Raw genomic sequence first — 288,358 nt, 5'->3', positions numbered from 1 at the left:
GGATGCATCCAGGTCATGACCTTAAATGGATCCAGGGTCGACCCTCATACGGCGACCCTGTAATGTTCCACAAGTTCTATGATTCGTGGTAGGAGCAAACGGGGAAGAAGTCAAGGATTTGAAAGAAATCGCCCTTTCGTCGTTACGGAATGCGGGCTGGAAGCTCGAATTTGACGCCTCTGCAGCTACCATATGCAATTGGTCTGGTCGTCCATAATATGCCTACTAAATATTCGCCGTGAAGTCTCACGGGTTCCCCGTGCGCCAACTCGGCCGACGTAGTACTGGTAGTACCGATGTCTTCCTTCCAAGCTGAGTCGAGGCCCAAGAGAATAGCTCGGAAAACATTTGTCCGTCATTTCGTCTCTTACAATTAGTAACGTATGGCGTCCTTAAAATGTCGGGGTAAGCCGTTCATTAACCCATTCGCAGCCGGATGTTCTAGGTCGTTCGCCGGTGGGTTGATCCCGAGAGGTACGAAACTGGCGGAATAGTTCGGAACTGGAGGCTCTGATATGTTATAAATCGGTGTGGGGTGCCAAAGTCGGGAATCCATTCCCTTAAGTAAGTAGCGCAGCGAGGGGGGGGATTTTGGGGGATAAACCCTCCCGCCCCCAGAGTTCAGAAACTTTTTTTAAGTTAAACCCATTTTACTTAATTTCATTAATATTACTTATAGAATTTTGTAAGGATTTATAAAATATCCCTTTGAAAGTAGTAAAACTCACTATTTATCCTAATTTTTCTCTGGGAGGGCCCCCGCACCTCCCGATTACCCTGGCGGTTATGCCATACCCCCAGACACCAACGTATTAGTTGCGCCTACAACCCCTCCTAGCCTGCCTGAAGTTTTTTTCGCAACCGTCTCTGCCGAGATATACGGAGCGGGGAGAGCCCTCGGCCAACGGGTGTAAGTCGACCAGGGCCAGACAGTAGCGGAAACCAAAGGAGTATGGCAGGTGATCTACCAAGTCAAAATGTTCGTGGCCGCTGGAGGCACTAATATTACTATTGGAGATATTATGTGCAGTGTCACCGTACTTTTCTGGCACCATAAACATGATCGTGCCCATTTCCTGCTGTCCTTGACTGAAGGCCACATGAATCGGCTCGATAGGAGTCGCTCCAATTCTTAAAATCTTTGGTGAGACTGGTTTTGGATGGCGTTAAAAACTTCCTCTTGTTAGGGGGCCGGGTTGTCATTTGTGTGTGATGTTCTAGCTACATTTTATTTTTAAATAATTAAAAGTGTCTTGATCATAAATTAAAACATGCGACCAATACTAGGGTACAGTATCTGAGCAAAAGAACTTAAAAAATTTTTAAGGTTCACAAATAATAATTGTAAAATATGTCAAAATTTATATCAATTAATTTAATGCTTATCTTCTTACGTTAAGTTTCAAATTTAAAACAAGACAAGAATCATTGGACGACGACAATAGAGAGAAAAAGTTTAATGATTTAAGGCTCGATTTTTGGCAAAAATGCGAAAAATTGTAATGATGATTGATCACACAAATAATTATCGGTGTCGAATAATTTAATTTGAGATGTAATTACAGGAATACACCAATTTTTTATATCATGATCTGAGGCTTTAAGGGTCAAGCGTTTGTTGATTGAGGGCGAGATTACATTGGTGTGCAACGTTTCCTACTAAAGGCATATGGCGGTGTTAGTCATGAAAAGGCCTTCGGCAAGGCGGAGGAATCCTCGGCTTAATTTTAATCTAAAGGTGCGATTAACCCCATGAGTATCAGCAAGGCAATTGAGAAATTTAATTTATTCAGCCTTTTGATGAAGAAATCCAATCCGCCAAAGCAGAGTACAACCACATCCCTAAGCTCCGAAGGACTAAAGCTTAAAAATCCTAGCTTAGGTTACAAAAAGTGTTCTATGTCGCGGTAAGTTTGCCGCAGCTTAGAAGATACGTGTATCTGGGCTTTCGCACAGCCATTTTTGCCACGGAATTTCGTTCAGGTGAGAGAGTCCAAAACCAGAGGGAGAATTTTTGATAAACAAGAGTACGAAGTAGTGGGTTTTGAATTAATTGTAACACTTTTCATAATCGAAAAACTTAATTTTTAAAAAACTCTTACGTAAGTCCACGATTTTTATATATTTCTTTTCTTTTATGATGAAGCAAACTAATGTAGTTTTTATATCTCGGGGGGTCCGGACCCCTCCCTCCGTCGCTACGCCACTGGTATTGCCTTTTCCTCCGTGAAATTCGGATCGTTCCGACCTTCATCGATGCTAGTGGCGACTTTTTCTTAAAACTCATTTAAATGCGCGGTGGGTGAAAGCACATGTAGTAACCCTCCAATGTAACATTCGTGGTCTCTGGACTCGATTGAACAAGTGAGTACAAGAGAGCGCACGCGTCACTTTCATCGCTTCCGCGATCGAAGAGGTGGCTGGGGGGAGGCCCACATTTGGAGCCGTGCGTCACGGCAGGGGGTGGGGGAGGGCAACGGACAACGGTTCCCTTGCCCTGACCCGGACAGTGTGTGGGGGCAGTTACTGTTACTCTCTGCGAATCACGGGATGGGTCTGGCCCACTGGCCTCGCTCTTGGTGGCGCTTCGGCTTACACTTCGCCAACCGGGCTCATTGTGACACGGGTCGTGGCGGGATCGCTCCATATAGCTGTGCGACTGCAGCTACCCGACCCTCTCACTCATTGGTGCAGTATTTTCAATCATTCCACCCGTATTTGTCGAAAATACGATATGGTGACCAGGTACATAGCCAGAAATGTGCTTCGAGGGGGGGGGGGCTGGGTGTTCTTCGGTTGCTTATACTGGTAATTTGTTGCCATTTCGCTACCATCGGAGAAGCATATTTTTTTCTCATTCGGCTCTATATTTGCCTAGTGAAGAAGTTATATTCATCCTGGATGAGGGGGCGTCCATTCATTAATAACGTGAGGTGGTTTTGGCGATTTTTGGACCTCCCTCCCCCATTCGTGAGATATGGGTCCACCCCCCCCCCTCCCTCACCCTCTAATCACACGTGAATTTGCTCAAAATACGCATTTCATTGTAAATACATTAATCTATGCTTCCTTACATTGAATTAACAAAAAAACGATTTGTTTAATCATGTTTTTAAAGATTAGTATTAAAGATTACTAAGGTCGTAGTATAGAATCACATCTTACACTGTTTCTCGAAGAAAAATATTACGTGATACTCGCCAGGACTGGCCACGTGAGATTAAGTGAGAATCGGATAGAACCCTCCCCCCCCCTAAATACCTCACGTAGCCATGGTCTAAGGGGGGACAAACCAAGTTGTGACATTAGATTATGAGATTATTTCCTTGAAAAAATTGTTTTATTTTAGTTACATATTTTATACTAATACATATCATTTTTCGTGGATTTAAAGGAAATTTGTTGAACGCTTTCGTTTCAATTCAGTACTGATTTTGCTTCAAGACGTTTACGATTTTTGCTTCTGGTGGGGCAGCTGCCCCCCACTTTCCCCCGCAGGGTACGCCCATGGTTAATCATTGTGTAACAATGCCGAAAATTGGAGTGTCAGAGGATAGATGCCACTTGGCTAACGGTCTCCTCAAAAGATGTATCGCGGATAGCCGCCACGAAGGAAAACGTTTCGGGGGGCGTGAAGCCCCCAAATCCCACCATTTACAATGCGTCTGCTGGTTACCCGGCTTAATTATATGCTATGGAATAAAAAAGAATTTCGGAAAAATTTTGTGCCGGCAGTACCGTAATAAATCGGTTTCCTTTCCGTTGGAATGCTATTCTCATACCGTTTCACGTGGGTCATTCAAATACTTCGCTATTTTAACTGCACAAATCGTAGACGGAATATTCACAGCAAGACTTCCTAGAGCGTTATTCGCGCTGGTCACCTGAATGACGACGCATTTTACATTCTTATAATTTATAAGTCATTAGATATTATTATTTGATAATGCCTTTGAAACGCTCGATTTAAACCTCAAACCGAAAATTCCGCCTATTTTTCCTTTCACCCGCTCTTTTCGCCATACAAAACAGCTTCTCTTGCATTGGGCTACAAGGTCACACGATTCTATCAAAGTCATGGGCAGGTTAAGGTCGTTGTACTGCGGTGGGCCGTTCATTCCGAAGCGCTATGGTGGTATGCAATACCACTCAGTGATTACTCGCTTGTCATGGTAATGCGCAGACAAGTGGCTCTTAAATATATTAATCAATTATTTTTCATCATCAGCGGTCAACAATCTTAAGATTGGTTTGACGCAGCTCTCCACTCAATTCTCCCATCAGATAATTTTTTCACACCTACGTATTTCTTCTCTTTCGCATCCTTCTTTACATGTTCCATATATTTTGTTCGAGGTCTTCCTTTTCCGTTCCTGCAATCCACGTGTCCCTCGAGTGGATGGCAAGAACGGAATTATTTTAAAACATTTTTTATTAAGATGGTGAAATAAAAACTTTCATTGGAGAGCCATCTTATGAATTACCATCTTTTCTGAAAATATTCTAGAAATACCGGGGGGCTGCCGCCTCCGCCCATTCTTAATCCGCCTTTGATCAGAGTTCATCGCTGCTCATTTGAATTTTCTTCGTTGTGAATTTTGCCTAACTCGTGAAGCGGCCTAAGAAATACGTGAAATAAGTTTGGAAATATATTTTCCCTAGTACTGACAGCGGCGGCACAAACTTCGTCTGGTTACTTTTTCCCTCGTATTACAATTCTTATTGCACGTACTTTTACTAAGCTAATTTTTCCCTCTTATTAAAATTGTTTATTGCTCATACTTATTATAGACATGTTAATTAGTATTTTCTATTTCTAATTCAGTCTTCTTTATTACAACTTCTGGCCTGGTCCTGCTCACCGTCAAAAAAAAAAAAAAAAATAAATTTTATTAGTATTAGAAAAAAATACGCAAATTATTGGGGAAAATAAAATGATAAAAAAGGAAAACAAAAAAGACTGAAAAATCTTTTTTCCGATACAGGCGATCGAGTATTGACATTCCTATGCACATTCATATTGCGTCCTCCACCCGCCAATTTCCAGAATGCTGCCTCCATTCGCGAAGTGTGTCTCCCGTGGATTTGCTTCTTGCCATCAACTACGCCAAAGATACTTCCTAGGGTGGGACGGTGCTTGTCCTATAACACGAAAGCAATATTCATAGCAGAGTGATTTGTTGAGGCAGCGTATGTGTGGTACGGAATCTGGGGGAGTAGAATGGATGAATGGAAGTGGTCGCCTGTCAGTGGCGTAGCCAGGGGTGGGTTCCGGCCCCCCCCCCTCCGAAATGTAAAAACACCATTATTTTCCTTCATTAAAAAAAATATTGAAAAATCATGAATTTAAAAAATATTTCTTTAACAAATGAATTTTAAGTATACCGGGACTAGCCTCAGTGATATCTTTTACGGGAGTCACCCGCAATGCACAAATTGTGCGAATAATCCACAGAGAAATAATCATTCGCCTTGACCAGGATTCGAACCCGGATCCCTCACTTGGAACACAAAGAGGTGATCTCGCTCTCGACTAATTTTAAATATACCAGGACTAGCCTCGGCGATAACTTTACGGGAGTCAGTATTGATTTTTTTCTCTGTGAATTTTTAACAAATGAAGGTTTTTCGATTATGAAAAGAGTTAAAATTAGATTAAAACCCATTACTTATTGTTAGTACACTCTGATTTTCAAAAATTTTCCCCCCTGGTTTTGGACCCCAAACGAAATTCCTGGCCACGCCACTGTCGCCTGTGTGACTCATTCCGTGTGTGATTTCCCGTCAACCTGGACTCAGTGGGTGGACCGAGCGTACATCGCACCTTCCGCTTGGTTTGGGTTTCGGAGGAGTAAAAAGAAGTTATTCATTCTGGAAAGAGTAGCTTATGGCGCATGAATATATTTATGGCGCATATTTCACAGCTGCGAATACAAGTCTAATCATGAAAGGAGAATAGAGACGCGGACGGGAAGCTGAGGGGTAGTTTCTTTTGCCTAATAATTCAAACAGAAAAAATGTATTGAAAAATGTTTCACGCCTATAAAATTAATCGTTGTTTATTCTGTATTATTTAATTAGCAAATCAGGAGTTAAATTATTAGCTTATTCTTTTATTACTCGCTTAGTTATCATGTCAAAAATAAAATAGCTGTAAATGCACAAAGAAAATCTTCTGAAGCACAAACCCCCTGCTCCTCTGCTTTTTTTGCATTCCGTCGATCATGTTACACGAACACAGATTGTACGCCAATTTACATACTTCACCAATGAGGAAGTTGGTCCCAACTTCAACCCAAGCCACTGATTTCACGCATTGTATTTATTCATCTGAGAACTCCATTCTTGACGATGTTTCACGTTAATTGTATTTGGTAAACCAGGCCAGGCCCGCTCATGCGAAACAAAAGGGTAGTTTCCTTCATCAAAGAAAACGAAAGACTTTGATTGCGATTCGTTACCCACCATTAGTGTATTCATAATGCACAAATTACTTTGTTTTAGAAATACCGGTTTAAACGAATGGCAAGGGTCAATTTTATCCTCATTCGAAAAAGGCCAGATCGGCGCCCATGCGATTCCACTCCACGTGACGTCATAGGGACCTAGTTTAAACTAGGTCCCTGAACTAGAATACTATACGAGTAGATAGGAGTTTTACATCGTCCGAGATTACCAATGCATGCATGAGGCACAAAGCTCAGGGAAATATCTATTAATAATCACCTACTAAAATTGCCTATGGTCGGAAAGTTTCCTTCGTTTCATTAGGTATTAATGATTCTTATTAAAGCCAAGCGCTAACTGCTACCAGGGTACTCTGCTACCTGCTAGAAGATTCGGAGCGGCGGCACACAGTTCCTCGCCCCAAGGTCACCTCACTTTGCGACAGCGGGAACCAGAATGACGTCACACGGGATTCGACCAGCATTCACACTTAGCCGTCGCGTTTTCGCGCGCTTGAAAATTTTCACTTTTCATTTAATCGCGAAAAATAGATATCGTCATTTAAAAATCTGAAAGCGTGATATGTGTACTCCAGGAGTAATAATCCTTCGATTTACGCAAAAGAATAGGAAACCACCGTATTATCTGAGATTCATTTCACAGATGGGCTCCTCAGGTGAAAATATAAACACGCAAGTGGTCCGCGTTGATTTTAGGATCAACTACCGCCATGGTGAAGTCTTAAAGCATGTAGCGTAGTGATGCAGTAAGGGTTAAACATAGAAAGGGGCATGTCTTTTCTCGAACAGCATGATCGAAGGATTATTTCTATTCGTGGGAATTGCCGTGAAGACCCTACCGGGCGTGGAATTGATCATGGGCTGACTAAGGCCGTTGTTTTTCGAGGGGTGTATCCATTACTTTTTGTGGCGCCTGGGTGGTATGCAATAATGTGTCTGAGGTTAGATATGCGTGGACATATTATATTTATTGCTGCACTACCAAAAACAGCGCTACTTGGCCTTTACATCGGGGTTTTCATTACAATTAATAATCAAACGTACAAGAACATCCATGTCATGGACAGGGGCAACCCACACAGGTGGGACTCGAACCCGCGATCTTCGGTTTCGCAAGTGATGCGCAAGGATTTTACCCCGCCGCCACCTAGGTTTAGATTTAGGCTTCCATCGAATATATTTAAAGATTGTTTGTTAAGCTGGGAAAATAAAAGATTTTAATGGAAAACCACGTTAAAGATTCCAATATTTTCAATTTTTTCTGCAATTACGGGTGGGGAAGACCCAATAATCCCCCACCGCATCTGTTTACGTAAAGCATGAACGAGGAAGAGTATGCGTGTTTTTCTGTTCATGGAAATTGCCGCGGCGACCACGTTATATTTGACGCAGTGGTAGTGGTCGGGCAGTGGACCCCTTCCCCCCACATCTTCCCTCCGCCGGACCAGCAGACAGCGAGTCAGTTAGCAAGCAGCCAGCCACCCGAGTGGCGCCAGCAGTCGAACGGAGCGCGTGCCTTCGTCATGAGCACCATTCTGCAGCCGACGACCGCTGCTCTGCCGACCTCTGCCTTCCTCCTCCTGTTCGCCTTCGTCTTTCCCTCCCGCTGCTCGGCATCTCGGGACGACGACCTGCTCCAGCTCCACGCGCCCACGACCCAACGCAAGCCACGAGGTATGTCCGAATATATTAAACAATACCTGTTCAGGGCGCAGGGGACCAAGATATTGAAGTGGACAAATCGAGTGATGGATATGTTTGGCTGAATTTGACTGTAGCGTTTTTTCGTTTTATTTACTTCGATTAAAAAGTTTAATTCCATTCAGTTCAACACTTAGAGAAAAATAATTTTCAGGATTCGAATTAATTGTATTCAAAACATTTCATGGAATAAATTCAGGGCCAGAGCAAGAATTTTTGTCAATGGGGACAAATATCAGTTTCCGCCCTAGTTCGGACTACAAAAATATAATAATAATAATGGACATGCCTAAGCTATTTTTTTGAGATGGCATAGTTGAAATTACACAGCGTATATTTGCTATTAAGAAGTTTTTTTAATATTATATTTCAATAATTTATAAATTAATAATTATTTTTTTAAATTTAACCAGAAGAGTTGAATAAATTAAAAAAATACTTTTCAAAATTTGCCCCCCTCTGAACTCTCCCTCCTGGGTCACGTTCTCTATCTCTCCCGCCCTAGTTCCGGACAGGAATAAGTTTAACAATTACCCATTGCAGTAACAGATACTGGAAAAACTAAAGGGGGGCACAAAAGATATTTTGAGCTACGTAAAATTTTTTCGTATTAACAAATAATCAAGTTACATGCAAAGTTTAAGAACATTTTATTTAAACTGATTATACGCATATACAAGACAATGCCATCTTATGACATGAAAAAGTTACAATTGTGGTTCTGCAATGTTCGGGAATGCGGGCAGCCCCGCAAGGGGGGGGGGGCATATTTATCCGCCACTTCCAATTGTGATACTGAATTTTGGGCAAGAGATGGGCGCCGTTTATGTAGATTTCCTTCGGCGTCGCGAAGGGAAAAATATGCCGCCCGCGCAGCGGCGGTGTAACGGATAATTGGACGACGCCGTGCGTTTGGTAGGATGCGCCGCAGCGTCATCGGCGGCGTGATATATCACGCGTGTTTACAACAGCAGAAAGGTCTCAATGGCATTATCATTTTTAACCTCCAAAAATACCTACTGGGGTATCTCGAACACTAACCTGTCTATGGATTAAGTTCATTCTTTACGTCGTGATAAAGGCGCAGTAATAAAAATCGTGGTGAGTAATATGAATCGAAAACATGATATTCCAGAGTATCAATTCATGTTCAAGTAGTTCTCAAGATTAGCGTATTTTTACGCTGATCAGCGAAAAAATATCTTGCAATAGATATTCGGTTCGCTGTAAGAGCCAAAACTTTGAAAATTCCTAAAACAGTAAATTTCCATATATGTACTATTAAAATAGGCAGGCAACTTCTAATAGCCTATAACAGCGTCAGGAATTTTATTTGTTGCCTGATGTAGGCAGTATAATGATCTAAATAGTGCGTTCTGCATTTAATAGGGTAGTTTCCTTCATCAGAGAAAACGAAAGGCATTGATTGCGATTCGTTACCCACCATTAGTGTATTCATAATATACAAATTATTTGGTTTTACAAATCCCAGTTTTGACGAATGGGAATGGTCAATTTTAACCGCATTTGAAAAAGGCTAGATTGGCGCCCATGTGAAGCCACTCCACATGACGTCACAGGGACCTAGATTTTATACTAGGAGTCAGGAGTTTTACATCGTCTGAGATTACCAATGCATGCATGAGGCACAGAGCTCAGGGAAACATCTCTTAATAATCACCTATTAAAATTTCCTTATGTCGGAAAGTTTCCTTCGTTCCGTTCGTAGGGTATTAATAATCCTTATTTAATCCAAGCGCTACCTGCTAGCAGGGTACTCAGCTACCTGCTAGCAGCCTGAATCGCTGCGGCGCACATATCCTCGCCCCAAGGTCGCCTCACTTTGCGACAGCGGGAACCAGAATGACGTCACACGGGCTTTTCCCACCATTAATACTTAGCCGTCGCAATTTCGCGCGCTTGAAATTTTTCGCTTTTCATTTAATCGCGAAAAATAGATATCGTCATTTAAAAATCTAAAAGTGTGAAATGCGTACTCCAGGAGTAATAATCTTTCGATTTAGGCAATAAAAAATAATAGGAAACCACCCTATTGACATTTTAGGCTTTGTGGAGAAGAGCTTTGCATCTGCCGCGTCGTCCGGTATCCTGTCAGCGTAGGTAACCTCGAGCAACATCACGCGAAAACTTCAAAAGGCAATAGAGGAAGCCGTCAATTTACGTCGATTATTTGATCCGATTTTACGTCGTAAATGGGGTCTGGCAAAGCCAAAAATTCCGCATTTTAAATGAAAAATAATCGCAATTTGAACATAAATTTTAGCGCAAGCATCCGTTCATCCGCTCGTAAAAAGTCTTTTGAATAAATTTTTTTCTCAATTGATGAGAGGTATGGCAGGTAGTAACAACGTGGAAATAAATTGGTCAATCAATTATTAATAATTAAATTACTGTGAATGAAAATCTCATGCCCAACAATGAAAATATTAAGTTTTTCAATGAATAGCAATAAAACTGAGGCTTTCGTGCATTTTAAAGCATTCAAGGTTTCATCTAGATTAAAACTAGTCATCAATTAGCTACATTTGCATGCACAAATAAAGGAAGAATGAGGAAGGTGACTGCACATTATCCAAATGAAATGTACTATTGAGATGATTGCAAAATCGTCGAGATTATAATGCATCATAACAAGCAAACATTCCAGATTTACCTATTTTAAATATTAGTTCTTTTCACTAGTTTGTTAGGGAGCATAATCTGAAACCCTATAGCAACATTATCATACTTCCGGCCTGGAAAACAAACAGTTTTCAATTAATCCATATGCCGAAATATTACAGATCTTGCAGAAAAAAAATTCATTGATATCTAACTCACAAAAGTCGTCGGCTTCGCATTCCACACCAGTCGGCCGGACACGTAAAACTGGGTCGCCTCAAAATGTTGAGCGCACTAACGATAGTTTTGATTGAACATAGTTGGCTCGCGACCGAGAAGGTCACTCCTCCCTCTCTCCAGCAGCAACTTCCCCATTACAAAGTTTCGGGGATTCGGTAAAAACTTATCGGCATTCCTGCATCATACGTCGCAACATAAATTGCCTCCGCGGCGACTATGACGCCGTGACCCTTCTGAATTTAGGAAGCAAAATTTTCCAAAATAAATGTAAAAATAAATACAAATATGATATGAAATAATTATGTCTCTTAATATACACTGAACGAGCAAATATCGCATTAACGCAATACACTTGTAACTTGAGCCCTCAACCGCTAAAATCTCAAAAAACAACAACGAAACCGTACTCCGTGACATCACTAGTACGATTTAATGCATAATCATCATAGAATTGAATTTTAAACGAAAAGATATGCAATTCGGAGTGCTTATTAAAAATTGGCATTAATTTAAACTCCGAAAATAATACATATGTCATCCGGCTTTAAAGTAATTCTGCCGATTCGATCATCACTTAGCGACGTTAGAATGAATTCTTGCCTTACCCAAAAACCCAAACCCAACCTTACCTAATCCTAAATTCTTAGTGCACTGCAATTATTTAAAAGGCTCGACTATCAGGTACAGGACTATTCCATATGCACCCAGGGAATGGATATACCTAGTCCCTTTATTAATTTGACGATGTGGCTCTAGCATGTGATAAAGTTTTCTCTCAATAAACTGGGTTGTATCAGAGTTATGGGTTATCGAGTTAGGCGCATCTCTCGAACACCCTAAAAACCGAGCACTCATTATTCGTTACAACCGAGTAGTAAATAATGTTAACGTAGAAAATTATGTTGAAATGTGTTTCTAAAGTGAAGATAAGGCATGAAACGAGGTAGAATAGAGCCAGAAAAATAATGACATTATATTTGCATGTACCCTTTTCCGGTTATTTAGTAATTGATACCCAGACTCATGTGCAAATGATTTTTGCGCTGATCGTTGGGCGAGAGTTTTGTAGCATAGTCCCGTTGAATGGGCCTTGGTAACAGTTTATTGAATGGGGCTATGAAATAGAATGGCATTCTTCCGATCTGCGGTTACACCTAGCTCATGCCACACTCCTATGTCATGCCCTCCTTCTCATCTTCTTCTCTTTTGCTTCCAGTGTTAAATTTCTTCGCTGTTCCTCCTAGCCGGGAATGCCTCTCTGACGACGGACGCAGATCCGGTGAGTACCATTGCGTGTTTGAAGACATTAGAAGCAGAGGTTCATGTAAAGTGGTGAACTTATGAGGTTCTTCCCCCCCCCCCCCCCCCCCCGAAATGAGGATAATAAAGAATGAAGAATTTACGCAAGTGCTAAAAGTAGGTACTGTGGTCCATTCTTTAATGAATCATGCGGGAAGGCATTGCCATAACATGCATTGATAATACAACGTCAATTATTTTACTATTCGTATTTGTAAAAGTATAAAACATCATGGATAATCTATTTAAACGATCTTATTATAAAGAGGCCTAAAATTAATCGTGGTTTCTCGACGATCGATCCATCATTTAAATGTATTAATTAGAATCGCTATCCCAAGTGCGGACGAGTGATACAGGGAGATATACCTACCTGAATGTTCAAAAAAACCGCCTTGTTAATGTGACTTATATTGTTGAAGTCTCGTGACTGCCTCAATAGAATCTTGTAACAGAAGTAACGCTCAGCATTGGGGAATAACCATTGTTTAGCGTTGCTAATGGCAGTAGCTCACTCATAGGTGGATATCAGGGACAGAGCACAGCGAGGGGGGAGGGGGGTTTTGGGGGATAAAACCCCCCCCAGAGCTCACAGAAATTTTTAAGTTAAATCTATTTTACTTAATTGGATCAATATTTCTTGTAGAATATAAGTGTAAGGATTAATAAAATATCCCTCAGAAGGCCGTAAAAATCACCATTTATCTTAATTTTTTTCCGGCGGAAGGCCTCCGCACCTCCCGCTTACCCTGGTATGCAATACCCCAAGCACCCCAGTATTAGTTGCGCCTGTAACCCCCCCTAGCCTTAATTCCTAGCTGCGCCCCTGATCAGGGAGGGGGTCTGGGCTTTCAAAATGAGGATACATATACAACCCTGATTGACACTGCATACATATAGGTATACTCGATTCACTGGGACCACAAGGACAGCTTCGCTGGCCTTGCCGGGAGTTGCAGTTGGGCTTGCTCGCATTTTCAACGCTTGATTGCTCCTTCAACGCTGGGACGAGTTCCTCCCTCACCCCTGAGCCCCTTGAAGCTCCCTTACTCCCTCCTGGAAAGGTTTCGCTGTCTCAGTCACGTTGGGAGCCTTAACATTCCACAGTAGGTGCCCTATCTCTTGACAGCTTTGCCGTCAGTTGAGGGGGGCCTCGCTCCCCCACCCCCTTATACAACTGGAACGCCTAGGATGTTCCAATTGCTGGGCCGGCTGTACCAGCCACAAGGGTTCACTTTGTATCAAACTTCACTGTGATTAATGTGGTGAACTGCGTTCTCCTCAGATGGCGGCCACCACTATGGGGTATACTATGTTTTTTAATTTCGTTCCCCCCTCCTCCAACCCATTTTCTCCGTCTTTATTTCTCATCGAAGGCTTGGTCTAAGTTAATTACGTAGGGTATCAGGTGTTTGATGAATAACTCCAATTTCAATTCAATGTGGCAGCAAGCAATGATAGCGACAATGGATGGTCGCTCCAGGTGGAAAATATTTGTAATTTTCAGTTATGCTTTGTGCTTTGCCTCTCTTTCTACCTCTTTCTTTCATGAATCAGCGATCGAGGCACAAATTTTTTTTCAGCTGAGACATCTCAGTTGTAATAGACATGTGACTTAGCATGCTTGAGTGGTTGCAATCTGTGTAAATTTGGTGGAAGGACAAACAAGAATTGATATCCACATAAAACAGATGTTTTTAATTGTTTATGAGGAATTCTATAGCATCGATTCCTCCAACAGCTGACAAGGAATGCGTCCATCGCAGTCAGGAAGGGGGTGTATCTCATTTGGTGACTCAGCGCCAGTCTCGTTGAACTCTCACAGAGCAACGAGGGAATTATGGGATCTTATGGAAGGGCAAGCTTGGCCGATGGTCTCCTGAGAAATCTCTTTTCCACACACTAATTTTCCCAGCCAATGTATTCTGTGTCTCACGAATTCCATGGCTCTAATTAACTAAGTCCCATAGGAATTGAGCATCCCACCCAGGCAGAGGGTGACTGTGTTCTTCTTTTATTTGGTTTTGACAGTGCACTTGTATGTGATTTTGTCATGGCACATATCTCCCATCTTTCCCTTGATTTGAATCTTATGCCCTCGTTTTTGCAAATACATACAGGCTTGCTTTTTAGATAGCGATTATTGCAATTGAGGCACAGTTTGTATGGGATGCATTCTCATTTGTCAGCTAGTCCAATTTTGCAATAAATGGAGAATATAAAGCCTTTCCAATGTTGTGCTATTCTTGTGCTCTCTGCTGATCTTTGACAGGTGTGTGCCTCAACCCATATGAATGCAAGATCCAGAGTGGTGAACCAAGGGGGAGCTGTGCACATGGATTCGGAGTTTGCTGCGTCTGTGAGTTTTTTTTTTAACAATAAGAATAATAATAAAAATATCATGATAATAATAATTATTATGACAATAATATTTATTTTTAATGCTTATGTTCTTTTACAAAATACAATTGGGAAGATATAGAAAACACAGTCATTAACTTTAACCCTATTGGAAATTTCTTATAAGAAAATTTCTTATCAGAAATTGGACATATTTCTTATAAGAAAATTTCTTATAAGAAATTGGGCATATTTCTTATAAGAATTTTTCAATAAGAAAATTTCTTATCAGAAATTGGGCATATTTCTTATAAGAAAATTTCTTATAAGAATTTTTCTTATAAGAAAATTTCTTCTAACTATCAGTTACAAAATGTTATTTATAACAAATTTTCTGATGGAAATATTTATTATAAATATCATATCAACATGCTTAAAACACTTGCGCAAACTTCTATAAAAAGCTACATAAGATTTACATCCCTACTGAGAGTACAAAGGTAGCATTATACCTAATTCAATCCAAATGTAGACGCCTATATCTAGTATACAGCAAACCTAATGATTTCCCATGAACCAAATGTAGATGTCTATCGTTAGTGTACATCAAGCAAGGAAATTCAAGCTCTGTAAAGTTCACCTGACTGGCCAGACAAGGGGAGATACCATAGAGGTCTTTCAGGGCATGGGTTCTGTATAGAGTTAACGTCCCCACATACTAAAAGAAACTAAAATCAATGAAACCAACGATAGCCTAGAATGATATACTGATAATTGAATACAACTTTGGCAATCATTACGCAATGAAAGATACAGGAATTGCAACATGGAATATGATTTAACCTGGAAAATTGAAGAAGCAAATGAAATAAAATTCAAGTTCCACTGGGGATAGGTACTTCAAGAAATTATATGGGAAGGAAGAGTAAAATTTGATAAATCAAATGCATATGAGCAATGTTTATTTAAGATACCAGAGAGAATGAGACCCTTACATGCAGATTTGGATAGATAATGAAAGAAAAAAGCAAAGCAAAATGGAATTTGATGCCATTTTGCAGAAAAGGATATGTAGAATATGGCTAACAATAATTGCAAGATTTAGGGAAATTAATAGGAATCACAGAAACACTGATTGAGAATAATAGTTGATGTATTTTCCATAAAATAATAACTGTGCAGATGTTGGCATACTCATACAAATTCATTCTCATTCTCTTCAGAGACGACTAAATCACTCACTTTGTCCATTAAAACACTGTTTTCATTAAAACTTCCTCTTATGTTAGATATGCCACAATCTGAAAAATATACATGTCTATCTAAATTAATGATGAAAAGTTTAAAATTCAACGAAACTATCTGTTTAAGGTAACATAATTTTAGGAATGCCAGATTTTTAATACTTACCAAATGAGGTCAATGCCTTATTTTGGTTAGAAGCACACGACTTATTTTATTTAACTGGTATCACAAAGACATAGTGAATGATTAACATATAAAAGCAATCCCTAGCAACCTAACAACCAAACAAGTTTTTGTTGTTAGGTTGCTGGGGAACCTAACAACCAAACAAGTTTCGGTTGTTAGGTTTGTTATAAGGAGTTATGGCAGTGGTAATAAGATTCACACAGCGTTAGTTCAACAAGATATATTCGGATATAAACGGATACAACTCAATGGTACATTAGGCGCGAACACACAGAAAGAACACTAGCGTGCACCGGAAGTGCGCGCGCACACAATCGACAAACATCCAATACAATCGATAGTATCGAACAATCGATACAGGATCATAGCAGACAGACATAAAGAAACTATTGAGCACACCCTTCAACACTCCCCTTTGCTCATAGTTGCAGCCCCAATTCTTTAGTGAACTTCTGAGTCTTTATACGGTTTAATCCCTTGGTTAAAATGTCAGCTACATTTTCAGAGCTTGGGATGTGCACATAAACTATTAAACCCTTGGATACACAGTCTTTGACATAAAAGTAACGCACTTGGACATGCTTTGAACTTTCAGCAACAACCTCGTCTTTGGACCATGAAATGGCTCCCAGGTTATCACAAAAAATCTTACATGGTTGAGGACAGTAAAAGGATTGCCCTAATTCCTTCAACAAGGATGATACCCATACAACCTCTCTAGCTGCTTCCTGCATTGCAACAAATTCTGCCTCACATGTTGATTGAGATACAATCTTTTGCTTCCTTGACAACCAAGACACAGCACTGCCAGCCAGTATAAAGACATACCCACTCCTGGATTTTCTGTCCACTGTGCAACCTGCGAAGTCTGAATCACAAAACACCCTTAAAGTTTTTCCAGTCTTTCGATAAACAAGTTTCAACTCTTTCGTTTTGAGCAAATACTTAAACACACGCTTCACAGCTCTCCAATCAGACAAGGTAGGATTTACACACTTTTGACTTAGTTTACCTATGGCACATGCAACATCTGGACGGCTTACCGTGGCAACATACATTATATGACCAATAGCTTGCTCATACAATTTTTTATCTAAGGGTTCATCACAATCAATATCAAAACCAGCTTCACACTCCTTAGCTAAAGGTGTTGACACCCCAGTCTCATTCATAATATCAAATAACTCTAACATTTGACTCACTTGGGCAGATTGGTCGAACACAACTGTCTCACTGTCAGGCATATGTAGATGAACAGAAAGAAATTGGGTGTCAGAGCCCAACATTTTGACATCCAACTTTTCTTTAATCTTGCCCTTAATACCTTCAATCATAGACTTTTTCCCAACAATCAAAAAATCGTCAACATACACAGCCACAATGAGATCCTTAGTTTCATTTACATATACACATGAATCACTCAAACAAGGTTTCAAGTCCATACCCTTCAAAATATTGTTTATGTGTTTGAACCACATTCTCCCTGCTTGCTTCAACCCATAGAGACTTTTCTTTAGTTTGCACACATATTGGTTCCTATTCTTTCCCTCAATTTCGAAAAATTCAGGTTGCTCCATATATATGTCCTCATCTAAGACACTGTTCAGGTAAGCGCACTCAACATCAATGTGTTCATAACACCATTCATTCTCAGCACAGAGAGCAAGTAAAATCCTCAATGTTCTGCGTTTTACAATTGGACTGAAGGTTTCAGTGAAGTCCACCCCAGGTCTCTGCCAGAATCCCCTTGCTACAAGTCTAGCCTTAGGTCTGTTTGAGTCCCTTTTAATACTTAGAACCCACTTACAATCGATCACATTTGTATTTAACGGTCTCTTGACAATGTCCCAGACATCCTTTTTGTAAAGGTTTTCTAATTCAGCCTCCATAGCTAATCTCCATTTTCCAGATTCATTTCCCCTTAAGGCATCATTTACAGAAATGGACACACACAGATCTTGAGCCCTACAAATCATTGCAATGTTCCCACAACAAGAATGAGTCTTTTCTTTTCGAAGTCTGGAAGACCTCCTAGGAGCAAGTACATTTTCAACTCCCAAGTTAACCCCATCGTCAAGTACCCCCTCATGATTTTCATCTCCATTCATCAAGTTCTCCAAGAAAAAATCATCATCTCCTTCCTCATACTCACCATCACTCTGGACTTCAGGCTCGTCCGGGTCAAAGGTCCCTTCATCATCCACATGCCATATCCAATCATTACATCTCCTTGGAATGTGAGTGATTTCACACATCTCTTTACACGGGAACACCCTCTCCTCAAAACGTACATGACATGATATAATGACACTCCTACTTTTTGGCAAATAGATTCTGTACCCCTTCACTTCTCTATCATATCCCACAAAAATACCTTCATCTGCCCTACAGTCAAACTTATTTCCAGTTGGACTCACCAGATACCAGACCTTACAACCAAACACCCGCAATCTAGAAAGCTCCCCTTGGATGTCAGCCTTCTCTCCTTTCCATAATTCCAAGGGAATTTTGTTCTCAATTGCAGACGATGGACACAAATTTCTGATATGACATGCTGAACTTATTGCTTCAGCCCACAAGAAAACAGGAAGCCCTGCTTGAATAAGCAAACACCTTGCCATTTCCACTAGTGTTCTATTGGCACGTTCAGACACACCATTTTGCTCGGGGTTTCTAGGCACACTTTTCCGATGCAGAATACCCTCAGCCTTCAAATAATTCTCAAACTCAACACTTGTGTATTCGCCACCATTGTCTGATTGAAAAACACTTATTTTCACCTGATGCTGAGCCTCAACCTCTCTCTGGTATTCTCTAAAGCATTTAAATACTTCACTTTTTTTCTTGATTATCCTGACATTTGTGAATCGAGAGAAATCATCAATGAAAGTCACAAAATAATGACCTCCCCCCAACGATTGACACTGTGCCCTGCCACTTACGTCACTGTGGACAATTTCTAAAGGGCGTTCACAATTGTGATGAGCAACTTTCGGAAATGGCAACTTAGTCATTTTACCCTTCACACAGACTTCACATAATTCATCGTCTCTTTTGGAATCCTCTTTCTTGAGATCAAGACCTGGGATTCTGTTCATAGCACCTTCATGGAGATGTCCTAACCTCTCGTGCCACAACGTACTCTTGAAGGCTTTGGCCTGAAATACTTCGATTTCTGTACCACCATTGCACTCATCGTTGACAGAAACATTTGCGACGTAGCTCTCATCTGGCTCAGTCTCTAAATAATATACACCATTTTCCACTAAGGCATTGAACAACACATCACCGTCATCATGCTCTCCAATAGCTTCATTTAATCTGAACACGGTCTGTACACCTTTCTTCGCCAGCTGTCTGACAGACACAAGATTCACGTCCAACTCAGGTACCCACAGAGCATTTGATAGTGACAAGGTCCAGCCCCCACAAGAGTTTGCTAACTTGATGACAATAGTTCCCTTCCCCTTCACGGCCAGACGTCCCTTTCCAATCTTTACTTCTCCGGTGGCAGGTTGGAAATCGGAAAATCGGTGACGGTCTGGCGTCATGTGGTTCGAAGCACATGAATCTAGGTAACTAACACACTTTCTTTGGGAGCAAGCCAAAGCAAACGCCGATATGAGTCCTTTAAACTTCGGCTTGTCCCCTCCTTTCTCTTGTCTCTCCCGTGACTCCTCGCCTTTTTCTTTTCTTTCCTCCGACTTGTCTCCCCTTGGCGCCCCACACTGGTAAGAAATGTGGCCCCACTTACCACACTTATAGCATTTCTGATCAGCAGTGCTCCTCTGCTTTCCGTTGTTGGCTGCTCTCGTCCTGCTGAACTTCCGCGCTGCCAACGCACTGCCATGTTCAGAGGACTCCGCAGCATTAATCCTTCTCTCCTCAAGCAGAAGGTCTGCCTTCACCGCCCTAGACGTCAGTTTCTCATTGATCTTTGTTATTCTCACATACGTAGAATACTGTGGATCCTTCACGAGTCCCGCCAATATAAAGGAGGCCACAACGTGGTCTTGGAATACGATGCCGTTTTTGGTTAATTTACCGCAGAGCTCCTGTATCCTCCCAGTGTACGCTGAGATGTCCACCGCCTCTGTCTTCTCAATGCTACCCAGCTCTCGGAGACACATAGCTATATCCATGGATGTAGCCCTCCCATGAATCTCTTCTAAGGTGTCCCAACACTCCTTGGCTGACCTCAAATGGCTGATGTCTGTGAGATACTCCGGGCGCACATGCCGGAAAATGTATGCGCGAGCCTTGTTGTCCTTGCGCATATTTTCTGGTCTCTTCAACTCGTCTGCACTCAGCCCCGGGTTGATTTCGTCCCAGCAGTTCAGAAAAATCATCGACGCCTCCGACATGGTCCTCCAATATTCGTAATTATCCTTGCTCAGGATTGGATTCATTTGCCTATCCGAATCCAGCAACTCATCTTGATCCGCCATGGTCTCGCCTTTTCTATTATGTCCAATTTACCGAATCACTAACGTCTATCACCACACAGCACGATCCCTGGGCCCATAACCTGTTATAAGGAGTTATGGCAGTGGTAATAAGATTCACACAGCGTTAGTTCAACAAGATATATTCAGATATAAACGGATACAACTCAATGGTACATTAGGCGCGAACACACAGAAAGAACACTAGCGTGCACCGGAAGTGCGCGCGCACACAATCGACAAACATCCAATACAATCGATAGTATCGAACAATCGATACAGGATCATAGCAGACAGACATAAAGAAACTATTGAGCACACCCTTCAACAAGGTTGTTAGGGAACCATGTGAACAGTATCCTGCAACGTATGCAATCGTAGTATACATCGTGGTTATTCATGGCCCATATCGAACTTCCATCGGTCAAGTAATCTGTAGACTCGAAACAGACAGATCTTATAAGTTTACAATTTTTCATGTGCCCTCAGCTATATATACTAACAAGTCGCATTAAAGAAGCCTCTGCTTCTTGGAACCATTTACGTCAAATACCATGCTGAAAAAAAACAGGAAATTAGCAGAACATTACTTAAAAAAGAGTTATACATAATTTCAAAAAATTATCTTATCTAGAATTCCTTAAATAATTATCAATTGCCAACATTAGTTATGGTGACACGCCTGCTGGATGAAAACCTAAAAGGTATGCGACCCGCGCAGCATTATTGTAGAATTCTATAAGAAATGCAGATATCTTATATGAATTTTTGTAAGACTTATAGAATCCTATAAGAATTTCTATAAGACTTATAGAATCCTATAAGAAATCTGTAAGACTTATAGAATCCTATAAGAATTTCTATAAGACTTATAGAATCCTATAAGAAATATGTAAGACTTATAGAATCCTATAAGAATTCTGTAAGACTTATAGAATCCTATAAGTCTTACAGAATTCTTATAAGAATTTCTGTAAGACTTATAAGAAATTTTCAATAGGGAACACATAGAACATACGCAAAATACATCATTATTGTAGGATACGGAAAGAAGTGTTACCCAAGAACATTAATGACTTTGGTATCTTGAGATAGACAAACATAGAAAATAAATTACATAAATAATATTTCTTTTAATTGCCAACAACTTTAAAATGATACTTTTTAAGAATTATTATTTCACTGATATCAGTGAAATAATGGTATATGGTAATATTACCATATGGTAATCTATACCACAATGGGTTAAAACAAAGAACTTTATATTGGACAGCTCAAATGGGTCATTAATGATACATGTACCTAAAAAAAATTCAGATCCATAAAAATATCAAAATATGCACAAAAATATTACATTCTCATTCTATCCTACGTATGAGTGAATAGTGTGAATTTATTTACAGCTACTCTGTATATAGTACAAAGAATAAACTGTGGTATCTATAATGCATGAAAGGTGCTCTGTAAATATGAAGTGTTATGTCTATATTGTTTACATATCAGGGCATGGTTGTTTATTCTGGTTATTGTTGCAAACAGAGACTACCACAAAGGATGTAAATGCAAAAAAAGTAATACATGATGGTGATTGGTGGCAGTAAGGAAATAAATAATGTGTTAGTGCCTACTGATGACAGCCAGGCAAAATACTTTTAAATTGTATTTCAGATACAAAACACAAATTAAAAGTAATTTTTTGTTGCAATACAAAGCACAATTGTGATTTCATGGAAATTCCTTAAAATATAAATTACAGTATACCTTTACTCTGTGAAATCCAAGTATTTAATGCCAAAGAAGATAATTGTACATAACTACATGCACATTGCAATGGATGCTGTGCAGTGCGCATCTGCAAAAAGCTGTCTTTCTTCTGGAATTTAATCAGATTAAACATGTGCTTACAATGTGATTTGAAAATATAGCTGAAAATGTTCAAAAGATTCCCTCAGTCTCCATTCAGACTTATTGTTTTGAAGTATTGATAACTTTGATCTATCAATGTATTGGTCAGTGGTCAAAGAATGCATTTTAAGGAGATCATTAATTGACTGGTGGAGTCTCTGTTGTTCATGGCAGTCACAGCATCATGCGGCGATGAGGTGTCCAACAACATCACATACTTTGCCAGCCCCGGCTTCCCTGGCCTCCACCGCTCATCCAGCCCTGAACTCTGTACGATCACCATACGCAAGATGGCAGCTCATGTCAGCCAATTCCGACTTGACTTCAATCACTTTAACCTGGTGAGTGGGAACATGGGATCGTCAGTTATTGCTTCTGTGGCGAAAAATGTTTTATACATCTTAAGTTTGGTCAGTTAATTCATTCATTATTCATGCCAGGGGTGCAGCTAGGAATTAAGGCTGGGGGAGTTTAGGTGAAACTAATACCTGGGTGTGTGGGGATGTGGAATACCCACCAGGATAAACGGTAGGTGCGAGATTAATAAATTGCGGAATTGTAGGATAAATGGTTCAAAATGGTGAATTTTATGGCTTTCTGAGGGATCTTTCTATTCTATTAATCCTTACACTATTCTACTAGCAATACCAATCCAATAAAGTAAAATGGATTAAAATAAAAAATTTATCAGAGCTATGGGGGAGATTTTATCCCCCAAAACCCCCTCCCTGTGCTAACGACATGATAAACCCTTTTGGCGTCTCTCTCTATTGAACCCCCCCTCCACCTGCCATACCCTCCGAAAGGGAGCCTCCTCCCCCTAACTTCTTTCTACCGTATGCAGTGGCGGCTGGTGGTAATTTATCTAGGGTGTGCATTAGAGCAGATATAGGATGATTTAATTATATTATGTTAATCCTAATCCATGAGCGTCATATTTCGTCGTAATAGAATACATAGCAAGTAAAACATATCACTGGTACACTCTACCCTTAAAATTGCATGAACAGAAATAATATTAGCATGTATGAAAATAATTATTCTCAACACACCTTTACAAGTGACGGTAGTTGAAATTCATTCTCTTTTCCTTACACCCTATGAGGAAGTAGTGTAGAAAACGGCCATACAGATGGCTCTGTAGACGGACTAGGATCCTGGGCGCAGGTAGTGTAGGTGGCGGCTACACCACTACACTACCTGCTAATCAGTCACCAAAAACATGCGCGTGCGCATTCGCATGGTTTTGAGTCTGCTCCCATCGCCCCTTTGAACAGCACATACGTCATATGTCAGAGGTCCCTCAAGCGATCGCACAGACCGAAAATGCGCCCGGCATGATGCCACGGGATCGCACACTTGTAGAGCGGTGAATTCGAAAAGGAGATATGTTGTGATTGTTTTTGTTTGAATATGGCTGGTAATCTCCCAACTATCGTATTACTGTATTCATTTGTTTTTTTGTTCTTCACCGGAAGTTTGTTCTTTTAATAAATTGCAGTTTCGCCATGTTATTCAACACGTGTGGTCGTGTTCATTTACGACTCCTCCTGAATCTAAAACCATCGTCCCCCCAGTAACTATTTACAACAGGTTATGGGCCCATCGCACTTTCCACTGCGCTGCTGAATTCAGATTTCTTTATTTTTGTGGTAAACCGTGTGGTAGCAAAGATGCAAGAATCTCAGGTCACTTCGCAGGCGTATGGTTTCGAAAAACTCGTTGGGCGGGAAAACTATTATGACTGGTCGTTCGCGATGACGAACTATTTACGTCGTAATGGATTGTGGAGTTGTGTCCAGGGAAGTGATAATGGCGAAGGTAAAGAACGTAGGGACGAGAAAGCTTTAGCAGACATTTGCCTTATGGTGCAGCCTGTGGTATATCCCCATGTAAGGCCAGCTAAAACGGCAAAGGATGCCTGGAATGCTTTATCCAAGGCATATGAGGATAAAGGCAAGTGGCGGTATGTATCCCTGCTTCGTTCTATGTGCCAAATGAGGCTCGAAAAGTTTGAAACCATGGACACTTATATCAGCGAGGTGATAATGTTGGCACACAAGCTCGAGGGTATCGGTGAGCCGATGGCGGAAAACTTTGTTGCAGCAATGTTGCTTAAGGGGCTGCCAAATTCGTATGACAATCTTGTCATGGCCATCACGAGTGGGGAGAATGTCTTAAATTTGGATCGTGTGAAGACGATTTTGCTAGACGAAAGCTACCGGAAGAGCGTGAGTGCCGGTCAAAATGCGAGTGTTCCCGAAACCACTGCCCTGTATTCCAAGGGCAAGAAGTACAACTCTTCGACCATGGCTGGGAGTTCATCAGTTGTGAAGGCGTGGAAGTGCTGGAACTGTGGTGAAAAGGGGCATCTTAAAACACAATGCCCGCAGTCGCAGAAGAAGAGGGATCCGAACGAGAACAGAGCCGAGGTTAAGGGAGAGAAGAAAGGAGAAAATAGGAAACCGCTGAGAAGTCTTCTGTGTGCCCTGTCGGCTGCATCGTGTGACTCAGATTGGTTTGTAGATTCTGGAGCATCCGTGCATATGTCACCCCATGAAGACCGTATGCATGATTATTGTCGTGACGTTGACAGTCATATTGAGATTACTGTCGGAAATAACGGTAAGCTTAAAAGCAGAGGTGTTGGATCTGTGAACCTAAATGTAAGTGATCACATTTGTGAACTTAAACATGTTGTGCATGTTCCTGGATTGAAAGAAAATTTGATTTCTGTAAGTCAAGTTGCCGACAAAGGGATCACTGTTGTTTATGATAAAAAGGGTTGTAAAATGTATGATGATGACTTTGTCTGTAATGGTACAGAACTAGCTACTGCAAGTAGAACGAGTAATGGGTTATACCGTTTGGATGTTAAATCAAAGCAGGCATTTGTGTGCAATATTAATGATTATGAATTGTGGCATCAAAGAATGGGTCATTTGGGTATGCAAAATATGATATTGTTGCGGGATAAATTAAGTGATTGCATTGATTTCAAGTATGAACCTGCTGATGATTGTAATGCTTGTGTTCTTGGAAAACAGCACAAAAATCCTTTTCCTAAGGAAGGAGGTACTAGGGCAGATGAGGTACTAGGTCTTGTTCACTCTGATCTGTGTGATTTTGGTTCTAATGTAAAGTCATGGAGTGGGTCAAGGTACATTCTTACTTTGATAGATGATTTCTCTCGCAGAACGACTGTTTATTTCTTAAAGAGCAAGTCTGAAACCAAGCAGAGAGTGATTGATTTTGTAAATATGGCTGAAAATGTAACTGGTAAAAGGTTGAAAATTTTCAGGTCTGATAATGGAACTGAGTTCTTGAGTGATGAGTTACAGAATTTCTTTAAAAGCAGAGGAATCACACATCAGAGAACTGTAAGGTATACTCCACAGCAAAATGGTGTAGCAGAGAGACTGAATCGCACCATTCTGGAGAAAGTGCGATGCATGCTCTTTCACGCAGGAAGTCCTAAGGAGATGTGGGCAGAAGCAGCTAACACTGCTGTGTACTTATTAAACAGAAGCCCCCACAGGAGTGTCCCTGACAATGTCCCTGAGGTCCTGTGGTCAGGTAAGAAAGTCAGCTATGATCAGCTCAGGGTGTTTGGTTCTGATGCATATGCTCTAATCCCTGAGGAAATAAGGGGGGATAAACTAAATCCTAGGAGCAAGAAAATGGTCTTTGTGGGTTACTCTTCAGCTTCCAAGGGGTATCGTTTGCTTAATCCTGAAAACCCGAGAGAAATTCTTGTTGCTCGTGATGTTAAATTCATTGAAAATAGTTTCACTGCAATTAAGGCTATTGGTAAAGGGAAGAAGGGTTCTTTCAGTATGCCTGTGCCTGTAAACTTAGATGATGATTTGCCATTTACTTCAGTGTGTAATGTCAGTGATGATGTTCATTGTCAGAGTGAAACAAATGCCAATGTCAATCACATTCATGGAGCAGAGAATGATATTGAAAATCTGTCTTTTGCGGATGCAAATGAGGTGCAAATAAATCCTGGAAATAATGTCGATGAAGGTGAAAGGAGGTATCCTATGAGGGAAAGGCAAAGGAAGGAATTTCCTGGTTTTGAGTTATATTTAGCATGTGATGAAAAGGTAGAACCTACATCAGTTACCGAGGCATTAAATGGTACTGATAAAATTCATTGGAAAGAAGCTATGGAAAGAGAGATCAGTTCTTTTCAGGAAAACGATGTGTGGGATCTTGTAGACAGACCTAAGGGTGGAAATATAGTGCAATGCAAATGGGTTTTTAAATTGAAGCGGAATGGGGAGGGAGAAGTGGACAAGTATAAGGCTCGCCTGGTAGCTAAGGGTTTCTCTCAGCGTTATGGTATTGATTATCTTGACACTTTTGCTCCTGTGGTGAGACATGATACCTTACGATTGTGTTTTTCAATTGCTGTTGCTCATGGTTTGCATGTACATCACTTGGATGTTTCCACAGCCTTTTTGAATGGTTCACTAAGTGAAGACATTTTCATGTACCAACCGGAAGGTTTTGTTTCAGATGCAAGTAAAGTGTATAAGTTAAAGAAGGCCATTTATGGCCTGAAACAGGCTTCGCGTTCCTGGTATGAGAGAATGGATGAAGTCGTATTAAGTGTTGGTTTTAAGAAATCTCAACATGAGCCTTGTGTTTATTTTTGGAGAGATGGTGCATCCATGGTTATAATATGTGTTTATGTTGATGACTTTTTTGTATTCTTTAATGATGAAGTTCAAGCTGAGAAACTGAAACAAAAGCTCCACTCTTGTTTTAAGGTAAAAGACTTAGGATCAGTCGTGGATTGCCTGGGAATGAGGGTAGAAATGGGTAATGGTAAAGTAAAGTTGAACCAAAAACAGGTAATTTTGAACTTGCTGAGTAAGGTGGGGATGGCAGAATGTAAATCTGTGTCAACCCCTATGGTTCCTGGCACTCGACTGACCAAGGGTGAATCGATAACGTGTGATAGTGTACCTTACCAACAAGTGATTGGAAGTTTACTGTATTTATCAGTGTGTACCAGGCCTGATATATCCTATGCTACCAATTACCTCAGCCAGTTCAACAACTGCTATGGAAATGAACACTGGCAGTGTGTGAAAAGAGTGTTAAGGTATTTAAAAGGAACAATTGATGCAGGAATAGAATTCCGAAGGACTGAGAATAATCCGGATGTTTGTGGTTTTGTTGATGCGTCATTTGCTAATGACGTCAACAGAAAATCAGTGACTGGGTATGTTTTTGTGTCTGCTGGTGGACCAATCTGCTGGGAGAGTAAAAAACAAAGTGTAACTGCCTTGTCTTCAACCGAGGCAGAGTATATTGCCATTGACTCTGCAGGTAGGAAGGCCACTTACTTGAAGGGGTTACTCTCTGAATTATGTGGTAGGAAGGGGCCAATTCTTTTATGGAATGATAACCAGAGTGCACTAAAATTAGCCTCTGACAATGGATTGCATGCTCGCACTCAGCATATAGAAGTGAAGTTTCATCACATCAGGGAACTTGTTAAGCATAAGAAGGTTGTCCTCAATTACATGGAATCTGAAAAAATGATTGCCGATGTGTTTACTAAGGCACTTAATGTGACTGCACACCGCAAGTGCATTATTCCTCTGGGTATGGTTAATTGTAAAAATGCAATGTAAAGTTGGTAGATTAAGGGAGAGTGTTGTGATTGTTTTTGTTTGAATATGGCTGGTAATCTCCCAACTATCGTATTACTGTATTCATTTGTTTTTTTGTTCTTCACCGGAAGTTTGTTCTTTTAATAAATTGCAGTTTCGCCATGTTATTCAACACGTGTGGTCGTGTTCATTTACGACTCCTCCTGAATCTAAAACCATCGTCCCCCCAGTAACTATTTACAACAAGATAGCTGTAGCGTTCGGAGGCTCATGTTTCTTGCATATGCAGACAGTACTTTTATCCTTCGCGTTGCAAAGGAATAGTTTTCTTTTATAATTTATTCATCTTTGGGTGTGCACTTGCTAACATGCGTATACGCACGCGCCGCCACTGACCGTATGACCAAGTTCTTTTCCCCCCTCCCTCCCCCTCCAAGCTCCCCTCGCTGTGCCACTGGTTCATGCAGTTTTATATTTTTTTGAAATTATGCATGTATTATTTCAAAATTATCTTTGAATTACTTACAAATTATTTTAATTAAATTATTATAAAATTTTATTTTAAGTAATGATTTAATTTTAGCTTCTACTTCGACCTATCCATATTGCCATAAGTATTATCATTCCATGTAGTTGATAATCAAGAGAAGCTGTGAATCATTCTATGAATTTCGCTGTTAATATAGTTCTGGATATTCTAGGAAAGAATGAATTTATTTCCTGATCAAGTCATTACCAAACTCATGCAGCAATTGAAGTCAAAAGGGGTAATTTAAACAAAAATTGAGCAATTGAATTTGACCTTTACCTATGATGCAAAAGAGGTAGGAAAAATGAGTTAATTTTATCTATAATGTAAATATAGAGGAAATGAAGCTACAATTTTCTTAAACTATGCTTTGAAAACTCAAAACAATTTATTCCTTTGGTGCTCGATGAAATCTTTATCCTCCATATTCAACTCATTAAAAAATGTGCATTTGATCATTGTCCTATTTCTGTGTTTCTAATTGTTGATCCAACAATCTTGGATTTTCTTTCATTTGCAAGAAAATTATTTTCCAATTCAGGGTCTATTTCATTATTTTTTCTTTATCCTATAATGATTAATGTATGCATACTAGGCAATTTACACTCAGTCTTTCATCGCTAGTATAAAGCGCAAATAGAGCGATCGACTCTGCTGCCATCTAAGTTGACTTTTCAGAAGCTCCCCCTCCCAGCCTCTTCTCTCTTCTTTAGTGCCTCTCATTCATTCCCCACATCCGCTTCTGCACTCATGGCTTTGTTTTCTTGTTAATCTTGATGTTGGGTGGTGTAATTGTAGGCACAGCCAAACCGGCGCACAGGCAACTGTGAGGCTGACTCATTTGTGATGGGCGTGCTGGGCAGGCGCCGCAAGAAGAAGGTACCTCCACCTCGGACGCTGCGCATTTGTGGGCAGAACAGCGGGCACCACTGTGAGTCCATATTCCACCCTCTTTCAATATATTCTTGATTATCTGAGCTTTTCCCTCTTATCTGTCCACCGTAGAATAAAGATTTATTGATTAGGATAATTCAGGTTAAAGATTTATCCACTATTTATTTATGGAAGTTTGTCATGGTTTCTCTTTTACTTCTATATCATTCATGGCAAGAGGAGGCCTTGAGATATAACAACAGTTTTTCCATATTTTTTTGCCATTCTTAGCTTATATTTTTGTCTCTCTCTTTTTTCAGTGTACTATGACGTGGAGAACTATGATGAGCCTGTGACGATTACCATGAATCTAACGAAGGTGAACTTTGGAAGGCTGTGGGAGATCAAGGTGAGTGAGGCACTTTTAAAGGCTGCATGTCGCTTGCAATTAGTTTGTTTACTGGCCAACGTGTATCAGGTTTCAACAGAGTGTATACTAACTCACTCACTTCTTTAAGATGTTCATTCATGAAGGGAAATGGAAGCAGTTTGGAGTAAAGTGAATATTCAGGGCGATTATTTTTGCATCCCTCTTTCTTCTGTTGGGTGAGGAGGAGCTTGCTACAGTTTCAACAAACTATTTCCTTGAATGTGTCGTGTCTGGGTTTTTTTCTTAAAAATAGCTGTCATGAGGTAATGGGATCATTACGACTTGTTAGTTTAGCCTTCCATTTCGCCCATTGGTGTTCATGTGGGAGAGAGGGACCAGGATTTTGGGTTAGGACACTCGCCAATTTCCACAGGCTTGAGCGTGGACGATGTTCCTCGCAAGCGACGTGAGACCAACTCTCCCTATACTGCTGCAAGCATAAAAAAGGAAAATCTGACCATACCGTTAATTACATGGTCGAAGACTAGTTTGTCATCATCATCAGCCAGGATTGGCAAGGGGAGAAAGATGTGTGGAAAGCAAGATGGCCGGGAAGATTAAAAAATTGCCCAGCCTGTGAAGAATAACAGTTCTTTCTAGTAGGCAATCTTTTTAATATTACTTTTCAGGCCACTCTCATTTCTTTGTCTAATCTCAATCTAAAACTTTCCAACTCTGCACCACATCATTTATAAAAAAACTGATTAATAACCATAGACATTAGCAACTTAAATTCAATAAATTTTCCTAACCTGAAGATAATAAAAAAATTATTTTAGGGGACAGATTTATTGGAGACTGTAAATTCTTTATTTTCGAAGGCATAACATTACAGTCTGACCCTCCCGCAATTCGTCATTCCTTGAAGATTGATTTCATGATCATGATTTGAAGATTTTGTTCATGTCATCATGACCAATCCCATCCTTTTAGTGTTAATGTGACATATATTATTATATAAAAGTATTAGGGCCATAATTTTGCAAACTCACAAGTGCTGCTGTTTACTAAGTGGACTTATGTGGCTGGCTAATCTTGATTTTTACAGATCTCACAGATCCGGTTTAACCAACGGGCACCTGATGGATGCCAAGAGTATCACCATGGAGTCAAAGGTGAGCTAAAGCTCTCAATAGAACATTCAGAGTACACAAAGTGCGTGTTGAGGATTTCCCTTTTCAAACCTTAGTTAGTTTTTGGAGGATAGCTAGTGTGTGTTTTCAAACCTTAGTTAGTTTGTGGAGGACACTTAATTGAAGCCATTCTCAGCAATAAAGTCCATTTCTAATTATATCTTACAAATTTTTGTGATCATCTATTCAGGTTTTTTAAAGGTATGAGTTATAATTTAATGCTAGTGGCTCTGAGTATGCTATAAATCAAATTCACCATTTAAAAAAATGTTCCATTATTTCTTTGGAATATAATGACACGACCCAGTTGAAATTCGCCAGACTTAAAACTAAAATGAAATTTAAGTTTATTACTGTGTAGAAAGGGTAACTTCAGTTCACCCTTGCGCAATGGATTTGTTCATATTGTTCACACAGTGCACAATGGGCAATTTTTTTTAGTGAGAGTGACTCTTCTTTGGAGGGTGAACGACTCTTTACATACCCCTAAAGCAATGGTGGCTAGTACGTGCTCAAAAGCAAAGGTTGCTAGCGTGTGGAAGTGCTGCAGCTCATAAAATATTTTTTTTAATGCACAGGATTTCCTGAATAAAATGGGAGTGATTTATCTGTAACGATCCTAGCTGTACTGTACCGAGTCTTTAGAATTCCACTCCGGAAGAGGGGTAGTATGGTGCTCGCCATGGAGTGAAAGGTTGTTGTGTGAAATGGAATGATGACACCATGAAATGCATATTGATGAAATGATAATTGCTTGAGCTATCCATTTCACAACTTAGAAGAGCTGTACCTCTCAGTGACAGAATGTGTGTATTTTTATTCATTTTTCCTTCTGAACTGTATATCTAATGGCCATGTCAGTGACTTCTTTACAATAACATAATAATTTTGCTAATTAATTATTGTATGCAGGTATTTTGGGTATAAAAACTGATTGCCTTATTTATTGGATGAATATTTGTAAGGTTTTCAATAGAGTTTATGATAGCTAGTTTGTCTAGTTTAGGATAAGGTTTAAAAAAGGCCTTGATAATAATTGTTGTCTCTGCTCTAGTTCGCTGAATAATTCTCCAGGATCATGGGTGGTCAGACAAACATATTCCTTTTAGGTTCTCCATCTTTATTCTACAAACTGAATACAGTACATTGCCATCTACACATCAGCACCACCAACATAACTCTGAAACACCACAAAGAGCATTACCTATGAACATTGGTGGATTTAGGGGGGAGTTCATAGTGGGGACATTCCTCCCCAGATGCTCATAATAGACAAGATTTTTAATACGGTTATCATTACGTTTGTTTTATTTTGTGTGTAACAGAGCCTCAATCATTTAATTTAACATTAATAAATTTTATATCAAAATAAAGAGAAATTTTTCTACAGTAATTTTTGTATGTATTTTGTTTTTAATCTCAAATATGAGAAGACCTGTTAGACCCTTGTGCCCTCTCCAGAAAAAATCATGGATCCACCCCTGCCTATGAAAGATATGATTGACTTCATAGCCTGTTTGAAAACCAATTGGAAATAATCATCCAGTTGAGTTGACTGGGAAATCACAAGAGCTTCATGACTTACATTACTGCTATCTCCTCTCTGCAGGTATCATTGAGACAATGAACTTTGGGGACAATGGCCGTCATTTGGCGAACCAAGAGTATTCCATTTGCATGCGGCAGGAGGAAGGTAGGTTAAATCATCGATAAACTAGCAGAAGATATTCAATTCAATATTTATTAATGGGCTTGCCACCATTTTCACAAATACTGTTACCTTTTTTTTGGATAATAAAGGCGACTGTCTCTCCATTGTTTCAGCCATTGAGTCTTACGGGTGTATCTTATTTTTCCAGGGTTCTGCTCCATTGCATATGAGCCTTGTGACGAAAACTCTTTCCGCATTGGCCCCCCACTGAGTAACCCTGCGGGCATTGCAGGAGTCAACTTCCCTCCAGCCACCAACCCTATCACAGGTGGCCCCATGCTTGGGCCCGGTGGTGTTGGTGGCCCAGGAGGTGGTGGTGGTCCAGGTGGTGGTGGTGGCCCAGGTGGTGGTGGTGGTCCAGGAAGTGGACCCGTGTCAGCCGTCGAGGCTGAGGATCCTATACTGGGAGGTGAGTCTATAGTGGGTGGGTGCCAGGAATTTAAACTTTAGGCTTTGGCAGCTTCAGCCCCCCTGAAATTTTTTCCTCTCTGGTCACTGTCTGCAGTACAGTTCCTGAGAAGACCACTAAATAGCCCCTTGGCACCTATCAACTAACACCATATTTTTCAATGTACCTCGTAACATTTCTCAATGTGTACCACTGAAGTAGATTGACAAAAAAATTAGTCAATCTCCTTTGCAACAGGACAACAGTTAGTGATACATGGTATGTGGAATTATTCAGAGCAGAAACTGAGGAATGAAATTCACAGAGAGCAGGGGTACAGCTAAGAATAAATGCTGGGGGGGTTTTAGGCACAACTAATACTTAGGGGTGTGGGGGTATTGCATACCCACCAGGGTAAGCAGGAGTTGTGGGGGCCCTCCTCCAGAAAAATTTTAAGACTAATGGTTCAAAATGGTGAGTTTTATGGATTTCTGAGGGATATTTGATTAATCCTAACTCAATTCTATAAGTAATATTGATCCAATTAAGTAAAATGGATTAAACTTAAAAATTTCTATGAGCTCCTGGGGGGGGGGGTTAATCCCCCAAACCCCCCCCCTCTCTGCACCACCGACAGAGAGTAATATCAACAGAGAGTTATAGAAAAGAAAAGATGTAGGTGTATGATTAGTATGGACCTGTGGGCAAGTAGAATGAGTGCAGACTGTCCCTTAAAGGAAAACCAAAGACTGCTTAAAATTACAGCAGCTTACAAATGAAAATTAATAGCTTATTCAATGAAATGCATGGTTTTCTGTTGCCTGTGAATTGACATCAAATTACAAATATAAGCTGTAACCCTCATACCACCAAAGCACCCTCAAACAGGGCCGTATTTACCCAAAGTTACGCTATAGGCACCTCTCCATTGAGCACCCCTCCTCACTTGAGCCCCCCCTCCCCGATTTTTATGATAAGGCATAGCCACTGGCATGAGGTGACAGAAGGCGCCCCTATGGCGCCAAAGTCTGGATGAAAGTCTGGGGTCTGGACTGATGGATTTGAGCAATTTCCAGAGGAGGAGCTTTATGCCATTGCCACAGGCAAAGCAGATACGACCTCCTTTTGGGGATATCTTGGGAGATCCTAAGATCACCCACTAACCTCACTAATTCCATCATCATTCCCCTCACTTCGATTGGCGACACATATTTTGGCATTCATTTTGCTACTTCTTAGCCAGTGGGAGCTCAGTAGTCCTATGAGTGGTAGAGGGGGGATAGCAAATTATGGTCTTTGTATTCAAATAAATGTACTTTTCTAAATTCTCTCTAACTCAGAAAGTTTTGCATAGCAATTCTTAAATGAGCACTGCTGTTCATGCCAGTGCCACACAAGTAATATGTAGGTATACACGGTATTAACCTGAAAGCACAGAAAATACTATGAAAGTACCTGAGTTGTCTTAATTACATAATACAGACAGTTAATGCTCTTTATAGTGAAGGTGGTGCTTTTTTAAACGAGCTTGCATTTGCTTGCCATTGCAGATGACGAGGGGTCTGGACTGATGGATTTGAGCAATTTCCAGAGGAGGAGCTTTGTGCCATTGCCACAGGCGAAGCAGACACGACCTCCTTTTGGGGACATCTTGGGAGAATGCACAGATCGCATTGTGATGCCATGTGACTCGGAGGAGTTCATTGCTGTTAGTCCACACCTTTTTATTACCCACTTGCTGATTAGTTCTAACATACTTATTATGACAACTGCTCATTTGGAGAATTTTTTTGGCCTTGCCCTATCCATTCTTTTTTTCATGTTAATTATGAATTCTGGAGTTACATGCCAAACACTCATTATGACAAGATTCTCGCTGTGTGTCATTCTCATTATAGTGGGCTACCAGTGTGTATATGTATTAAAGCCATGTGTAGAGGTTATCTCATTTCTGCAAAGAGAGTGATTTCACCAATAAATACATATATAATTATTATTGAGATTGAAAACAAAAATATTATAAGTACATATATAAATTGATTGGTGAAGCTGATTGCCTGAGTGTTTGATATCTCCTTTGATGAAGAGACTTCTTTTTTCAGGCGGAAGCCAATGGTCCTGGGATTTGCGACCTCCTCCACTGTGGCTCGTCCTTCTGCAATGGTGTAGAAGGTCCATGCAGAATCGAGAGTGAGTATATGGTCAGGAGAAGGAAGTCAACAGAATGGAATGTGTATGCCCAAGTAAATCCCAGGAATTGTTCATAAAGCCATGTTGGAAAAGACTTGCAAGTGCTGCACTCCATTTCAATAGTCTTATGGGAGATGCTAGCAACTTTTAATATTTTTGTCAGTAATATTAAAAGATGGAATTGATTGCCATATGTTTAAGGACAATTACTGGAATAATTTATGACAGCTCAGGGACCTCAAAATCAGTAACCTCACTTTTGAATTTTTTGCATAAAATACATTCCCTTTGGACATGTTGGTAAGGCCGACCTATCTTCTGCTGATCCCTTGCAGAGCACTTTTCATGCCATTGTACCTAGTGCAATGAATATTCTCAACGTGGTCATCATTGGTAATCCACAATACACAACTGTGTACCTTGCACTCTCACAATTTTTCTCAACTATTATCCAAGCAGCTCCATTTCATTACCACGCCATGGGCGTACCCAGTGAGGGGCAGGAGGGGGGAGGTGTCCCCCCCAGAGCAAAAATCGCCAATGTCTTTAAGGAAAATAATATTTTTTCATGCAAATAATTTTAAAAACTAATAAAGAGCTGTTACAGTTTCCTTAAAATTTTGGTTTCATTCACCTTTTCCATGCTTAGATCTTACCTATAACGTGAACAACCATGGCTTCCCCTCCCCCCCTAGTTTTGATCCTGGTTACGCCCTTGTACCACGCATGCGTGCCTCCGGTTAGTGACCTCTGTCACATGGTTGAATTACCTTGATGGACATACACTGGTCATTGTCCAACTGCAGCTAAGTGGCACTGGAAAATTATAACTGTCAGCTGGGAAACAAAGCCTTTAGCTCACTAGTGCTGTTACATGAGGAACGTATGCAGTCTATGTCCGATTTTTTATCTGCATCATTCTGCCTCAAGTTAACCAGAAAATTTGCAAAATTGGCCCTCAGGACAAACAATTTTGATGCAATTTTCCATATCCTCTTAATTCGATTACAAAAACTCTAAACCATTTTTAAAAGTTTTGTTTTGCAATAAATCTTCCTAATATCTAAGGAGATGCAATCAAGTTCAAAGATGCTTTTGTAAAATTCTGCTTTTATGACAATCAATATTTTTTTTAATCATTGCATGCATATCAAAATGTCTTTGTGGTCTTTGTTTTGTATTCTTCTAGAAACACAAATAAATAACATAATCGATTTAGGCAAAATACAGTTCAAACCCAAATAATATTTGTTCATTTCAATAATTTTTGTGGGTGCTTTCAGGTAGCAGCACGCCTTTCCTCATCCAGGTGCACTTTGGACCATCACTCTATGAAGAGTCACCTGAGGACAACCTGGGCATGTGCTTGCGGTATGAACAGCTGCCTTGTGTTGAATGACTCTTCCCTCTAAAACAACAACAACAAAATGCAATTTGGGAGAACTCATGGCATGAATGCATAATAGATCAATGTGCATCGTAGGACATTTTAACAGTGCTCTCAGTGCAGCATTCATACCCTCTTGTAAGCCAATGTAGGGATGAATTCTGTGCCTGTTACAAGACAGTGCTGTGGCCACAAACTCTCCAGTGACGAACTACGTTGCTGTGGCACAAAATGTGTGTTGCAGTTCTGGTGATACCTCATATCAGATGAACATGCTAAGCAGTCAAGTTCATAATCATTCATTTTTTGTAAGATTTCACCTTAAATTATTTATTATTATATATTTATTTTTGAATAATTTATTCTTTGATTATTTTCACATACATACCTCTTAATTTTTCCCTCACTAGGATACATACTGTATCAGTACAAACCCTTGCTTAGAGATTTTAATACATTCAAGACCATGATGCAAATTTCATTGAATGTTGAATCTACATTATTGCCACACAAAGAATCAGTTTGTAGAAGTGCCTGCAAATGTTGCTGTGTTGAAAATCACAGCCGCTCATGCTCAATCACTCTATTTATTTTCGGTTGCATACCGGTATCCTATATTTGCATAACCAAAAGGCCATTGTTAGTTCAGAATTTCTTAATATTTTTTCAACTGAAATATTATTTGAAAAATTAAGGAACCCATATTTTTGCATTTTTCGATTAGCCGCCTACTTATTAAGTTATTTACTGAGAACAATCCTCCGATGAAATATCTGAAATTTTCAAAGTAAGCACGCGTAGGTGTTTCCAAAAGAATGATGAAATGGGGGTATAAAAATGTCATCTCCAAATTTGTTCCATTCCTTGAAATGACCTTAATTCTGTGAGTTTGGAAGCGAAGCAATCTTTGATGAGGCTGCTGAACAGGACACCACTTCTCAACATTTCCTCCTTTCCTCATATGTTTGTCAACAAACACGTGAGGAAGGGAGGAATTGTTGTTACAATTGTAGTTTGCAATATTGTGAGTGATGCCTTCAATTAGTGAGTGGTTCTCTTTGAACTATTTAATGAACCACAATAGGGAAATTGAATACTTACATGTATACTAACAAAGTCACCAATTCATGAAAAGTCAGTGAATTTTGTATTTTGCTTTTATTTAAAACTAATAAGAAAGTGGCAGAATGAGGAACATATATATATTGTTGTATCTTATCTTTCCCTTTCATATGCTGAATAATTTTAGTGAATTAATGCCTATAAATGTAATCATGCGTAAGTTGTCTAGAGGCAAGACACTCATCGCAGTTTTTCTTCCATCACAAAGTTCACAAAAGAAAGTAAGTAAGGTATATGTTTCCTAAAGACTGATGAACTCTAATTGTAAAGCACCTGCAAGTTCTCTTTTTTTTCTAAGCATGATCGTAAAAAGGCGATTTTATGCAGCGATTTGAAACAAAATAATCTTCGACGTAGCCTAATATTCTTCAGGGTCAACGAGGTGAATATCACTTTTGAGTTTTAATTACTATAAGACGTACAGATACACAAAGACCGTAATTTGCTTCTCGGGAAGGAAAATATATCTTAACACAGTGGCAGATCTTAAGGCAGTGGCAGGGACTGAATGGGAGTTAACCTACCCGCAAGCTGCATGCAAGAGTGGGGGTCCAAAAAAAATTACAATATTATCTAGTGTAAATTGGATACCCAGGGGGGGGGCTACAGCCCCCTTACCCCCCTCCCCCTATGGATCCGCCATTGTCTTAACGCATTACATATTTTTGGTTTCGCTAGGTTGACATCATTTAGAAGTACATTTAAAAAGTCGACTTCTCCCTAATGAGACACAAGTTCTGCTGGGGATTCTCATTAATTCCCGTACCTGTAGTAAATTTGTTGGCAACAAATAAACGACGCATTTTTGCTCAATGGTAGACGTAACTATCGGAGTTATAGATTGTACGAAATTTTCAGTGATTGACATGAAAGAGAGACTTCAACGAGCGAATTTTGCAACTATTTCTCGCATGGAATCCATGCATTCCTCAAGATATTAAAATGAATCGCTAAGCTTCAATTTATTTGTATGCTTTAAGAACGAAATGCTTTTATTCTTTGCTAAATAATTTGGAATTGCAGCTTTTCATAAGCTTTAAGATTTAATCCTTAAATTCACAAGACGAGTGAACCTTCCCAAAATGCGGCTACATATAATGCAGTTTTAAATAAACGTGATACAAACCTCTTACTTCGCCAGACGCAGTACGATGCTGACATGGTTTCATATACCCCGCGTAATAATACGGGTGGCGCTTCGCGATGTTCGCTTGTCAAAGGTAAAAAAATATTAATGGTTAGTAGTTATTTAGCCGGAAACTAAAAAATTGAAACTAGTAGTAGATAGCCATTGGCTGGGAACTACTGTAAACAAAAGGAAGTGAAATACATTGCGTGCGGTTAGTAGTTTAAAGGTTATTAGTTAGAAAAGGCTTAAGTTTAGGTTTATTTCATTCGGTCGCCTGCCTCAGAGGATGGTTGATCTGCCGACTCATGAAGCAATGGATGATGACGAAGGTATGTGCTAATTCTGTGAAATGGGTATACATTTACTACAGGCATTCTCGATCCGGTTAAATGTAAGGGGCTTTATGAAAAAATAATTCATGGATTGTGATAATTAGGTAGGTCTGGTAGATACTTCTAACGTGCATGTACGAGTGATAGCACGTGAATTATAAGTGGGTAAATTCTTTTGATATCGTTTTGCGGACGAGTTAAGTAGTTGCTTTGTAAGTATACCTTAACAATTGTGTCGTCGCTCCAGAGATGAAATCCGGTAGGAATTGCTTGGAGAGTTTACGTCGAATGGAGCCGTGCGATCGGCGTGTCTGAGGAGCAGTGGGTTATTATCGGTTATTATTCTTATTAGCTTCCTCAAGCAGCTGCAGGTTATTTGTGGTTGGTGTGTAAATGTAGAGGATAACATATGGATGGATTTTTCGCGACGAATTGTTTGGTGTACCTACGTTGTACTCCGAATGCTGTACTGAATATTTCCGGGAATCTGAAATACGCTGTGGGTAATGAATTCTTTTTCCCACCCCGATTTTGTGAAGCTTCTCATGCCAATTAAAAGGCTCGGTTTCAGCTCCTGGTGGTGAATCAGGTGAAACCTTATCCTTGTTGATTGGAGTGAGGAGGGCACTGCGTCTGTCGAATGGGATACGTCCACGAGACACCTGAAGAACTTGAATCCCGCACAGTATATAGACCGTATAGACCTACTCGACCACGGAGCCACGTATTATAAACGTGAGTGGAAATATGAATCTAGAGATATGGAAAACCTCGCCACGGAGCCCTAAAGAAAACACTCCGGCGGCCCGATGGGCCCGAGTGAGCGTGGAACTGAGTAACCTTAGTAAATTCCATAGAGCATGAGATGCTCTATAGCTCCATAGAGATGCTCTATGGTACATTCCATCGGCTAATCTTAATGCCAATTGGTGTTATGCACTTTCAGTTTGACTGCAGCTTCGGTGGATAGGTCGCGTCCGCCTCCATCCTCGTCGGCTCTTGGTGGGAGTGAGGGATGAAGTCGCTTTAGGTGCCAACCTCACCAGTTTTCACCAACCCGGCTCCATCGGTTAAGTGGGACTAATGGGCAGGGGCGCAGCTAGGAATTAAGGCTGGGGGGGGGGGGGGGGTTTAAGGTGAAACTAATACCTGGGTGTGTGGGGATGTGGAATACCCACCAGGATAAGCGGTAGGTGCGAGATTAGTAAATTGCGGAATTTCAAGATAGATAGTTCAAAATGGTGAGTTTTACGGCTTTCTGAGGGATATTTTATTAATCCTTACACCATTCTATCAGTAATATCAATTCAATTAAGTAAAATGGATTAAACTTAAAAATTTCTCTGAGCTCTGGGGGGGGGGGGGGGGTTTATCCCCTCGCTGCGCCACTGCTCCTGGGTGTCAACAAAACGATAGGTAGTACACTTACGGGTCTATTTTTCCTTACGCGCATCGCAAGAGCACATTTTCAATCACCTACCTTGTTACGCGACCTCCTGCTAGAAACTTCACCTGTCATGCCAGCCTGAAATCTTGATCAACAATGATCTAAATTCGCGAGGTGAAAATAGGGTCAAGAGTCGGGTGTTTACTAACAATAAGACCACTCTAATTGGTAGACTGCGGCGATATAATGATGGATGCGATTGGCCCTGAACCATACGCCATTCTCAACAAGATGTCGCATACGTTAGAATGGGGTGACTTTGTGACAAGTTTTGCACGTTTTCACTCGTACGCTGATCAATTTTTAGCATAAACTGAAACGAATGACGTCATAAGATAGCTTCAACCTTCAAGATTATGTCTTCAAAAATCTGTAAACTATGTAGAGGGAAAACGCTGTCGCAAAGTCACCCTACTGGGTGGGGTGACATTGCGAAAACATTTTTCTTGGGTTACGAAGTATGGTAAAAATATAATGCCACAATTTCGAACTATCAAAAACTATATTTACTTATCGTGCGAAAGATCCACAGAGAAAAAATCACCGGGATCCCGGTCAAGGCGGATGATTTTTTCTCTGTGGATCTTTCGTACGATTGTGCATTGCGGGTGACTCCCGTATAAGTTATCACCGTGGCTAGTCCCGGTATAATTTAAACTATATTTACTTAATTTACAGGTGTTATATGCTTTGGAAAAGCTGCAGCTACGTTGGCCGCTCCTTTTATTTTTTTAGTTTTATTCCACAAAAGCCACAAATTGGCAGAGCAACCGGCCGGAAACATGGGAGGTTCTGGGTTCGAGTCCCAGTCAGGCCGCAATTTTACCCTCTAATTTCTGGATTGCGTAAAAAATAGTATTGCTAGACAGTGTCCGAAGGAACTACACGTGCTAAGAAGCTCCACCGGGCTACACTAACATGGCGCGGCATGTCTGACAAATGAAATGCGCAGTAAATCTCTTTCATGAGACGAGCGGTCGCGACACAAGATTTAAAATACGAAAAATGGGCCCCTTGTCACAGAGTCACCCCATTCTATGGTACTTGAAGAGAGTGGTGGTGATGAAGAACAGAGAGCAGTTGAGTCCTAGACTGGAAAACCAATCAATCAATGGAACTGGAAAATTAGTTGATGTAGAAAAAATCAGGGGCGCAGCTAGGAATTAAAGCTGGGGGGGATTTTAGGTGCAACTGATACCGGGGTGTGTGGGGGTATGGAATACCCACCAGGATAAGCGGTAGGTGCGAGATTAATAAATTGAGGAATTTTTAGATTTATGGTTCAAAATGGTGAGTTTTACGGCTTTCTGAGGGATATTTTATTAATCTTTACACTATTCTATTAGTAATATCTATCCAATTAAGTAAAATGGATCAAACTTAAAAATTTCTCTGAACTCTGGGGGGGGTTTATCCACTAAAACCCCTCCTCGCTGCGCCACTGGAAAAAATTACACGCATTGTGTCACGGGCGAGTGGTTGCGGTATGCATGGAGAAAGAGACAAGTAAGCACGTATACGTTACAAAACCGAACCATACTGTGATGTCTAATGCTGACTCTATCGATGTGCCTAAGGTGGGGAAAAATGACATGATACCATGGGCCCGGAGAACTGGAGATAGGATTTTCAAGTGCTGCTTTTAAGTTGCAACAGAGCCCAGCGCTCCGATTAGCCACGAGTTTACCCTGTTGCCGGCTGATCTGGTCAATTCATGACTTCGAATCAATTACCTGCCGGAGATCGCAATGTATCAAAGGCAGGGCCCAACAGGTTGATTTCGCTCGCCTGTTGTTTTGCGCTTTTGCGTGCGTCTTGTGCGAACTGTAATTCGTGTGCAAACTGAACTGAACTAATAGTCAGTTGGAGGGACAGATTTCTCTGAACTACTGGACCTTGAATACCTATCTTTGGCCATTTTTTAACATCTTGGGCTTGCCCCGCCTCCTCGAGGCCTGAGGCCGGGCAACGTGCCGCGGGCCATCAGTCAGAGCCGGCTCTGCAATAAGCTCCCGCGGCCGGCTAAGAGGGCAAGCGCGCGTCGCAAGGGACAGTGGGACAGGGACCCAGAACTGCAATTTATGCAGATTGTGTGTGAGTGAGCTCTGGACTGCCTTTTGCAGCGAGGAGAGTGTGTGTGCGTGCGTGTGTGTGTGAGTGACTTTTTTACAGGCTTTTTGGTACATAGTTTCGACCACTCCCCATCGTCCCAGGTCCCAAGGATCATCGTCCCAGGTCCCTAGGGGCCTTCCCCCCAGGACCCACCAGGATCACCATCCCCCAGCTTCATCTGCAGCATCATCATCTTTCACCGCCTCGCCCGGGATTCCCCCCTCAAGGATCACCGTCCCCAGGTCACCATCATCAGATCGTCGCCTCGCCCGGGATTCCCTCCCCAGTCCAAATTCCCCAGTGTAGTGAATTTTTTCCCTTGTTCGACGGATTACTTCACCCAAACTAGTGTAAAAACAACCGGGAGCTCCCGCGGTTCCCCAGAGGTGGGGAACCCCTTGCATCGAGTAAAAAACTATATTGTAGTATGGCTACTTCCCGAGAAGACGCGATGGAGGAAACGGAGAAGGCCAAGACCTTTCGCCGGTCAAACATTCTGGCCCGCACGCCTCCAAATACGGAAACACCCAATAGCGAGAAGAGAGGACGTCGAAGCGAAAACGAGGAATCGGATGGAAAAACTCCTAAAAAGTCTAGGGATGATTTAAGTGACAGTGAAATCTCCGTAAGCGAGGACTCCATGGAGAACTTCGAGCAAATAAAAGAACTAATAGTGCAAATACAAACGGGTCTCAAGAGCCAGCATAAAAACGGGAAATTTTCAAAATATAACTTAGATGAACACACCAAGCGTCTACGCGAAATCGAAAATTTAGCTTTAAAGCTTACCATCGCTAATGCCAAACTAGAGGGTAGGAGTGAAGAGCGAAAGGAAATTGTGAAATTGATCCAGGAAAATAAAAGCACCAGCGAAACAAAAACAAAATCATTTTCAGAAATCATACAAACCCAGGCTCCGACTCATCCCCAAAAACCAAAAGTTACGGGAATTACTACGTCTTTGAAACCCGCACCGCAGCTCATTATTATTAAACATGAAAATAAGGATAAAACAAGCAAGGAAATACAGGAATTACTCAAAAAGACAGTGACACCAGCGGAAATAGGAGTGAATGTTAAAAGGAGCAGAAACGTGGAAAAAGGGATTCTAGTGGAATTAGAAAAAGAATACCATATTCCTAAAATGATAAACTGCGAAAAATTAAAAGACAAAGGGTTCATCGTTGAAAAAATCGAAAAAAGGAAACCACAAATTATGATCTATGACGTGCCGAAACATCTAGACGTCGATACGGTTACTGACAAAATTTACCGTCAAAACATCGGATTACAGCTTAGTGAAAGTGAATTTAAAAATAATTTTAAAAAGGTACATCAACTGAAAGCAAACGACACGGACAAGGAGCATTGGATCTATGAATGTAGTATGGAGATACGCCATTTACTAATCGAAAAAGAAAAATTGTTTCTCGAATGGAGCAGTTGTAAAATAAAAGATTACATCTCCATTCTTCGATGCTACAAGTGCCAGGCCTACGGCCATAAAACATCAGCGTGTAGGAAAACCGAGGAAATATGTGCCCATTGCTCAGGAAAACACAAGCTAGAGGAATGCAATAAAACAAAAGAAAAACCTAAGTGCTTCCACTGCTCCTCCGCGGATAAACCAAGTGAGCATAGATCAGGGGATAGGCAGTGCCCTTTCTTCATCAAAGCCAAAGAACAGGAGTGCCAAAGACTTGGGTATGGCGGGACACCCTTATAAAATTAAAATAGGCCAGGTCAACGCCGGACGGAGTCACGCAGCTACTGCCAATTTGGAAAATTTGTGCACCGAGTTAAAAATCGACGTGTTGATGATTCAAGAACCGTACTCCGTCAACGGCAAAGTCCCTTTTTCCACGGGTATAGTGTTGAATAAACCAAATGAGAAGCATGTATGGGCAAGCACTATAATAATAAATCCCCAAGTGAATGCCACGATAATTACGCAACACACTAATAAGAATACTGTGACAGTGACAATAAATACCCCAGGAAACCCAGAAATAACGTTAATAAATAGCTACTTCCAGTTCTCCGACCCTATCGAAATCTATCTCACAGCAATAGAAAGATTTTTAACGACCTTCCCACACCGGAACATGATTTTAGCCTGTGACGCAAACGCCAAATCAACGATGTGGTATAACGAAAAATCTGACGACCGCGGGGTAAAGCTTGAAGATTTTATCCTTTTTTACGAATTGACGATTGAAAATGTTTTTAACTTACTGACGACGTACGAGAGCCCGAATGGTTTTACGACGAATATTGATTTGACCTTGTCCAAAGGTCTCACAGGCAAAGTGAGAAACTGGAAGGTGCAAGAAGTGGAAACCCTTAGTGACCATCGCTTAATTACTTTTGAAGTGTATTACGATCAAGGAAATACATTACCATTTCCAACAAGTAATAACATCTTCAACTTGTCTAAAGCGAACTGGGCTAAGTTCAAACAAGAAATCGAAATTAGTGAAAGTGAATTCAAATCTAACCCCGAGGTGCAAACTCTTACTAAAATACTGACTGAAGCCTGCGTAAAATCTATCCCAAAAATGAAACCCAAAGAAAGAAGAATACCATGGTGGAACAATAAATTAGCTTATCTACGTAAACAGTGCAGAAAAACGAAGAAGAAATACAGGGAAAAGTTACTCATCGAAGCTCATAACTTGGTAATCTGGCGAAACGAATACGCACACGCAAGAAATAAATACGCCCATGAAATAAAACTGGCTAAGCAAACGAGTTGGGAAAAAATTATCAGTGCTGGTAACGACGACCCGTGGGGAAGTGCTTATAAAATACTCAGAAATAAAAACAAAACTATTACAATTCATACACTGAAAAAACGCAACGGTGAATTTACCAATAACGACGATGAAACAATTATGTTACTACTAGACACGCTCCTACCCTCTGACCACGAAGTAAACGAATCAAATGAGCAAAGTGAAATACGCGCAAAAACTATAAATAAACTAACCACTGGTGAAAGTGCAACGCCCTTCGAGTTAAATGTGCTAACAGAAATAATAAATGGTCTGAAAAACAAAAAAGCCCCCGGGCACGATGGTATTAAAGTGGAAGTAGTAAAGCACGCCTATCCCCTGATCATGAACGAAATGCTGGAAATGTATAATGAACTACTAAAACGCGAAATCTTCCCCACCGAATGGAAATTAGGAGTGCTAAAAATCTTTCCAAAACCGAACAAAGACCCCGAGGACCCAAAGGCCTACCGTCCGATTACCCTCCTACCAGTGCTTGGAAAAATTTATGAAAAACTAATAGCGAAAAAATTAAATCACGAGCTCGAGCAAAAGAACTACTTTAACCAAAACCAATACGGATTCATGCCAGGCAAGGGGACTATCGACGCAATTAATAAAGTCATTTCAATTACGGAAGAATCATCGAAAAAATACGTTCTAGGCATCTTCTTGGACATCGCAGGTGCTTTCGATAACGCGTGGTGGCCCAATATTTTAAATGAACTATTGACACAGAATGTTTCGAAGAGTATTTTTAACGTCACAAGGGATTATTTTAACAATCGAGACACCAAACTGGAAATAAATGGTATTACTCATGATAAAAATCTTACCAAAGGATGCCCACAGGGGTCCGTACTAGGCCCTCTATACTGGAATATTTTATTTAATGACTTTTTAAATATCAAACTACCAGAAGATTCCAATATCCTGGCATATGCAGACGACGCGTTAATCCTAATCAAAGGTAATAGCAGGCAAGAGATTGAAAGGAAAGCAAACGACTCTTTAGCAATAACAAGCAACTGGGGCAAATCGAAAAAACTGAGCTTCTCCCTGGCCAAAACAGAGTGCACTCTACTGAAAGGTAAGCTAACAAGAAAACCTATAATAAAAATGGACGGAATTACAATAAAATACAGTAGAACAATTAAATATCTAGGTATTACAATAACTGAAGGCCTGAAAATCAACGACCATTGTGACAATGTGATAAAAAGAATTAAAGAAGTTTTTGTTCCTCTTCGACGACTGGCTAAAGAAAATCAAGGGTACTCTTGTGAATCGCTACGAAAACTGTATACCGGTGTCGCTGAACCAATCATTCTGTACGCGTGTGAAGCCTGGGGAAAAGAAATCCACCTACGAAAGAAAAGCAGAGAAAAGCTACTGAGAGCTCAAAGACTGGCCTTACTTATTGTTACGAAAGCATACCGTACAGTGTCTAGCGAGTGTTTATGCGTGTTAGCGGGATGCATCCCGATCGATCTTTTAATCGAGGAACGACTAAAAATTTTTAAAGACAAGTTAACGAACGCAGACAGCGGAATAAGAAGAAAAGTGCATAGGGAAGAAACGATACGGAAATGGCAGAGTCAGTGGGAACGCTCCGAAAAAGGAAGAGAGACGTCTTTTATTTTGATGACGTGCGCAATCGACTGCGAGTAAAATCCAGATATCTAAGCTACCACACCGTGCAATTCTTCACAGGGCATGGAGATTTTAATTACAAACTCACATCTTTTAACTTGACGGATACAGCTAGCTGTACTTTCTGCAGAAACAATGAAGAAACGGCCTGGCACTTGCTAGCAAAATGCAAAAATCTACAAATCACAAGGGGTCCTCTAATAGACAAATTAACTGAGCATAGCTTACCATTGAATAGAAAATCAATATTGAAATCAGAAATTTTTCACACAACAAAAGCTACTATGATAAAAATCCTGAAATACAAATACGCCAGTCAAAATTACCAAGATGCACCAACGAATGAACAGCCTAATGCCGATCCCAATGATCCTGCCGCAGCTTGCGGGAGGTGAGGGGGACACTAGCCCGGCGAAAGCCGGGGCAAAATTGAATCACAATGCGCAAAGCGCAGACGAGTGAGTCGGCATTTGAAATCCATATAAAGGCTGAAAAAGCGGCCCCTAGGAAAAAGGCTACGAGCCTATAACCTAGGGGGGTGGAGGAGGGTCCGCGGGGGCTTTGCCCCCACCTAGTGTATCAAAGGCATCCGGCAACAGAGCAAACTCGCGGCCAATCGGATCGCTTGGCTCAAAGCTCCTTTGATTTTAAAATGGTGCGTTTTCGACCTAAACATCATCAGTGATTACGGTTCATACTCACATCAACTCTCCAGGGTTAAAATTTCCTGACGTAATTGTTCTTCATCCTGATTTTTCATAATCAGCTATCATTAAATTGCACGTTTTAATTCTTTCAAGATAACCTCTGCAATTTAGTTCTACTTCCATTTACTAGCTTAACGCATAGCACATTTATATTTATCATAAACATAACCCTTTCCTTTGTGTTACAGCCTTGTAGCAGTGGAAAGGCTTGGGAGTTCCTATGGCTCCTAGAGCCGCAATGGCGGGATTATTTAGCAATAGGGTAGTTTCCTTCATCAAAGAAAACGAAAGGCACTGATTGCGATTCGTCATCCACCATTAGTGTAGGTTTTCATAATATACAAATTATTTGGAGTTAGAACTCTCAGTTTAGACGAATGTTAATGGTCAATTTTAACCTCATTTGAAAAAGGCCAGATTGGCGCCCATGCGATTCCACTCCACGTGACGTCACAGGGACCTAGATTTTATACTAGGAGTCAGGAGTTTTACATCGTTTGAGATTACCAATGCATGCATGAGACACAAAGCCCAGGGAAACATCTCTTAATAATCACAAATTAAATTTTCCTTATGTCGGAAAGTTTCCTTCGTTGATAGGGTATTAACAATCCTTATTTAAGCCAAGCGCTACCTGCTAGCAGGCTACTCTGCTACCTGAGCGTTCCACGTTTAGTTGACAGTGCAGGCCTTATGGAGAACAGTGTTACCAATCTTCCGCTCAGCCGGCAGGCATCCTGACAGCGTATGCAACCATACGTAATAGAGCGCCAAAATGGTGTAATAGGGTGGTTTCCTATTATTTCTTTATTGCCTAAATCGAAAGATTATTACTCCTGGAGTACCCATTTCACGCTTTCAGATTTTTAAATGACGATATCTATTGTTAGCGATTAAATGAAAAGTGAAAATTTTCAATCGCGCGAAATCGCGACGGCGAAGTATGAATGATGAGAAAACTCAGTGTGACGTCGTTCTGGTTCTGCCGCTTTGTGAGGCCACCTTGGTGCGTGTATCTGAGCGCCGATATGATGCAGGCTGCTGGATAACGTTCCACATTCAGTTGACAGCATGGGTTCTTATGGAGATTCGTTGGAGACCCGTCTTGTTTTACTTCAATTATGTTAAATACTTGTATTCCAGAAAGCACCGTGAAATACAATATTTGAGAAACATAAAAAAATATTGGTATGATGAAGATGAAATGGATCAATCGACAGGAGGAAGTGCTAAGAAGAGTGGGCGAAAAGAAAAGTCTTCTAAAAATCTTAATGGGAAGGCGGGACTACTTAGTTGGCCACATTATGATGCATGATGGCCTGATGTTAACTATCACAGAAGGACAGGTGGATGGGAAAAAGGGCAAGGGTTGGCCCCGAATGAGTTCCATACGATAGGTTGTAAAGGATAGAAATGAAAAAAATACGTTGCTATAAAAAAGGCTATGAGAGGGGAATGGAGAGCTGCGTCAAACCAATCATAGGGTTGTTGACTAATATTGGAGTCTACTGATTTTTTTAAAAGACAGAAATGAATTTTGTAAAAACTTCATTTCATTTTTCGTCAATTGGTGTAAACTTTCGTAGTCCACGGATTTACGGAAAAAATTTTTGTGTTATTTCCCTCGTCAAGTATTAAAATACCGAAGATTCGTCCTCGATGCTGGAGAATTCCTTATGGCAAATGATGTGATTTTATCGCATACCGAGTGTTTACATCATCATGGTGACTGGAGTGAGCAGGAGATGAGGGTATGTTCGGGCCTTTTTGGAAGTTTCTTTCTTATCAGGAGAGAACTGTTTGCCAGGATGTGCTAATCTTTCTTCCTTCATCTGTGTTGCAATTACTAGCGTGCTTCAATTCTATAATAGACTGTACCCAAGCTAACTTCAGAAACAATTTATATCATATAACAAAATTAAGGGAACGACTTAATATGTATTTGTCGCTTTCGGACAAATTGATGCGAGTTTCACGGTGAAATAAGGAATTGTTACGGGAGTCAACCGAAATTTATATTCATGGTGATGTGATTTATCAAAGTCATAAATCCCCAATCCTATTCCTAGAAATTACAAAGACCACACGGCAAAATATTAGAAAAATGTAGATCGCATCACCACCACGCCGCGGACATTTTTAAAGCTGATTAAAATGAGACTGAAGTGTCAACAGAACTCAGCCTAATATGGGATGGAATTGGGCCTCCTCTATGCTGCACCATTGGTCGTGACCCCGTTTAATGGAGGCTCCATCTCCATCCTCGACCAAATGGCTCTTCCCGTTTCTCCTAAGTACCGATTGCCACCGGTCCTGCAGTTTAATTTGTAAACTCCTTCAGTATACATTTTCTCATTTTGTTTCCCATCAAGTCTTGTGTACAGTGGCGGAAAAAAATCACGCAAAGCTCATTGGCGTCTGAAAGCGGCCAGTTCAGGAACTACTTGTCTTCCAAAATGTTGCCCTCGTAATGCTCTCATGCAACCGTGAATTTTAAAAGCCATATGACCCTAATACAGGGGAAATAATAATGTCCGTCGCATTAGGGCAACGCGCAAAAGATTCAGCAACGAAGTCTTCCCCATATTCTCCGAAGAATGCTTCGCCCACGCAGGGATGCCGACTTACAAAAAATATTGGGGGGGCCCAAACCGGGGATCTTTCCCCGGGAAATTTCATAAGTAGTGAGTTTTAAGTGTTTTAAGCATTTTAGAAGAGTCATATGATCAACAATAGAACCCTGATAACTCGAATCTCGAATCTCGATATCTGGGCACTCCGGGGAGAATCGACAAGCCTGACACATTTTTTCCTCACACTCTCAACAAATTTTTGTGGAGGCTCGGGCCACCTCAAGCCCCATGGAGTCGGCGCCACTGAGCCCACGACTCATCTAGAACGGAGTTTACTCTCGTCGGGACATCTGTGAACACAGACGACATATTGGGTATTGAGACTGCCTCATAGCACAATCTAACGATTTGATCGTTGGATTATTCTTCCTCATAGAATACTCCTCCAAGATCGTTAGTATATTAATTGCGAATGCTTGGTTTCGCTGATGGTAGGACCTGCCCGCCTTGTGACGGTGCAGGATTCCTCGTCCTCTCCCTTCCTTCCCCGTCCTTCCCCTGGAGGTGTCGTCGGGCTCTCATCGCGGCGATGCCTCCATTCCTTTTTCCTTTCTTCCTCCCCCTCTCGAGAGGCACGGGCGTATAAGTCTTGGTTCCCGGTCCTCGAGTTGTATCCTCGCGGGGCCCGCCCTGGGACCCCCGAATCCACTGCCTCATAGCACAACTAACGATTTGATCGTTGGATCATTCTTCCTCATAGAATGGCCCTCCAAGATTGTTGGAATATTAATTGCGTAAGCTTGGTTTCGCTTTTAGTAGGGCCCGCCCGCCTTTGTGACGGTGCGGGATTCCTCGTCCCCTCCCTTCCTTTCCTATCCTTCCCCTGGAGGTGTCGTCGGGCTCTCATCGCGGCGATGCCTCCCTTCCTTTTTCCTTCCTCTGCCCTCCCCCTCTCGAGCGGCACGGGCGTATAAGTCTCGGAACTTGGTTCCCGGTCCTCGAGAGCTTATCCTTTGCGGGGCCCGACCTGGGACCCCCGAATCCACTGCCTCTTAGCACAATCGTTCCGGTGGTGTAGTGGGTTCCACGGATCAAGTCTCACTGACGGATCATTTGATGCTGTACCCGCACTGTGCATGCGTACCCAGCGAGGGGCAGGTGGGGGAAGCTGGACCCCATCTTCCTCAGAAGCAAACATCGCAAGTCTTTGAGGAAAATGAGGACCGGATTGAAAAGAACGTTTTCAACAAATTTTCTTTAAACCCACGAAAAATTATATTAGTATGAGACATCTAGCTAAAATAATTTTTTTCAAGCAAATAATTTTATAAACTAATAAAGCGCTGTTATAATTTTCTTACAATGTTGGTTTTATTCACCTTTATTATGCTAAAATGTCATAACTTGCACGACCATGGATTTCCCCCCCTAGTTTTGATTGTGGGTACGCCCTTGAGACGTTCGGACAATATTTAACTGTACGCTGTACTTAATGATGAACAATTTAGTAGTATTTTACTGCAAAGTAGTAATCGGACCCGTGTAATTGATTAATCGGAAACAATGAGGGTCAGATTGGAAATCTAAAAGTGAATATACCAGCTATCCTCGTGCCTTTGGCAAGAACGAATAATGCACACAAAGTAGAGAAGAAGATGCCACCAAAACACTTTCTTCTAACTCAAGTTTCTTTGAAGAGTATCATGATCGTAGGCGGAATAAAGCTAAATAGAGAATAGATCTCATGAATTATCATTGACACTCAACGCAGCAATTTTAATGACATTTTAAATACGAGAATGAAACAGTAATGGCATAGGTCCGACTCGGAAAAACGATTAGATAATCGTGGCGGAACTTACTAACCTCTTAACCAGACGCCGCACGGTGGGCTGAAATCGAAAAAAGCTGGCCAAAAATCATATCTTCCATATTTTTATAAGTAGCTCGATGAAATGTTTCAAACTATTTTTTAAGCTATATAACGTGAATCTAATGACATTTTGCCGAAAATTTTGCCACGGGAGTTTTTTTAAACAAATTCGTGGAGACTGAAAAAACGCAAAAATCGACTATTCGGACAGCTTCAGTAGAGATGGAAAATTGAATTGAAAATAATAGTTAGCAACAAAAAAAATAAGTATTTTAGCATTAAATGTAATTATTTAAATAAAAAAAAGTCCATGAGAAATGCATAAAATAATTTTTTAAACTTAATTGATAATATAGTCAACTAACAGTTGAACTTTGTGTCAACATTTTTTCTGAGAAGACATACATAAGATATCACCCAGCGTACAATTTATATTTTGAAAAAAAAAAAATGCCGCGGAAAACATACCATATGAAATTATTTATGAACCGTTAAAATTATCTACTGAACATAAGAAAACATAAAGAATAAATTTACCAGCCCAGTGCCAGTTTTCAATCGGATTGCCAGCCGTCACTGTCCTCATCAGAAATTGCATGGCTCCTTCAATAAAAGTAAGTTTCGTATATCTTTTGAAACACGAAGGTTGGGTTTACGAGCACAATAGGGATTAACGCGGTCGCGGTCGGTAGGGTAGTGCCGCGGCGCTCGGCTACTCGTATTGCCCTTCAGTGTTTGAGCTAAAGGGAGCAATAAAAGACCTAGGAGAGTGCGGATAGCAGAATATGTGAGTGCATAGTGGGTTTTTGCATTGGGTTTGGATTGGTTTTTGAATTGGGAATTGGGTTTTTCTAGAATTATAATAGAATACCTTGCAGCCACCCGCCTTCCGAGACAAACTTCTGAATTTCCGGCGCAATCGTTGAGTCCATAATATGTCTTTTGATGGAAATCGTAATGTTAATCGTAATCACTGAAAACTTTTAACAGTAAGACGAATATAGAATTTTAAATGTTTGCAAGTGTAGAAAACTGTAATTTCGTCTCACTTTTAGAGAATTATCCTCGACTAAACCAAGTTCGGAATAAATGTTGGTGTCTAACCACCGCGACGGGCGGTTGGACATTCACGCACATAACTTGATAGGAGAGGTGGGGTGGCAAAAATGGGGCAGGTTTTATCATTTGAGAATTAAAGTTAACAGTTTGTTTTATACTGCGGTACAAAAATCTTTGTGAAGCAAAGTGAAAAACATAAAGTTTTCCTCTACACTATGTTAAAAACACGTGAAAATGGGACATTTTAATGTTAATGTAATTAAAATTATGATTAAAATTCAAAATTTCACTACAATAGATTCTTAAAATGTTAATATTTATTATGAGTTGATTTAAATTTAGACATGATAAAACATACCCTAGCAGTAGCAAAAAAGCATCAGTCGATTTAAAAAAATGGAAAAAAACAAATTTTGTCATCATTTTATAGTAAACTGACAGACGTCTCCTGTTCAAAAAACATACTTAGAAATAAAATTATTTCAGTATTATGATCACTGATTATACTGTGATTTGTAAATATATTCGTTTTTTCCAAATTTAAAAATGAAAAAATCATTTTTGGCCAGCTTTTTTCGATTTAAGCCCAATGTGCGCCGGTTGCCTCCTAACTGAAAAAGATCGAAGATCCCAAGACACGTGACTTTGTACGCAGTCAAGCGCACGGGTGCAACGTTCAATACGCCAAAGGATGAAGTTCGCCATGAAAAAATATTTGACTTAGCCGGGATAACACACCTGGTTTACAAACCACGGTTAACACACCTGACCGGCAATCGGGAGATCCGGGTTCGGATCCCGGCTAAGTCAAATATGTTTTCATGGCCAACTTCATACTTTGGTGTATTTAATAAAGATGGAATTTTGGTGCAGAATGAATGAGGAACTTGCATGGGTCGTAGATTGCTCTAAAAACTATTTTGAATAAGTCAAATGGATACATTAGCTCGCAAAAATACCTTCAGTTTCTCCATTCAACATCAAAAGAAATAAAAAAATTGCATTTAAAATCGAGAAAAATTTCTCTGAGCCGACCACTGCGCGAAGACACCCGAGCGTTGCCGAGGCCAGGCGTGACGTCATAGGTGCCTAAACAACCGTAGGGAGTAGGGAAATGCGCTGAGCGCATGGTGTAAAATTTGTTTTGAGGGAGTATTTAGCCGCTTATCGTCACTTTATTTTGTTCTGTTATTCTTGGGCAAGTTTTCCTATTGCTATTGTGCCTAGATTATTACTTGGGATATTAATAATGCGGCATCGGGATGATGAAGTACAAGTGTTTCACTTCGTGTGTTTTGGTTATCAGAAAAATGGATGATAACGTTGCCACTCGTTCGAATAGTACACCTGAAATTCATCTACGTCTACATAATACCTCGCAAGCCGCCTAAAAGGCGTGTGGCATAGGGTGTTAGGGCACCAGCCTTTTTTTAGGACACCAAAAATTGATGCCACGACCCTCATGGAATTTGTTAAGACAAATTATTGCTATACGTCGGCGGCAAATCGAGTTGTAAAAGAAACTTGTAATACTGGAGGATAACGATCGTAAGCTGTGCTGTTGGCATTAGAGTAAGCTGTGCTGTTGAATTTGGCAACGCCGGATTAACGGAGAAGGTAGTCCTATCCGTCCTACGGTACGAATTCATAGCAAAACAGTCTGCACACAATCCACATGTGAGATCGCGAATCGGTTCCGCTGCCAACACGCAAGCTACAACCTATATCAATAATATTGGTAAACCCATAAACAATATACTAGCATATACCATAAAAATATAGTGGGAAATAGGCAAATACTCTTATCAAAAACTGGATGTCACTATCACATTCTTATATTCATCACGTACAACTTACAATAACAGAACTCGTTATGATGGAAAAAAACTATTTATTCACTGATTTAAACCCTTAAATTAGCCCACACAAGTGACATTTCTCACCACTATTCGTTGAAATAATGGAATAACAAACTTCACACACAGTTTTTATTTCAATAGCGTGATCGTGAAATGTCATATCTACGGTGAACAACGGAGATTAGCACGCCACTAACAATTTTTACACTACTGTTAGACATTTATCGATAGCGTAATATCACTTTTTACAATTCAATCACGATGGAACACTGATAACTCTTGGCCGATATTTTTCAACCTTGTCAAACTTTGTGCATTACAACCACTGGCACTGTGATTATTAGCAGTTGCTTAACGGGAGATGTCACGTTGAAAATAACACTATTTTGGCACAAAAATGTTCCTAGATGTCTCCAATCAGCGAGCAAAAGTTGCATTGACTGGAATTCACCCCATAATACAAGCACAGACAGTCCTAAACGACGAATTCTCCGGTACCTACGAATAAACGGATGAAGTTATTGTATATAAAAGCTAAGCGGACATTAGTAAACATCAAAATCGTTCTAATTACATACTTAAATGAATGATATGCCGTCGATAACATCAACTTACAATTAACGTATCCCCCTTCCAATGGCCGTGGCTCAGACTCCTACAACGATGTTATTTAGGTATTATCAAATTTTTGGTTTAACTGCTCCAGTTTTATATTTTATGCCCTTACTCAGATATTAATATTATAAATAATGCAAAATACGAGGGCTTCCAAGCCTCTATCGTCGGATATTTATCTTTAAATATAAAATAATCAACACGTCTAACAAACGAAGCTCTCACAACTGCTGGCAACTATTACAAACAATCACAACAATAGCTTCGCGTGATGTTTAGGCACCTTTGACGTCATCGAGGCTTCGTCGGCAGTGGCTTGGGGGGTGAGGGAGTTTTTCCCGCGCTTTAAAATTCGTTATATTTATCATTAAATATCTCGCGAACGAAAACTCAGATTTACATGCGGTTTTCTTTGTTGTATTCAGAAAATAATTTTCTGTCCGCTTATGAAATAAAAAAAATTCATGCAAGTTCCCCATTATTGGGATTATAATCAAATTATTTTTTAACCTTAATAATTCACATGAATAAATTTAAAATAATTTATTTTCCGATGTCTTTTTTTCTATTTGCGCGGGAAAACTACAACGCCACTTGTCGATAACCACTTCGGTTTACTGTCCTTTGCCTTCCTGTCATCTCGCCTGCTGTCCTTGTCTTAAGTAATGAGGTCTTTAGTTTCAGTTCCTGGGCGCTTTACTTTCTTCCTCGATGCTCGGGGTACAACGTTATTTCCTCCCCACACCGAGTCTATGATTCTTTTAAACGTTTGCTGACAACGATACCATGAGACTTCCCCTGTGTCATTTCAAACGCCTTCCACACTGTTACGACTTATACCTTTGCTAAAGGATCGCCTTATTTCAGTTTATGAACATCGGTGTGTCGCGCAATGGATAAACAAATGCAGTGACTTGATTACTTGGTGCATGTTGGAGACATTTAAAAATGGAGAAAAAATGTGTGCATGAGAGGATAGAGGTAGAAGATAGCCGTTGCGCGATCAGCGACTTGTTGGGACACCAATTCGCACCATTGATCGTGAATAATACGGTGAGAAAAATGCTATTTATGTAAATTTTTAATTGCCAACATAATTTGTAATCAATTAATCTGTTAGCTTGGTGCACCCCTTGTCAGCAAATCTTCATAAAACTAAAGCAATATGGTGGATTATTGGCATTTTTTATGTTTTCAATAGTAAGCAATCATCCGAAAACGATATAGGTGAAAACTGGTATTCCATTAAACTTAATAATTCTCCGATGTATTCGCAGGGATTACATGAGAAGCCATTTTAATGTCGGTCTCTTCTTTGCATTTTTCAGCTAATGTCTTCGTACAGCGTTTCGTGTAATGATGTCTCCGCTAAAAAATGCTCTCTCTACTAGCTACACGCAACATTTTTTGTATTGATTCAATAGATGAACAGAGAAAGGCAGCGGTTTTATAAATAGAATTTTATTCAATACAAAATTCAAAGGAAAAGTACCTAAAAACATTAATGATAAAATGTTGTTCATGACCTATTTGGCACCAGTGGCATCTATTTTACTTGACGACTACTTCGTCAGTCTCGGGGAAATTTTAGCTTAGCCAACGAGCGTAAGATAGCATGCTTCCCGATCGACCGCTCGTGGTTGAAATAATTTAAAGGAGTAAAAGAAAAGAACCGCACGGAATTAAATCTATTCATATGCCAGTCATTTAGTTAACATAAAGCGAGTGAAAACTTCCCAAAAAGTGCTTCTCACAAAATCATATCTTAGTGCACTTGTGCATGACATATTATACATTCCTTCAGGATTGTATAGTGAAAATTTCGTTGCTATATCTTGAGTAGTTTGGGCTGTGCGTTGATCAGTCAGTCAGGACACGATACTATATTTATATATATTTTAACCTTTCACTCATCAACGTGCAGACCAAACCACTCAAGATACACCCTCGGCATTTTTATGATACATTCCTTGTGCCATGTAACAGGCTACTACGAAAGTATTTTGCGAGGAACAATTTTTGTGGCGGTTAAACCCGCTTTACGTTAGCTTGATGACTAGCGTATCAATCGCGTGGAAAGAGATTATTACTCTTTCTATTAGTGATTTTACGTATTCGCTGAGCTGAATAAGTATACATCGGCACTACATACCCAGCAATATCATGACTTTCTTGGACAGTTGTAACTTCTTCCTGCCTGTCAGCACGGATTCCGAAAAGGTAGATCATGAGAAACACATTTCGCACTCTTTCTTCGCGACGTTCTCAAATCCGGGGAATCGAAATGACAAGCTGATGTATTACTTATAGATTTTAAGAAAGCTTTCGACACAGTACCTCAAAATAAACTTTTGTACAAATTACAGTCATGCGGATTAAACGAAACAGTGGTAAACTGGATACGCGACTTTCTCTGTGATTATAAACGGACAGTAGTTCTTGACAGAATCAGCTCTGATGTAAAAGTGGCATCAGGTGTTCCACAAGGAAGCGTAATGGGCCCACTTTTGTTCATTATATACGTTAATGATCTCTGCTCCCGAATTAGCAGTAACATACGTTTATTTGCTGACGACGCTGTCATCTATCGCGAAATTATTGTTCACTCTGACAATGAAATTCTATCATCATATTTAAGCAACGTTTATTTGTGGATACAAGAGTGGGGACTCGAACTTGATCTGAGCAAATGCATGTCGGTACATTTTGTGCTGAGTTCGTCCAACTTTAACTATGTTTATGCTGTCAATGGTATTAAGATAAAGGCAACAGACGAAGTGAAGTACCTGGGAGTTACGATACCCTCGAACCTATTGTGGGGAACACATACAAGAAATATTTGCGGCATAGCCCTGAAGAAATTAGGATTCGTCAAGCGTATTGTGGGAAGATTTTCGGATGAGAAAGTAAAAGAAAGGTGCTATTTCACACTCGTCCGACCGCACCTTGAATATGCAGCGAGTGTATGGGATCCAGTGCAGAAGGACTTAATCCGCGAACTGAACAAAATACAAAGAAAGGCTGCGCGGTTCGTCAAAAACGGCTTCGGGCGTACAGACAGCGTTACCCTGATGTTAAGCGAATTAGGCTGGGAGCCGCTGGAGACTCGGATGCTGCGCGCTAGGCTAAGATTGTTTGAACAATTGAGAATCATTAGCGGATACAGAAAAAACTCAAGGGGGGCCGCAAAATATATCTTGAACTACCTTTACTTTCGTCGTAATGACAAATAATTAAGTTACATACAAAGTTTAAGAAACTTATATTTAAACTGATAATACGCATACACATGACAATACCACCTTATGATATAAAACATGTTTCAATTGTGGATCAGCAACGTTAGGCAATGCGGGCGGCAAGGGTGGGCGCGCGCCCCCCATATGTTTCCACCCCTGTTGAGAATGGATATCTTTAAGAGCGACACGGAGAACATAATTTTAGATCCGCACTATATTTCCAGGTCCGACAGAAGCGATTAATTAAGAGAGATATTTTGCCGAACGGATAGATATGGGAATTCGTTTTTCCCCCGAACCAAAAAGGATTTCAATAAATGCTAGCCGTGATTTCCTTAGAGCACCTTATTTTTATTTGTACACGGCTGGTTTCCTAGCACCTCCTGCCACTCGCCTTTTAGGCGGCTTGCGGGGTATGATGTAGATGTACCCATGCCCAGCCCATCGGGGAGGGCATCTCTGCCGGCTTTTGCTACATTCTATAGATGCACAACTGAGGACTGTTTTGGTAGATGGCTTCAAATCATTTTAATTGTATAATTTATTTTATTTTTACGAATACATAGTTGTTGATATAACCGCTTATTTTCTATCTACATACTCATATAATACCATGGAAGTACTCTCAATTGGTGCGGATGTTAGCTCATGAACCTGTGCGAGAAAGCAAATAAATTAAGTTGGCACGGGAGAGATTTGCCTTCTGAGTCTCCACTTGCATCTATTAAAATTCTTCATTGTTCGGAAGAGATACGAATTCCTATTCCCATCGGTTTGGCAAAATCTCACTCTCGTCTTATCGCTTCTGTCCGGACTGAAAATATAGTGTGGTTCTAAGACGATGTCCTCCGTGTCACCGTGAATGATATAAGTTCATGATTGCTCAAGCAATCTACGAATAACACGTTGGCGCTGAGCCCCACAGGACCCCTCCTTTAGTGGAATATATGTATTTGAGTCTAGAGCCCAATTTCGCTCTCGAGAGACGTTGATTGCCGCGAGGAAGTGGCCGTTTACAGACACACACACACACAATGGCTGTCAACTGCTCGTCCACCATCTCGGCCTAATCACACGATCGCTCCTATCGCTGCAGGCTGTGCTGATTTCTTTATTGCCTCCCTCTCGCGCCTGGTGGTTTATTGCCAGTGGTCGCCGTTCCCTCGTCTACGACAGGACTACGGCCACAACTCAACAATAGAAGAAGCACACTCGACCCACAAGATGGCTGCCTCGCTCGGTGTTCTCGATTATTTCTTGTTTTCCTTGATGTTGGTGCTGTCGGCGCTCATCGGCGCCTATTACGCGTTCTTCTCCAAGAAAAAGCAGAACACCACGGCCGAGTATCTGATGGGTGGAAGGTCGATGGGAGTCTTTCCCGTCTCCATGTCTCTCATTTCGAGGTTGGTCTTATAACTTTTGCATTCTCTACTTCGTTTTTCAAACAATCAGCTCAAAGCAAATGGCATGGTGGTCGCCAAGGGCGGATCCTGTTTTTTTTTCTGGGGGGCACAAGCAGGGGCGCAGCTAGGAATTAAGGCTGGGAGGGGGGTTAGGTGGAACTAATACCGGGATGTGTGGGGCATGGTATACCCTCCAAGATAAGCGGCAGGTGCGATATTAATAAATTGCGGAATTTTAAGATAAATGGTTGAAAATTGTGAGTTTTACGGCTTCCTGAGGGATATTTTATTAATCATTACACTATTCTATTAGTAATATCAATCAAATTAAGTACAATGGATTGAACTTAAACATTTCTCTAAGCTCTGGGGGGGTTTTATCCCCCAAAACCCCCCTCGCTGCGCCACTGGGCACAAGGGACTGACAGGCAAACGGTCTCCCCATATTTGAGATTAAAAACAAAATATAATGATTGCTGCATTAAATATTCTCTTTATTTTTATATGAAAGTTATTTATATGTAATTAAGTGAACGAGGATCCGCATTACACAAAAAACGAACGTAATGATAACCGTATTAATACCTTGTCTATTTATTAAGCTTCTGAGGGGTGGGCACGTGCTTCCGAGGTCTCCTCTTAAATCCGCCTATGCTGTTCGCCATTCACCGCACATGGGAGCCGTTGAAGCCATGCTGTAGCGCGTCCGCCGGGCGGATCGGAAAAATCGATTTTTTTCAAATCCATCTGGCCCAATGAAAAAAAGTTGTGGGACCGATCAAAAATAAGGCCTGAAAATTTTGAGACCTCTAGGGGAACCCTCGCTCAAATGCAATTTCGGGGGGAGGGTCACAATTTAAAAAATATAATTCTGGTCATTTCCTTTAGATTTTGCTGAGTTACTGTTCTCTAAGGACAAAAATTTCGTGCATTTTGACGTATCTGCCACCGTTTAGCCACAAAATGCCTAATTTCAGTCCGCGAAGAAAATATTCCAACCCCCACGCAGCGTCGCGGATACAAGAACGGCAGGACGATCCCGTCCCCTCCCCGATCGCTTCTCCCCCTCCCACGACTCGAATACTCCAAAATTCATCCTGCATGTCCTGCTAATAGGGCGTTCATCTTTGATAATATAAATCGGAAGATAGTAGAAGGTAAAATATGATGAGTAGTGTGACGACTTGTTTCCCATTTGCCGCCTCGCCGACGATAAACAAATCTATGTTACCAACTTTTAGAGAAGAGATGAAATATTAATAGATCCGAGAACGCAGGAAAGGAGCCTACGGTGTACGAAAAGGCCTCTCGAGTGGCTATGAAGGCGTGCGAACTATGGTGACGCGCTTTTCTTCCATTATGTGTGTGACGAAATGGATTTAGTGGTACCACAGGAAGTACTAAAACTTACGGAAAATGGGAATAGGCCGAAAGTAGGGTTTTATTGAAGCACAAAACTCAAACACTCTTAAAGGAACATTTGTAATAATGCGATATTTTTGCGTATGTGAAAGACGGAGCATATGGTTCCCCCTACTGAAGAAGTATTTTGAGAGACAAGCGGAAGCATTTTTAATGAAGATGGTAGAAGGTAAAATATGATGAGTTGTGAGACGACTTGTTTCCCATTTGTCGCCTCGCCGGCGTTAAACAAATCGAAGTTACCAACTTTTAGAGAAGTGATGAAATATTAATAGATCCGAGAACGCAGAAAAGGAGCCTACGGTCTACGAAAAGGCCTCTCGAGTGGATATAAAGGTGTGCGAACTTAGGATATGCGCTTCTATTCCAGTATTATCCGACAGCTGTGACTAAATGGATTTTGGGCGAAGGCCGCTCGCGTCCCCACCCCGCTCGCCTTTCCCACGCCCCAAATGCGACAAAATTCACACCCAGTGCGTCTTTCTTCGTAAGTCTAACTAATATTTCATGATTCAACATCGTCTGTGGAGGAAAAATCACGAAAGAATTACTCAATTATCAGCTTTCCAGTCTGTATTTCTTATGTAAGTGTCATTCCTCGTCTTTCGCTGCTGTCAACAAAGTTTTGGTTTCTTTCACGAATCTCTCGTCCGCGTGTATAATAAAAAGAATATTTAACTTAAAATTTGAACGTTCATCAATAGATTTTTGAATTTCCACAGAGCTAAGGTCAGATATAACCGGAGGTACCGTGGTCTCTCTCTCCAATATATCATCACCGGGTAGTCCTTTACGCGTCGATATTCGAATTCAGCAATTAAAAAAATCTCCGATTGTTCGCCAAACGCATCCTTGCAGCAACGCAAATTGGGTCCATAGATTGCCCTCCCAATGTTTATGTCGCAAATCTAAGTCAACTTACAATAGTGCAATCAGCAAATAGACCACTGCAAGGGATGAAATATGATTTTATGCTTTCCCGGCGAATGATATGGGCAAACTCTTCTCGGGATTTAAAAAAAAAAACAAAATAACGGCCGCTAACCAAAAGTGATATTCCTAATGACACCATAGATTTTATTAATAACTTCTCGATGCTATTCCTCGAAATTGAAAATACTATTCTAAAAAATATTTGAAAAATGTTTTATGCACACATGGCCGCTTTACGGACATTTTTTTTTGCGGCAGAAATTTTTAAGTTTAATACATTTTACTTAATTGCATTGATATTAATAATAGAATAGTGTAAGGATTAATAAAATATCCCTCACAAAGCCGTAAAACTTACCATTTATCTTAAAATTCCGCAAGTAATTAATCTCGCACCTACCGCTTATCCTGGTGGGTATTCCATACCCCCACACACCCCGGTATTAGTTGCACCGGTTGCACCTAAACCATGGCCAACTTTAAACTGTATTAGAGTTGGCCATGCCTAAACCCATGAAAGACGCGTGAGTAATGCTTGAATAGAAGCCGTAAACACATTGGGTCAGTGGCGGATACAGATGGGGGGCGCGGGGGGCGCGCGCCCCTCCCTTGCGGGTCCGGCCGTATTGGCAAACATGGCAGAACCACGATTGTGACTTTTTTATATAATAAGATGGCATTGTCTTATATATGTGTATAATTACATTAATTAAAATTTTATTTTACTCTGCCTGTGACTTGATTATTTTTTATTGCGATATCGCGATAAAAAGTAAAGGCAACTCAATATATCTTTTGCGCCCCCCCCTTGAGTGTTTTCTGTATCCGCCCCTGCATTGGGTTCGTGGAAATAGTGGCCAAGAGTTTATCGTCATGGTGAAACTAAACGTTATTTCTGTACTAGCTGTTTTCTTGCCCTCTGAAGGGAAGAATTTCGGGGCTCTCTCCGTTTCTTTCAGGATTGGCATTCAAATTTCGTTGGCACAGCATTTTTAAGTAGAGGCCTCGCTCTAGTCAACCTATATGTACCTGATAATTCTTCAAGTCAGTTTCGCTCTTTGAAAAATGATAAACAAGTGCCGTCAAAATGAAAGAGTTGCTCAGAGACATGAAAATATCCGTAATTTCTCCTGCATTTACGTCAGTGTTGCACATACAGTCAATTAATTGGAAAGTTTTAGAACATATAGTTTGTGGCACCACTTCTGCTTACTCAAGGAAAATTAGTACCCTTTACTCCTTTCGTAGTTTTTTTGCCGATCTCCGCAAGCATTCAGCTTTCTAGTGAATATATACATATATGCACTCAAAGGGATAAATTATTTTTTATTCAAAAATTCGGAAATTTATCATTCCGCTTCCATTAATGTAGGATGTAATGATTATTTCGTGTGCATTTATTTGACACTTATTCTGTTTCGATTAATGACAGTTATAATTGATAGTTATTCAAATTATTTGCCAGTATTCATTCAGTACGCACTTGACTCCGGTTTCTCTGTTTTATTGTAAGACTTGCAAAGTTATCGGTGCTTATTAGGAACTATTTGTGCTTCTAGTTATCAACCACTTTTTTTGTCAATTGTGCTTATTTCTGCTTTTTGTAAGTAATACGATATCGCAGTATTTCCTGGAGTAAAAATTTGAGATTATCATGCGTAGTAATATTTCGTTAAAACTTTCGCGGGTACTCGTCATGCTGAATAAAAACTTTTGGGCTATGTCGCCGCGTCAATTTTTGGGTGGCCACCAAGGTGATAGAAAGTACCCCTCTACCACCTTGGGTGGCCCCAACGTTTCCCGACCGATTCGCTTTCTCAAGGGATTCTGAAGAGGTGGGGATTTAATTTCTTTTATATAGGTATCCGTCTCAGGTGGTGGGGAAGGGGAGCGGGAGGTTGGAGGTTTTTAAGAGATGCCTTACCTGCACTACTACTACCGAGGAGAGAAGATTGTCCTCATCTGGAATTTTCATAGGATATTTCCTATTATGTCAGTCGTCCCCTTTCTGTATGGCAGGAAGGCTTTCTTCTGATCGCTGAGGTCACTTGTAGAGGAGTTAGCGGCTTCTGCGGTGTTTTTTTTTGATTTCGTTCTTTTTGATGACTTCATTAAATGTGCGAGAGACAACTCTGGTTGGTCTGGGAGGTTGGAGGTTTTTAAGAGATGTTTTACCTGCACTACTACAACCGAGGAGAGAAGATTGTCCTCATCTGGAATTTTCGTGGGATATTTCCTATTATGTCAGTCGTCCCCTTTCTGTATGGCAGGAAGGCTTTCTTCTGGTCGCTGAGGTCACTTGTAGAGGAGTTAGCGGCTTCTGCGGTGTTGTTTTTGATTTCTTTCTTTTTGATGACTTTATTAAATGTTCGAGAGACAACTCTGTCGTCGAATCCATTTCCCTGTAGAATGGCCTCTAGCTTCCACCTCTCATCGGCAAAGTTGTTCTGGTCACTTATCGTGTAGAAGCGGTGAATCAAGGTGTTGACCACTCAATTTATTTGGGCTGGGTGATGGTGAGATAAAGCATGCAAGTACCGATTTGTTGCTGTTGGTTTTCGATACACTGTGTGGCGTTACATGTTTAACTCCTGCAGATTCGTAACGTAAGCCCTAGACACAGGGAACTCCGATCGTCTGACACTAGCTGGATGAGGGAAAGACTCCACAAAAAAAGAATAATCAGCAGTCAGAGAAACAATAGGGTGGTTTCCTTTTAATTTTTTATTGCCTAAATCGAAAGATTATTACTCCTGGAATACGTATTTCTCGCTTTTAGATTTTTAAATGACGATATCTATTTTTCGCGAATAAATGAAAAGTGAAAATTTTCAAGCGCGCGAAAACGCGACGGCTAAGTAGGAACTACGGGAAAACTCCGTGTGACGTATTTCTGGTTCCCGCTGCCGCCCTGTGAGGTGACCTTGAGGCGAGCCTTGAGCGCTAATATGACGCAGGCTGCTAGCAGGTAGCAGAGTACCATTCTAGCAGGTAGCGCTTGGCTTAAATATGGATTATTACTACCTTATCAAACGAAGGAAACTTTCCGACCTCAGACAATTTTAATAAGTGATTATTAAGAGATGTTCCCCTGAGCTCTGTGACTCATGCATGCATTGGTAACCTCAGACGATGTAAAACTCCTATCCTCTCGTGTAGAAACTAGGTCCCTGTGACGTCACGTGGAGTGGCATAGCATGGGCGCCAATCTGGCCTTTTTCAAATGAGGTTAAAATTGACCATTGCCATTCGTCTAAACTGGGATTTCTAAAAACAAATAATTTGTATATTATGAAAACCCTAATGGTGGGTAACGAATAGCAATCAATGCATTTCGTTTTCTTTGATGAAGGAAACGGAAACGGATAGGAAATCAAAATGTATTCCAAGTAGAAATATTCAAAATCAAAATTATTACAAAAATCAACGATGATAACTAATAATCTCATAAGGAACATTACCAATACTTTGAAAAGCTAAGTACAAAGCTGTGTTTGCCTGCAAAAGCACCAAAATTGATTTTTGAGGAATCACTCTCCCAGTCGACCGATGTGATTGCGACGACGCCGAAGAGGAAGAGGGCTGCTTGAGCCGGAACAGTGGCAGAGTGGAAGGGGGAATTTTGCAAAGGAGTGGAGGGATTACTGCGATGTGCAAGTGAGCTGCATCGGTAAAAAAAACTCCCGGCAGGCACCCGTGTTGACTGGAACCTCTGGAACACTTCTCGTCATCCACTCTGGGGTTGGGGGAGAACAGCGTTGCCCCGGGTTTTCTCTCCTCCATCTTCTGGGTTGGAGACATGGCCAAGTGGTGTGATCGCTGGTTGAGGCCAGCCATTGGAAAGCAAGGAGGGGAAAGACATAGTAGGATGAGGTCTTGGAGGGAGAGAGAGTTATGATAGGACAAAGTGGAGTACTTCTCACTTCAAACTGCATTCTTATGCCTCAGCACCCACTACCCCTAGATTGCCAGGTGTAGGTATTTCCCCACCATACTAGCTATATAAGTCTTGATCTCCAGGTGGGCTGGTTCAGTGGGCTGCTTCGGATGGCTGCTTCTGAGGACAGCTTCGGAGGAGAGAGTTCGGAGACAAGAGTTCCGAGACTTAAGAGTCTCCGAGCCTTTGAGTCAGAGGGCCTTTGCGCGATAAACCTTAGCGGGAGAAGTTCTGCGGATAAGTTCAGAGGAAGTTTGGGAGGAATTCGGAGGAATTTCTGGGGGAAGAAGTACCAGTAATTATTGAGGGGATTCACTAAAAAATGCCGCAACTGCATGCCCCAATGTTCCATCCTTTTTCTTTACCACGAGAACGTCCAAGAATGGAAGTTTTTTGTCTTCCTCCACCTCCATTGTAAACTTTATTTTTGTCGCGGATCCTGTTCAAATAAGTATAAAATTCTTGAGGCTTTTCCTTGCCATGCATCCAAATTATAAAAGTGTTGTCGATTTATCTGACCCAAATCTTAAGCTTGTGGACGGCGTTCTGAGCTGCTGTTTCTTCTATGTGTTCCATAAATATATTTGCTATTGCTGGGGAGAGAGGGGAACCCATCGCTGATCCAGACGTCTGTTGATAAAAATTATTCCTCCACCGGAAGAAAGTGCTCTTAAGGCAAATCTCTGCCAGCTTGGCGATGTTTTCTCCAAATCTGTCTTTTATGACATTTACTGCCTCGCCACAAGGAATATTTGTCAGGAGCGATGTTATGTCAAAGCTAACTAGGATGTCTTCTTTTTTTCCAGCCTTTATATCAACTCACCAACCTGTCTGTTTGTTTGTCTGTTTGTCTGGTACAAATCTTGTAACTCAAATTTGACTCACTTCCTGTGAAGCAAAAACGCTGAAATTTTGCACACTTCTTCATTTCCGATGACAATACATGAAAATATAACTTTTTCTTTCCAACCCCCCTTTAACCACCCCCCAGTCAACCTATAGCCCCCCAAAACATGTTTTTGATCTAAGAAGTTCCAAATGGTCGATTTTCGTGTTTTGCGATCACAGTAAAAGTTATCCACTTTAGGCATATCCACATAGTAGGCATTTAAAAGCATAGGGGTGGCATTTTGAAACATAGGGGGCTTACCATTCACTGAAAATTTAATAAATATAGTGACTTTTTTAATACGTCACTTTTGGTTTTTCGGGGTCACTGAGTTTTTTTGCTTTGTGTCATAAATAAACGTTGCTCATCCCCTGTAATCTAAATATAAAGGCTGGTTTTAAAAAAAAATTTTTTATAAGAGCTTATTAACCTTGATGCCACTCTTGGGCGTACTCAGCGAGTGGCAAGAGGGGGCAGCTACTCCCCCCTAGAAGCAAAAATCGCAAATATCTTTAAGGAAAATAATATTTTTTTCAAGCAAATCATTTTAAAAACTGATAAAGAGCTGTAAAAGTTTCCTTAAAATATTGATTTTTATTCACCCTTTCTATGCTTAAAACTTACCTACAACTTGAAAAACCATGACTTGCCGCCCCCCCCCCCTTAGTTTTGATCCTGTGTACGCCCTTGATTCCACTAATAATCCGATGAAAATGTTGAGAGTTTTTCACGTATGATTTCGCCTCTTCTACTGCGGGCTGTAAAATCGGTGCCAGGTATTTTGCTAATTGATATGTTGGTGAGTCAATGGCGCTGACAATGGGCCTAAGGGGCACTCCTTCCTCATGAATTTTTGGCAGGCTGTAGATGCAAGGAGTTTTTGGATCCTGCGGCTTGATTCTTCTTCTTTTAGTGGGATCTGGTACGTAAGTTTTTATTGTTTCTGTCACTATCCTCTTGTACCGGGACGTTGGGTCTCTGACAATCTTTTGATAAGGCCCTTCTGCAAGTAGTTCTTCCATCTTCTTAACGTATTCTTCTTTCTCTTGGATGACTGTCGCATTGTCTTTGTCTGCTGGTAAAATCACGATGCTGTCATGGAAATTATATTATTTTATCATGGAAATTATACGATAGCCTGTGAGAAGGTCGTGACTTGGCGAGGTCTGATTGCATTTACTTTGTTCCTTCAGCTTCATCTCAGGGATCACGCTGATGGGAATGCCAGCCGAGATGTACGTGTATGGCACGCAGTTCTGGATAATAGTGATACCAGTCCTTCTGGCTTCTGTGGGCACCGGCCTTCTCTTTGTGCCTGTCTTCCATGAACTGCAACTCACGTCCACTTACGAGGTATTACTAATTATGTATACTTATTTCTGTCATGTGGCAAGCCACTGTATAAGTTTACTTAATTAGTTCACCATTCCAAAAAGAAATGAAAATAAATGCATCAAAAATTATTTATTTGACTTGTATTCATAAAGTAAACATATCAATCAAATTAACAGAGAAATTAGACAATTGCACAATCCTTTAGTGTAGTATTGATACTGATAAAAGTTTTAAGCCTTCAATTTTTAAAAAGATAATCATGGTATTTCATTTTGAGCAATGATGAGCTATTACATCTGCTTACAGTATCTTGAAGGTTAATGCATAATTTAATATCATTGACCAAAAATTAGTGAAATATTGGCAAGTGGAATGAATCTCTCCCGACTAGGGTGAAGGCTGACAAAATGTGTAACCAATCAAGTAATCTCTCCCTCTCTTTCAGTATTTCTCGATGAGGTTCGACTCCAAAGTGCGTAAACTGGGTTCGCTGCTTTACATAATAAACAATGTGAGTGTCGATTCGAAGGTGATGGGAATCACAGCCTGTAAAATATTTTCTCTTTCAAGGTGGAATGGAAGTAAGAGATTGTAACACTGTTTATTGCTTTCAATATGAAAATAACTTAAGTATAATAATTTCTATAATTTCAACTATTGATTTGTAAAAGTAATTAGTACTTAATTATTAATAAATAAGTAATGAATGATAAGAATAAATTAGTGTTGTTCTTGATGACTGAAAGTTTTGTTGTGTAAAAGGAAACAACCCTCAAGTAATATTTAACATCACTTAGGACTGCTACCAATGGATTCAATATAAGAACAGAATGGAATTAATGGTGTGCCGTTACACTTATTTATTCAACATATGCAGTCATAGACAGATTTGGGAAGGGGGGCATGGGGGCATGTGCCCTTCACCCAGACACCTAAAAATTATACAATATTTTTAATATGGTTATCATTACGTTCGTTTAGTTTTGTGCATTATACGTACCGAGTCTCATTCATTTAATTTCATATTAATAACTTAAATCTTAAAATCAAGAGAATATTTGGTACAGTAATTGTTGTATGTAGTTTTTAATCTCAGGTATGAGAAACCGTTTGCCTGTCAGATACTTGTGCCCCCCCAGAAAAAAATCCTGGATCCGCCCTTGCACCCTCAGGTGTATGACCTTATCTTCAATTTTTCATTTAATACACGCAAGGGAAGAAACCACGAGACTTTATACTGCTATTGAACTAGCTACACAGTTAAGTTGCCACATAGGGTGCATTTTATGATCAAATTCAAAAATGTCTGCAGCGCCTTGTGATGTGAACATAGGTATTCTGCAAGTACAATATTGCATCACAGACTCTGCAGTGCAGAGAGATCCACTTACTCCCAATATTTGCAACAAAGTGTTTGATATCGCAAAGAAAAGCATTGAAAAATTATGAATTTGCAAATTCATAATTTAAGTGATGTATCATGATACATCACTTAATCACGAATATGAATTTAGGTCAATTATTAACCTCATATTAACACAAATATAGCATTATCAATAATTGATATTACATATATACTAAATACCTTAGAAATAAAAATTAACCGAAATTCCCGTGGCACATCTGCAAAGTATACCTTTTAAAATTACCTATATGTAGTTTAAAAAGCCATGTCAATTACAAATGACCGTTTTTAGGCAAACATTGAATATTTCTTGGAGTGTCAGAGCAGAGGAAAATAAGTGATTAAAGATTGAGATAAATCGTTACTCCATCAGTTTGTACCACAAAAAAATTATTTATTCCTGTGTAATGGATTTTCAGCTAAATATCTTCTACATTCATTTTAGCTTTTATTATGTGAGCATTACTTGTTACAAGGGCAGTGAAGTAGGTACATAGAAAATGTATGGGTTATAAAGTAAAAAAATCGCAAATCCTCAAGTATACATAGCAAAACAATACCATTTTTAGTTGTTTATGTTTTTCAATGCATTATCTAAAAACTTTTGTAGTATATTTTTATATTATCTGACTTTATTGCTATGGATGTCAAATTAGGTGGAAAAAGTTGGGTTAAAAAATGTAACCAATGGTTACTCATTTACCACGTGCAAGAAAAACATATTAATAAGTCCTATGTAATTTTGTTAACCCAAAATAATGTTATATGGCATCAATGATTGCAAAATTTTGGAGGAATGCCATGGATAAAATCGTTATTGCTCTATTGACAGCACAAACTCAATTTAAACCTACTTGACACTGTCAAATACGTATTAAAACACACCTTTACTTCACAAAATCCCCCCAGAAAAGGCCTGGGGTATTTTATGGTCAATTTGTAAGTTCTTACAATTTTTGTTTGCAGTTTTTGGTGCTTTTTTTAAATGGTTAGAATAGAAATAAGCAAAAGCTACACTTACACTGGTAAAACGGGGAATAATATATGGATTGCAATGCAATTTTTTTACAAAAAAATGTTTTTATGAGGAACTAAACAAAAATAAATTCTCAATGAGTCTGGCAGTCTTCAAATTATTTGGGTCATATAAAACGAAAAATGTTAGGCAAATATTCCACTGTAACACTCACTTTATACATCACATCATAAAATAATGAAACTACGGAATACAATTACCTACGGCTAATGACATTTTAATTGATGTTACTTTATCCACAAAAGGTCCAACATAATCATATTTTTTATTTTCAGTTGCTCTTCATCCCGCTGATAATTTACGTGCCAGGATTAGCCTTCAGCCAAGGTGAGAGATTTACACCACTAAATGTCCATCTGGCTCATCGCTTAAATTGCTCTCTATCGCTGTCAACTTTCTGCCTCGGCTATTGGTTGTCACAACAAGAGTTGTTTCTATTTAATGTTGAGTTTTGTTGATCTGGCATACAACGTGCAGCACGATATTGTTGTTGATTTCAGCCAGTGGTCTGAGCCCTCATGTCATCACTCCTGCCGTCTGCCTCATCTGCATATTCTATACGTCCATGGTGAGTCCATTCGCTCCTACTTATAGAGATTACAATTATTTTCATCACAGCACCATGGCAAACAACGCTACTTACGCACCTTAAGTTAAGCACCTTCAAAGCCAAAATTCATTCCATTTTTATGCCCGAGGAAACGCTTTGAGTAATAACATATTTTAGTGCGGAACACAGCCTTGTGCTCTGTAAATGCTGCATTGAGTGGTTGTGGGGCACAATCATGGTCAGCCGATTAGTCCTGCTGCCCTCTTTGGCGGCTTCAATTTTATCTATTGTATGTTTCAACCCAAGGGGAGGGGCATAGCTCCCTTCCCCCATCCCCCTCCCATTGATCCGCCACTGGCTAGAGCTAACATGATCGTGTGATTAAGGTTTAAGAGTTGAGGGGGTCATTTTCCGTAAACGAAACTGGCAGTGGTGATGAATCGCACAAACCTACAGTCGAAATATCACTAATTCACTCTCGTGAATAGGTATTAATTTAATGCCCCGTTAACGTAAAATGCTTCTTGCATGGTTTGCCGAATGAATGAGGAAATGATTTTTTACGAGTAGTATCTCAGATGTGGACGAAAACAGCTAGTAATCACGTACACGGGTCAAAACATATTTTCATAGCTTTATTTTACATGAATACTGGATAAACTGTTAACTTTTGCAGACTTGGAAGTCGACTGCTGCACCTTAGCTTTTGTATCTGTAGTTCTTTGGAATCCCTTCAAAGGCATTCCTTGTTGCTTGAGTATGTCATTCTTGGCAGGGTGGGTTGAAGGCAGTCATGTGGGCGGACACGCTGCAGACCTTGTTGATGTTTGGGTCTATGGTGACGATTGTGGTCATAGGCACAGCTGCCCTCGGTGGACCTGCTCGAGTGTGGCAAATGAACCAAGAGGGAGGAAGGATCGAGTTCTTCAAGTAAGGCTTAAATTTTTGTGTTCCCAAATCTTTTTCAAATATCTAATAACTTTTATTAAAATTGATAGTTTGAGGTGTAGCCTGGTGAAATTGCTTCATAATGAATAAAAAACTTTGCAAGTTTCACAGAAAAGAATTTAATAACGGCCAGTTCTGTCCCTGGGCAACATCCTCCGGTTCAAAACCAGGATACAGGGAGAGTATTCTTCCAGTATCCCGTTTTTGCACCGAAGGATGTCCCACAGTGACGAAACTGATCATTATTAAATTATTTTACGTGAAATTAGCAATGTTTTTATTTAACCTTTATTATATGCATTAATACTACGACCAAAATTCACAGGCACTTTTTGAAACTCATAGCATTCGAAAACTTTACTGCGATCACGATAATCAAGTATTTAGAATCTATACAACAGCATCGAAACCATTGACAGCATTAATAAATTGTATTTGTGGATTGTGGAACGTACATGTCAAATGAAATTTTTCCCTGTATCGTGGATACACAAAGTTAAGCGGGAAACCTTCCACAGTGCTCTCTCTGAGCTCCGTCACTGAAAAAAGACCCCCACTATCTTGTCTGTTCCATGTCTTTGTTTCAGCTTTGACCCAGACCCCACTACCCGACATAGCTTCTGGACGGTGACTATTGGCTCTCTATTTATATGGTTAGCTGACGTCTCAGCCAACCAAGGCATGATCCAGCGATTCCTCTCCATGCCAACACTCAAGAAAGCACACTGGTGAGTGACATAACAGACCCATCTTACATCCTTCTAGTACAGTCACATCAATAGCAAGAGACTGAAGCTGTCTGATTGGCTTAAGTTTCAGGTCGTGGTGAAGCACTAGTTAACTGCTCTGCCCTTCATATGATGGATTGCCATATAATTTTGGGCACAGTGAATTTCACAAGCCTCAATACTCCTCATTCTTCTTTGGGTATTCAATACTTTGATCACGATTTACCTGCTTGGAGTAAATAAAAATATACTTATCCCATATAGCAACACAACTTGGTAGTATTTTATTTTATGATTTGCATCAATTATTGATTGATAAATAGAGGAGGAATTTATATCAAGGCAAAGGTATAGCCCAGCTACATAGTTTTCTATAAATTTGCAAATAATCACCATATGAATTACAGAGAAAATGTTCAAGATTTTTATTGGGATTATTTCCATTCATTATTCAATTCACAATGCCTGTGCCATTCCAACGACTTTTCTTGCACTGTACATCACTGGTTAATCGGCTCCCAAGGTAGCAAAACTCTTTCACCTCTACAAATTTTTCAATTTTTTCGTTTAATATTTGTCCTAGTCTCCTCTCTTTTGATGCATATTTATACCTTAGTTTTCTTCGGGTACATTTTCAGCTGAAAACTGGCCATTTTTTTCCACATTTATCAGACTTCTTCAAATTATTCTCTGTCTTGGTTATGACTGCAAAGTTGTCATCCTAATTGTAAACCATGCAAATGAAGCACTGAAGGAACAAGTGACTTTGTACGCAGTCACGCGCACGGGTGCAAAGTTAAATACACCAAAGGATGAAGTTCGCCGTGAAAAAATCATCTTGTTCGGTAAAACCCATCCCGAAGTTCGCTCTGAGAAGATGGCTTGGTGGTGTAACTGGTAGCACGCCTGACCGGCAATCGGGAGATCCGGGTTCGAATCCCGGCTAAGTCAAATATTTTTTCACGGCGAACTTCATCCTTTGGTGTATTTAACATGCAAATGAAATTGAAAAAATCAGACTTGCGTTTAGACCCACATTTTTTTCCCATGATGTGCTATTTAGCTCCAAACTGTAAAATTTGGTTTACATTCAACTAAACAAACTACTTTTTCTGATGTGTTTACCAAGTCATCACAATCACAAAACTTTAAGTGCCGAAAAATAGGGATTAAAAATGATGCAATTAATTGGCCAGTCTGTACATGAAAGATAAACAAATAGAAAATGTGTGAGCTGCAGTTGGGAAGGGAGTATTGGTTGGTCAAGATAACAGATGGATACCTTTGTTTGACAGGTGCCTGGTCATCCTGACATTGGGCTCGGCAACCATTGTGTCAATCAGCTGCTACGCTGGTCTCGTTGTGTACGCCACCTACCGACACTGCGACCTAATATCAACCAAGGTTAGTTTATTGAAAGCACCAATACCCTTCTGGGTGTACTAGAGATCATTTCAAAAATCTTTGCGACTGAGAGGTAGGCCCAAGTTTTACGGAGGGTGAGGGTGGAGGGCAAAAAATGCCTCCTGAAAACCTTCCAAAATATGTTAGGTGGAGCCCAGCCTCCGGGAAATTCAGTTGCTTCCAGACATCCACTCTTCGTGAGGCAATTAGTAGTGTTGCCTAGTGGGTAGAAGGTCATTGAGACAGTCTTTCATTTCCATTCACTGACACAAGTCTTTTGAGAAAACATAGCAACACCCACCTCTATCATTCCCCATCCCACGTCCCTTGTGTCGCAGGTCCCACCTTCTGCCGCATGCCACCTAAAGTATGCCGAGGTTGCACGACTGGGACAGTCATAGAGATATATGAAAAGGATTTATGGCACACCTACGTCAGTATCCTGAAGTGACGTCTTGGTTTTTGGTCATGGAGAAAATTAAAGTGATTAGGATTAGTAAAATTTTATTGGAATCAGACATCAAAAGGTACTTAACTTCCTTTGCAATGCTCGTCTCTCAGCTCAATGACTGACAATTTATTGCGTCAGTTTTCTTAATGTTGAGTAGTTTGGTCAATTTCACTATGTTAATTCGATGGTTAAACTCATCTACTATGCAAAATCACAAATTGGAGGGGAAAACAAAGGTGATCAGAGAAGTACCCTAGCCGGCACAGACAGAGAACCTCTCCATCACATATGTATGCCCTTTAACTGTAGCGACCAGAGTACCTGTATGCATTATGGAGGTCGAGTAAAGGAGCAAAGGAATTTCTACTGGTCGCAGAGAGGCAGTGTGGGCTGTGCCGGCTGAGACAGCAAAATGAGAAAGGTTAACGGATTGCGGTGCTAAGAAATTTACTCTAATCCTGGTTCTCAAAGCCAAAAAGGTCAATAATATTCGCATAATTATTATATATCCTATAACTTGATTGATTTCATGGGTTAGATTGCAGGTTCAAATCCGCCTTGGGAGCTCCCAGGTTGCCCCTGTCCAGGGTATGGGGTGTGTGTGATCGTCCTTCCTTGTTATTCTTTAAATTTCCCCTTTGTCAAGATCCTGAATGCTGTTTTCAGTGCGGTAAAAGTTAACTTGATTTCGAAATTTAACTTTATGACCCTGTACAAAGGAAGTCGCCTTAGAACGAATGCTATCGAAAACGAGAGGGAAGTGGATGCCGATGACATGGGAGCCCCAATTTTAAGATCGGAATTTGATGCGGCTGTAAGAGACCTCAGGATAAATAAAGCGTCTGGCATTGATGACATTCCTGCAGAACTAATTAAAAATTCAGGAGAGAAGACGTTGAACCAGCTATACAAAAACCTTTGTGAGATGTATACGACAGGTGAGATACCAAAGGATTTCGATTGGAACATTATAATCCCTATTCCTAAGAAGAAAAGAGCAGAGAAGTGCGAAGATTTTAGGACCATAAGCCTTACTACACATGCGTCAAAGATACTGACAAGGATCATCTATAGAAGAATAGAACGAAAAGCAGAAGAGTACTTGGATGAGGACCAATTTGGATTCAGAAAAAACAAAGGCACAAGGGAAGCAATATTGGCCCTAAGACTGCTCATAGAGAAGAGAATGGAAAAGAACAAGCCAACATTCGTTGCGTTTGTGGACTTAGAGAAAGCATTTGACAACGTGGATTGGAGCACAATGCTTGGAATCCTAAAGGAAATTGGGGTTCTTTATAATGACAGAAGAATCATCCACAGTTTATACAAAAACCAAGTAGCCGTGATAAAATCAGGGCCCAGCTGTGAAGAAGCAAGAATTAGGAAAGGAGTGCGACAAGGCTGTACATTGTCACCCGTAATTTTCAACGTTTACATTGAAAAAGCCATTAATGAAATCAAAGAAAAGGAATTGGGAGTGAATATCCATGGAGAAAAAATTAGCATGCTAAGATTTGCCAATGACATAGCCGTTATAGCAGAAACAGAGAAGGATTTGAAAAATATTCTGGTTAATATGGGTAAGGTAATGAGTAGATATCAACTGAAAATAAGCACGAAGAAAACCAAGATCTTAGTATGCAGCAGAAGAGAAGAAGTCAAGACCAACATTAAAATAGGGAGGCAAAAACTGATAGAGGTGGATGAATTCTGTTATTTGGGAAGCAAGATAACTAGTGACGGGAGAAGCAAGAAAGAAATTATCAGCAGAATAGCCCAGGCGAAGAGTGCATTCCACCAAAAGAGAGACCTGCTTACAGCGGGACACTTAAATATGGAAGTAAAGAAACAATTTATAAGAACCTACATCTACACGGAAGTGAGGCATGGACAATGACCGCAGCGGAGAAAGCAAGGATAGAGGCCTTTGAAATGTGGTGCTACAGAAGAATGATGAAAATCAAATGGATCGACCGAGTTAGTAACGAGGAAGTCCTAAGAAGGGTAGGAGAGAAGAGAAGCCTCATGAAAACCTTAATAAGAAGACGGAACAACCTTATAGGCCACATCTTGAGACATGGCCTGATGAAGACAATCATCGAAGGGCAAGTGGAAGGCAAGAATGGAAAAGGAAGACCTCGAACAAAATATATGGAACAAGTAAAGAGAGATGTGAAAGAGAAGAAATACGTAGGTGTGAAAAGATTAGCTGATAGGAGAACTGAGTGGAGAGCTGCGTCAAGCCAATCCTAGGATTGTTGACCAGTGATGATGATGATGATGCTGGACAGCCAATGACTTCGGTACTACAGGTTATTTGGTGCTCATTTTTTTAACTCAACGATGAATGATATGTCTCCTCCCATGAAGGTACCTTGTAAATTATCATAGAGAATCGTTGTCCTATGTCATCAAGTAGACTAGAAATTATGTCGACTTGGTTATTGGAGTATTTGAACTCGGCCATAATTACAGGAGAAAAATATATTCACTTTTCACTCAGAGAATAGAGTAAGCAAAGTTTGCTGTTTCTTTGACTGTACTTGATTGTGCCATATATAAGATATTTTACAGAATTTAACTTTTTCTTGAGCTATGGATGGCACAGATCTCAACTTATTGCTTATTGCAATGCAGTTTGATCTTCAGTGTGACCTTAGAGTAACGATCAAAAATTGTCCTAATTAGCAAATGTGGTGCCTCTACGCTTGTTTAAACCATATGTCTTAATTATGATCTCTTACAGTTGGTGGAGAGGAATGACCAGCTGCTGCCCTATTTTGTCATGGACATTGCCCAGTCTACCCCCGGCCTACCAGGGGTATTCATGGCTGGTATATTCAGTGCTGCTCTCAGGTACACATTTTGCTCCTAACAAATGAGTTGTATGCTGGTTGCTATCGTTCCATCGTAGTTATTAAAAATCTACAAACTCTGTCTGGTCAAGTAATGGACTTTGGCCGTAAGATGGATTTTGTGAGGAAAGAAATGCTATAGACCAAAATAAATTGCTCATATTTAATGGAAGACTTAAGCTTTAAGACAAAAATTCAAGATGAAGGCACAGATGGAAACAACCAAGTTCCGATATCATGTCATCGCCTTTTTCCACATGACTAGAAGTTGGGTGTGCTCCTTTCAAATTTTTTTCTTCCAAACTTTAAATGCACTCACACTTTACACTCTTTAAATCACTTCATGTGATTTTTGAAAGTTTTTGAAACCACATCGATCAATTTGAGATGAGAATCGTTGGTGTTTCCTACTTGATATTTTGATTTTTTTAAGTGACAACAGAACATAAAGTGAGAACAAAATTTTATACTGTGGAAATCACTATAGAATAGGAGCATGATAAAGTAGTAAGTGGTATTTTTTAAGACTATGCTGCATCTTTCGGCATGCATACATTCTTTAAACCTGCCAATCATTCTGCATAAATCTATCACATGATGAATGATGAAATTCACATGTATTGCTATCAAAAAAATAAACTGTACTGGGTAAAAAGTACTGAGAGATAAATAGTTTTTTTCTGAAACTGGAACAATTAGTCTACTGGCACCATGTAAACGCAGTGGCATAACTCGGAATATGCTTTGGGGGAGGGGAGGGATGGATAAGCTTGGGGGGGCTTTGGGGGAGGCAACAAGGAGTCCGAGAGAATTTTTGAAAAATGAAATACCTGGAAATACATTTTAAATTATTTATTTATTTCTCTGAAAGTTTGGGGGGAGAGTATGGGATCTACCCCCACATATCCCCCCATAGTTATGCCACTGCATAAACGTATTTACTGGACTCTGACGTCACGCTCAGCAAACACGGCAATGGGTCGTTTGGAGTGCAAGATTACTATACAATTTTCAATGTGGAATTTAACAGATAATACGCAAGTAATAGAAGAACTTCTTTTACTGAAATTTTCTGTGTGGAGGAAATTTTTTATCGTATAATAATCCATTTTCATTGGAATTCCCCATTGTGTTTGTAATTTGTGTTAATTTGATTTGAGGGGTAAAAGGGTACATTACAACAGATAACCTTTCACTGAGGGAAGGAATCACTCATGAGAGCCTAAACAACAGTAGACCACGTGGGGTCGACACGTGAGCCCAAAAAGTACCTTTGTAACTTTACTTAATGAATGTGTTGCCTATGCCACTTTTCCTACAAGTATGTACAACATTACATGCCATGCCCAAAGTATGTGCACCGGAAAAATGACAAAATATTGAATATAATTATGCAAGTGAAGACATAGTGAAGTATCTATTCACTTTGGATCATGCCACTGGGGCAATATTCATTCTTAAAAGGTTAATTATGTTAGTACTCTATCTCTTTCTACGGAAACTGCTTTCTCTATCACAGCTCCATGTCCACTGGCCTCAATTCCATGTCAGGTGTCATCTACAAGGATTTTCTGCAAAATTGGTTCAAAAAGGAGCCATCAGAGGCCATGGCGTCATTCATAATGAAGATTACTTGTGTCATCATTGGCGTCATATGCACCGTTCTTGTGTTCGTGGTTGAAAAAATGGGACCAGTCATTCAAGTAAGTAATCATTCATGCATACATTCATAGTAGAAAAAAAATCATTGCCTAGATTTGTGAAGCAGTTTCTAAAGGTCCCTGAAGATGAACTTTCAGTGTCTTTCCCCTTAAAATGGAGGAGTGGCTGAGATAATGGTCTTGCATTTCAAGTGCCAAACAAACAAGGAAATAGATGCATCAGCGTTCTCTTATGGTGTCCAACTACGCTGTCCGAATTTCCTAGTATACCGAAGTGAATTTACAGTGATGTGGCTGTCAAATGAATGAGGACGCATTTCAAACTTCCCTTAAGGCTGTTTTACACTGGGCATGTCCATTTGTGTAGCTAGGAGGGTCTCGGGAGGTCCGGACCCCCTTCCCCACAAAATATAAAAACGCAATTATTTTCCTTCATAAAAAAATAAAATATTGAAAAATCATGAATTTAAACAATATTTCTTCAACAAATGAAGTTTTAACGATTATGAAAAGTGTTAAAATTAGTTTAAAACCCTCTTCTTAGTACCCTGTTTTTCAAAAATTTTTCCCCCCTGGTTTTGGATCCCTTTCTACCCCCAAACAAAATTCCTGGCTATGCCACTGGGAACGTCATTGTGCAAGTTAGCACTGAGCATCTTGAAATTGCGAGAATGCAAGCTTGGAATTAGAGCAGGGGATATTTTGCCGTCTTGCATCCAGGCATTCTCACATGTGTTCTAGCAATTCATCGCTTTACACAATGCAATTTTGATTGCACCTTTGTATATACGTCACACTGCGTAATGACGTATGTAAGAAGCAAAAATGCAATTGCACCCATGTAAAACGGCCTTTAGAATTGTCAATGAATAGATGTCAATTTCCGGGAATATATTTAGGAAGATCTGATTTCTTCAGAAGTCCTTTAACATCATTACAGAATACTACATATTCTCCCTCCCTCCGTCGTTCTTTCATAATCACTGCCACCATAACGATTGGTATCAGAGGAAGTTGCACATATACTCATTTCATTCTCACTGAGTTTTCCCAATTTCATTTCAGCCAAATAGCAGCTCCAACCAATATTGTCACGAGGAATGCAGCAATAAGTACTTCATCTGGAGCTGCAGGTAACAACAATCGCAACGCAATGTTGTGATATCTGTTGTGATTTATTCGAGGTGAATCATCCACTCCTCCTCTACTAGCCGTTCCAGTCCTCACCTTCCCATGATTCCTTCTTCTTGTTGAACCATTTGTTTGTGTCGCGTTTGTGATTCCGCGGACTCAAAGAAGGGACTATAAGCAGACTTTCTGTGATTGAAGTGATTTGACAGAGTTCTATCTCCTTCCTTAGATCACGGGCAGCCTCCTGTCGGTTGCGCTTGGACCCCTCCTCGCCATGTTCGTGCTTGGAATGCTGTTCCCCTGGGCCAATTCCATGGTAAAAAACTCACTATACACTTCAAATTGAATGGGACTTTAAATCAAAGTATACTTTATAAGGGAAACATGCATGAAATTTGTCTCATCTCTCATCAAATAGACAATTTTCTCATGACTCCAAATATATAAGACAAAACTCTCCATGTACTCCACAAACGTCACTAATTAATGCTAATTAAAAGTTCTGAAATATCGCTTGAAGTCACGTGACCCGAAACGCCTTCTGACATCATCGCACGATACACCATTCACTTCACTAAGAGAGGAGATCCTTCATTGCAAGAGATCGAAGTATAAGTTATGTTTGAGCTTAGCAGTAGTTTTTCTAAGGACAAATTGACCTAAGAGGGATTTAAGAAGGCACAATATGACAGTTTACTTTGGGTCGACTCATTAATGGCGGCTGATTTCCTGAAAAAAGTGATTGCTTCATCACCACGGTGATGCGTGGAGAAGCAAGCAGGTAAATAATTACAGTAGACCCTCATTAATACAAACAACGTTATCATGAAGTTCTCGTTATTACGAAGCAAATCGTTGGTCCCTCCGAAAAGGCCTATCCAAGCTATAGTAAAAGAAACGTTATCACGAAATTTTCGTTTTTACAAAATTACGAACCACAGATTCCGGCAGGTCCTGGAGGTTACAAAATGAACTTTATTACGAATTTCTACGCGTAAGAAAAGGCATTAAGGTAGATATTCAAAACACTAAGTTATAATAATCGCGCCACGTTTAAGTTCTTTTCGTGTGCTGTGCCGAAGAGTGTCAATTATGGTTCTTTATTCAGTTTACACGCAACATCGTATAATAAGTGCTTAGTGCCACTCTTGGCGCCTGACTGCAATGCCTAAATGGTGAAAGATACGCAAAAACCAACAAAATTTTTGCCCTATGGATCATAACTTACCCTGATTACCCTTACTTTGGCAGTTTTCGTGAAATCGCATGACAAATGAAGGGTGTTGGTATTTAGGTGCCTCTCGCTAACTAACAATTTAAAATTTTTCGAAAATTTTTTTTGGCAATCCATTGTCATCGAAATCTGATTGACGATTTTGAAATTTAAAAAGAAATGTTTTTTAGGGACAGCCTAACCTCCCATCTTTACATGTATCATGTCTTCTTTGACAGGGTGCACTGTATGGCGGCTTGATTGGCCTCGTATGTTCATCTACCCTGGTGATTGGGTCGCAGCAAGCCATCTTCTCGGGGAAGCTCACATATCCTGTGAAGCCAGTGTCGCACATTGGGTGCCCAGATGATATTCCCACGCCAGCGTCAATGGTGAAAAATTGGTCAGTGCCGTCAATTACCACTTCTGCATGCATACCCATGACATAGCCCAACCCAATAAAGCCCACAGTTGTACCTAAGATACCACAGATACATCACGGGAAATGGAAAAAGTTAACGAATAGAGTTCCGTAAATTGATACTTTGATAATTCCGACACTTCTCTTCCTTGGTGAACACTGAATTTCAATTGAATTTTAAGTCCCAGAGTGGTTTCTTTGATTATCCCCAGTCTTCCTCACAATCGCGACTATAAGATCTCTCGTGACAGCTTTGTGGGATACTCAGGGGTAAAGGGGCAGATCCAGGATTTCCTTCTAGGGGGGGCACAAGCAAGGCCGTATCCAGGATTTTGTTCTGGGGTGAGCACAAGGACACCTCGTAATATAAAACAGACGCAATGATAATGAGGCCATATTAAAAATCTTGCATATTTTTAAGGGTCTGGGGGAGACACGTGCCCCCGTGCCTCCCCCTAGATCTACCTATGCAGGGGTGGTCTGGCCAGGTCGGCTGATCTGCAATCACCAAAGGCCCCGAGCTTAAGGGACCCCCACAATGCTCATGTCTATCGTGAAGCATATGCAAAAGGTGTAATAAAAAAAGACTCGGACAACTTAAACCAAAGTTTTTTTGCAATCATAAAATTCTGCATTTTTATTTGCTTTATTTACATCATACTCAATGTTAAAAGATCATACTAAATAAATAAATACAGTAAAGATTTCACAAAAATAAAGAGAACCTGGTAATTTTTAAAAGGTGATTTTAGTTTTATTTTTTTTTTTAGACTCCAGCACACAAATTCTCTACTTCGGTAATGGAATCATAATACATTATTGAAAAGATAAGCCATTAAATTCTCACTTTTCTCAATATTTCCTCTTTCAAAAGTTCTATTTTTTACTACCTTTTATATCGTTTTTAAGAGCCAGACTGAAATTTCCAAAAATTGTCCGAGGGAGGACCCTTGAATCCCACGGTAAGGAGGGCCCCATCATGCCACAGCCGAGGGCCCCAATCACCCAAGACCACCCCTGGGAACACTTCTTACATGTCATATGATATTTGGCTGTACTTTTCAGGGCTCATCCAAACTTCTATGTTCTCTCTGTCAGAGGATAAACAACGATTATGGAGTTTCTTTGGAGGGCAAGATGTTCATTTCTTTTCCCTTAGGTGAGGTTAGGTTTCGGTGGACTTGCCTTCTCAAGCATCATCAGATCTAATCTTACTGGCTGATTTTAGGCCTCTGAATTGCCTTCCCAATATCTCCATTGAAGTCCAAGGAAGGAATCGACTTTGATGAAGGGGTGGAATTCTATAACTTGGAGTGCCGGAGAAAAGCACTTCAAGCTCTCTTCACCAAACAGTATCACTAGAGAAAAACCACGGCGCTAGCTCTTTCTCTGGACCTTGTATGAGTTCCTATAGTTCCGATCGGTATTCTGTGGTGCTCCGTGGGGCACTATTACTGTGGGGAAGGGGGGCTGAAGCCCCCAAATTCCCTGGCTACTTGCCTGATTGGTGGAGTGGTCATGATTAATTCGAAGAAAGCATTTAGGTGGTATCAAAATTATTTCATCTTAGGTGAGTTTTGGTATGAGGATAAGCAGAATTTCTGTGTGTTGCCTTGACTGAGACCACAATTTCATAAAGATGTATACACTTTTTTTCTCACCACAGGAACAATTCATCGATGAATGTGGTGGATGATGAGGTGTTTTTCCTGTTCCGCGTGTCATACCGCTACTACACCCTCATGGGATTCGCCGTCGCACTCTCCGCTGGCCTCATCATATCGGCGTGCACCCCTCGGCCCCCCAGGGTCGACCCTCGCCTCCTCAGCCCTCCCATTCGCGCCTGGGTCCGTTCACGCAGCCCAGTCCAGTGTGATGTGCGGCGACAGGATTCTCATGAAACAGGAGCTGTAGCCGAAGTTACAGGCATGCTTTCATAGCATGTGAAATGGCAGTGGCAGGACAGTGAGAACAGTGAATTTTTGGATGCCTTAGTTTTAGCAGAGACGCCTTCACAGTAAATTGAATAAGTACTTACATGGTTGCCAGTATGAGATTTTAACCCATCTTACTGGATTTTGGTCAATTTGGATTGGTATTTAGAAAACAATGTGGGGAAAGCAGTGGAGATATTTGTATAGAATCCTTGGATTAATTTGAAAAACTCACGTCAAATAAGTTTATAGCATGGTTTAACAAGTGTTTGTGCTTTTTCTGTATGTTTTCATTACCATTTGAAAGGGTCATATACCATAAAATCACCTCTCTGCTCAAATATCCATAAATTACACAGTGTACTTCATGAACCTCATTTGTTGTACGGAGACTATTGTGAGTGTCCGTCTAACCCGAGCCTTTCAGTATACATTAAGACTACTACAATGGCTGCCCCGTGCTAAGGCGAAATGCCAGATGCTTTTGAACAAGTGAACATGCCCAAGGTTGAAGCATGCTATTTGGTGTTCTACATTATTTGACTACAAAGAGAATGTAGATCAAGAGGCAATAAGTTCTAACTTCTTGTTGAGAGTACAGGCTTTATGGAGAATGATTTTACCAAAAAACTGCCCCGTCGTTCGGCATTAAGTGTTATGAGAGTAAGAAGATTTCCACTACAGATAGAAATGGATGCTGAAATGTGATAATGACTTGATATGATGATGATTAGTTGGTATACAGAAATGTTTAGATTCCAGTAAATAATTGACAGCAGTAGAAAACTATTACCACATCTTCCTTTTTAAAAATACTGCTCCCAAATCTTGTCTTGCATTAACTCTATCAAGTGGGATAAAAGATTATGTTCACCCAGTCTCCCCTAATGGTGGTAGCAGAGGTAAACTATGATTAATTCATTTGTGAATCCAAAAAAAATTTAATCCTTTTACCTGAGCTGCAAAATTTCAAACAAAATAAAGTAAAATACATATTTCTTTATACTCAATGATTCAGCAATGCAGCAATACATAATTTACTCATGATACATAAATATAACATTGATTGGGCCAGCCAAAAAATACAATAGATAACATAAGCACATATATATGCACATGTATATATACATAACATATATGTACATACATACTGAGGAGGGGAGAGTATGGCTGGCAAGCCACTTGCTCATTCCAAGTGTCCTTATTTCACAACCACCACCACTTCTTCATTCTCCCCCCTCTGAATAAATCACTTAAAAAATAATTCACTATGTAACATCTACGGCTGAGCAAGATTTAATCCACATCCCGTCTTCTCAGCGCCAAATGTCCGAGGACAAGAGCTGAATTCTACTCGGAGCACAGCCTTAACAATACAAATTCAGTAAACATAACAAAGAGATAACAACGCATTCAGAAGTAGACTTACGGTGTGTAAAGTATGGTGGAGAACAATCACAGAGTGAGCAATGCACACCTTTTTCCACATTTCTCAAATTCTTTCCTAAAAACGCTGATACCCTAAATTATTTTCCGCTAAGAACTTTTCCTGACAAACATGGGTGCATGGAAGGCACTTCAACCTAATCCCTCAAGGTACTAAAAACCCCAGGGTACTGAGTACGGGGCACTACAGTAGAAAAACACTGGTATAATCAACAGCACAGGTGCCCCAGCCACAGCTCACCAGCAGCCAAAGAGCAAAGGTCTCATATTTGAAATAGTGGAGGAGTGAAGGGATAGTTTAAAAAATAATAACCTCTGTACATTGAATTAAAGTGATCAAGCATTATGAAACATAAGGATAGTTAATATATACATCTCACTAATACTCTCCCCAATTCATCTATAGTTTGGCTAAGATAATCCATGTCTTCTAACTATCATTCTAGATTGTGTAGCCATTCTTCACATTGTATTGTCAAATTGTTGAAACTACCTTAATTATACAAGAACTGAATTGAAAAGGAGAATGCATTGGGTACAAAGTTGATGGCCGCCTCCGAGCATAAACATCTGCCAACAGAAGGAAAATGCACAAGAGCCACATACTAGAGAGAGACACAACAACTGCTCAGTCTCTGATTATTATTGGCACACTTACAGACTGCCACTTATCAGGTCAGTTGTGCTCGTGGGAGGAAACAATGTATTGCCCACAAGCTCCCTTTCACCCCCCACAATGGTAACTTCAATTGAGGCAAGATCAGCATGGGACCTTCAAGCTTAGATGCCCCATACTTTGTGTTCCCAGCAATCCCATGAAATGAGATAAAATCCACTTTGAAAAAGTATGTACATGTTTGCTTAATACATGGAATCCCCATGGTTTTCGCATTCAGGGCACTGTTGGTTATGATCACTGAGGCAGCAACTATTAATGCCATTGGTTGTTCCGAGGCATCTGCTCGGAGTCGATATCAGTGACAACAAAATGGTATAGCCACAGCAATATGCCAAGGATTAAGATTTTTCCAATAAAGATATTCCTACCTCATGCGTTTGCTAAATGGCATCACTTTCAGCTACTCTTCTGACAAGCAGCAAACACACAACCTTAGAAGTCAGAGTCGAACCACTGGGTAACAATACACAACTGAAATGCAAGTCTCAACTCATCCATGCCACCAGGGCTACCATGTGATGAGGTGGCGATATTCATCCTTGACACTGAATCGCTTGATGGACTCATATGCCAAGATGATGGATGAGGAGAAGACAGCCGACTGGACAAGCCTTGCCGACAGCCCCTTGCTGAACATTCGCATGCCCTCCTCAGACCACAGAATCCTGAACGTCTGCCCCATCGAGTCAAGTCGCTGCACCTGCATGCAAAGAAAACAAGAGGGTCACTTGCCAGCAAATGAGAGAGACATGCTTTGGCCACCACATTGATGGGTAAATTTTGGCCCATGGGCCAGACACAACCCCCAGAGATTTTCCAACAAGCCTGATCGGCATTATTCCTAATGAGACACATAAAAACTAATAGTCTAAAAGAAAATAAATATTTTCCTCTTTATATTATCTTTTTTACCTATCAGTAACAAGAAACACATTTATTGACTTAGCTCATATATTGGAATTTGACTTATGTTGAGTGAGAGAGGCACTGGCTGCAAGCAACCTTTTAGTGAAGAGTACAAATGAAGCTTCTAAAAACTTGTGTAAGAGATAGATTAACAGATGAGGAATTTAACTTCTAATATTGATCTCTATATTTCCTTAAAATCTGACCTTGTATTGACAACATTTTCATCCAGCTTTCTATGAAAAAAAGGTTAGTTTTTCCATGCTCTGAAAACGGGAGCTCCATATAGAATGTTTTTTTTCAAAAATTTCCTCATATGACCTTATAATGGAGTGACAGCTTTCTTCAACAATTATTACAAATTTCTGCTCTTAGGTATGCAGTTTATAAGTTTGTCCTTCCATCGTATGGACTCTCAAATCAATGCATGGAGAAGTTCTTGAAATAATAGTTCAAAGTGAAGCTACCATATTCCGAGCCTCACAACCGTACCTTTTCTCGTACTAAGACAAATAAAAAAATTGTCAATACAAGGACAAATGTCTGCTAACATCAAAGAAACTTATAAATGCATCACCTTACATTTCCAGTTTATTTCTTCAGCGTGTATCTAGTAGTTAACAAGATACGACACATTCAACCAACGTAATGAAACTTTCTAAAGGAAAGTCGTGATCTGCCCTACAAAATATGTGCAATGGTATGACTTGGGACTTGCCTGCAGTCTTGCTCGGACGATGTCAATTGGATTGGTGATGAGGGTTGTGGTAAACCCGCCCAAGGTGCCTGAGACACACTGGATTAACAAGTGCGACACCCACGGTGGCAGAAGCATGCTCAGCTCGTCTGAAATAAGCACCAGCCACACCATTAACAACACAAACTTGTCTATCTATTTAAATAAATCTATGGGGTGAGGGCAATGATGTGTCAATTAAACTATTATTACCCAGAAAGCAAATTGTTCACCATTCAGAGGATAGTGAGTTGGGCCACCTCCAATTATTTATTTCTATAGAGAACTAGTCAGTTCTATTGCCAGATTAGTTATGGCTCTAGGCTGATATAAACAGACAAAAGTAGCACTAGCAGAGCAAACTACTGAAGTGCAGCATTCATGAATGCAGAGTGTTTCCAGGCTTAATCTCATGGATTCCTAACATATAAATAAAATTAAAAGTATAGGCAATTTTCCACATATAGTGAATAGTCATGACTGGTTTAAATGCATTTTGTATTATCTTAAAGTTTGTGACTAAACTATTTCTGGAAAATTGCTTGTAAAATATATATTACGAATAACCATAAATGCGATTCTTCAACATAACTATCATTTAATTTTTTAAATAGCCTTCAAAGATCAAGGTTATTCTTCAGAGCAATAGCATCTACCAAGTAAAATCCAAAACTATTATTATTCATTTATCAAATAATTAATTCTTGCATTTGAGCTAACACAACTCTTCACAATTAACACTGAAAGACAAAAGTTCTTGTTGTTATGGTCCCAAGAAGTTTGTCATAAAGAGGTTTCAAACAATTGTAACAATAAAAATATTATCTTTCAAGCATACATGTTCAAACACGCCACCTTTCAATAGATCTTGATTAAATTTACTCCTTACTGACCAAGATGTTTACAACAAAGAATAGCTGTGACTCACTGCACTCACCTTGGTACAAATGATAAAAGGACCACCAGAGGGCAGAGTTGGGCACATACGTGCAAAGGGACGCACCATAGCCTCGATAAAATCCCTTTAGCCCATCCTGTCGGTAGATCTGCTTCACTATGTCCACTGTGATTTGGAAGCGTGACCTCCCCTCCGTTTCAATCGACAGCCCCCCATGTTTCTGGTAAGATTTCTGAGCACTGCGGCTTGCATCCACACTCCCCCCACGACCTCCCCAGTTCTCTTCAGGAGCACCCGTTGCTGAGATGCCACCAAAGCGCTCACCACGCCTCTCCCCACCTGGCCAGTGCCTTGTACTCGATTTGGCAGCCCCACTATTCTTCCTTGTGCGCAGCATCATTAGGTGCTGTGAGACAACATCCGATGGCACAACAATGGTCTGTCCGACAAGGGAGGCACACCCTCCACCAGCCAGTGCCTTCAGGCGACCGTCCTCCACACCACCAAGGGAAAGGGCATGACGCACAGACTCGTATGTGGCGATGTAGCCCACACCCGACACAATCTGTGGGTCAACATGATCCAAAAGTCATTACATATTTATTTTCAACACAATACTAAGACTAAAGACAAATAATTCATAGATAAATTTATTGGAGCTATTTCTAGGATTCAAGCATTCAGAAACCACAGCCACAAGTGGAGACTGAAAAAGCAAAATAATGTAAAGATTACATTTAGTGTAGGGGGAAGAATAACTATAAGCTATACTCTAAAAAGAGAGAGACTTCTTTCTTACAAAAAAGCGAGAGTTACAGAGAAAATTCGTCAGTGCAGACCAAAGAATTCTCACCAATTCTGTTTTTGATCTAGTTATAGAATTAGGACACTATTGATGAAGATGTTTTAAGTAATACTCAACCTCCCTTCAGAGCCAGAAATTACACACTTTCAACAGTCTTCATTAATCATCTTTGTTAATGAAATAGTGTCCACCTTCATTGTGAAAAGAACAATTCAGTTTCACATTCACACTTTTGTTTTCAAAACCAAACCGGGTGTCAACTAAGTATTAGTGCCATCATTTGAGTTGTGTTGAAACTCAAGTGAGTTGAGAAATTATAAGTGTAATGAATGTCAGGGATAAAATAAAAGGCAGACTTGTCACAGTTGACGAGGCCACATTAGCATTTGATGCCTTGAGAATAGCATTCATTCACGATTGGATCTGCTTGAATGATGGACATTTGGTTTGAATTCTCAATGGATGAAATGAATGATTCTTTCCAACTCTCTTATCACTAGCCAATCTTGTCTTGATACTCACCTGAAATGCTCCTACCCAAAAGCCACGATATAATCCCTTGGCACCTTCCTCCCGATAAATTCGGCAGCATGCATCTACCAGACCCCGATACTCCTCAGATGAGCCGTTTCTTTTCTGGACCTGGAAATGAGGACGACACAATCAACAACGCGGATGACATGGAAGGTATCACCGCGTCAAGTTTTGTGAATGTGAACTTGTGTGACATACATTCTGCTATCTACATTGAAGTGTTTTGTGTATGTTTGCATTTTGATACCATTTGCGTGTTATTTCAAACAACTTTGCGTTGATATGACTTGGACAAAATATACTGGATCAGTGTTAATTTGTGATATGCCGTTGAAGGTATGAAGATTTTCTCATGTTGAAATTAAATGTTTGTAGTTTTATGATGAATAATTCATTAAATGTTACCTTGTTTCGTGCAATCATTCTTTTTATTTTCCCCTTTCTTCCAATGGAATATACGGTACGTACCTACTCAGTGCTCTTATAATAAAAAAACCTATATTAAAGTCCTGTATAGTGTTTCATTAGTATGGCGAAGTAAATTCAGCATTTATTTAAACGGAAGTTTTGTAACAACGTCAAAGAGTGTGAGGATTGAAGTGACGCCATTTGCATTCTTTTGAAATATGGTAGCAAGTGCTTTTTCTATTAAGGCGTTGTTGTCTGATGCTTGCAAGGGTACAGTGTGTCCTCGTTTAACGTCGTCCCGTTTAACGTTGTTTCACAATAACGTTGTCCACAAATTGAAACCCTTCATCATTTAACGTCGTTATTGCTTCGCGATAACATTGTTCAAATTATGTGCGACGAAAAAAAAATGAATGGTGAATAGGACGCAATCTGATGTATATTAAATATTACTATATTATTGCGATTGAAAATTTTCGTTCGACAGAAAAGGTTGGCGTGGGTAGCGTATGTAAAATATGCATCTGAGCGAATAATTTTCACCTCATTTACCCATTATCCGTATATTTTTCTGATTTCAACCGAAAAAAATGTCCATGAAGAGGAGTGGCTATCCTGGTGGTTCTTCAGACGTGAAGAAAAAACGGCGATATTAGAACAAAAACTTGATATTATTATAAGAATTGACGAAGGTGCAACTGTTGGAGAGATCGGTCTAGTTTTAGGTTTTCGGCGAAGAGTTTTTACTATTAAAACTTCTTCTGTTACTGAAAATATCGATGTTTCGCCATTAAAATACTTTCTTAATTTAGTCTGTATATTTCATTTAATAATGCCTTATTCCCAACCTTTTATCTTTGCGCTGTGCATGAATCGTTATCATGCTGAAGTGAATAATCGGTACTGAAAGTTTCTCGCGATTTCCGCTGGGTTACAGAATTCATGTCATCACGAAAAGTGACTTGCACTTCATCCTCGTGCTTCCGAGGGTCAGTTTTTTTTCATTTTGGCCAGGTTCATGTGTCTCCCTATTGGTCACGAAGTCTACTTAAAAGTTACGGCTCCGATAATTGGCCTCCTTGGATTCTCACCCGGGAAATTCTGGATTCTTTACGAAGAAATGGATTGTTAGGAACCAATTTAAATTTTTTACATTGTTTCTTATGGGAAACACTGCATCGTTTAACGTTGTTTCGCTTAACGTCGTGTTTTTCAGGAATGAATCAACAACGTTAAACGAGGACTCACTGTATTTACAAAGGTATGAGAGTTATTTTCATTATAAACCCCATTCTCAGATGCTCACAAAGGGTATTGAAGTTAAGAAGAAAGTAAAAAAATGTCTATGAAAATATTTTATTAATATGCATCAATCCCAAATAGCAGCCCATTTGCTTTTGTTGAAAATATAATTTAATTTCATAACAAAACTTCGCGATTCAACCATGGATACTTATCGCTTCTTGTAATGAGTAATTCAAGCAAAGCAATATATTACGAATGTAACATATATGTTACACACGTAAAATGACGGAAATATATAATGAAAAATACCTTACGCTATTGGAACGCATAATGTAATATATGTGAAACATTGGCAAAGTTAAATGCTGCCTCCACTGCGTAGATTTTATGTTTCAAGTGTTTAATCAAATATTTTTATTATAAATAACATACAATTAGAGTGCTTCCACGGATCTAGCGTCGGAGATTATAATTGAAAATCGTCAGCTTGGGCCGAAAAGTGTAAACAAAAGTCTGCCATGTTGCTTAAAAAGTGTCGGTAGGTCCTACAGAGCGTTTCGAAATCGTCGGCATGTACTGACGGGTTTACCAACAACTATCGGTGGGATAATGACAACCGTCGGTAGAACGTGTCACCTGAATCGCTCATACCAAGAATTATTGGTAGGACCAGCTTACTGACACTGACAATCGTCGGTACGGTGTGCAGAATTCTGCCCCAGGGCAGAAAAATATAAAGCACAGTGGCACAACAAGGGGGAGTTTTAGGGGATAAACCACCCCCGAGCTCAGAGAAATTTATTTATTTATTTGCAATAAACCCAAAAACAGTTTAATCCAAAAACATTTTTAAGTTTAATCCATTTTACTTAAATGGATCAGTATTACTTATGGCATAGTGTTAGGATTAATCAAATATCCCTCAGAGAGCAATAAAACTCACCATTTTGAACCATTATTCTTAAAAATTTTCTGGAGGAGGGCCCCCACAACTCCTGCTTACCCTGGTGGGGATGTAATACCCCCATACCCCTAAGTATTAGTTGCGCCTAAAACCCCACCTAGCCTTAATTCTTAGCTGCACCCATGATAAAGTGAATAAGCTCATTGGAAGTATGTGGCTAAAGAAATATGCTAAAAATTAGGTGGGCAGATAGAATATCTAATGAAGGAGGACTAAATAAAATCTAGGAGAAAAGGAGCTTATTTCTATCAGTAGCTAACAGAAGTGTAATGATTCAAGGGGGACAGCTATTGACAATCATATGAAAGGAAATATCAACGGAAAAAGGCCCAGAGGAACACCACGGTTCCATTGTGTAGACCAAATAATGAATAATCTCGTAGCAAGAACAATGAGAAAATAAAAAGGAAGACATGATAGAATGTGTCAACCAGTCATGCAACTGCCTTTGAGTATCAGAGGAGAGAGGTGTATGAACATGAACAGTACCTGTATACGAGTCTTAACCAGGGTGAGAGGGTAGAGGAGGCAGCGGACACTGAAGGAGCTGAGCATAGACAGCGGGATGAAGCGGGACTTGTCCATCATGTTCCACTCGATGGTAAGTAGCTGGGCGCTTCCGCGGTGTGCGTCGGGAAGCGGTTGGCCCAGCACCAGCATCGTAGCGGCAGCCGCCGCGCCCTCGACCTCGCTCTTCATTCTGCCTGTATCGTCGCACCTCGGTCACCGTGGCACTCCCACCTCCATAGCCTCATTCCTGCGGCAAGCATGCTAAAAACACACGGAAATTCTTACATTACAAGTGAACTGAGAGATATTTAGACGCATTTATTACTAAATGAATATATACTATTAATGTTTAGAGGCCAGCGATTTGGTGATGTGATCAGTGGTTGATTGTATTACAAATTCAATGCACAAAACAACTAACATAAGACCAACAACAAGCGAAAAAGGTTTTCAAAATCTTTAGAATCAATCTATTGCAATTTTTCAACACATTAGGGAGAGAGTTTATGGTGAAAATATGTTTACTCACTGCTATGGAACATTGGCCTTAATCCAACAGAAACGAATTCCATCAACGTTTTGTCATGTAACAGCTTCTTAGCCAAAATTCGTAGCAGATAAAAATGATTTACAATAATATCGTGAAATATTAATAGGTACATGCCTTCAGATCCATAACACCATAAGCAACCCCGGAGTTTGACCCGATTACATGTTCGTGATGAAATTCGACCAATACCATAATCAGCAGTGCCCAACATGTCACCATACGTATTAATACCAACCTGAAAGTTAGATTCAGAACTCGTATTAAAAATTAGTAGAAAGAGACTTATATAAAGCCATTCAGTACTTTAATTCCGTTTAATTTCAATTTAATCATCACAGTACGTTATTGGCGTCAATAAAATATTCTTTAAGATAAAACCATTGCATTTTTTATCCGAAAGAATTTGAACTGATAATTTGTCATGTTTAGCAACTTGTATTTCCTGCAGTACAGACAACACTCGTAACACCACAGGGCAAGAAAGATACTCGTACGTCGTAGCTCTATGCAGACTCCATACTGGCTCTATGTTTATTTTCAAGAAATCGTATAGACAAAAAATAGCTGACCATTCTGCACATGTACTACATCTCATCAGATGATCATAGGTGGCCAGAGAATTTTCAATGATAATTACCTCCACGATACCTGCGATACTGCGCGATACCGCTAACTTTTGCCGTTATCCCGTTACCTTGGAAAAAGATGAAAACAAGTATCGGGTTTTCACATAGTCCACGAATCAGTCCAAAATGGCCGAAAGGCGAAAATTGTTCGACAGAGACAACCGAGATCGAGAAAGTTATCATGGATCAGATGGGGGGAAATTGTCAAGAGACACTAAATACGACGATCCTCCTAACTCCAGACTTTTCATCGTGTGTGGGAAAACGGTAACAGAAGAGGATTTCCGCGAATCTTTTGAGAAGTATGGCACCATAGAAGAAATATGGGTTGTCAAAACAAGAACAACTGGTGAACCAAAAGGTATTTATCGACTAGGTCGTTTTCTTTTGAATTATGCTTGAGCTTATCCGCAGTTCTTATAAACATGTACCGATACAGGTGTCGCTTACATCAAATTTTCCAAAACGTCGGAAGCTGCACTTGCAATGGAAGAAATGAATGGACGATGTATTGGTTCTCACCCGAGGCCTCTAAAAGTTCTCATAGCGCATAGGTATTTTATTTTTTAAATCTGTAAGACTACATGCTGATGAAATCCTGAAGTCTTTGTCACGATTTTATTTCTCTATTCTAGTCGTGATCAGGGGTCAAGGAGGGACATGAATGAGGAGGAGAGGTTGTTGCGGTTGTTTGTCGTAGTTCCTAAAACCATGACCGAGAAAGATGTGCGTGAGCAATTTGCTCAGTTTGGAGACATCGACTATGTGTCAATTGTCAAGGATAGAGTGACGAAAGAGAGTAAAGGGTTTGCATACATCAAATATCACAGGTAATGTGCCTCCTCCAGCTGTGATTTGTCTTTCAAAATATCCTATGATTATATTCTTTCCAATTCATACGATTGATTTATGTGATTCCACTAATGCCTCTTGGATTGATTGTGTATTACTGTCGTACCAGCCAAGTGATTTAGTTTCGCAAACCTTGAATAATTGTTTACAGAAATGGGAAAATATTTTGACTCTATCATGTTTCCCAAGATGTGTTCCAATTAATTTAGTGGTCCACTTTTTCTCTCATAACACAGCTGTCATCTCGTTAATGTGTGAAATGAAGTTTTTCCCACTTATTTTGTAGATGATACATTGCTTGAGAACGTAATGGAGAATTTTGATATTTTTTATTTTGTTTTACAGGCCTTCTCATGCAGCAAAGGCATTTGAAGGATGTGATAGATCATTCAAACCAGTGTTTGCGGAACCAAAACCTCAGAAGTCATTAGAAATGAATGAAAGGTTTAATGGACCACAAAATATTCCCAAAGGAGTATCTACCCATGATAATCCATTTCATCATTATGGTGAGAATTAGCGTTTTGCATATTGTATTTTCAACTTGTGAATCATATTATCCAGGTTGCAAAGGTGAACCTCATATTCCGAATGGAATTAATGTTTTCTTTGTTAACATTGTGTAAGTTGCAATTTCTTGAATCGGGCATGCATCCCTCTCTGTCCTTAGTACTGTAGGACCTGTATAGTTTATTTATGCTCATCAGACAATATTTCTTTGAAATACTCATGAATTTTCATTTAATTGTAGGCGAATGATTTCAGGAACCTTAGATAAATATTGGGAGACATTGTTCTGCTTGTCAGAATTATTTTTTTGGTATAAGCAATCAATGGGGCTTCAAGATACATAACTGGGAGAACTCTGGTTGTGCATTACTCTTTCGTTAATTGAAATACATTATTAGGAAGTTATGGATCTGACCAAAGGGGTACACCAATATGCAATGGCATTAAAAGATATTGTTAAATTATAGGCACTTGTCAAAGCACAGTCATAACAGTATTTAGTAAAAGCAATACTCTGTTGAATGTTTTACTGAAGAATTTTAGGACTGCCTGGAAAATAATAGTCTTTCACCCAGGCCTTAAATTGCAATTCACGAAATGAATTTGACAGATGAAATGAAAAGATGATTCATGAGGCTAGGTAAAGACAGATTATTCCATTTTATATACAGTGGAACCCCGATCTATCGTTCCCACGTTGATTGTTTTCTGCATTCATCGTTCGCCATTCCTGGTCCCAAATAAAGTTCCATGAAGGCAATATAATTTTTTCCTGCATCCATTGTTCCCCGAAGTATCGTTTTCCTGTATTGATCATTTGAAGATCATGGTCCCATCGTATAATTTTCCGGTATCCATCCTTTTACGAAAATGAGACGAAGTGTTTACCATGTGTTAATTTTAGCTAATAACGACAGACACCCCCAGGAGATTGAGCTACTATAGGGAGAAGCTGAGTACCGTGGGATAGTTACATTAGCACATTTCCCAGGATCCGCTATCCCCCTCCATTCAGCACTTGCCTCCCCCCTCTGAAGCTTTCCTCATCTCTGAAATTTAAAAAAAACGGTCCCAGCTTGTGCAGGGATCGTATTACGAAGACCTTAGCTTCGAAAAAAATATCAAGTTACAGGAGAACAATAGAAACGAGTTTCGTGCCCCCCCCCCTCCCTTTTTCTCACCCACTGACCTTTTTCAGCCTACCTACTTCAAAGTTCCCAGTTTCTGGAGGTCAACTGCTGCATGAATCACCTATTAGTAACTCTGACAGTTATTTTAGTATTTAAAACAAGAAAATAGTTGGAAAAATACAATGATGATTTCTGGCGAAACTCGATATCCTCGTAGCTGAGCTTCTCGGCAGTTAATGTGGCATTTTTCTGAAAACAGGATATCAGATTATAATCAGTTATCAAATTACGAGTTATACTATTAAGTCTCACTTGTCAGAGTTACTGAGGAAGGGATATCTTCTCAGGATATTTTGTTTCTCCCTGCTAACAATCCGAATTCATCTACTCATCTGGCACTACGCTTATTAGAAAAGAATGTGTAAGTTGCCTTCTCTTTAGGACAAAAAATTTCATGGCACAGTCATATGTTTATGCTTCAACCTCTGCAGTATGTTCTGCGTAAGACGTACGCGAAAGGATCAGTTCCGAACTTCACCTCGCACGAGTGGTTCCGTACTTTCCAGGGTGGGTTGACTTCAAACTAGCGAGTGTTTTCCGTGTGGGTTTAATAAAGTTAGGTTTCATTTTTATTAGTTTTACTTTTATCTGTCTTCAGACCATCGCCCTTCCGAAGAAACAAGTGAGTACTGTAAAAGATGGACTGAAAATAATTGAAAATGAAGAAAAGCATCTGGGATAGAAGTGCGTGAATATTGGAGAGTGCCTCGGGCTGTCCACTAGCACATGACGGTAGGGGTGGGGTAGAGCGAGCTACATGGTGAAAACAAGAAGTGGGATGAAGCCGAGGCTCAGGTGGGCATGCCACTGACGATTAACTCAAAATTTTTCGCGCTTTACACATCGCCTAAATTACATGAAAAATATATTTATTAGACAGGAACATTATAAATAATTGACTATTTTTGGCCTATATGATCCATCTCACAACCAATGAATGCGCTGGCGAAAGCGGTTGTTTTAGGCATAACATGCCCTTTGCTCTTGTGAATAAGTGTACTGGAAATGGTATTTCATGGATTTTTACATCAGAGAGAAATCCATAATAGCACGGTAAATGCCGAGTGGGGAGCAAATATTTTTTAGCAAGGTGGTGTGTTCCTTTAGGATATTTGAAAGGGATATTATTCGAATCAACAATATGACCTAAGTGTCTCGATAAAGTAATAGCATTCCTGTATTTGGCTAAAATATTGTTTGAATCCATTCATGAATATCATAATTATGTGCCAAAAGCCTGTGTTTCCTGGGACATAGGCAACCTAGGCAGACATTCCCACATCGATAGTTTTCCTGCATTCATCGTTTTTTTTCGTCCATCCCCCTGAAAAACAGTAGATCGAGGTTCCACTGTACTGCCTTTGTTCATCTACTTCCCCTTGATGATAAATTCTATGCCAAGACCCCAAGTGCGGTCGCCAAGACGTTATGTTGGTCCACGACATCTCTCCACAAAAAGTTGACTTTGCTAGATTTGATGATCATGGCATTTGTATAATTGAACTGCTGAAGCAATCTGAATGTGCTCAGGAGACTTGATAATTCTATTGAGTGATGACCTTTTGGTTATTTCTCTTTGTGTGGCAGATGGTGGGGTGTGTGGTGGCGAAGGCAGTTACACTCGCTTGGAGGTGATCGCATCCCCGCAGCTCAATTGGGACCAACTGTGGAGGCTCTTTGACCTCATACCTGGCCTGGACTACTGCCACCTTCATGACGACCCCAAGAATCGTCTGGTAAGCAAGTTTAAATATTTATTTCTCTGCCTTTGCCCACAATATCACAGGTGTGGTCTGCAGCTGGAAGAGAAGACAAGGCTCGTTAGCTTGTTTTTTATGCTGCTGCCCCATCAGTTTTCAAACCTAACAACCAGTTTGAGGTTGGAACTTCTCTTGGGTTTCAAGCCAAGTTTATGGGGTTTTGAAGCTGAAGTTTAGGAAAGCATTATCCTGTCCCAAAACCCTATAAGGGGTGGAGCATTGTTGCAAGTACCTACGTCTTGACTCAAATCTTTGAGTATTCGCTCTGCACTAATGATTTGGATTAATAGCTGATTGATAATCTGGATTCTCCCACCCAGGCCTGGCTCCAAAACTTCACACTTATGGCCTCCTCTAAAAGCACCTTGATTCTTGAAATTCTTATCATGCACTAATTATTATTATGAAGAAAGTTAATATTTATTGGTGTTTTGGGCAGTGGTTGATTAGATTTTGCCTGTCATGATGATTCAGAACATATCCAGCCTGCCATTTGCTCATCGCTAAACAGCCATTGGAGTGATAGAAATCCATCAGTCCTCGCATAGATCCGTGGTACATATTAAATTTTTCTAGCTGAAATCTTATTTAACCAAAGGAAACATAGGGGCTCAACATGATCACATTCACAGAACAGAAATATTGTTAGACTACTCCTTAATTGCGACTGCAAAGAGTAGAGCGAGATGAGAATAGCAAAATCACAGACGATATTTTGGATGGTTAGATTGTTACTGCGGCAAGGGAGTTAAATGAATTTCCAACAAATGGGGAATGGCAATCCCTCCCTATCTGGTATGGTATTTGGAGGAAGCGACCGACAGCTGAGGTCATTTGCGCCATGAGGGAAGGGTAGGTAAGGAAGGGTGGAGAGAAACCCGGCGTCGGCATTAGCCTGCTCTTAACGAAAGGTGCCAAGGGGACCACGGCTTAACGTCCCATCCGACAGACGGAGTGTTGCGCTTGAAATGTCCCCCACACAACATTCAAGCAGGGATCAGGCAGTCTCTGAAAATTCTCTGCTGCTGCCGGGATTTGAACCCAGGCCCAGCAGGTGGGAAACCAACACCAGCAACTACACCAACCCGATCCCCTTCCTGTCGCTGCCCCTTATTGTGCGCTTCAGTCTCAGCTACACTTGACGAGCACACCTACTGTCAAATTAAGGTATTAGGAGGTATACCACTCCATTAGCCTTGAAAGAATTTTACTCCTAAATTGGTTTTGATGGTAGACTCCTTACTTTCAATAAATAATACTATACCATTTTTCCGAACTGACGGCGGCTGGGTGGAAAATAGAAACTAGCCAATGAGAAGCGCTGCCCCTTCCACCTCTCCGTTCCCCTCCATCCCTTTCCCTTTTCCCCTCCGCTCCCCTCCATCCGGCCGACTGGCGTTGCCAGCCTTGGGAATAACGGTACTTTCAGGGGTGGCAGAACGAGTGCTGTGCGATCTCCAAAGATTGGGCTTGGCAACACTGCTAGCTGGAGAGCGATGTGCACTGCACGGAGTTCGGAGAGAGACTGCGGGCTCTTCCACACTTTCTCCTGTCGCTCTTCTGTGATTGGCTAGAAGAGTGGGTGGGTTTCGAGCACGCTCAAGGTCAGCCGTTGTCAGTTCAGAAACATGGTATTCCAATGGATATTTCCAGAATACCGTAGAAACTCATGTAATAGACGCACCTTTTATCCCAGAAATTGCAGTCGAAAATGGGGCGTGTGCCTATTACACCAATTTCTTATCTCCTCCCCCCATTACCCCTGGTAGTAAGTCCAAAGGGGAATAGAGTGGCCTTGTTATTAAATGTGAGTCAGTCATCTAAAACTGTTGGTCAACATGATACCTCCACTGCCAGCACGATCTTTTCCATGTTCACCTTGAGGAAACAACGCGATGGCGCGATGCTTAGGAATAAGAAACGCAAACAGGAGCATTGCTAAATACATCACTATGGGAGAAACTCTCCTGCCTCAGTCTTGTTTTTCGATACCTCCCCTGCAAATGCACTTAACTATCGCCCCTTAGAATCAAATTCACTCATCTTGGAGCCCAACTATACGAATATGCTCTACTAGCAATAGCCAGAGCACAAACGCTCACCTCCAAAAAGCTGCGGAGGTGAGCATGGTTTTTTGTTGTTTTGGTGCATTGATCTTCCACCTCAGGTTTTGATGGAATTGTTTTTTTTTGCATCGCATTGGTAGATTTGGATCGAATGATGTTGATCTTAAGAAACACCTGGAAATTCAATCCCTCCCCATCTATTTTCCTTGAGGGATAGCCATACTGACTTATTTGCAACTGTTTGCAATCTCGTGGAAAGGATAAGTCAGAGCACGGTGGCTCTTCATTGCAGTATGGTTGGTGATTGGTCAATTTAAAAACCTGTTCTGCAATGAGTACAAACTTTCGAAATATGGAATATGGTCCCAGGGAAAATATATGAATAGTTTTGCTAATAGCTTCACTGAAATTCAAATCAATCAAACATTCAGTTTGATTTTATTTCATTGAATATTTCAAAGGTGATGTGCTAAAATTGTCATTTTTTTTAATACACAAAATATGCTAAGCACATATGCCAGAGTGTCTTCTATGTTCATAATGCCATTGATGGTGTAATTTATTTTCTCAACAGTACAAAGGACATGCAACTGTGGTGTACAACACTCCGCAGTCCGCAGCTTATGCGAAAGAGAAACTCCATGGCTTTGAGTACCCGCCTGGCCAGAGACTGATTGTGAAACCGGATTATTCTCGGCAAAATGAAATCACCTCGTAAGTTTCATGCATGGCAAATTTGTAGTAAGGGATATTATTGGGCTAATTTTGGTGGCTGTTTCTAAAAGTAATAAGAACATTTTGTTTCTACTTATCAGTCCCAGGAGAGAAACTATTGAAAATTAAATGTATTTTTAATTTAGTTTCGTTTCACATGCCATCCCTGCTAATTGGTCACTCATACCTGTCATACTGAAATGTTTATTGACATCTTTTCTTGGAGATTTGAGGTAAAATGGGTGACTTGTACAATATGTTAGAATTCTACCAGATAAAGCCTGAATATGAGTTTTCAACTATCTATAAAACATAATTATTGTTAGTTTGTGATGAAATTGGTGGTGACAATATTAGGAGAAATGCATTTCAAACTTCCCAATTCCAGTCTTAATTATCAATTGATTGTAAATTAATCAATGAATATGGCTGCTGGAGTGCATGTTTTAACACAAGGTGAGTTTTTGAAAGTTATAACACAATGTGAGAATTATGTCATCGTCAAAGTAGTCTTCTATCAGCTGCCACGATTCATTGCACAAATCAGTCTCTTGCCTGGATTATGCCCTCTTGCCATTTCATAGTTTATCCTGGTTCCTTTATATCTCGCTCATTCATCTCCGCAGGACGTTTCGGCACAGTGCCATGCACTCTCAGTCTCCGAGTCAGTTCTCGAGGATGCCACCTCCTCCAAGTGCTGCCTCTGCCCTGCACCCTCCCTCCCTCGGCTCGTCTGGTGCTCAGGGCTTGGTGCCGAGTGGCGCTGACATGCCATTGGCCCACCACCACCTCTCGCATGGTGGTGCTGCCGCCCTTGTGGGTACACGCTCTGCCAATCTACAGACGGACTTGGTGGCCCTGGTGGAGACAATTGCTCAGGCCACGTCGTTGATTCAGGCTGCAGGCCTCTCAGGAGTCATCAACAAAGCAGCCGGCCTCGGCGTCTCAGCATCAGCTCAGGGTGAGTGACACATGCCGCAAACATGTATGGTGCCCTCGTGGAGTGTACTTTAGGGCTATGGTGTTAGCTCAGATTTATAAATTCAACCTTGCCACCAAAGTATTTATTAAATATGAAAATGAACTTTTATGGGTGCAAAATTGTATTACCTTCATTGCAAATTGAAACAAAAACAACTTTGTAAATGCTGCTTTAAATATATGCAAGTTAAAGATTTTATCTTCAAAATGAGTGAATTGCAAGATCAATATTGTAGAATACATAAGCTAAGGTTGATCTGGTTGCTTGTAACGGTCATTTCCCTAGTAGAGCTATAAATAACACACTCTTCAAAGATGGTGATCAAAACAAGACGCCTCAGCCTTCTAATTCCACAATGCCTGGATGAGATTTGTGCCACTGACCACTGGCATACCTGGGAGTATGGATGCTCTGTGAATGCAAACTCCTTTTCACTTTGACCTGAATATTTCAGCTGCAATTTTAGAGAGACCAATGTCAATGTACAGTAGACATACAGCCAGAAATATGTGGTGCAGGGTGTAACTCTGTGGTGTGTGGTAATATGTTGGCGGGTGGATCAGATTTCAGGGGACCATGGCTCATAAACGCATGGAGGTATGCCAATGGCTTCACTTCCAAGTTTAAACTGGACTACAGCAAAACTCTTGATTAGCCGGGCTAATGATGAGGAGAGGCAGCACCGTGAAATACAAACAATCCAAACTTTCACTTTAATTTCTTGTAATTTTCATAATTCGAGCAGATTAACAATCTATTATTATTTACACACATTGTCTGTTATTTTAGATTGCTTTTGGAAATCATTTAGAGCTTTTTTTCCTTCCTGTGATCTTTTTAGGGGTGATAGTAGATAGTAGTAGATGGTGATAGTAGTAGTGATAATATTGGTGATGGAGATGTGAATTTACTCGTATTCTTAACGCTCCATATAATACCTGGTTTCCGAAAATCACGCACCTGTGACTGCAATGTCTCGGATGCTTGGAGAACAGAAACGTGGAACTTCCGTGAAGGCAACTGGCACGCAATCAATCCATCGTGCAGCAGCAGTTATAGGAAACCAGGGCTTACAGTAAATTGTGTATGCAAACGAGTTCGTGGCTATGACTCATGCCATCTCTTCTTCCACTTTCCCCGCTGCCTTCACTTCTACTATTCTCTTCCTCTCCAGTCTGACCTTGATCAGTCACGGCGTAAACAAGCCTGATTGCAGCAAAGTCTCTGGTTCCTTTGGGCGGTATTCAATCTCTTGAGTGGCCACGGCAATAATTGCACATTTACGATATGAAACACATGTTTAAAGATTGTAATAACATTTTTCTTAATTTATGATTGGTTAACCATTGAAGAATCTTCTAAAATTATTCAAGAGTTGAAATCAATTGATTTTGGCGTGACTTGGTTGGAACAATCAGATATTCATGGTGAAGCAAAAAAAAAAACAGGAAACTTTTATTTGCTGTCAACTAGTTTCGACGGCTGTGGCATCATTCTCAAGATAAACAGTTTGTCTTAAGAATGACACTGTAGCCATCAAAACTAGTCAGCATAAAATAAAAGATTTTGGAACAGTACTGGCTTTTTTGCTTCAACGTGAATATTCAAGAGTTTTTTCCCTGCCCATGATCGTCGTCTGCAATGCAAGAACAGATGTCCTAGTAAACTTGAGATATATTTTGTCAACAATTAAATAAAATAACTCAATTTTATGAAGGGGAATGTAATGGATATAATAAGCCCGGTTTAGCCTTTCATTAAAATACAGATATCCTGGAGCTTTTGCGTCGGATTTTATTTTATATAAATATTGTGGAAAATATCAAAGGCGTGTGAACTCATGCACAGATAAACCGCAGCTGGATGACCAGGAGTCTGCTGTAGTTGTTTTTCAGTTCCAAAAAAGTCTAGTAGTTGTCCATTAGTAATTGTACCCTAAGGGTAAAGGTTCCCTATATTTTATAGTAAACAAATTTTATATCATGAATACAGTAAGTCCTCAAATTACAAACATTTTCGACTTACGAGATTTCAGAGATGCAAACAATCAAAAAATTCAAGAGCGCATGAAATATCAAATTTGGCACCGTTGACGTTGGCTAATGCAACACAGTGTGGCGTGAAGGAACTCGCTTTTTGGGCAGAGTCTAAACGAAGTATCAATTTAACTGCTGTAAAGTCAGGAACTGCTCAGCATTTTGCACGTTTTTCCTTCCCTTCACGTTTGAAATTTTTTTGGCTCCAACCGTGATTCTCACACTGCTAGATCAGTTCATCAATGTTTTTTAACGTAAAATTGTAATGCAGCGTTGCATTCTACAGGATAACTACAGTTTGTTGCCTTGCTTACACTTTACAACTAATGAACAAATTCAACTTACGAACTTGGACTCGGCCAACATCTTGTTCATATGTCGAGGACTTATTGCACAAACTTCACTTTGATATTTGGAGACAAGGAATACGTAACTTCTCAGAAACATAAAGGGGCTGCCATGTGGACACCCTATCAGAGAAGTTCTCCTATTTGTGATTGCATATATTCTGCCTTATCAATGAGACTGTCTTTCCTGGTCCATAGGTGATGTTCATGGGGTGAGCAAGGCCTCGTCGATGGGAGAGACATATGACCCTGCTTACTGCTCGGCCAAACTGCCCCCTCCCCAGCCCCTGGCACCCATAGACTCAGATGTGGCTCTCCGGTAAGAATTCTCTTGCTTTGGACAATATCTACTTCCACTCTAAATTTAATGTGGCATGATGACTTCATGGTGTAGTCATTACATTCAGTTGTTGCATTTGGTGTTCTTTGTGGTAATTAATTGATATTGGCTAGGAAGAGACTGAAAACTAGTCAGTTGCCATTTTTTATTACTATTTCATTAATTGCGCTGTATTTTTATTGTGCTCTGGGAATTATTGTCATCAATTCAATTTTTTGATACAGATTTATGTTGGCTACTATATTCCAGTCGCTACTCTTGGAAATTTAAAATAGGCTATATTGTAAACATGTGCTTAATGAGTACAGATAAATTCAACTGGTTAAATGAGAATATGCTGGTGTTATTAGGTGTAATGATACTGACTCCATTGAAGTCTGCTATTTTGAAAAATAAAAGTAGACCATTTATAGAGGCAGTTATTCAGCAGATGAAGATTATTTCCTCCTCTATTCCCTCCGCAATTAGCTGAAAAAGATGTATTCCAGGGCTCACGTGGCACTTCATCCGTTAAAATTTCATCCTGCTCATTTCATGATCCATTGTAGCTGCCACTCATCATTTTAACTTCTTGTCAGAAAGATAGAAGGCATGAATTTTTTAACCATGTCTGAAGTTGTGGCCTTTAATAGTCTGATGCCTTGTCATGACGTACTTGGGGCATCCAAGAAAGGAGTAATAACTGTACATAAATGTGCATTTCAGCATGTGAGTGTCTAAAATTGTATCCGGCTCGACTTTGTGGAAGTTCTTTATATCTGTGATAAAAAGAAGAACACAATGGTAATTTCCACACTTTTAATGTCACAACTCCGCAACCGACCATGGTTTCAACACGTAAGTGCATTTCAGCATGTGAGTGTCTAAAATCGTATCCGGCTCGACTTTGTGGAAGTTCTTTATATCTTTTTGGAAGATTTATATCTTTATGGACTTTGTGGAAGTTCTCTATATGACCTTGAAAATGACACGTGTTGAAACCATGGTCGGTTGCTGAGTTGTGACATTAAAAGTGTGGAAATTACCATTGTGTTCTTCTTTTTATCATGGATGTGAGTGTCTGTTGCAGAGACTGTTAAAATTCATTTTATAGTTATGTTGTTTAGCATATGATGTACAACATAACTATGTATAATTTCATGTTAAATTGAAATTATCCACGATCATTTGTGAATGAAATGTTCAATAGTATGATTTTAACAGCTTTAAATATTTAGGAGTCCATTTATCTAAGAATTTAGGATGGGGTTTAAACGTAGAGCACACAATCAAAAAATCTTTTAAAGTATTGCACTGGGTGATGAGAAACCTCAGAGGAAGCACTAGGGCCACCAAAGAAATGGCCTATACAACCCTAGTACGACCTACATTAGAGTACGCATCTCTTATCTGGGACCCTCATTTTAAAGGAGAGGTCAAGAAATTGGAGAAGGTGCAGAGAAAAGCTGCTAGGTATGTGTTGGGAAAGCATAAAAAAACGGAAAGTGTTTCAGAAATGCTCAGAGTTCTAAGGTGGGAGAGCGTACAAGAGAGGAGGAAAAGAAGCAGGCTATGTGGCATGTTTAGAATAATGAGTGGGGAAAAAGGATGGAAAGAATTTGAGAAGGACATATCAAAACCCAGCTTTGTTGGAAAAAATGATCACCAGTTCAAGATAAAGTGCCGATCCCAAAGGACAAATGCGAAGCAGTTCTCCTTCTTGAATAGGACCATAAGGGACTGGAACGATCTACCAGCAAAACTATTTGAGTCCTTCCCGAAAAATTTACTCAGTTTTAAGAAGCGGTTGAAGAAGTAGGGACCCAGGGCTTTTTATAATGTTTTCTATTGTTATTTCAAATGTTATCTATTGTTTTTTCAATGTTTTCTATTGTTTTCTTTCATCATATGTACATGTTATCACCAGGCCAATGGCTTACTTGTAACAATTTTAATAATAATAATAATAATAATTTAAGCTATCAGAGTGGCAATATGCCTCTCAACAAAAAAAGCCATAATAATGGCTGCGGAGTGAATTTTTGGGATTATTTAACTATTTTATGTAATAGCAATACTCCACAATTGCGAGTAATTTCTCTGTTCCTAAGAGCTGTTGCCTCCCACAATAGCAGTCTTCCACTGTACAGTAAAACTTCGATTTTATGCACTTTGATTTACATCATCTCGTTATTTTGCAGCAACACTCAAGTCTGGCCAGAAAGCGCTGGGAATTGCGTTGGTGAAACTTTGATTTTACATCTTTTCTTGATTTTATGTAGTTTATTTGATTTTGCATAGCCATAACCCCAGCCCCAAAGAGGCTGATGATCTTGATTTTATGCAGTTGTCTTTTGACCTCGCGAAGAACAACCTCAGTATTGAAGATAATTCTGATATCAATTTCATCTACGTATCGTCAAGTTTCTTAAAGATTACCAATGCCCACATTAGGGTTTAATAGACCAAATTAAAACATAGGTATCGCATTACAATGCGCATCGAACAAAGCTAGATTTATAACAGCGACGGTGCTTTCCATTTACAAACCATGTTCCTCCAAATCATGTTCCCACGTAATTACTTCAGATAATCCGTGTAGTAATCACATATGATTGCGTAGTCAGGGATCTAAGGTCATCAAAGCCCCACAACAGTTCATATCGTCTCCGCCAAATGGTAATGACATAAGAAGCTTTCAAGGTAAAACAAAGTGACTTTCGTCTTACTGTAAACTCTGTTGCTGATTATCCAATATTAATTCCAGATTATGGGCGTAGGTTTGGCAAGTGTTCCTCGCAAATGTTCTTCTTTCAGCTAAATATGAAATTCAGTATGGAAAAAGTAATTGTGCTTTACTTGATCATCATTTTTCAAATGATTTTTTAACTTTGCATAAAAATTTCATTCGTATCCATTCGTCTCAATATGCAGTGTTCAATTTAACTTTTAATTACAGGTTATTTATTGTATGCCAGCCAACACCTCCTCCCATGTATGCATTGAAGGATGTCTTTGGTCGATTTGGAAATCTTATTGATGTCTACATATTATCATGGAAAAGCTGTGGTTATGCCAAGTATGCCTCCAAGGAATCTGCAGAAAATGCTATTGCTGTAAGTCTGCTTTACCTATCAAGAGTTCTGTATAGTGAGCCAGCTAGCTAATAGTCCATCGGATTAAATGCTGTAAATTCTGTCTCAGTAAATCTGTCTCTTCATAGTTGTGGTTTAGAATTCCCTTATTCCCTGTTTTTTGCTTAACTCCCTCCAATGCTTTGTACCCTAGACAAGTTTGAATAAGTGGTGTCTTGACGTCATTCTAAGCCTGCCTATGTACGTTCCGAATTTTGTCCCAGAGTCTTGCTGTCTCCATTAGTGATCAATTTTACCATAAAAAATCTTTTAAGTAGTACTTGACCTCTTTTACTGTTATAAGTTCCTTGAAATGTGTGGTCATGCTTTGTTTACAAATGAATAGCATGCCACCAATTCTAGGGTACCATTACAGAAAGAGGATATGTGTCCCATACATGCCAGTTGCTCAAAGATACTTGAATGGCATGCTCATATAAATTTTGTGATTTTCAAAATTATTTATCGGAATAAAGCTCTAAAATGTGTCAAATGGTAGCTATCCTTGCTTGCAGTGCTGCTTCATAGATGAGACCTAGGGTTCAAATGAGGATGCTATTGAGGCTAAGAATATGAGGTGGAATCTCTGCTCTTCAATCTGTATTGCTGGCTCTCCTGCAAATATCATGTCCCTTTTTTATATGAGTCATGGTATGAATGGCCTTTTTACGTGCTATCCTGGTCTTGTAATGAAACAATGTTAAACTATTAACTAGGGATGGGCGGATCCAGGATTTTTTTCTGATCCGGATCAGATACTTGATTTCAGGTGTCGGATCTTCAGATATTGTTGGATCCAAATGCATTTTCAATGGCCTGCTATACAACGAAGTAATTATTCAAGTTACTTCTGGGTACATGCATTCAAAGGAATGTTATTTAGAATTCCATACACATTTTCATATTTTTACTGATAAAAAGTCATTTTTATAAGCTTTCAAGTTATTTTTTAAAAACACTAAAATCTGTACACGGCTGCAAATAAGGGAGTCAAGGGAGAACATGTCAGATCTTGCTATTTTGTGATGTCATTGCCTTCAAAGTGGGACTGGGCGAGCTATGTGATATATACAGTTGGTATTTCCAGGCCTTATCTTCTTGTTTGATGGTGCTGATGCCACACTTTTTTCTTTTAAAATTGTGCTATTTGGACAATGTTGAATATTGCTGGCTGAAATTGTTGCATAACTCCTATGAGAGCTTTGAAGCAATAGGGTTCATGAGGACAAGAATCGCAGTGCAACGGTGCTTTGGATGAGATGATCGGAACTCTTTCCACTCCCTATTAAGGCCGTTTTCCATGGTACACGGAATTGCACAATCTGACGTACGTGCGAAGGCACAATCAAAATTGCATCGTGTAAAGCGGTGAATTGCTAGAACACATGCGAGAATGCGTGGACGCGAGACGGCAAAATAGCCCCTGTTCTAATTTCGTTCATGCATTCGCGCGATTCCACGCCATTTTAGAAATTAATGCAGCTCTAACCTGCGCAATTCCGTGTACCGTGTAAAACGGCCTTTATGCGACGTTGCATTCACTGAAGAATAAATTTAAAATTTCTGATTCAGATCCGATGCTTTCAATAAATTTGAATCCAAAGTATCCAGTGAAGGACAATATCCGTGGATATTTGGATTGGAGGTATATGATCCAACCAACCGTACTAATTACAGGTGTATCTCCTATTTTGGTTTACAGACGTTGCATGGTCAGGAGATATGTGGGTCACGGATGAAGGTAATGCCAGCTGAACCAAATGAGAAAGCTGACTCATCCAGGAAAAGAATCAAAGTCAGTGTGGACGATGAATGAGCTCTAAGGTTGGTTAACTCAAACACTTATAAGCTAGTTTCACTCCATATTTTCAGAGTTCTAAGAAAAGGAAAGAAAAGTTGGTAATTCACATTCTGATGTCTCTAGGAGATAATTTCAGTTGAGGAGAGGTAGTTCAAAAAATTTATTTTTTTACTTTTATTTATTTAAAATATGTAAATGGAATCATAAAAATGAATATATTAGTATGGAAACCAGCGATTAAAAAAGAAACAGAAACTTTCATCATTATTTAGTGTAGGTCGTCAAGAACGGACACACACAATGATTATATTTATGAATTGAACCTTCATGTGGCAGAATAACCCAAAATGATCTCCATTGTGCTATTGTAATCAGTTTTAATTTATGCACGTGTATGTACATTTCAGTGGCAACCTCTTGCAGCTGCTGAGTAACTTTTTGCGATAGTAAACATTTCATTTTCAAGGTATGACCTTACCATCTTTTAACCAAAGAAGAACTTTTTTGTGTTTTTTCTTCATTCCTTACATACTAATCAATGCAGAGATTCTTGTGTTGCAGAGCGAGTGGACAGGGCCATTTTGAAACTCTGTACACACGATCACGTAAGCGCTAAGGGCATTTGGCTCTGATGGTTTGTGCAAGACAAATGCATCTCAATGTGCTCCACACATCTTATATATCTTCCCTGCTGCTGCTGTCTATATTTTTTCATTCATTCATTTTTCTGTTGTTAGAAATTAACACAAGATGAACTGGGTCAGCTGACGCAAACAAATACTTACAGGATGTCATTCCACTGTATTTTGCCTGCTTCTGTTACTTTTAGGCAACAAAGGTGTATTTCTATATATTCTGGAAGGCTTTATGTAGTGATTAGTCTGAGTCTAATTATGGTGATGTCGTTATCACATGTGCCGTTTCTTTTTTTGTTTGTTGAGCCTGTGGCAGGTGAATCCCTTCCCCAATGTGCACGCTCATTGCACTGACGTGTGTTTTCTCCCCTTCGCAGCTTTATGTTGACAAGGGGCTGACTGAATGAAGATTCGTGATGACGACTTCCTTACAACAGTGTGACATCTTGTACGAAAACTACTTCCTTTGAAATTATGGACATGTGAGACGACTTATTCACAATGGCACTGGTGAACTTGCAACAAATGGATGCCTTATGTGTCGACTGATGGACAATTTCGATACATCTCACTTCGTGCAAAAATGAATGATGCTGTGACTATTGTTGAATGTTCAGTCTGGACTTGATTTATGTGTCACTGCCGACCTCTTCAGTATGCTGTTGACTGTTTGACTATTATTTTGGATTCTTAGATTTTCTATTGACTTTTTTAATGACTTAAAAGTTGTTACCCATCAAATGGTTGTTAGTAGTCATGAAGTTTCCCTGATTCCCTGATTCCCTCAAGTGATTTTTATCTTGTTGTGATTTATGAAAAAGAGTATTGTTACTATTTCTTTTAAAGTTGGCATATGCACATATTTATGTTGTGGTTTATTTTTGGTGTTGCTTTATTATTTGGCATAAATTACTAATTCATGTTAAATCTTGTATTGTTTTGTAGTTATAAATACATATGATAGATCTATGTAACAATTTTCATGGTTGTAATTTTATGCTGTGAATTCCCATAATGTGTGACAATGTCAATTCCTTATTTGAGAGACAAACTGACGGACCATCTCGTGACCAGGTAAGACTGAGGCTTAGAACAGAAATGGTGAGGAGCAGTGAGACCGAAAATGAGGGTTTTTTTTTTTTCAATTATATTTTAGTTATTTTGAAATACTTTCTGAGAATCCGTATCCAAGGATTCCGAACCATTTCTCATTCCTCTCTCTTTGCTTATACACGTATGTGTATTTACATTGATTATATTTATTCACTCCAATTATGCAGTTATTTCCAATGACTGTGTGCCAATGTCTGAAATATTATAGAGACAAGAGGCCATTTCTTTTGCCTCTAGTAGTCAAGTCCCTAAATAGGCCCCAGACGAATGACACCCACATTAATGACATTTAACTGCGACAGAGTTCAAAGAAGTATAGACTATAATAGTCTAAGAAGTAATAGGCTCATTGTAATTGTACCTTGTTCTCTTTCCATGCCTCATCATTCTGATCCACAAAAGCTTGCCATTTTTAGGCTGTGTACATTTGTAGAGTAGTATGTGTAACATGTCTTCTTCATTTTCGTTGATTGTTAAAGATTTAGGCTTGGACATTAGGTATTATCATAAGAATGAAAAATAACCATCTTCACAAAAAAATTGCTGAAATGCAAAAAACATACTTTATTTGACAAACTTGGCTTCAGAGCGAACCGAATTCAACAGCATTTAAAGTGCAAAAACAAGAAATCCAACGAAGCTATTACAGTTCATTGATGAGCCTCACTTATTGTCTTTTTACAGTTTCCTATATTGTTAGCTATAATTTATGTTTAAGAAAGAAATGAAATTGTTTAGTAATTTGCTTGAGCTAACTTCCATGTACATATTTTACTTCTGTGCCCATGTCTCTGATACACTTGCTGATGGATAACATTCAAAATGTTAATCCACTAATAGATTCCTCTCCTCCACCCTCAATCGCTATGTTACCAATTCAACCTCATATCCTTTGCAAACAGGATTGTTTTACAAGAATTGCTCGGTTTCATGCTATTGTGGTGTTTCATATCTACATCAATATACTACCCCACAAGCCGCCTAAGAAGGCATTTGCCAGGGGGTGTTAGGAAACCAGCCATCTACATATAAAAAGGAAATGCTCAAACAAGATTATGATTAGCATTTATTAAAGTCCTTTGTGGTTCAAGAAGTTCCTCGATGAGGTGTATAACTGGAAAATATCCCAGGTTGGGCACACACAGTAAAAGACAAAAAGACTCACAAAACTAAAAATTTTTCGGTTGTACCTACCACCTTTAGAGTTATGACAATGACAATGTTTTTATCAAATCCCCTACTATCACCTTCAGACAACCAGCAAACCTTTCCGATTTATTCCGCGCGACAAAACCCCTTACAAAGGTCAGTCATTACTCTCAATAGTATACCTTTGCCCTGCGGTCGTCCCAGATGTAAGACCTGCCCAATTTTCACCCCACCTTCTATCCCCAGTCATCTCGTCTCCTGTCTACCACCCCCCTTGCTGCCTCTCGTACTTCCAGGAATGTAATCTACCTTATATAATGTTGCTCCTATATAGCTAAACTCTGCTCAACCTAAGAATAAACAACCACAGGGCATCATGCACTTCTCCCCACTTTGCATCCCTCCCTGTGGCGAAACATGCAGCCAATCATGAGCGTCCATTTATGATTGCCACAGTGTTTTAGTTTTGGCTTCCCTTCCCCCCACAGATCACCCTCAATTCCAGTGAACTCTTCCACCCTTAAACTCAATTCAATTGAATTAACTTATATTTGGCTCTTTAAAACATTTCATCCTCCCGGATTATCATCAGACATCAACAGATAATCCCTTTAATTACCTCAGCCCACTCTTTTCCCCCCCTGGACTCTCCTCCCCACTATTCCCCCTTTCTCGGCTTTCCTTAATCCTTTACCATAGTCTTTTTCCTAACTGTGAGGAAGGTGGTAGGTGCCTCTGAAAATTTATTTAGTATATAAGAGGATATTTGTTGGTCTGTCTGCAATGTGTTTCCATATGGCATCACGGATTGTGACCTAAGTTTGTACATAGATGCATCTCATGCTCCCAAACCTCGTAGTGCTACATATGGTTGTATCCGATGCGTCCTTTGCGTAGTTTTCTCATTACTGATAGTTACATCATATCATAAAACTTCAACTTCTATGGTTGTACATCCTGGCGGGTAGGCACACCTCTTGACTCGCTCAAAGGGAAAACATCTCCTCTAGGGGCAAACGTATTTGTTGGGGTATGCGTTCACGCAACGATTTTGGACTACACATACATATGGACACATAATAATCAATGTTATGGATATAAGCTGATCTCTTGTGAGGTAATAAACGGAAATCATTTTTTCCATTGTTCAGTGTTACACATGTATACCATCATCATACCTGCTTTGTTCTTTTGCCTAAAAATCCTGCCATGTGACCATGAATTCCAAGTTTCCCACTTCTTTGGGTACTATCCTTCCTGAGCAACGCCGGGTGGCCTGCTAGTGTAAATATAAAACACGAAAAACAGATAATACGTCAATGACTGGTTGTCATACTAGTTCTTAAGTTATCTTTTCCACTCACTACTGAAGTGAAAACCATCATCCTTATTAAAATTTTATTAGGCTATATACATATACATACTGCCATGATTTAGATATGCATACATAGCTGTTATGCAGTGCTCTGATTTTCTAGGAGGATCTTTTACCTTGTCTTGGCATCAAGTAATCAGTGGTGGATGAATTCTGCCGTTGCATAGATTCCCCCTCTCCCCCCAAAGCCTCGGAGAAATAAAAAAATTATTCAAAACTCTTGTCTAGTTTTGACATATAATAACTGCACCTGCTTAAAGTTAAATTTTAAGTGGCAAAATGATGTAAAATGTATTTCCAGGCATGTCATTTTTCAGAAATTTTCCCAGATGGATAAATGTTGCCATAGGAGGTCACTCCCCCAGGCCCTCCATCCTTCCTGAAGCATATTCTTAGTTACCCCACTGCAGGGGCGCAGCTAGGAATTAAGGCTAGAGGGGGTTTTAGGCACAACTAATACTTACGGGTGTGAGGGGTATTGCATACCCATCAGGGGTTGCGGGGGCCCTCTTCCCGAAAAATTTTAATAATAATGTTTCAAAATGGCAATTTTCACAGCTTTCTGAGGGATATTTGATAAATCCTAACACTATTCCATAAGTAATACTGATCCAAATAAGTAAAATGGATTAAACTTAAAAATTTCTCTGAGCTCTGTGGGGGTTTTAACCCCCAAAACCCCCTTGCTGCACCACTGCCCCTCTGGTCTCTTTGATGTAACTAGACTCACACACACTCAGAATCTCGTACAATCGAATTTTGTTATAACAACTTCTGAATATCCCTGGAAAATAAATTGTAATTATAACTAAATCTCACTATAGCCAATATGCAGCTAAAATCACTTCTTTTTCCAGATATTACTGCACAAAAAAGTAGAGAATTTAGCTTTTTTACACACATCTATCCAGAAGTAAATGCATCATTATTTCAGATCCAAGTTAAGAAATAATTTTATCAGAATCAATGTAGCCGATGTACAACAAAAAAGCCTCGGTATTCTGTGGCAACAGTGTGAAAAGACAAAATTTGATTCCTATACATACTAATATCGAGTATGTATCTAAATTTTGCCAAATAGGTACTAGTTCTAGGCATATATGTAATGGTCAAAATGATTGCTCCGCAAATGAACAAACGCTCCAGATTGTGCATCAGCAGGGCAGTTGAATTCATGAGGAAATTCCCTAGCTGGAGGGCTCACTTTCGATTTGTACTGGATGATCTTCCAATTCTAGGGAAAATTCTATGGCTGGAGCGCCCACTCACCTTCAATGCACTATTATTCTTAGTGAAAGTAAAAAATTATTTTCCTATCAGAGCTCTCGCTGAGCAAGGAAGCAGACAACTGTGTAGCATACTGCATTTATCTGAATATAGTCCCCCCCCTTTTTTTTTTAATGCTCCAGTAAAGGGGGGGACTCTATTCAAATGAACTTTTTCAATTTTTCCTGAAACTAAAGCTTCAAAATTAAGGGGGGGACTATATTCGAAGAAATACGGTACTGTTGGTCTGCCTGAGTATATTAGTCAATTGAGTCCTATGCAGTAGCCAAGATGTTATCTCAGTAGATCTTCTGACCATGTAAGCAAACAACTGGGATAAGGGATGTCCACTCTCTCGTTAACGCTGGCAGATTATCATCTCTTCCTTTTCTTCTTTGGATTCATTAGATTATTTATTCAAGTATCAGACATTTGTTGGATGCTAACATATAAGCGATATTTGGACATGCTACGCTGTAATTTCTTTGGAAGGAGTGCTCCTAAAAAGGAAATCTAGAAAAAAATCAACATACAGTAGACTCTCGTTATTACGAAGTTCACGGGACCGAAAAACCGGAGGTTCGTAATAACGAAGTTCTTAGGAACGTTTCTTTTAGGAATCGTCGAAAAAACCGGATAGAATAAACGCGATTAAGTGACGCGGAAATATATATAAACAGGAAAATTCGTTTCAGATTCAGCATGCGGCATGACGTAATCGAGGTTTGATATCTTCCCCAGTACAGTAAGGCCGATTTACGAACTAGGTGCGTTCCAAGACCTTGTTCCTAAGTTGATAAACCTACATTTGGACATGCTACGCTGTAATTTCTTTGGAAGGAGTGCTCCTAAAAAGGAAATCTAGAAAAAAAATCAACATACAGTAGACTCTCGTTATTACGAAGTTCACGGGACCGAAAAAACCGGCCACCGAGAGTTGTCCGATGTCAGGCAGAATGGTCTAGGTCGGGGCAGCGTTGCCAGGTAAGAAATTGAAACGTCTACAAAGGGCTCCCAGAATAAAGGAGACGGAAAGGACAACGAGCGTGAAGGACCTAGTGGATGAATCACTTGTTTTGGGGATTTGAAGAAAGGGCATGTTTTAGTGGATCAGGCTTATTTCGCTGCGCTTTATGAATTTGACAACGTTGTATGACTAGGCGATTGTGTGAGGTGTGTTTGGGGGACAGCGATTGACTGCAAACCGTACTGGCGAAGGGTTATCCGCACCTCCTATTGTGCTCTCATCGGACAACTTTCGCTGGCCGGACTGTATGCAAGGCATCGAAGAGTACGGTTACCATGCAGAATGCAACACTTCACAACAATCGTGCACTAACTCACGATTGTGACGAATTGATCTAGCTGGGCGTGCAACGCAGCCGGAGCCGAAAAAAAATCGCTCTCCACGGCAAGGAACAACGGGCGAAACGCTGAACAGTTCCTAACTTCACACCGGAATGAATGATACTTTGTTCAGATTATGCCCAGAGTACGATTTCCTCTACGCCACACTGTGTAGCAACGGCCGAATCATAAGGCTCCAAATTTGAAATTTTTTAATGCTGGCATCTCTGAAAGTTCATAAATCGAATGTGTGTTGGAAGAGAACTAACTGTACATCAAATTTACGAGCTGTAATGAGTCTGTCACCATGATTCCCCAGGAATGAAGCTTATCATATGACGTTGCACTTATAGTGAAGAAAGAACCATAAATGACACTCACAGCACACAAAGAGAACTTAAACGTGACATGATTATTAAAACTTATGGTAGTGAATATCCATCTGAATGCCATAGATTATGCGTGGAACTTCGTAATAGAGTTCATTTTGTAACCGCCGGGACCGGGACTGAGGTTCGTAATTTCGTAAAAAGGAAAATTTCGTAATAATGTTTCTGTTCCTATGGCTTGGATAGGCCTTTTTGTCGGGACCAACGATTTGCTTCGTAAAAACGAGACCTTCGTAATTAAGTTGTTCGCATTAACGAAAATTCTGTAGTAGTAATATCTGTAAAACTTCCCATGAGTAGGCCTCATAGATTATCATACCCTTAAACTTCAACAACAGATGGTGCCAGACTACTTACCTCGCTTATTCCAATCTCTATCATGTGGATGTGAAGTATGCGTTTAGTAGTAGTTTAGCAGTTTTTGATGTTATTACTATGCATATTAATACTGATAATGTTTAAAAAACTGTGATGAGGTCATGTTTCAGTGGGTACTGTAGCATTTGATATGAGTGGATTTAGTGCTCTGCCAGGGTTACCGGGTTATGTGGACTTCTGGGTTATTGTTATCTGAGTTTCCTGGACTCAACTGTACTGTTAACAAATTGTCTGACATTATAGACAACTACATTCAAGTTACTAGTGTTGAAATGTAGATTACAACACTACCAAGAACAAAATCCTACAATTCCCTAGTCATGTTATGATTCCGTTTTATAAAATTGATGACTGCTAATAATAATAATTTATTCCATCCTGGAGACATTACAAGGATGTATTGGACAGGTCAAAAATATGGAAAGATGAAAATGGTACACAAAAAAAGTCTCTGATTAAAACTGCAAGAAGTACTCTTCCACACTGTAAAAACACTTTGACAATAGGAATTTCCTCAGCTGGCATTTAAATCCAGACAGTGCTATTTAATTAGGTCAAGATGTGTGATTGAAACTTACACCAATGATGTGAGTAGTAAATGTGCATAACTTTGGCTGAAATAGAATGACTAGCTTCTTAGAAATTGGTAACCAAATTTGGGTCTTTGTTTGAACTTTGGTCTTTATTTCCTAGGTACATTTTCTGAATAATTTTGATATTATTTAAATGAATTTCTAAAGTTATATTTTGGCATGAGCTCCTTGGCTCGTTAGCTAATGTAATCCAAACAGATAGTTCTGTTGTCTGAATGTAATGATAATAAACATCTTTACATATGTAATTGCAGATATTGATGTTGTGCTTGACACAACTAACTGCAGCAAGAATGATGGGGGAGCAGAGGACTTTATTTTAGAGAATGAGTGGATCCTATGTCATGGTTTAACACCTTCAGTGCGGAGCACGTCAACTGACGTGGTCCCATCGAAGCCGAGATACGGAGCATGTCAATTGACGTGCTCTGCCGGTCGGGCCGGGAGCCCTTTCTCCACCTCCGTACATGACTAATATCCACTTCTGAGTCTTCCGATCGTGTGTATGGCCTTCAGCAAGCTTCCCTCTTTCGAACTGTGAGTGCCGTTTGTAAAAGGCAGTATTTGAATGGAAGTTATGGTACGGAAATCTTCCTCTATTTCTCTTTCTTATTTTAACGGCCGATTTTAACGACTTTAATGAAAATCGGGCCTACATTGAATGCGTTAATGGGCTGAATTCTTAATTCATATTGGCTTCCTAAAACTTCTTTGTGCAAGATGGATTTGAAAGTATATTATTTTCCTTTGGAGTTTGACGGATTCATAATGTATTCGCTTAGATATTTCAAGAGCAGCACAAATGAAATTAATTGGACAGTGAAATTACTATAAGATATTTGAAGTCCTCGATGCTTTGCCATTTTTGCACTAAAACAACTTTTCCAGGCCTTTTTGATTTATATAGTTACTGCTTTAATGTTTCAGTCAATTCATCACCATCGGCAGTGAATCCAGGATATTATGACCAGGAAAGCAGTCAGACATGTAAGTAAGCTGCAAGAAAAGTAGTTACAGTTGAGGACCTCAAATCCGGAACTCAGAAACCCGGAAAACCAGAAATCCAGAACGTTTGAAAATTCTTCTGCATAGGGTTTCGACTAGCCACCTCGTGGCACCACTCTCTGAGCCTTGTTCTGGGATGAGTAGGAAGTTAGCACATGCTATGAACATAAGCTAACAACCTAGGCAGGGACACAGGGATCTCAAACATCGAGCACAAGAGTCTGAATGCATTTATAAATTAACTGATTAACAAAGTATACCACGAAGACCAGAAATTCAGGAAAACCAGAAATCCAGAAACCCTTAGGTCTCAAGCTTTCCGGAATTGAGGTCCCCAACTGTATTAACTTTATTTGTGTTTCATTTAACTTAGGCTTGGTAACTTGTCATTTATTACATGCTACACGAGACGCACAGATGCCTGCACTTACTTTGGTAAAATATTCTTATAGATAAATTATTTGTGCAACTACAATTCAAGCATGACACCATAAGGACACCCTCTCTAAAACATTAAAGCCATTTTTGGTGCAGGCTACAATAAAGGTTTGCTCTAAACTCCAGGTAAGGAAGGCCTTTTGAGCGACTGTCATGCTTTATTTATTTACCCTCTATTCTCATTCTGCTCTGGGCTTGTAATTTGTTTGAATCTAGAAATTTTTTATTTTCTTCTCATTCATCTCTCTCCAATACAACATTGTGTCTATGCTACTTGGGTAGAGTCATTTTATAAGCTGCCTTGTGAGCTATGTTCTATTCTTTTGTACACAAAGATTTTACACGTAAATTCTCTCTATGCCATCAGGTTCTCCATCGGTTAAAAAGATTTATTTATGTGATTATGCTTCAAATGTATTTTTAAAATATGTATGTTAATAAAACTCATAAGAATTGAATTTGGAATTATTTAAGCAACATTTTTTGCCCCCTTCCACTTTGATGGTACTGCTTGGAGCTCTTCTATTTTCTTCTACATGATTTTAAACTGTGATGAATGAATTTTTTTAAATTCTGCTATTTATGGAAATATTTTGACCAAAAAGATGGACCTCAACAGTCCATAATCAGAATGAGCATGAACCATTGTATTGGAGATTCAAAGTAGTGGTGGATGATGATGTGATTGTGGGTGCAGATTTAGTAATACACATATGCCCTCTTAAAACCCTGTTAATTTGAAATACCACCTCACTGAGTGGGCAGTCCTAATAAAAATAGCCAGAGAAATTGCATGCTAAGTGTTGCGAATAATTCAAAATACCACTTAACATGTAATTCGAAATCTAATTTGCCTTGCAAAACTTGTTTTTACTAGGTAATTTGAAGTCATCCTTGGCATTGGTACATTTTTAGGGGTCAGAAGCAATGATTTTGAAGTGAGTTATGACGGCCCGCTCTTTGAAATCAACTTAATTTTTTAATGAGACTATTATACCAAAATCAAAAATCTCACAAGTAGGTATGTACTTCGCTTTCTCGGCCTCTCGGTATTTGGATATTTTCTTTGGACATTAATCTTGATTCGTTTGGAAGAGAGACCAACAGAACCATTGGCAGGCTGATAATCAACTAGAGAATCTCTTACCCACTTACTTATTGATCAGATAGGGGATGGCGAGCCTTCGGCATGGGTGCCGAAAGTGGCACGTGGGGCAATTATGTTGGTACATGGTGCCAGGAGGGCACGCAATTCAAACATGTTTACTCTTTATGTCAACTTGGGCTCTCGATCGCCAAAGGTTCACCATCCCTGGCCTAGGTGCTTCTCCACTATTTGCCCTTTCAGTTGATCTCATAATTCCATCACTGCATGAACCTATCTAAAGGGTCTCCAGCCTTCCCCCCCTCTTGCCCTGCCTCAATAGTTAATTGCCTTCCCTTATTTCTCTCTCCAGCACCAATCCTCTCCCCTCGTTGTCGTGACAGATTTAATGTGATAAGCCTAGACAACTTAGAGCACCATGAATTAAGGTTTAGCACTTGATGTCTTTACCGTCTCAAATGAATTCGCCTTGATCTCTAGAGTTATCAGGTGAAAGGAAAAAGCAAGCGTTTTCATCCTCCAAAGAAACTTAATTCAAGGCCGAACTAACTAAGCCAAAAATTATTGTAGTAACCTAAGTTAAGTCAAACTTTTAGTGTTTCATTCAGGCCCGTATGCCAATGACATGGAAAAGAGATCCATATCCCGCATTGACATAGAGTAAGATCAAAAGTAGATCGCCAATTGCCCAAAAGTTACTTAGGGCTACAATGCATACCAGTTATTTCCACTTCTTATCATTTAAAGCTTAATTGACAGTCACACGGTGTAGAAATTGATGCACCTCCGCCCTCGGAAAAAAATATGCCCGGATCTCTCTGCATACAAGTTACACTACATACATTTGCTCTGCGCAAAGGTTTCAATTCATACTCCCAATGATGAAGATTTTCCATCATGAACTGCCCTAAATGACTTCTTTCTTATGCCTATAGATAGTGTAATGGTTCAGACACCATTTTACGAGGTGCATTCATTTCGGCGCATTCATTTCCCTTTGCCCGCTCCATTCCGCTAAACTTTCCCCCCCAGACCATGGCCCGTGGAGGAAAGCATGAATGCGTAAGGGGATGAATGTCGGTTATGAAAGATTATGAGTGTTGTGTGTGAGTGTGTTTGGGAGGACGGGTACTCGGGTTTTTCCCATGAATAGCGTGTTCCTCCTCCCTTTTCTTGTGTGTTACCCCACCCCAAGATGGGGATTATAAAAAGGTTGTGCGCATGGAAGAAAAGAGTGTAATTTTGAAGTGAGTGTCGGGCGGAGCCCATGCCCGAATTTGGGTGCGACACGGCAGAGAAGACGAGGGGCCTAACAAATCACGCGACTGATTGGTCTGAAATAAGAGACCCCCCCCACTCCGACGGAGCAAGGACCAGCTGAAGAAGACGTATTCCCTCCGTTCCAGATGCAGCTTCCTCCAACAAGGGAGAAAGGAGTGTGCAGTAAATTGAACGAGAGTTTGTTGGATCCAACCTGGTCTAACCACAGGCAACGATCAAGTAAGATCACAACAATCCCCTCTTGTCTTCTGCCAAGTGTCAAGACAGACAGTCACGAAACGCGCCCGTTACTCAGTGAAAGTGAAATTAATCACCAAAGTAAAATTAAAATTCATTGGGATGGACTTTCATTTACCTCCCCCGTCAATTAATAATTAAAAAGTGTATCATTATTTACGTGTTCACGACCGAACTATATTTTGTAGTTATCATTTGCTATTCCAATTTCATCTTGAAAATCAAGGTATATTGTTGTTTTTTTTTTATCATTGATGTTTCATAAACATTTGGTTTCGCTGAAAGTGTTGAGTAAGTGTTTTGTTTTAACTCCTTCACGGGTCATCTTAAGGAAAAATATCCCTCGCCATTCCTTTTGACCTGTTCATTGTTCTTTCCGTGAATGCATTGTGGAAGAGTGCATAAGCGTTCGAACGTTACCCATCGGGTCGAATCGGGAACCCCCCACCCCCAATTATTTCCAAAGAAGGGGAATATTTTTAATTTCTGTAAATTGTACGAAGAGAGTGACATAGGTTTGTCCCGTAGGTCCCATGCGGGAGGGATCCACGCGGATTTATATATTTTCTTTTGTTTTTGTGAGACATCCCCCGGTTCTATTTTGATATCCGGGCGAGCCAGGGGTGGGATGCCACAATAGAAATATGTAGTAGTACAATATTTTCTACTAATTTCTGAATATTTGTTGGATAATTGGGGGAAGTACATTTAATTAGAATCTGTATAATTTCTAGTCCATTTTTTGTCAACATTACGTCCCTTCAATTTTGAATTAACGAGATTTTACTGAGCATAATTTGGTTGCATTAACAATATGCTACCTTACCCCTGAAATTTTAACATGTCCAAGCACTTTGTATTTCAAGACATTTCTTCACATATTTGATATTAGGGACCAGAAAAAAGGAATAAAGGTCGTAATCATGGGTTTCTTTGATGTAAGAGCCATTTTTGGCCAAAAGTCATGAAATTTGACTTGCAGATAATGAAGAATGGCAAAAAAGTAACAATAACCGTGTGGCTTAAGGGGTTGTTAACTGAATTCTTATAACCGTGGGCTCGAGTAAGGGAAAGTATCATAGAGCAATAACTATCCTGATCTCAGCTTTTGATAATGTCCTGGACCCACATCACTTTTGAAATGCTTTATATGCATACGACTAATTGGAGCTTGGGGAGAGACCTACAGGGTTCCCACTCAAACGTGAAAACCTTAAAACCGTGAATAAGCCAAGAATTTCGTCTACTGTGAAAAAACCTGGAAAAAGCCGTGAAATTCGTCGTAAAACCTTAAACCTCTCAAACTTGATTGTAGATCTACGATTAACGAATCAAAAGAAAAATAGGTCAGTCACTCGCACATACTGTCCACGCATTTATAAGCACACATATTCGAAGCACAAATATTGGTCCGTGTGTCATGATGACACGCAGACCTCAAGGCTGTGATCGGAAGACCTTTAACCTAAGTGATCATTAACCCTGGCGATAAATCAGACACCTCTTCACTTTCCTGTCACCCTCCATTTTCCCACCCACAACCTTTAGCCAGCCCTAAATTTTGCTAACGATAGGAGACATCATAAGAGTACTTTCATTGCTGCGTTTGTATTCCTGGCGTTTATCGCGTATGTTAAATTTTTAGTAAACGTGCAGCCAGTGATTTTTATGTGAGTTTTCTGGGGTATTGGCTATTTCTACTTTAAATTATTAATTCCAACAAGATTTATGGAATGGTGATGTTTGATGATGCTACTCATCTGCTAAAGCAGACTAGAGATACTATTCTGTCAGCTCAAGAGGCTGTCATAAAATGTTTGCATATGTATAAATAAGTCCATATGGAGACTGGGAGTCTTCTGAATAAGGTCCTAATGATAACAGTAAGTACTCATACATACTGTTTTGTGTGCTTCAGAAAAATTGACCTCTTTTCATTAATATGTACAGCAATACATGGAATAAGCAGGACATTAGTAATTAAACACAACATAATTAACTTGTATTATGTATTTATGTTTCTTTATGAAAGTCATACATAAATCCCAATACTGGTCTTTATGGACAAACTGAATGCAACTTACAAGTATGTATATAAATATTTCATGAAATGTCTCACAGCCAAGGTGTATGGCTTATGTACTTAAACTCATTCAAATTAGTTTAAATGTCATGCTCTTTAGGAGTCACAGCAGCAATATTGCTCATCAATAAGTGAACACATTATTCACCTCCAAGTACTCCCTCCAGAAATTGATAAGTCATGTGATGAGAGGACAATGATGGCATGCTAGCAACATCTGTTTTGCAGTGAATCATTGGCCACACTATGACACACACCAAGCTAAGTGATGATGATGTTGTGGCACATCTTCCTCTTTCACAGTCCCTTGATTCACATCAGAACATTCAAATTCATGGTCTCTATTTAAATGCCCTGAATGAAGACGTTTTAAGGGCATCCAATGGTTTAGGAGTAGCACCAATCCATCTCAAAAAGCCCAAGAGAATTAAATTAACTTGTGTATGCAAGTGAATGATATTCACAGTAAAATGCATTTGTTTTTCCTTTTCCTTGGTGCTCTGTGTTTGAGGGCAGCTGTGATGGCAAGGTCGAAGACATTCTTCACACCCACCTGTACGAGAAACAATGGATGGCTGGTAATTTGTTTTTTTTTTTTAAATTGACGGGTTAACCCATTTACCATAATCTTACACATAACTTCCACAAATAACAGAAAATATGAGACAAACACTCACAGAATAAACGCATTAAAAATGTTCCACACAGGATTTCTTAATTGATGTATGATACATGAAGGTACATGCAATAAATATTAACAACTGAAATATGAATGTGTTTAAAGGGCATATCCTACTGACAGAGTCGGCGCAGTATCAAAAATAAATGTAATTCAAATTTTTACTTCTTTTGTAATTTGTATTTAGTATCTAATATACAATATCTAAAAGAATTGATTATTTTGTTTCTAATATACATTTTAGGAAGAATTTTGTAATTTAAAATGCATTTCAAATCAAAATATATACTCCGAGCAGTTTCGATTACACGAGCGTTGAAGTTCCTTCATTCAGTAAAAGTAAGTATCAAAGGCATCAAATTTTTGCTGCAATGACAAAGCCACAAAATAAACTGCTGATAGACCTTAATTTAGTGTTCTACAGACCCCTAATGAGCGTTTCTACGTAACTGTCATACTAGGGTTCAAAAATTCAATTTGAGGTAAATGGACCATTCTAAGTCCTGAAATGGTGTAAATATTCCAAATTTTAATAATCCGTATCTGTTTCTCCCCATACTCCAACCATTTTTTACGAAAACGCCGTGGAATTGAGCTCTCGTATCATATGAGCAAATGATTCCGTTTACAGAGCCATTCTATTACTGAAGATATCGCAACTAAGATAAGATTTTTCTATGAAAATTTCCAGTTAACCATTCTCCCCAATTATGACTGTCTTACCAATCCATTTCATCAATACTTGAAAGTCACATGTTAACGCAGAGGAATGTAACGCAACAGTGCGTCGTTTTGGTGTCAGTCAGTGACGATTGACGTACATTTTTTTCCGCTGACCAAAATCGAGGGATGCGGGAGATAAATTGTTTCGTATCCAAATCAAGTCCATCCCAAGGATGAAATATCAGAATAAAAAAATTCACCGTTTTTGTTCCTGAGGGCCGTCATTGACTGACATTTTAACCTTTGGTATTGCTCAAGTTTCAAATTTTGGTGCGTGCGCTTCATTGGCCCCGACTGGTACACTAAATTCGTGGCATAATATGTTCCTCGAGTAATAATGTTATATCAGTTTTATTGTTCTTGGTAAATTGTTTGTTTATGCAGCGGAGCATTTTATTTTTTTGCCAATTGTTGACTCCGACATGCTGCGTATGACCGTCACCTTCATTTTCGTCGCGTCGCTTCGGTACCTTTGTTGTGAAAGCGGGACATAGGAGCAGAATGATTGTTGAGATCTGAAATCCTTAATTGTAACATATGTCAGAATTTATTAAGATGGCAAAGACGGGAGCAGAGAGACAGCGCGAGCATCGTGAGAGGAAAAGGCAAAGAGGTGAATGCGAGGAATTAAACAGGAAGAATAGAGAGCGGCAATGAAGTCGTAACAGATCATGGCAAGGGTGGTGTTGGTGTAGTTGGGGGCAAAGGCAGAAACATGACCTGGGAAGCTTTTAAGTCGGGTTCTCCTGTGATAAATGCAGTGTGAGTGTGTAATTAAAACAGCATGAAAATAAAATTTGCAGAGATCCCTGTATACGGCATTTCTGCCTCCAATGAAATGCTTGACTAACAGTGGCACCGCATTTCACCCATACGGAACACACTCTTTGTTCACCATGTGGAGTTAGTTGCTATAAATATAATTAAGATGTCTCCTTACGCGATAGATCATAGTGCTGGGAGTACTCACCATTTTAAGCGAGAATATAGAAATCGAAGCAAAATTACTGGATAAAATACATACTATGTGCTTATGTTTCATTGGGGTAGCCAGGAATTTTGTTCAGGGGGGTCTAACACAGGGGGAAAATGTTTTAAAAACAGGGTACTAGGTAGAGGGTTCTTAACTAATTTTAACACTTTTTTCTGAAGGAAAATAATTGTGTTTTTATATTTCGGGGGGGGTCTGGACCCTCTGGACATACCCCTACCGGCTATGCCACTGTTATTTTTCTTTTATATAAATTTCTGTGTTCAATATAGATATATTTTGCAATGCTCATTCCATGAAAAAGAAAAGTTAACACGCATCAAATCACATGTGTCAGTCAGTGACAATTCCCGTCAATCAGTGACGCTCCATTTTTATGGCCAAAGAGAGGAAACCATCATTTACACAAAGTCACGATTTTGCATACCTTTGGGCAACACAGAACTATTTTAAGTATTTCGTGGATTTTCTTTATCTTGCATAATTTCAGAGCAATGCAAAGAAATGTGACTACGTCACAAAACGGAGTTTCGTTTTTGTCAGTCAGTGACAACGACTTTGAAGTTTAAAATCTCTGGTTCTACAGGGGTCACAGGGTGGTACCAAAGCCAGTGTATGCTTTCACTAACTTGTTTTTGGTGGAATCCTCCAGAAAGTTCCTTAATTGATTTGTATTAAGTCAAAGGGGAAATATATAAACAAAAACTGGGTGTAACGGTCAGTCAGTGACGCGTAGAAACACTCTAATACAGATTCACATTTAGGATGCCAATGACGTAATTGACCCAGTGGATGTTTGTTTTAAAGACTACACTCATAGCCGATTCTGTTTTGCAGGAAATTCACCATTGATGCCACTCCAACATGTATTAAAGTAAGAGAGAGCTAATACACTGAAATTCTGCAGTAATTTATTTCTGCAACACAATTTTGAGCAACAATTTGCATTTTGTATGTATGATACAATTGATGCACTTTTCCCCCAGCTCTGCCTGCTGAAAAGAAGCAAGTACACACATATATGTGATGGAAGTGATTCTCACCTGGGTCAAGGCTGAACACTCCGAGTACGCCTCCAAGCCCAGCTCTTTGGCCACCCTCTGACCTGTTTGTGTGGCAACCGTGCGTCTGGATTTCCCCCTTAGATCTATCTTGTTCCCAATAAGTATTATGGGCACTACCTCAGGTGAGTGCGATTTTAGCTCCGGCACCCACTATGCAGAGAATAAGGCAATGGATTTGATCATTGCATTATTAACAATGATGACCCATGTAAATAAGTTTTGTTAAGCAATAACTATCATTTCAAAACTGCTATAGGAAGCATAATGATAGTAGAAAACTTATCTTCATCATAGATATGTACTCATAAAAGTCAGTTAAAAACGCGATAAACATGGGTGTCAAGTGACTGATGAATTAGATGAGGGAGTAGGGGGACTACTCATATTTCTTCAGAACAAACAATAGTACAAGTGATTTATTTTACTAATGTAAAAAGTAATTCAAATGAAGTATTCACAATATTTATGCAAATTGACTGATGATGGAAATTAATTTGATATTAACGTCCATGTGCATGAAATAGTGGCAAAGTATGTTAGGTGTAATTTCCATACATTATAATAAAATAAGTAACATAGGGAAGAAAAATAGGATAATATTCTAGCATTTGATTATATACTCAGAGTATCTACAGTGCAGTTCCGTTAATCATAAATTCCATATTTTCTCCTTTATTACTGGACATGGCCTCAATGATGAATACTCTGCATACCTTGTATTTCACATTCTCCAGTGACATGGGATTGTCAATTGAGAAGCACAAGAGGAAAACATCGGATCCAGGGTAGCTTAGAGGCCTCAAGCTGTCATATTCATCTTGCCCTGCAAAAGTCCAAAACATTCGTCATCAACACAGCCAAAACTGAGCTCAATGATAGCCAAATAATAATTTCTTCCCTTTATCTTACAACCCAGCTAGCACAGATTTAGCCTTACCCAGAAATTTGATATTTTGGAGATAAGCTTATTCTTCTCCTTTAACATCCCTTTTTTCCCAATTTCAAGTGTTAGGGGGGAGTGGTGTCACAGCACTGCGTTGCAAATATTGGTTGCATGAAAGTGACTTCCTATGTTTACTAGAGGCCCTCTACGATGACATTATTTATGATCAATATATAGTGCCCTTACCACTAAAGATATTGGTGGCTTCTTGTTTGCCATTATAATTCACTATTTTCAGTGATTTTTATGAGTGGAAGCCATATATTTACTTTTTTCTTGGCAGTAATAATGCGACCTAAGAGTTGCCGTTGTATCTCATATTGAGTTCCATGAGACCATTCACCACAAAATAAAATTTTCCTGGTGGATACTAAAGGTATGCCATGAAACACCAAAGGCAACAGAAGGCAGTGACAGGCATATATTCCAGAAGGTACAACCCATATAGCTATGTAGTTTGGTGATTCAGTATTAACTTCTGCATCATTTTCAAAAAGCATTTCATTTTATTATGCATGTCACGCACATGTCAATGATAAATGATGTCAATGACTGAATTCAATCGCAAATTCAGTCACGACTTGATTGGTGAAAGTTTTAAAGAAAGTAAAATTTATATTTTCAAGGTATGACTGGGGTCGATTGGGAGTCTTGTCTCCTCAACTCGTAAGGCGAATGACACACACTATTTTGTTCATTCAACCGCAGATTTAGTTTGGAAAACTTGGCATAAAAATTACATGAAATAAGAACCCTCTAACTGCTACTAAATGCGGGATGGATGGATGAATGGGAAATGAAACATAAATGATAAAGAAAATAACCATAACAAACGCATGAGAGATGACATAACAAAAAATACAGAAATGAACGCCGCTGAAGGCAGATAATTAGAAAAAGCAACAATTTCAAATATTGTTAATGATTTCAAGGAGGTATTGACTAATCCTTTCAGTTTTTTTAGCACACTCGTCCTCAATGACGATGATAATAATAATAATAATTCAATTTGCACTTTCACAGGGCGGGGAACTGTTTCAATGAGAAGTTAGCACTGCAGCTGAAGCATTCCTTTTTGAGGGGGGATTTTAAGTGACAATTACTGTCGGGCAATGAAAACCTTACGCATCCACTCCTGAGACGGTGGCAGCCCGGAGATAACTCTGCACCAAAATCTTCCGACGTTCTGCTCCTCCCCTCTCGGGATGGGAGTAGAGTTGGGTCCGCGGTGCTTCAGATTCTCCACCACACTGTTGATTCTGTAGAAATTGGTGGATGAATGGTCCTTCTTCAGGCACTGGTACGCCATATCTGCCTACGAATAACTTGCTGCCAGCAACTCTCCTTCTCCTCACTTCTGTGTTCCCTTCATCTCCTCCACACAAATTGATTGTCGCTTGATCGTCGCGCAGAGCTTCCACTCATAGGTCACGTCTATTTGCTTCGCTCCACAATGCCATGATCTTTTATACCCTTCGCTGCTTATATCCGCTTCGCGGCTTTGAAGAGGAAGGGGCACTAAGGGGAAATTTGCTTTAAGTCTAATGGATATAACTTCACTAGCATTCGATTTTCTCACCACTATGACACTTAAATACTCTCTCATACACACATTCACTCATCCACCTCCACTAGCCGAGGCAGAAGAGAGGGAAGGAAGGGTGAGATTGGGTGTTAAGGAAAAGTAGGAAAGGGAAAACGTAACAAAAACATAGGGAGCATGCCTGTGTAATGGGACAGACCATTACAATATACATACATATGTAAATCAACCATGTGTAGGTACCAAATGTCATGAAAATCCAAGTTGTTGAGTTAATTTTGCCATTTTTCTGGTTCATTTGACATGGAATGACATCCACTTTCATTTACCATTGATTAAGGCTTACCCCATAATTGACAGCAGAGATGGCAGGTGTTGTATCCCACAACATAAAACAAATTCTTCCCAGATCATACATTTTTGTTATGTCCTAGGAAGAATCATGAAGAATTTATTTCATTGATTTCCCCCAAAGTAAAAGTGTAAAATTGACACAAAGTATACTCCGTGTTCCTATAGGAAACTTTTATTTTCCACGTACGTATATAATTCCTATAGGATATTCCATAATACCAAATGAAAAATGCCCCATACTTATTGGTTTCCTACAGTGTTTTGGAAAATACTATAGGAATTCTACAAATTCCAATAGGAAAATGACAGTTTCCTGTAGGAACAAACGTTTCCCATTGTCAAATTACTATGGGAAAATAAAATCCTATAGAGATTTTCCCTAAGGATATACATAGCTAATGATTTTGTAATTCACTGCCAAGACTTTACCGTGACAAATGAGCCTTGAAAGGAGATAAAAACTAACCTGCAGTATCAAACAGGCCAATCTTGTACGCTTTTCCATCAATACTGATGTCAGCCGTGTAATTGTCAAATATCTGAAAGGGACATGATGACATTCTTACGAATATATTAACACGCATTTTTCAAAAATTAAGGAAACTCGACAATTAGGCGAGGTACTGACCGTGGGCACGTATTCCGTGGGGAATTTCTTTTCGGTGTAGGATATAAGTAGGCAGGTTTTTCCAACAGTTCCATCACCGACCACAACACACTTAATAGAGGACTCATCTCTCTGCAAATATCACAGAAACAATATTGTTTACAATAGCTTCCTCTATATTCCTTTTAATTAATACAAACCGTCAACCCAATACTTTCACACTTTATAACTATCTCTAGAAAATTCTCAACTTCATACCATTGCCGTTCCTTGGATAAACCGATTCCGATAAATTATCTCCGACAAGGAAATCGATATAAAACTTCGCGAACAATTAAATAATATATGCTATTCCTGCCGACGGATAAGGTATACGTAATCTTTCATGACGGCGAGAGCGACTGCGGAATTCTGATGGAGGAGAAAGGTGTGTCAACAGCCCAGATAACAGAAATCTGTCAACCCAACATTATCATCTACCAAGTCCGCGGCGCACTTCAACACAAAAGCGTTCGCCCGGTCATAAACGTCCCGATAGGTGAATGATGGCTATTTGACTACCTCAAGTATAATTAGCGCTAGACTGCGTAACAGAGGAAACTATACTGGGGAGGTCAGCCATTCCCTAGTTCAACCTTACATGTGTGAATGTCTAAATTGCACGAATAAATTGATTTCATGGACCTCACATTCCACTTTTCCAATGTTCTAACATGTTCAGAGAATACTTCACAAAAACTGTATTTAACTGTGAAGCTGTCCCGGGCGTACGTACGATCAAATCTTCCACATTTATTTCTACGGTTGTTTCAACGGCCGATACTTGGATCATTCGTTTTGTTATCATTTATATAAATCTGGGTTCGTGACTGGATCCGCCATTGCACCAATAAAATTTCTGCCCTTGCGAAAACGGTAGCACGATGGTCCTTGGTCATAGAAGAAATACGCGCGGGCATGTGGAGTTGCAACGGAAAACTACAATTATTTCAAGTCGGAGTAAAAGGCGAATAAGTCGACCATGGGGAAACGTTCCATTAACAAAAGAAGGTTACTTCAACCTGCTACATTCACGTGATGCCAAGAAATTTTCACAGCAAGGTCTTCCTAAGGCCGGAATAAAGGAATATGGCTTGGACTGTGCTGCGCAAGAAGTCGTGATGGAATCAAGTGAACAGGGATTTTTTTACCCCTTGATGTATGCCGAAAGCAGAACGTCCGCGTTTGGTGTGAGCTGGAAAAGACTGGGTTTAGGAAAATCAAAGAAGTCGGGTATAGTTGAAGTATATTGTAGGAAGGTTTTTGCGGTTTACCAACTGAGTGAGTGGTGAAGCTGCTAAAGCTTCAATGGCGGTGTCGTCAAATCATCATAGAGGGCCCTCTACCTCTACCGGTAGATATGTGTTTACTTAAAAACACGTTTCCTTCATCAAAGAAAAGGAAAGCATTGATTGCGATTCGTCGCCCGCCATTAGTGTATTCATTATGTACAAATTATTCGGTTTTAGAAATCCCAGTTTAGATTAATGTTAATGGTCAATTTTAACCTCATTTGAAAAATCCCAGATTGGCGCCCATGCGGTGCCCCTCCATGTGACGTCACAGGGACCTAGATGCCATACCAATAGCTGCCAATAGTCAGGAGTTTTGCATTGCCTGAGATTAGCAATGCATGCATTAGGCACAGAGCTCAGGGAAACATCTCAAACATAATAACCTATTTAAATGGCCTAAGGTCGGAAAGTTTCCTTCGTTTGATAGAGTATTCTATGACTTCCATGTTTCGTGCTAGGAGGTTGAGGAACGCCCCTCTCAACTGGATGCAAGTAAGGGATATGGCCCGGATGGTATTCCTCCAGATGTACTGAAATACTGTAGTAGTTTGCTTGTTCCACACATAACTACAGTATACTTCAACACCTTGATTGAACTTGGAAGATTTCCTCAGGTTCTTAAAAGAGGATATGTGGTACCGATATTCAAGAAGGGCGATCCGTCAGATGTAAAGAATTATTGTCCGGTTGTAATACAGCCTGCATTAGCTAAGATTTTTGAAGCAATTGTTCTTCATAGGCTCTCTTTCTCTCTGAATAATGTTCTCGTGCCTTGCCAGCATGGCTTCAAGAAAGGACGATCTGCAACAAAAAATTTGGTCCAGTACCAGGATGACATTGTAACGTTACGTCGTAAAATCTGGTTGATTTTTCACGTAAGTCCAGACAGGGGAAATACTCCAACCGTCGGTCACATGCTGGATCAGGGAAAAGACTCCACAAACAAGAAAAACAGCTCACAAGAAAAAGGCAGCCAAAAAATAATTTACGAGTTATTACCGTACGATATCTATTCAAAGTAGAGTATTCAAAAAAAAATCAGAAGTATTACAGAAAACAATGATAGTAAATTCATGATCCCAAGGAAACATTACCAGCAGAAAATTGCTCTAAATATGCCATGGCTCACAAGACATGTGACTCCCATGCAGGTCAGGAAGAAAAAGGGGCTCGCCTAAGCAAGGCGAGACAGCATTTGAGGGGAGGGCTTCTTCCAGGGAGTGGAGGGGTAGCCAGGCGAATTCAACAACCGCCCACTGATGCGTCACTGCCCCTGCAGAAACGGCCGCTCCGCAAAACACCATTCCCTGGTTTTGAGACAAAGCCAGCACCCAGAATTTTCCCCTCAACATCTGGGTTGGAGACCTCAGAGGAATCGTTCATTGGAACACATGGAGGGGAAGGAGATACTGGGGTGAGGTGTTGGAGGGAGAGAGAGTTTGTGATAGGACAATGGTAAAACTTCTCACTCCAAGTGCAATACTAAGGCCTTAGCACCGATTTCCCCTTGCTTGCCAAGGAGAAGTATTTCTCCGCAGTAGTCCTATATAAGTCTTGCATTGCAGGTAGGCTGGTTCGGAGGCTGGTTCGGAGGCTGCTTCGGAGGCTGTTTCAGAGACTGTTTCCAGAGACAGGATTTTCCAGAGACAGGATTTTGCGAGACAGGGCACTTTGCTACAGGGACCCTTTGCGCAAAAAATCCTTTGCGCGAAAAAACCTTAGCGCGAAAAGTTCTTGGCGGGAGAAGTTCTGCGGATAAGTTCGGAGGAAGTTCGAGGAAGTTCGAGGAATTTCTGGGGGGGGGGGTACCAGAAATTTTGGGGGGGGGGGGACACTAAAAAATGCCACATCCTCTGTAGGAAAATGACCACAAAAATTGCTTGAACTTGGGGACCAAGACACGTCCACCAAGAACTGATTAATGCCTAGAAAACTTATCGAGGCATCACAGGTCCACTGGTTTTCACTGGATGAACCCCCACTGTTTAACCCCCATGAATTTCACAAAAACCATTATTCAGTGGTTAGAATTGAACTGAATATAAAAAGTTTATTGATTGAGACAATAGTATTCAAGAAATATCACTCAAAAATAGTTTTGACAAGAACATACATTTTTATCACTCTGTAAATAATAACCTCAGGAGTGATGTTTGGAATTCAACAGAATTCTTAAGTGAGTAACATGACATAATTACAAGAGTGAGACAAGAAATATTGCTGATAGATATAGAGTAAATTATTTAGTATTACATAGCAAGAAAATAAAATTAATAATCAATATGTCATAAAGTGATGCTTGTTTCGGTGAACAGTGAATCAAAATTACAAATAATTACCATCAGCAACTAGAAGGAACTGGGAAGATTTTTATTGGTATAACACCAGGATATCTTTACCAAACTCAAATGTTCCTTCTCTCATCAGAGATATTTTGTGGGTTTTTTTTTTTTAAAAACCAAGTAAAGCAATACAATAACCAACCACTTAGTAAATGGGCAAGATTGGGTTGGTGAAGCAGTTGGGTTCATGGGAACCCTGGGTTGTCCCATTAGTTGGGTTCAACCACCTTATCAAAAAACAACGATTCACAAAAATGGGTTTTAACTTCTACCCAAAATTCATATTGCAACCCAAGAGAAAGTTAGGGTCGACCAACAAAATATATACCCCATATTATATAATCATTAAGTACAAGTTTATTCAAAAATACGGTTATTCACTAAATAATTATTAGTTATCAAAATACCAGCAAAAATATTCAGCATAATATGTGTCTCACTTAATTAATATACATTGGCATTAGTATTTCTCCCATTTAAACCCTCCATGTTTGTAAATATTATCAGTCCATAATTAATTATCAATAAAGAATCCTCCAAAATTCAACAAGATTACGTAAATGACAATAGATTGCACTAAATTCCTCGATTTTCCAATAATTATTAACAATTTATAAGGCATATGGTATTCATGTCAGCTATTGAACAAGTACTGACTAAATTTAATCAAGATGTGTATATATATCTCTCAGTATTAATTAAACAAGTCAAAAAAGAATCATAGGCGATGCTAACAAAATGAGAACTGCATATTGCATCAACAAAAGAAATCACTCTAAATTTCACTCTTCAATTAACAATAGAAATGAGAGCTACATGCTGGTTGCGACAAGATGAAAGTTCATACTTGTCGGGCGATGAAGGTCGCAACTCAACGCCAAAAGCCACACTAAAACACAGTAGGCAGTCTTAAAATCAGCTGATCAATTCAATCACTCAGCCATCGATAGAATATTGAACACTGCAAAATCACGACACTTATCACTGTCCAGAATTGTGAGAATGTCCATAAAGTCTTGGTGGAGAAAAGGTGACACAAAACACAATTGAATCTTAATAACTGGGGCCACCTCCACAGCTTATCTGGAAACGAGCCATCTCGGGGATTTCCCCCCAAGTTAATCTCCCGTCCTCTCCCTCCAAGCACCCATAATTCCTCCACCTTACCCCATCTCACAATCACAGTAGACCAACACTAAATTACATGAGTGAATTAAGCAGATGAGAATAAGCAAGTACAATACAATATTTCAGAACAATTTCAATTACAAGCATAGAAATAGACTTATTATTCATTAATCAAAACAATATTAATAGGAATCAATAGAAATACAACACCGAAATCAAGCATCAAATAGTATTTGAGAGAGCAAACATTAGCATTCATTAAAAAAAAAAGAATAAAAAAAAAATCAATGATATTTCTCTCCTTTTAATTACTGGAATTAGCAATGCCACCATGATATGCCTTTAAATGAGAAACATGACAAATTTTCTCTTTCCCAGGAGAAACTTCCAGAATAACTGTTACAGGAGAGAGATACTTTTTAAGGACGAAAGGTCCTTTCCACAGAGGTTCCAGTTTTGCCATTTTCTGTTCACCTTTAGAACTGACAGGATGGTTTTTGCAGAGAACAAGATCTCCCACACAGAAAGTGATTTGGGAGTGAGATTTATTATAGGATTCTTTATACCTATTTCTGGCCTTTTTTAAATTAGCAATAACATGATTCAGGAAAACTTGTCTGTCACTATTGCTGAGATCATTCTCGAATAAAGATTTTGGAATGTCCCACTGATTAATTAAAGGATGCTTTAGTTCTCTGCCGAAAATTATTTTGGCAGGAGAATAACCACTGCTCTCATGAGAGGCAGTGTTCAAGGCAAAATTTAAGTCAGCAAGCATAGAGTCCCACATATGGTGAGCATTATTGCACAAAATAGCAAGTGCAGATTTTAGATTTCTATGCAATCTCTCTACCTGATTAGAACAGGGATAGTATGGAGAAACAAAAATTTGCTTAACCCCCAGTTGCAAACACATCTCCTTAATGGCATGAGATTTGAAAACTTGTGCATTATCAGAAACCAAAAATTTTGGAAAACCGAATTTCGGGAATACTCTTTGAGTGAGTATTGAAACAACTGAACCAGCAGTAGCCTTACGAACTGGCTCAAGAAAACAGAATTTAGAAAAACCATCAATAAGAGAAAGTATATATTGGTGTCCACCTTTAGTCAAAGGTAAAGGACCCACAAAGTCAATATAAAGTCTTTCCCAAACCTCAGAAGGATTTTTCGATGATAGCATGCCAGGAGGTGGAGCATTTCTGGGTTTACAAGTTTGACACAGATGGCATTTTCTGACCATGTCATAAACCTCTCTTTTCATATCCTTCCACCAAAAGTGTCTGCTAATCTTATCATAAGTTTTAGCCATGCCCAAGTGAGCAGACATACTAGAGCAGTGAAAATATTGAAAAATCATAGGCCTCAAGACCGTAGGCAGAACAGCTCTTCCTCGCTTAATTTTAGAATTCCCATAACATAATAGCTGTCCCTTCAGAAAATAGTTTTTGTCGTTCAAGGAATTATTATTAATCTGATTGAAAATATCCTTTAGAACGAGATCAGTTTCTTGGTGTTTTCGAATGTCAACGAATGACAAAGGCAATTTATGTAACACACAAGAATAAGGAACAGCTGACTCCTTATGAGTGATTGATTCCACATCTAAATGACTATTTGTAGATGAGGATGGCTCAATGCGAGAAAGACAATCTGCGACAGAATTAGCTGATCCTCGAACATGATGCACAGTGAATTTATAAGAGGATAATTTAAGAACCATCCGGCCTAATTTGCCCAACTGCTTAGGATGAGAGAAAAGCCATGTCAAGGCACCATTATCAGTGTACAAGTGAAATGGTTTTACTTGTAAGTAAACACTGAATTTTTGAATTCCAAAATGAATTGCGTGACACTCCAATTCATAAGAAGAAAATTTACGTTCATGTTCCAAGAGTGCCTTACTAGCGAAAGCCACAGGGACAAAATCACCATTTACTTTGTGATTCAGAACGGCACCAACCGCCAAATTACTGGCATCGACAAATAAATGAAATTCCTCGTCAAATCGAGGGAAAGATAATACTGGTGGATTGGTGAGAGCTTTCTTCAACTGACAGAAAGCCTCATTTTCAACAGCTGTCCATTGAAAAGGAACATTTTTACGTTTTAAGCGATTCAGTGGCATAGAAATTTCAGAATACCTTGGAATAAATTTGCAGTAAAACCCACAAAGTCCAATGAATCTGGCCACTTCCTTCACATTTCTGGGAACTGGGAATTGTTCAATTGGTCTCACTCTCTCAGGATCAACTTGCAAGGTTCCATTTGTGATGAGATGGCCCAGAAAAGTGAGTGATTCCACACCAAGCTTAACCTTGTCCTCGCACACCGTCAAACCGGCACTGCGTAGTTTGTTGAGGACAGCATTAACATGAGATACATGGTCTTCAGCAGACTTGGAATAGATACACAAGTCATCAATATATGGGTAGACACATGAATATTTCAAATCGCCCAATACTTCATTAATGAGACGAGTGAATATTTGAGGAGAATTTACAAAACCAAATGGCAATCTATTATATTGGTACACTCCGAACGGCGTCACAAAAGCAGTTAATTTCTTAGAATTCTCAGATAATGGTATTTGATGAAAGGCAGAATTGAGATCAAGAACAGTGAAATATTTTGCATCAGCAAGATATTGGAATGCATGTTCAACAGAAGGTGTTGGATAACCGTCTGATTTAACAACTTTGTTCAACTTACGGTAATCAACCACTAATCTTTCAGATCCATCCTTTTTAGGCACTAGAAAAGCTGGCGAACACCAGTTTGAATTGGAAACCTCAATCACTTTCTTATCAAGTAAAGATTGGATGTGCTTCTTCATTAAATTAGCCTTTGGAGGTGACAACGAATAAGGATGGGATCGAATCGGAGTTGAATCTAGCAGTTCAATTTCGTATGTCATAACAGATGTGACCCCCAATTCTTGAGAAATCACATCAGGAAATTTTGACAATAAGCCCTTCAACTTATCACACAACGTGATTTCAGTGGACGACAGAACATGTGATTCGGACGAGTTACTAACTGGCGCCGATTTAAACGCTTCGCAATTGTCCGTAAAAGAAAAAAGAGAATTCGGGGCAATTTCAAAACTGACGTTCGCCGGACGAATGATCATCTTTGAATTACAAATGAAATCCACACCCAGTAACACGGGAAACGGGATTTTAGCTAGATAAAACACGTGGTTCCAAGAAAACTTGCCTATTTGAACCTTGAGTGAGACAGAGGAATTAATATGAAAAGGCTGCCCCGACACAGTGATTAAATCGACGTCAACATTCTTACGAATAACCTTTCTCCGGCAACATTTCAGAGAAGCAAAGAAATCTTCATCACACAGTGAAACTGAACACCCAGTGTCAATTAAAGCCTGGCATGGCATAGAATGAAGATTAATAGATAATATTGGCAATCGAGTCGAACACTTGTCACGGACGCTCATCAAACTCACGGCAGGCTGAGTAAATCGTCGTCTTTTGCGACACTCGTTCACTTTGTGGCCAGGTTTATGACAGTAAGAACAATTAATAGGAAAAGAAACTTCCCTAGGCGCACTGGAAGAGGCAACAGAAGACGGATTCCTAGAGATACGATGGAAAGTGTTGGAATATTCAGCACAGTCCATTAAATGTTTAGAAGCCTGCGTGATAACAGAGTCCAATTCTACAAATGTGTTAGGCTGATTTGAGAACATAATTGCAGATTTTGTTAAAGGATTTAACCCTTGAATAATGAGTCGCACAATAGAAGACTCGGAATACTGCAAACCCAGCACCTGAGTGGCATTACGCACAGAACACACGAAATCGTGGGGCGTTTCGCGAGGGAACTGAAATCTCTTAACTTTCGTAGTGATCAAGCGATCAAACTCTCTGTCACTAACAATTCTAGCCCAAACTTTTTCAGTGATTTCAGACCATGCGAGATTCAAGTTTAACATAGACAACCAAAAATGACGAGAGCTGGCAGGAAGTTTAGATACTACAAGGTACAATAACGTTGACAGAGGAACCAAAGACAAAGAAACGATTTCATTAACTTTTAACATGAAATTAAACCAATTCTCACTGTTTGACACTTCAAATGGCGGAAAATCACTGAGTAATTGTTTGACAATTACTAACCCTTCAGAAACTGGCAATGTCTGAGAAGCAGACATTTCGTGAGAGACGAGAACATCACTACTTTCCTCGTGCGTTGGGCGAGGTGGAACCACTTCTAAAGAAGATTCCCGTTCATTATTAGAAACTTCACTTCCTACGGACACATTAGCCGTACCCCTGGCCTTACGATCCTCGCCCGTGGTTAAATAAGTTTTCTCGTACGGGTTTTCAGTACCTCCAGGCATTTTGAAAAGTGAAGTGACGACAACGAGAAAAAGAGAGAGAAAAAGCGAGAAATAAAACTATCTCTCATTACTGGAAGAATCCAATAAGAAAAGAGGGGTGCGAGAATAACTAGCTGCTATCCAAATTATCAAGAACATTACGAGCATTACGAACATTAATGTCAAATGGCATAGGACCACGAGGAAAAGTCGGCAACACTAGTCACGTAATCCCACACGAACCAAAAAGCACTTAATGGAACATAAAATAACTCACTTTTAAGAGGAGAAACAACCAGAAACTGCAAAAAGTGGAGAAATAGTGGAGAATTGTCACCATTGTCCAGTACTGGGAGACCTCGACGAAAGGACAGGAAATCGAACCTCAGCTCTGCTACCAATATGTTACGTTACGTCGTAAAATCTGGTTGATTTTTCACGTAAGTCCAGACAGGGGAAATACTCCAACCGTCGGTCACATGCTGGATCAGGGAAAAGACTCCACAAACAAGAAAAACAGCTCACAAGAAAAAGGCAGCCAAAAAATAATTTACGAGTTATTACCGTACGATATCTATTCAAAGTAGAGTATTCAAAAAAAAATCAGAAGTATTACAGAAAACAATGATAGTAAATTCATGATCCCAAGGAAACATTACCAGCAGAAAATTGCTCTAAATATGCCATGGCTCACAAGACATGTGACTCCCATGCAGGTCAGGAAGAAAAAGGGGCTCGCCTAAGCAAGGCGAGACAGCATTTGAGGGGAGGGCTTCTTCCAGGGAGTGGAGGGGTAGCCAGGCGAATTCAACAACCGCCCACTGATGCGTCACTGCCCCTGCAGAAACGGCCGCTCCGCAAAACACCATTCCCTGGTTTTGAGACAAAGCCAGCACCCAGAATTTTCCCCTCAACATCTGGGTTGGAGACCTCAGAGGAATCGTTCATTGGAACACATGGAGGGGAAGGAGATACTGGGGTGAGGTGTTGGAGGGAGAGAGAGTTTGTGATAGGACAATGGTAAAACTTCTCACTCCAAGTGCAATACTAAGGCCTTAGCACCGATTTCCCCTTGCTTGCCAAGGAGAAGTATTTCTCCGCAGTAGTCCTATATAAGTCTTGCATTGCAGGTAGGCTGGTTCGGAGGCTGGTTCGGAGGCTGCTTCGGAGGCTGTTTCAGAGACTGTTTCCAGAGACAGGATTTTCCAGAGACAGGATTTTGCGAGACAGGGCACTTTGCTACAGGGACCCTTTGCGCAAAAAATCCTTTGCGCGAAAAAACCTTAGCGCGAAAAGTTCTTGGCGGGAGAAGTTCTGCGGATAAGTTCGGAGGAAGTTCGAGGAAGTTCGAGGAATTTCTGGGGGGGGGGGTACCAGAAATTTTGGGGGGGGGGGGACACTAAAAAATGCCACATCCTCTGTAGGAAAATGACCACAAAAATTGCTTGAACTTGGGGACCAAGACACGTCCACCAAGAACTGATTAATGCCTAGAAAACTTATCGAGGCATCACAGGTCCACTGGTTTTCACTGGATGAACCCCCACTGTTTAACCCCCATGAATTTCACAAAAACCATTATTCAGTGGTTAGAATTGAACTGAATATAAAAAGTTTATTGATTGAGACAATAGTATTCAAGAAATATCACTCAAAAATAGTTTTGACAAGAACATACATTTTTATCACTCTGTAAATAATAACCTCAGGAGTGATGTTTGGAATTCAACAGAATTCTTAAGTGAGTAACATGACATAATTACAAGAGTGAGACAAGAAATATTGCTGATAGATATAGAGTAAATTATTTAGTATTACATAGCAAGAAAATAAAATTAATAATCAATATGTCATAAAGTGATGCTTGTTTCGGTGAACAGTGAATCAAAATTACAAATAATTACCATCAGCAACTAGAAGGAACTGGGAAGATTTTTATTGGTATAACACCAGGATATCTTTACCAAACTCAAATGTTCCTTCTCTCATCAGAGATATTTTGTGGGTTTTTTTTTTTTAAAAACCAAGTAAAGCAATACAATAACCAACCACTTAGTAAATGGGCAAGATTGGGTTGGTGAAGCAGTTGGGTTCATGGGAACCCTGGGTTGTCCCATTAGTTGGGTTCAACCACCTTATCAAAAAACAACGATTCACAAAAATGGGTTTTAACTTCTACCCAAAATTCATATTGCAACCCAAGAGAAAGTTAGGGTCGACCAACAAAATATATACCCCATATTATATAATCATTAAGTACAAGTTTATTCAAAAATACGGTTATTCACTAAATAATTATTAGTTATCAAAATACCAGCAAAAATATTCAGCATAATATGTGTCTCACTTAATTAATATACATTGGCATTAGTATTTCTCCCATTTAAACCCTCCATGTTTGTAAATATTATCAGTCCATAATTAATTATCAATAAAGAATCCTCCAAAATTCAACAAGATTACGTAAATGACAATAGATTGCACTAAATTCCTCGATTTTCCAATAATTATTAACAATTTATAAGGCATATGGTATTCATGTCAGCTATTGAACAAGTACTGACTAAATTTAATCAAGATGTGTATATATATCTCTCAGTATTAATTAAACAAGTCAAAAAAGAATCATAGGCGATGCTAACAAAATGAGAACTGCATATTGCATCAACAAAAGAAATCACTCTAAATTTCACTCTTCAATTAACAATAGAAATGAGAGCTACATGCTGGTTGCGACAAGATGAAAGTTCATACTTGTCGGGCGATGAAGGTCGCAACTCAACGCCAAAAGCCACACTAAAACACAGTAGGCAGTCTTAAAATCAGCTGATCAATTCAATCACTCAGCCATCGATAGAATATTGAACACTGCAAAATCACGACACTTATCACTGTCCAGAATTGTGAGAATGTCCATAAAGTCTTGGTGGAGAAAAGGTGACACAAAACACAATTGAATCTTAATAACTGGGGCCACCTCCACAGCTTATCTGGAAACGAGCCATCTCGGGGATTTCCCCCCAAGTTAATCTCCCGTCCTCTCCCTCCAAGCACCCATAATTCCTCCACCTTACCCCATCTCACAATCACAGTAGACCAACACTAAATTACATGAGTGAATTAAGCAGATGAGAATAAGCAAGTACAATACAATATTTCAGAACAATTTCAATTACAAGCATAGAAATAGACTTATTATTCATTAATCAAAACAATATTAATAGGAATCAATAGAAATACAACACCGAAATCAAGCATCAAATAGTATTTGAGAGAGCAAACATTAGCATTCATTAAAAAAAAAAGAATAAAAAAAAAATCAATGATATTTCTCTCCTTTTAATTACTGGAATTAGCAATGCCACCATGATATGCCTTTAAATGAGAAACATGACAAATTTTCTCTTTCCCAGGAGAAACTTCCAGAATAACTGTTACAGGAGAGAGATACTTTTTAAGGACGAAAGGTCCTTTCCACAGAGGTTCCAGTTTTGCCATTTTCTGTTCACCTTTAGAACTGACAGGATGGTTTTTGCAGAGAACAAGATCTCCCACACAGAAAGTGATTTGGGAGTGAGATTTATTATAGGATTCTTTATACCTATTTCTGGCCTTTTTTAAATTAGCAATAACATGATTCAGGAAAACTTGTCTGTCACTATTGCTGAGATCATTCTCGAATAAAGATTTTGGAATGTCCCACTGATTAATTAAAGGATGCTTTAGTTCTCTGCCGAAAATTATTTTGGCAGGAGAATAACCACTGCTCTCATGAGAGGCAGTGTTCAAGGCAAAATTTAAGTCAGCAAGCATAGAGTCCCACATATGGTGAGCATTATTGCACAAAATAGCAAGTGCAGATTTTAGATTTCTATGCAATCTCTCTACCTGATTAGAACAGGGATAGTATGGAGAAACAAAAATTTGCTTAACCCCCAGTTGCAAACACATCTCCTTAATGGCATGAGATTTGAAAACTTGTGCATTATCAGAAACCAAAAATTTTGGAAAACCGAATTTTGGAAATACTCTTTGAGTGAGTATTGAAACAACTGAACCAGCAGTAGCCTTACGAACTGGCTCAAGAAAACAGAATTTAGAAAAACCATCAATAAGAGAAAGTATATATTGGTGTCCACCTTTAGTCAAAGGTAAAGGACCCACAAAGTCAATATAAAGTCTTTCCCAAACCTCAGAAGGATTTTTCGATGATAGCATGCCAGGAGGTGGAGCATTTCTGGGTTTACAAGTTTGACACAGATGGCATTTTCTGACCATGTCATAAACCTCTCTTTTCATATCCTTCCACCAAAAGTGTCTGCTAATCTTATCATAAGTTTTAGCCATGCCCAAGTGAGCAGACATACTAGAGCAGTGAAAATATTGAAAAATCATAGGCCTCAAGACCGTAGGCAGAACAGCTCTTCCTCGCTTAATTTTAGAATTCCCATAACATAATAGCTGTCCCTTCAGAAAATAGTTTTTGTCGTTCAAGGAATTATTATTAATCTGATTGAAAATATCCTTTAGAACGAGATCAGTTTCTTGGTGTTTTCGAATGTCAACGAATGACAAAGGCAATTTATGTAACACACAAGAATAAGGAACAGCTGACTCCTTATGAGTGATTGATTCCACATCTAAATGACTATTTGTAGATGAGGATGGCTCAATGCGAGAAAGACAATCTGCGACAGAATTAGCTGATCCTCGAACATGATGCACAGTGAATTTATAAGAGGATAATTTAAGAACCATCCGGCCTAATTTGCCCAACTGCTTAGGATGAGAGAAAAGCCATGTCAAGGCACCATTATCAGTGTACAAGTGAAATGGTTTTACTTGTAAGTAAACACTGAATTTTTGAATTCCAAAATGAATTGCGTGACACTCCAATTCATAAGAAGAAAATTTACGTTCATGTTCCAAGAGTGCCTTACTAGCGAAAGCCACAGGGACAAAATCACCATTTACTTTGTGATTCAGAACGGCACCAACCGCCAAATTACTGGCATCGACAAATAAATGAAATTCCTCGTCAAATCGAGGGAAAGATAATACTGGTGGATTGGTGAGAGCTTTCTTCAACTGACAGAAAGCCTCATTTTCAACAGCTGTCCATTGAAAAGGAACATTTTTACGTTTTAAGCGATTCAGTGGCATAGAAATTTCAGAATACCTTGGAATAAATTTGCAGTAAAACCCACAAAGTCCAATGAATCTGGCCACTTCCTTCACATTTCTGGGAACTGGGAATTGTTCAATTGGTCTCACTCTCTCAGGATCAACTTGCAAGGTTCCATTTGTGATGAGATGGCCCAGAAAAGTGAGTGATTCCACACCAAGCTTAACCTTGTCCTCGCACACCGTCAAACCGGCACTGCGTAGTTTGTTGAGGACAGCATTAACATGAGATACATGGTCTTCAGCAGACTTGGAATAGATACACAAGTCATCAATATATGGGTAGACACATGAATATTTCAAATCGCCCAATACTTCATTAATGAGACGAGTGAATATTTGAGGAGAATTTACAAAACCAAATGGCAATCTATTATATTGGTACACTCCGAACGGCGTCACAAAAGCAGTTAATTTCTTAGAATTCTCAGATAATGGTATTTGATGAAAGGCAGAATTGAGATCAAGAACAGTGAAATATTTTGCATCAGCAAGATATTGGAATGCATGTTCAACAGAAGGTGTTGGATAACCGTCTGATTTAACAACTTTGTTCAACTTACGGTAATCAACCACTAATCTTTCAGATCCATCCTTTTTAGGCACTAGAAAAGCTGGCGAACACCAGTTTGAATTGGAAACCTCAATCACTTTCTTATCAAGTAAAGATTGGATGTGCTTCTTCATTAAATTAGCCTTTGGAGGTGACAACGAATAAGGATGGGATCGAATCGGAGTTGAATCTAGCAGTTCAATTTCGTATGTCATAACAGATGTGACCCCCAATTCTTGAGAAATCACATCAGGAAATTTTGACAATAAGCCCTTCAACTTATCACACAACGTGATTTCAGTGGACGACAGAACATGTGATTCGGACGAGTTACTAACTGGCGCCGATTTAAACGCTTCGCAATTGTCCGTAAAAGAAAAAAGAGAATTCGGGGCAATTTCAAAACTGACGTTCGCCGGACGAATGATCATCTTTGAATTACAAATGAAATCCACACCCAGTAACACGGGAAACGGGATTTTAGCTAGATAAAACACGTGGTTCCAAGAAAACTTGCCTATTTGAACCTTGAGTGAGACAGAGGAATTAATATGAAAAGGCTGCCCCGACACAGTGATTAAATCGACGTCAACATTCTTACGAATAACCTTTCTCCGGCAACATTTCAGAGAAGCAAAGAAATCTTCATCACACAGTGAAACTGAACACCCAGTGTCAATTAAAGCCTGGCATGGCATAGAATGAAGATTAATAGATAATATTGGCAATCGAGTCGAACACTTGTCACGGACGCTCATCAAACTCACGGCAGGCTGAGTAAATCGTCGTCTTTTGCGACACTCGTTCACTTTGTGGCCAGGTTTATGACAGTAAGAACAATTAATAGGAAAAGAAACTTCCCTAGGCGCACTGGAAGAGGCAACAGAAGACGGATTCCTAGAGATACGATGGAAAGTGTTGGAATATTCAGCACAGTCCATTAAATGTTTAGAAGCCTGCGTGATAACAGAGTCCAATTCTACAAATGTGTTAGGCTGATTTGAGAACATAATTGCAGATTTTGTTAAAGGATTTAACCCTTGAATAATGAGTCGCACAATAGAAGACTCGGAATACTGCAAACCCAGCACCTGAGTGGCATTACGCACAGAACACACGAAATCGTGGGGCGTTTCGCGAGGGAACTGAAATCTCTTAACTTTCGTAGTGATCAAGCGATCAAACTCTCTGTCACTAACAATTCTAGCCCAAACTTTTTCAGTGATTTCAGACCATGCGAGATTCAAGTTTAACATAGACAACCAAAAATGACGAGAGCTGGCAGGAAGTTTAGATACTACAAGGTACAATAACGTTGACAGAGGAACCAAAGACAAAGAAACGATTTCATTAACTTTTAACATGAAATTAAACCAATTCTCACTGTTTGACACTTCAAATGGCGGAAAATCACTGAGTAATTGTTTGACAATTACTAACCCTTCAGAAACTGGCAATGTCTGAGAAGCAGACATTTCGTGAGAGACGAGAACATCACTACTTTCCTCGTGCGTTGGGCGAGGTGGAACCACTTCTAAAGAAGATTCCCGTTCATTATTAGAAACTTCACTTCCTACGGACACATTAGCCGTACCCCTGGCCTTACGATCCTCGCCCGTGGTTAAATAAGTTTTCTCGTACGGGTTTTCAGTACCTCCAGGCATTTTGAAAAGTGAAGTGACGACAACGAGAAAAAGAGAGAGAAAAAGCGAGAAATAAAACTATCTCTCATTACTGGAAGAATCCAATAAGAAAAGAGGGGTGCGAGAATAACTAGCTGCTATCCAAATTATCAAGAACATTACGAGCATTACGAACATTAATGTCAAATGGCATAGGACCACGAGGAAAAGTCGGCAACACTAGTCACGTAATCCCACACGAACCAAAAAGCACTTAATGGAACATAAAATAACTCACTTTTAAGAGGAGAAACAACCAGAAACTGCAAAAAGTGGAGAAATAGTGGAGAATTGTCACCATTGTCCAGTACTGGGAGACCTCGACGAAAGGACAGGAAATCGAACCTCAGCTCTGCTACCAATATGTTACGTTACGTCGTAAAATCTGGTTGATTTTTCACGTAAGTCCAGACAGGGGAAATACTCCAACCGTCGGTCACATGCTGGATCAGGGAAAAGACTCCACAAACAAGAAAAACAGCTCACAAGAAAAAGGCAGCCAAAAAATAATTTACGAGTTATTACCGTACGATATCTATTCAAAGTAGAGTATTCAAAAAAAAATCAGAAGTATTACAGAAAACAATGATAGTAAATTCATGATCCCAAGGAAACATTACCAGCAGAAAATTGCTCTAAATATGCCATGGCTCACAAGACATGTGACTCCCATGCAGGTCAGGAAGAAAAAGGGGCTCGCCTAAGCAAGGCGAGACAGCATTTGAGGGGAGGGCTTCTTCCAGGGAGTGGAGGGGTAGCCAGGCGAATTCAACAACCGCCCACTGATGCGTCACTGCCCCTGCAGAAACGGCCGCTCCGCAAAACACCATTCCCTGGTTTTGAGACAAAGCCAGCACCCAGAATTTTCCCCTCAACATCTGGGTTGGAGACCTCAGAGGAATCGTTCATTGGAACACATGGAGGGGAAGGAGATACTGGGGTGAGGTGTTGGAGGGAGAGAGAGTTTGTGATAGGACAATGGTAAAACTTCTCACTCCAAGTGCAATACTAAGGCCTTAGCACCGATTTCCCCTTGCTTGCCAAGGAGAAGTATTTCTCCGCAGTAGTCCTATATAAGTCTTGCATTGCAGGTAGGCTGGTTCGGAGGCTGGTTCGGAGGCTGCTTCGGAGGCTGTTTCAGAGACTGTTTCCAGAGACAGGATTTTCCAGAGACAGGATTTTGCGAGACAGGGCACTTTGCTACAGGGACCCTTTGCGCAAAAAATCCTTTGCGCGAAAAAACCTTAGCGCGAAAAGTTCTTGGCGGGAGAAGTTCTGCGGATAAGTTCGGAGGAAGTTCGAGGAAGTTCGAGGAATTTCTGGGGGGGGGGGTACCAGAAATTTTGGGGGGGGGGGGACACTAAAAAATGCCACATCCTCTGTAGGAAAATGACCACAAAAATTGCTTGAACTTGGGGACCAAGACACGTCCACCAAGAACTGATTAATGCCTAGAAAACTTATCGAGGCATCACAGGTCCACTGGTTTTCACTGGATGAACCCCCACTGTTTAACCCCCATGAATTTCACAAAAACCATTATTCAGTGGTTAGAATTGAACTGAATATAAAAAGTTTATTGATTGAGACAATAGTATTCAAGAAATATCACTCAAAAATAGTTTTGACAAGAACATACATTTTTATCACTCTGTAAATAATAACCTCAGGAGTGATGTTTGGAATTCAACAGAATTCTTAAGTGAGTAACATGACATAATTACAAGAGTGAGACAAGAAATATTGCTGATAGATATAGAGTAAATTATTTAGTATTACATAGCAAGAAAATAAAATTAATAATCAATATGTCATAAAGTGATGCTTGTTTCGGTGAACAGTGAATCAAAATTACAAATAATTACCATCAGCAACTAGAAGGAACTGGGAAGATTTTTATTGGTATAACACCAGGATATCTTTACCAAACTCAAATGTTCCTTCTCTCATCAGAGATATTTTGTGGGTTTTTTTTTTTTAAAAACCAAGTAAAGCAATACAATAACCAACCACTTAGTAAATGGGCAAGATTGGGTTGGTGAAGCAGTTGGGTTCATGGGAACCCTGGGTTGTCCCATTAGTTGGGTTCAACCACCTTATCAAAAAACAACGATTCACAAAAATGGGTTTTAACTTCTACCCAAAATTCATATTGCAACCCAAGAGAAAGTTAGGGTCGACCAACAAAATATATACCCCATATTATATAATCATTAAGTACAAGTTTATTCAAAAATACGGTTATTCACTAAATAATTATTAGTTATCAAAATACCAGCAAAAATATTCAGCATAATATGTGTCTCACTTAATTAATATACATTGGCATTAGTATTTCTCCCATTTAAACCCTCCATGTTTGTAAATATTATCAGTCCATAATTAATTATCAATAAAGAATCCTCCAAAATTCAACAAGATTACGTAAATGACAATAGATTGCACTAAATTCCTCGATTTTCCAATAATTATTAACAATTTATAAGGCATATGGTATTCATGTCAGCTATTGAACAAGTACTGACTAAATTTAATCAAGATGTGTATATATATCTCTCAGTATTAATTAAACAAGTCAAAAAAGAATCATAGGCGATGCTAACAAAATGAGAACTGCATATTGCATCAACAAAAGAAATCACTCTAAATTTCACTCTTCAATTAACAATAGAAATGAGAGCTACATGCTGGTTGCGACAAGATGAAAGTTCATACTTGTCGGGCGATGAAGGTCGCAACTCAACGCCAAAAGCCACACTAAAACACAGTAGGCAGTCTTAAAATCAGCTGATCAATTCAATCACTCAGCCATCGATAGAATATTGAACACTGCAAAATCACGACACTTATCACTGTCCAGAATTGTGAGAATGTCCATAAAGTCTTGGTGGAGAAAAGGTGACACAAAACACAATTGAATCTTAATAACTGGGGCCACCTCCACAGCTTATCTGGAAACGAGCCATCTCGGGGATTTCCCCCCAAGTTAATCTCCCGTCCTCTCCCTCCAAGCACCCATAATTCCTCCACCTTACCCCATCTCACAATCACAGTAGACCAACACTAAATTACATGAGTGAATTAAGCAGATGAGAATAAGCAAGTACAATACAATATTTCAGAACAATTTCAATTACAAGCATAGAAATAGACTTATTATTCATTAATCAAAACAATATTAATAGGAATCAATAGAAATACAACACCGAAATCAAGCATCAAATAGTATTTGAGAGAGCAAACATTAGCATTCATTAAAAAAAAAAGAATAAAAAAAAAATCAATGATATTTCTCTCCTTTTAATTACTGGAATTAGCAATGCCACCATGATATGCCTTTAAATGAGAAACATGACAAATTTTCTCTTTCCCAGGAGAAACTTCCAGAATAACTGTTACAGGAGAGAGATACTTTTTAAGGACGAAAGGTCCTTTCCACAGAGGTTCCAGTTTTGCCATTTTCTGTTCACCTTTAGAACTGACAGGATGGTTTTTGCAGAGAACAAGATCTCCCACACAGAAAGTGATTTGGGAGTGAGATTTATTATAGGATTCTTTATACCTATTTCTGGCCTTTTTTAAATTAGCAATAACATGATTCAGGAAAACTTGTCTGTCACTATTGCTGAGATCATTCTCGAATAAAGATTTTGGAATGTCCCACTGATTAATTAAAGGATGCTTTAGTTCTCTGCCGAAAATTATTTTGGCAGGAGAATAACCACTGCTCTCATGAGAGGCAGTGTTCAAGGCAAAATTTAAGTCAGCAAGCATAGAGTCCCACATATGGTGAGCATTATTGCACAAAATAGCAAGTGCAGATTTTAGATTTCTATGCAATCTCTCTACCTGATTAGAACAGGGATAGTATGGAGAAACAAAAATTTGCTTAACCCCCAGTTGCAAACACATCTCCTTAATGGCATGAGATTTGAAAACTTGTGCATTATCAGAAACCAAAAATTTTGGAAAACCGAATTTTGGAAATACTCTTTGAGTGAGTATTGAAACAACTGAACCAGCAGTAGCCTTACGAACTGGCTCAAGAAAACAGAATTTAGAAAAACCATCAATAAGAGAAAGTATATATTGGTGTCCACCTTTAGTCAAAGGTAAAGGACCCACAAAGTCAATATAAAGTCTTTCCCAAACCTCAGAAGGATTTTTCGATGATAGCATGCCAGGAGGTGGAGCATTTCTGGGTTTACAAGTTTGACACAGATGGCATTTTCTGACCATGTCATAAACCTCTCTTTTCATATCCTTCCACCAAAAGTGTCTGCTAATCTTATCATAAGTTTTAGCCATGCCCAAGTGAGCAGACATACTAGAGCAGTGAAAATATTGAAAAATCATAGGCCTCAAGACCGTAGGCAGAACAGCTCTTCCTCGCTTAATTTTAGAATTCCCATAACATAATAGCTGTCCCTTCAGAAAATAGTTTTTGTCGTTCAAGGAATTATTATTAATCTGATTGAAAATATCCTTTAGAACGAGATCAGTTTCTTGGTGTTTTCGAATGTCAACGAATGACAAAGGCAATTTATGTAACACACAAGAATAAGGAACAGCTGACTCCTTATGAGTGATTGATTCCACATCTAAATGACTATTTGTAGATGAGGATGGCTCAATGCGAGAAAGACAATCTGCGACAGAATTAGCTGATCCTCGAACATGATGCACAGTGAATTTATAAGAGGATAATTTAAGAACCATCCGGCCTAATTTGCCCAACTGCTTAGGATGAGAGAAAAGCCATGTCAAGGCACCATTATCAGTGTACAAGTGAAATGGTTTTACTTGTAAGTAAACACTGAATTTTTGAATTCCAAAATGAATTGCGTGACACTCCAATTCATAAGAAGAAAATTTACGTTCATGTTCCAAGAGTGCCTTACTAGCGAAAGCCACAGGGACAAAATCACCATTTACTTTGTGATTCAGAACGGCACCAACCGCCAAATTACTGGCATCGACAAATAAATGAAATTCCTCGTCAAATCGAGGGAAAGATAATACTGGTGGATTGGTGAGAGCTTTCTTCAACTGACAGAAAGCCTCATTTTCAACAGCTGTCCATTGAAAAGGAACATTTTTACGTTTTAAGCGATTCAGTGGCATAGAAATTTCAGAATACCTTGGAATAAATTTGCAGTAAAACCCACAAAGTCCAATGAATCTGGCCACTTCCTTCACATTTCTGGGAACTGGGAATTGTTCAATTGGTCTCACTCTCTCAGGATCAACTTGCAAGGTTCCATTTGTGATGAGATGGCCCAGAAAAGTGAGTGATTCCACACCAAGCTTAACCTTGTCCTCGCACACCGTCAAACCGGCACTGCGTAGTTTGTTGAGGACAGCATTAACATGAGATACATGGTCTTCAGCAGACTTGGAATAGATACACAAGTCATCAATATATGGGTAGACACATGAATATTTCAAATCGCCCAATACTTCATTAATGAGACGAGTGAATATTTGAGGAGAATTTACAAAACCAAATGGCAATCTATTATATTGGTACACTCCGAACGGCGTCACAAAAGCAGTTAATTTCTTAGAATTCTCAGATAATGGTATTTGATGAAAGGCAGAATTGAGATCAAGAACAGTGAAATATTTTGCATCAGCAAGATATTGGAATGCATGTTCAACAGAAGGTGTTGGATAACCGTCTGATTTAACAACTTTGTTCAACTTACGGTAATCAACCACTAATCTTTCAGATCCATCCTTTTTAGGCACTAGAAAAGCTGGCGAACACCAGTTTGAATTGGAAACCTCAATCACTTTCTTATCAAGTAAAGATTGGATGTGCTTCTTCATTAAATTAGCCTTTGGAGGTGACAACGAATAAGGATGGGATCGAATCGGAGTTGAATCTAGCAGTTCAATTTCGTATGTCATAACAGATGTGACCCCCAATTCTTGAGAAATCACATCAGGAAATTTTGACAATAAGCCCTTCAACTTATCACACAACGTGATTTCAGTGGACGACAGAACATGTGATTCGGACGAGTTACTAACTGGCGCCGATTTAAACGCTTCGCAATTGTCCGTAAAAGAAAAAAGAGAATTCGGGGCAATTTCAAAACTGACGTTCGCCGGACGAATGATCATCTTTGAATTACAAATGAAATCCACACCCAGTAACACGGGAAACGGGATTTTAGCTAGATAAAACACGTGGTTCCAAGAAAACTTGCCTATTTGAACCTTGAGTGAGACAGAGGAATTAATATGAAAAGGCTGCCCCGACACAGTGATTAAATCGACGTCAACATTCTTACGAATAACCTTTCTCCGGCAACATTTCAGAGAAGCAAAGAAATCTTCATCACACAGTGAAACTGAACACCCAGTGTCAATTAAAGCCTGGCATGGCATAGAATGAAGATTAATAGATAATATTGGCAATCGAGTCGAACACTTGTCACGGACGCTCATCAAACTCACGGCAGGCTGAGTAAATCGTCGTCTTTTGCGACACTCGTTCACTTTGTGGCCAGGTTTATGACAGTAAGAACAATTAATAGGAAAAGAAACTTCCCTAGGCGCACTGGAAGAGGCAACAGAAGACGGATTCCTAGAGATACGATGGAAAGTGTTGGAATATTCAGCACAGTCCATTAAATGTTTAGAAGCCTGCGTGATAACAGAGTCCAATTCTACAAATGTGTTAGGCTGATTTGAGAACATAATTGCAGATTTTGTTAAAGGATTTAACCCTTGAATAATGAGTCGCACAATAGAAGACTCGGAATACTGCAAACCCAGCACCTGAGTGGCATTACGCACAGAACACACGAAATCGTGGGGCGTTTCGCGAGGGAACTGAAATCTCTTAACTTTCGTAGTGATCAAGCGATCAAACTCTCTGTCACTAACAATTCTAGCCCAAACTTTTTCAGTGATTTCAGACCATGCGAGATTCAAGTTTAACATAGACAACCAAAAATGACGAGAGCTGGCAGGAAGTTTAGATACTACAAGGTACAATAACGTTGACAGAGGAACCAAAGACAAAGAAACGATTTCATTAACTTTTAACATGAAATTAAACCAATTCTCACTGTTTGACACTTCAAATGGCGGAAAATCACTGAGTAATTGTTTGACAATTACTAACCCTTCAGAAACTGGCAATGTCTGAGAAGCAGACATTTCGTGAGAGACGAGAACATCACTACTTTCCTCGTGCGTTGGGCGAGGTGGAACCACTTCTAAAGAAGATTCCCGTTCATTATTAGAAACTTCACTTCCTACGGACACATTAGCCGTACCCCTGGCCTTACGATCCTCGCCCGTGGTTAAATAAGTTTTCTCGTACGGGTTTTCAGTACCTCCAGGCATTTTGAAAAGTGAAGTGACGACAACGAGAAAAAGAGAGAGAAAAAGCGAGAAATAAAACTATCTCTCATTACTGGAAGAATCCAATAAGAAAAGAGGGGTGCGAGAATAACTAGCTGCTATCCAAATTATCAAGAACATTACGAGCATTACGAACATTAATGTCAAATGGCATAGGACCACGAGGAAAAGTCGGCAACACTAGTCACGTAATCCCACACGAACCAAAAAGCACTTAATGGAACATAAAATAACTCACTTTTAAGAGGAGAAACAACCAGAAACTGCAAAAAGTGGAGAAATAGTGGAGAATTGTCACCATTGTCCAGTACTGGGAGACCTCGACGAAAGGACAGGAAATCGAACCTCAGCTCTGCTACCAATATGTTACGTTACGTCGTAAAATCTGGTTGATTTTTCACGTAAGTCCAGACAGGGGAAATACTCCAACCGTCGGTCACATGCTGGATCAGGGAAAAGACTCCACAAACAAGAAAAACAGCTCACAAGAAAAAGGCAGCCAAAAAATAATTTACGAGTTATTACCGTACGATATCTATTCAAAGTAGAGTATTCAAAAAAAAATCAGAAGTATTACAGAAAACAATGATAGTAAATTCATGATCCCAAGGAAACATTACCAGCAGAAAATTGCTCTAAATATGCCATGGCTCACAAGACATGTGACTCCCATGCAGGTCAGGAAGAAAAAGGGGCTCGCCTAAGCAAGGCGAGACAGCATTTGAGGGGAGGGCTTCTTCCAGGGAGTGGAGGGGTAGCCAGGCGAATTCAACAACCGCCCACTGATGCGTCACTGCCCCTGCAGAAACGGCCGCTCCGCAAAACACCATTCCCTGGTTTTGAGACAAAGCCAGCACCCAGAATTTTCCCCTCAACATCTGGGTTGGAGACCTCAGAGGAATCGTTCATTGGAACACATGGAGGGGAAGGAGATACTGGGGTGAGGTGTTGGAGGGAGAGAGAGTTTGTGATAGGACAATGGTAAAACTTCTCACTCCAAGTGCAATACTAAGGCCTTAGCACCGATTTCCCCTTGCTTGCCAAGGAGAAGTATTTCTCCGCAGTAGTCCTATATAAGTCTTGCATTGCAGGTAGGCTGGTTCGGAGGCTGGTTCGGAGGCTGCTTCGGAGGCTGTTTCAGAGACTGTTTCCAGAGACAGGATTTTCCAGAGACAGGATTTTGCGAGACAGGGCACTTTGCTACAGGGACCCTTTGCGCAAAAAATCCTTTGCGCGAAAAGTTCTTGGCGGGAGAAGTTCTGCGGATAAGTTCGGAGGAAGTTCGAGGAAGTTCGAGGAATTTCTGGGGGGGGGGGTACCAGAAATTTTGGGGGGGGGGGGACACTAAAAAATGCCACATCCTCTGTAGGAAAATGACCACAAAAATTGCTTGAACTTGGGGACCAAGACACGTCCACCAAGAACTGATTAATGCCTAGAAAACTTATCGAGGCATCACAGGTCCACTGGTTTTCACTGGATGAACCCCCACTGTTTAACCCCCATGAATTTCACAAAAACCATTATTCAGTGGTTAGAATTGAACTGAATATAAAAAGTTTATTGATTGAGACAATAGTATTCAAGAAATATCACTCAAAAATAGTTTTGACAAGAACATACATTTTTATCACTCTGTAAATAATAACCTCCGAACTTATCCGCAGAACTTCTCCCGCCAAGAACTTTTCGCGCTAAGTTCTGCGGATAAGTTCGGAGGAAGTTCGAGGAAGTTCGAGGAATTTCTGGGGGGGGGGTACCAGAAATTTTGGGGGGGGGGGACACTAAAAAATGCCACAACATCATGCAGACTTTTTCTCGTAATCACCAAGTCGATTCTATTTATCTGGATCTATCCAAGGGTTTTGACCGAGTGAGTCATGCTTATCTTGTAGCTAAAATTGGTGGACTGGGTATCACTGGATCACTGCTCGGATGGTTTGAGGATTATTTGCATGGTCGCTTGTTGACTGTAAAGTTTGCGGGAGCTGAGTCTGAAGTTTTTTCTGGCGTTCCTCAGGAGTCGCTGCTAGGACCGATTTTATTTTCCATTTTCATCAATGACATTGCTGATGTAGTCAAAGAATCGAGTGTATTGATGCATGCTGATGATGTCAAAGTATATATAGAAGTAAAGTCCATGCAGGATTGTCAGTGCCTTCAACAGGACTTCAATGAAATTTCAATGTGGTGCTTGCGAAATGGTATGCTTCTGAATGAGGACAAGTGCAAGAGATTTCTTTCAACAGATCCTTGACAACCTGTCTCTTTGATTACTCAATCAATGGAAACTCTCTTAGTAGATCCACCTCTGTTAATGACCTTGAGGTAATAACCACATCAACGCTCAGTCCTGAAGATCAGGTGAACAAGATAACAAAAAAAGCGAGCTCAGCCCTTGGATTCATTCTAAGAGTATCAAGAGATGACTTCTCTGTGTGGGCGTTGAAGACTTTGTTTGTTCACCTTGTGCGACCTTTGCTGGAATATTGCTCTCCCGTATAGTCACCTCATACAGTTGGTCTTACACAGGACATTGAACAAGTTCAGAATTGCTTCCTGAGAATTGTAGGACTTAGACTGGGTCTTCTGTTTAGCAATGTTCCCATAGATGATCTTAGACAGCAGCTGCGGCTCTGTCATTTGAGTTCTCGATAGCGGATCGCTGACCTGTCTTTCCTAAGGAAAATTCTCACTTCAGAATCTGACTCTCTTAAGCTGTTGAGTAGAATCAATTTTCGTTGCTGCCGTTCATCCTGATCCCAGGACCTCTTTGAGAGGGGCCACCATTCAACGGCTTATGCCTAGTAATCCACTCTGCCTCGACTGAATTGTTTGGGAAACAGTCTTCCACAAATTGTTGACTTTTTCAGCACAAGTTTGTACAAATTCAAAAAGGATTTATTTGTATATTCTAAATGAAGACAGATATAAAGACTGATAAGACTGTTACTATGAATTTATTTTTTGAGTTGTTGCCATGCATTGTTCAAAAATTTATGAAATGGTGTTGACCGTTGAATAAATATTATTATTATTAATAATCTTTATTCAAGCCCAGTGCTAACTGCTAGCTGGGTACTCAGCTACCTGCTAGCAGCCTACATCGTTGCGGGGCTCATAGCCTCGCACCAAGGTGGCCTCACACAGTGGCAGCTGGAACCAGAATGATGCCACACGGGCTTTTCCCAGCATTCATACTTAGTACTTAGCCTTTGCCTTTTTGCACGCTTGAAAATTTTCACTTTTCATATAATCGCGAAAAGTAGATATTGTAATTTAAAAATCTTAAAGCATGAAATGTGTACCAGGAGTAATAATCTTTAGATCTTGGTAATAAAAAAATTATAGGAAACCACTCTAATTTTGATGAGGATTTGTTGAGTGACTTGGAACCGTGGCATTATTCCCTTCTCTATGCAATTTCCTGCCTCGCATCCCAGAAAATATTGTGTTAGATTTACCTTGGGATTGATGCATCATCTTAAGCCTCCATTCCTGAATTCTGGCATGCCTTGACTTCTGACTTTAACTCCACTCATTGAACCTTTGGAAGGTGTCAAGAAGTCTGGAGATAATATCACTGTGCACACTCATTCATTCGTAAATGTAATTTTTAGTTTTCACCATTCACTGTCACTTTTTCAGAAACCTCAAACAATAAAAAATTGCGAGCACAAATCTACTCATCTTATGACGTACACCTACAAGCGAGAATTTATTTGCATTCAAAATCACCGTGTTGTCGTCGAGACCAGGGTTAGGCCGGGACTCAAACTCGAACTAAGTTTAACGTGGGGTCTTGTCTTTGGCATAGGGTATCAATGATGGTACATGGATTGCATCTTAATAAAAAGAAAAGGAACTCTACCTTTCAATGTGGTTCTGGGCTGGATGGCGTAGATCGTGAAGGGTGGAGGAAGGTAGGCGACGAGTGGCGGACGCAGATGGACTGGCAAAATTTTACCTAGCTGAAGTCATGTGTGTGAATTAATTTTTTTGATTCCCAGAGGGGGAGGGAAGCTTATTGCCAGATTTTGAAATTTTTTGAAAGATTAAGGAATTTACGACTAGCTGTGGCCCTCTACGAGGGCTCGCAAAGCAAGGAATGATAGTTGTTACAATTGGATAGCAGAGGGCCCGTGATGCGGGTACTGCAAAGCAGAGTGACATTTAGCATAAGACAAAACTGTCAAAGATGTCGACCATCAATGCCGACTCACAATCACGAACAACTACCAACAAGCAACTTTATTCTACTAATTCAACCTTTATATAGTGTCTCTCAAATGATGTAGAGACGGTCAAAAAGCAAAAGTGGGAGCTTAAGGGTTTGGTAGACTCCAGCCATGAAATACCTTATTGCCACTGTGATGTGGAGAACATCCATCACCCAAGCGTCGCTCTATTTTTTCTCTATTTTGTAGAAATATATCTTTTAAATTAAGCCCCCCTTCCGAAAGGTTAGAACCCACGAGCGTTCGATTAATGGTGCTTAATTTGTTTCTGCTATTATTTGCGAGCTGTTTGGTCATTGCCTTCCTTCTCCATTCTCCCGGATCTCCTATTTTATGACAATCAGGGCTGTTTGCGCACTGTCTTTCGCCGTGAAAATAGCCCTGTCCGTCGCGAAACAATCTGTAAATGGCCTCCGAATTTCGTGCCATTACTACTGAACCTCTTCGACTCCAGCCATGAAATACCTTTTTGCCACTGTGATGTGGAGAACATCCATCACCCAAGTGTCGCTCTATTATCCGTTCAAGGACTGCATTATATTTTTGCATTCAATGTGAGAGGACCACTTACAATTAGACTCCGATCCACAAATTCACTTCCTGCCACTCTCGACACTCACCATCATGGGTGCGAGGCATGAAGTTAACCCATAGAAGAAGAAGGACGCCTTAAGCTATTTTATGTATGACAACCTTAATAAGTCCAAACAATCTGTCTGTACCTAATATGATTTTTGGATACCTAAAGGATTAAGCTGAAGTGCAGTGTAAGTATGTATACAGATAGTGAAATAATAAATGCTGCAGTATATTTAAGTATATATGATAATTGCTTACTTGGACAGTATTTTGGGGTCCCTAAGCAGTGTTGGTAGCCTACCTATAATTTCTGGAAAAATGGAAAAGATGGTAATTTTTGAGCTGGCTTTCTAATATGTATAGGTTTTTATTTCACCAGCTTAACAAAAAAATATGTAAAAATAATTAATGAATACCTAGAATTCACTGTGTACTCATAACCGACCTCAGGCACATTATCACTCTGTGACGTTGCATACCACCAAGGAGTTTTGGTGAGTAATGCAAAACCCTCCCCAAGTGAAACAATGACCTTAATCCAACCCTGACCCTTAGCTGCAGCTTGTGTAGCTCTTATGTTCATCCTGTACAACTAATAGCAATGTATGTATGAGTAAGCATAGCTACCTACCATTGCACTCAGGGGTGGATCCAGGATTTTTTTCTGGGTGGGGCCAAGGATCTGACAGGTTTTCTCATATTTGAGATTAAAAACAAAATACAACAATTAGTACTGTAGAAAATATTCTCTTTATTTTGATATGAAAGTAATTAGGGGAGAATTGCCTACATTTTACTGGCTCCTAATTTGTACCACCTCGTTAAAACGGAAGGACGTGAAATATTGAGACTTTGTTTTGTGCAGCTTCAACTAGGTCGTACAAGATACCAAAATACAAGTCACCAGCTTGGTGCATTCAAGAATGGTCTGGGGGTGAGAAAGTAAAATATTTTGCAATTTTAAAGCAATATTTTTATCCACGTAGCTAAGGGAATTACAGTAATAAGCTAAGTCTTAACTAACTGTATTACTTATTCTCTGAAAATACATACATATATGTATATATACCTTAGTTTTCACAAAAATATGATCCTGTAAATCTTATGGTTAGTTTGGGAGGAAGTAGCAAAGAAAAAATGGCAGAGTTGCCTATAATGTACAACTAGCAGTTTCCTATATTTTACTGGTATAATTTGGGACACAGTAGTGCTATTCCATGGTGATTTAGCTGTATTTATAATGTAAAGAAATTTTTAGCTTATGTGCTATTTTTAATGTTATTCATTGATAATTTGCCATTTATTGTAACTAATTTGCATTACAGCATGGGTCCCAAAGAAAAATATGGAAAGTGGAGCGTAAATGAACTACATTTAGCCGTAGCAGCATAATTAAATGGGAATATCTCCAATTCCCAAGGTAAAAGCAAGAGCAACTTCTACTAGAGCTACATGACCTGGAAAGGGAGCCTGTGAGTTGACGAGTACATAGTCCATATAAGGAAAAACTCAGATTAACCAAGGAGGGGACACAAAACCTGCAAAATTACCCATAAAAAGAAAATTCTTTTGTGATATTGCAGTGAAACCAACACAGAAACCAAAGGATGGAACTGCGGTAAAATGGTATTATAACTGTGCGAGGAGTATAAAATGGAAGAGATGATAAGGTGTATGAAATACCAAATATGGATTCATGCTAAAAGCACGTAGGTGGGAAAAGAAGTGAAAAAGTTTTTCTACAATGTCTGTGATTAGATGTGTCGCCAGTAAGGTACAGTAAAATGCTTATGTTAATATTGATCTGAACTGAAATGGATTTATTAAGCTTCAGCCACATAATTGATTAGAGTTAATGTGTGGTCCAACTTAGGAAACCAGTGGTACAAATTATGAGACAAGTTTCCTAATTTGTACAACTTGCAGATATTTATAAAATCAGGAATATTTTGCTTTTGACGATGTGATTTTGAACATTTTGCTGACGAATTCTATGCATTACATCACACTGAACAAGATAAAATAGTATCAATCACTGTAAAACTTATTATAGCAGACTCCCGATTATCTGGCTGCAGTATATCCGTGTTGCGGATTATCCGTGCATGATTTTCACTCTCGCTCGATATTTTCCTCAAACTTTATAAAAAAATAAAATTGGACACAAAATCAACAGAATTACTGCATTAATGCTATGATATATGGGGCTTATTATTTCCGCTAGATTCCCCTTCGTAAAACAGAAGCAATCATGCCATAGCTGCATTCACAGGAACATCGTGTTCCTGTTTTCCAAGCCTCAAAGTGCATGTGCAAACCACTTTTCTGTATCCGTGATCACATAGCCACGTAAGTGTAGTTTTCGAAACCATGCCTTATATGGAGCATTATTAATCCAAGTACAACCATGTTATTGCCACTGAAAAGATCGTAAACTGGCAAAGAAAGCTCTCAATGTGTCCGGGAAGCACTCTAAAATAACAGAATAACTGCATAAATAATAATATATTGTTTGTTTTACGTAAATTATGAACATTACAAGACATTTAAGTGATCTGTGTTTTCTAATTATTTATGCCATCTCTCCCCATCATTAGCCCGGATAATCAGGAGTGTACTGTATTTCAACCACATAAAATAAAATGTTAAAAGTGGTACAATATAGGTATGTAACTCTTCCCTAATATTAAATTAAATGATCGAGGCTCCGTAATACACAAAAGAAAACTAATGTAATGATAACCGTATAAAAAATCTTGTCTATTATTTAAACATCTGAGGGGGGGCCCGTGCCCCCCTCCTAAATCTGCCTATGATTGCACTTATCATATGCCAATCAAATCAGCCCAGAGCTTAGGTGAAGAATAACATGTATAGCAATTAAAGTATAAATAAGTTTATTAATCCAACATGAAAAAAAAAACCACAAACCTTTTCAAAATATGACTAAATACATTCCTGTCCTAGTAGTGAGATAGATACATGATATAAAAATGTAAATTTTTAACACTCCATCAAAAATAACATTGACAGTATGTCTTCAGTCTGCCATGAATTCTTCTATGCTGCACAGTGTTTTTACATCAGAATAGCCTTTTCAATTTACGAAGTCTTAAAGAAAATTCCTGCCACATGCAACCTCACAGTATCCCCCAGATAAGAACTAATCTCAATTCTACGTGATGAGCAGCCTTGTAAGTTTGTTCAGTCAGCAAAGTGAACTACTTGTGCCTAGACTGAGAGCAGCACCATTTTCAAGTTAGCCAATTTTACAACACCACCCCATGTGTTTAGAAGATCGAATCCTATGATATATACTATATTGTGCCATGACCAATTGTAATTTTTTTTAAGTAAAGGTATTCCTAAATTAAAACTTTATACGATATAAATTTACTATTAACAAAAAATTTAAATGAGAATAGCAATTTTAACAAAGTTCAAAAATGTAAAATGAGGATAATACAATGACTGAAGAAAATATAAATCTACACGTACCCGAGTAATATTGGGAAATATTGGCACCAATAAGATACTTGAGTGTCTGTATTTAAGAGTTTAATATTTGAAATATAATAGCTGTACTATATTGTGAAATATTATTTTCAGATGAAGGTGAGTTTTATAATGTCAAGCTATAATTATGGTGAGTATGAAAAAAGTTAGCAAAATCATCCATCCAAGGCTACTTGTTTAAAAGACCATTATTTGTTTGTGGTAACTTTCAACCATTCTTACGTTAAAGTAACAGCTATATCATTCTTAGGTAAATGCTGACCAGAGGTAAAAGAATTTTTGTATTCCCAATGCAAGTAAAAATTTCAGAGAAAAAAATATGCAGTAATTACATATTGTGTTATTGAACAATTACCTTATTATATATAGGTATTACTTCTTTTGAGACCTAAGGTTTCAATTACCTTGGGACAAAGTCTGCCAGCAGATGCATAAAATTTTTCCTACTACATATACAGCATACTCCCGATTATCCGGGTTAATGATGGGGAGAGGCAGCACGAATAATCCAAACTTGAATATCATTTAATTTTCATAATTCATATAAATCAAACTATTAAATATTATTTATGCACATCGTCTGTTATTCTAGATTTGTAACAGAAATATTATGTCCGCTGTAGCTTAGCATTAAAATGCAAATATCTTGGTGCTTTTGAGCCATTTTTATTTCTTCTTAAAGATTACGGAAAAAATTGAAAAAGTGTAAAAGTCATGCACGGAGAAGCCACAACACAGATAAACCGCAGCCAGATACTCGGGAGTCTGCTGTACATTAATATATTTTAATGTGATAAAATCTCTTAAAACTGGAGACTATTTCACAGCAAAGGCACAATGACTTACACTTTACATCACAAATGACTTCTCCCTGTACCTTCCATATCTAAAAATATAAAAATATTTCCTAGAAGTTCTTTACAGAGTCCAAATGCATTACGTGTCAAGCACAGTTGATAGTCTTGGCAGCCAAAACAGTTGACTTATGGATGCCAGTACGTTTGGAGATAGGCTCCCCCAGGAAGTTCAGCTCATCATGATTCACCTCACTCAGCTCCTGCATACCCACGGTGCGAGCAATGCGCTGAGTGTACACGGACGTCATCAAGGCCACAACCAAAGGCACATTACGGCTCCGAGCCACCTCAAACGATGCCGTCATCAACAAAGCCCCCACCCCACGCCTTCGGAATTTTGGATTAGTGGCCAGGAACATGACCTCCATGGCTGACGGTGCTTGATAATGCTCAAATACGTCAAAGCGAGAGTCAACCTGTCAAGCACATCAATTAAACAGGAGATGAGACACAAAAATTAATTCCTAAAACATCATCCAGTACACATTTCCAAATATTACTCATCAGACTGGAAATATTTCTCATTAGGCTGATGACATGAGTCTTGCAATTAATTAGTATCAAATCAAGGCATTTCAATACAAGAGCCTCAATATCATTCCAATGAAGTTTCAGTCACAGACCTTCCATCGTCAGACCAACTCTTTTATTATATAATGCCTCTAGAAGGAAAGAGAACGCTGAAAAGCCAATCAATTCATTTCTAAACTTTGCTGCTTCTATTAACCAGATGAGTTGCTTAGTTCAGTAATTTTCCGTTCTAATGAGCATATATATCCTATCAGTGGCGTAACTATAGGAGGAGATAGATCCCCACCCAAAGTCTCAGAGAAATAAAAAAGTTATTTAAAAATATTGCATAGTTTTGAAATATAATAACTGCATCTGCTTAAAAATAAATTTTTAGTACCAAAATTATATAAAAAATATATATTCAGGCACGTCATTTTTCAAAGATTTTCCAGCCCCAGGCCATCTAATCCCTCCCTAAGGCCATCTCATTCCCCCCATCCCATCCAAAAGGATATTCCTAGTTACGCCACTGTATCTTATATCTAATTCATTTAAGAATGAATACGACCCAAAGACATAAATTCAGGGAAAGAGTGCAAAAACTGTTGTGGGATAAATTGAAACAATTCTAAGACAAAAGAAATCAGTGACTGTAGGAATTACAGTATCAATCACAGTAATAACAGAATGATCATTTATGCGAGACAACCATGTCACCCCTAGGCTTTTTGTTCTGATTGGGCCAGGAGTGAATATTGAAGCATTAAAAAAATAATTACTTTTACTTGCCAAGTGAGTGTGTGTCTGTTCCCTTATGTTATCTATGTATATGTTAACCACATTGGGAGTTGATTGAAGACTGCCAGAGATTTGATACAGAAACCAAAAAGCTGAGTATATGATAAAGATGAGGACATAATCAATATCATTCAAACAGTTAATGTTGGCTTGTCATAATGCCAATATTTTAAACTGTAAAGCCATTGGATAATGGGTTATCATTAATTGTATGAGAAACAACCTCACCACTGGCAAGACTATACTAGAAACAGGTGAACATACTAGGATGCTTACTTCTATCATGCTGTCAATCAATGCAATGGCAGATAAGCTTTGGCAGTGATTGTCTCGGAAGGCTTCAAAGAATGCCTTCTCTCCACTAGCACACGGCCTCTGAATTTTGTTGAAAGCAGCACCAGCTGTCTGCTTGGAAGCCTTCTCAATGGCCACTATGGACACACCATCCTTGGCCGTCTCAAGTGTCAGCATTTCCAACTCCGCCACCCCTTGCTCACCAGACAACTGACAAACAAAGACCACAGTACCTATTCAAATATTGGCACCCACTGAGCCATTCATAGAATGGCATACTTATGTTTTAGGGAGAGGTAGTAAAAAAATAGCACCTCACTTTCTTTGTTTAAAAAAGAAACTCAAACTTCTTCTTTTTGAAAAATGTTATTATAGTTTTGCAGAAAATAAAGAAGATACTTTACAAATTGAATTTGTAATAGGCAATTTTAAATTTCCCAGTGCCATGTCCTACCTATTGGTTGCTCCATAGGTTCACTTTTTTACACTCTGTTGATCTTACGAGGTATTTTATTTAACATTTATTTGGATAGTTGTGAACTTGATAATGCTCACTTGTCATGTATGTATGTCATTATATTTTATCCTTTCTTTGACTTTAGTCATGTTTATGAATGCACTGCCAATAAGGAAATAAATTTAAAATTACTATTATTGAAGGACAGGGCATTGTGGTTGAGCATTATAGCTACAAGAGGAAGTCAGTGCTAGGAATAAGAGAAGCAGGGCATTGCGAGATGTAGTGGTGTAGCGATAGGAACCCTTCACCACTGGGAATGTATGTATAAAGGTATATTACATTGATAGTTGCCATCATGATGTTTGTGCTTTGCATGAGTGGTGTGGAATTAATGCATTCTAGAAAGTGGTGCATGTATTTAATGGCTGAAGGAAGACTTTAGGAAATGGGCAGCAGGTCAGTGGTGTAACTAGGAATATGCTTTGGGTGGGATGAGGGGGCCTGAGGGGGTGAAGAGGGATGGGGGGGTTAGAGGGGGGATTCCCTCCAGGAAAATTTTTGAAAAATAACATCCCTGGAAATACATTTTACATCATTTTGGCACTTAAAATTTAACTTTGAGCTGATGAAGTTATTATGTATCAAATCCAGAAAATAGCGTCAATATTTTTTTTCCCTGAGGCTTTGATGGGGGATCTATCCCCTCATAGTTATGCCACTGCAGCAGGCAATGCCATTTACATATCTGACCTGCATGTTCCCCCACCTCTCTAAGTCGTTAGGAACAGTTTAACTGACAACTGAACCTTGTGTTTGCTTCCCAAGTTTCTTCTCCATAAAACCCTTTTATGATTCATCACCTCTGAAATTTTGCATTTTGGTAATATTGAAAGGACCCTAAAAAAATATTATCTCTGGCTATTTTCTTTTTAAACAACAGTTTAATAAAATGGAAAAAATAAGACGACAATAGCCTATTATACTTCAGGTCAGCACTCAATTAGAAAAATATATATTTTTGGGAAATATATTAAAAATTAATGTATTTATATATTTTATTTTATACATAATTAAATATATATACTTGGGAAATACTGGAGCTAAAAACTAAGGAAGAATGCATTCCTTAGCTGTTCAGGAAATTTGATATTCACCATTGATTAATGCCTTCAGACAATTGTCACGAAACACGAATACATACGATTAAAACCAACCCCCAGACTCAGGTGTTTATTGTTGGGAAGATGACCAAGCAAGAGCCAGCCTCGAGCAACATGTGAATCGGGGATCTCAGTGGCACAGCGACGGGAGGTTTGGGGGTTAAACCCCCCCCCAGAGCTCAGATTTTTTTAAAAAGTTTAATCTATTTTACTTAATTGGATTGATATTACTAATAGAATAATGTAAAGTTTAATAAAATATCACTCAGAAAGCCGTAAAAATCACCATTTTGAACCGTTTATCTTAAAATTCCACAATCTATTAATCTCGCACCTACCGCTTATCCTAGTGGATATTCCATACCCCCACACACCCCGGTATTAGTTGCACCTAAACCCCCCACAAGCTTAATTCCTAGCTGCGCCCCTGGGGGGGTCGAGAAGTAAAAGCAGAGTCCTGTACATCTAAGATATGTGAAGTGCAGAGGAGGGCTGAGAATCAAGTTGCCGTGATAAGCTCAGAAAATCTTAACTGTTTTCGTCAATCACTATTAAGTTTACCTCACTAACCACCTGGCAATGACTTCCACATTTGATACTACTAACCTCATAGTCGTGGAAATAATGATCGTTGATAACGAAATCCCATGTTTATCGTAAACATATTCCTGTAGTTACCTGATTCTTGCTGCACTTTTGATGGACCTCAGCCTCTAGTAGATCCTCGCCGAGTTTAACGCCATTGCAAATGCTCTCGTGAGGATAGAAACCTTCTCGCATGACATTAAGAGCTTCCTTTAGGAATGTGACAGAGTTGACCAGAAAAACAGTAAAATCGTCATTTTCAAAAACTACAACCTCTTCCTCAGAGCTGCTGATTCCGGCAGATTTATTAGCGGTGGTAACGACTTCGCTTAAAATATTTTCTGAAACCATTTCAAATAGATGTTTCTGTCGCTGAGCAAAAGAGATAATTTCCGCCAATATGCGAGGGTAGAGATAGGTTGTATTGGGCTATGAAAGAGATGCCTTGGCCTTTTACCAGTTGTTACGGTATAACCCGGACTCGCAGTGATAGGAATCGTAATGAAGCTAATGAAGTGTCGACTGTGACGTCGGTATCACGGACGTTTTGAGTCTATTCACCACGGCGCGCATAGACTGTGTCCTCACGTTCCATTAAGGAATCTCCGATGGTGTGGATATAATAATTCCCTTCCATGTTTATTACATGGAGAATATGTCTCGAAGACTGATTCAGCCTCCTTCAGCAGAAGGAATGATTTATTTCTCCATGGGATCATCCTAGAGATATTATTCATTTCTTTCCACACGAATACTTCTACTGACTGTTAATGGCCACGTTTACAATACAAGTGCTCATCAAATTCGCGAACTCAATGAGTTACACCACAAATTTAATTAATTTTCACTAGTTTTTAACCATACAGATAAATAGGGGATAGAAGAGAAATGTGGATTTGAAGATTCCTGCGATCCCTTTCGTAAAATCCCCTGGTGCGCAAGGCGGCCGATAGGGACTTGTGAGCGCTGCGGTGGCAGCGAAAGGCCCGCGTAGCCCACAAGATCCAGTTCACAGAAAAGTTACAAAAGCTAGTATTATGTGCATATCTGTACTGTTATTATCATATAGAAGCTTTTGTATAACTTCCCTACTTTTACCTTCATCAGTTTATCTGACAGAAATATCCTGATATCGGTCAAGGCTAAATTTTCGACTGATTCACTGGCATTATCATTCATATGACCCAACAACTTTCTAAAAATTTCAATCGTTACTTAATGGAAAGCATTGAGTTACATGAAAACTATTTGTTTTGATTTATGGTTACAATCAAAATTATTTTCACATTTTCCCAAACAGTAGCGCCGGTAGCACCCATGATAGCGCTAGCGCGCAAACCACACAAACTCGGGCAGCTGCAGGGTATCTCGGGTATCTTACGGATAGCTTGAGCTCGGGCGGATGAAATTGTAAGCATATTGTGTGACCACTCCTCTTTGCCTTGTCTACACTACACACTTAACTTAAGTGACTTCACTTAAATATAATCTTAAATGTGGTGCGGTAGCTACACTTGAGCTTTAAGTCGACTTCAGCACCGTGATTGTCTATATCGGGAAACAGTTATGTTGACAGATGAAGGTCTAGGAGAGCAATTAGTGATTCTTTGATCCAAAGCGACTGTTATTTGAAATAAACTTCCAAACTCCGTGAATTAACCATTTTGGATTCAGAAGGTTAAAAGGAAAGACCGATTTCAGTTCCTGAGGGAACGCTATATGGCGAGAGGTGATGGAGCCATAGGAATTTAGAATTGCTAAGCGTGACTTCGTGGAATGACATATTCATAACGTAAACAAAAACACTTATTGCTAGTCAAATTCCACTGCTTTATTAAAACCATTGATGTTAAATTTCAACCATTAATTCCTCCCACGTCAAATGAAATCGCCACATCTTATCTCCCTCGGCATCCCTAGGACTAACATTAAAGCCCTATGCAATAGTTTCAATAACAGTGTGTGGGAAGTTACTGAGTGCATTCGTTTACGTTATTTTCGATTATGACACCATGGAAAATAAACTGTTTTACCGGATCCTCTGCCGTCGTCTCATTGTCAGTCTTAAAATTCCTTAAAACGTTTCTAAGTTTTATAAATCGAGTTTCACCGTGAGCAACAGGCATAGCAATTAGTTTTCACGGAAATAAAACCAACAATAAGATGAGAAACACTACAAAATAAATACGTCGAATTAATATCCCCAACACTAGAAATTAACTAACGTAATAGAACGCTCAATAACCACATCATACAATACAGCACAACTTAGAACATAATCAACGGGATGATGTGAGATGGGTATTTATGTGCCATTTACAACACATGAAGAGCTTCAACCGTGCGGAAACAGTTGCCTACGCAATTTAAGTTGGGTTCTAAGATGACTTAAGTGGAGGTGTACTTAAATGAAGCTGGTGACACCTACACTACCACGGTCTTAGAATATGAGAAGGTCTGGACACTCTCCGTTCAGGCATGGTCATTTAATGAAGCCGTTTCCCGTTGAGGCCGGTAGGGGCGCCACCTATCCTGAAGGGCAAGTTTCCTACGTATCTGTATACGATACTTCAGTAATTATGAACTAATTTATGGCAAAAATGAATATAAACACATCGACAGTGGTTACTAGTTAACAAGTTCATATGCACTTAACATCTTATAGCGAAAAATACCTAGAAATCGTTCCCATACGTGAGTATTAATCAAATGGAAGGCGTTGGATTTCAGCTTCGTCTGCTTCCATACCTTTGTAAAATCAGTTACAGCCATAACGAAAGATTGTCAGCAGTTAAAACCTTATGTAGTGAGGAAAGGTATTTTTAAGGAAATAATTATTTATAGCTATCTTGTGGTAAACGTTAATATAAGTTATCATAGAAGCTAAATACGCACCATTGCCTCTGAGCCCATCGGCATGTTTCCACGGCCTTCCAGAATATAGATGTTATTCCTTGCTTTCAAACACTATTAACAAATATAATATCAGAAACGCAAACGGCTCCTTACCAAGGCCGAAGTGAAATACTTCTTATGAAGTGACGTATGTTAATATTTTTAATCTCCTGAGTCTCGATCAAGTGATAATAATAATGGCAGGGCACAGCAAACCTAAAAAAATGATTATATCCTAGGGGCATTTCGCGGGTATAGAATAGGCATATTTAATCGTTGAACAGGGTGAATAATTTCCGGAAGTACCATTATTACCGTTCAAGGCTATTTTATAACGATGCTTGCCTACTCACCAAAGGAATAATTTGAGATTTAAGGAAGTAAAATACCATATGAAAGATAAGAACGAAAGAGATTTTGCAAATAATTTCCGAATAAACTTCCACGAAAACAGTGCAATGGATATAATCCGAGGGATTTGCGGATGTCTGATCACTTTCAGGTGCTGGCAAATCTGAAATATTATCCCTCGCCCAAAAATAAGATGAGTAGTACGACAGAAACCACAGGCCAATACTGCTAATACGCGGTAAATGTACTTTTCATGAGAGTTGCACGCACCATCGATAACAGCTGCATTAAAAGAAATCATCGAAAGAGGTATTAAGAATGAAAACGATTCACATTTTTCCAACTTGTAATAGAGTAACAAATATAATGTACACACACATCAAATCTACATTTCCAGAATGATTACACAATGCTATTGAAACTGAGATTATTTATACAATCAATGCAAGGTAATGTCATGAAAAATAAATTTTAAGTACTCACAATTTAACATTTCTATTAATTCTTTCTATTACTAATTTCTATTTCTAATTACTAATCATTCTAAGAGATTCAATTTAGTAGGAGAGAATGATGAATAGTTGATGAAAGCCGTCGCACATCTTGCATTTTCTCAGTGTTACTTCTTTCCTCCACTGTGAATGACATTATGACCACTGGAACAGCAGAACCTGTAATTTAAAATATGTATAAATTTTGGAGCTTTAGCACACCAAAAAAAGGAATCGTACAGCTATTTCATCGCTTCTCGGGGTCCTTGGGGACTCTAAAAAGCGAAATCCCCGAAGTCTTGTGGCCATAACCAGTGGTGCAACGCGGTACCACACACGTCCACGGCATTTTCCTTTTTTCAGTAAATCCGCGATATATATCCACGAAATATTAATGTAGAACAATAAGGAAATAGTGCAGAAGACTAGCATTCGAAAATAAATGAAAAATAAATCTTAATTAATTACAAAAATGACTATTTCCACTCACCTGTAGTATGCGCTCAACAATACGGACATTAACTTACCCGCTAATTCTTGCCCTCCAGAATACGTGGCGCCGCCCCGGCAAACGTACGGCAGGTTGAGAAAACGACTTCAATAAAAGACCATGGGTTCCCAATGGAGTGGGATAGGAAGTGTCATGGGGCTGTACACTACCAACTTAAATACAGAGCCAACTTAAGTAGTCACGTTACTAGTGTAGACCCGGCACTTGGGACCTTGGTTAAAGTCGAATCGGCCATGGTCGAATCCGAGCCTTCGAGAGTATCGCGGTATCGAGAACTTCCGTTCTGTCGATAGTCGACGCTAGTACCTCGAATGTGGTCGAAAGACTCAAAATGATGAAAACAATGATTAGGTTGTGAACTGAGTGCTGGTGGATTTGCTTTTAAAACATCTGGACAAATTATCTTGTGAGAATGGGTGTGCCGAAATTTTTTAGATGGCTTTACGAGCGGTATCCATGCCTCTGTGAGGTTGTGCGTGAATATGAGGTAGGGGGTTACTTGGGTTATAAATGCCAATTGCAGTCAACTTGTGTCATTTATCTTTTGGATTTTGACTTTATTTGTTTGTTTTCGTGTAACATATATTCACTGTCATTTACATGCAAACTTTATTTTTCAGATTCCCGAATTCGACAATCTTTATTTGGACATGAATGGAATTATACATGTATGCTCTCATCCCAATGATTTCGATCCGCAGTTTAGGATAACTGAAGAAAGCATATTCAAGAATATATTTCATTATGTCGAGGTATTATAATTGACGTAAATTACATGCTCTTGTACTTAGTAGATGACTTTTTATGCTATTTATCTCATAAACCTTCGCGTGTCATTTTTCTTTTCATACAGATTCTATTTCGCATGATTCAACCTCAAAAATTATTTTTTATGGCCGTCGATGGTGTGGCTCCGAGGGCTAAGTTAAATCAGCAAAGAGGGCGCAGGTATGTTTGAAATGCAGACACTAATGACAAGCATTAATATGTCTCATTAATTCGTAGTGTCCAAAGAATCACACTGAATGTGTGAGAGGCCAATTTAATGCTTGAAGGTATGTTTATACTAATTTTCCAACAGCAACCAAGGTTAATACAAGATGTACTGAGCTAGGTTTATCGTAATTCCGTGTTGGTTATACACCGCCCTGTAATGAAATTCAACAGCATGGAACTGCAGAAGAGATGTTTCTGGAACTTAAATTTTAAAGCGGTACTTGCGGCAAGTTTCGTATCTAAGATGCCTCAAATATATTAGTTTTATTTTATAAATCAGTATAACTCTTTTACTTGTTTTGCCAGTAGCTTTGATGAACTAATTTTTTTTCTATAGAATGGCTACTGGTTCAGAATTTCAGTAGAACAGATTTAGATGAATGCCGCACTTGACCTATCCCTATTATATTTTTTCTAGAACCTTTTATTCATTTTTTTGCCACTGAAATGGCAGAGCTAGCCAACTATAAATAGGCTCCTAGTCTAATAATTTACAGTCATATTATATGTATATATGTTTGCTTCACGAGTTTGTTTAGTTGTGCGCACATGTGAACTCCATTAAAGTGGTGCATTTCACATGTTGTATAAATTTTATCACTGTATATGACCATTTATGTTTAGCATCAATTTGTATTGCAACTTGTGTAGGAGTTGTTTGTGTTCATTTTAAAATTTTCCTATTACCTTTGGGATTCAGATTTCGCACAGCAAAAGAAGCGGTGGACCTTGAGAAGAAAGCTTTGGAGAGTGGTGCTGAGCTTCCTAAGGAGAAGAGATTCGATTCAAACTGCATTACGCCTGGAACAGAGTTCATGGAGAGGTTGCATCATCAGCTGCGATACTTCATAGCAGACAAAATGACTAATGACAAACTGTGGAAGAACGTGAAAGTCATTCTTTCTGGCCATGAGGCAAGCTTTATTCTGTTTAACATTTATAAAGAGATAGAAAATTTCCTGGATAATTTGGCAATAATGAGGGCAAATTCTTCAAATATTGTATGAGTTCTCAGTTCCTGTTTGCACTTATTTTGATTTGGCTACTGCCATCAGTGTGGATGTCCATGCAAACTTCTTGATCTGCTTTCTCGAAGCTGAACTGGAACACGCCTTCCTTTCTCTGCTTTCATTCCCTTCCCTCTGCAATCTCTGCCAATCTCCTTCTCTTGCTTGTGTCTTTGGCTCCAGTTTCTCTTTCTTGTCTTCTGTTCTCTCTCTTGTAACCAGGGGGGGGCAGGCCCACTAGAATTTTTTCCGGGCCACATTCTGTCTCTCCCTATATTTTCTTTTTTATCTCCCGTTCTGCCGCTCATGTTATCTCACTTTCTCAAATACACTCTCTCCTGCTTCCTTGTTTCCCTTTCCCTGTTCTTGTCCATTGTTAAGCCAGGTGTAATGTCAACTTCCTGGTGTTTAACTTGTGCAAACTGACTAATTTTACCCAGGTTATTACAGTAAAACCTCTATGTAGTGAACCTATTTACATTATAAATCTCCATACTTCATACCACCCCTACGGTCCCGTCAGATTTACATGCAAATTTATAGGCAAACTTCTATGTAGTGAACCTCTTATCTTGTAAAACCTCCACTTACCATACCAAGGAGACACCCTCGAGACTGCATAACTACCTCTGCAAATTGTACTGTGACAACTAGAGGCCATAAATGCAGCCGCAATTACGTTCATGAAATGACATTTTCAGCAATAAATGTTTCACGCGTATTTATTTTCGTTTACACCTTTCATATGCTGTAATTTTCACGTTAACCATTAGTTATGGCCATTTTGTTCCATATGTGAGCATACCTAACAGTAAATAAGAAAAAAGATGTCCAACTATCCTAATCATTTTAAGTGACTGTTGAATTAAGAGAGATCACATCATTTTCTCTTGAATCATGATAAAAATCGTGCGATAGCGGTCGCTTTCTGTTATCATTAAATAATAAATATATGTTCAGTAATGTGTGCATGTTTACTTAAATCCATAAATATAATGGTTTTAAAGATAGTAGTGCCTTTCATTTCCAAAGGATATGAAAAAATGGTGGATATCACTAAAACCTCTCTATAGTGAACTTCCATACATCAAATTGCCCAAGTTTTGGTCCCCTCCATTACGATGTAAAGAGGTTTTACTGTATTACCAACCATAGGATTACAATACTGTGGGAGGGATTTCACAGTCTTGCTGTATTCTTATGCCAATACATATTGCAGCACATGCTGTTGTGATTTTCTTATCTATCTCCTCCCCATTCCCATTTTGATATTCTCTAGGAAACCTGTGCTCATCATTGTCCTAACATTCCTTATTTCTACTGTAGATTAGCTATGAATCCTCATTGTTGAGGGTCTTGCTGTCCTCCCTCCTAAACCTACTCTCAAAGGCCGGATCCTATTGGATGAGTTTCAGGTGTTATTTGTCTTCTCCTTGTTGTTGAGGAAGTGATAAATTGTAGCATTGCCCAAAAGTTTTTAAATGATCTACCATTATGTAGACTACCCTTTGTCTGGCTCCTACTCTTTGACCCCTCTGGTTTGACCTCTCTAGCCTTTCTGGGAGTAATTGACAATAACTCCTGTTAGCAGAGCTCTTATGGGTCATTGGATACACTCAAGCCTTTCCTCTTTGACAAGAGTATAGCTCAAACAAAAGGATCAGGTAATTGATGGTTGTTATTTATTATACAAGTATTAATTTAAATATTTTCAAACTTTTCTGGAAATTTAATTGATCATATAGTGAATATTAGGACTAAAATATTTTAAACAGGAGAATAATTTTTTAATTTATCTGAAATGTTGAAAATTATTCACATTCAATTGATTATGTACATGTAGACATTTTCTGTTGATCAATTTCTCTTTTCTTTTTTGTTTTGAGCAGACGCCTGGTGAGGGAGAACACAAAATAATGGATTACATACGCTACATGAAAGCACAGCCAGATTATGACCACAACACGAGGCATTGTTTGTATGGGTTGGACGCCGACCTCATCATGCTGGGGCTATGCACGCACGAGCCTCACTTCTCACTGTTGAGGGAAGAGGTGAGAAAAAAGCCAACTCAGTCTAACATTATCGTATAATAATTTTTCTAATACACCCATGCCATGCTTAGCACAAGGGATGCATGCCTTGGGGTGTTTGCAAAAATCAAATTTGCATTATTTGAGACCATTTTAACATAGGGAAGATGGGGATTATTTCCCAGTTGCATAGGTGACAGGTATCCAATTGCTTATACAGTGAAACCTCTCTTAAACGAAACTCAAGGGACTGAAATTTTGCCGTTTCCTTGATTGGGAGTTTGTTCCCCGGTGGTGATACGCCCGTTGCATCATCATAGGGGCATGGAAATTGAAGCAAGTCTGCATGCGTTATCTTCATTCTACCTTTGCATACTTCTAAACAGTGCTGATTTCTTCAACTGCAATGCAAATCGTGGGCAATAGACCACATTTAGGAAGCCTCAGTTCATGTTATTCAATCCCTTCGCGTGCTTTTTAATCGGTTTTCAAAAATGTGTGCAGGGTCATTACTCGTCAAATCACCCAGAAATTTTCAAAATGACACCCACCGACTCGGATTTTAATGAAATTTTTGTCACTAGCTACCTTCACCTATCTAATGACCCATTTAAAATATTTGGGATATGTGGGCCATTAATGGTGGGACTTCAAATTACAGCCCTGTAATTTGAAGTCCCTCGAAGCATTATCACCGAGCAGCAATACAAAACTGTCTTTAAATGCCTTGAAACCTAACCTAGGTTTTTCTTCCCTGAAAATGAATGAACGAGATTGCATTCTCATCCAAAACAATCCGTCTCGTCAACATTGAAATTATTTTTATTTCCAAACCACCAAGTACAGCTCATATCGGCCATTTTATAACAGGTTCTTCAACAAATGTAACAATTGCACGTACACGAACAACCATACCCTGAATAGGGAAAACCTACCCAGGCGGGACTTAAACCCGTGACCTCTTGTTTGATAGACGAGGACTTTACCCTGCTGTGTCCGAGGCTGGCAAAGTTAAGTTGAGGTGGAAAGGAGCCACTTTCAATCACAGCTGGGAGATAATCAGAAAATGTTGTGGAGACTGTGCAATCAGAACTTGCAGATTCACCTGATATCACATCACTAAAATACTAGCTCGCCGTTTAAAATTCTGGAACCAACTTGAGCTTCCACTAAATCTCTCGAAGCAATCACCTCCCGCATCTTCATAGGTTAAAAAAATACACAGATTTAGAGAAGCATCATTTGACTGATTATGATAAATCCAGGTGGATAGAAGTCTTTCCATTTTTTTACAGCAATGGACTTCCTGTTCGGGTTCGTTGGTTGGCTGAAGTTGGTTTGGCTGATGCCACTGATGTTTTAATATCATCTTTATTCAGAAAAATAGTGCGGGCCGTCAACCTCATGAGCTTAAACTTACGTGCAATATAGCTTTGATACTCTCAATTTTCAATGCAATTGATAACTTTCAATTTCTCTTCTAAGTTTATGCTTTTCCTTCATAACTTATTTATTTTTCTATCCACATTCCTATTTTTTGTCATTGTTCACTTGGTTTTTACTCCGTATGGCTCTATGAAAATCAGCTTCTACTGCCAAACAACTGCTGCACTGTATTCCTGAGACACAGAGGGCCTACAACTGCTAAGAGGGAAAGAAGCCAATGTGTTTGACACTCTTTTATACCCTTTTATGTATTGATGCTATTCATATGCTACTCGACCATCGCTCCATTTCTCCTCCGTGATTTCTGATGACCTTGAAGGCTCTATAGTGGAAGTCAATTCGCCCGATATCCTAGGACAGCAAAAATTACGTCTCAAACTATATTTTTTTCAAAAACCTCATTTCCACTAGCTCCAAACATAATTAATGATCTAAATTACCTAGCTTCATTCAGTAAATGAAATGATATAAAATACCTACTTTGGTAGGTCAGCTATCCGCATGGCAAGTAATGTTTTTTGCCATTTGATTTGGATTTCACATATATATAAGCAAAGAATAATATTTGAGGGTAGTAATATTATTAATGCATGTAAGATGAGAATAATGTTTTGTGCACTAAGCGCAAGTTCATGTTTTATCAAGAGCATGTTAAGATTATTTGATTAAACTAATCAGCGTTGGGATGTTTTCCCAAGGAATGAATTAGCGCTATATCGTTATTGCACCAATTGAAGTTGCCATAATTGAGGAAGTTGGTATAATTATATGCATGCACATATCCTGCATGCTTCATTCACTCATCGTTTTTTTGGAACCCAAAACTTATTGTGGAATAGACAGCAAAAAAATGCGTATTTTTCCAGCTGCATGCTGTGCCATGAAAAGTAGAAATTTAAGCTTATTTACTCTTATTTTTTTATTTATAGTTTCTATTTGCTGCCATTCTTCATTTTGTCTCTGTGAAGTGCCTTACATTCTGTATCAAGTGTATGTGTGCGATATGGAAATCAGGCAGTGATGGGAATGATGATTTGATTGTCTCGTTTCAGGTGAAGTATGGTAAAAAGGCGAGTAGGGTATCTCTGCCAGAGGACACCAAATATTACCTTTTGCATTTGTCGGTGATGCGAGGTTATTTGGATTGGGAGTTTTCCAGCCTCAGGGACAAGTTACCATTTGGCTATAATTTGGAAAATATCATTGATGACTGGGTGAGTGGTATAATTGATGAAAATGTTTTATTTTTATTTTTTTTTGAATCAGTCGAGTGGCATATTGCCTTCTCCAGCAGTGGATGGGGAAATGTTGGAGGAAGAGCAGTGTGAAAATCATGGTTCACATGAGTACTAAATTTCATTTTCCAGTGCTGCAAGAAAGTACTTGTTAATTTATTACCCAAACAAAGAAAGAAATATATCAGAGTATTAAAGTGAAAGATATCTTATTAGAGGCAATGATTTTGTGTGTACATTATCTTCAAATTTTCTATGAAAAATCTAATTTGGTTTATGATTCTGCTATATTAACTGCAGTAGAACTTGTACAGTACGTTTCTGAAGGGACCACAAAAAATGAACGTACTACCAGGAAAACGTGCTATGAGCAGTTGGGGTAAATGCAATCTGTGGAAAAGTCGTCATAATTACAATTACTATCGGTAGTTCTCGTAGGATCACCTTACTGAACTCTTTTCACATTTAAAAACTAGAAAATGAGCACTACATTGAATAACAATACCGTGTGAATAAAAATCAAAATGCTTGATAGATTTCCCAAAGACAGTTACATGAAAATGGATCAATATCCCGTGATTTATTCTATATATGTATATATATTTATAGAAAGAGGACAAGTGAAGCTAAGTCATTTCTTCTTTCTCACAGCATACTTGGAGAATATAACGACAACCCAGAGTATGTCAATTGGTTGTTTAAACATTATAAAAATTGGGCAAAATTTTATTGGCCTTAAATTGTGGCAACAGCCGTACACATTCGCTTCTGGAATGAAACCATATCAATTGTTATATCAATCGATATATCGATTAATAACTCACTTACATGATTATTAAATTACAACATCATTTCATGAAGATTTTTATATTACAGTAAAACTTCGATTTTACGCAATTTGATTTTACATCAAGTCTCGTTTTTACGCAGCGGCACTCAAGTCCGGCCGGAAAGCATAGGGAATTGCAATGGTGAAACTTCGATTTTACATCTTTTCTTGATTTTACGCAGTTTTTCGATTTTGCGCAGCATAACCTCAGCCCCAAAGAGGCCGCTAATCTTGATTTTACGCAGTTGTCTTTCCACTTTTTTTGAAAATCCCGACTGTAGCAATATGAAGTTAGGTTATTTATTCGTCTCTATGAGTTGCAAAAATGAATACAGGAACGGTTGAAATGACGTCGCGCTGTTGAGCATGAAACTAAAAACATCGCGTATCTAATTATTGCTTCCCCCTCAGTAATATTTCAGGCTCCTTTACGAACGGGAATATCGCTCTTAGTTCAAATTTGCCGTAGAAGGATATCGAAACCTAAAACTTACGGCAGTCGCCGTGTATGCGTAACTACTTTTGATTAAGACAGATGATCGCCGGAGATATTAACACTATCACCTTTTGTTTATTATTCAACTTATTGATCGACGCTGTTTATAAAATATTTATTGTAATTACAGTAGATGGTCGTTAATCTGGAATTATCAACTACGGAATATCTATCCCAAACGGAAGGTTTTCTAGAATTTTGCCAACGCTATGTTTTCGTCGCCCCATTGTAATATAACGGTGAAATGAGCCGTTAAAAATCCTCCCGTGCCAAAATTTTGGCTTCCAAGGTGATCCAAAAAGGATAGTCGTACTTCCAGTATAAAGTAAAGTCGATGGTGATTCAACACGATGGTAAAAGCAGCATGAGTTGTCTCATTCCGCGGGCTAACCCCACATCTGCGGGACGAATGGAGGCGGGGCAAAGTTGCTTACGCGGAGCGGTTATCAGAAATGACTCAACTTGTATCTCATTGTCAGTGGGTTTAAATTAAACATGGTTGGAACTTGAGTAGCTATTAGCTTAACTCCGCTAGGTGGTAAGCGTTTACTTTTTAAACGGAACGGGAGTTAATGCCCCCGGGGAATAACTCGCGTCGTCAATCGTCATGTAATCATTGAAGTCAAATTCAAGACGTGAGTGATAAGGCAGTCCCTTTAAACTCAGGAATGGTTTGACGTCTCCATGTTCCTGGGTTTCACCGCGTGGATTTTCTTTGTGACGACAGTTTCACCGGTATTCTAACCGGCGTCTTCAGGTCGATGTCGGGATTCAATTTTTGGTGACTTATATAGTTCATTTTTGGCGCCAATTTTTCATGCTGGATGCTGATTGGTCCACCTTCTTTCCTCTCGTATGACCCTCTTCCACGAGCTGTGGAGAGGGTAGCCGTCTTCTCTATTCATGTTTTCTGGTGTCTTGAATATTTCGATAGCCTCCTTTATTAGCCTGGGATAATATCTATTTTCTTTTGCAACAACTGATGCTTCGTCAAAAAGTATCTGGTGTCCGGGTTTGCTCAACGCTTGCTCCGCAATGGCGGAGAGCTGAAATTGCTTATTTCTTGTGGCTCTTCTGTGTTCCTGGATGCGCACTTTCATTGATCTACACGTCTCTCCTATGTAGTCTTTGCCGCATGAGCATGGCACCTTATAGACCCCTTCTTGAATGTCGTGCGGCCAAACGTCTTTTGGACCCGGTAGCACATCGCCAGTCTTGGTGACACAAGTGAATCTTGTTACAACATTGTGCTGTCGTAGAATCCTAGCAATCTTCTCTGAGGTGCCAGATACAAACGGAATCGCTGCGTGTGCCCTTGCTTCCGTATGATCCTCCTTCTCATTGGTGGTTTGATTAGATGTTACGGCTTGTAAGTCGAAGGTCCCGGCGCTGAATTCGCGGAAGAATGCCGACAGAGAAGCTGTATCCGGTAGATTCAATCTACTAATGCTAAAATTTCATTGGAAATGCTTTTTTAATGCGTAAAAATTGTTCCGGACTATTAATCATTTTTTTATTCGTCACTGGCGGCATGATGGTAGTTGCGCGGTTATTTAAATAGCTTACTTAAAAAAAAGTGATCTAAACACCGAAAAAATCTAAATTTCCGAATATCCCGGGTCCTGTGAGCTCCGTATTATCTATGGTATGCTATTTGGAAGGAGGTAACCGACAGCTGGGGTCATTAGCGCCATGAAGTAAGGGCTGGGGAGATAGGAACCGTATGTTGGCATTGGCCAGGTTGTAATGATAGGCTCCAAAGGGACCAGGACTTAACGTCCCATCTGATGGACAGAGTGGTGCACTGGAAGTGCCCTTCTTATATCACTCAAGTAGGGATAGGGTCATCTCTGATAAGTTTCTGCTACTGCCAGGACTTGAACCCAGGCCCACAGGGTGTAAAGCCTTTATGATGTATTAGCAAAATTTTGCTCCCTGTTCATGGGGTTAATTTGGATGACTATACTCAGATACCTCATTTCTTCAATCTCCAATCTTTGTTTGCCTGCAGGTGGTTAAACAGATTTCCTGAAAACTGCTTTTGATGAGAATATTTTCCAACATTAGCTTCTCTGCAAGCATTTATTATCACCATTCCAAAATTTCTCCTGGGTAACAGAAGTAATCTTAGTGCCAGAAATGCTAGTGTTTCAACCATGCTGTTCAGCCATGGGAAAAATTTTTCATGAACGCAACCTTGTTTCTCTTACGGTCACACGTCATCTGTGGTGTTGTTTGTGAGTAAATAAGATTATAAAGCTTCATTTTCTTGCCTCCAAATGAGTAACTAAATCTGGGAAACATATATCTGATGCAATTGAAAAGGATTTCATGCTCTTTTACCATAAAACCTCACACATGAGACTTTTTCTGGTTCCGGTTCTGGCTTAAATCAGAGCTATACAAAAGTGTATGACCCAGTGGCGGCTCGTGAGTCAAATGCTAGGGGGGGCGCACTCCACCGGGGGGTCATAATTTTTTAATATTTCGTGTATTTTATTAAGTTTTTACGGCAATCTAGGAATTAAATTCTGTGATGCCATACGTTCCGTTTTTTTCAACAAAAATACCTAGTTTTCCTAATAAAGCTTGATTAATAAATACTAAATGCAGTAGACTCTCGGTCATACGGATCGGCTTAGTCCGGACTCTCGATGATACTGATCAATGATCTTGAAGAATAAAAATATATTTGCTGCGATATTTTGCAAATACAAACGAAAATACGTAACTTTAGGTTTTAGCGTCTACATTCTTCGTGCGGATATGCCCGCAATACACTTTTATTGTTCGTTTTGCAATCATAATGCGTTATTTGTCAAATCTATACAATATTTGCAATGATTTAGGTAGCAATGACACTTGTAACATCTGAGGGAGGAGAGTGCCACTGACTTCCACTAGGCAACAAACACTACTAGAATGCGCGCGCTTTGCTATTGCAGATGTAAACTTTGATGGCGGTGTTCGCGTTGCTTCTTGAATACAGTATGATTTAAAATCAACAATTAAACATTTCTCACACATTTTTAATAAAATATGAAATACTCACAGGCCTTTAGTTATATTGCAAAAGTCCATCCGTCTTTCATTTTGTCCAGCAAAGTGATCAATTACCCGTTCGTTGAAATCAGCGCTGGACAACAATTTCTTTCTGATTGAACACATGGCAAGGGCACTAGTCTATAAATAATCAAGGGACGACACAAAATAGGCCGACGAAAAATACGACCAAAAAGAACAAGGTGCCTGGACACAGAATTGGGACAATTTTTCCCTATATTTCCCTTAAAAAAACGAGCACTATTGATTAATTCAAAATTGTCTTCTTGAATGTACACACAGCACTAAGAAACTTCTTAATCGGCAATTACGCACAATTAACTCCTCGAAAATGATGTCTGAACTCATTTCACTCCGTTCTTTCCGAGAGTCTTGCCGTTACTATAAGGACGACTCAAGGGAGATAGAAGTCGTGGTCCACTAATGCTGATTCAGCTGAGGGACGAATTTAAGGTCAGCAAAGGCATTCAAGCAAACAAAGGACGTCACTGACCATCTCCTTGAGTCTAAGATTCATATGTGGTAAACACACGAGACGCCAACGGGTCGCATTTGGAATAACCGTGTCTTCGAAATCATTGCCATGATATAATAGAAAATAAGTTCTAGATCGTAAAAGAAGACGACTCGACTGAGCCACAGATGGGAGCTGTAAGGATTTCCGCACTGATATGAACTCTTCGAGGCCACTTAAATCAGACCCAAGTGGGCATTTTCCGTCAGACAGCTACCGCTCTGCCACTGAGTAATTAGGTGAACATGAACTAATACAACAAGGACGGCTAGAAAAATGATGAACCTACACACAAAAGGTGCATTGTACGCGGCACTTCATGACATTAATGGAATGACTCTATTTAAAGTCGCGCTTAACGATTTAAATCATATTTAATCCTTCACCCTATCACGCACGCAACTATTTCTTAAATTATAAATCAGTGGGAATGTTAACTGATTTTTCCTAATACTGCAGGTCTTTTGATAAATTTATCTGAAAAATAGGTACCGCATTTCTAATCATCGGGAAGATATGAATACATTGTTAAGGCCTAAATATTATAATATTAGTTTCCCCAAGGTTCTTGAAATTCGTAATCATAACAGAACTGTGTCAAATACTCGAGAATAGTTTTCCTTCATCAATACGGCCTTTAACTGGTTGGATTTTATGTGTTCCGGGATTCAAACACCAAAAAACGCAAGCATAATGGGATAATTTATTTACTGTAGCAATACCTACCAGTAATTAAAAATTTAAATCGTATAACTACACCCAGTACAGTGACCATTCTGATTCCGTAGGTCCCTTTTCTGTGGCAGCACCAAGTAGACGCCAGATTATACGCCCGCCGGCCTGCGCAGCGATGTCAACTCACTCGTCGCTCTGCGCATTTTCGGACGACGTCCCAAGACATCCATAAGACGCAACGTTAGACGCGTCATAGCACCAGCGGCCCCCACCACTACCACTCTCCATATGACTGTATGGGGATGGATTGGGACGTTCTGGCCAGCGCCCCACGGCTACAAATACGAACTTCTCGCGCTAATTCTTTTCGTGTTTTTCCAACACTTTCGATGTATGGGACTGAAAAAACGCTTTGATTAATCAGATGTATAATTATAAATTAATGGATATTTATTTTTTTTACTTTTTCAAATATTTGGGAGGGGCGGCGTCCGAGAGTCCTTATGGGCAAACCGCCACTGGTATGACCAAGCCTTCTAACAATAATGAGCTAGTTTTATCCTGAAAAGTATACTCCTCCTCAATACCAACTCTTAATTTTACACACTTTGATTTTACACAGTGCCCATATTTCGGTCCCTCCAACTGCGTAAAATCAAAGTTTTACTGTATACAGTTGAAATTTACTTAAAAAATTTGTCAAATGTCGTCTGCTTTCTATTTCTCGTGCCGAGATCAAGTAATTTTACTCTAACAATAAGCTTTGCATGGAGATCCAGAGCATCGTCTGCTCCCGCACAGTAGTCAAGTAGTGACGCACGTACTCCATAGCCTCGTCTGCTTTAGATAAAGTGGGAATTGGATAAGACTCATTTCCTTCATCAGCATCATCTTCATCACTTCCATCTCTGTTTTCTTTCAACTCCTGTTCGTGAATTTCATTGATTGACATGGGTTGGCAAACAGTGAGATCATCATCACACTTGCAATACTCATTGAAATTCACCCCTCCAGCAAGGATTTCGGTTTTCGAGAATTTCAATCTTTTCTAAAGTTGTAATCTGCTTCCCTATTCGTTTTCTCTCCATTTTAATTGTAATCTAACTCCCCTCGCTATAATAACTCGTGCAATACCAACCAGTGGCATAACTATGTATAATAACTGAATCTCCTTTAAGTTATATTTTAAGAACCAAAAAGATGTAAAACGCATTTCCAGGCATGTCATTTTTCAAACATTTTCTCGGACGCCGATTGCTTGGGGGGGAAGTCGCACCCTAGGCCCCTCATCCCCCCTCAAAGCGTATTCCTAGTTACGCCACTGATAGCAACAAGTGCCCACTCGCAAAATTTGTGCAGAGAGTGGTACTCAAAAGGCATCAGAAGATGAGGGGCTCAGGGTGGGGAAAAATGGGGCTTCTCATTGGCTGCAGTTTTGCATAGTCAGACATTCCGGTAAAATGGTCGCATTTTATTGTTCATCACGTCAAAAGAAATGAGAAATGCATTTGATAAATCACGGAATGAATGAATGGAATGAATGTAAGAATGTCAATGGCTGATAGTAATAAATTATATCATGAATTTGGAGGTTTACAATCCTTGAGCTGATACTAGAGAACGAATTGCGGGTTGCGTCACGGCAAGCCATTGAGCGTACTAACCAGGAAAGTGCAACTTTTTTAAACATACTAACCAAATACTTTTACCTGTATTTTGTTAGGATGGTACTGGAACCGAGAGAAATCGCCATACTATGGAGGAAAACGTACTAAAGAGGAATGTACTAACCAAGTTCCACTGTATATTTCATGTGGTAAAATCAAAATTTCCTTCTATGAAAATTGCTAGTAGTAGACAGTAGTGAATACATTAGACTCTCGTTAATACGAACAACCTTATTACAAAGCTCTTGTTATTACGAAGTGAATCGTTGGTCCCGACGAAAAGGCCTGTCCAATCTACAGTAAAAAAAGCGTTAATACGAAATTACGAATCTCAGTTCCGATACCGGAGGTTGCAAAGTGAACTTACTTATTAAGTTCAGTGGATAAGCAACGGCAATTTATAACACTCAAATGGATTTTTTATACCCTATGTTTTGTCATTACCATTGTGCTATGTTTTAATTCTTTTCGTGCACTGTGCCCAGAAGCGTCAATTCTTTCTTGAGTTGGAGATACTTCAGTATTCACTCAACGTCGTATAATAAGCTTCATTCCTGTGGAATCATGATAACCCACTCATTAGCGCTTGTAAATTGGACGTACATTTAGTCTTCTTCCTATGCACATTCGATTTACGAACTTTCAGAAATTCGAACATAAAAAAAATTCAAGAGTGCCCCAAATTTCAAATTTGACACCTTTCAAGTTGACCGATGCAATATGGTGTGGTGTAGAGGAACTCGCACTTTGGTCATAATCTGAACAAAGTATCATTGAATCCGGTGTGAAGACTGGAACTATTCAGCTTTTTGCTCGTTCTTCCTTCCCACAGACAGCAATTTTTTTCGTCTCCGGCTGCATGGCATGCCCAGCTAGATCTGTTCGTCATGATCGTGAGTTAAATCACTATTGTGATGCAGTGTTCCATTCTGCATGATAACGCCACTCCTCGATGCCTTGCATAGGTTTATCAACTTAAGAGCAAGGTCTCAAGTATGTTCGTTTATTGAGCTCTTACTGTATTCGGGAAGATATCAACCCTGGATTCCATCATGCCACATTCTTCTTTTGGGAAAATGAAACAAATGTTTTTGTTTATATATATATTTATACATGTATACAGTAGACTCTCGTTACTATGTAGTTCACGAGACCGAAAAACTGGAAGTTCATAATAATAAAATTCGTATGAACGTTTCTTTTAGGAATCAGTGAAAGAAAAAACTAGATGGGTGGAATAGCAGATTTCTCGAACTCAAATATTGAATTTGAATATTAAATCATTGCTCGAATATTCGAAACCTCGAATACTAGAATTGCGCAAAGCATATTAAACATTTTTTCTTCTATTTCACTTGATGAATGTATAAATAAAAAGGTATACAGTGGAACCTCGATCTATCGTTTTTCAGGGAGACAAAAAAAAACGATGAATGCGGGAATGTTTGACTAGGTTGCCTATGCAGCAGGAAATGCTGGATTTTGGCGAGTAATTGAGATTTCCTCTAAAGGATTCCAACCGGAATTTAGCTTATTAATGGAATATTTTAATTTTATGGAAACAATTTGGGCTTATAGTTGATTCAACTAACATCTCTTTCAAATATCCAAAGGGGACACACCACCTCGCGAAAAAAAGATTGCATGCCGTGCTCCCACTGTCAAGTGCTAGTGGACAATCCAAAGCGTTTTGCAAAATACACCTACTTCTCCACCGGATTTTCTTCTTCAATTATTTTCAATCCATCTTTGGAAGTTCTCACGAGATAAGCAGGTGAATTCGAATTGCTAGCAGGGAGAAACCAAATATCCTGAGAAAATATCCTTGTCTGTGACTGTGACATTAGAGATTTATAGCAAAAGTTGTATATTATAACTTTTTATACGTTTTCAGAAAAAAATACTCCATCAACTTCTGAGAAGCTCCGCTGCCAGGATATCGAGTTTCGTCAGAATGCTAAGTCTCCGTCGTATTTTGAAATTTATTTCCTTGCGGAAAATGCTTAAATAAAGTCAGAAATACATCGTGTTTAGTCTTATTCTTTTTTTAATTACGCGCCCACTACTTATATTTCTATTCAATAAAGGTGTAATATCAATTGCCGAAAGTCATTGTTAGACACCTTTTGTGCTAATAGATGACTCATGCAGCAGTTGACCTCCAGAAATGGGGAACTTCGAAGAAGGTAGGCAGAAAAAGGTCATTGAGGGAGAAAGAGGGAAGGGTGAAACACGATTCTATTATTCTCCTGTAACTTGATATTTTCTTTTGAAGCTCTATTATTCTCCTGTAACTTGATATTTTCTTTTGAAGCTTTTGATTTATGGTCTTCGTAGTACAAACCCTGCACGAGCTGGGGCCTTCTGTTTGATTTCGGAGAGGAGGAAAGCGTCGGAGGAGGGGCTGAGGGCTGATGGATGGAGGGGGTAGCGGATTTTGGGAATTGTGCTACATAGCTACTATCCCACGGCACGGAGGTTCTCCTGGTGGGGAAACCGGTGCCCAACCATTATCAGGCACATTAATTAATGTACTTTATTATGGCTTGTTAGAGGAAACTGATAGTAATTTAAAAAATAAATTGTGGATGTCACGAAGTGTTTTCATAGCTAAATGTTGTGCCAGTTGTACAAAAATGTTTCTCAACTATGGGAATATTGTGGTTGGGTTGAGGCAATGAATAAATTTTATTTATCACTCTAGGGAAAGGTGTTAGGATATCCGCTGTTTACTGCACAGTTTCATCTTCTATTTTGTTTTATCAAATAGATAGGGTATAACTTTGGCTATTAATTTTTTTTGGAAGGAAAAGTGTATCTAGATTAGATATGGTTAATTATATTGAAAAAGCCCATGTATTCATTTCACAACAGAAAATGACTGATTCTCTAGGATAGGCATCTCACCAATCAATTTTGTGATTATCAAACTCCCTTTATCTCCTTCCTTAAAATTGTGAGTTTTTTCAAAGGTGCTCTTCTGAGTGGGCTGAAAGGAAGGAATGACTCGATTTCTTTTTGATTTTCATGTGCTCCTCCTCAATCTCCAAAATGCATTATAGGCACCTCCATCTCCAAATTGCATTACACAGTCGTTCTAGGGGTGGCTTGTAACTCCATAGTGATGGATTTTGACTCCAGCGATAACAACGAGTCAAGTGATAATGGATGGTAATTGTTGTTGATGGTGCAGAACACAGAATAGGGGAGTATGGTTGTGAAAATAGTGGCGTTGTGGTGTGCATGTCGTCGCCCCCAAGGTTTTCGCTGAATGAACTGATAAAAATTGTGTTGAAAGTGTATTAACCATATTTTTGAAGTTCACAAGTAAATTAAAACTTATAAGGTAAATATTTGAACCATATGAGGAACTAAAGCAGTGTCGTCAGATTTAGTTGAACCAAGCGAAAGTCTAGAATTACGTCTGGAAACAGGACTTGGAAGAGAAATTGCAGGTTGATATCTGCCAACATCTTTGATTTAAAACTCCTACTTCTTCGTTATTGGCTACAAACATGAACGAGGGTGATTATTCTCAATTTTTTTTTTTTTTTAAGATTTGGACTTTTCTTCTTTAAATGAGTTCATTCAGGGATAATTGTGTGAGATTTAACTCCCCTAGCAGTGTTTTAGAACCATCAATGCAACACATTTATTGTGTTTCTTAGTAGTTACAATGGCTACATACGCTTGATGAATAACCTGGCATCATGATTTGTGAACTGGAAATAAACTTTTTAGCATATGATGGCCAGTTGAATATAATCAAATCCTAAATATGTAATAGGTTAGAGTGTTGCTACCCTTTTGAGCAGATAATTTAATTTTATGTCATTTACAATCGTTCTATTCTTCTTGGCTCTTGAATCCGCCTGTAAATGATGCAGTCTCTGCATGTGAAATCTAAAGTTCAAAAATACTTCCTCAATATCCAATGTCATGAGGTTGTTCTGTATATTGAAGTGTTGCATCTTGCTGTGGGAGATAAGTCATATCCCAGTGTGTGTAATGTCTTTTCTCTCCCATTGACAGGTACTGATGGGCTTTCTGGTTGGTAATGACTTCATTCCCCACCTGCCTGGCCTGCACATTGCTCATGGAGCACTGCAAATGCTCCACAAAGCCTACATGGACGTCCTGCCCACATTGGATGGTAAGTTGAGGATGGGAGCATTTGAAGGGTGTGGTGAATTGAATGTGAAAATAATACCTTTGGAAATGTAACCAATTTGAACTGGGTGTTGCTGGATAGCATCATTCTAGATCCAATAGAGATTGGTAATACAGTAGACTCTCGTTAATATGAACAAACTTATTACTAAGTTCTCGTTTTTACAAAGCAAACCTTTGGTCCCGACGGAAAGGCTGATCCAATACTTGTGAAGTACGGAACTGTTAAGCGTTTTAACCATTCTTCCGTCCCTCATACAGCAATTTCTTTTTTCCTGCTCCAGCCATGTAATACATCCTGTTAGGTCAGGAGGGTGTTTCAGAGTCTCCCTTTATAGTAAAAGAAGCGTTATTTAAAAATTGTCATTATTACGAAGTTTTTGATTTTATGACCATACAAACCTCAGTCCTGCAGGGCTATTCTACTAAACGGGGCCATACGTATGGCCGGCCGTAAGTTTCTTATGGTCTGACCCGAAATTACGGCCTAAACCGATTCCACTCTCGAGGGGCCATATCGTATGGCCCGGCCAAAAGTCTTAACGCCCTTTCTGCAGGCGAGTGTGAGAATTATAATTGGTACGATAAGTTTGGTTCACTTTTTTATATACTAGTCATTTTTTTGAGAAGGAAGTTTGTTCCAACGTGAATAAAAAATTAATTATATGTTCCTTAACCGAAATGGACTCTTATTAAAGGATAAATTTGGATTTTCTTTAAACACTAATCTAGCGGCAGACGCTGAAGATCTTTAAAACAAGTGAAGAACGCAAATCACGGGCGAGAAGAAGCAGAAGAAATTTGTACCGTGCAGTATTATAATATTCGTGAATTGTGCATGTAATGGATAGAGTTAGAACATGACATCATATTGTAGTTCTAACCCCCTTCCTCTCCTTCCAATTGTCTCATGGCTGCAATCATTTGCCCCCAAAAGCCTTATAAATCCAGCCATTGCACGAAATCTAAAGATGAAATTTAAACTTTAAGTTTCATTAATTTTATTATCAGAGGCTTATGTTTCGGTAGCTGTATAAAGTTAAAACATCAATATGAGACTATCATTCTTTCCTTGATTTGTGGACGACAATTGTCCTTTACGCATCGACTTACTGAAGATTGCCTTACTGCCAAAAAAATTTCTTGCCCTATGTTTCTTAGATATCCTCCCTCATGAACCGTTATGCTACGAGAATCTTAAAATATAAAACATTTAATAGCGGATATTTCAAACTACCTACAGCTTTTCGAAACAAGTAAGGAATCTGCTAGCAAATGTAGCACAGAAAGCAAATAAAAGCCGGCTCCGGGAAGAGGAATGGGCCCGTTCCTCCGTTCACTTTAGCAGAGCATCCATTAAAAGTATTCCTAACTTTTTAACTACAGGCGAACTTTTAGCTCATCCGCTATATCTACTTAAAAATTAAGTAACAACTTTTGACGCACGGAAATAGTTAATGAAAATATCGTCATCGTATGCGAACGGATTGCCTACACGTATCCCGTATCCTCCTTATGAAATCGACGTCTTTTTTAAATATATCTAGCCAATGCCCATTGAATCCGTATGTGCTCACCCACAATATTCATATATTTCTTGAAACAATCGCTATGTAATCGATGACACTTCGTAAGTTTCTTTTATAACACCTTAGGCGAGCAATGTTATTTCGTATGGCCCGAGTTATGACCGCCTCTTGGGCAGGCCATATTATTACGGCCTTTAGGCCATAGCTACCGCCCGACTTATGGCCTTTCGCTCAGAGTAGAATCGCTCGAAGCCATACGTATGTCTCGAGGCCGTAGTTATGGTCGATTTCGACTTATGGCCCGGCCATACGATTAGTGGAATAACCCTGCTGGTCCTGGCAGTTAAAAAAAAAACTTTATTACAAAATTATGGGATAAGCAACGGCATTTAGATTGATATTCAGGACGTTTTGTTATTATCAATGTGCTATGTTTAAGTTTTTCTTTTGCACTGTGCCCAAGAGTGTCATTAATGGTTCTTTCTTCAGTAAGAGTTACTTCAGTGTCCACGAAAGATCAAGTAATAAGCTTCATTCCTGTGGAATCTTGGTGACCCACTCATTTTCACTCTTAAATTGGACATACTGTAAGTTCTCATCTTGCAAACATTCAATTTATGAACTTTCAGCATTATGTACATTTAAAAAATTCACGTGTGTCCACAATTTCAAATTTGGTGCCTTTGGAGGTGCTGTGTGGCATAGAGGAGCTCAAACTTTGTGCATAGTCTGAAAAAAGTATCAAATCCCTTGTGAAGTATGGAACTGTTCAGCGTTTCACCATTCTTCCTTCCCGCTTACAGCGATTTCTTTTTTTCCGCTCCAGCCGCGTCATACACCCTGCTAGATCAGGAGGGTGTTTCAGAGTCTCCCTTTCCAAGCGGATTGGGAGACCTGATGCGGATTTAACGTCACTTACTATTGGCGAGGCAATCTGTGTGTTTCAGACTTGCTTCCTATCGACTCAAGGATGCTTTTCAGATAGGATAGAAGTCGATTGGGCTAGAGGTGCTGGAAAGTCATTCCGGTTGCGAATGGTGATCTGTTAAGATACTGTTTTTTTATTAATTATTTGGCTCTAATGAAATAATACCACTTTATTTCATGAGTGCTGCTATATGTGGATGTTTTGCTAGAGTAATATAGGTGTTAGTATATTTAATTCTTATGTAAATTAGACAATAAATGCACAGACTGTATCACTGTCAGTGCAAGTCCATTTGCATGTTATTTGGACGAGTAATTTGGCAAAAAGAAAGTGAAACAAGTTGGAATGCATGGCGTAATAACTTACATTTATGTAGGTAGCATAATGGATTGAATACGTGTCTGTAGGTTTTGACCATCATTAATAATATTATGGCCTTCATGATATGCCGAAAACATCTTACAAATTTTCCGTAAAAGTGGAGGTATGCTGGCACAGAGGCACAGCAAGGGGGGGTTTTGGGGGATAAAACCTTACCCATTACCCTATAAAACCCATGGATTGACACCTTTGTTGGTATGCTATTCCTTTTGCCACCCTTATGACCTTGACGGTGACCTAGCTGGGTCAACAATTGAATTTTCGTAAATAAAAGTGTTATTTTCGGGTTTCTCGTGTCCGAAAACCTAAGAATTGATATCTTGGTCAATGAAATTCAGACTTTTTTCTATCTCGATTTTTTTAGCATTGAAACCCCAAAAGGCAAATTCAAATTTTTGGTTTGGACCCACATTGTGAGGTCAAAAGGTCAAAATTATAAAATTTTGCTTGCACTCAACAAAACTTAGGACCTTTCCCCATAAGTGTGCCAATTTTCATGAATATTGCTCCATGCAAAGTTGCTAAAATTACAGGTCTAAAATGACACACGACCTTTGGGACAGTCTGTATAGTCCACAAATTTCCACCCTCTTTCTAGAAAAGTCGGTGGCACAATATACTAAGGCACTAGGCCGTGAAGTAAAGGTTAAGTGTTCAATTCCCGATCGCAGTGATTATTTTTTTTCTGTGTTGAATTATTGCACTCTGAAATGTAATTTAGTAGATATATTGAAAGGTGCAACAATAGTAACTGTTTGTCATTTTCCAAATAAAATGGTGTTTTAAAAATAATCGAGTACGTGCAAAACAGATAACAAACTAACCACATTATTTTCCGTTATTTTAGCCTACATAACTCAAGCCATTAATAATAATGGAAACCATTCAACCGAATTTAATCGCTGTATTTCCTTCCAGTACAGGGGCGCAGCTAAGAATTAAGGCTGGGGGGGGGGGGGGTTGAGGTGCAACTAATACTGGGGTGTGTGGGGGTATGGAATACCCACCAGGGTAAGCGGTAGGTGCGAGATTAATAAATTGTGGAAGTTTAAGATAAATGGTTCAAAATTGTGAGTTTTACGGCTTTCCGAGGGATATTTTATTATTAATCCTTTCGCTATTCTGTTAGTAATATCAATCCAATCAAGTAAAATGGATTAAACTTTAAAATTTCTCTGAGCTCTGGGGGGGGGGGGGGTTAATCCCCCAAAATTGCTGCGCCACTGTTCCAGCATACCTCCACTTTTACGGAAAATTTGTAAGATGTTAATGGCATATCATGAAGGCCATAACATCATTTATGATGATCAATATTCTTTTAGGATGACTGTTGATGTCATACCAAAAGTGAACGCTTTCTGATAGTAAGTGTGAAACGCACGGAAAAAGAGCGTAGGATAGGTTCCCGATCGACTCAGACTGAAGCTGTTTCCGATGCCGCCAATCCTATGAGACTGAACACCCTCCAGTTTATCACAATTGAGTAGAAACAGAAATGTAATGCTGTGTTGCATTCTGAAGGATAACCACACTTTTTGATGCCTTGCATAGGCTTATCAACTTGCGAACAAGGTCTCGGAATGCATCTTGTTTGTCTGTCACGGACTTACTGCATTCGGGAAGATCTCAACCCTAACAAATTTGCTTGGTTTTTTTATATTTGCACGTAATTCAGTCGCGTACATCAAAAACGTGACTCTGAATCTGAATGACGTAGTGTGACAATAAGTTTGGGAAATTGAAGGAACAAGAAATTTTGGCAAGGTATATTTTTTTGCTATGATTCCGTATGAAAAGAAATGTTCTTAGGAAATTCGTTATTATGAACCTCCAGTTTTTCAGTCCTGTGAACTTCGTAATAACGAGAGTCTACTGTAGTTATTATCACATTTGGCAGTTATTGAATATAGGTTTGCATTTGTTGAAGGCCTCAGCTTTTTATTGCATATTTTACGGGATACCATTGTCGTTTCGGTTAAGTTGCTTGTTAAAGTTTCATTATACTTTAAGTATCATCGTAGATGAGTCTTAAAAATGTTTTACTGTGGTTTTTTATTTCATGTTAAGGCTACATAAATGAAGGTGGAACCCTGGTTCTGCCCAGGTTTCAGCGCTACTTGGAGAAGTTGGCTGCTTTTGACGTCCATCAGTTCAAGGATGAGTTTGCCGACTTGAAATATTTCAATGCCAAGACAGGACGCAGAGTGGGGGCAACCAAGGAGAGACCAAAGGTTGGCTGGTTTCATTCGCATACAATCTTCTGATTGTCGATTTGAGTGTCCTTCTCTTACAATTGATGCAATAATTTGCTTGTACTAGGAGAAACCTATCATACAGTTTTAATTCTATGAAATTGAAGGGATCTAATGTTCACTATTTTGTTCGAATAAGTTAATGAACTTGGGTTTATGTTTCCTGTTGCAAGAGTCATGCATCAGTGACACAGATGGCATTCTTAGCATCTCATTCATTAATTGTGCAGCTTTCCTAAGATTGGTATACTGCCATTCCTATCCTTTTCTCAGCCTCCCCTGCTTCCACCTGCAGACAGTGACCGTGTTTCTGTACAGAATCATTTCATTTTGTGGAAGCTACTGTAAACTCTTTCCACACTGAATCTTGCCCATGGTCTCATCCTATCTAAAAATCTACCGAGGAAACAAACAGGTATGGAAGAAATAGCAAAATTAATGCTACAGTAACCATGAAGTACATCCAGGGCATTGTTCAGGCATTGTGCCCTTGGAGAAGGAAATTGGCTACCTCCGAAAAATTCATGCTCAACTAGGGAGGTGTGCCCTAGAGAACTGAACTGAAGACAACCACAAGATTCAATGGGACTACAGCAGTCCTCTCAAATCACTAACCTGAGTTAGAATGTACTCCTCCTCAAATATCCTCTCCCACTTTTCCAATCCCTCCCCCCTTTGCATACAAACCTGTGGAGCCACAGAAATATTTATTTTTGTTTAGGCGTTGCTATTTCTCATGTAATGAGACTCCCTGGGGCAACTGTACATGATATAAATCATTATGTACTGGTAGGCCTATTTTTATCATTGCAAAGAGAAGTTTTGCCCTGGAAAAAAGCCTTTATTAATTGTCATAGTTGTTGCGTTACAGATGCAATTCTCATACAATATTTTGTAAATAATCGCTTTGATATTTTTGCTGGGCAACAAATAGATGTTTAAATTAATTAACTTCATTTGTTATGCTATTAAAGTTTACTTCAAATGAATGAAATCAAAGGAAAATAAATTTTTCATTGTAGGCTTTCATTTCCGTGTATCTGAAATAAAGTTATTGCAAAACAATTCTTTAAATTAACATAATTTCTTTGTTATAGGGAGTAAAGAGTACAGAATGCTTTGTGAATGCCTCCCCAATGGTAATATTCAACTCTCAAAAAGAACTGATTGCACGAAGTATGAGTTGTAGTTACATGTTAATATTGGAAAAAAAATCCTCAAAATTCAAGCTACCTTATGGGACTAAATGTATTTTTTTTTATGATTAGTGTGAATCAGTAGAAGTAAAGGTTCAGGAAGGGAATAAATAGAGTGAGATGCAAAATAAATATTATATTACAATTTTAATTAGGATGCAAAAAATGGGATGTGGGTTCTTGATGGCTGCACTTTCATAAGATTTCTTTTGATTTTTTTTGCAGAAATTCAGATTTGTGATTGCATGTCTTAAGAAGAATTCTGTCTGATTGGGGCTCTACTTCCAAATATGATTATTTATTTTTTTTATTTAAACTTGCAGTTTTTCAACATTCCGGAGGCTGTGCTCAATAATTCCAGAGACAACCCCTCTGCACCAATGGATCCAAATTTGCTAGAAATGATCAACTACACTGAGAGAATGGAACAAGAGGTGAAAATATATATTTTTACATGTTCTTATTTTATATTTCTGTTTGTGGTGAATGATGACAAAACAATAAGAATGCTAGTGAACAAGAAAGACTTCCATGGAAGAAATAAAAGAAAATTTTGGATATAGTTATCTCACAAACCATTTATTGTATCAGTAAGTTTTGTATTTCTTATGACAAAATATGTTGTATACAACAAAATTATGAACTAAGATTGACAGATAGTTGTGACAAAATTTGCAGATTTTATTCACCATAAAGTCTTGTCTCTGGTAATCTGTCTGTGATAAGGTAGAGTTCCTGGATTACACTCATTTATTTCTCCCAAAATGATTTATGTACAGATAAATTTCTTCCTGTTCTGGGAAAATCTCTGAGAACAATTATATCTTGAGGATGGAGTGCCTTCCTGCAAATCTTCTTTAAACATTGAGCAATCAAAGGCTAATGGAGTGACCATCCACTTAATCCCTTAATTTGTCCAGTCTGTCGCCGGGGAAGCAACAAAGAGAGGTTGTCATCCCTCAATTTTTGGATGCTCATTTAACCCTACTGGCCCCGTTAACAGCTGACACTTTCGAAACAACGTCCCATTATTATGTCTTTCACTTATCACTCACAATGCCTGCAATAAGGCACTATGATGGTGGCTCCATGATAATGTAGTTTTTTAGAAGCGTAAATTTGGTAGATTGTTTTAGCTGCGTAATTCATGATGGTGGGAGTGTTTTAGGAATTTTTAGGTGTATCTGTATGTATGTTGAGTGAGCAATTGATTATTGCAGCTGGAGGAGCTCTCGTTGCAACGCGAGGACAAAGAGGAGGATTTGGAGGTGCTATTTGGAGGTGTCGAGGACGACTTCCATGAAGATGATGACGATGATGATGAGGAAGAAGACGACCCATCAATGTTCCTTGAGTTTTGCCAAAAGAAGCGGGATTATTACACAAATAAGCTTGAATTCGAGAAAGTGACACCGTAAGTTGTTGTTGAAGGTGGTGTTGCCTTGTTTTTGCATGTCATTTCAGAGTAAATATTTTTCCAATTGTTGGAATGGTAAGCCTCCTAATGGGATATGTGATAGGTGGCTAGCTTTCTGGCAGTGATCTTGAATAGGAAACTGTTGAAGAGGGATAACAACACTTTATTTGTAATTTCCTGTACACCATTCCACTCCCCACTGACTGACATTCTTCTTAGGCCTCCAATCTCCACTTTTGTCAAATTCCATTATTTTGTCCCTGGGTTTCAAATCATGGGGTGAAGGTAGACTTTTTTAATCCTCAGGCAATATTGTGCATAGAGTGCACTGGTTAATCTTAAATGGTGTTGTAAAAATAATTACGAACGACCTATTAATGATAATGACAATTTATGTGATCTCAAATCGATCCAAATCAAAGTTTGCAGGTTCAAGTCCCACTTGGATACGTAGGTTATCCAGGCCATGGGTTTCTGTGACCATTCAAATTGTTTGTCAAAAACACCTGATAAAAAAGGCCTCTCAGTGCTGTTTTCAGGGATACTGGATATGAAAATTAATAAATATAGCAAAAAAGAATCTTTACAACGTGGATGCAAGTATGATTATCTGGTTTGCTACAAACAAAATTTTGTAGTGATCCTGATTTTTTTTCCGTTTTCCATTAAAAATATATCAAATGATGCCGTAATTCAATCGATTTCCCAGGCTTAATATCATGCATAAATTGCAATCGAGGAATTCTTTTCTTAATTTTTGGGACAAATTTGCCATACAAGAGAGGGTACTTAATATTTTACTTTGAACTTTATACTCTCGTATTTTAGTTCCTTGAATCAAGGTTTTCAATCAAGGTTTTATGGTAATCATTTATTTCTTTTCCTCTGCCAGGGAAGTATTGCAGTCACAGGCTGAGGGATATGTGCGGGCTATCCAGTGGAATCTTCACTATTACTATGACGGAGTGTGCTCATGGTCATGGTTCTACCCCCACCACTATGCACCATACATCTCAGACATCAAGAACTTCTGCAATGTTGACTTGAACTTTGACTTGGGCAAGCCATTCCTTCCATTTCAGCAGCTCCTAGCTGTCCTCCCATCCCTCAGGTTGGTTTCCTGGTAACTTTTTTATCTCCTGAAGAAAGTAAATTATGTTTGATCTCCTGATATTCTCATTGTTAAAAGTACACCCACTCCCTAATTAACACTCATTTGAGTAGCACTGTTTTGCATTAGCACAGTTTATATTTTGAGATCCTTTTCGAGTTGAATGCTCTCCAGTTCTGAATTATCGTTCATGAAAATTCTGTGATGTGTTGTAATGACTTTTCCCTATATGCCTGTGATCCTCTATGTCAGTCATTTGTTCCCCCCCCTGCTGAAAATTCTTTCTCGAATGCCTAATTTTCTCTATCAATCAGTTTCATTAGTATTTCAAATTTGTGCCAATGCCAGCTCTTCTTGGTTTCAGATCAATTGTTGATGAGTTCACTCTGTGGATATTCATTGTAAAATGATATAAACAGCTTTAATAATTTTCCACACTATTTTATTCGCTCAACCGGTTTTCACATTTACATGTCATTATCTTAGAGAGTATCCTCAACTTTGTAGCGCTGTTTCTCTAAGAAATACATGAGTTTTCTATGGCAATTACCCATTTTATTATTATCATCCACATTATTCATCACAGTAGTGTCATATCCAATCAAGCTCTTGTTAATGACACGTAAATGTTGAAACTGGTTGAGCAAATAGAATAGCGTGGAAAATTACTACAGCTGTTTGTATCTTATTACTTCTTGGTTTTCATATTTTGTGAGCTCAAACTTAAACTCACCTTAGTCTGCAGTTGGAATCCATTGCTACCTGTGTTGTGACAATGATTGCTGCATTCTTCCATGTATTTTCTATGCATCGTTTTTACAAGGGAAAATGCCCAAAATATTGGAGATATTTGCAGAATCCATTTTATTTCTGTGATTTTTAATTTTAGTAAGAGCCTGCTGCCCGAAGTGTTCCACTCGCTAATGGAAGATGAGAACTCGCCCATCCTTGACTACTACCCATCCACCTTCCTAACGGACCTGAATGGCAAGAGGCAGGAGTGGGAGGCTGTCGTTCTCATCCCTTTCATTGATGAGGTATTCATTCATATATTCATTAATCATGCACCAGACACTCATCTGCATCTTTCTGTTACAAATCCTTGATTTTGTTGAGTACTTTGTAAAACTTCTGTGAAGCCACTAGCTCTGAGTAAAACGAATTGCAGTCTATGGATGAGAATTTTCCATGTGAGAAATTTTTCTTTCTGATAGTTTTATTTTGATTTGGTAAAATTTGTCTTATATGATAATATTTTCACAAGTCATGTAGATTGATTGTCTCGCACCACCCAACTTTTTGTGTACAAAGCAATGTTTGGCTTGCTGTCATTAGAGAAACTTTGTATAAATTCATTCAAAGGAAATTACTTTTGTCATAAGTGTACAGGCTTACCCTTAAAATTCCCCTTAAAGCTGACGTATTGACAGCTAGTTTCTGCTACACATTTTCAAACCAAAATGTTTGCAGGAAAAGTAATGATGCCACAGTGTTATGTTGCCCTTTAAGTGCTTTGTTCTTGTAAAATTTAAATTTTATGGGATGTATTTCACATTTTTCATCACCTTTGAGTTTAGCATAAAAAGTAAGGGAGAGCAAGACAATAGAGATAGAGAATAAAATTAAAAACAAAATATTTTATCAACCTGTATATTTAATGTAGCGTAACAGTATCAAACATCTAGGGTGTTATATTTTAATATGTATTTATTAGTGGTGCGTCGATTCCAAACTTTTATCTATTCTGATCCCGATTCCGATTCTGACATTTCGATTCCGATTCTACCGATACCGATTCCATCGATTCTGACACCATAGGCTCCAAGAAAAATGTCACTTAATTCCAGGCAGCAAGACAACCACTTAAAAAAATATTACTCTGTGAAAGAATCAGTTGACAAAAGCATCTTTCATATCATCACTATGTAATTAAAATATAATAGCTAAATTTCAAGACAGAACATACCTGAAAAGTGGTGTTACATGATAGGTATTACTTTAGAATATTGGCACTCATAATATGTCAACCATACATATGTATCCAAACTACAAGGGAGAGCCCTGAGTACAGAAATTTTCATAGCTGTAATAAAGATTACATACTACGTATATGAATCATGTAATATTTAGCCCTTTCTAATTCTCGAGCAGAAAAACCAATTATTCTACATGCCCAGCTTGCAGGTTTTGACGTCTCCATGTTACAGTATTACCTCCTACTTCTTCCATTGTATTACTGCCTGCAAAAAATTGCCTTTTGCTACACACTTGTGTGATTGGGAAAGTACTTTCCTACCAAAATTGCAAGATTTCGGAGACTGGAATTTTTATTAAAAATTATATCAATGATTTTTTTGGATCTTGAATCTTCATGGAATTCAAGTGGACGAAGCGAACGGACTATAGAACTAAACTTTAGTTTTGTAGAGCCAAAAAAATTCTATACTTCTCACGTCATTTAATCAACCTTAAAATCTCTTGCTTTTTTAAGTTCAAGATAGAAACTAACGCTACAAATGAATATCACATCGGACGGACGCAGTAATAAGAAAACTCCCCCTTCCGCGCGACTCACCTCGGCGAAGGTGGAAAGGGAAAAAGGGTATCGGTTGTTGCCTTTAATGGAAACAGTTCATTTTTCTCTCTCTTAAGCATGCTGACTTAATCTCTTCACTTTACTTCAATACCCGAGCCATATTTCTTATGCGTGGGATGGTTCCGAAAAATATCCAATCCTTAGTATTTTCACTCGAGTAATGCGCTAAATGTTCTAGTCGATTTATACATAATCCTTTTTAACATCCTCAGTTTAGTGTTTTAAGTCAATTAAGATGATTATCCATGCTCTAAATGACGATTTTCAAGACTAATATTTTTAAAAACTTGAAAAATCGGCCTCAGTTACCGACCATTAGAGTTCCGCGGCTTGTACCTCAGCCTTGACCCGCGATTGAAAAATCGCTCTTATTTCCTTCGTCGAAAACTTTTTTTTCCAAGATTTCTAATTAGTACTCTTTAGAAATCTCTACTTTATATTATGATTCAAATTTTCTGAGTTATATTTTTCGTAAACGAAAGATAATGTCTACTTTATGTCAAATTTCACGTGAAAAACGGGTCGGCCATTTTGCGTTGTAAAACCAGACACATTATAGCCAAAATCTTCAAAAGTCATTGAAAGTATAGGCAAAGCACCAGATCAAAGGAATATTGCGTTTTTTATTCCATAAAACTCATACCAACGCAAAACCACTTAGATAAATTCAAAGATTTTTCAGGAAAAACGATATCTCGCGTGGCATTGAATAATTGGTCATGTTTGGGCCTCTGCATCTCACTAAAGGTTCGTATTTATGTAAAATGGCATATAAATCTATATATGGTAATGATTTATGAGTATTTACGCTAAGTTTCAAGTCTCTATCCCCAAAAAGGTCATTTTGGACTTTATTCCAGCTTTTTCCGATTTCGGACCAGTGTGCGCCGGGTAGGAAGACGATCGGCCGTCGCGGCTGGCGTAAAGGTATTCGGCGCCCACGTCGACAACTATAGTGTATTAGGCAAGCTGAAACTACCAGGCCAAGGCATTAGAATGACTTATCGGCTTTAAAAACAGCATTATTACATGAGTTTCATGATAGCGCTTCCTGTCGGCAGATTGCTGGACCTACTAGCCTCGAAAGCTCTGTAACCTTAACTATTCGACTCGACATTCTTAATGCTACTCGAAACGCTCGAGTCGAGTACCAACTACTCGATCGACTTGAATTTTCGAGTACTCGCACATCCCTGGAAGATATGTGTTTTGTTATTACGATTACGTAGCGTGAAAATTCAAATGACTGTTGGAATTGCGGTCGTATATAAATTTGTGCTTTCAAGTGCTACTGGAATCGGAATCGATTTTTCACCTTGGCAAGTACTCATTTTCGATTCCGCTTCTTGGTCGAGAATCGAAAAATCGAGGAATCGAACCGACCCATCACGAGTATTTATATGCCTGGGATGATCATACAATTGAATTGAGTGTTTGTGGTCAGGTACGGTTGCTGGCTGCGATGGCTCCACTTGAGGGAATGCTGACAGAGGAGGAGAGAAGGCGCAACAAACATGGTCCCATGTCTGTCTACACATATTCGGGCAAGAGTCTGGGTGAGTGGGAATCTCCAACCTACATGACCACCTAAAATGTGATTGCCATGTGTCAACGGTGAAGGGTTTTCAGTCATTTTTCAATGAATACAAATGAAATAGCAGATACTCCCCTAGTTTAAGTTTATTCAGAATACAAGTAGCGCCTACATTTTGAATACTGCAACTTATTCCCATTCTGTTAATAGAAAATAAGAAGTATTTTAATTCTTTACCTGGCAAAAACTACCAGTAGGGCAATTATCTTATGAGAGAAGATAATTTTTGCATCATACTTTTCAAATGAGCAATCAGATTGGCTTGAATTGCTTTTAAGACAAGTATAATTTTTCACTGAAAGAAGTAATGAGATATTTATGGGCATTGAGTAACATGTTACCTTGTGATCAGCTTAGTGAGAGGCTATATTTCTCTGCTCAGGAGAATTTGGATTGGCTTAAGTTTCATTTATTTCTTATGTAGCCTAAGGTTTACATTTCTGTTATTTTTGGACTTTCAAGGTGTTGTGATATTTGGGATCTCCTTGTACCATTGCTGTCTGCCATTGATGGGCCATTTTCAAATATCTTTTCTTGAGGAAGGCTGTATGTCAGACTGTAGATTGTGTGCATGCATGCCTTTACCCAATGATCAACTCCCATTTGCTGACGGCATCTGACATTGACTCTTGCAGGCTCCTTCGAGGCTCCATACTTCCCAAAGATCGAGAGCAACCATGCATTGGAGAAGCATGTGTTGCGGGATGAACTGTACGTCCCTCAGTCCCAGCTGGTCAAGGGCCTGTGTGCCAACGTACTGCTCGATGTCCATGTCCCAGGATTCCCATCCCTGAGTCACGTGCCACACAAGGTGAGGGGGCTTGCTTTTACTTTTCTAGGGTCTCTCAACAGCTAAGTTACTCCATCTCCATCGAGGTTTTGATTACCAGCTCAGTGAACATCCTCAGGTCTTCTGTGTACCTATATGATGACTTCTCCGCCTTGCTTGCTCTCTGTCTGGAATCTGGTGCTTCCTGATTAGTCAGTCGTCCGAACTTTCCTACCCTTCTGGATCATCTTGAGGATTGGTGCTACTCAGCTGGTAATCTGAATCTCTATTAAAGTTGTTTTTGTATTGGTGGATTTGAATGGCCTCTTTTTTTTTTAGTTTATCTCAGTTGCCTTGAGAGCAACAAAGAAATTTTACCTTCTTTAAAGTCTTAGATGAAGCTCGGATAAGTTTGCACTAAACTTTGACCACAGATTAGTTTTGGAAGCTCATTTCATATGCATTTCTCCAATGTAATGACATTAGACTAAGAAAACCTATTTGTCTCCTCCACAAGGAATTGATATCATCATATACTATGCCTTATTCCCTTGCCTGAGGACCACCATGAAGCTAGATGCAGATGAAAATAGAATTGCACCTGAGTATCTACAGCATTGTAGGGCTGTTCCTCTAAGGATGACATGAGTTTTTTGTGGGGGTTATCCATGTTTTATAATTATCCACATTATTGAGAGTCATATCCAATCAAGTTGCTTTCTATGTCAAATTACCTCTTCCATTGCAATATTTCCTACTTCAAAGAATGTAAAACACTAGGTTGATATCTTATTAGAATAGACAATTGGTCTAACCTCTATCTCCCTCTCGTCTCTCCAATCCATGTTTACTTCCCATTCCATTCCCCCCACCCTTCTCACCTTAGCCATTCAAAATGATGGTGGGCAGTGTCTTTTGGGATACATCATGTGATGTTGAGCATCAAGTCATGGTGGAGGAGTGGCTGTCTCTCTATTGTGGAAAATGAGGCGCCAGTGTTGGTGTGAATGAATGAGCAAACTGGTGAATGGTGTGGCTTGAGTGTTGGCTTCCCACTCCATGGACCATGGTTCAAATCCCAGTGGTGGCAGAGACTTATAGGAGACCCCTACCCAAATGCTATGTGCAGGGCAATTCCATAACAGCACTGTCCATCAGATAGGACGTTAAGTTGTCATCCCCTCACTCAGTGCCTTTCATTTCATTAATGCTGGGGATCAGATAGGTGTGGTTGACTTACCACTGTGTGGATCTGGGTTCAAATTCGGGCATTGGCTGGGATTTTTTAGAGACTGCGGGATTCCTGCTTGATTTTTTTTTGTTTTGGAGAGCATTCCAAGTTCACCACACTTTGTCCATCGGCTGGGTCGTTAAGCCATGGTACCCATGGCACCTTGTGTTAAGAGCAGGCTAATGGTGATGCTGGTTTTCCCTCCACTCTTCCCCTCCCTATCCTTCCTTCATGGCACAAATGACCACAGCTCTTGATCGCCTCCTCCAAACACCATACCATGCAGGCTAATGCCGGTGGTGGGTTTCTCTCCACCTATCCTTCCCTACTCTCTCCTATTGCACCTAAGCTGTGAATCTAACTACTCCTGATACTTTCATGTGAGTGAGCAGATAATGGTCACTGGAGAATGCCAGTGGTTGCCTTCTTTCACCATCCAAACTACCAGAGAATTTTTAATTTCTCTTTTGCATTTTCTTGCTCTTTTCCTCCCTTGATAGGCATATTTGGAGAAGGCAAAGGTGAAAGTTTTTGACTCTCCAAGCCACGGTGAGAGCATGATGTTGGATGTCCAGGTGGACGACATTATCTGCTGGAAGAAGGACACGGCCGTGATTGCCAAGGAGCTACTGGGACGGACATGCCATGTCTCATGGCCACATCTCTTCGAAACCAAGTGAGTGCCACTGTACCCTCGTAGCGGGCGAGTTCATGCAATTGTGTGCACTTCATTGCTTTATGTTAGTCATACTGAGTGAAATGAGCAAACTATATAAGTGCAACAACATACTCACTGCTACCTGGGCAAACAGCCTTATAGATCACAGTCAAAAACATGTTGGACCATGGACAGTCATAAAATAAAGTATAAAGATTAGGGATCGTTGGATCGGATACCTTGGATATCGTTACAGTACACTCCCGATTTTCTGGGCTAATGATGGGGAGAGATGGCACGAATAATCGAAAAACACAGATAATCCAAACTTTCACTTAAATGTCTTGTAATGTTCATAATTTACATAAAACAATGATCTGTTATTATTTATGCAGTTATTCTGTTATTTAATAGTGCTTCCTGGACTTATTGAGAGCTTTCTTCACCAGTTTGCGATCTTTTTAGCAGCGATAACATGGTTGCACTCGTATTATTAATGCTCCATGTAATGCCTGGTTTCGAAAACCACACACCCGTGGCTGTGTGATCACGGATACAGAAAAGTGGTTTGCGCAAATGCTTCAAAACCACTGCTCGATGTCGGAAACTACACTGTCAGTCACCACGCCAGATAGTCTCATCTGGCACAGTTTGCCTGGGTTGCAACTGCTGCGCGACGCGTATCTGTGATCAAGGAGTGCTGTCTCGTGCTGCGAAGCTTGGAAAACAGGAACACGGAGTTCCCGTGAATGTAGCTAGTGTGTGACCGCTTCCGTTTTACGAATGGGATTCCAATGGAAATAATAGGCCCGGTGTATCCTAGCATTAATGCCATAATTCTGATGATTTTGCATCTGATTTTTTTATAAAGATCGCGGAAAAAATTAATCAAGAGTGAAAAATCATGCATGGATAATTTGCAACCCGGATAAACCGCAGGCGAATAATGGGGAGTCTGCTGTACCTGTGGATATTGCCCTTCACAGAATACTTCAGATCCAATTTCGCTGAAGACATCGGTTCTGCATCCGAAATTTTAAATCAATGCTTCAGTGAATGCAGCATACCATAAGAGAAAGTGGAAAGAGTTATGATCCTATCTTCGCATGCGCCTTCGCACTATGGTGCTTGTCCTACTTATGAACCATTTTGTTTGAAATCTATCGTAATGGTTATGCAATAGAATTTCAGCCGTGGATAATTTAAGGCAATGTATAAGAGGTTCGCTGAAAACATTTTATTCGCGCACCTACCACGATAATCTTACTCTTAGTGAACTCTTCCTGTAAACAAGAAGTATTGTTTCCTTGTGAATAAAATTTAGTAATATGATTCGGATAAGAAGATTCCTTTGAAATGTATGTCGATACCGAAGAAGGATTTGATTGTAATATGAAGATGCCGAAATATTATTGCAGCGGGCGGGAGAGTAGAGGTTAGATAAAATCTTACGTCGTGGAAAGTACGGAGTCATAGGTACCAATGTATTACATTAATAAAGACGCACGTAATGTGGTGAAGTGAATAACAATAAATCACGCGTAAAAGTGTGCATAAGCTTGTTGAGAATATCATAAGGTCATTAGTCAGCTGCGGCGGCAATTTACGAGAGGAAAAAAAGAAGTTAAATAAGCTGTCAGTGTACATAAAAAATTATAGTCAAAGAACATTTAAATTGGAAAATTATTAAAATTTATCCTCTATATCACTTATAAACGAAAACTAGCAGCAACAACGGAAAAATTTTCTAATTTCCTTTAGTTATAAAGTGGCGTAAGAATTTCGAAAAAATGAGTTAGATTTTACAAAGAGTTGGCGAAATAATGTCCATTAAAATGTTAAAAGTATGAATTAAATTATATAAAAAATACCTAAGGATAGCAAAATATGTATACATTCATAATAAAAATTAATGAAATAATTAAACATTATAGTTTATGTGAAATATTGTTCTAAGCAAGCGGCCGATATATCGGCGGCTTGGGAGTGAAAGGGTTAAAAGACAGGGATTGGGCTCCTTCCCCTTCACACTTTTACTTTTGAAAATTTGAATTCTGTTTGATAACTTGAAAGCTTATAAAAATGATTTTAAACCTGTTAAAATATTGAAATGTATATGAAAATCTAAACAGCATTCCTTTGATCGCGTGTACCCAGGAGAAACTTGAATAATTTCTTCGTTTTATAGCAGGCAATTAAAAATCCATTTGGATCTGAAAATATCCGAAGATCCAACACCTGAAATCAAGGATCCGTTCCAGATCTTAAAAAAATCCTGAATCCGTCCATCCCTAATAAAGATACGACCCTCTTTGTAATTTTACTTCATAGTGCAACATTTGTAGTACTTAGGCTATAAAATGGATACAATGAAAGGTGGCCTTTTATTAGCAATTAATCATTTTGTGTTTTGAAATCAATATTTAAATGATTACTAATTGCTTATTATTACAAATAAATACTTTGAAGGTATACCAGTGTGTACACAAATGCAATTTCTCTTGTTTCAGCTTCAATGCACTACATTTTTGTGAATTGGCTTGATAATTATCACCAATTATGTGATTTTTCACCTCTACCTCCAGGAATTGAAAGAGCCACACTCAAAGGTTCCTAACTTTTTAAGGGCTATGTCCTGAGTGTAGAGTTATCATTATCCATTGCAAGGATACTGTCCTAGCTTTGAGAGGTAATTCATAATGATTGCTGTTGATAGGGTGGTGGAGGTTGTGGATGAGAGAAGTACATTCCGGCTGGTGGGGCAGGCAAAGGGGCAGTCGACACTTGAGGTTCAACCCACACGCCCCGACCGCTGGCGCCTCGAGGTGCAGAGCATCCGAGAGGAGTATGCCACGCATCTAGGCGTCAAGTTGGGTGCTATTAGTGTTGTGCTGCGGGCCTTACCCATGTGTGGGCGCAAGTATGCCTTCAGCCCTAATGGAAATGTCAGCCTCCAGAAGCAGGTATTCGTAATGAAATGTTGTATTTTTGTCTAATCCAAATCTGCTGGTTCAGTGGTGTGATTGAATCGGCATGTAATGATTCTAAGATACTTGGAACCAAGCCTAGCTACATTATAGTCTATGATGGAGTTGAAATAAGTGGTTGCTCATTCTTCTGACACATTTATCTTTCATAGTTTGATCTACTGTTGATGTACCATAAATAACAATTCCTGTCCTTAAACCTTCAAGTTTTTATCTGCAAAGAAGTCTCCAAATCGTGTCGAACTGCTTAGTGATTATGTTTCATTCTTCAGGTATTATCACTTGTTCCTGTTGCTTTCTTGAATAGCCATTTTAATACCTTTAAGGACTCGTGAAATGCTATGCTTGTAAGTTAAAAATAATCAATATGTACTTACATTACAGCGAGCATAACGGGCTTACAAAGCCATAAACAGTTGATGGACTGGTAGATGAAGCACAGTAATATTAGCCCCAAAAAAAGTATGAAATGAAATTTTCTCATTCAACCTCGAGTAAGGATTCTGAATACAATTTCAATGATTTTTAAGTGCTTAGGTAACCAATTAGTTCCCAATTTCATTTCCTTTCCATGCATTATAGTACATACAGCATCTGATATAGTCAAATCTTTTGATGGATTTTCATCAATTTTGTCCCAATTTTTAATTTCAAAACCCAGAAAATGTACAATAAGAGTCTAAGAATAACTCAGCAGTAATCTAATGCAGCCAATATTAGCAACAAGTATGTATCAAATGTGGAATTATAGATGTTCTTTATTGTGTGTGATTTGATGAAGAACCTGGAAAATCTTTCAGAAGATATGGGATTCTTGTTCAGTCCATATAAGGTTTAGATTGATTATTAAACCTTAGTCACCCTAGGTGATTGTGCAGTGTCTGTTTGGAGTACATATACTTTGGGGATATTTTAGGGCATATAGTAAACTCTTGATTATACAAAGCTGGATATTGTGAAATTTTCAATATTATGTTGTGAAATTGTTGTCCCGGCAAAAAGGGATTTCATACATGACGAATTGGATAATACAAAGTTTTGAAAATATAAAATTACAAACATCGGGCTCAGTCCCCAGGAGCAAGTGGGATTCGTCTTTATCAATAGCTGAGAAAAATTTGTCTACAAAACTAGTTGTTCCAGCGAAATCAGTAAAAAAATCAATGCTTCTAACTGTGGTGCATCAACGTGTGAAATGGTAAATGATAGTGCAAATTTTGAGGGAAAGGGTTTGCCTAAAAACTTAAGATGGGAAATGAGGGGAAGTAGGAGTTCTGTTAAAATATCGTGGCTGACACAACTCCCCTATTTACTCGTAAACATCGCATTGACAATACTTTGTACTTTAGTATTTCACGTGGGGTATTTCTTACACCCCTACTTAAACCCTGCATTAATTGAATCATACCAAGAAAATGTTGCAAGTCCATAAAATCTTGATCAAATTTTTAAGTTCTTGTGGATTATTAGGCGACCTCAATACGTGGGAGAAAGAAACGTGAAAACTAAAAGAGGTTAAGGTACACATTTTGAGGTGTCATTCTCGCAATTGAACCAACACTTCACCTAAATATCCTGAGAAATTATAAAACCTGTGTTGTAGCAAATAAAAATTAATTTGGATAATAGCGATTCTCTCTTTATTTCCCCTATACCAGAAGATGCTTCTCCAGCCTATTTCCGGTAGAAACTTTGCTCCTGTGGGCATAAAAGAAGAGAGACATACTATATAAAAATGGCACCAGGTAGCACCTTACATCTGGCATCAATGGCTCTGTAGAGAATAATATCCTACCTAATTTGTAATTGTAACTGAATCGTAATGAATATAACTATTTAAATATATCGCACATTCACCTAAAAATGCAGAAGGAACTACAAATAATTACCTGTGAAGGTTATTTTGGAAATAGGCTATGATCCTTGTTTTTTCTTGTTATTCTTGTCACTGAGTGAGAGAGGGCAACATAAATGGTGATTAGGGTGGCTACAGTAAAAATTCCATGGATGTTGGAAACAAATATCTATTTCATGCATAGATAATAGTTGCTATTCGCTACTGACCACAAATTTCTAAGACCCAGTTCTTATGCAAAAATTTTACTTTCGATATTTGATTTTGTTTTCTAAAATGGACGGGAATATGTTTAGCACTATGATCGTTGATATTTAACTGGAACGAATTGGAAGTCTAGGGTGGTATAATTATGTAACGATTTTTCACAGCATAAAATCAATAGCAAAAAATATTTTTAAGGAATTTTAGGGTTAATAACCGCCAGAAATGTTAACAAAAGGCTTCTAAGAACAAAAAGGAGTGGTGGAAACACAAGCAAACATTTTTTTTCCCGACTTATTAAAAAGGTTTGATATTACAAAGTGCCACTTTTCCCGTCCTGCTGACTTCGTATATTCAAGGGTTTACTGTATATAAATCAGATGGGGAAACAGCACCCAAATCAATGATCTCTTGCGCACTCTATTAACCCTTTCGCTGCTACAAGCGGGAATACCCGCAAAAAACATTATGGTTATTGCCTGCGACATGCGGGGATATTCCACGACTTTCAAAAAACTTTTCCTTTCAACACGACATGCGGGTAAATATCTACGTTTTCGAAAAACCCTCCCTTCGGTCGTAGGTGCTGTCATCTGCTCGAAATTCTAGCGGAACTACGTCCATTCGTGCGGCGACATTCAGCGACGTCAAATGAATGATTCAATTCATTTTTTTCTGGATAATAGGCAAAATAATGGAACCGATGAAAAATCTATTGAAGCAGCAAAAGGGTTAAGAAGACGAGGCATTCTTATGATCAAAGACAACATTAGTTTCACTCGTAATAAGTGTTTGCTTTTATTTAGTGGAATAGTTATCGTCATCATCTTATCATCTGTCTCATGATGGAACTTTGTCTTTTGCAGTGGAGCAACCAGCCCTTATCGTTTGCTCTTCAAACTGCAGTCAAGGATATAAAAGTCATGCAGCCCAAGCGTGTAGAATGCCAGACAATTCACGAGATGTTTCCTCCAAAGACAGTTGTTTTCTTACTTGGCAATCCTCATTATGGCTCAATGGGCAAGGTAATATTAATGTACAATCGTTTCTTATCTATCCAAATGATCATATTTAGGAAATTGCATGTTATGATGGAGACATTTCTGGAAAAATTCATGTATTCTCTGAAAAATTCTTTATAAATTCATAGATTAAGTGAAATGGTGATTTATGAAAATATTACTTAAACTTACTTTAAAATTAATGCACATTGTCATTTTTAAGTTTTTACCAAGCTTCTTGTTCAGTGACCCATAGCATTTGGACAGCTTCCCATGCATTGAATGAATACAGTGGTGGCTACTACTAATGTAATCTGGCATTAGGCATTTCTTTCAATTAGGGTGTCTTAAAGCTACAAAATTTATTCACTGACCATCTTTGTATTATCTACTCTTATCTCCTATTTCATTTAATTCGTGGGACAAAGAACAATTGCAATTATCAGTCTGTATTATTATTAGATTGCAAGATGTTAGCCCCTGCCCGATCTGATATCCATGGTAGATAGATAGATAGGTCAAGCTGACACTCTTATCTACTCTTATCCCCTATTTCATTTAATTCGTGGGACAAAGAACAATTGCAATTATCAGTCTGTATTATTATTAGATTGCATGATGTTAGCCCCTGCCCGATCTGATATCCATGGTAGATAGATAGATAGGTCAAGCTGACACTTATACTTCTATTAAGCTTTACAGCTAAGGTAAATGCTGAATTGGTTGTGTGAAAGTAAGTTTATAGGTGATAATAAAGAGAACCCTTAGTATAATGTGGAATTTGCTAATAAAATTGTGTATAAACTCGTGGTAAAATAATTTTTTAGAGTAGAATTTTGCTATGGAGTGGTCATTTTCCTAAATTGAGACCGTGTGTGCACTTAGTTATTTGGAGGTTTCATTATTATAGTGGTTTGTTATGGAGGGTTTTATTTTCCATACATTGGTAATGGGAAGGGCTTGGGACCTGGGGATATGACTTTGAGTTGTAAGGACGTTTTAGTAAAATATTGCTGTGTGAAGGCTCATTATGATTAGATTTTACTATGTACTGTGAAATTCTTGGTAGTTACACTCTGTATCATATGCGCATATGTATCAATTGAATTTTGTTCGAAAGGAAATATAAATGAAATACAGTGTCCTCTACGCCTGGGTGTACTTGATAACAGCTGTTCCATGATTTTATGTATGTTTTTTTCTTTTCAAATTATTCTATTATTTTCAGGTCACTGATATAGTATCAGCAAGTGCGGGGAAGGTTGCTCGTGTGAAGATAGGTGTGAACATAGTGCCAGAACTTGACATGGAGTATATCAAGGCACAAGTGGTCCACTCTGGGATGAAATATTATCCAGGTATTTTTTCAAATCACTATTTTACGTTATTTTCCTGCTGAAATGCAATTCAATGTGGAAATTAATGTATCTTATATGCAAAACTAATTGGAGTGTGTTCTGTGATCAAAGGTCCTTATGTTTTTGTTAGGGATGGGTCGAATAGTAGATTTCTCGAATTCGAATATCGAATTCGAATATCAAATCATTGCTCGAATATTCGAATACCTCGAATTTCGAATACCTCGAATACTAAACTATGAATGTGAGAATGTTTGACTAGGTCGCCTATGCAGCAGGAAACCCAAGATTTTGGCGAGTAATTGTGATTGCCTTTAAAGGATTCAAACAGGAATTTAGCTGATTTATGGAATATTTTAATTTTATGTAAACAATAGGGTAGTTTCCTTCATTAAAGAAAACGAAAGGCATTGATTGTGATTCGTTACCTACCATTGGTGTATTCATAATATACAAATTATTTGGTTCTAGAAATACCGGTCTAGACCAATGGCAATGGTCAATTTTATCCTCGTATGAAAAAGGCCAGATTGGCACCCATGTGATGCCACTCCACTTGACATCACAGGGACCTAGTTTCCACACGAGAGGATAGGAGTTTTACATCGTCTGAGGTTACTAATGCATGCATGAGGCACAGAGCTCAGGGAAACATGTCTTAGTAATCACTTATTAAAACTGGCTAAGGTCGGAAAGTTTTCTTCGTTTGATAGGGTAAGGTTTGGTAAGGTATCAGAGCTCTGAGCCTCGCCCAAGGTCACCTCACAAGGCGGGAGGGGGAACCAGAAATGCGTCACACGGACTTTTCCCCATCATTCCCACTAACGCGTCGCGTTTTCGCGCCCTTGACATTTTTCACTTTTAATTTAATCGCGAAAAATAGATATCGTCCAATAAAAATCTAAAAGCATTAAATACATACTCCAGGAGTATTAATATTTCGATTTAGGCAATAAAAAAATAATAGGAAAGCACCCTATTTGAGCATTACGCCAAAATGCTAAGCCCCCGTCGTATTTCTTCGTCTTTCCGGCATTTATTTTCCTGCGTAAAATGCTTAAATAAAGTCATAAATATGTCGTGTTTGGTCTTATTCTTTCTTAAATTACGCGCATATTACACCCATGTCTCGTATAGCGCAATTTCGATTAGCGCAATTTCGATATAGCGCAAATTCGTTCCTCGGGGAAACATTGCAACGCAGTGTAGCCTAATCAAAAATCTTAAACGCTCTCGTGATAAAACGTGAACTTGCGATAAGTACACACGAAATTTCTATCATTTTACGCATATTAATGTTATTGCTTGCCTCAAATCTTCTTTTTTGTTTATATATTAATCGAAATCCATTGCTGCGCAATGGCCAAAAGTATTACTCGTCATTGGGTCCAGATAGCCGGCCTGCCGAAGTAATTTATCTCATCTCCTTAACAGAATGATAATAAATAATTTAGATCGTTAATTAAGAGTTGGGCTGGTGGAAATGAGATTTTTAAAAGCAATACGGTTTGAGACGTATTTTTGCCGTCACAGGTTATCGGGCGATTGACTTCCAGGTTGAGGATCTACACTGAAGCCTTCAAGGTCATCGGTATTCACGGGGGAGAAATGGAGCGGCGGCCGAGTTGTGCATGAATAGCATCAACACAAAAAAGGGTCCACTATAGAGTCTCAAGCACAATGGCTTCGTTCCCTCCCCGCAGTCGTACGCCTTATGCGTCTCAGGAATACAGTTCAGCAGTAGAAGGTGATTTAGATAGAGCCATACAGACTGAAAACCAAGAAAATATGGCAAAAAATAGGAATGCCTGTAGAAAAATCAAGAATTTATCAAGAAAAACCATAAACCTAGAAGAGGAATTGAAAGAGGTCAATTGCTTTGAAAATGGAGAGCGTCAAAGCGATATTGCGCGGAAGTTTAAACGCACGATGCCTTATTCTGAATAAAGACGAAGTTAAAACATCAGTGACCTCAGCCGCACCAACTTCAACCAAGCGGTCTACAAATACGGAAACTTCATAGTGAATCAGTACAAAAAGACGAGAGTGGTAATCGCTCCGAGACATTTAGTGAAAGCTCCGGTTGGTTCCAGAATTTAAACGGCAAGCAGGTATTTTCAGTGCAGCGATATCAGGTGAATCTGCAAGTGTTGATAGCGCAGCCACCACAACATTTTCTGATGAACTCCAAGCTGTGATTGAAAGTGGCTCCGTTCCCCCTCAACTAGTTTTTAGTGCTGACGAGACGATATTCTTTTGGAAAAGAATGCATTCTCGTTCATTCATTTTCAGGGAAGGGAAACCCAGGTCAGGTTTCAAGGCATTTAAAGACTGTTTCACGTAGCTGCTAATGACTCGGAGGACTTCAAATTAAAATGATTTATCATTCATAAACTCCGCTAGCTATGAAATGGCATTCAAAGTAGCATTTTACTGTCATTTCGATGAGCGACAAAAGGGCCTGGGTGACACAATAGTTGTTTTTAGACTAGTTTGAAAAATCGTCAACTGCCGGCAACGCATTACGATCCCCTGAGATAGCAGTTGTTAGCCCACCCGCACGACAGGAGGGAATTTCAAAAGCACGTAAGAATTTTTTTTAACGTGAATAAAAGTCTTTGAATGCGTGCATACTCTCTTTAAAGATGTTTTAAACTATAAACATTTATATAAATAATGTTTTCTAAGGCTTTTTATGGGAATATAGATGTTTTAGAGGAAATTCAATACCCAAGACCTATGCTACCAGGAACGCATCCCTATCTTCCCTATGTTAAAACGCTCTCGTATAACGCAAATTCGTATAGCGCAAAGACCCCAAGGAACGCATCCCTTGCGCTATACGAGACATGGGTGTACTAATATTTCAATCCAATAAAAGTGTAATAATAATTGCCGAAAGTCATTGTTAGACACCTTTCGGGCCAGTAGATGACTCATGCAGCAGTTGACCTCGAGAAAGGGGGAAATTCGAAGCAGGTTGGTAGAAAAAGGTCAGCGGGTGAGGAAAGGGGGTGCGTGCGAGACACGTTTTTATTTTTCTCGCGCAACTTGATATTTTTTTCGAAGCTAAGGCCTTCGTAATGCGATCCCTGCGCGAGGTCGGATCTTTTGTTTGATATCGGAGAAGAGGAAATCGTCAGAGTGGGTGAGGCGAATGCTGAAGGGAGGGGGATAGCAGATCGTGGGAAATGCGCCAATGTCACTATCCCACGGCACTGAGTTCCTCCCTGTGGTAGTTTCATCTCCTGGGGAAGATTCAAAATAAGTGCATGTCCTTATTAGCCACAAAGGACAAATGGTAAACACCTCATCTTATTTTTTATCAAAAGATGAATGCGGGAAAAAGGTCAGTGGGGGAGAAAGAGTGAAGGGTGAAACGCGATTCTATTATTTTCCGGTAACTTTATATTTTTTCGAGGCTTAAGTCTTCGTAACACGATCCCTGCACGAGCTGGGACCTTCTGTTTGATTTCGGATAAGAGAAAATCGTCAGATTGGGTGGGGTGAATGCTGAATGGAGGGAATAGCGGATCGTGGGAAATGCGCCTATGTTGCTATCCCACGGCACTGAGTTACTCCTGACGGGACGACACCTGGGATTCTCGGATTTTTTCACCCTATCAATTTCGGTTCCCCATGTCGAACTCTTTTCACCGCTCTAAACCGCGAATTTGATATAGTTCGTCAGCTTGCCTAAAACGGCGCTGCATGCACTAAACGACTAGAGTTCTCATTTTTCTGATTCAACTACCAATGACGTGCGAGCAAAAGCGTATGACGCGAAATTCAAAGTATTCGAGGTATTCGAGACGGTACCTTTGGCATAACTATTCGAGATCTCGAATATCGAATACTTTCTGGTATTCGAGGTATTCGAGTATTCGCGGATACTATTCGCACATCTCTAGTTTTTGTATTAGCCACCAAATAGATTATTATATGGTAGACTCTCGTTAATACAACCAACGCCATTACAAAGTTCTCATTATTACGAAGCAAATAGTTGGTCCTGACGAAAAGGTCCATCCAATCTATAGTAAAAGAAATGCTATCACGAAATTTTTGTTATTACAAAAGTACAAATCTCAGTCCCAGTCCCTGCAGTTACAAAATGTACTTGGTTATTATTTATTAGTATTGCTTTCAAAAAAACTCATTTCCACCAGTTCAAAACTCAATAATACTAATCAACTACTGTCATTCAGTTAAGGAGATGAGATAAATTACTTCAGTAGGTCGGCTATTGACTGTTTAATGAAGCAGTTCTTCTTGAATGATCACATATTGCCCTTTATACTTGCATAGTAAAACACATAATTGGAATCCCATTGAAATGCCAGTAAATATCTATTTTCGTGACGAGCATATATCATATACAGTAAACTCTCGATTATACGAAGTCAGTGGGACCAGGAAATTGGCACTTTGTAAAATTGAGTTTCGTAATTTCAAACCTTTTTCATAAGTCACGATAAATGTTAGCTTTTGTTTCTTCCGCCCTTTTTCGTCTTTAGTGGCCTTATTTAAATGTTTTCGGTGGTTATTCATGGTATAATTCTTAGAAAAGGCTTTTTCTTATCGATTTATGCTTTGACAGTTCGTTGAATAATTATACCACCATAAATTTCCCATTTCTTGTACATACTTCAATATCAACGATCGCTTAAGAAATTCCCGACCAGTTTAGAAATCGTAATCAAATAATGAATTGCAAAGTTTATTATAAGAATTTAATGCTATAAATTTGTGGTTAGGAGCGAATAGAAACTATTAAGTAAGCGTTAGATAGATATTTGTTTCCAGCACCCACGGAAATATTAGCGGCAGCCGGCCTAACCATATTCTAAGGGCCTAACCGCCAGTTATGTCGCCCTCTATCGCTCAGTGACGAGAAAAAAAAGAAAAACGAGGGCCTTAACCCGTTTCCAAAATAACCTTTGTAAGTTAATATTTCGAGTTACTCCGTATTTTCAGCTGAATGTGCTATCTTTTCAAATAGTTATTTTCATTGAGATTCAGTTACGATCATAAATTACGTAGGATATGATTATCTTCTGGCGAATATTTGAAGTAATTTCTGTTTGAGTTCTCCATCCGGCTAATGTGCTCCATCATCTTTGCAGACATTGCTATGAAAGACTTCATTCTTCATCAGGACCATATTCTTCATACCGGGTGTGAAGTGCTACGTTCATACAGTATGTCTCTTTTATTTTATGCCGACAGGAGCAAGGTTCCAACCGGAAAACGACAGGAGAAACATCTTCCATTATCGGAGAAGTAAAGAGAGAAACCTTATTATCCACATTGATTGTTTTCCTACAAGAGACGTTTCATCATTTCTCAACGTGTGTGAAGTATTGGTTCACTTAGTGAATTCCCAGAAATGACACGCAAAAACCTGTACCTTCACCTCATTTAGTTTTCGTGTTCCTTTCTCCGCCGTATTGAAAGTTATGCAAAGGATCATTGACATAGAGAAAAGATTTTCTATATTTAGCACTAAAAAATAGTCGCGCCATAATTGTAAATAAATATAGTGTGGAAAGAGCAAAGAAAATAATTTAAATTGAAAAGTCAGCAGAGGAGAAGAGAGACAATTATAAGCACGGCACCATTTCCCGATAGTGGAAGATACTTCTTCAGCCTCTCCGGTTAAAACCTACCCCTGTTGCAGGTAAAGATGAACCATGCCCTTCTCCACAGTCGGAGAACGTTCCCAGTGGGTGGGGTGAATAAGAGTGGGATGAGGAAAGAAGTGTGGTCAGCTAAACGAGGGTTGAAGGGGCAGGAGAAAGATGGATGGGGAAAGGGCCTTCAGCTCTGCCTCAATCTACGTTTGGGGGGCGTATTTTTTTACGACGCACTCAAGCTCAGTCACCTTAGGGAGGGAGTGAATGGGAAATGCTGGGGAGTTTGGGATGCTGGGAGGAGGGGTTTGGGATGCGTAAGTTGGGCGTCAGGAAGATCAGCAGAAGGCCGCAGGCGGGAGTAAACAAAGACTTTGGAAAGAAAGATCTCTCGGCGTGGGAGAACGGGGAGGCGCGCGAGAAGAAAGTTCATGGTTAGAGTTAGAAGTGAGTCTTCATTACGAGTAGCCTGAAAAATAAATTGGTGGTAAATAGAGCCCAATACTTACGATATTTAAGTTGTTTGTTGTTTATGCTAATGTATACACGAAAAGATATTACCGAGAAAAATCCGTTATTTTTTTGCTTTTTGCCCTTCTCCATCGCCGCTTCCACCATGGTTTCTCACTTGCATAAATGGGAATTAAATTGGGGACCTAACTCGTTAGCCAGATCAATATATCTTAATGTTTGGAGGGCAGCGGGTACTTCTTTTTTATTTGGTGAAATTACTTCACTTTCATCTTCGTCGTCACTGCTATTATGACTAGTCCCGGCCGCTGCTTCTTCCGACGCATGTACTGGCGTCCCATTGTTGCAAGCCCGGAGATCATCGTCAAGGGCAATATAATCGTTTTATGTTGCGCGCTGTGCTCTTCCTGCTTTTTCCAAGAATTTTTCAAAATCATCTTTTAAGCCTCTAATCTCCTCCGCGATTTTATCCGCTGCTGCTTCCTGAATGTATAACGTAACGAATCAACCATAGCCGTGATATTATAGCGGTAGAATAACTAGTAGGCTAGTTGTATCAATTACCAACCTCGTGAACATCCTCATGATGCGCTATCAAAGGGAATCCGTCCGATTTCCAGCAATTTGCGATTGTAGTGGAGGAAATAAAGTACGTCTTTGAACCGTGTTTCTGCGATGAAAAATGAAAATTTTATTAACTTGGCCATTTTAGCAAAGTTAACAAAGTCGTTATTCCTCATCGCAGAAACATGGTTCAGAGACGTACTTGAATGCCTGATAGGCGGGAGTGCGATGCAAACAATTATTTTTGATGATGGCATTGATTGATAGATTTTCAAAATGCAGTCAGAGCGGTCACTTTTGGGGAGGGAGGCCCCCGCTCGGAGGGTCGAGGAAAGGGTCCCGGATTATGGACCCTTCGAAGTGCTTCGGCGAAAAGTAGTCAAGTAGTCTTCGAAGTATGTTCCCAGCAGCCTGCCTAGCGAACGTACCGGGTACGTTCACAGCAGTGCAAAGGTTAAGTAGGAGTGTACGAAATACCTCGCGCGACCTTCCTAACATGTTAAACTACGATATATTGTCGATGCGATGTTTACGAATAGGTACGTAAATAGGGACATCGCGATATTTTAACTGAACTCCTACTTCCCCTAAATTCCCACCGTGAGGTTTTAGGCGAACCCTTTCTCTCCAAAGTTGCGCTATCATTTACGATTTCACACTTTTGATGGACCACAGTCGGAAGCGCTGATTTTTTTTAGCTAACTACGCCGGTGTAACTAGTTTTGTTGGCAAATATTTCGCCGTAGTTCGTATGAGCGAATGCCATTTGCTCCTGGGGACCGAGCCGAGGTTCGTAATTTCAAAACATTTTGTATAATGGAAACTTCGTATAATCGAATAGTGCCATGTATTTAGCATAGGCTTTTCGCCGGGACTGCAATATCACTTCGTATAATCGAAAACTTCGTAAAATCCTGCTTCGTATAATCGAGAGTTTACTGTATTGATAAACCACAATAGAAGCTAGGTGGGGCAAGTTAGTTCCCACGAATAGAAATGTGGTAGTTGGCAATGCACTGAGGTCACTGTGGCAATTACAGATGATAATGCCTTCATAGAAGCTGAAGACAATCGGTATTCTGTTTGCACACCTGTTCTTGTGTGCCAAAATGCGGTGTCATCCGTTATTATTCCGGGTAATATTTGAATCCATACCTTTTCGCCGTTCATCCAGTAATGTAGAGCAGAGCAATACACAGGGGCACATGGAGCGAACTAAGCATGGAGCGAGGCACATGGACTAAGCCGTGCAGAGGGAAGTAATAGACGGAGTCGCTTTAAGCCGAGCTTTGGTTTCCCTTGCACTTTTCTAATGGTGTGAACTGCCAAAGACTATGGCCTTCACCATGCCATAGCATCAAGTTTCCTCCACACTCTCTGCTGTGTATGTCTCGGATGTGAACCCTTTGAAGCTTGGGAGTTGAACAGTGAAGAAGTGGTGCCCTCCGCTGCGGTTCTGCTTCCTTCTTTTTAAGTAAATATTGATGGAAAATATTACCTGTAAATGGAAAATATTACATTTTTTTCTCAATAACTTGTTCCAGAGGGGCATTTTCTATATTTTGGGTCCAAGAATAGACTTAGCATATTTCTCTGAATATAGTCTCCTCCCTAATTTTGAGGCCTCAGTTTCGGGAAAATTTTTTAAAAACATGCTTGAATATAGTCTCCCCTTTACTTTTACCACGGGCATTTTTGGAAAAAAGAAGGGACTATATTCAGATAAATACGGTAGTTTTTGGGTGTTTTTGTAATTTGAGAGGTTCCTTACGGGAGGTTTGTTTTGCGTGCATTGTCCATTGGACGTGTGAGGGGCCAATTTCTTCGAAATAGGGAGATTTCCTTAAACTTTTGCCATGTGGGGGTTCGTTTTATAGCAGTTTTACTGAATTAAGTATGCAATTTAATACTTGAATGAAAAAAATAAAAAAGGGAAACTAAACATTAAAATATTGAGATAAAAAATAAATAACTTTACCAAATTTTTATCGTAACTGTAACCAAAATGAAAAATTCCTAACTACAAACCTCTAATAAGTGGTCACAATCAAGGTATGGGGTAACTTTTGACACCTAGTTGGAAATTGGGGGCACTGCATTTGTTGATGTATGTTAGTGAGTTCTGACCTCTTGTTGCAGGTGGAGTAGCTGCCAAGCGTGTGGGCATCAGTGCACACCTGCTGTCGAGAGTGACAGGCACCTTGTATGTGACGCAGAGCCAAGCACATCCTGGCTCTAAAGCCATCAACATTGGTCTGAGCCTTAAATTCAACAAGAGAAATGAAGAGGTGGGCTAATGGCTCTCTCCATGTCCCTTGGTGCACTGTGGTGGGGTTTTCCACCCCTCTTGTCAAACTAGCCCCTTTGCTTTTGCTCCGCAGTGCAGAATTCTCTTGTTTGTGTTTTCATATTTTATATCACCTTTTTTTTTTTTTTTGGGATTTCATTTCATTCGTGGTGAGCACTTTATAGCATTTGATAGCTTACTTTTGCCCATGTTAACTTTTTTGCTCAAGTCCCACTTTTTACAGTCATGGACATTTGTATTTGGCTTTATTCTTATATCTGGGAACTCTTTAGTGGTGATACTGCCCACTGACGTCATAGAGAATGTGTTGGTTAATTTATAACAGGGTGGAAATAAATGATGTTACACTTTTACACAATGTAAACTGTTACACAACACTTTTTTTTTGAAGGTATGATATCTTGTCTTGTTAACTTGAGACATTAGATTTAATTGGACTGTTGAGTTTTCAATTGGCCTTTTAATTGATTGACTCTTCGTCATTTCTCCTCTTTTACAGGTTCCTGGTTTCACCAAGAAAGATAGCAATGGCACTTGGCTATATTCAGACAAATGTGTTCAGCTTCTCACAAATTACATAGTGGCATTTCCTGAGCTCTTTTCGTACCTGAGTGAGCATACTGACACCAACGACTTCCATGAAGCTGCTATTTTCCCTGAAGGCATTAGGTTAGTATGAGCCATTTCTATAATTCACATGGCCCTTCAAAATCAACATCGACCACTACTGTTTTCAGTTGACACATGTTCAGTACTGCAGGCAATATGTCTGTCAAAAAAGAATAGATTAGAAAGGGTAAAAATGTTGAATTTTTAAGAGCAAAACTTGGGGAAAGAACCATTGCCTGATGTAATGTGACATATTGGTTGATCATGCATTTTTTAACAACGTGTTATTTTACCGGGAAAATAAAATTATGGAGGCGATCTTGCGTTTTTTTTACGGAGCTTTCCGGCTTGTTTACATTTTTAGTTAAATTATTTTTATTCACTTCTTGTGGTTGTTCATTTAAATTTGCCATTAATTCAGATAATAAGAGTTCATCCTTGGAATAGAGTATCGAGAACCGAAAACTGATGAGGGAGAACATTATGTACACACTTGGGAGGACTACCAGTTTTTTTCCCCGCACTCGTGCTATTATAGTCTCTTACTCATGGTGATTGTTGCTACAGGGAGGGAGGCCGGCTGCAGGATGTGGTGGAGTGGCTGTCGCAGCAGCCGCATGCCAAGGTGGAGAGGCGGGTGTGTGGCACGGAAGTGCTGGAGGACCATGAGGTGCAGGCGATTGAACATGAGGTGGATCGGTGCACAGATGCCATCCGCAAGGGTCGCAAGACACTGACCATCATGGTGCAGCCCCACCTCATCTATAAGGCAAGCCTGTTTGATCCTCCCCTCCTTAAAATGCAGATATGAGTGGGTGCAAGTGGTATGGGAGCAATTTTACCATTAGTCATTCATTTTCTTTGCCCTAGGGTCTTAGTGGATAGGTCCATTCTCCCTATTCCTTTAGACATGTCATTCCTAGGTATTTCATGTTACTATTATCCATTGGCAAAGGGTTTTCCCAATCATTGATATTATTTCCCTAATGAAGAAATACTGCTGATTATTTCCAAGCATGACTGTATGAGGCTATGGGTCTCTCTGAGAATCATCCTCTAAATAGCCCTCAGCATTTTCATGCTGAATAATCATGTCTTGTAAGAGATTACAATCGGCATATATTGGTCTGAGACACACTAGTTAGTGTAAGGCTTATTACTTGTCGCTTCCCGAAAAACTGTGTAGTTGGGATTATTTATATTATCCTCTGCTCCTATATAGAGAATAAGTATTTCTCCGAATATAGTCCCCCCCCCCCTAATTTTGAGGCCTCACTTTCAGGAAATTTTTTTAAAAATATGCTTGAATATAGTCCTCCCTTTACTTTTACCACAAGCATTTTTGGAAACAAAGGGGGGACTGTATTCAGATAAATTCGGTAAGTATAATTTTTGTAATTTCAAGGTTTTAAGTGGTCTCATAACCCACCATTTACATTGAATGCCAAGAGTTGCCATCAGTACCTTTTTTTAAAATATGTACAGGAATCTCTTTGATTCAGCCTGATAATTAACTCTTGAGACCTGTAATATTCTATAACTTTTCCATAACTTTTTCTGGGTGATTTTTTACTTATTCAGGTATTATGTGAGGGGTAACATGAGTTATAAAAAGTCATTGAGAGTGTTTATTTTGAGTGACGTATTTGAGCATATGCATGGAAGAATATGACTTAATCATTTGATTTTTTCGAAATCTGCATATTCTGTATCAGCGCACACATAATATCTACATTAAATTTTTGTTTGGCTATTTTAGCCATTGATTTGACATTATTCACATAAATGTTATATTTTGTGCAATGTTCATTTTATGCCCCTGGGGCCACTTTGTGCATGCAAGATATTACCCCTCACTAATCATAATGAAACCATGTAATACTTGGTTAGATAATACTTTTCGCTGGCTATTTACCTTTATATATGTGGTTCCAAGATATTCTACGAGGCATGTTTTTAAAGTAAGTACCGTTTTGACGTAAAAAAACAAGTAAATTTTTTTCAAAAATAATTTATTCACTTGAAAGGCCATACTTTACTCTACTTTTCTACATAATTCCCATTACTATTGAGGCATTTATCGTATCTTGGGACCAGCTTTTGTATGCCATCGTCAAAGAAGCTTGCCGCCTGATTAGACAACCACTGCTTCACGGTCGTTTTCACTTCGTCATCATCGGAATGGCGCTGTCGGAATGTTTTGCTCCACGATAATGCCCATCCACACACAGCAAATCGAACACAAGACCTTATCACTTCTTTTGGCTGGGAACAATTAAACCACCCTCCATACAGTCCCGATCTAGCGCCGAGCGACTACCATTTGTTTATGCACTTGAAGAAGCATCTGGCGGGTCAGCACCATTCCGATGATGATGAAGTGAAAACGACTGTGAAGCAGTGGTTGTCTAATCAGGCGGCAAGCTTCTTTGACGATGGCATACAAAAGCTGGTCCCAAGATACGATAAAGCCCTCAATGGTAATGGGAATTATGTAGAAAAGTAGAGTAAAGTATGGCCTTTCAAGTGAATATATTATTTTTGAAAAAAATTTACTTGTTTTTTATGCCAAAACTGTACTTACTTTAAAAACACGCCTCGTAGTTAATATTATGGTATCCGTCCCACCTGTCATGTGCCATGTCACCATGCCTAGTCTTGTACCATGTCACCATGCCTAGTCTTGTACAGTCGAGAGGCACTTCTCTAAAACACATGCTGCCCTCTAGCTGCAGTCTATTAACACCTGCTGTCTTTGGCAACATGCATTGTGTGCTCTTAACAGCTGCTATATTAAATAAACATTTATCATTGTCCTAGTTTGCAATTTTTTTCATTAGATTGTCATCAAACTTCTATGTTACTTCACCATGAAGTCAATGTGTAATGTTCGACATGGAAAATGCCACTAGGTGAAAATAATTTGTCTGAATTTGGTTATTTTCGAAAGCATTGCACCATTGAAGTAAATGCTGACAAGCAGGTCAGTGTCAGAAAATAAGGCTTTTTAAACGTCTTAAAATTAGTGTATGAATCTTGAACGAATCGAGTTTTATCAGTTTCATGTTACATATCAGATCCAAAGTCATGAATTTTTCTCATTAATTTTTGCATTTTTGATATTACCTGTCTTCACTATTTAAGGGAATATGTATAATGCTTTATTTCTTTTGGTAATTGAGGAATATGTCTTTGCAATTGAGCTTCTTCCTCCATTTCAGCCAGGGTTCAAGATGGGCTACATGCAGCCTGATGAAACTGCCAGCTACTATGTGTACGACCGTGTGGTCAATGTACGAGAGTGCTTCACAGTTCCCCTGGGCCTACGAGGGACCGTGGTTGGTATGTTGGCAATGGCCTGCTCTCCCCTTCTCCAAACCATTTCTCTCATGCAATGATTATCAAAATTCAATCAACTGAATACATACAGTGAAACCTCAATTTTACATTCCCCCATTTTACGTTTTCCCTGATTTTGCACACTTTTTATCAGGTCCCAAACAATACCGCCTTTAAACAATGATACTCTATTTTACAATTTTCTCAATTTTGCACTTTATGTAAGTGGTCCATTCAAAAGTGTAAAATAGAGATTTCACTGTATAATGGTAACAAGTACCAACGCACATCTAAGATGGGCATTCCTGTTTTTTTTTTAAATAACCAGGACAAAGAAGTTTTTTGTGGACAACAAGTGAATTACCCTCTAGTGTACCTGATCCATGAATTTGTTTTGATTGCATGAAGTATTTTGTATTTGAGTGTCTACTTGATGCTCATGTTGCCCCTTGCAGGAATCCGTCGGGCATCAAGGCCAGAGAGCACTCTGTACGACGTGGTGTTTGACAGCACGTTCGAGGGAGGAGTTTCGCTGGCCGGTTGTTCAAAGGGCAAGGGCTATCGGCTACCCGGCTACGCTCTAGTCAACTTATCTCATGGTATCCGCTGCAGTAAGGCTGGCAATTCCGCAGACATGATGGTCTCCTCTCTTGTTCCATCCGCTCCACCTAAGATCCTCTCTTCAGGCAAGTGTCTCTCTATAGTGTTCTTGTTGGCTCCTCTATCACCATGTGTTTCTTTCACTTGTATTTTTTTCATTATTTACTCGAGCCTCACATCATTACTTTGCAAAACTGAGGGCTAGTTCCACCCATGAAAATTGATTACTCATGGTCCTCGTGATATCACTGGGTAAATTCTGATGTAGATGGTCTCTTACACTAATCACGTTCCATTGCCCTTGGCTGATCAAGATGACCTGCCATGTTGATCATAAATTAGGGGAAATCAAAGCTAAAATCTGACAAGATTTTGAGCATCTTATATCAAATAAATCTACTTCTGGCAAAGAAATAGAATAAGTTTTAGATTATACAACCTCAGAGCTTACCAAGGCCAATTAAAATGCACCTGTGAAATATTTGCAAAGGTTACAATTTACGAATTAAGATATAAGTCTCACTTGTCAGAGTTGCTAACGAGGCGATATCTTCTTAGGATAGTTTGTTTCTCCTTACTAGCAATCCGTTTTCATCTGCTCATCTGGCACTACGCTATTTAGAAATGAGTGGGTAAGTTAAGCTGCATTCTCTTAAGGACAAAAAATTTCATGGTGCAGGCATATGGTCATGCCTCACCCTCTGCAGTATGCTCTGTTTACACCGTACACAATAGCATTAGTGCCGAACTTCACCTGGTACGAGTGCTTCCATACTTTCCAGGGTGGGTTGACTTCAAACCAGTGTGCTAGTGTTGTCTGTGTTGGTTCAATAAAGTCCGGTGTCATTTTTATTTGTCTTCGGACTATGGCCCCTCCGAAGAAACAAGTGAGAACTTTAAAAGATGGACTGAAAATAATGGAAGATGAAGAAAAGAATCGAGGCTAGAAGCACATGAGTATTGCAACGCCTCGGTTTGTCTGCTAGCACATGACGGCAGGGGTGGGGGTAGAGCGAGATACCTGGTGAAAACAAGAAGTGGGATGAAGGCAAGGATCAGGTGGGTGCGGCGCTGATGATTAATGCAACATTATTCACACTTTACATACTGCCTCAATTATATTAAAAATTTAATTGTTAGAAAGGAACATTTCAAATGATAAAGTATTTTTGGCCATAGTGATCCATCTCACAACCAATCACTGCGTCGGCAAAAGCGGTTGTTTTAGGCATAACATGCACATTGCTTTCGTAAATGCGTGTACTTGAAATGGCATTTGATACATAAGAATTTTTACATCAGACAGAAATCCATGATAGTAGTTCCAATGCCGAGTGGAGTGCAAACATTTTTTAGCAAGGTGGCGTGTTCCTTTAGGATATTTGAAAGAGACATTTGTCGAATCAACAATATGGCCTGAGTGTTTCAATAAAGTACTAATATTCCTGTAATCAGCTAAAATCTCATTTGAGTCCTTTAATGAATATCATAATTACACGCAAAAATCCTGCGTTTATTGGGATATAGGCAACCTAGCCAAGCATTCCCGCATTGATTGTTTTCCCGCATTCATCGTTTTTTTCATCCATCCCCCTGAAAAAAATCTCCAGGAAATCCCTCGTTCTGTCAGACGCTTGTTATATCTGTGGGTGAAGAATGAAACCCCTCATCTCCCATATTCACATGCACATTTTCTTTTCTTTTACATTAGTGCTATTTCTCAGAGGAATAATAAGGGAATTGGTCAGTAAATATTTGGTTCCCTCAAGCCAATTTGTATTTCTGCTGACTTGTCCCTACCAATTTAATTGGTTTAGTTATGTGTACATTTAGTGGCTGGCAAAGTAAACATCATACACCAGTTTTCGGAGTAATTATTTCTACTGACATCCGTAAAATGTGTACCCCCATTTACTGCTTAGTCAACTAGTTATGCTCCCTTCTGAATATATATATATGTATCCTGTAAAACCAATTGCATCCTGTGGCAGGAACTTCCTAGCCTAGTAATTTTTGTATTTTTTTTAACATGTTAATCATAGGCCTTTTGAAGTTACACTGCTAATCATTCATTATCATGAAGTTCTCGCTATATGCCATACTCACTGAAATGAGCTTAAACTGTTTTTTGATGTATACAGGCTGCTATTATTGAAGAATGATGACATGAGGCACTGATGTGAAGGTGTCAAGAAGCATACCTGGTTATCATTTCCAGATAGCTTAAGTCTCATGAAGAAGGTGTCCATAATTTAATATGCTGTATAGCACTGCATGAAACAGTCACAATAAAGATAAATATTTTTTCATGGCAAACTTCATTCTTGGTGTATACAATAAGCTGTATTTGATGGAATTTAGGGTATTGGGAGAGGATAAGTTGCAAAGTTTATGTTTTTCATCTTTCATTTCCGTGTGAGCAACTTTTACTTAAAAATGCTGTTTTGGTGTATCCTTGGTCATGATGCATGCTTTTTGCAGGAGGGGGTCGTTCTGCTGGAGGTATCACTCGTCACATAAACAACCACTCATCATCGTCCCCAGGTGGTCGGCAGTATGCAGTTCCAGATCGCCCAGCATCAGCATTTGCCAGCTGGCGTTCTGGTTGTACAGGCTTTGCCCACCCTGTCCAGCAGCAAGGAGGGATCAAAGGGGGTGGTGAGCCCCCTCAGGTCCACTCGGCTAACTCCAACTGTTCGCTTGAGTTCCAGGCCATGTGGAAGGAACTGCAGGTCAGTCATGCCGACAGACTTAGATAAGAAAAACGGAACACTCATGGAAATTTCAGTCCACCTTATTGTCACCTCAATCATTTCATCATAGTCGTTCACTTGATGGCACTATGGAGTCACTCTTGAATAGTATTGCATGAATTGGGAATTCGAAGGGAAAATGTGTATTTTTCCTATTTAATTCCTGTTATAATAGTATGGTGATATCTTGCTTTGATTTATATGATCATATAAGATCTAAAAGGAACTAACTTAAATTGTTGGGAAGCCATGCCTTCGTGCTGACATTTTCTTTTGTGAGTGCCATACTGAATTGAGGGTGCATCATATATGCCGTCAAATACGGTAAATTTTCTTTAGTTCATTACTACAGCAAATAAAGCCTTGAAGCCTACTTTACACACGTGCACCTGCTACTTATAGATACAAAAATGAAGCTTGAAAAAATGGGCGTTGGGTTAATTGAGGGAGGAGAATTCATATACAGAAATCAAAATTTAAGTTACTTTTCTTTATCTAGTGACAGTATATTCTGGTGACTAAAGGTTGCAGTTCATGAATTCTGTTCCATATAGTAGGGATGCTGTAATTAATCATGGTGTGTTTAATTGAAAATACCCATATCGGCATCTGCTATTGGGCAACAGTTTTAGGCTAAACAGTTAAAATTAGGGATGAGTCGATTCCAAATGTCGATTCTCGATTCCACCGATTCTCGGGCACGGAATCGGAATCGAGAATCGATCGCCTAAAGTCGATTCCGATTCCATCGATTCCAGAAAGATAAATGTTTTGAGCATAGACGATAAGCTTGGGACATAAAGGCTGCCACACACCTAAGCGGCCGCGGTGTCAGCCTTGCCCGCGCGGAGGATACGCCCGGCACGCGGGTGCTGCGACGAACATGCCTAAGAGGCCTCGGAAACATGAAAATATCGGCAAGAGTGACAAACCCTGAAATGGCGCATGTTCATGAGCAACTCTCAGAGAAAAGAAAATTGGAAACCACGGGATTGGGAAGCAATGCATGCGTTTTCCGTTCTTTTATTTACCGCTGATCACGGCAAATCAAATTATTGCGATTATGAATCACATTCGGAGAATTCATCTGGACCTCCAATTTTAAAGTATAATAGATCGAAATATATTCTTTTATTTTCGGATGATATTTAAAGTCTGATGATAATAAAAACGTGCAGAGAGCGAGTTTTCCTGTGAAAAAAAGTTTCTTATAAATACGCGCAGAGAACGGTTTTTTTATATATGTAACTTTTTTAGACTAACACGGGTCTGCGTCAATAATAAAAAATTTAGACACATTCGCGTTTGTATATCCCAGTTTCATCAATGCAACCCTTGAGAAAGTTGATACTTGCTTGGCATAAGCCGCCGCGGCCTCCGGGCGGACTCGACAGTTTGCGTTCGGCCGCCACCGCGCACCCGCCAGGCTGCTCTGGTATGTATGGACGCAATGAACGCTACATTATTGTTTAGCCACCGCGGCTATTGCTATTTTTAGGGATGGTCGGATCGGATACCTCGGATACAAATATCCGTGGATATAGCCCTTCATCGGATACATCGGATCCAAAGTCGCGGAAGACATCGGATCTGGACCGAAATTTTAAATAATAGCTTCAGTGAATGCAACGCCCCATCAGGATGGAAAGGGTTCCGATTCTCTCTTCGAATACGCCGTCGCTTTTGTCGTTTACTGCGTTGAGACAGTAAAATTCGGGGGAAACGTGCGTGTGGAAAATTTGAATTCAGTCGATGGTAGGGCGATAGCCAGGAATTTTGTTAAGGGGGGGGTCCAAAACCAGGGGGGAAAATTTTTAAACAACAGGGTACAAAGGAGAGGGTTTCAAACTAATTTTAACACTCTTCATAATTGAAAAAAACTTCATTTTTCAAAGATTCATTTTTTTCATTTTCGTAAATTCATGATTTTTAAATATTTTGTTTCCTTTTAAGAAGGAAAGTAATTGTGCTTTTATATTTTGGGGGGTCCTCTCGTTACGCCACTGGTCAGTGGTTCATCCTAAGATTTTTGCTATTTTCATTTATGATTAGGATTCAACATGGCGGCCGGTCAAGTAAACATTGAATGTCACGCTTGTAAAAACCACTTAAAGGATTGTGAAAAAGCCCTTCCTTGTGAAAATTGCAAGCAATTTTATCATTATAAGTGTACGGGCCTGAAAGAAATTGCTTTGAGAGCTCTGGAGGAAATTTCCGGATTATTCTGGAAATGTCTTTCATGTCGCGTTATTGAAGGAAACCGACTTAGCAAGATGGCGTGCGACATCGAATTATTAAAAGAAGAGATTAACAATCTAAAGGATAACCCTAAGTTTCACGCGGGGAATGAAAAGCGTGTGAAAAAGATAAGTTTTGCTGAAGTGGCAAATCACGTAACTGAGGCCTCACATGACGTAGCTAAGCCGGCAAAACATCGTCAAAGAGATGGAAAAGAGGCTGAGTTTGGAGCAAACACTGTTTCTGACTCAAAACCTTCGGCAAAAAAGGAAAAAACGACCCATGTTGATCAAACCAGCTGCGGAATAGTGCGCCTAAACCATGAACAATCACGAAGAGAATCAGACGACGACGGCTATACCCGAGTGCAACACAGAAGAAAGAAACGAAACTTCTTTGGTATTGGAAAAGGTGCGACTGAAAACAACGGTGCAGGTCTCCGAGCTGCGAAAATGATAACGTACGTATATGTGGGCCGCTTGGCCAGCGATTCCACTGAAGATGAAGTGGTAAAATATGTAAAAAATAAGTTTGACGTCACGTGTGATTCTTGTGAAAAAATAGAAGGTAAAAGTGTACATGGTGCATTCAAACTCGGCGTTGAATACAGTGATTTTAAACAGGTGATTAATCCGCTTCACTGGCCTTCTGGCGTGATTATCAACAAATTTACAAGACCAAGACAACAGTCGACTGACATGAGAGTCGAACCTAAGGGTAAGTCTTCCTGACTAGCTTTCTGTGACTCAAATCAGCAAAAGACGCACTCAGGGTTTAAATTACTGGTTTTAAACATTCAGTGCCTGAGTAACAAAATAGCAGAGCTTGAAGCACTAGCAGAGGCAGAGAAACCAGAATTTATATGTTTAAGTGAACATTGGATGAGAGATATAATTATATCAATACCTGGCTATGTGATTGGTGACTTTTATTGTCGGAAAGATCATCGTAATGGAGGTGTGGTTATTTTTGTAAAAAGTACATTAGTTTTTTCTAATATGTCGCATTTGGTGCATAATCTAAATGCTGAACTTATATTTGAATGAGCAGCAGTGAGGTACACTGTAGCAAGTAATGATTTTATTGTATTATCTGTATATAGATCCCCTGTTAGTAGCTTTAATAGTTTCCTAGAAATTTTAGATAATCTGTTGTACACCTTGACAAGTCAATTGTCAAGACCAAATGTTATATTGGCAGGAGACTTCAACTGTAACCTTTTTAAGGACGGACAAGATAAAAGAAGATTTTTGCAAATTTTACAGTCCTATCAAATGAAACCACTGGTAAATACTCCAACAAGGATTACTAATGGCACAGGGACACTACTGGATAACGTTTTCACTGATTACAATGAATCTAATGTTAATACTTCAGTATTTGACCCAGCAATATCTGATCATTCAGCTATTGTATCCATCTTTCATATACATGAGGAGCATCCTCAATCAAAAACCCTAAATCAATGTAGGTTCTTTAATGAGCATAATATGAATTATTTTTGTGTATTGTTGAATCAAGAAGATTGGAAAGACATATATGGTGGAAGACCTCTGAATGTTAACTTTGATGAATATCTTTGTAGATTTAAGTATTACTTCAACTTAGCTTTTCCGCTGCAGTCCGTGGAACACAGGAGTGTCAGCACAAAAAAATGGGTTACAAAAGAAGTTCAAAACTTATCCAGAGTTCTAAAACAAACATTTTTGCAAATACGGTACTCAAATGATGATGGGTTGCGACAGAAGTACTCTCAACTTAGGAAAGAATATAAGATATTTATAAGAAAAGCAAAAAGGGAGTATAATGACCAAAGGTTTAGGAATGCCTCTAATTATTCTAAAGTAGCCTGGGACATCATAAAAAGTAATGTCAATGCCAACCCAACAGTTCTGCCAGATCAAGTTACAAATGAACAAGGGGAAATTACTACAAACCCCATTGAAATCTCCAATGCCCTAAACCACTCATTCTTGCATCTTCCTAAGAGGGTGATTACCACCCAAAGTGGAGCTACTCTCGAAAACCATAAAATAAGTAGCTCATTGTATCTTAAGCCTTGCTCAGAAAGAGAGTTGTCTCTCTATATAGCCAAGATAGGAAAGAAAAAGTCTGCTGACATTGAGGGAATAACGGGAAAAGTAATTAAAGACTGTGAGTCCCTCATACAAAGACCCTTACTCTCGTTAGTCAACCAGTCCTTGTCAGAAGGTGTATATCCTGAATCCTTGAAGGTATCCAAGGTGGTCCCAGTGTATAAGAACAAAGACAATAGAAATAATCTGCAAAACTACAGGCCAGTATCTATAGTGCCACAATTTGGTAAATTATTTGAGTATGTATTCTGTAAAAGGCTCATTGACTATCTTGATAAGCAAAACATAATATCACTCCATCAATATGGCTTTCAGCAGGGAAAATCGACAGAATTGGCTCTATTTAATGCAATTGATAATATTACACAGGAAATAAATAGTAAAAATAAGGTAATGGGGATATTTTTTGACATGAGCCGAGCCTTTGATGCTGTGGATCATGACAAATTGCTAAAAAAATGTGAATCAATAGGTATTAGGGGCATTCCTCTAAATTGGCTTAAGACATATCTTCATGGAAGAAAACAGAAAGTAGCATACAGGAAAGATGGGACAGTCTATTTCTCCTCCACGTTAGAAGTCAAAAAGGGTGTACCACAGGGGTCAGTATTGGGTCCTCTTCTCTTTCTAATATTCATCAATGACCTACCTAATAAAATTGTAACCCAAGATAATAAGTGTGTACTATATGCAGATGATGTAACCATCTTATCAAAAAGAAAAAATCTGACCGCGTTAATTGATTCCAGTCAATATATAATAAAATGCATGCAAACCTGGTGTGATGTCAATGAACTAAGGCTAAATGATGATAAAACCCAAGTGATATTGTTTTCTGCTGGGCACAGCCCAAAGGACAATGATCTACTGCAATGTAAAAATAATTATCTTAACCCCTCAAGCGCGGCGGGCATTTAATTAAATCCCATCTCAGCGGCCGGATGAGATTTAAATGACTTCGCCTTTTTGGCATACTATCATTCAATAATTTATATTTTTCACTATATACGATCAGTATATTTGAAATTTTTATTAAACTTGCGTACTATAATGCGCTATTATATAATAATTTTTCGAGCGATTTGAAAAAATATTTATTGTTTTATGTATCTCCTTTTATGAACTAATGAATAAATTTTCAATTTCGAAAGATTTTAATTTGGTTTCGAACAAGCTACGATATCTCTAACATTCCATGCATAAAAAAATACAATTACATGATGTAATTTAGTTATTTGGGGTTGAAAATGTCATAACAGATTGGATACTTTCGATAGGATTACTCGTTTCGCCAACTTGAAAATTTACCACTCCGCCCACTTCTCTGACTTTGTTCCATTATTACCGTATCATTTCATTTAGGTAATCACGTGCTAATGTTTCAAACGTCAATATGTGAATATTCAAATGATTTACCTTAGAAAATCTGCCTTGTGTGACATGATTTGAAGCAATCCAAACATTATCCCACTGCACATTTTTCACACAGTACACGCAGTCTCTTCATTTCCCATATTAGGCACAAACTGCACACCTCCTTTGAAACTGTGATTTCTTCCCAGCAGCAGGAATTGTTCTTAGCAAATGTATATTGTGAGTCTTGATACCAAATTGCGTAAGGAATGACGGCTATGTCCAAACAGTCCGTATGAAGTTGGATATTTCAAAAATATTACCTCGACCAATGGCACGCGAAATGATATGTCAATTTTTATACGTGTTTTTCCTGTGAACAACATATGAATTTAGGACTGCGGCATTCAATAGTCTCCTAAATAACTTCATACACCACTTGCAATGGCGTTTTCTTTCCATTAGGTTCCAATGCAATAACAGATCCTTGAAATTCACCCCACCAATGAATTTATTATAACCTAACACACAAACAGACTTCCGAGTCTCTATTTTGCCTTTCAATACTATTCCCATTTCGTAGGATCCCCAATTATAAAAAAATACCACTCACAGGAAGTACACCCGATGAGAATTTCAACACACTGCGTAAAAGAACACCACACAGCATGAATGAATCTAGTGGACTGAAGCTCGTGGTTTAGAAGCTCCCTCAAGAGACGAGAAATTATCTCGAAGGGGCCCTGGTATATGCTGACTGTTTAGATGGAATCTTATCTTCGTTGATTACTGTCAAGAAAAAAATATAAAAAAATAAATGCAGAGCGAAGCACATGGCCCCTTCGCCTAGGACGCTAAGGACTAACGAGGCGGGCCAAACACACTTGGGGCTCGAGGTGACGACAAACAAGGAGAAGACGGAGAGAAGGCATTCAGCTTAGAAGATACCATATCTCAAGCTAAAGTAGCTGACCCTTCTTGACGTCTCTCAAGCAGAATAGGCAGATTTTTTCATGATAGAACAGTTGAAGGAAGGCGTTGAGTTTTTGGACCGAAGTCGTCAACGCGCTGGTTTAAAACGGAATTTTATCGAAGTTATCAAAACATCTTGAAGGCATAAAGCCGTTATGAATATTTTATTGGAGAGGAAAAACATTTCTTCAAATGATAGAGCAATTAGTTTTAATTTAACATGCAATATCTGGCGGAGAAAAAATATTATATACACTAGGTCAGGAAGCGTACTGGGTACGCATGACGGCGGCATACGAAATTTAAAGGGCGCGTACTGGGTACGCATGACGGCGTTGAGGGGTTAATGATATGGAATGTGTAAAGTTTCTAGGAATTTATGTGGATAGAAATATGAAGTGGGATGCACATATAGAGCACCTATGTAAAAAACTGAATACAGTGTTTTATCTTATATCTGTATTAAAGCATAGTGTAAGCCAGTATGTTCTGAAAACCCTTTACTATGGATTATTCTACCCAAGAATTTCATATGGAATTATAATATGGGGATCTTCGCCCCAACTTCATGATGTGTTTGTTATACAAAAGAAATTTGTGAGAAGTATGTGCAAACTAAAGTGTCGAGCTCATTGTCGCCCTTTTTTTAAAAGCCTTAAATTACTCACTGTACCTTGCGTATATATATATCAGAGTGTCATATATGTAAAAAGGTATAAAGGTTGTTTTACTATGAATAATAGGATACATTCCTATGAAACCAGGAGATGCAATGACGTTCATGTCAAACAATCGAACCTAGCTCTGGTATCTAGAGGGCCTGAGCTCATGTGTACAAAATTGTATAATAACCTACCTGTATATATTAAAAGTATAGAAAATATTGATGTTTTTAAAAAGAGTGTCTTAGCTTACTTAATAGAGAAGTGTTTTTATAGTATAAAAGAATATCTTCAATCTGAAATGTAACATTTTCTTATGTGAATTTGTTAATTTTGACGTGCCCTATATACTTGTTTTATGATTGTATCATGACATATAGTATCCTTTGGGCAAATAAATATTATTATTATTATTATTATTATTTCCAAACCCAAGCGTAACAGTTTAGGCCTGAGTATGTAAAGATGTTTTTAAAAAACAACTTGAAAGCCCATAAAATACTTTTTAATTTATAAAAATATTAAAATGGGTATGAAAATCTAAAAAGCATTCCATTGATTGTATGTACCCAGAATAAACTTGAACAATGACTTTGTTTAATGGCAGGAATTTGAAAATGCAATTGGATTCGAAAATATCCGATTCGAAAGATCTGGCTCCAAAAATCCTGGATCCGTCCATCCCTAGTTATTTTATTCCATTCAGTTCTTAAATTTTAATGACAGCAATGCTGCAGATAAATCAAAATACCACCTGTTAGAAGGAATAAGAATCGATGGAATCGGAATCGAGAATCGGGAATCGATTTGAAGGAATCGGAATTGGAATCGAAAAAAAGTGGAATCGACTCATCCCTAGTTAAAATACCATGTTTTAATTTTTAAATTTTAGAAAACTGTTGATTTTTATATAAATTTTTGCAATTAGGTGTATTTTTTACATTCATGACTATTGGGAAGTTTTTCAAATTTAGTTTTAATTTTTGTAGTTTATTATGCATTTTTTTGTACTCTTTAGTACACATAGAAGAATACCTCAACAAAATTTGGGAAATTTTTAAAATCATTTGAATTGACTGTTTTTTTATTTATTTGAAATGCTTTGTGAGATCAGCAGACATTATCTGACATCTGTTATTTTTTCTGTGTTTTTAAAGTATCATTGAATTTGAAAGTTTTCTGCATTACAGTAACTGGAATAAAACTTTTTTGTACCTTGCCATTTAAACTCTGGCACTCCTAAATTCCCAACAGGTACATGCACATGTCAAGCTTTTTAATGAATACAATTGTTTTGTATCTCTTTGTACAGAAATCAACTGGAGGAGGAGGTGTGAAGAGGGGAGACCCACCCTCAATGCTACTGGTACGTGATCCTGGCCGCCCTGCTGACCCTGCCATTGTTGACCAGCAGGTAAGTTAATTAATTGGTGGTGCTCTCTGCAATAACATGATGTCCCTCTTCTTATCATGCTCTTTACCCTCTCTCCATCAGGTGAAGGACTCGGGCACTGATTTCTTAAAGAAAATCCTGCGCATTGATGGGAATTCATCATCTACGTCATCTGTCACAAGTGTGCCCCCTCCAGTAGTCCCACCCCAGAAACAAGTGACTTCACCGCTCCAAGAAATAAGTCAGCCATCTGTTCAAGACTTCTTTGAAGTGAGTGCCCTTTCATATACTCCCTTATGTAGTGATCATTCATAGAATTGTTGGCAGGTGATCCACTTTTATCCCTTTTCCACCCAGGCCATGTGTGTGTGAGTTTATCAGCTGAGATGTTCCATTAATGGACCACGTGCCAGCATGGTTGTACCGTTGCACCATGTTTAATGTCCTTCCCTGCTTAGCCAAAGGTCAGGGGTTCTAATCCTGTCTGGTTAGCTTATCCCAGGGCATAGATGTGTTTGATCGTCATTGTGAGTTTGTTGCAAGAGAATATAGCAACGTCCAAAATGTGCTCCAAACAAAGATGTTTAATATTGTTGGACACTCTCCCCTAAACAGCTGACATGATGTTGACTCTATTTTCCTCATAATAGCATAGTAGTATTAAGATGTCACCCTAGTATGTGCTATTTACTAGAAGTATAAGATCAATTCCTACGCTATTGATAATACTAATGAATAATTTAATAGTATACATTCAGAAGATGTTATGTTTGCTTGAATCTTGTATGTACCTCCTCCCAAGGGCTCTGTTGACTCGTTATTACAAACAGTGTTATTACGAAGTAAATCATTGGTCCCAGCGAAAAGATTAATCCAATCTATGGTAAAAGAAATGTTATTACAAAAGTTTCGTTATTACAAAATTGTGAACCTCAGTTCCGGTCCCAGGGATTATAAAGTGAACTTTATTGCGAAGGTATATGGATAAGCAACGGCATTTATACAGTAAATAACTACATTTCTGAAGGTGGATATACTCTACGCTACATCATAATCATTGCACTACGTTTAAGTTCTTATCGTGCACTCTGCCTAAGAGTGTCAATTATAGTCCTTTCTTCAGTAGGAGATACTTCAGTATCCATGCAGCATCATATAATGCAATCATTCCTGTGGAATAATGGTGACCCACTCTTTAGCGCTCGTAAATTGCGATAAGTATGTCCTCTTCTTAGGAACATTCGATTTAAGAACTTTCAGAGATATGAAAATACGAAAAATTCAAGCATACTCAAAATTTTCAATTTGGAGCCTCTGGAGTTGGCCGGTACAACACTGTGTGGCATAAAAGAACTTGCGCTTAGCGTGTAGTCTGAATAGTGTACATATATTAAAACCATTGTGAAGTCAGTTACTGTTCTGATTTATGCTCGTTCTTCCTTCCTGCGGACAGCGCATTTTATTCGGGTCAATCTAGAGCTAGACACAGATCCATCTAGATCTAAACGGATTGTATTCAGCTTCATCTAGACACAGCTAGATCATTCATCACAATCGTGTGTTAATGCACAATTGTAATGCAGCGTTGCATTCTGCAGGATAACCACTATTTTCGATGCTTTGCATAGGTTTATCAACTTACGAACAAACTATCTATCTAACAAGACTTACTGTATATATACATGATTTAATAGCGTATATCATTCTCTAAAGCTATTCAGCCATGTGAGTAAAAGTACAGGAGATTGAAGAGACAAGGAGTTTTGGCAAGATATGTTTTTTTTTGTGATGATTTCTGAAAGAAACGCTCTTACGAAGTATGTTATTATGTTTTTGGTCCCACGGCCTTCATAATAAAGCAAGTTTACTGTATCACTTCTTTACTTTCAAGTGGTGTGCTGCTTAGTTGTTTACATAATTTTGGATTTAGGTGGCAGCTGGCTCTTGAGCAAGCATAAGGAAGAAGATTCTGTGTGATGTGGGTGATATGTTTGTGTGATATGATTGATTTAATTTTTTGCAGAGGGCAAAAGCGGCTGCGGTGCAAGGGGCCCAGGTGCAAGATCGACAAGCAACAAACCAAAAGTCTTTCAACTACTGCCTTCAACTCATTTCAATGTATCAGAGAACAGGTTAGTGTGAACTTTTTTCTCTTTCAACTTTGAAGCTTTATCTGATCCAGTTTTCAGAATTGTAAATATGTTTTTAGTGCCCAAACAAAAGTATATATTCTGAGAGAGATTGTTGAAATGTATCTGTACTGCATTCAATGTGTTAAGTACATATTTCCATGAGAAATGTATCCAGTTATCAAGCTTGAAATCAGAGAAATGGTGAAAACTCATAGGGGCAGACTGGTTATCATATTTGAAGCCATTTGGCTAGGATTCCACCATGACCGAAAAAGACAAAATAAGGGTCTCATTTGAACATGAAACCACGCTGGTACATCTGTTAGAAGAACAAATACTGAAAGAAAGTTGGTATTTTTGGTCTTTTTGGTAGTAAAGCTTGAGACTACTCACAGTAGATATGGTTTATTGAACTAACTTCCTGTTTAGAATCTGAATCCTAAAACTAAATTACAAATCATCTTCTTTTCTAATGATTATGTGGCCATTCACATTGCTTCTTACGTTTTTTAGGAAATTGCATTCTCTTGGATATATTATAAGTTTCTCATGGGACAAGGGAGGGAAAAGGAACCAGTTCCCTCGAGTACTGTTTTTCCTTCAGTCTCTCCAAAGATCCATGAGTCCTCCTTTTTTTAGTAAACTTGCTACCTATCAAATTATATTGGCTAGTCAAATAGCAATTTGGGTGTACCTCTATTAAAAAGATAAAAGAAATGTTGCCAAAACTATGGCAGCTTTTTAATCAGTTGATAATTTTTACGTGATCATTTAGACAAATGGTGAGAAACTTTTCCAAGCAGGTGGGTCCCTTTTCAGCATAGTTACATGAAATGGACTTAAGATGAATTGAAATGAACTTAAATTAATCCATAGCCTTTCTCCATATGCACTGCCATTATCTTAAGTGCTGAAAAATGTAACAGGAATTTCTCGGGGTTGCATATGTCGGGTGTGATAAATGATCACTTGATTTTGAGTTTGACCTATTTTCCCAATCATCAGTGAGCTACAATTACAAGGAACACAGGCAAGAATGATCAAAGAAATTGCCATTAGCCTATTTTTAACATTTCTGTGCTGCCTCCTTTAAATTTATGGTAGTAAAAAGTGGCTTTTTTTTAGCAAAAACTGAAAGCAGCACTAAAATTATTTATGTTCAGACCATTAGTAAAGATTGCAGATAAAAGATGCTTGCTGGAAAAATGAAATTTCCGATCCTCTTGTATGTACTGATTGGTACAACCATATGCCCCACAAGGAGTTGGCATGATATATTACTCTTCAGGTGGATAATCAACTCCATGTGAATACTCACAAGTTAGGGTAAGAGATATCCTCATTCACACTCTAAAAAATATTGCAAACCTGAAATACTGCATCTGCCGTGCATCCCTGAAAGGGTCTGGCCAATGTATGAGTGGTTTCTTTCATTCCATTGGTAATGTCTTTGTTTTACATGTGGGGGGGGGGGGGGGTGAGAATCCAAGTTATACAGATGTTTTTTTTCCTAAACTGAGTTAGGTACAGAAATTGATGGAAGAGTTATAAATTAACTTGGTCGCCAAAGTATACGGGTGGGTCTTTGTTCTGTGCTGACATCATTTAACCTTTGAGCAGGCATGCCTGATATTTTTACACATCTGGGCGTGTGGTGTACTTTTTCCACCATATATGCATTTATATGATAACACTCAATTTTTGATAAAATTTCTTTATTTGTAGGAATTAGTTCAAGCTTGTACATTTATAGTTGGTACAGATATAAAGGTACACAGGTGCTACATGGCTGGTCTCCCATTGTACTTATATGCCATAGGTGCCAGATTCCTCTTGCTGATCTAAAAAAAATTTGTTACAATACTTTGTGCTTTAAAGACTCGTGCAATAGATAGTCAAAATGATAGGGTAAGAATACACAAGGCCATTCAAGAAAAGGAAAGCACGAGGTGCATGGCCGGTCGTGCGGCGTACTTAGTATGCCACAGGCGTCGGTTCCTCTTGCCAACCTAATAATATATTAGCTACAATACTTCCACGGTTGAAAGCTTGCCCTATATACAGTCAAAGTACTTTGTAAGAATACATGAGGCCATTCTAGTACGTACTATGTTGAAATTCTTGGTTTTCAAGGATGGTAATATATGCTTAATACATGTGTGAAGATTTGCCATTGTTTGACTACTATAGGGTTCCCACTCAACCGCGAAAACCTTAAAACCGTGAATAAGCCGTGAATTTCGTCTACCGTGAAAAAACCTGGAAATAGCCGTGAAATTTGTCGTATAACCTTAAAAAACCTCACTAACTTGATTTTAGATCTACAATTGACGGATCAAAAGAAAAATAGGTCAGTCACTCGCACATACTGTCCACGCATTTATCTCCACACGTATATTCGAAGCGCAGATATTGGTCCGTGTGTCATGACGACACATAGACCTTAAGGCTGTGATTGGGCGTCCTTTAACCAAAGCGATCATTAACCCTGGCGAGAAATCAGACACCTCTTCACTTCCCTGTCACCCTCCATTTTCTCACTCACAGCCTTTAGCCGGCCCTTAATTTTGCTAACGATAGGCGACGTCATAAGAGAACTTTCATTGCTGCGTTTTGCATTCCCGGCATTTATCGCGTTTGCTATATTTTTAGTGCGGCCAGTGTTTTTTATGTGATCAATATTTCTTCCTAAAATGGCTTATCGACAGACCGTGAATTTGACGCACTTAAGACCGTGAAAACCTGGAAAAAACCGTGAATTTTATAATTTAGTTTTGAGTGGGAACCCTGTACTAGAAATCGAATATGTACATTCTCCATACTGATTGATCTGAATCTCAGTATGGGCTCCTATCCTTTTTTCATCCTCTGTTTACCATTTGCCATAAGGTGCTTAAACACAATACATGTTTCATCTTTTTGGTGTAGGCATCGAGTCTAATGTTATTTATTGTTCACTTCTCAGGTCAAGGTATCCCACGATATGATTACATTATGATGGACAATGGAATGGTTGCAGCAAATTTGTCTTTACCCAATGGCATTATCCTCCTTGGAGACCCGGCCCCCACCAATGAGAAGGTAAGTTCCCCGTGTACAGTAGAAGATCGATAATCCGGAATGCGTGGGACCAGACCCTTTCCGGATTAAAGATATTTCCGGTAAATAGATCTGTTCCCTGGATGCAGGCAACACTGCAATACGGAAAATATTTTTTTCCGGAACGTGCATTGGCATCAACAGAAATGATGTATTGCTGAGTAAGGGATCAAGAAAAACTCAATAAAATTCATGATGAAAGGCGTGAGAATCTTGGATATTTATTGAATATATATTATGGTGAGAATCTTGGATATCTATTTGCCATCTGTGATTAAAAAAAGGTTCAAAACATTTGAAAATATTCTTCGTCCGTAAATCGCAGAGGTACTCTTGATAAGGCCAACTGTAAATGAAATAAATATGGCAAATAATATTTTTACAATCCGACTGGAATATCAACATTTTGCCTCTCCGTATTTTTCAACATGCAGCTATCGCAAATTCCATGTCGTTTTCACGACTACTAGCATACATTTATCGGTAATTATCAAATCCTCCGATCGGAGGTAATCCCACTTCGAGTACGTTACCGTAAATAACAATCGAATTTGAATGTTAATTCTTCAATTTAATATTAATAGTCGCAGCTAATCTTTTAAGGGCGGAAAACGCGAGTATTTTGGAAAATCTACTTGGCATTAACTTCATAAACAACGCGTTCCCTAGCGGCATGAATCCCGAAAAATTGAAAAAATTGCTTACCATTACGTCCATTGGATATTTATTTGCCATGGGTGGAGTGGCACGCAGTATCTGTGGCAGCAACATCCGCGCACTTGGTTGTTGGTGCGTTCTTCATGAGGTCGGTAAGTTTGACCTGTTTCCAGCGGCTGCGTCTCTCTTGTATTAAATTGTTTTTCAACCTATGCATGTGTAATACCTCCATATCGTTGGAAGAAGAGGGCCTCTGCTCCAAGTACTTTATGAGTTTTTCTGCATAAGTGATTGCGTCCGACGTAGTAATTTTCTCCTCATCAGAGCTGCAGTCACTGTCGGTCACGTCTTCATCAACTGTCGAACCCGTGACTGCATCCATTATCTCTCCATCGGTCAAGCTTTGGTACACTGGGGCATTATTGTCGCAGGCATTCCATTCTTTTAGATCTTCATCACTTATGTCGGCATCCAGCTCTTTCACAAAATTTATAAAATGAGAAACGGGATCATTCGACGGACCCTGGAAGCCATCAAATTCTGGTATGTCGTCAGTTTCCTCACAGCGGTTTTGAAAATCCGGCAGCAAATTACTCCAACATCTTTTCAAAACCTGGGGAGTAACCTTATCCCACGCTTCGGCAATACACCATACTGCATTTTTAAGGGTAAATTCCTTCTTAAATTCTTCATAGGAGAAAGCAGTGTCACGGTTGATGATATTTTTCATAACTTCACTTCGATAGTGACACTTAAGGCTATTTATTATCCCCTGATCAAGTGGCTGGATTAGAGCAGTACAGTTCGGCGGCAAAAAAGACACTATAACATTCTCCTCGACGAGAGTTTCTGCTGGAGGATGAGCAGGGCAGTTGTCCAACAACAATAAAATTTTTGCATTTTCAGGCAGTCCAAGAGCCTTGAAATTTTTTCGGACCTCTTTGACAAAGTTAGTATGAAACCATTCCTTAAATAATTCTTGCGTAATCCAAGCTCGCTTATTGGCTCTGTAAATCACAGGAAACTGGTGTATACCCTTAAATACGCGTGGTTTTGCACTTTTACCGATGACCATGAGCTTGCATTTATGGCTCCCGGCAGCATTGGAACAGGCTGCGATGGTGACCCTTTCCATTGATTCTTTCGCTCCGCTCGCAGTCTTTTCATCGCGGCAAACGAACGTATTTCGGGGAAGACAGCGCCAGAACAATCCAGTCTCGTCCATGTTGTAAATCTGATCCGGTGAAAGATTATGTTCATCCACCAACTTTGCCAGCTCATTGACGTAATCTTCCGCAGCATCGTGATCTGCTGACAGTTTTTCTCCGGTAACCTTCAGATATCGAATGCCATGGCGCTGTTTAAATTTTTGTAGCCACCCTGTCGTATATTCGCACGGTGACGTGATTTGTAATTCCTTGTGGAAATATTTAGCTTTTTCCATTATTATTCCTCCGGAAATTGGAACTCCTTCACTTCGTCGCTGCCGGAACCATTCGTATACCGGCGTGTCATTGGGACATTGTGAGTCATTTTTGACCTGCGGCGAATACAATGTCTTTGGGAGAAGGGTGGAGTGGTGCAGTCGACGTTTTCGACCAGTCCGCATGACTCATAGGGAGAGTCTTAGGGCCTCGCGGCGGGGGTCGCCCGCCCAACGACCAACTCGAGAATGCAATGCATGGTGGCCTTTCATTTTTCTCTTGGATTTAATTATCGCAATCTCAGGTTCAACCGCGGGTCATTAGGAAGGGTTAAATATGTTTTGAGAACATCTACTTGTGAAAAGGGATTGCCATATCCAATATTAAAACTACTAAAGGGCTCCCGCGATTGAAGCAACTGGTAATTTCGCTCGTAGATTTTCAAAAAAGGCAAATTTCTGATCGGAAAATAGTGCTTTCACCAGGGAATATGCCAGCTGAAAAAATGTGTTTTAAGCAATACGTTGATTCTCACTGCTGCAAAATGAGCGCATGCAGATTAAAGACGTCGATAGAATTCCTCTTCCTGACGGTCGGAGCTCATTGAGTGAAAAAGAAGGCAATCGTAAGAAAATAAGCAGTTATCATTCATGTTCCTTACAGTTTTATTTTAACTGCAAATCTCCTCGGATTAATTTGAAGTAATTTTGGGCGTGCGGCGCGCACAATGTAAACTTCAATCCACTTTCATCCCTCTACTGAAGTCCGGAAAGTTCGAGGAATATACATGGTACGTTGATTCCGTGAAATCTTTTGCGCGAAATCACTACATCTAGGGATCCCGGATCACGAAATGAAATATTTTACAGAAAATAACGGCAACTTAGTTGACTATATCTCTTGGGATTAGCGAGAAGACAGCCAGGCTCTGAGACGGCGATTTAACCACTTAGATAGCCATATTTTCGGCGATGCAACTTAAAAAATAGAAATTTTGAAAAACTCCGGGAAAACCTTCCGTTGTTTAGATCATTCCGTTAAATAGATTTCCGGATTATCGATCTTCTACTGTACTTGCATTTGTTGCAGCTTCTCCTGTGAGCCCACTTCCAAAGTGCTATAAGGAAGTGCTAGTGCTAAGGGTATCCGGTGTGGATAGGTGGAGGTGGTCTTAAGAATTACTTTTTGCATCTTTGATCCATTCAAAGTTCAGCTGATGGCTGATAGTAGCCTGCTGTTTGAGAAAAATGTAAATATAATGTCATTTGCTATTGAATGACTCTCTTTGGCTGTGGAAGGTCATTGTGAAAACATTATGCTACTTTCTACAATGCAATGAAGGTTCTTTCTCAATTCAGCGCATGCAAATTTGTGAATGTAGTCAGCGATTGTGGAGGATCTGTAGTAGGGTGGTTTCCTATTATTTTTTATTGCCTAAATCGAAAGATTATTTCTCCTGGAGTACACATTTCATGCTTTTATATTTTTAAATGACGATATCTATTTTTCACGATTAAATGAAAAGTGAAAATTTTCAAGTGCGCTAAGGCTAAGTATGAATGCTGGAAAAGCCCATGTGACGTCATTCTGGTTCCTGCTTCCGACCTGTGAGGTGACCTTGGGGCGAGGATGTGTGCACTGCTGCGATGCAGGCTGCTAGCAAGTAGCACATTGGCTTAAATAAGGATTATTAATACCCTATCAAACGAAGGAAACTTTCCGACCATAGGCAGTTTTAATAGGTGATTATTAAGGCATGTTTCCCTGAGCTCTGTGCCTCATGCATGCATTGGTAATCTCAGACGATGTAAAACTCCTATCTACTCGTATAGAAACTAGGTCCCTGTGACGTCACGTGGAGTGGCATCGCATGGGTGCCAATCTGGCCTTTTTCAAATGAGGTTAAAATTGACCATTAACATTCATCTAAACTGGGATGTCTAAAACCAAATAATTTGTATATTATGGATAAAATAATGGTGGGTAACGAATCGCCATCAATGCCTTTCATTTTCTTTGATGAAGGAAACTACTCTGTTCCTTGGCTGTACAATTTTCATCCAAAAAATGCCCTTGCAAAAAGGAGCTCTCAGGTGCAATTTTCACTAGTTTTAATGCAGTGATTTGATGATTTTAAGGTAGTTCCTCTAGGGCAGAGTACCTATATATAAAGATAATTAAGAAGAATACATAATGGGATCGGGTTGGTGTGGTGGCTAGAGTGTTGGCTTCCCACCCTATGGGCTCGGGTTCAAATACTGGCAGTGGCAGAGAATTTTCAAGGACCACTTGATCCCTGCTTGACTGTTGTGTAGAGGACATTTCTAGTGCAACACCTCATCCGTCGGATGGGACGTTAAGCCATGGTCCCCTTGGTGCCTTTCGTTAAGAGCAGCCAAATGCCGATGCCGGGTTTCTCTCTGCCTTTCCTTACCTACCCTTCCCTCATGGAGCAAATGACCTAAGCTGTCAGTCGCCTCCTCCAAATACCATACCATACCCACCATACCAAGAACACATAAATACATTTTGAGGAAGTTACGAATATCTATGTTATTGGGTCACACATTTTCTCCTGAATTGAGGTTGGCCAGTGAATATAGTGGTTTTCTGTGGGGATAATTGTATCAACAATTAGCTGGGTGTTGCTGAAAGAATGCCGATTTTATTTTCCAATTCATGGAACATACCTATTTGAAGCAGTGATGGGGACAATGGAATATTATTTGTTTGCATACCACAGAATAAACAACCCTACATTTTGAATTGCCATGAGAAAAAATTCTCCTGGACTGGGAATCAAACCACGTACCTTTGGTTTTCTGGGCCACTGTACAGACCACTGCGCTATCCAGGTTCTCTGATTCCGATGGCAATTTTAACCAGCAATGTTTCGATTTCCAGTCCAGGGGAATTTTTTCTCATGGCAATTCATGTATATTTCACTGCCATTCAAGCAGCAGTCTGTGAAATATTACCCAACCCTACATATATTGTTCTGATTCATCAGAGTTTGTGACAGACTAACAACACACATACACCCATACCCTGGACAGCTCATTGAGATGAGTGCATGTAGGGAATATGAATTGGCTCACGAAGGCTTAACTGAGGTTGGCAAATTGCTGTGCATTGCTGGTTTGAGAGTGATACAAAATGTTTTAAGATTAAATATGTATAATTTTAGTGTATGAATAATAATTTGTGTAATTATATTAGTTATGAACATGTAAAGATGTGTCATATCTTGCAAATTTTTATGGTTTAGGAATGTGTAAAAGAGTAAAAATTAGGGATGGTCGGATTGGATACCTTGGATCCAAATATCCGTGGATATTGCCCTTCATTGGATACTTCAGATCCAAATTTGCTGAAAGCATCAGATCTGGATCCGAAAATTTAAATTTATGCTTTAGTGAATGTAGCATCCCATATGAGGGAGTGGAAAGAGTTCCAATCCTACCTTTGCATGCGCCGTTGCTCTGCGATGCTTGCCTTACTCTTGAGCCATTTTCTTTAAAAGATCTCGCATGGGTTAGGCAACAGAATTTCAGCCACAGAAATCTTTGCTGAAAATATGACAGGCACATAGTGTGACTCTTAAAAAGAGATTGAAAAAGCATCGGGAGAATCTCAATGCCATAGGCTAACAACCACGTCTGAAGTGACTACATCGCAGATTTAAAAAAAAACACCAGCGACCCTCCATCACTCAGTGCCTCTGATATTTTTTTATCCTTTCCGAGACCACACATTCCATAAATCACTATCTTCCAGGGAAAATATCAAGTTAAACAAGAAAAATGGAAGTGTGTTTCATTTCACCCAGTGACCTTTTTCATCTTACCAGCTTCAATTCTCCGTTTCTGTAGAACAAATGCTAGGTGAGTGACTTACTGGACCCGAAGATGTCTCGATAGTTTTCGGCAATTGGATGACGTGTAAGAGTACGAGATTCAAAAAAGAATGAGACCAAATGCATCGCATTTCTAATATATTTAGGTTTTTTTAAGCTCAAATTGATTGAAAAAAAGTTTTTTTATGCTCCGAAAATCAAGGATCCAATCCAGATCCGGGTCCAAAAAAATCCTGTATCCGTTCATCCCTAGTGAAAATGAAATAGAATACCTTGAAGTACAAAGTCACTTCAGTGCTGAAGTAAAATGCTTGTAATTATAATATATTTAATGATGCATCCAACACTATTTCATTGGGGGATACAATACTGCAACGAGACCTATCTTATACCTCCATTTAAAACTCACCCTAACTACTTGAAATTTTTAGCGCATGTGTTGCAGATCCTTGTCAGTGATACTACATAATAAGTCATTGTCTAACAGGTACTGTACACAGCATTAAAAATCGCATGACAAGAGTGTAGGGTATTTTAATGTAGAACATACATTTAACGTAACCTACAAAAGTGATACAAATTACAAATGTTGGTATGTAGTGGGTAGACAGATAATTTTTTAATCATCTTGCTCCACAATAGTACTGTAAGAGCCAATATTCAAATGAAATTTTCTTGAATGTAGAAATTCATTATCAATTTTTTTACCATTTGGTAATTTATTGAATAATTTGTTTCACTTTGACATTAGCTCTATTGATACCATGGAAAATTTTATTAGTTAGGCATAATGTCATCAGATTGTCTTATACAGTGAAAATTATAACTATCATTCACTGTGAAGTAATTCATGTTTTCCATTACACAGACTGCAGCATGATTAATGAACACAATTAGTATATAAAATCTTTTTAGTGTGAAAAAGAGGTTGACAATATGCTTGATATTTTTACTTGCATATGGTTATTTTTATTTTGTTCTTAAGAATGACTATCTGAAGTATGGAAATTTTGATTTGGTATTTATCATTTCCATTTCACAGGCATCAGAAAATGTAGCCAAGTTGGCGATTGCTCAGATGAACGAGTGGATGACGAAAGGGGGTGGGATGATGCCAGCGAGCAGCAAGCTGCCTGCGCCACCACAGCAGTGGTGTCAGCGGCCTCCCCTGGTTCCAACCACCCCTTACAACCCTTTCAGCAACCAAAATTGGCAGCACCCAGCCCCTGCAAATATGTACCAGAAGCTGAACTGGAGGGGTATGTGCTCATTTTGCTTCCCAGATACCAAGTAAAGGCTGTTTTTTAGAAGAAATTAGTGAAAAATAAATTAAGTACTTAATGAAAAATTTGCGTGAGGCTCTGGGATGCTTGTTAAAAAAAATTTCATGTGTTGGATGCTCTCTATTGTTCTTCCAAAATCTATCCGCAAACTGCCGCTCACACTGCATTGAAATTGAGTTATGTGGTTTCTTGGCTGCCTCAGTGCCTTTTCCGGAGTTCACTTCTCCATTCTATTCAGTATATCCGTGTAATTTTTCATCTTTAGGTATCCTCTTCCTTGATTCGCGGTTTGAAATAACAAAACATTGGTAAAAAGTGCATGAAACACGTCAATGACAAAGAATTTTACATTCCTCAAATTTCACACTAATTTTCTTTTAAGTTCAAAATTCATCAGATTCCACGCTAATTTATTTTATTAAACCACCATTGACATGCACTGGGCATTGCATACTAAGTGCTACTCACAGATAATTTATTGCAATTTATTGCAATTGCGATTAGCCACCTTCAAATCATTGCTTTGATCATTTTTTGGATTACTTTTCCCTCAAAGAGGAAAGAATGCTTGGGAGTTATGATACTCTGGAGTAATCTCAGTAGCTTTGTGGTCTGAGCTTCTGCCCAGAAAGCAGAAGATAGGGATAAGAAAGCAGATATGGATTGCCCACATTCAAGGTTGGTCAACAGTTTCTCGAAAAAAGTTCTCAGGCATTTTGGTGGATTCAGAGTTGCCTTTGCTGTCTTTATTAAATTAAACGAAATTGATATTTTTTCAGTCCTATGTAAAATAAATATTTTTCCTCCTGCAACTTGAAAAATTCAAAATTTACTACCTTATCATTATATGAAACTTATGTCTGTTGTCATGAGATTATGGTCCATGTTAATGATGATAGAAGATGATGTTATCCATGATAATGTTGAAAGGTATGAAATACATTTAAACTTATATTTTCGATATTTCGAAAACTTATATTATAAGTTCGAAATACAATGGACACTATTGCATCGTTTTATTTTGAATTCCAATTAAATCTTCGCCGTGCTGTAGTTGGGCTGGTACAGCATACCTCCTAAAATCCAAACTCGTTATAAGCGTACTGGTTAAACTACCTTTTTAAATCTGTTAAAAAAATAGCCCTACTGTAAATTCTCCAATGGATTTCAGAAAGAAAAATCGGAAATGATTATTTACTTGTTCAGAGTTATCTCGTGGCACAACTTGGAACTAATGTAAGAGCTGGGGTTTTACATTTCAATCGTGGCCGGATGTATAATACATGTTCAGCTGTTGGCAAATTTTGTTAGTACAGCCTAAATTTTGTTCCCAACTACAGCACTGAAACTTCGTTATTACAGTTGGATTGGTTATGGACATATTGATGAATATTAGTCCTTTAGAGGGTTATCATTATGCTGGGAATCCAATATTTCCTAATAAAATGATATATTCCAAATATAAACAAATACACGAGGTGAATTGCAATTAACTCTCGCTTTGCCATTACATGCGAGTTACCCTTCATTATATTTATGTGCGATAATTATGGGAAATGCCTGTTCAATAAGAAGTAGAATTTCTGAAATAAAGTTAACCTCATTGAGACTGCGAAATACTGGAGCAGAGCAGCATTACTGTAATTCGCTCCACTCAGGGTTGCTTTGAAATCCCGCTCCGGCTGTGTGCTCCACCCTGCTCTGGTCGGACCGGAGCACACGGCTGAAAATGAAAATTTGCTCTGCTTCACTGCTGCTCTATGTCCCTGATTTATACCCATACAGATAGTGCATGACAATTGTAAATGTTACCATTTGCAGAGCCTCCAGAGCAGACTGGAATGGAGTGGAGGAGGCGCCAAAACCAGTGGCAGAATATCCGACCACCCTCGCAGGTTGGCCTCTTTGCCCCTGGTGCGATCAACCCTTTTAGTCAGCACCAGCCACCTCTTAACAGCACCCACTTGCGCAGACCACCTCCTATGCAGCAGTCAGCTCCCTTGCGGCCACCTCCACACACGGCAAACGGCTCTGCACCTCTGCAGATGGCCAACCCCTTTGTCCCCCTGCAGGCGGTGCGAGCGCAGAAGTCAATGAACAGCAGCAGCTCGTTTCAGGGCAATCAGCGTAGCAAGCAGCACTCAGCAGAGGAGGACCGGGGCACAGGAGGGGTGGTGGAGAGGAGGAGGGAGCAGCAGGCCAACGAGGACGGAGGGGAACGGCAAGTCGAGGGTGGACGACGCAAGGAGAGGGACACAAAGGCCTTGTACGTGCCCCCTAATGCGAGAAAGTCTCGCTTGGCCATCAAATTTGCGCCAAATGAGTGACTGTGATGTTCCTTGGCTTGCCAGTGAGTGTGTGAGACTAGAATTGTATGATTGTGTGTTGTGTGTGGGGAAGTTTTTTTTAAATGATAGAGGATGGGAGTATTTTTGAAATTATTCGAGAAGTTGTATGTGTAGAACCTGTTTCCCGGTATGTGTCTGAATATATGTGTGAAAATGTTACTACTTCGTATTTTAATCAAAATGTTTGACGAACTGAGCGATCGATCAGGAATATATGGTGGCCATTTCATGACTACTATGTAACAGTGGTTTAGTTTTATTAAAAATCTTACCTTGATTGCAGAATTCTTATTTCCTCAGTGATTGGCCTTGGTTGTCTCTGCATTAAGTGTCCTGATGTTCTTTTGAGGTGATGCTGCTCTTCATGTACAAGGAGTGACATGAGAATTGGTGTTTTGAGATTGACCTTCAATGACCTATGGGTTGCAATGTGTTAATGGTAATAACTCGGAGGATATGATGTATCTGCTTCAGGCGTAATAAGGACTATCGTGGACACAAAAATTTAGCATCAAGGTACAGAAAATTTTCTAAGTGACAATTGATGCTTAATTGGCAATGCCACTGAACCACGCCTCCACATTGGAGAACAAGAAACCATCTGTGTTAGGAGTGAAGGTCTTTTCTTCATTGCAGTTGAAAATGAGTATGTACGAATTTAGCTCATGAAGGAAGGGAATTTGACCAGCAAAGTTATTTTTATGATGGGGTAGGCACTTTTCTTGGCCTTTGAGAGAGTGCAAAATTCTCACAGAGTTGTAGTATGAAGTATTCTGTGGCCATCGTTTCTTTGTGAAAGTTTCACTCCTATGTTACATCTTTAGCAGGATTTAATTATAGCAACTTGATAACCCATGCGAAAATTTTTCACTTTCATACTATTGGGGAATAAGCATGTTACGAAAATGGTGTAATTGGGTTTTTAATAGAGGAGAAGGTGGATCATAAAGTTCTTTCTTTATATGTACTGGTTTTCTTGCAAAAATATGTAAAACATATGAATACAATACAGGCAAAAGAGTTTGGTACCAGTAGGAACAATCATGATATCTGTTACTGAATAATGGCACACAATTTACAGATCTTCTTTAAAGACAAAATTTTATGTCATTCACCCGTGTACAATGATTATGTGCACTTTGTACTATTTTAATTTTTTTGTTGTCAATTCCCGTTGATAATAATTCTTGAATATTTTCAACATGATATTTTTATTAATTCGTGATACTCATTATCTCTTAAGTTCCTTACACACGATGTCTCTAGAACGTTTAACATTCTCCATACTACCAAGATTTTATTTTTAATATTTTTGTGTGCTTATGTTATGTTTATTTGGTTTAGTTATGGAGTTAATGGGTTTTTTAACCTTTTTTTAAAGTTTAGAATGAAAAGAATGTGTGGAGTCATTATATCTTGAATGAGTAATCAACATGGAAAAATCGAAACTTCTAAGTCAAATATTCTGTAAATAGTGAAATTTGAGATTTTATTTTTTGGCAGAAGTTGGTGATTCAATGTTTAAAATGATGCCTCATTTATCACTGTAGGTGTGGTATTAAAGGAGCTTATTGGATTGACGGAAAAAGACCTTTCTATAATAATATATATGACACTGTTCTGGGTACACGTAAAGGAAGTGAAAAGAATTTGTTAAGATTCGAGAGCTCATTAATACGGGAGCATTGAACACAGTCCTCGCTTAAGAGTCGTTCCGAATGGAAGAAGAGATAACCTCACAGGCATACCTACGTCACAGAAAATGGCGGCGGGCGCCAAACATATTCAAAATGAAATGCTGTACAAGTATGATGCCGTAAAAGATAGAAAGGAATGATTAAAAACCGTGGGACGTACATGTTTTTAATTTTATAAAAGAAAATATAGAATTATCGCACACATTTTGTAGTCCTACTCATTAAAAGCCGAAACATAGGAAGGATAACCTTAAAGGAATACCGCAGTCTTCAATGCATACCTGTAATGCAATCCTAATAATGGACAATTTAAGGAAAAATTATAATTGTTAGCGTACGGATAACCTTTAGGCATACTTCAGTCTCTAATTTGAACATGAAAATCAATTCATAGATTGCAAAATCTATTAAGAACTTAGGCGTTGAAGACGGGATAACCATCGGGCATACCTCTGTCTATAATGCAAACACGATAAACAATGCACAATAAATATCAAAATTCCAGTTATCGGACGAAAGATAACCTTCAGATATATTACAGTCTTTCACGTAAATGTGCAAAAGTATCCTAAGAAAGGACAATTTATGTAAAATTATAATTATCGGAGTAGGATAACTTTCAGGCATACCTCGGTCTCTAGTGTAAACATGACAAACTATGGACAATTAACATCAAAATTTTAACTTTTGGTTGATAATTACTTTCCGTAATACCTAAGTCTTTAATATAAATGCGCAAAACTATCCTAATATTGGACAATTTATGTAAAATAGTTGTTATCGGAGTAGGGATAACTTTCAGGCATACCTCTGTCTCTACTGTAAATATGACTAACTATGGACAGTTATTATAAAAATTCTAGCTTTTGGTTGAAAGATAACTTTCTGGAAAAGCTTAGCCATTAATATAAATGTGAAAAACTATCCTAAGAATGGACAATTTATCTAAAATTATAATTATTGTAGTAGGGATAACTTTCAGGCATACCTCGGTCTCTAGTGTAAACATGACAAAATATGGACAATTATTATAAAAATTCTAGCCTTTGGTTGATAGATAACTTTCTGGAAAAGCTTAGCCATTAATATAAATGTGAAAAACTATCCTAAGATTAAACAATTTATGTAAAATAGTTGTTATCGGAGTAGGGATAACTTTCAGGCATACCTCTGTCTCTACTGTAAACATGACTAAATATGGACAATTATTATAAAAATTCTAGCTTTTGGTTGAAAGATAACTTTCTGGAAAAGCTTAGCCATTAATATAAATGTGAAAAACTATCCTAAGAATGGACAATTTATCTAAAATTATAATTATTGTAGTAGGGATAACTTTCAGGCATACCTCGGTCTCTAGTGTAAACATGACAAAATATGGACAATTATTATAAAAATTCTAGCTTTTGGTTGATAGATAACTTTCTGGAAAAGCTTAGCCATTAATATAAATGTGAAAAACTATCCTAAGAATGGACAATTTATCTAAAATTATAATTATTGTAGTAGGGATAACTTTCAGGCATACCTCGGTCTCTAGTGTAAACATGACAAAATATGGACAATTATTATAAAAATTCTAGCCTTTGGTTGATGGATAACTTTCTGGAAAAGCTTAGCCATTAATATAAATGTGAAAAACTATCCTAAGATTAAACAATTTATGTAAAATAGTTGTTATCGGAGTAGGGATAACTTTCAGGCATACCTCTGTCTCTAGTGTAAACATGACTAAATATGGACAATTATTATAAAAATTCTAGCTTTTGGTTGAAAGATAACTTTCTGGAAAAGCTTAGCCATTAATATAAATGTGAAAAACTATCCTAAGAATGGACAATTTATCTAAAATTATAATTATTGTAGTAGGGATAACTTTCAGGCATACCTCGGTCTCTAGTGTAAACATGACAAAATATGGACAATTATTATAAAAATTCTAGCTTTTGGTTGATAGATAACTTTCTGGAAAAGCTTAGCCATTAATATAAATGTGAAAAACTATCCTAAGAATGGACAATTTATGTAAAATTATAATTATTTTAGTACGGGTTACCGTCAGGCATACCTCGGTCTCTAGTGTAAACATGACAAAATATGGACAATTATTATAAAAATTCTAGCTTTTGGTTGATAGATAACTTTATGGAAAAGCTTAGTCATTAATATAAATGTGAAAAACTATCCTAAGAATGGACAATTTATGTAAAATTATAATTATTGGAGTAGGGATAACCGTCAGGCATACCCTGATAAAAATAAACTCCCCCATGATGGGTAAAGGAAAGGTAAAGGAATGGTAGTAGCCATCATATGGTGGGTAGTTACCCTTGTACAAACCACGCCCTACCTTCTGAGGAGGGTAATGGAAGGAAAGAACAAACCTTCGTCTACACCTCCTGAAAACTCCTTCGCTTACCATCCGTCTACACTGCATTAAGGGTAAGGTAAGGGATAGGCCTATACTTCATCCTCCCTTCCTTAGCACTCCTTCACTTACCATTCCTCTATCCTTTGTCCAACATGTATTATGGGTTACGGAAGGGTAGGCCTATACTTCGTCCACCCTTCCTTGGAACTCCTTCCCTTACCATCCGTCTACCCTTCCTCTACATGCCATTAAGGGCAAGGGAAGTGTAGGGCTATCCTTCGTCTACCATTCCTTGGAACTCCTTCCCATACCATCCGTCAATCCTTCCTCTAACTCAATTAATGGAATGGCAAGTGTAGGAATATCCTTCGTCTACCTTTCCTTGGGACTTGGCATTTATTTCTGAGGAAAATATAGCCTGAAAATGTCTCCTCAGCTACGTTCACCAGCTGAAGAGTATTGAGTTCTGTACAAGAACATAAGCAGTCTTTGAAAGCAAAGATGGATGGGCTGCACAACTTATCTTTAAAAGTCTCCTAAGGAAAGCAATAATATATACTCAACAGTTTCTATAAGTGTGTGAAAAAAGCTCATTCAGAAGAGCTTTCATTCACATTATTAGGATGTAACCTATTTGTGTGGCTGACAATGTGACATCCTGGGAGTGATGTTCGGTATTTGAATGCCGATGTTATTTTCTGAAAAGAAATAGGTATGGTAGAAAAAAGTCACTGCTTTCTTCCACATAGGTCCAGGTGCAAAAGATATTCTCATATAAAGATTTTGTACTATAAATCCCATTGAGAAACTCCAGCACACAAGTACCTTGAAAGCCGAGGTTGTTAAGGCGCTACTTCAGCATCCCCCAATATATGAGTCCTGGGTTTTAATACCACATGAAGGCTAACTTTTTTCTGTCTCATAATTTTAGAAATCACTGTTACAACTCATCCCCATTCATTTAATTGAGTTGCTTAGCGATTTTTTAAATTTTCATATTAATATATGGATTTTTAGTTTTTATATTAGTCCTACCCTCCCTCTACACTCCAGGAAGGATAATACCTACCCGCCAATGTTCTCAAATATGCTCTGTCTCCCCTTGCTGAAGGGTAGAGGAAGGGTAGGCCTATCCTTCCTCTACCCTTCATTGAGACTGGCCCAACCCTTCCTCTACCTTTCTCCTACACTCCAGGAAGGATAATGCCTACCCGCTAATGTTCTAAAATACGCTCTGTCTACTCTTGCTGAAGGGTATAGGAAGGATAATCCGACCCTTCCCTTACCCTCATTAGAGGGTAGACCTCCCAACAATGGAGGAGTTTATTTTTATCAGGGTACCTCTGTCTTTAATGTAAACATGGAAATTATAGACAACTAATATCAATATTCTAGTCATTGGATGATAGATAACTTTCTGGAATACCTGTATTTAATGTAAACATTAAAATCATTTCAAAGATGGCAAAATTTATTAAGAACTTTGGTAAATGAAGACAGGATAACCTACAGAAATACCTCAGCCTTTCTTTAAAACCAAATATTACATAGTGTTGTAAATCAGGAAATATGAGTTACTGTAATGGAGACAACTCCTTATTAATTATTAATTCCGACTGTGTATGAATATAAATTATGACACACAAATCAGCCTCCTTGGCATAACAATCCGTCAATAGCAACCACAAACAAAAACCTAGATATAATGAGATCCCACGGTGCTCCAATAAATACTCGCTATAGCGAGTATTAGCTATAGCTATATCCTTTATGTCATTTTCATCAACTGGTAGTCGAGATAATGCATCTGCCAGATTACTGCTGCCTTTAACGTATTTTATTGTATCGTCATATCCAGACAGAAACAACGCCCACCTCTGCAACCCATTAGCTCCCATTTGTGGAATACCTTTATGTTCACCAAATATTGCTAACATAGGCATGTGATCTGTCTCCAAAATGAATTTTCTTCCCAACAAGTATTGAGAAAATTTTTTTATTGACCAATAAATTGCTAAGGCTTCTTTGTGAATTACAGAATAATTCATTTCAGCAGGCGATAGAACTCTTGACACAAAGCTTATAGGTTTTTCCTCACCATTCTCAAAAATATGCACCAACACCCCAGCAATTCCCTTACTGCTGGCATCGCAAATCAATTTTACTGGTAAATCAGGATTATAATGCACTAATATCACATCTGATGACATAATTCTTTTAACTTGAATGAAAGCTCTCTCACAATCATCATTCCATTCATATTTTACTCCTTTTCACAACAATTTATACAATGGACCTAAAACTTTCGACATATTAGGAACGATTTTCCCATAGTGACTGCAGGTACCAACGAAAGATCTAACCTCAGATACATCAGTAGGGCTGGTGGCCTTAACTATAGCTTTCACTTTGCAAGGATCCTTCCTAATTCCTGCAGCATCTAAATATGAAATTTCTGTTTCAAAAAATTAACTTTAAAACTTTAAGAGGAAGGGATATATCCTCAGGTTATAGTGATTTATCCCCATATATAGGTATATATCCTTACATTGTAATCTTTAGGCATACCTCATTCAATAATTTAATCATGAATACTTCTCCTGATAATGCAAAAATAATTGACTGCTCTTGATATTGGAATTAGGGATAACTTTCCAGGCATACCTCACTCCTTCATGTAAACATGAAAAACTATTTCACGTACATAACCTTAAAATGAAAATTTATTGAAAACTCTTGATATAGGAGTCATTGAAATTCTTCCATTCACACCTCTGTTATCCTTCTCCTGCGCCTATGGTGTGAAAATATTAACCATAAAATTTTATGGTTTATAGGATATAACTCTAATGTACATCTAGGTACCTAATAGGTGTACTTATTTATATCTGTAGCACACTTTAAATAAGGGAATGAACTATTCAACCATAAATGCATTTATTATTTGGAGAGATAACTTTCTAGGAATACATACACATAACAGGTCATATATTAATATATTACTCAAAGTAGCAAAGATCATCCCTCTATACAAAGGTAAGGGCAGTCGACAGAGGATGAATTCATATTGTCCAATCTCTCTACTGAATCAGTTCAGTAAGATTTTTGAGGTAGTATTTTATTCACGTCTCATAGCTTATTTGGAATCTCAAAAATTATTATCCACCGCCCAACATGGCTTTAGGAAATCAAGGTCTACTTCTACTGCCACTTACCAGGTTGTGAATAAAATATTAGATGATCTGGATAACAGACTAGAATCACTTATTCTCTCCTTCGACTTTTCTAAAGCGTTTGACTGTGTCAATCACGGTCTATTACTGCAAAAACTTGAAATGTTTGGAATTAGAGGTGCAGGCTACAAGTGGATTGAGTCTTACCTGAGTGATAGGCGACAAAGTGTTGTCCTTAGAAGGGATGGAACCAATTTTATGTCCCCTGAGAAAAAAATTGTCATGGGCATTCCCCAGGGCTCAGTTCTGGGACCAGTTCTGTTCCTTTTATTTATAAATGACCTCCCAGATATGTTTAAATATGTACCAGGTGTACTTCCAGTATTGTACGCTGATGATACCAATGTTTTAGTGTCTGCCACATCAATGGAAAGCCTGACCTTAAAATCTAATGATGCAGCACGTGTCTTACAAGAGTGGTGTAATCAAAATTCTCTCCTCCTCAATGTGGAGAAATCTAATTTAATTTACTTTTGCAACAAGAATAAACAGCAATCACAGATCTCTGTCAAGACTGATGGTAAACCTATTCCACAAAACCTCAGTTCCTCTTTCCTGGGTGTAACTCTTGATAATCAAATATCTTGGGAGGAACATATTCAGAAGCTTCGCAGTAAATTGAGTTCTGTCTGTTATTTGATCCTGTCTATCCGAAAAACTGTAGATATTGATGTACTATTATCAATTTATTATGGTGAATTCTACTCACATGTAATGTTTAGTATACTCTTCTGGGGCCCTAGACCCAATTCCAAAATAATCTTCAAAATTCAAAAGAGGATACTGCGTATTATCGGCAAGGTGCCTGTTTATGCTCCATGTCGCCCTCTTTTTAAGAAATTCAACATTTTACCTCTCCCCTGTGTATATATGTATGCTGTAATTGTCTGTGCAAAAAAGAATCTTTCGAATTATGCAACAAATGGTGATTACCACTGTCATTATACAAGGAGTTCTACAAGCCTCCATCAAACATTTACAAGAACCAAGAACTCAAGTTATGCACCTTGGCACATGGGCCTACTGCTATTTAACAAACTCCCACCAGAAGTGAAGGGAGTCAAAAACATATATCTCTTCAAATCAAAGCTTCATGAGTTTCTTTTGAAAAAGTTATTTTATTCTGTGGATGATTTTCTTCATCCATAACACCTTGCTTTTTACATGATGTATGGTAATACCTTGTAGTTTTTTGTATCTATGTATTTTTGTACCATAATTGACGTGTCCTATATTTGTGAGAACAAATCGCCGGACAAATAAATTATTATTATTATTATTAATCTCTGTAGCAAGCTTAATATTATTATTATTATTATTATTAATCTCTGTAGCAAGCTTAATATTATGGGTGTGAAAAATCAAACATAAAATATTTTTGGAGGAGGAAATAACTTTTTAGGTATACATCCAAATAATGGTTGCATATATTAATCTCTGAAGCATACTTGTATTAAGGGAGTGAACGAATTGACCATTACAGGTTATAGTAGTATGAGATAACTTTTTAGGCATGCATCTACATAATGGGTGTACATATATCAATTTCTGTATGGCATACTTGTAGGCACTAAGGGAGTGATATTATCCACCACAAAAGTTATTTTCAAAAGAGAACTTATTAGGCATACTACATACACATAAAAGGTGTATACCTATGTATTAATCTCTGAAGGATACTTGTCCTAAGGGAGGGAACAAATGAACCATAAAAGATATATAGTAATATAATATCGGATGATAGAAATAATAATGAACCTATAATATTAATGGAGGAAGAGATGGTAAATTTGGCATACGCCTACCTATAAAGGGTGTATATTTTACCTCTGAATTAATAAGAATTAGGATATCATATAGGTTTGAATGTTTTTATCAAGGGCTCAGGAGTAGCAAACCACTTTAGTGGTTTGCTGGTGGTTTTGCTTAGTGGTTCATCTTAGCCTCAATTAACGATAATGTGATTAAATTTTCCATTCTAAGATTATATAGTACTATAAGTAGGTTATCCTTTTTTACATGAAGTACTCATGTATAACTGAAGGTTATCCCTGCCTCCAGTATTAAGAGTGTTAGTAATATATTGAATTCTAGAATGAGGAATTTGAAAAAAGCTTTTACATTTTCATAAAGGAATGAGGTATGCCTGGTAGGTTATCACCCAAGCCTTCAATAATAACAGTTTTAACTGAATCATTTCACTTTAAACTAAATTATTTTCATTCTAAAATAGATAATAATGACAATTATTATTTCATGGTTACGTGACAGACTGATATGCCTGAAGGTTTTCCCAACCTCTCAAAATCAAGACATTTCAATATTTTTGCATTCAATACATAGGTATGTAATTCTTTTTAAGTTTAAATGAAGGACTGAGGAAAGCCAGGATGATTATTCCAACCTAAAATATAAAGAGAATTTAAAAAACTTATGCATTTTGTGGTTAAGTGTATGAAATAGGTTTTCATATTAACATGAGGGTCTGAGGTATGCCTATAAGGTTATCTCTACCATGAATATAAAGAAATTTCAATAAATTTTGCAAAAATTGGATAGGTCATCATATTTACATGAAAGACTGACGCATTGAACTGAAGCTAATCCTTTCTCCAATACCAAAAGTTCCATATATTTTGCATTCTAAGGATAGATATTCATGTTTACATTGAGAACTGAGGTATGCCTGAAGGTTATCCTCTCTCCAATAGCAAACGTTCCCACTATATTTTGCATTTTAAGGATAGATTTTCATGTTTACATTGAGAAATGAGGTATACCTAAAAGTTATCCTCTCTCGTACAACATAAGTTCTCCGTATACTTTGCATGCGAGGGATAGATTTTCATGTTTATATTGAGAACTGAAGTATGCCTGAAGGTTATCTTATCTCCAATAACAAAAGTTCTCAGTATATTTTGCATTCTAAGGATATATTTTTATATTTTCATGTTTACAATGAAAACTGAGGTATGCCTGAAGGCTATCTTATCTCCAATAACAAAAGTTCTCAGTATATTTTGCATTCTAAGGATATATTTTTATATTTTCATGTTTACAATGAAAACTGAGGTATGCCTGAAGGTTATCTTATCTCCAATAACAAAAGTCCTCAGTATATTTTGCATTCTAAGGATATATTTTTATATTTTCATGTTTACAATGAAAACTGAGGTATGCCTGAAGGTAATCCTCTTTCCAATAGCCCAGATTTAAATGTTTACATGCCCGATTTTTGTGTCACCTATTTGCATTTTTTGGAATTTATCGCTATAATTAGTATTAAATTGCACTTTATTTACCTGTAATAATTTATAAATAGACAGTATACCTATATGATCGCTTATACTTAATTTATATCGCCTTTTACCGCTGGATTCCATTGGGCTTAGACCATATAAGAACTAGACCCGCCATTCCCCACCCCTACCCATGTCTCGCCGTGTGGCCAACATCTCCCCTCCGCTCCCTTCCTTCCCCGCCCACTTTTAAAGCGACGTGATGTCACGGTTGGGACGCTCATCGTCGTAGCGCATGGCTACGAATGGGGATTCACTGTATCACTGCAGTATTCTGACCATTTTCTTCGCGATTTTTCAATTAAAAGTACTAATATTTATTGCGTTATGTACGAGAAGTATTCTCTCAGCCATGGTTGGATTGGTGAACTTACAATTAATGAACAGTGGCATTTTTCGGCATTGGCAGCGATGAAAAAATATTGCGGCAGTAAAATGAAGACAAAGCCCTTTATAAACTTCCGCAGATATTTTTCTTATCTCGTTAGCGATCTAGCATCATTCGGAACATCGTTATTAAAACATGAAATCTTGCACAAAAGTTGTAAATGGGGGGAATTTCAGAGAGGAAAAGGGTCATGGTGTAAAGAATTTGCCGGTCGTCCACGAAGTAACGCGGCAACGCCTTCGCATATAGAAATTTTTAAACGGTCAATTATGCGATGCAAATTGAACTGCGCGCTAGCGCTACTAAAAAGGGATGTCAACAAATCAGAATTCATATTATTTAGGTAAGTAATTTAGTTATTTCATAAATGCATAATTTTTTACTTGGCAGACAGCTCTCGAGTTATTTATATTTTGCGATGGTGGAAAAAGGTCTAGCGCCGGCTTTGCAAGTGACACCTACGATTTACGTACGCTACGGAAAATTCTGGGAATAAATAATACCTATTAACATATTTATAATTAGAAAGAAAGAGAGGATTGGATTAAAATAATTTTAAAGATAAATTTGCTTTAAAACAATCAATTATATTAAATTCATTGAATAACTTAATAAATATATATTCTTGTAATGTTGTACGTATGTACTTACCGAGTTTTCAATTAAATTTTTAAAAACTATTTATGACATGATTTATTTTTTAGATTTTTGTCATAATGCGTAACAAAAGAGGATGCAAATTCAAATATCGTCTAAGAAGTGAATCTCATTTTATTAAAAAAATCCAGGAGCGATTACTTTGTCTAATGTGTGAAATGTAACGGGTAATTTTCTATTTTTCACGGCAGTAGAAATGATATTTCGAAGCACTTGGAGACGCAAGAGCATAAAAGATATTTAAATACTTCTGCATCTTCCTCCAACATACAGAGATTTATAATAAAAACGAAGAAAAGAAACTTGCATCAGCAGAAGGATGTCTTTCCATGCCATTTTTCATAGTCATTCCTTCAAATCTAAGGCCTGTACATCACAAGTTATCAAATCGGTTTTGCAGCGCACAGGATACACAACGCCGTTCAAACAGCTGCTGTTTTGTTGCCCGCAGATGTGGAAAATTTTGTCATTAAAATATATATTTCTATTTCTACATTACACTGTGCGTCTTCAAATGCTGAAAGAATTTTGTGAAACTGCGGAAGTCGCATGTATAAGAAAATACTCGGTTACTGTAAAACGCGCTAGTTACCTCTTTCGTCAGCTGTAGATAGAGTTTTTAAATTATACCACACCATGAATTCCTACTTTCTATATCGGGCTTAATGTCCTAGAATTGTAGAAGAGAGTTTTGAAAAAGAATCCTCAAATTTAGCTAGAGTTTAAAAACAATCAATCACCTTTTTTTAAAATGCTATTGAAGTTATTGAGGGTGATAAAATTTTGGTAATCGAAGTAGCGAATGAAGTTTAAAATATCTGAATCAAAAGCGGTCAGAAAGTCAAAGCGGTCGACTAAAATCTCTATGACTTTGACCCCCATTATGACTTTCGGAGGTCATTATATATAAATTGTTGTACGGATGAATGACCTGCGTAACCGTCTTTGGCACCCTTCAAAACCTATGGTTTGACACGTTGGTTGTCATGATGGCCAGCCATTTAACTCTATGACATTTGACCCCCATTGAGACCTCGGTGGTCAAAAAATCAACAATATTAACTGAGAAATCGACTTTGGCACCCTTCAAAACATATGGTTCGAAACCTGGGTGTCACGATGGCCGGACGTTTACCTCTATGGCCTTTGAACTCCGTATTAACCTTGGAGGTCAATTAGTGAATAATACGGGTATTTTGGACAATACCAATGACTTGGGTGCCCTATACAATCCATGGATCGACACCTTTGTTGGTATGCCATTCTTTTTGCCACCCTTACGACCTTGACGGTGACCTTACTGGGTCAACGGTTGAATTTTCGTAAATGAAAGTGTTTTTTTTTGGGTTTCTTGCGTCAGAAAACCCAACAATTGACATTTTGGTCAATGAAATTCAGACATTTTTCAATCTCGATTTTTTACATTAAAACCACATAAGGCAAATTAAAATTTTTGGTTTGGACCCACATTGTGGGGTCAAAAGTTCAAAATTGTAAAATTTTGCTTAAACTCAACAAAACTTAGGACCTTTCCCCATATTAGTGTGCCAATTTTCATGAATATTGCTCGATGCAAAGTTACTAAAATTACAGGTCAAAAATGACACACGACCGTTGGGACAGTCTTAATATTCATTTTCTAGGAATGTCACCGTTAGGTTAATCTACTAGTAATAAGCAATATTTCTAAAATAATTTTGCCTTTTTATGGACCCCTCCCTTCATCCTTTGTGAGATATCGTGGGATTTTGCTCCACGCCTTCTATCTAATCTCACGTAGGATTTTTCAAAATGCGTATTTTCAGTGTAAATACGTTAATCTAGGCTTCATTTTGTTGGGTTTATAAATAAAACGATTTGTTTAATTATTTTTATTGAAGATTACCGAGATCGCAATAAACTGGTTTTTGCGGAAAAAATTACGTGATACTTGCCAGAACCCCTTCTTTTTACCTAGAGGGGGGGGATTGGTTACCTAGAGGGGAAGCCATGGTCTAGGCGGGGGGGCAAGCCAAGTTGTGACATTTTAGCATGGAAAAGATTAATGAAACCAACATTATAAGAACTAATAACTGCGCTTCATTAGTTTATGAGATTATTTCCTTGAAAAACTAGTTTTATTTCAGTTACTTAACTTATACTAATACACATCATTTTTCGTTGGTTTGAAGAAAATTTGTTGAATACTTTCGTTTCAATTCAGTACCGATTTTGCTTAAAGACTTTTGCGATTTTTGCTTCTAGGGGGACAGCTGCTCCCCCTGCCCTTCGCTGGGTACGCCCATGTTTACATATGACATTCTTAATCAATTTATTTAATACGATCGCTTTTCGCTTTATCTTGATTTATTTAGCTTTTTGCGCACAGTCAAGGCTATAAAATGCCTTAGTTCATCGTAAAAATATGTTTATTAAGTGAATAATCATTTTGCGTGCCCAATATCGTCACTTTTCAGCGACTTTGCAGCGGATGAGTGTTAAAATATCTCAAGCGCGCATACGGAATATCGTCTGAAGTCCCAACCGTGACGTCACGTTCCCTCATCCCACTCACTTCCCCGCCGTGCGATGTTGGCCACAGCGTTCCGCCCGAATGGCAGGTCTACTTACTTAAATGGTCTAAGGTTCGATAACCGTGGCGCCCTTCTCAAATTGCAAAAAGTGGAGGTACATAAAACAAGCCATCAAAAATAATTCGAATTTACCATTAAATAGTTGATTAATGTCACTCCTGCAGTTTAATTTTTAAACCAAGTGATATTGATATTATACTGAAACGCTCCAAAATCAACTCGCGTTGACTATTGGAGCATTGAATCAGCATTATAGTGTTAATACTAGTTTTGGTTTAACTTACAATTAGATATATTTGAGCGCAAAAAAAGCAATCGCATACAAGTTCAGTTTCATCTCGCCTTCTCACCAATTTCCTTATGCATAAAAAGATATCCCCCCAATTTACGTTGATATAAATACAACCCTAAGGTACTTTTGGGACCTTACTTATTGCAAATTTGATCCAAAGTACATTTTTACAGATGAAGAACTTTAATGAAAAACAATATTCAAGTTGGCCCCTTTGTTGCTCAAATTATACATTACAATGTCAAATGTTATTGCTAATGAAATCAGAGGATTTATGGTTTTAACATATATCATTTAAATGATATGTAAATTTACATATCAATGGATTTCCTTTATGTTTTCATCTGCAGAGAATCAAGAAAAATTAAGTTTTTTCCGTAAGATCAATGTTTATGAGCCATCCTAAAACATCAATCACATCATCACCACAGCACTGTGCGACTCTCGCTACTGCAAAAACCAAAATGCACTCCCACACTGGTCGCAACAGCACTCTTTCTATGAGCAAATCGTCAGTGACAATCCTGCCAGAAGCCTTGGACAGCTGCAGTGGCTCAAACGCCCCATTCTGGGAAGGAAAGAAGAGGTGCTAATATTGTAAGGTTCACAACCCACAAGGCATGATCCCAAACGGAAGAGAAGTTTGAGTTGTTTTTATCACAGAGTGTATCACTTCTGACTGTAAAGACCGTCTCACAATGGACACGAAATTGCAAGGGTAAGAACTGCATTAATTTCTCATGGGGTAAACTTGTGAAAATTAAATAACATCGTTATAAAAGGGGCTATTTTGCCATGAGCCACTTCTCTGGACCCAACATACTGTATCAATCATATTATCTATATTCTTATGGGTATCAATCATTGGCATAACTGTTTGGGGCAGGATGAGCGGATAGAATCCCCCCACCCCAAAGCCCAGAAAAATAGAAAAATTTTCAACTATTGTCTAGTTTTGACATGTAATAACTGCACATGCTGAAAGTTAAACATCTTTTATTAATATCATGGCAGGAAGTCATTTGAGACATTGAGGTGAGTCACTTTTCAAAGATTTTCCCAGACCCCTGTGCCTGAGGGGGGAGGGGTCACCCTCCACCCCCTCCCTAAGCACATTCCTAGTTATAATAATAATAATAATATTAAGCTTGCTACAGAGATTAATAATAATAATAATAATTTATTTGTCCGGCGATTTGTTCTCACAAATATAGGACACGTCAATTATGGTACAAAAAATACACAGATACAAAAAACTACAAGGTATTACCATACATCATGTAAAAAGCAAGGTGTTATGGATGAAGAAAATCATCCACAGAATAAAATAACTTTTTCAAAAGAAACTCACGAAGCTTTGATTTGAAGAGATATATGTTTTTGACTCCCTTCACATCTGGTGGGAGTTTGTTAAATAGCAGTAGGCCCATGTGCCAAGGTGCATAACTTGAGTTCTTGGTTCTTGTAAATGTTTGATGGAGGCTTGTAGAACTCCTTGTATAATGACAGTGGTAATCACCATTTGTTGCATAATTCGAAAGATTCTTTTTTGCACAGACAATTACAGCATACATATATACACAGGGGAGAGGTAAAATGTTGAATTTCTTAAAAAGAGGGCGACATGGAGCATAAACAGGCACCTTGCCGATAATACGCAGTATCCTCTTTTGAATTTTGAAGATTATTTTGGAATTGGGTCTAGGGCCCCAGAAGAGTATACTAAACATTACATGTGAGTAGAATTCACCATAATAAATTGATAATAGTACATCAATATCTACAGTTTTTCGGATAGACAGGATCAAATAACAGACAGAACTCAATTTACTGCGAAGCTTCTGAATATGTTCCTCCCAAGATATTTGATTATCAAGAGTTACACCCAGGAAAGAGGAACTGAGGTTTTGTGGAATAGGTTTACCATCAGTCTTGACAGAGATCTGTGATTGCTGTTTATTCTTGTTGCAAAAGTAAATTAAATTAGATTTCTCCACATTGAGGAGGAGAGAATTTTGATTACACCACTCTTGTAAGACACGTGCTGCATCATTAGATTTTAAGGTCAGGCTTTCCATTGATGTGGCAGACACTAAAACATTGGTATCATCAGCGTACAATACTGGAAGTACACCTGGTACATATTTAAACATATCTGGGAGGTCATTTATAAATAAAAGAAACAGAACTGGTCACAGAACTGAGCCCTGGGGAACGCCCATGACAATTTTTTTCTCAGGGGACATAAAATTGGTTCCATCCCTTCTAAGGACAACACTTTGTCGCCTATCACTCAGGTAAGACTCAATCCACTTGTAGCCTGCACCTCTAATTCCAAACATTTCAAGTTTTTGCAGTAATAGACCGTGATTGACACAGTCAAAAGCTTTAGAAAAGTCAAAGGAGAGAATAAGTGATTCTAGTCTGCCGCTAGTTATGCCGCTGGTATCAATGGTAACATGGTAAGGCTTAATGTTATTTGCATATGTTTATCAAAATGGCACACTATTACTGTGCGCTTGGATGCCAAAATTAATCATTCAAAAGAATCTCATTGATCTCTCGTAGATGAAAAAAGTTATAAAATTTTTATATATATCATTCACATTTTGATAACTGCTCAATTAAGTCTCCGAGACTCCTAGTACACGGGTTGAAGATGGTCTAGTCCTTTAGTGATCAGTCAATTGATTGATTGATTACAAGAAGTGGGGGGCTAGGCTTCCAGGGCACTTAGACCTGTTGGTCCACTGTGCTAACCACCAATGACTGATCACCCATAGAGGTCAATGTCCTTAGCGAAGGACAAGAGGTCCCCAATGGGAAGAAGGATCTTTTGCCTAGTTGGGCTCTATAAAAGGTGAGCCCAGGTGTCTATATCAAGTCCTCATGATTGCAGGGCACTCGCATATTAGACGGGAAGTCGTTTCTTCTCCCATCTACCCTTATCCAAGTCTATTACTCCCAGTAAGTGCTGATGTCTCCTTATGTGAAAGTTACCGGTAAGGTGGCCCACCACTGTTTGAAGCTGACCTCTATTCATAAGGATTCTTCTCCTGAGTCTAGGGCAAGGATCTCCAATAAGGAGTTAAGCCTAACGTAGCCCAGGTGTTTCTTACCAGATCTAGAAATACTGAGTAGATTTCCATAATGTGATCATTTCCATCACCGTTGAGGGTGCAACTGGCATGAATGGTACTGTTGCAAATATTTCACGACCTTAGAAATGACCAGCGGGTATCATCAAATACCAATGCACCCTGAATCACAGCCTTAAACTGGTTTCGTAGTCGAGAGTGGGCACTACCAATACACTAGAATGTCATTTGGTTTGTGAAATACCCCAGCTACCTTTCAGCGAATGATGGACGGAGTGCTCCGCGGATTAAAACCCTTACAGTGTTTAGTATATTTAGATGATGTTATTGTATTCAGTAGCGGAATTACAGAACACTCCGAGAGATTGAGACGAGTTTTCGAAAAATTGAGGGAATCAAAACTTTCATTAAAATTTGAAAAATGCCACTTTGCCTTAGAACAGGTAAATTATCTCGGCCATATTATTTCGAAAGAGGGTGTGCGGCCTGACCCGGGAAAGATTGATGCTGTAAAAAACTTTCCAACCCCAACGAATGTGAAAGAGTTACAATCTTTTCTCAGTCTAGCCAACTACATAATAGTAATCTTTACAGGTTCAACTAAACCATAATTTATCGAGTGATTAACTTCCATCCAAATGTCAATTTATTTTCGTAGCATGAACTGTGGTATCAAGTACTGCAATACATTATTACATTATCTATTATTTACTATCACCGCTTATTATTGCATAAGTTTTAGATGAAGAGAAATCTTTGTTTTCATCAAATTATAATTTTAGATAGTATTCCATGATCCTCAGGCTATCTGAGCTCTACTTCATCTTTAAATTTAAGGTAACTTCCTTTCACACGTTTTAATTAATGTTTTATTAGTAATTCTTCAATGGACATCAAGCCATTTTAGAATCACATGCAGGGTGTTATGTTGCTCGAGACAAAATCAATCCAACATTCTCAATATCGTTGAATTTGCCACATGTTTCTGAAAGAAAATTCCTTCGCGACCTAGGCATAATACGATAACATGAAATACTTTTGAAAATTCCAAATTTGAAATAGCATAAAGCCTACCTTATTTAATCATAATAAATTTCATCTTACGCCCATTAGGTACCATGTATTTCTCTCCTTCTACCTTCCTTAAGCAGCATCTTGTCCTTCTTTTCTTCTCTAACTACCAAGTCCATTAGTTGAGAGCATACATGATTCAATCGCATAATTAATGTTCAATTACATCCTGAAAACGGGCGTGTAACTTTAAAAAAAATGATTTGGCAATGAGAACTTGTGGGAACTCTTCTCCACCATTGAATTCAAATATATATTGCAAATTATCTCAATGACCTAAGCGTAATTATTAGCTTGCCTATAACAAAAATTACGAGTTTTTCAAACATAAAGAGGTGTTCATCTACACCTACATAATATCCCGCAAGCCGCCTAAGAGGCGTGTGGCAGGGGGGTTAGTGTAGGGATTAGGATCCGCTTACACATAAAAATGAAGTACTCTAACGAGGTTGGTACTAGCATTTATTAAAGTCCTTTATGGTTCGGGGGAAACACGAATTCCCATATCTATCCGTTCGGCAAAACATCTCTCTTAATTTATCGCTTCTATCGGATCTGGAAATGTAGTGTGGCTCTAATATTATGTTCTCCATGTCGCTCTTAAAAATACCCATTCTCAATTGTTCACGCAATATAAGCCTAGAGCGCAGCCTCCGAGTATCCAGTGGCTCCCAGAACGCTGTCTGTACGCCCGTAGCTGCTTTTGACGAAACACGCAGTATTCCGTTGTATTTTATTCAGTTCATGGATTATGTCTTTCTGCACTGGATCCCATGCGCTCGCTGCATATTCAAGGTGTGGTCGGACGAGAGCGAAAAAGCACCTTTCTTTTACTTTCTCATCTGAAAATCTTCCCACAATACGCTGGACGAATCCTAATTTCTTCATGGTTATGCCTCAAATAATCCTTATGTGCGTTCCCCACGAGAGATTCGACGTAACACCCAGGTACTTCACTTCGTCTACTGCCTTAATAATAATACCGTCTACTGCATAAACGTGGCTATAGTTGGACGAATTCCGCAAGAAATGTACCGCTATGAATTTGCACAGGTGAAATTCGAGTTCCCACTCTTGGATCCACTAATTAACGTTGCTTAAGTCCGATGATAGAATTTCACAGTCAAAGTGATCACTAATTTCGCAATAGATGACAGCGTCTTCAGAAAATAAACGTATTTTATTGCTAATGCGGGAGCAGAGATCATTAATGTATACAATGAACAAAAGGGGGCCGATTACGCTTCCTTATGGAACACATGATGTAACTTTACTACGTCAGAGCTAATTTTGTCAAGAACTACTTTTTGTGTACGGTCACTGAGCAGTGGCGGATACAGAAAAAACTCAAGGGGGGGGGTGCAACATATCTTGAGTTGTCTTAACTTTTACGTTAATAATAGATGATCAAGTCACAGGCAAAGTATATGAAAATTTTATTTAAAGTGATTGTAAACAAGTAAAAGACAATGCCATCTTATGATATAAAAAAGTTACAATTGCGGTTTTGAAATGTTCGGCAATACAGCCGGACCCGCAAGGGGAAGGCGCGCGCCCCATGCGCCCCCCATCTGTATCCGCCACTGTCACTGAGAAAGTCGCGCATCCAGTTTACCACTGTTTCGTTTAATCGGCATGACTGTAATTTTTATAAATTTTCTGTGAAGTACCGTGTCGAAAGCTTTCTTAAAATCTAGAAATAGTGTATCAACTTGTCTTTTCTATTAACCAGATTTTAGAACATAGTGAAGAAAGAGCGCGAGCTGTGTTTCGCACAATCTATCTTCTTGGAATCGGTGCTGACAGTCATGGAGGAAGTTACCCCTGTCCAAGAAAGTCATGATATTGCTCAAGACGATATGCTCAAGTATCTTGCCTACATTCGAGGTTAATGAAACTGGACGGTAGATGCCTGGGTCGTGTCTGTTTCCCTTTTTGAATATCGGTGTAACGCTTGCAATTATCCAGTCTAGCGGTAAATTTGTTATGTTATAATGTAGTGGACTAATTCCGATTTATTTAAAACACAGCACCTCACAAGCAGCATCACCATGAAATCCGCTGTACCAACAATGCAAAGGACAACGAGAGTGCATCGCAAGACAACACATTGGACTCACTACGTCATCTATTCAGCAACCCTGATGAGGACACTGTGGTCTATTTTGGGGGTTTTATCGGCTTCTCTAAAGTTTCGGACGAATACCAGATCACAAGGTATGACGGAAGAAGAGAGTTCCAGATGATTTTGATTTAACTATGTCCGCCGCATGGTCATTAATAAATGTATTAAATAAAAACATATCCAAGTTGGATATTATATAGATGGCATTTGGTGACAACTTCGGATATTATGTGGATATCTAAGCAATATTATTGGATTAAAAGTTGGAAATTGTTCGGATGTTGCAGTTGGATATTATAGATATTGTATGGTTATCAATTGCTACTAGGGAGGTAACCATTCACAGACTGTATTTTTGGGCCATTTGCGTATTATGAACCGTTCAATTAAGTTGTTAATGAGGTATTTTCCAGCTGTTCTTGAGCTGTTTTCCAGCTGCTCATCAAGCATTCTCTAACTGTATGGTAGCATTCACAATAATACTATTGATGATTAACTTCCCGGAGTGTGGGTCTGAGATTGACGTACAAAATTATTTGCCGAAGTTTCGATATATTCTTTATATCTTAGTCAGGGCTATGGTATGATAATGGCTAGATGAAATTTTATCATGTAGAAATGTAAGATTATAACAATGTTTTCTTTGCAATAAAATACTATAAAATATAAAGAGTATTAAGTTTTGAAATACAAAATGTTCGTCTATTTTCCATTTCTGTACAATTTAATTCTTTTATTTATTTTCTATTGTAAAATTTTTTGTCATAATCTTTCATGCCGCCATGTATTAATTTGATGTAACCATTATCATTCATAGCCCTGTAGAAAATATAAGGAGTACATATATCAAAACTTTGGCAAACAATTTTGCATTTCATTCTGAGACCTATATCATCATTAAAAAATCAAGGTCATGAAAATTTCAATCAAAGGTTGATTTAATAGCACCAATGTTTGATCGGGAAACTGTTGAAGCTCTGTTTACAAACCGTAGTTGGCTGAACGGATATGTTGCACGCCAATGAAACTGCACTGTTCCGCAAGCCCTCTTGAGTCATTTGGAAAGCATTTTCAAGCTTCTTTTGGGATTATTTGCAGTACTTTTCATTTTTATGCAAGCTTTGGATTGTATTTCAAGGTCCTACATTCCCCACTTCATTTGCTTTGCTCTAATTATTCAGCGTTCAGCTACTGAATCCGCTAGGATACATTGCATGAACGGTTCAGCTACTGGTAGAGTTCAGTATAGATGTTCAGTCCAGCTACCGAACCCGGTTAAATACAATATGTTTTCGGTTCAGTTGTCAAACCCAGTTAAATAAAGTATATTTTCGGATCAGCTACCCAATCCAGTTAAATTCAGTATTCATTCGGTTCAGCTACTGAACCCGGTAGCATGTTTCAAAAAGCAGCTTAGAAGCTAGAAACTTCTATGTTTCAATGTTTGAAGTTTTGAAATTTATAGTAAAAAAATTGATCAAAATGTAAAATGATTGGCATATAGTCACTTAGTTTTTGTTTATATCTTTCTGATAAATCATTTATTTAAAAAGATAAACAAATTAGAGACATAAGTCACCCGAATGGACTGCATACTTGGATCTAACGTGATTTACAGGGGGTGTCCCAATTAAGTCACCCCATCATGAGGTGTGACTTGGGACAGTTCTAATTTCTTCATAAATCTGCAAATAATTGACCAATAAAATTTATTTTGTTTGTAATTATTCCTGACAAGAGCTTGCACTATGATACTGATTTCAAAAATTTTTACTGAAATTGGAGAGAAAATTTGAGTTTTGAATGCAAAAATTGTCCCAATAAGTCACCCACTTTGATGGTACCGAAACCGGTTGTTAGAATTTTCAGCTGGGCAGCTTTAACGACCACATCCAAAATCCTTATAGCTGAATGCTTATTTAACTCCACAATAGAAATTACATTACCGAAAGAGTCTTTTCCTCAGCATCATATGCTCCCTTATTTTTCCAAATCTCAGCTAAAGCATCTCCCACAACAGCACTTTCAAGACGTTGTTCCCTCAGTGATGGTGCCTCCCTGGTCTACTTCGAAGTGGTAAAGGACATCGGGGAAAGCCCTTGGGATATGGCACCATCCTTCAGTTTTGGCCGTTCAGTAGTTTTCCTGACTTCTCATCGAGGCAGGAGCTTTAACGTACCACATCTTCAGCCAGGCAATACCGGATGAACACCTTAAAATAGAGATAATTCCATTGGTACACAGACAAACAACTGTATTTCAAGTGAAGATTACCTTCGTCCGATAAGGATGTCGTGAAAAAAGGCTTAATGTAAAATGCTAACCCAGTCACAGGTCATGTTTTTCTTCCTTATAAGAAGTCATTCATTCATCCATAGTGTTCCACATCCTTCCATAATATACTAAGTACCAGAATAATTCATTTAATACCCTCGAAAAATCAAGTTCTTTTTGTAACAACGCCTGATAAAACCAGGATATGCGCCGTGTGCTGCATTAGCGTTGGTGTGCGAGAATTTCAAAAGCATTTAAGTCTGTGCACAGACCATGGTAACTCAGGCAAAAAAATCTGTACTCTAAACTGCACTGCACTTAATTGAAACAATACAGCACAGTTGCCATAGTACAGTAAAGTACAGTTACCAAAGCACAGTCAGAGTGCAGTGGCCACAGCACAGTCAGAGTGCAGTGGCCATAGCACGGTCAGAGTGCAGTGGCCACAGCACAGTCAGAGTGCAGTGGCCATAGCACGGTCAGAGTGCAGTCGCCTCAGCACAGTCAGAGTGCAGTCACCACAGTACAGTCTAAGTGATTTATTTGGGTCTTCTTCCGTTTTATCCATGGCTCTATGAAAACTCACCAACATTCCAGCTGGCTTCATCAGATCCACTGAAGTAGCGATGCAGATTTGGCCAGACTGATATTTATGTCCAACGGAATCCTCTTTGACACTTCAATGAACACAAAGAAGCTGACTGGAAGTTTGACTAAATTTCATCCAAAGCCATGGATAAACTCTGAAGATGACCCAAAAAACTAGCTGGAAAAGGGAATGATCTAAACCCTGTTTTGATATTGGATACAAATGACATGAAAGCCAATTCAGATATAAAATCATTTAATATAAAATGTAATATCTTACAATGAAATTCAATAATACATGGTGAATTCTACATGGTGTTTCATTTTACATAAATTCATGGTGTTACATTTCGCGGAGGTTTTCCGTAAAGTGGCCGAGTGGGACTTTAACGTATCATCCTCTGTTGGCTTAAGGGCCTGCAGTGTCTCTCACCTGCCTACACCGTCTTTAGCTCACCGGTGCACTGTCGTGCGTGGAGTGAGGTAGTGTCCTTCAATCTGGTACGCTATGGTGAGCAAAAACAAGTCACCAGCAACGGGGTCGGACGGGATCGATTCGCGGGTTCTGAGTAGTGAGGACGGAGGTCCACCGCAGCAAGTTCAACTCAAAAATCACTAAAATTTGAAAAATGATTTGTCGGCCTCCTAATAAACACAGAACGCTCGGAATAACACCAGGACCTTGACAATCCGATCCGGAACACAATTTTTTGGGTTCTAAAGGGAGGTTATAAGGAGACACCAGTCGACAAAAACAAAGGACGATCGCCTTCACTACGAAAAACATCAAAAAATAACCCCAGATTTTCACTTTTCGAGATAAAAGGCACACAGAATAGTATAATTAGATAATATTGATATTCTACACTGGATATAAACACTTGTAAATGCACTGATAAGAAATAATAACGTATTATTGGAACACGATCGACAACTCGTCACATATGTTCAATCGTGAAACACAAAACTTCAAAAATAACCAAAAAAAAAAGGCATAGAATGTCACTGAAGGGGTGAAATATAAAGGAAAAGTAACTCCGAAACACTGATTAACCTCAATCAGGACGGATTTTCAATAACACAGGGAATTATAACACAAAAACCAACTCGGTATAACTGAAAACTTAAGACACTTGTAATTGAAAGAAAAATGCACGTAGGGAAACGAAACTTTCACAGGAGCAGTAGAATAAATGGCACTAGAAGCACATAGAATCACAAGGTGGGCAAAGCCACCCCCTAAGATTGGTGGGACTTTGAAATTTCTCGGCAGCGGCTAGATTGAGGCAAACACTAAAAACGCCACAAAAAAAAGCCAAAATTGGTTGGATCTTGAATATTTTCACAGTAGGCGGCAGCGGGAACGTTCACGGACGTTACTGACATAATCAGCGTCAGTTAATCAATGATTTAGCCACTAAAACTGAGGTTATACGGGAGCGGCACATAGACACGTGTCCTGCTGTGGACCCCCGTCCTCCATAGTAAAGATTAGAGCTGTGTCGTTCATGAATGAATCGTTCATTTTGAACGGTTCATTGGCATGAACCGAATGAATCGAAATACGCTCCTCGTTCAAAGGGTTCATAAAGAATCGTGTGGTTCACAAAGAATCATTAGAATCGAAGAATCATTTAGAATCGAAGAATCATTTAGAATCGAAGAATCACTTAGAATCGAAGAATCACTTAGAATCGAAGAATCATTTAAGAATCGCAGATTCGTTTAAGAACCGAAGAATCATAAGAATTGAAGAATCATGTAAGAATCGAAGAATCATTTGAACAATCGTCGGAGTAGTAGAAGTATAAAGGTCTTGAATTACTTCGCGAGCCGCGGATGACAGTAGGTCTTTCTAGTCATTTAAGAGCAGTGGCGGATCCAGAGAGCCTCTAAATATTACCATTATATCTTGAGTTTTTTAATACACCATTATATTTAGAGTTAAAGAAAATAATAATAATTTTTTTCAGTTGTCGGGGAAGTTTTACTCCCAATCCCCCCCACGTTACCTAGGTTACCCCAGGTACCTAGCCCCCTTCTTGTCACAATCTTGAATACACCTGCACTGGTTGAGAGTGAATATTCCATGAATTACTCGCTTATTATATGGAACCTATGGAACTTAACGTTCTTAATCCCCCTACAGTTGATACATAAGAAAACATATCAGTAGGAATATACTGAAAAATAGGAATTACTTAAATTCAATGAGACAAGAATAGCAATTTTTTCCTTATTAAATGTTTTGTATAAGAACGGAATATCTAGGACGTATATATATACTCGCTTGAGAGGTTAAATCTTAATTGCCTCTTCTTGAATTACTTCGTGAAACATTTATTTTATTTTCTATGTCACTATGGTTTCATTAACTAATTTTTTGTAGCATAATTGATTTCATTGCGGTAGCATCATGATCATTCTCTTTTGATGCTAAAAGGTTAAAAGCCCTCTGAGAGACAGACGCATAATGTCAGGTGGCTCGGGCTTTAATTCTTTCTTTGAGCAGCTTAAAGTTCGTCGCTGAATTTTCATAAAATCACACTTTTCCTAGAGTTAATATGACAAATGTTATGCCGTTTTACCCGCATGTTGTAGGGGTCTCGTGCGCCATGATGCCTAACAATATTGCTAACACCGCTGTCAGAGGTGTTGCGTGAGTTACCCGGAATAATTTCATGACCACTTTGCTCCCGATAAGTCTGTCTGTTTTAGGGAAAATTTCTTTATGGTGTAACGCCAATAAATAGAATCTAAGTTAATAATGAATCACCGAATACGAAGGAAACATGTTTAGTCGTATTTCTCGATTATAACCTTAATTTTTTATATGCATATATTCATGAAGATATTCTTACTAATAATTACATACATAATTATGTAAGTTCACGCGTACAGCCTTCAATGTTTTCGGTTAACTCTGGATTATTTCGCTTCATTGCAATCATTTGATTCACATTGTTCGTTTAGCTCGCAGAGTTCCTTTAGTTCACGTTGTTCATTTAGTTCGCAGAATTCATTTAGTTCACGTTGTTCATTCGGTTCGCAGAGTTCATTTAGTTCACGTTGTTCATTTAGTTCGCAGAGTTCATTTTGTTCACGTTGTTCATTCGGTTCGTAGAGTTCATTTAGTTCACGTTGTTCATTCGGTTCGCGGTGTTCATTTGGTTCATGTGATTCTTTATGAACGACATGAAAGAACAGTTCATTCACATGAATAGAACCGAATGAATCGAATCACGGAAATGAACCGAAAATCCCACCTCTAGTAAAGATAGGAAATACTTTCTCCCGCCAATGACTAGTTTAAGTCCAGCCCTGTCAGAGTGCAGTTTGAGCCATAGTACAGTTCCAGTCCAGTTACCCAGCCCAGTCACAGTCCACTTTTTGCCACAGTACACTTCCAGTCATGTTTTCTAGCCCTGTCACAGTCCAGTTTGAGCTATAGTACAGTTCCAGTCCAGTTACCCAGCCCAGTCACAGTCCACTTTTTGCCACAGTACACTTCCAGTCATGTTTTCTAGCCCTGTCACAGTCCAGTTTGAGCTATAGTACAGTTCCAGTCATGTTACCCAGCCCAGTCACAGTGCAGTCTGAGCTCTAGCACAGTTCAAGCACAGTGATCCAGCACTGTTACAGTACAGTTCTTCTCAAATTCTAGCTGCCATAGTACAGTCTAGTACAGAAGAGTGTACTGTGACTGTGCTAAACGCATAGTTTAGTCCAGTTACAGTGCAGATTTAGTGCAGTCACAGCACAGATTTTTTTGCCTGAGAAGACATTTATTGAGAAATAATTAAAACTATTAATTATTGAAGCAATAACACAAACAGTATTAAAATCAACCAGCAAATACATACGATCGCGCGTAGAATTTTTTCAAGAAACCAACACCAATTCGTCCACCGATCGATGCTTACATGAAATCTCTTTGTAATTCACTTTTAATGACGATTGAAATTACCAATTTACTAGAATATCCCTGAATAATCCCAGAGTTCAAAATGAAAGAAAAGGATAGAATTAACCCACCTAGGAATTTTTGTTGGCTGGAGTTCGTTTCTTGGAATGGCCATGGAAGAATCTTACTGTGAATGGCAAGTATCATTAAATATCTTCCAGATGCACAGGAATATGTCTATTTTACGAAAGTATTTCTACGGCTTAATCTAAAAAAAATACCGTTATTTTCAATACTGAAGGTAATTACTATAAAGATATTCGAAGAAATGATACATACTTTAAAAAAAATAATTGTGATGAAAAAGCAGCCATCGAAAGTATCTGAAGACTTTATAATCGTTTAAAGCATTTAAAAAATCAAAAATGATAGAAGACTGTTAACTGTCTCAGCTCCACGATGGTTCTACGTATCTACGTCTTTTGGAAAATAGAAAACGTATCGTCACGTACTACATGGGTGTCGTACGTATATTTTTCACGGAATCTCACAGATTTCGAAAAAAAAACGATTCTCATATTTCACTGGTGGAATAAGTTCAAAATTACGCCGCCAAGGGGTAAGGTGGCGTAAGGGGACATAATAGCGGGCATTTCAAAACCTCATTTGTTTTGAGTTTACAATGTTGCCACTTGGGCGCTATACGGCAGTTCTCTACACTACTTCCTCACAGGGTCAACTTTGTAGTGTATTATCAACAATCCAGAGGACTCTGATGATAGGTTGGTCGGAATTCATGTTGCTGGGTTTGGGTTGGGTTGGGTTGGGTTGGGTTGGGTTGGGTTGGGTTGGGTTGGGTTGGGTTGGGTGTGGTTGGGTGTGGTTGGGTGTGGTTGGGTGTGGTTGGGTGTGGTTGGGTGTGGTTGGGTGTGGTTGGGTGTGGTTGGGTGTGGTTGGGTGTGGTTGGGTTGGGTTGGGTTGGGTTGGGTTGGGTTGGGTTGGGTTGGGTTGGGTTGGGTTGGGTTGGGTTGGGTTGGGTTGGGTTGGGTTGGGTTGGGTTGGGTTGGGTTGGGTTGGGTGGGGTGGGGTTGGGTGTGGTTGGGTTGGGTGTGGTTGGGTTGGGTTGGGTTGGGTTGGGTTGGGTTGGGTTGGGTTGGGTTGGGTTGGGTTGGGTTGGGTTGGGTTGGGTTGGGTTGGGTTGGGTTGGGTTGGGTTGGGTTGGGTTGGGTTGGGTTGGGTTGGGTTGGGTTGGGTTGGGTTGGGTTGGGTTGGGTTGGGTTGGGTTGGGTTGGGTTGGGTTGGGTTGGGTTGGGTTGGGTTGGGTTGGGTTGGGTTGGGTTGGGTTGGGTTGGGTTGGGTTGGGTTGGGTTGGGTTGGGTTGGGTTGGGTTGGGTTGGGTTGGGGTGGGTTGGGTTGGGTTGGGTTGGGTTGGGTTGGGTTGGGTTGGGTTGGGTTGGGTTGGGTTGGGTTGGGTTGGGTTGGGTTGGGTTGGGTTGGGTTGGGTTGGGTTGGGTTGGGTTGGGTTGGGTTGGGTTGGGTTGGGTTGGGTTGGGTTGGGTTGGGTTGGGTTGGGTTGGGTTGGGTTGGGTTGGGTTGGGTTGGGTTGGGTTGGGTTGGGTTGGGTTGGGTTGGGTTGGGTTGGGTTGGGTTGGGTTGGGTTGGGTTGGGTTGGGTTGGGTTGGGTTGGGTTGTAATAAAGGGAATTCATGTTTAATGCATATTTTATAATTCCGTGGATGCCTTTCGAAGTCAATTTTCTGTATTTCGTTAGGTTTTTTGGAAAATAGATGGCAGTACTCGTCTGATTAAGTTTTTTCTTTTCCCGTCCGATGGCAGCACCGTTAAGATTAAGCTCAGACTTTGCCCGTCAGGTGGCATCAGTATTTTGATGTTCTGCATTCGCCCGTGAGATGCAAGCACGAGCGCAAGCAACAAGCGTGTAAGTGTAAGTTATAAAGGAGGCCATGATGTATCCCAAGAGCCCTGCATATTTATCCCAAGAACCCCACGGATTTTTGATAATTTTCTTTGAATGAGTATCCTTTTGAAGGAAATCATTGTCATGACAATTAATCTTTCTGAACTATCCAAACATATGTCAACTAGTTCAATTTCTTCGCAGATTAAATAACAAGTATTTTATGATCCGTAAACTATTTTGCACATTCAGTCGTCGTGTGGCCTTGTGACAATGACCTGGAATATTATTTTATCGATAGTTTCCTATAATTTCCTTCGGTGAACTTGTATCTTATAAATGGTAAGACGTTCGGTGAACTAAAAAGCCAGCGACTTAACAATCCAATACCACATAAGTGATTTATTTGGAAGATATAGTCATTTTATTCTTCTTGGAATAGTGTTCTGCCAGCCTCTTGAAAACCTCAACGAATAACAATTTCTTCGTAGGCTTACATATGTGACCTTACTAGGGTTAAAATCCAAACACGATTGGCATTTGTGTTTCATGGAAAATATAATTATGTGAAAAGAAAGTGATTACAAATAGTGATACACTATTTCATTTTAAAGAAATCAGTTTCCGTTAGTTGTATTTTTAATATATAAGTTTGAAAACTTCACCTGCGGGGCGGTTTTTTATGATGGGAATTCATGTTTTTATGCCTCTTATATAATGTCGTCGGAGCCTTTCGAAGACAATTTTCTGTGCCATCGCATCCTGCAACTTGGTATGCACACGATTTGTAATAATAATAATAATATCTTTATTGTTCTATGGGTCAAACATGTGACATAGAACATTGTCAGGGAGGACATCAAAACATACATGTTGTCATAAACTATCAGACAATTCATTTACATTGTAATAACCCTTAGGCTGTAGAAATTTTTTAAATTCTGTCTTAAAAATATTAATATTTGAAATATGTTTTATACTCGTAGGCAATTTGTTAAAAATAAGCGAGGCAGAGTGATGTGGACCTCTTTTGGCACATAATTGTTGTAAGATATGTATATATTCACTCCCTCGGGTCAGATAGGCTTGAACCGAGGAGTTTGGTAAAAATAAGGTAGGGTTCTTTTTTACAAATAATGCACAGTAAAAAATGTACATACTTGGTAGTGTCTTTATATTATATTTTAGAAATAATGGCTTTCCAGGAGACCTGATGGACCCATTTGCCATAACTTTCAAGGCTCTTTTTTGCATAGAGAATGCTCTAGCAGCAGCACTTGTGTTTCCCCATAAAACTACACAATAAGCCAAGTGAGAATGAATTTTGGCATAATATATCAATTTCAGTATTTCTAATGAAGAATTTTGAGCCAATTTGCGAATCATATATATTCCCGTTGCCATTTTGCTAACTAAATCCTCATCAATATGATATTGCCAATCAAGGTTTTCAGTTAATTTCAACCCTAAAAATTTTGTAGAGCTAGACTGCTGAATGGCTGTTGATGAATTAGTCTTAAGTAGAGGACTCGTTTCTGCAGAATGGAGGACTAATTTTGTGATGGAAATTTAAAAAACATGTTTTATTTCCATTCAATTTTAAGTTATTACTTTTACACCAGCCAATCATCTGTGCTACTGATGAGCGTGCCATATCAATCACCTCCCCTGTCTTATTACCAAAACTCAGAGTAGTAGCATCATCAGCATATAAAATGACTTTACTCTGATGCAAATGAGATGGTAGGTCGTTAATAAAAATGATGAATAATTGTGGCCCGAGAATGGATCCTTGGGGCACTCCACAATTTGAAATAAGGACATCTGAGTAATTCTGATAAACATCACCATTACAATTAGTGTTTAATTGCACTACCTGCTTACGATTAGTTAAATAGGATTTTATCCAAGCTAAAGCATTGCCATTAATTCCGATTTGGACAAGTTTACTGTACAATATGCAATGGTTAACAATATCAAATGCCTTTGTTAAATCATAAAAAATCCCAATAATTGCTTTCTAGTTGGCAAGACCCAAAGTAATGTCATTAACAAGCTGAAAAACAGCAGACATAGTTGACTTGCCTTTAATAAAGCCATGTTGGGTCGAGAGATTCAATAAATTAAATTTACACAGATAGACAATGATACGGTTGTAAAAGAGTTTTTCAAAGATTTTCGAGAAAACAGATAGTAGTGCTATGGGTCTATAGTTATTTGAGTCACTCAAAGATCCCTTTTTATGAATTGGGCATAACACAGAAAATTTTAAATTTGTCGGAAAATGACCATTGCAGATTGATAAATTGAAGATATCCGATAGAGGGGTAGAAATAATTTTAGCAGCTAGCTTAATAATAGGCATAGGTACCCCATCACTTCCGACAGACCATTTATTAGCGAGAGATTTTATGACATCTTCAACCTGTAGTATGGAGTATGCCTATCCTTTACACTACGCATGTGTCAACCTCGGTCACACCTTTACCTTCCCGTTTACACCGCAATGGTATGATCATAATTTCCAGTTTACACAGCGCGTATACCGGCCGTACCATTGTTTCATAAAACGTCATGCAAAACGCGCAAATCGTCTTTCAGATGTCATTTTTCGTTGGCTTAAGCCGTGTCCCAATTGGCCATTTGGCTATGCCAATTCCAGGATTTAGCCATGACGCCATCTTGGAAGGATGTCCCAACTCGTTAGCCAGCATAAGGGAGGGAATTTAGGCAGCTAACGCGGCCGCCAGATTTAGGCATCGAGGAGTGCATCCTTCGCCCCACTTTTCCCATGATTCAAAGCGTGCAAAGCGTCTTCAGCAGAAAGGGCATCATGGCTGTCAACAAGGGATAGTACTTGTTTGCAAGTAGTGTTGATATTTTGAGACTTGTTCGAATAATTATTAATTTTTATTTTGTTTATAATAATGAAATTGCGTTAATGGAAGTGTAAGAATTACGGAGAAATTAGTTAAAGAGAAGGCGGCGTTAATTTTAATGCTAATTAATGTTTATATGCTTCTTGTGTATGTATATGTTTTTTTATAACTTTTTATACCGATCACATGTTATCTTTTGCTACCGTTTACTTTTCTAACGTGTTAAATAATGCTTATTGATGTTTATATGCTTCTAATATATTCTTAATTATGTAACACTATTTCTAAATTCTTATTTAACACTTTTTGTACATAAGGTTAACACCCGTAAGAATAAACAATTATTATTATATGTTATTGGACAAAGTCTCGAAATTGGAATCGGAATAAGTAACAAAAATTAAAATGTATGGTGATTAAAAGATGATACCGAAACCTGATTTATGTAGTACGTAAACCATACTTAAAATAAATTTTGAAAATAAATCCCAAATCAGACGGTAACCGTTTGAATAGACTAAATAGACCTGTTCTAATAATACAAAACTAAAAATTAAATTGCTAAAATATAAGGAATTCAAAAAAGTACTTGGTTGAGAGACGATTTAAATATTACAAACCAATTAAAAGGGATATACGTTAACATTTCGCCACAAACTTAGCTAAAACCTCTTTAACAAAACCATACGGAACTAAAAATACGAATTTGAAAGTATACCCCTACTTTACTATTTCAAAAAGGTTGTCTAAGATACTAAAATTATGATTAAATACTCTTCTCCGACATCTAATACTCAAAATCACATTTTAACAATTTAGGATGGGTTTTGTTCATCATTTGTTCAAATCATTCCGATTATCTCTTGTTTTGCATTGGCCTAGTGCCCAGTAGATGGCAGCACCTCCGTAAGGATGTCCCAATTCATGCTCCCTTGTGGTTGGCTGCCCAGAATCTGGCTGGCTAAATACATGATGCCTAATGGCTAACGAGTTGGGACACGGCTTTAGACCATATAAGAACTAGACCCGCCATTCCCCACCCCTACCCATGTCTCGCCGTGTGGCCAACATCTCCCCTCCGCTCCCTTCCTTCCCCGCCCACTTTTAAAGCGACGTGACGTCACGGTTGGGACGCTCATCGTCGTAGCGCATGGCTACGAATGGGGATTCACTGTATCACTGCGGTATTCTGACCATTTTCTTCGCGATTTTTCAATTAAAAGTACTAATATATATTGCGCTATGTACGAGAAGTATTCTCTCAGCCATGGTTGGATTGGTGAACTTAACAATTAATGAACAGTGGCATTTTTCGGCATTGGCAGCGACGAAAAAATATTGTGGCAGTGAAATGAAGACAAAGCCCTTTGTAAACTTACGCAGATTTTTTTATTATCTCGTTAGCGATCTAGCATCATTCGGAATATCGTTATAAAAACATGAAATCTTGCACAAAAGTTGTAAACGGGGGGAATTTTAGAGAGGAAAAGGGTCATGGTGTAAAGAATTTGCCGGTCGTCCACGAAGTAACGCGGCAACGCCTTCGCATCAGAATTCATATTATTTAGGTAAGTAATTTAGATATTTCATAAATGCATAATTTTTTACTTAGCAGACAGC

General features: G+C 39.0%; 8 protein-coding genes and 1 long non-coding RNA gene across 16 annotated transcripts; 4 read left to right on the top strand and 5 right to left on the bottom strand.

Moving 5' to 3' along the window:
* The first annotated feature begins 7,727 nt into the window (after positions 1-7,727).
* LOC124164101 lies at positions 7,728-37,052 on the top strand. Its single transcript, XM_046541272.1, has 12 exons — positions 7,728-8,141; positions 12,247-12,309; positions 14,602-14,688; positions 22,625-22,791; positions 29,408-29,540; positions 29,803-29,891; positions 30,961-31,027; positions 32,655-32,738; positions 32,905-33,165; positions 34,695-34,852; positions 35,247-35,334; positions 36,618-37,052. The coding sequence occupies exons 1-12, from the start codon at positions 7,787-7,789 to the stop codon at positions 36,731-36,733; spliced, it is 1,668 nt and encodes a 555-aa protein (XP_046397228.1). The 5' UTR covers positions 7,728-7,786; the 3' UTR covers positions 36,734-37,052.
* A 2,051-nt stretch (positions 37,053-39,103) lies between these two features.
* Positions 39,104-85,869, top strand: LOC124164227 (sodium-coupled monocarboxylate transporter 1-like). 3 transcript variants are annotated; one of them, XM_046541461.1, is made up of 13 exons: positions 39,104-39,301; positions 68,993-69,152; positions 69,580-69,645; positions 71,851-71,902; positions 72,076-72,143; positions 72,901-73,055; positions 73,661-73,801; positions 75,097-75,205; positions 78,403-78,512; positions 80,031-80,214; positions 81,533-81,619; positions 82,756-82,919; positions 84,604-85,869. In XM_046541461.1, the coding sequence occupies exons 2-13, from the start codon at positions 69,015-69,017 to the stop codon at positions 84,875-84,877; spliced, it is 1,548 nt and encodes a 515-aa protein (XP_046397417.1). In that variant the 5' UTR covers positions 39,104-39,301; positions 68,993-69,014; the 3' UTR covers positions 84,878-85,869. The 3 variants fall into 3 exon arrangements, with proteins under 3 accessions (XP_046397417.1, XP_046397418.1, XP_046397416.1); XM_046541462.1 differs by lacking the exons at positions 39,104-39,301; positions 84,604-85,869 and adding exons at positions 60,174-60,618; positions 81,238-81,305 and having other exon boundaries at positions 82,756-82,901; XM_046541460.1 differs by lacking the exon at positions 39,104-39,301 and adding an exon at positions 60,178-60,618.
* LOC124164229 (solute carrier family 25 member 44) lies at positions 85,856-94,771 on the bottom strand. Of its 2 annotated transcripts, none has more exons than XM_046541465.1 (6): positions 94,532-94,771; positions 93,982-94,263; positions 90,864-90,983; positions 89,576-90,101; positions 88,621-88,748; positions 85,856-87,696 (listed from the first exon to the last, which is right to left on the bottom strand). In XM_046541465.1, exons 2-6 carry the CDS (start codon positions 94,189-94,191, stop codon positions 87,505-87,507), a joined length of 1,176 nt encoding a protein of 391 aa, XP_046397421.1. In that variant the 5' UTR covers positions 94,192-94,263; positions 94,532-94,771; the 3' UTR covers positions 85,856-87,504. The 2 variants fall into 2 exon arrangements, with proteins under 2 accessions (XP_046397421.1, XP_046397422.1); XM_046541466.1 differs by having other exon boundaries at positions 94,667-94,771.
* A 446-nt stretch (positions 94,772-95,217) lies between these two features.
* LOC124164228 (RNA-binding protein 45) lies at positions 95,218-120,211 on the top strand. 2 transcript variants are annotated; one of them, XM_046541464.1, is made up of 11 exons: positions 95,218-95,539; positions 95,618-95,732; positions 95,814-96,008; positions 96,376-96,539; positions 99,318-99,466; positions 102,131-102,270; positions 102,897-103,231; positions 105,834-105,954; positions 108,914-109,070; positions 110,791-110,912; positions 120,062-120,211. In XM_046541464.1, the coding sequence occupies exons 1-10, from the start codon at positions 95,305-95,307 to the stop codon at positions 110,902-110,904; spliced, it is 1,725 nt and encodes a 574-aa protein (XP_046397420.1). In that variant the 5' UTR covers positions 95,218-95,304; the 3' UTR covers positions 110,905-110,912; positions 120,062-120,211. The 2 variants fall into 2 exon arrangements, with proteins under 2 accessions (XP_046397420.1, XP_046397419.1); XM_046541463.1 differs by lacking the exon at positions 120,062-120,211 and adding an exon at positions 111,902-112,505 and having other exon boundaries at positions 95,221-95,539.
* A 4,984-nt stretch (positions 120,212-125,195) lies between these two features.
* Positions 125,196-133,484, bottom strand: LOC124163969 (cell division control protein 42 homolog). 2 transcript variants are annotated; one of them, XM_046541107.1, is made up of 6 exons: positions 132,446-133,484; positions 132,209-132,319; positions 132,047-132,119; positions 129,454-129,563; positions 128,720-128,890; positions 125,196-125,836 (listed from the first exon to the last, which is right to left on the bottom strand). In XM_046541107.1, the coding sequence occupies exons 1-6, from the start codon at positions 132,446-132,448 to the stop codon at positions 125,744-125,746; spliced, it is 561 nt and encodes a 186-aa protein (XP_046397063.1). In that variant the 5' UTR covers positions 132,449-133,484; the 3' UTR covers positions 125,196-125,743. The 2 variants fall into 2 exon arrangements, with proteins under 2 accessions (XP_046397063.1, XP_046397064.1); XM_046541108.1 differs by lacking the exons at positions 132,209-132,319; positions 132,446-133,484 and adding an exon at positions 130,809-131,201.
* A 31,628-nt stretch (positions 133,485-165,112) lies between these two features.
* On the bottom strand, positions 165,113-170,012 carry LOC124163767. Its single transcript, XM_046540850.1, has 3 exons — positions 169,229-170,012; positions 166,913-167,140; positions 165,113-165,741 (listed from the first exon to the last, which is right to left on the bottom strand). The coding sequence occupies exons 1-3, from the start codon at positions 169,484-169,486 to the stop codon at positions 165,412-165,414; spliced, it is 816 nt and encodes a 271-aa protein (XP_046396806.1). The 5' UTR covers positions 169,487-170,012; the 3' UTR covers positions 165,113-165,411.
* A 3,664-nt stretch (positions 170,013-173,676) lies between these two features.
* On the top strand, positions 173,677-254,648 carry LOC124163216 (5'-3' exoribonuclease 1). Its single transcript, XM_046539960.1, has 30 exons — positions 173,677-173,870; positions 174,004-174,135; positions 174,237-174,331; positions 175,080-175,293; positions 177,276-177,440; positions 179,918-180,079; positions 191,377-191,497; positions 196,420-196,583; positions 198,124-198,234; positions 199,021-199,214; positions 200,110-200,328; positions 201,218-201,365; positions 204,369-204,480; positions 205,154-205,329; positions 207,019-207,194; positions 209,893-210,139; positions 213,089-213,247; positions 214,452-214,581; positions 223,389-223,537; positions 224,057-224,226; positions 224,734-224,935; positions 227,388-227,508; positions 227,961-228,191; positions 230,587-230,837; positions 239,492-239,593; positions 239,675-239,842; positions 241,596-241,704; positions 244,670-244,785; positions 251,783-251,999; positions 253,845-254,648. Exons 1-30 carry the CDS (start codon positions 173,796-173,798, stop codon positions 254,348-254,350), a joined length of 5,142 nt encoding a protein of 1,713 aa, XP_046395916.1. The 5' UTR covers positions 173,677-173,795; the 3' UTR covers positions 254,351-254,648.
* Positions 245,041-248,327, bottom strand: LOC124163217 (jerky protein homolog-like). Its single transcript, XM_046539961.1, has 2 exons — positions 245,509-248,327; positions 245,041-245,149 (listed from the first exon to the last, which is right to left on the bottom strand). The coding sequence occupies exon 1, from the start codon at positions 247,067-247,069 to the stop codon at positions 245,528-245,530; it is 1,542 nt and encodes a 513-aa protein (XP_046395917.1). The 5' UTR covers positions 247,070-248,327; the 3' UTR covers positions 245,041-245,149; positions 245,509-245,527.
* Positions 254,649-269,045: 14,397 nt separating the features above from the next.
* LOC124164010 lies at positions 269,046-282,710 on the bottom strand. 3 transcript variants are annotated; one of them, XR_006865930.1, is made up of 3 exons: positions 282,073-282,272; positions 277,122-277,387; positions 269,046-269,449 (listed from the first exon to the last, which is right to left on the bottom strand). It is a non-coding gene; the product is annotated as an uncharacterized LOC124164010 (long non-coding RNA). The 3 variants fall into 3 exon arrangements; XR_006865931.1 differs by lacking the exon at positions 269,046-269,449 and adding an exon at positions 282,281-282,710 and having other exon boundaries at positions 276,702-277,387; positions 282,073-282,128; XR_006865929.1 differs by lacking the exon at positions 269,046-269,449 and having other exon boundaries at positions 276,702-277,387.
* Between the last annotated feature and the right edge of the window lie 5,648 nt (positions 282,711-288,358).

The sequence above is a fragment of the Ischnura elegans genome, chromosome 8 (assembly GCF_921293095.1).
Source record: "Ischnura elegans chromosome 8, ioIscEleg1.1, whole genome shotgun sequence".
In the NCBI taxonomy this organism is placed as follows: Eukaryota; Metazoa; Arthropoda; class Insecta; order Odonata; family Coenagrionidae; genus Ischnura; species Ischnura elegans.
The sequence above is the reverse complement of the archived record's forward strand: the minus strand, read 5'-3'. Positions and strand labels throughout refer to the sequence as shown.

Excerpts from the sequence above, each read along its gene's own strand:
- LOC124163217 (XM_046539961.1), bottom strand. The coding sequence starts at position 247,069 with ATGCGGACTGGTCGAAAACGTCGACTGCACCACTCCACCCTTCTCCCA.
- LOC124164227 (XM_046541460.1), top strand. The coding sequence starts at position 60,440 with ATGGCTGCCTCGCTCGGTGTTCTCGATTATTTCTTGTTTTCCTTGATG. Across the intron at positions 78,513-80,030 it reads ATATTCAGTGCTGCTCTCAG|CTCCATGTCCACTGGCCTCA; the intron begins GTACACATTTTG and ends TCTCTATCACAG. Across the intron at positions 80,215-81,532 it reads AAATGGGACCAGTCATTCAA|ATCACGGGCAGCCTCCTGTC; the intron begins GTAAGTAATCAT and ends CTCCTTCCTTAG.
- LOC124164229 (XM_046541465.1), bottom strand. The coding sequence starts at position 94,191 with ATGAAGAGCGAGGTCGAGGGCGCGGCGGCTGCCGCTACGATGCTGGTG. Across the intron at positions 90,102-90,863 it reads TTTGGGTAGGAGCATTTCAG|ATTGTGTCGGGTGTGGGCTA; the intron begins GTGAGTATCAAG and ends GTTGACCCACAG. Across the intron at positions 88,749-89,575 it reads CTTTTATCATTTGTACCAAG|ACGAGCTGAGCATGCTTCTG; the intron begins GTGAGTGCAGTG and ends TGCTTATTTCAG.
- LOC124163969 (XM_046541107.1), bottom strand. Across the intron at positions 132,120-132,208 it reads CCACGGAATACGTGCCCACG|ATATTTGACAATTACACGGC; the intron begins GTCAGTACCTCG and ends TGTCCCTTTCAG. Across the intron at positions 125,837-128,719 it reads AGTGTTCAGCCTTGACCCAG|GTGGGTGTGAAGAATGTCTT; the intron begins GTGAGAATCACT and ends TTTCTCGTACAG.
- LOC124164101 (XM_046541272.1), top strand. The coding sequence starts at position 7,787 with ATGAACGAGGAAGAGTATGCGTGTTTTTCTGTTCATGGAAATTGCCGC. Across the intron at positions 31,028-32,654 it reads GTATCACCATGGAGTCAAAG|GTATCATTGAGACAATGAAC; the intron begins GTGAGCTAAAGC and ends TCCTCTCTGCAG. Across the intron at positions 33,166-34,694 it reads TGAGGATCCTATACTGGGAG|ATGACGAGGGGTCTGGACTG; the intron begins GTGAGTCTATAG and ends TTGCCATTGCAG.
- LOC124163216 (XM_046539960.1), top strand. The coding sequence starts at position 173,796 with ATGGGTGTGCCGAAATTTTTTAGATGGCTTTACGAGCGGTATCCATGC. Across the intron at positions 200,329-201,217 it reads GCTGTCCTCCCATCCCTCAG|TAAGAGCCTGCTGCCCGAAG; the intron begins GTTGGTTTCCTG and ends TTTTAATTTTAG. Across the intron at positions 239,594-239,674 it reads CTGCCATTGTTGACCAGCAG|GTGAAGGACTCGGGCACTGA; the intron begins GTAAGTTAATTA and ends TCTCTCCATCAG.
- LOC124163767 (XM_046540850.1), bottom strand. The coding sequence starts at position 169,486 with ATGGTTTCAGAAAATATTTTAAGCGAAGTCGTTACCACCGCTAATAAA. Across the intron at positions 167,141-169,228 it reads AAAAGTGCAGCAAGAATCAG|TTGTCTGGTGAGCAAGGGGT; the intron begins GTAACTACAGGA and ends TTTGTTTGTCAG. Across the intron at positions 165,742-166,912 it reads TGATTGACAGCATGATAGAA|GTTGACTCTCGCTTTGACGT; the intron begins GTAAGCATCCTA and ends TGTGCTTGACAG.
- LOC124164228 (XM_046541464.1), top strand. The coding sequence starts at position 95,305 with ATGGCCGAAAGGCGAAAATTGTTCGACAGAGACAACCGAGATCGAGAA. Across the intron at positions 99,467-102,130 it reads ACGACCCCAAGAATCGTCTG|TACAAAGGACATGCAACTGT; the intron begins GTAAGCAAGTTT and ends TTTTCTCAACAG. Across the intron at positions 103,232-105,833 it reads CGTCTCAGCATCAGCTCAGG|GTGATGTTCATGGGGTGAGC; the intron begins GTGAGTGACACA and ends CCTGGTCCATAG.